This window comes from Phyllobates terribilis, unplaced genomic scaffold, assembly GCF_046119375.1.
Source record: "Phyllobates terribilis strain yellow unplaced genomic scaffold, ASM4611937v1 Scaffold_7__3_contigs__length_470593459, whole genome shotgun sequence".
Taxonomy (NCBI): domain Eukaryota; kingdom Metazoa; phylum Chordata; class Amphibia; order Anura; family Dendrobatidae; genus Phyllobates; species Phyllobates terribilis.
The window spans coordinates 144,510,708-144,799,065 of NW_027362767.1; the positions used below are offsets into that span (position 1 = coordinate 144,510,708).

The window sequence follows — 288,358 nt, forward strand, 5'->3', positions numbered from 1 at the left end:
GGGGAGTATAATGTTTATTTTTTATTTTAAATTATTTTTTTTTAACAGGTACTATCTCTAACAGTCTCCTCTTCTCCATACCCGCATACCATCCACACATTGAATCACCTAATATCCGTGTGTGCACATGTAGTCATGTGGATATTATGCAAGTCAATGGTGGCAATTACGCCGCGTTTCCGCAATGATAATCTGCAGCATGTGGACTATTATTGGGGACCATGGGGCATGTATTACCAAGCGTTTTCACTGTGGAAATTCCGTGGCAAAAACGCATAGTGGGCTCGCAGCCTTATAACAGCAAAACCCCCCTGGTGGATGGTGTGTATTCACTATCTAACTGTTTAAATGCTGCTGTCGAAAAGAGACAGCAGCATTTAAACGTAACCCCTTGGCTCCTGAGAGACGATCCCAGGGTGACCAATGGGTTCCTCTCTCCCTACCTATGTATGTCTTTGGAGTGTGGGAGGAAACCGGAGTTCCCGGAGGAAACCCACGCAGGCACGGGGAGAACATACAAACTCCTTGCAGATGTCGTCCTTGGTGGTGATTTGAACCCAGGATTCCAACACTGCAGAGCTACAATGCTAACCACTGAGCTACCGTGCCGCCCTAAAATTTGTTTAGTAAGTCTTCTGCTCAGGTTTTCAAATACTCAGAACGTATTCATACTTTGCATTGTTTTTTTTTTATGTTCTACATTCTTCTATATTTACTGTCATGTGTCTAAAGCCTTGAGAAAAACACAATGAAGCAAACATCAGCTGACTAGGTTGAGAAATGCCTGGAATAAGGGTGCAGTGCACAGAGGCTTCAGGTTGGTTTCCTGAGCAAGTGAACTGTGGGGGGGGACGGCTTGAATGGAAAATCCGGCCTACGCGTTTCGAGCTGCACTAGCTCTTAATCATGACAGGATTGAAACGTGTTGACCGTTGTGCTATCATGTTTTTTAAATTTTACGGTTGCTGGATTTTCCATGGTCTGAAGCCTTGAACCTGTACTTTATGGTCAGTTTTTCTGTCCAATGAGCCGCTGCAGATACACCTTTTCTCTGGGTGTTTAATTTCTGTTATCCTTGCTTTAATCTTTTTAGGGTAACGTGTTTTCATTTACTCATTTGTCTGCCCTTTCATCTTTCCTGTGTGGCTTTATATACTTTCCCCCTGCAGGTAGTATCATTTGGATGTCCAGCCATACTTCTGTAGTTTGTCAGTCAGGGGCGTACATAGAAGTCACGGGGCCCCATAGCAGAAGCTCTAATTGGGCCCCCCCCCTACAAAAAATAAATATTTGTCTGTGTCACAAAAGAGCAGATCTCATAACTTTCCAGCCTTTACATAGTAATTTACCTCCTTCTGAAGTCGTAGATTCCTTCTTCATTGCCCCCATAAAGTATGATGCCAACAAAAGTGCCCCCCAAACAGTATGATACCCCTATGGTGCGTTCCTCCACATGCACAGTATAATGACCCTATTGTACCCCACTTCAACTCCCACGGCAAAGTATGGTGACCCTAACACAGTATAATCCCCCAACTGTGAACCCCACAGAGCCCTCCATACACTCTCATGGCCCCCACACAGCCCTCCAAACAGTATAATGGACCCCACACAAACCTTCACACTGTATAATTGCTTTCATACAGTATAATGGCCCCCCACATAGCCCTCAAAATATTATAATGACCCCACATAGCCTTCCATATAGTATAATGCACCACCAATAATATTCCATATAGTATAATGCTCCCCCCATAATCCTCCATATAGTATAATGAACTTCCCATGGTCCTCCATAGAATATAATGCACTCCCCATAGTCCTCCATATAGTATATTACACACCCCATAGGGTAAAATGCAGCCCCCATATAGTATAATGCACGCCACAGTCCTGCAGTATTATGGGCACCACGTACTCACTGATTTTAAAATACCGTATATTTTAAATAAGCCGACCCGAATATAAGCCGAGGCCCCTAATTTTACCACATAAAAATGGGAAAACCTATTGACTTGAGTATAAGCCTAGGGTGGGAAATGCAGCAGCTACTGGTAAATATCTCCATCCTCGTATGTGTGGCCCCCTCAATCCCTGGTATGTGTGGCCCCCTCAATCCCACAATCCCTGGTGTGTGTGGCCTCCTCAACCCCCCAATTCTGGTATGTGTGGCCTCCTCAACCCCCCAATCCTGGTATGTGTGGCCCCCTCATCCCCCCCAATCACTGCACACATAAAACAATAAACACTAATACTCACCTCTGCTCCAGTGCTGCATCCTGTCTGCAGCAGCTCATGTCGGCATCTGAGCTGCGAGCGTTCTCAGAAGCCGAGGTGAGCAGCTGCCGGCACATTCACTCCTCTCCACGCCGAAACTATGGGCGTGGAGAAGCGTGAATATGCTTTCTCTTTAGCGGCGGCACTGACAGCAGGAGCCGGGGCTCAGCGCTCCTCCGTGCCCGCTACTAAAGAGAATGAATATTCTGTCTCTTCTCCACGCCCATGGGAGTGGCCTCAGAGGGAATATTCATGTCTCTTTAGCAGCGGGCACACGTGATAGCTGCAGCAGCGGCTACTGCGTGTGCTCCGCTCCTCCACCGCCTCCTACTCACCTATCCTCCTCGTTCCCACGCTGCTTGGGGCCCTCACGGGCAGGGCCGGCGTCAGCACCCGGCACACCCGGGCAACTGCCGGGGCCCTGAGCAGGCAGAGGGGCCCACTAGCGGTCGCGCACCCCGCTGGGCTATGGGCGGAGGAGAGTGGTGTCAGCGCCCGCCCTTCTCCGCCGCTTGCTCAGGGCCCCGGCAGCCGGATACTTACCTCTCCCCGTGCCTCCGCAGATCCGCTGTCTTCCTGCTCTGCGCTCCCTGTGACGTCTCAGGTCAGAGGGCGCGGTGACGTCTTTACACCGCGCCCTCCCCTGAGCCGTCACAGGGAGCGCTGAGCGGGACAACGCTGGAGTTCGGACCCGAGCAGCGGGCAGCGGGCAGCAGGTGAGGAGAAGGGAGGTGAGTATTTGATTTTTTTTTTTTAATGTATGGAGGCATGGGGCATTATAAAGAGGGGGGGGGCATCCTCCATGGAGCATTATAAAGAGGGGGGGTGACATCCTGCATGGGGCATTATAAAGAGAGGGGGGGACATCCTGCATGGGGTATTATAAAGAGGGGGGGGGTGACGTCCTGCATGGGGCATTATAAAGAGGGGGGGTGACATCCTGCATGGGGCATTATAAAGAGAGGGGGGGACATCCTGCATGGGGCATTATAAAGAGAGGGGGGGACATCCTGCATGGGGCATTATAAAGAGGGGGGGGTGACGTCCTGCATGGGGCATTATAAAGAGGGGGGGTGACATCCTGCATGGGGCATTATAAAGAGAGGGGGGGGACATCCTGCATGGGGCATTATAAAGAGGGGGGGGGCATCCTGCATGGGGCATTATAAAGAGAGGGGGGGGGCATCCTGCATGGGGCATTATAAAGAGAGAGGGGGGGGCATCCTGCATGGGGCATTCTGCATGGGGCATTATAAAGAGAGAGGGGGTGACATCCTGCATGGGGCATTATAAAGAGAGAGGGGGGGGCATCCTGCATGGGGCATTATAAAGAGAGAGGGGGTGACATCCTGCATGGGGCATTATAAAGAGAGGGGGGGGACATCCTGCATGGGGCATTATAAAGAGGGGGGGGCATCCTGCATGGGGCATTATAAAGAGAGGGGGGGGCATCCTGCATGGGGCATTATAAAGAGAGAGGGGGGGCATCCTGCATGGGGCATCCTGCATGGGGCATTATAAAGAGAGGGGGGGGACATCCTGCATGGGGCATTATAAAGAGGGGGGGGGCATCCTGCATGGGGCATTATAAAGAGAGGGGGGGCATCCTGCATGGGGCATTATAAAGAGAGAGGGGGGGGCATCCTGCATGGGGCATTATAAAGAGGGGGATGGTGACATCCTGCATGGGGCATTATAAAGAGAGGTGGGGACATCCTGCATGGGGCATTATAAAGAGAGGGGGGGACATCGTGCATGGGGCATTATAAAGAGGGGGGGGCATCCTGCATGGGGCATTATAAAGAGAGGGGGGACATCCTGCATGGGGCATTATAAAGAGGGGGGGGGTGACATCCTGCATGGGGCATTATAAGGTGGGGAACAGCCTGCATGGGGCATTATAAAGGGGGGGGGCAGCCTGCATAGTGCATTATGTGGGGGGGAACAGCCTGCATGGAGCATTATAAAGGGGGGGGGGCAGCCTGCATAGTGCATTATGTGGGGGGGAACAGCCTGCATGGAGCATTATAAGGGGGGGACAGCCTGTATGGGGCATTATGTGGGGGGTAACAGCCTGCATGGAGCATTATAAAGGGGGGGGGGCAGCCTGCATAGTGCATTATGTGGGGGGGAACAGCCTGCATGGAGCATTATAAGGGGGGGACAGCCTGTATGGGGCATTATGTGGGGGGTAACAGCCTGCATGGAGCATTATAAGGGGGGGGACAGCCTGTATGGGGCATTATGTGGGGGGTAACAGCCTGCATGCAGCATTATATGGGGGCCAGTATCCTGTATGGAGCATTATAAGGGGACCGGTATCCTGTATGGAGCATTATATGGGGGCCAGTATCCTGTATGGAGTTTTATAAGGGGACCAGTATCCTGTATGGAGCGTTATATGGGGGCCAGTATCCTGTATGGAGCTTTATAAGGGGACCAGTATCCTGTATGGAGCGTTATATGGGGGCCAGTATTCCGTATGGGGCCTTATATGGGGGCCAGTATTCCGTATGGAGCCTTATATGGGGGCCAGTATTCCGCATGGAGCCTTATATGGGGGCCAGTATTCCGTATGGAGCCTTATATGGGGGCCAGTATTCCGCATGGAGCCTTATATGGGGGCCAGTATTCCGTATGAAGCGTTATATGGGGGCCAGTATTCCGTGTGGAGCGTTATATGGGGGCCAGTATTCTGTGTGGAGCGTTATATGGGGGCCAGTATTCTGTGTGGAGCGATTCACCGGTTTCTGAGCTATTGTGGAATTTACAATAGATATCACTCATGTAATGTAAGAAGTGAAATCTTTGCATTGTACTAATATATATATATTTCTCCGCCTTATCTCTGCATCATGAATCGTGGTATGTGTTAAAGGGGCTACTGAGACTCTTTCGCCCGGGGCCCAGAAAAACCTGGAGCCAGCCCTGCTCACGGGCCATAGCCCCATAACAGTGGCGTGGTCTGCCGCCATTGGCGGTACGCCACTGTTGTCAGTCAGTGAAAGACCAGCTAGGGTTTATGTTCTTTCCTGCACCTATCTTCTTTTTAGGAAGTAGGCAGCATATTCTCTAACAGTATGTTTTTAATCCTTTATTTTGTGTTTTGTTTTACTCACACTAGGATCGCTTTCCTTTCTTTAAGTAATTTACACTCTGCTCTGCCCTCTGGATCTTTAGGAGGAACATGAAGCGCTCAAAGACCTTTCAGGCAGCATAGGTCCGAGTTGCCATTGTCTAGTCTGTGGTTAGGACTATGTCAGCTCACGCAGGAACCCCAAGGGACTGTGAGATCAGGATCTCTAGTCTGTACAGGAACCAGCAGGGTCAGTTGTAGTTTTTAGTGTGTTATTTATTTTCCAGAGTGAGTTGCAACACTTAGCTTCTACTATTACTTCTCTTTAACTCAGAAGCTGATAGTCCCTCGGATTGTGACACAGCAATAAAACCCTTGTGGGATGATGTGTATTACATCTAGCTAACTAATTATAGTGCTGCTGTCAAAATAGTAGACCGCAGCATTAAAACAACCAATTGGCTCCTGAGAGACAATCCCAGGGTGACTAACGGGTCCCTCTTTCCCTACCTGTGGAGGTCTTTGGAGTGTGCACACACACACAATCTCTCTCTCTCTATGTTGTTCTTGGTGGGATTTGAACCAAGATTTCCTACTCTGCAAAGCAACAGTGCTGACCACTGAGCTACAATGCCACCCAAACTGGCTGCTTTTTGTTTCTCCTATATAATGTCAAAGAAAGATCTACATTTGCTTTTAGTTGTTGGAAGGATTTGAACCCAGGGCCTCACTTCTGCCAAATAGCAGCACTGACCCCCTGAGCCATTGTATTTCCTATGGAATTTTGTGTTATTTCTTTTTTTATAGAATAAATGATGAAACCACAACCAAGTAAAAGTCAATGATTGTTTTCAATCCTTTTAGTTTTTGGACCTAGTGAGATTGCTGCTGCTTAGGCAGGAAACAGGCCTATATTCCATGTAATACAATACTGCACGTAGCCCAAGCACTCAAAAGCAGGTTTCCATGCACCTCTCAGGTGTTTATCCTTGTGAAGTTAGAACCCACAACCTCAGTGCTGCAAGTCATCAGCTCTAGCAACTGAGCTGCTATGCATGCTACTTCTTTTGTATAGAACAAGGGATAAAACCACAACCAGTTCAATAGTCAATGATTGTTTTCAACCCTTTTAGTTTTTGGTGACATTTGAACCTAGGACCTCACAGCATCAAACCATCAATGCTAACCACTGAGCCACCATGCTGCCTAGGTAGGAGGAAGGTGCATATTCCATGTAATATAGACCAAGCAATCAAAACCTCGCCTGCTCAGAAGCATACATGAACTCTTACATATTTTCAGGTATTAGTTACTTTGCAGAATTAGAACCCACCCCCTCAGTGCTACAAACCATCAGCACTAACCAACAAGCCATCAGCATGCTTAGTCAAGCTTTGTGTTATTTATTTTGTATAGAACAAGTGATGAAAATTCACCAGTTCAGAAGTCAATGATTGTTTTCAATCCTTTTAGTTTTTGGACTTGGCGAGATTTGAACACAAGACCTCAGTGTACCAAAATGACGATACTAACCACTGAGCCACCAAGGAAGAGAAGAAGACATTTATTCCATGTCACACAATACTGCGGATAGACAAAACAATCATCGTCGCAAGTTCAAAAGTAGATTCAAAGATGGATGTAGATTTACTTGGACCTTACATGCGTTCAGGTGTTTTTCTTTGTGGGATTAGAACCCAGGGCCTTCGTGCTGCCAAGCATCAGTATCAACCACGGAGCTGTGTGTAATTTCTTTTGTAGAGAGCAAATGAAGAAACCAAAGCCAGTTCACAAATCATTGAATGTTTTAATCCTTTTAGTTTTTGCCTTTAGTGAGATTAGAACCAAAGACCTCTGTGCGGCAAGACATCGTCACTAACCACTGAGCCGCCTACAAATGATGACGCCATCACATGTTAAAAGTCAACAATTACTTTTTTTCAGAAATAACATGTTAGTTGTAGGTGAGATGAGAATATCACACCAGCACCAATGCAAAAGTAAATTATACAGGATTTCTGCCCGTGACTCCTGGTCCAGACTGAATAGAGCCAGAGGTTTTGAAGAATATTTCCATTTTTTGCTCATTTACAGATCAATGACGTCTTCGTCCGGTGATTTCCGTCATTCATCACTTTTCCTTCTCGGTGTGGTGATCTCCACATTGTGTTCTTACAGAACTAATCCTATTACTGCTCAGTGCCGGGGCGGTGAAGAGGCGGCTGTTATTGTAGTATTATCATTTCCTGAGAAAATCTACGCTATTTGGCAAATTCACATCTCTCCAGATCGTCTCTGATGCAGAATTACACATTTATTCTCATGGGGGGAGAAAGTCATGTAATTGGGGAACAAAAAAGAGGCTCCCGATGGTAGGTCCCCGGTGCCCCACCCACAGCGCCATCTGTGGTTCAGGCTGGGAGTTTTGGTCCAATCACATATGAGATCTTCAATGACCTCATGAAGTAATACACTGCTCAAAAAATAAAGGGACCACTTAACAGAATATAACTCCAAGTGAATCAAATTTCTGTGAAATCAAACTGTCCACTTAGGAAGCAACACTGATTGACAATCAATTTCACATGCTGTTGTGCAAATGGAATAGACAATAGATGGAAATTATTGGCAATTATCAAGACACCCTCAATAAAGGAGTGGTTCTGCAGGTGGGGACCACAGACCACATCTCAGTACCAATGCTTTCTGGCTGATGTTTTGGTCACTTTTGAAAATTGGTTGTGCTTTCACACTCGTGGTAGCACGAGACGGACTCTACAACCCACAGAAGTCGCTCAGGTAGTGCAGCTCATCCAGGATGGCACATCAATGCGAGCTGTGGCAAGAAGGTTTGCTGTGTCTGTCAGGGTAGTGTCCAGAATCTGGAGGCGCTGCCAGCAGACAGGCCAGTACACCAGGAGACATGGAAGGGGCCGTAGGAGGGCAACAACCCAGCAGCAGGACCGCTACCTCCACCTTTGTGCAAGGAGGAACAGGAGGAGCACTGCAGGAGCCCTGCAAAATGACCTCCAGCAGGCCACAAATGTGCATGTGTCTGCACAAATGGTTAGAAACCGACTCCATGAGGGTGATATGAGAACCCGACGTCCACAGATGGGGGTTGTGCTCACAGCCCAACACCGTGCAGGACGCTTGGCGTTTGCCACAGAACACCAGGATTGGCAAAGTCGCCACTGGCGCTATGTGCTCTTCACAGATGAAAGCAGGTTCACACTGAGCACATGTGACAGACGTGACAGAGTCTGGAGACGCCGTGGAGAGCGATCTGCTGCCTGCAACATCCTTCAGCATGACCAGTTTGGCAGTGGGTCAGTAACAGTGTGGGGTGGCATTTCTTTGGAGGGTCGCACAGCCCTCCATGTGCTCGCCAGAGGTAGCCTGACTGCCATTAGGTGCCGGGATGAGATCCTCAGACCCCTTGTGAGACCATATGCTGGTGCGGTTGGTCCTGGGTTCCTCCTAATGCAGGACAATGTCAGACCTCATGTGGCTGGAGTGTGTCAGCAGGTCCTGCAAGATGAAGGCATTGAAGCTATGGACTGGCCGCCCATTCCCCAGACCTGAATCCGATTGAGCACATCTGGGACATCATGTCTCGCTCCATCCACCAACGTCACGTTGCACCACAGACTGTCCAGGAGTTGGCGGATGCTTTACTCCAGGTCTGGAAGGAGATCCCACAGGAGACCATCCGCAACCTCATCAGGAGCATGCCCAGGCGTTGTAGGGAGGTCATACAGGCACGTGGAGGTCACACACAATACTGAGCCTCATCAGGAGCATGCCCAGGCGTTGTAGGGAGGTCATACAGGCACGTGGAGGCCACACACAATACTCAGCCTCATCAGGAGCATGCCCAGGCGTTGTAGGGAGGTCATACAGGCACGTGGAGGCCACACACAATACTCAGCCTCATCAGGAGCATGCCCAGGTATTGTAGGGAGGTCATACAGGCACGTGGAGGCCACACACAATACTCAGCCTCATCAGGAGCATGCCCAGGCATTGTAGGGAGGTCATACAGGCACGTGGAGGCCACACACAATACTCAGCCTCATCAGGAGCATGCCCATGCTTTGTAGGGAGGTCATACAGGCACGTGGAGACTACACACAATACTGAGCCTCATTGTGACTTGTTTTAAGGACATTACATCAAAGTTGGATCAGCCTGTAGTGTGTTTTTCCACTTTAATTTTGTGGGTGACTCCAAATCCAGGCCTCCATTGGTTAATAAATTTGATTTCCATTGATGATTTTTGTGTGATTTTGTTGTCAGCACATTCAACTTTGTACAGAACAAAGTATTCAATGAGAATATTTCATTCATTCAGATCTAGGATGGGTTATTTCAGTGTTCCCTTTATTTTTTTGAGCAGTGTATATATAATAGAGAGGAGCCTTTATGGAGAATTGTCTCAGTAAATTAGAATACTTTATAACAACAGCTTGAAAAATGTTTTTAAAATCCAAAATGTTGTCCTACTGAAATGTCTGTTCAGTAAATGCCCTCAATACTTGGTCGGGCTCCTTTTGCATCAATTCCTGCATCAATGCGGCGTGGCATGGAGGGATCAGCCTGTGGCCCTGCTGAGGTGTTATGGAAGCCCAGGTGGCTTTGATAGCAGCCTTCAGCTCGTCTGCATTGTTGGGTCTGGTGTCTCTCATCTTCCTCTTGACAATACCCCATAGATTCTCTATAATAGATTCTCTATGGGGTTAAGGTCAGGCGAGTTTGCTGGTCAATCAAGCACAGTGATACTGTTGTGTGTAAACCAGGTATTGGTACTTTTGGCAGTGTGGACAGGTGCCAAGTCCTGCTGGAGAATGACATTTCCATCTCCAATAAAGCTTGTCAGCAGAGGGAAGCATGAAGTGCTCTAAAATGTCCTGGTAGACGGCAGTGCTGACTTTGGTCTTGGTAAAACACAGTGGACCTACACCAGCAGATGACATGGCTCCCCAAACCATCACTGATTGTGGAAACTTCACACTAGACCTCCAGCAGCTTGGATTGTGGCCTCTCCACTCTTCCTCCAAACTCTGGGACCTTGATTTCCTAATTAAATACAAAATTTACTTTCATTTGAAAATACCTTGGATCACTGAGCAACAGTCCAGGTCTTCTTCTCCTTGGCCCAGGTAAGACGCTTCTGGTGTTGTCTATTGGTCATGAGTGGCTTGACACAAGGAATACGACACTTGTAGCCCATGTCCTGGATACGTCTGTGTGTGGTGGCTCTTGAAGCAATGACTCCAGCAGCAGTCCACTCCTAGTGAATCTCCCCCAAATTTTTGAATGGCCTTTTGTTAACAATCCTTTCAAGGTTGCGGTTATCCCGGTTGCTTCTGCACCTTTTTGTACCACACTTTTTCCTTCCACTCAACTTTTCATTAATATGCTTGGATACAGCACTCTGTGAACAGCCAGCTTCTTTACCAATGACCTTTTATGGCTTACCCTCCTTGTGGAGTGTCTCAATGGCTGCCTTCTGGACATCTGTCAAGTCAGCAGTCTTCCCTATGATTGTGGAGCCTACTGAAACAGACTAAGGGACCTTTTTAAACGCTTAGGAAGCCTTTGCAGGTGTTTTTTGTTAATTATTCTAATTTACTGAAACTTTTGTGTTTTCATTGGCCGTAAGCCATAATCATCAACATTTACAGAAATAAACACTTGAAATAGATCCCTCTGTGTGTAATGACTCTATATAATAGATCCCTCTGTGTGTAATGACTCTATATAATAGATCCCTCTGTGTGTAATGACTCTATATAATAGATCCCTCTGTGTGTAATGACTCTATATAATAGATCCCTCTGTGAGTAATGACTCTATATAATAGATCCCTCTGTGTGTAATGACTCTATATAATAGATCCCTCTGTGTGTAATGACTCTATATAATATAGGAGTTTCACTTTTTATATTGAAGAACTGAAATAAATTAACTTATTGATAATATTCTAATTTTGTGAGAAGCACTTGTATACAATAAGAAGTCCTGGATAGGCTTGTGATGCTCCTCCCCTTTTTTTGCGACTCCTCATTCTGTCAAATTTGCATAACTTCCCAGAGTGCATTGCCCCCTCCTACTCTTCTTATGTCGAAAAGTCCTGTCTTCGGAAGGCCTGAGAGGGGGATTTGTGAGGTGGGAGTAGTAAGATGGTCTCTTCCTGCACTTCAGTGAGGGGAAGTCATCGATCCCAGTTCTGTGGACTTCTAGCTGGGACAGGGCTGTTTTTTGTGACCCTCCTCATTTTGGAGTGAGTCCCATACTAGTGCACTCATTTCTCAGAGCACTGAGGTCATAAGTAGCTGCTTTATGGTGGTACGGCTTCACGTACAGGAAGCCTAAAACTTCCTGTTAAACAATCCACAAGTCTCCCAAAAAAGTTTTTATCACTGGTTCCACCTCCCCCAATTCCTAAAAAATTAGCTGGAAGCTCCTGATTTTTGCCACGTAAACACCATGCTCCTATCACCTTTATAAGTGTTTAAATTAAATAAAAAAGTTTTTCCTGAAGTTAATTCATACTTTTCAACACCTGCACAACTGAGGAAGAGTTTTAGTATTGCATTTTAGGAAAATATGCAAATGAACTTTCTATTGGAGAAGAAGTTAATTATTCAGAAAAAGGCAGGAAGGTAGACGGTACCTGCCAGGAAAGCTCACAGATGAGGAGCCTTGGTTTCTTCACTGTCTTGGTCAGGGAGGAGCTGATAAGGCAGGGCAAGGCAGTGTGGATGGGGCACTGACTGCTGAGATGGCACAGGTAGACGAAGCAGGTAAAGGGAGTGTGGATGGGGCACTGACTGCTGGGAAGGCAGAGGCAGACAAGGCAGGTAAAGGGAGCATGGATGGGGCACTGACTGCTGGGAAGGCAGAGGCATACAAGGCAGGTAAAGGGAGCGTGGATGGGGCACTGACTGCAGGGAAGGCAGAGGCAGACGAGGCAGGTAAAGGGAGTGTGGATGGGGCACTAACTGCTGAGAAGGCAGAGGCAGACGAGGCAGGTAAAGGGAGAATGGATGGGGTACTGACTGCTGAGAGGCAGACGAGGCAGGTAAAGGAAGTGTGGATGGGGCACTGACTGCTGGCATGGCAGAGGCAGGTAAAGGGAGCATGGATGGGGCACTGACTGCTGGGAAGGCAGAGGCAGACGAGGCAGGTAAAGGATGTGTGGATGGGGCACTCACTGCTGGGAAGGCAGAGGCAGACGAGGCAGGTAAAGGGAGCGTGGATGGGGAACTGACTCCTGGGAAGGCAGAGGCAGATGAGGCAGGTAAAGGGAGTGTGGATGGGGCACTGACTGCTGGGAAGGCAGAGGCAGATGAGGCAGGTAAAGGGAGTGTGGATGGGGCACTGACTGCTGGGAAGGCAGAGGCAGATGAGGCAGGTAAAGGGAGTGTGGATGGGGCACTGACTGCTGGGAAGGCAGAGGCAGACGAGGCAGGTAAAGGGAGCGTGGATGGGAAACTGACTCCTGGGAAGGCAGAGGCAGATGAGGCAGGTAAAGGGAGTGTGGATGGGGCACTGACTGCTGGGAAGGCAGAGGCAGACGAGGCAGGTAAAGGGAGCGTGGATGGGGCACTGACTCCTGGGAAGGCAGAGGCAGATGAGGCAGGTAAAGGGAGTGTGGATGGGGCACTGACTGCTGAGAGGCAGAGGCAGACGAGGCAGGTAAAGGGAGTGTGGATGGGGCACTGACTGCTGGCATGGCAGAGGCAGGTAAAGGGAGAATGGATGGGGGCATTGACTGCTGGGAAGGCAGAGGCAGACGGGGCAGGAAAAGGGAGTGTGGATGGGGTACTGACTGCTGAGAGGCCGACGAGGCAGGTAAAGGGAGTGTGGATGGGGCACTGACTGCTGGGAAGGCAGAGGCAGACGAGGCAGGTAAAGGGAGTGTGGATGGGGCACTGACTGCTGGGAAGGCAGAGGCAGACGAGGCAGGTAAAGGAAGTGTGGATGGGGCACTGACTGCTGGGAAGGCAGCGGCAGACGAGGCAGGTAAAGGGAGTATGGATGGGGCACTGTCTGCTGGGAAGGCAGAGGCAGACGAGGCAGGTAAAGGGAGCGTGGATGGGGCACTGACTCCTGGGAAGGCAGAGGCAGATGAGGCAGGTAAAGGGAGTGTGGATGGGGCACTGACTGCTGAGAGGCAGAGGCAGACGAAGCAGGTAAAGGGAGTGTGGATGGGGCACTGACTGCTGGCATGGCAGAGGCAGGTAAAGGGAGAATGGATAGGGCATTGACTGCTGGGAAGGCAGAGGCAGACGAGGCAGGAAAAGGGAGTGTGGATGGGGTACTGACTGCTGAGAGGCCGACGAGGCAGGTAAAGGGAGTGTGGATGGGGCACTGACTGCTGGGAAGGCAGAGGCAGATAAAGGGAGTGTGGATGGGGCACTGACTGCTGGGAAGGCAGAGGCAGACGAGGCAGGTAAAGGAAGTGTGGATGGGGCACTGACTCCTGGGAAGGCAGAGGCAGATGAGGCAGGTAAAGGGAGTGTGGATGGGGCACTGACTGCTGAGAGGCAGAGGCAGACGAGGCAGGTAAAGGGAGTGTGGATGGGGCACTGACTGCTGGCATGGCAGAGGCAGGTAAAGGGAGAATGGATGGGGCATTGACTGCTGGGAAGGCAGAGGCAGACGAGGCAGGAAAAGGGAGTGTGGATGGGGTACTGACTGCTGAGAGGCCGACGAGGCATGTAAAGGGAGTGTGGATGGGGCACTGACTGCTGGGAAGGCAGAGGCAGACGAGGCAGGTAAAGGGAGTGTGGATGGGGCACTGACTGCTGGGAAGGCAGACGAGGCAGGTAAAGGGAGCATGGATGGGGCACTGACTGCTGGGAAGGCAGAGGCAGGTGAGGCAGGTAAAGGGAGTGTGGATGGGGCACTGACTGCTGGCATGGCAGAGGCAGGTAAAGGGAGAATGGATGGGGCATTGACTGCTGGGAAGTCAGAGGCAGACGAGGCAGGTAAAGGGAGCATGGATGGGGCACTAACTGCTGGGAAGGCAGAGGCTGATGAGGCAGGTAAAGGGAGTGTGGATGGGGCACTGACTGCTGGGAAGGCAGAGGCAGACGAGGCAGGTAAAGGGAGCGTGGATGCGGCACTGACTCCTGGGAAGGCAGAGGCAGATGAGGCAGGTAAAGGGAGTGTGGATGGGGCACTGACTGCTGGGAAGGCAGAGTCAGATGAGGCAGGTAAAGGGAGTGTGGATGGGGCACTGACTGCTGGGAAGGCAGAGGCAGGTAAAGGGAGTGTGGATGGGGCACTAACTGCTGGGAAGGCAGAGGCAGGTAAAGGGAGTGCGGATGGGGCACTGACTGCTGGGAAGGCAGAGGCAGGTAAAGGGAGCATGGATGGGGCACTGACTGCTGGGAAGGCAGAGGCAGACGAGGCAGGTAAAGGGAGCATGGATGGGGCACTGACTGCTGGGAAGGCAGAGGCAGACGAGGCAGGTAAAGGGAGCGTGGATGCCGCACTGACTCCTAGGAAGGCAGAGGCAGATGAGGCAGGTAAAGGGAGTGTGGATGGGGCACTGACTGCTGGGAAGTCAGAGGCAGACGAAGCAGGTAAAGGGAGCATGGATGGGGCACTGACTGCTGGGAAGTCAGAGGCAGACGAGGCAGGTAAAAGGAGCATGGATGGGGCACTGACTGCTGGGAAGTCAGAGGCAGACGAGGCAGGTAAAGGGAGCGTGGATGCCGCACTGACTCCTGGGAAGGCAGAGGCAGATGAGGCAGGTAAAGGGAGTGTGGATGGGGCATTGACTGCTGGGAAGGCAGAGGCAGACGAGGCAGGTAAAGGGAGTGTGGATGGGGCACTGACTGTTGACATGGCAGAGGTAGACGAGGCAGGTAAAGGGAGTGTGGATGGGGCACTGACTGTTGACATGGCAGAGGTAGACGAGGCAGGTAAAGGGAGTGTGGATGGGGCACTGACTGCTGGGAAGTCAGAGGCAGACGAGGCAGGTAAAGGGAGTGTGGATGGGGCACTGACTGCTGGGAAGGCAGAGGCAGATGAGGCAGGTAAATGGAGTGTGGATGGGGCACTGACTGCTGGCATGGCAGAGTCAGGTAAAGGGAGAATGGATGGGGCACTGACTGCTGGGAAGGCAGAGGCAGACGAGGCAGGTAAAGGGAGTGTGGATGGGGCACTGACTGTTGACATGGCAGAGGTAGACGAGGCAGGTAAAGGAAGTGTGGATGGGGCACTGACTGCTGGGAAGGCAGAGGCAGACGAGGCAGGTAAAGGGAGTGTGGATGGGGCACTGACTGTTGACATGGCAGAGGTAGACGAGGCAGGTAAAGGGAGTGTGGATGGGGCACTGACTGTTGACATGGCAGAGGTAGACGAGGCAGGTAAAGGGAGTGTGGATGGGGCACTGACTGTTGACATGGCAGAGGTAGACGAGGCAGGTAAAGGGAGTGTGGATGGGGCACTGACTGTTGACATGGCAGAGGTAGACGAGGCAGGTAAAGGGAGTGTGGATGGGGCACTGACTGCTGGGAAGTCAGAGGCAGACGAGGCAGGTAAAGGGAGTGTGGATGGGGCACTGACTGCTGGGAAGGCAGAGGCAGACGAGGCAGGTAAATGGAGTGTGGATGGGGCACTGACTGCTGGCATGGCAGAGTCAGGTAAAGGGAGAATGGATGGGGCACTGACTGCTGGGAAGGCAGAGGCAGACGAGGCAGGTAAAGGGAGTGTGGATGGGGCACTGACTGTTGACATGGCAGAGGTAGACGAGGCAGGTAAAGGAAGTGTGGATGGGGCACTGACTGCTGGGAAGGCAGAGGCAGACGAGGCAGGTAAAGGGAGTGTGGATGGGGCACTGACTGTTGACATTGCAGAGGTAGAGCGCCTCGTATAATTACACCCCTGAAAATAAACGTTCACACACTTTCCTTTGAGAGATTTATTTACATTTTACAGGATAATCACTTGCAGTACCACACTTCACCACTGACAGCAGTGCATTCTCACCATAAGAACCAATACAACAGCGGCCCCGCTATATTCTGGCCACAGTGTAAAAAAGCTTTTCAAGTATGGATATAACTAACAGGACTGATGACACTTTGAAAAGAGAAAAGACGCCGCAAGGACTGGGGAATTTTTTTTTACTTATAAGGGTAAAACGTTGTAGATTACTGGCTATTTGTTTTTTGTGTGTATACCACTGCAGAAATAATAATCTGCACACGACTGTATCAATATGGTTATGTCAATGCCAGGAAGCTTAAAAAAATTAAAAAAAATCAATGAAAAAAACACAAATAACCTCATTTAACAAATTGATGCAGAAATACTAAAGAAAACCTGCAACTTCAAAACCTCACCAAATCCTCATTGTGTGAATGTGGTGTAAGGTGGCAAATGGTCATGTAGTCGATGGGAGGTATGTGTCACAGAGATGGCTGGTCTCTGTGATGTAACCTGGAGTGTTGCTCTAGTGCACATAAGCACTAAGAAGACTGTTAGGTGCATCTGGGACCGGGTTACGGGTTGCTTGGAGAGATGGGCGGGTCCAGCTACCCACATACCTCACCCCTGGGTGTGGTTAATTGCCTTTAAAATGGATGCCGTTGTTTGGCACATGGTCTGTGTTTGGAGGGAGAAGGCCTCCTGTGTGTGCTTGTCTCCAGACTGAGACAGGATTCTGGACGTTACCCAGCCTGTGTGCCCACAGGACTGGCCAGAGACTTGCTTAAAGAACACTTTACTTTGTTTGCCTGAACTAAAGGCTGTTTGCTCTTCCTTGTTGGTTTATGAAGCAATAAACTGACATGGACTTTTAAAGGAACATGCTCCCTGTTTTCCTCCCGTCGCACCCAAGTGAGTAAAACCCTTACAGTTGCCTATGGGTATGTGCACACGGGGTCTTTTTCAGACCCTTAAGGGCCCAAATCAGCTACCAGCTGACACTTATTAGTCCCCCATGGCCCTCATGTCTGACCTGGATGAATTTGGATGCCCATTTTAGGCTGGTGCACTGCATAGTCTGCGCATGGGGTAAGGTGGCGCGAATATAGGCCTCGGGGGTAATTGCTTTATTGCCCATGCCATGATCTAATGCAAGATAAAGCTAATTACTGAGCATAAAAAAAGGAGATTCTTCGACAACGCGGCTGAGACAGAAACACGATATTCTCCTTGTATCACAACTGACAGACGCCGAGTTCTCCGGAGGAGGGAACTCAGTCTCCATTGAACCAACACTGGAATTTTCAGCACAATTTCATAAAACCGACAAGTAAACTTCTGTCCTAATTCTTATTTTACCTGCAAAAAAAAAAAAAGTAAAAATATATTTTATAATTAAATATGCAGATAAGGAACAAAATTAGTTTTGGCATAATATTAAATTACTAATAATAACTGCCCCTCCAGCAAGGGTATAAACACGCTCTGCTAAATGCTTCTAGCTCACTTTACATGTTTATTACATATTCATACACCGTATTCTACCTTCCTACAGTACTGACATCCTCACAGCAGTGCCCATACAATAATGTGGATAACGGCATTGTGTGTGTGTAACAGCATAGCATGGGCACTGCTGTGTGGATGACAGCATAGCATGGGCACTGCTGTGTGGGTGACAGCATTGCATGGGCACTGCTGTGTGGGTGACAGCATTGCATGGGCACTGCTGTGTAACAGTATTGCATGGGCACTGCTGTGTGGATGACAGCATTGCATGGGCACTGCTGTGTGGGTGACAGCATTGCATGGGCACTGCTGTGTGGGTGACAGCATTGCATGGGCACTGCTGTGTGGATGACAGCATTGCATGGGCACTGCTGTGTGGGTGACAGTATTGCATGGGCACTGCTGTGTGGATGACAGCATTGCATGGGCACTGCTGTGTGGACGACAGCATTGCATGGGCACTGCTGTGTGGACGACAGCATTGCATGGGCACTGCTGTGTGGGTGACAGCATTGCATGGGCACTGCTGTGTGGGTGACAGCATTGCATGGGCACTGCTGTGTGGGTGACAGCATTGCATGGGCACTGCTGTGTGGATGACAGCATTGCATGGGCACTGCTGTGTGGGTGACAGCATTGCATGGGCACTGCTGTGTGGGTGACAGCATTGCATGGGCACTGCTGTGTGGATGACCGCATTGCATGGGCACTGCTGTGTGGATGACAGCATTGCATGGGCACTGCTGTGTGGATGGCAGCATTGCATGGGCACTGCTGTGTGGGTGACAGCATTGCATGGGCACTGCTGTGTAACAGTATTGCATGGGCACTGCTGTGTGGATGACAGCATTGCATGGGCACTGCTGTGTAACAGTATTGCATGGGCACTGCTGTGTGGATGACAGCATTGCATGGGCACTGCTGTGTGGGTGACAGCATTGCATGGGCACTGCTGTGTGGGTGACAGCATTGCATGGGCACTGCTGTGTAGATGACAGCATTGCATGCGCACTGCTGTGTGGATGACAGCATTGCATGGGCACTGCTGTGTGGATGACAGCATTGCATGGGCACTGCTGTGTGGATGACAGCATTGTATGGGCACTGCTGTGTGTAACAGTATTGCATGAGCACTGCTGTATGGATGGTAGCATTGCATGGGCACTGCTGTGTGGGTGACAGCATTGCATGGGCACTGCTGTGTAACAGTATTGCATGGGCACTGCTGTGTGGATGACAGCATTGAATGGGCACTGCTGTGTGGGTGACAGCATTGCATGGGCACTGCTGTGTGGGTGACAGCATTGCATGGGCACTGCTGTGTGGATGACAGCATTGCATGTGCACTGCTGTGTGGATGACAGCATTGCATGGGCACTGCTGTGTGGGTGACAGTATTGCATGGGCCCTGCTGTGTGGATGACAGCATTGCATGGGCACTGCTGTGTGGGTGACAGCATTGCATGGGCACTGCTGTGTGGGTGACAGCATTGCATGGGCACTGCTGTGTGGGTGACAGCATTGCATGGGCACTGCTGTGTGAGTGACAGCATTGCATGGGCACTGCTGTGTGGGTGACAGTATTGCATGGGCACTGCTGTGTGGATGACAGCATTGCATGGGCACTGCTGTGTGGGTGACAGTATTGCATGGGCACTGCTGTGTGGGTGACAGTATTGCATGGGCCCTGCTGTGTGGATGACAGCATTGCATGGGCACTGCTGTGTGGGTGACAGCATTGCATGGGCACTGCTGTGTGGGTGACAGTATTGCATGGGCACTGCTATGTACAGAGATATAAGGACCCCAGGGACCCTCCATATACAGTGGTGAAAAAAGTATTTAGTCAGCCACCAATTGTGCAGTTCTCCCACTTAAAAAGATGAGGCCGGCCTGTAATTGACATCATAGGTAGACCTCAACTATGAGATACAAAAGGAGAAAACAAATCCTGAAAATCACATGGTCTGATTTGGAAAGAATTTTTAAGTATTTGGTCAATTACAAAAGTTCATCTCAATACTTTGTTATATATCCTTTGTTGGCCCCTTATGCACCCCGCCCCCCACACGCAGCCTCTCATACACCCCGCCCTCCACACACAGCCCTTCATGTACCCGGCCCCACACACAACCCTTCATGTACCCGGCCCCACACACAGCCTCTCATGTACCCGGTCCCCACACACAGCCTCTCATGTACCCGGTCCCTCCACACACAGCCCCTCATGTACCGGCCCCTCCACACACAGCCTCTCATGTACCGGCCCCTCCACACACAGCCCCTCATGTACCGGCCCCTCCACACACAGCCTCTCATGTACCCGGCCCCACACACAGCCCTTCATGTACCCGGCCCCACACACAGCCTCTCATGTACCCGGTCCCCACACACAGCCTCTCATGTACCCGGTCCCTCCACACACAGCCCCTCATGTACCGGCCCCTCCACACACAGCCTCTCATGTACCCGGTCCCTCCACACACAGCCCCTCGTGTACCGGCCCCTCCACACACAGCCTCTCATGTACCGGCCCTTCCACACACAGCCTCTCAAGTACCCGGCCCCCCACACGCAGCCTCTCATGTACCCCGCTCACCACATGCAGTCTGTCATGTACCCAGCCCCCACACACAGCCCCGCATGTACCCCGCTCCCCACATGCAGTCTGTCATGTACCCGGCCCCCACACACAACCCCTCATGCACCCCACTCCCCACACACAGCCTCTCATGCATCCCCCCCCACACAGCCCTTCATGTACCCCGTCGCCCCCCCTACACAACCTCTCATGTACCCCGCCCTCCACACACAGCTCTTCATGTACCCCGCCCCCCCCACAGAGCCCTTCATGTACCCCGTCGCCCCCCCTACACAACCTCTCATGTACCCCGCCCCCAACGCACAGCCCCTCATGAAACTGGCTCCCCACACACAGCCTCTCATGTACCCAGCCCCTCTCATGTGCCCATGCACACACAGTCTCACCTGGCATCTCGGGTAATGTCCATCACTGCACCTTCTTAGCTGGCACCTGGATCACCTTCTCTTCAGTCCATGTGCTGTCCTGAGAAGTGAAGACATTAGAGATGAGCGGATGGGCAGGATAATCCCATGAGATGGGCCCCCTGTAACCTGGGTGATGCCAAACATCCAGCACAGACTGTGCAGCGCCATCTGGACCGACTGTCTGTACTCTCCACCTGAGGAAACTGTGTGGCCCATAATCCGGAACCCGGGGTCTCACCTCATCCTTACCTTGAAACACACGTCTGCTGGGGGTGCAGCCAAAAAATCATTCCTCTATGTCCGGGTTGGGCAGAAAGTCCAGAGTCTGGATACCAGTGTGCTTGCTCCAGTCCCACATGTGTATGTGGCGGCCATAATGGATATTACAGCCTCCAATATAAGGAGCCTGAGCCTTCCTTTTACACTTGTGTGGAATATTATTAGAGTTCGGTATGTATGTAGTGGATGTTCCTGGGAGGGATCATGTTATGAGATTTGTATAATTATGGGCATTATGGAAATCTTACTCCATATCAGGAAGTGGCGGAGTCACAATATACGGGGCCTCAGTGTGACGCTAAAACTCTCCTTATCTTAAATGAACGTTGCACTGAAGTCCTCCCTGTGATGTGGAAACAGGGAGTCGATTGATTGAAGACAAGGGCACACAACCAGTTCTGTCTGTGTACAAGGCTTGTCTGCTCTCAGATGCCCAGTCACAAGTTTTTATTACAACCACAGAGATAAGGAAAAGGGGCATGGGGAATAACAAAGTTGTAAATTATGGAAATGTTACACGCACGCCGACTAAATTCAGATAGGGGCGAGACCGGTTACATGAAATTGTTGGAATCTTGGGGGAACCGTTACTCAGGGCGACCATAGGCTGCAGCTTCTCTCAGGCACACGATAGATTCAGTTGCTGACCAGACACATCGTGACAAGAGTCTTCATAAACGGTAGAAAAGTAACATTTAATGCAATGCAAATGTCTCTTTGAGCAACAGGCTCCAGTAATAACAGTACAATCTCCTTTGCAGCACAGCAGTACACAGTCTATTATTCGGTAGCAAAGTACAGCCCAGTTTTGATGCATACACAACCACAGGCTTTTCCTTCACAAGGATTCAATAGTACACAGCATTCTTTAGCCTGCATGGAGATGGAGGGTGGAGGGTCTGATGAGGGAGATGATCCCTACGACAGGTTTCCTTCCAGTCCTTATCTTCCTGCCCAATAATACGCCACACTGTTAGCTCAGGGAGTCTAACTGACCTTTGTTTAGCTTCCCTCCTGACCTGAATTCTGTTAAGCTAATATGAAAATACAAAATTATCAAAGATATATGAATTGTCTAAATAATAATCAAAGCAAAGTATAAAATATTTACTGGAACAACTGCTATCATGGGTGACCCTAAAGTGTGCAGAGTGCTTAGTGCTCAGGAAGTAGAAGTGGGCAGGAACCTGTCTACTGGCGGATAGGCGGCCGGAGCTGCTGCTTTATGGTGGTGGCAAGTGGCGGTCATTGATGGTGGACGAGCTCAGTGCTCTCTACAGCTGATGGGATATGAACCCTCCATGTTAAACTGTTCTCACCATAAGGACCAATACCAACAGCGCCCCCATTAGATTTTCGCCACCTTGTGAAGGGGCTTTTCCAGGACAGATAAAACTAAGAACAGAATCGGTGACACATTGAAAAAATAGAGGAGAATAGAGGAGGATGCCTCGAGGACTGGGGAATTGTTTGATTTTTAAGAAGGAAATGCTTTTGATTTCCGCCTATTATTTGCCCTTTCGTGCACATCTGATGGTATAAGCGGCCATGTTAGAAGTTTTCTAACCAAAGTCACAATAGCTGGGGATTAGAACAGATAATAGCTGTTATGGGGGTAATGTGCATGTCACTGTCAGCCAAGTACCCCATAATACCAGTGCCATCCAGACTTGGTTGCTATATTCACTGAGTATTTCACCCAGTGGATATAGCACTTAGTGGCATTACCAGGGGCACTTTTACTGTATGAAAATTAAAAAATTGCCAACATTACTTCACCCTGGGAGCTCTGATACTACATGTGTCACAAATAGGGACTATTCCGTGTGCTACCACTAGATGTCAGTGTGAGCTCAGGCATGGCGGTGTGTGAGCGCTCACTGTGCGCTCTATGCGATCAGTGCACACGGGCTATAAAGAGATCACACCCATCCTGTCATCCACAGATATATATACTTATATCTGTGGACATATATATATATATATATATATATATATATATATATATATATATATACTGCTCAAAAAAATAAAGGGAACACTTAAACAACAGAATATAACTCCAAGTAAATCAAACTTCTGTGAAATCAAACTGTCCACTTAGGAAGCAACACTGATTGACAATCAATTTCACATGCTGTTGTGCAAATGGAATAGACAATAGAGGGAAATTATTGGCAATTATCAAGACACCCTCAATAAAGGAGTGGTTCTGCAGGTGGAGACCACAGACCACATCTCATTACCAATGCTTTCTGGCTGATGTTTTGGTCACTTTTGAATGTTTGTTGTGCTTTCACACTCGTGGTAGCATGAGATGGACTCTACAACCCACAGAAGTTGCTCAGGTAGTGCAGCTCATCCAGGATGGCACATCAATGCGAGCTGTGGCAAGAAGGTTTGCTGTGTCTGTCAGCGTAGTGTCCCGAGGCTGGAGGCGCTACCAGGAGACAGGCCAGTACACCAGGAGACATGGAGGGGGCCGTAGGAGGGCAACAACCCAGCAGCAGGACCGCTACCTCCGCCTTTGTGCTAGGAGGAACAGGAGGAGCACTGCCAGAGCCCTGCAAAATGACCTCTAGAAGGCCACAAATGTACATGTGTCTGCACAAATGGTTAGAAACCGACTCCATGAGGGTGGTATGAGGGCCTGACGTCCACAGATGGGGGTTGTGCTCACAGCCCAACACCGTGCAGGACGCTTGGCATTTGTCACAGAACACCAGGATTGGCAAAGTTGCCACTGGCGCCCTGTGCTCTTCACAGATGAAAGCAGGTTCACACTGAGCACATGTGACAGACGTGACAGAGTCTGGAGACGCCGTGGAGAGCGATCTGCTGCCTGCAACATCCTTCCGCATGACCGGTTTGGCAGTGGGTCAGTAATGGTGTGGGGTGGCATTTCTTTGGAGGGCCGCACAGCCCTCCATGTGCTCGCCAGAGGTAGCCTGACTGCCATTAGGTACCGGGATGAGATCCTCAGACCCCTTGTGAGACCATATGCTGGTGCGGTTGGCCCTGGGTTCCTCCTAATGTAGGACAAAGCCAGACCTCATGTGGCTGGAGGGTGTCAGCAGTTCCTGCAAGATGAAGGCATTGAAGCTAATGACTGGCCCGCCCGTCCCCCAGACCTGAATCCGATTGAGCACATCTGGGACATCATGTCTCGCTCCATCCACCAACGTCACGTTGCACCACAGACTGTACAGGAGTTGGTGGATGCTTTAGTCCAGGTCTGGGAGGAGATCCCACAGGAGACCATCCGCAACCTCATCAGGAGCATGCCCAGGCGTTGTAGGGAGGTCATACAGGCACGTGGAGGCCACACACAATACTCAGCCTCATCAGGAGCATGCCCAGGCATTGTAGGGAGGTCATACAGGCACGAGGAGGCCACACACAATACTCAGCCTCATCAGGAGCATGTCCAGGCGTTGTAGGGAGGTCATACAGGCACGAGGAGGCCACACACAATACTGAGCCTCATCAGGAGCATGCCCAGGCGTTGTAGGGAGGTCATACAGGCACGTGGAGGCCACACACAATACTCAGCCTCATCAGGAGCATGCCCAGGCGTTGTAGGGAGGTCATACAGGCACGAGGAGGCCACACACAATACTCAGCCTCATCAGGAGCATGCCCAGGCGTTGTAGGGAGGTCATACAGGCACGAGGAGGCCACACACAATACTCAGCCTCATCAGGAGCATGCCCAGGCATTGTAGGGAGGTCATACAGGCACGTGGAGGCCACACACAATACTCAGCCTCATCAGGAGCATGCCCAGGCGTTGTAGGGAGGTCATACAGGCACGTGGAGGCCACACACAATACTGAGCCTCATCAGGAGCATGCCCAGGCGTTGTAGGGAGGTCATACAGGCACGTGGAGGCCACACACAATACTCAGCCTCATCAGGAGCATGCCCAGGCGTTGTAGGGAGGTCATACAGGCACGTGGAGGCCACACACAATACTCAGCCTCATCAGGAGCATGCCCAGGCGTTGTAGGGAGGTCATACAGGCACGTGGAGGCCACACACAATACTGAGCCTCATCAGGAGCATGCCCAGGCGTTGTAGGGAGGTCATACAGGCACGTGGAGGCCACACACAATACTCAGCCTCATCAGGAGCATGCCCAGGCGTTGTAGGGAGGTCATACAGGCACGTGGAGGCCACACACAATTCTCAGCCTCATCAGGAGCATGCCCAGGCATTGTAGGGAGGTCATACAGGCATGTGGAGGCCACACACAATACTCAGCCTCATCAGGAGCATGCCCAGGCATTGTAGGGAGGTCATACAGGCAGGTGGAGGCCACACACAATACTCAGCCTCATCAGGAGCATGCCCAGGCGTTGTAGGGAGGTCATACAGGCACGTGGAGGCCACACACAATTCTCAGCCTCATCAGGAGCATGCCCAGGTATTGTAGGGAGGTCATACAGGCACGTGGAGGCCACACACAATACTCAGCCTCATCAGGAGCATGCCCAGGCATTGTAGGGGGTCATACAGGCACGTGGAGGCCACACACAATACTCAGCCTCATCAGGAGCATGCCCAGGCATTGTAGGGGGTCATACAGGCACGTGGAGGCCACACACAATACTCAGCCTCATCAGGAGCATGCCCAGGCATTGTAGGGAGGTCATACAGGCACGTGGAGGCCACACACAATACTGAGCCTCATCAGGAGCATGCCCAGGCGTTGTAGGGAGGTCATACAGGCACGTGGAGGCCACACACAATACTCAGCCTCATCAGGAGCATGCCCAGGCGTTGTAGGGAGGTCATACAGGCACGTGGAGGCCACACACAATACTGAGCCTCATCAGGAGCATGCCCAGGCGTTGTAGGGAGGTCATACAGGCACGTGGAGGCCACACACAATACTCAGCCTCATCAGGAGCATGCCCAGGCGTTGTAGGGAGGTCATACAGGCACGTGGAGGCCACACACAATACTCAGCCTCATCAGGAGCATGCCCAGGCGTTGTAGGGAGGTCATACAGGCACGTGGAGGCCACACACAATACTGAGCCTCATCAGGAGCATGCCCAGGCGTTGTAGGGAGGTCATACAGGCAGGTGGAGGCCACACACAATACTCAGCCTCATCAGGAGCATGCCCAGGCGTTGTAGGGAGGTCATACAGGCACGTGGAGGCCACACACAATTCTCAGCCTCATCAGGAGCATGCCCAGGCGTTGTAGGGAGGTCATACAGGCATGTGGAGGCCACACACAATACTCAGCCTCATCAGGAGCATGCCCAGGCATTGTAGGGAGGTCATACAGGCACGTGGAGGCCACACACAATACTCAGCCTCATCAGGAGCATGCCCAGGCGTTGTAGGGAGGTCATACAGGCACGTGGAGGCCACACACAATACTCAGCCTCATCAGGAGCATGCCCAGGCATTGTAGGGGGTCATACAGGCACGTGGAGGCCACACACAATACTCAGCCTCATCAGGAGCATGCCCAGGCGTTGTAGGGAGGTCATACAGGCACGTGGAGGCCACACACAATACTCAGCCTCATTTTGACTTGTTTTAAGGACATTACATCAAAGTTGGATCAGCCTGTAGTGTGTTTTTCCACTTTAATTTTGGGGGTGACTCCAAATCCAGGCCTCCATTGGTTAATAAATGTGGTTTCCATTGATGATTTTTGTGTGATTTTGTTGTCAGCACATTCAACTTTGTACAGAACAAAGTATTCAATGAGAATATTTCATTCATTCAGATCTAGGATGTGTTATTTCAGTGTTCCTTTTATTTTTTTGAGCAGTGTATATACAGTATATGTGTGTCCGAAATCACAGGCTTCAAAATATTATTCCAGCAAGAGCCGGGGAGTCCACAATATATAATTCACATATAATGTCCCCAGCACTGATCACTGATAATATATGTGTGATGTCACCAGTATACATATATAATGATACGGTGTGCGGAGTGTAAACAGTGTGAACATGTATATATACCAAAATAATCCACCATGTATCTCTAATCCTATTGTGTGTGCTACTCTCTGCGGAGCATTGTATCTAATACTATGTGTGATACTGCCTGCTGAGTTGTGTATCTAATCCTCTCCTGTGTGATACTGTCTGCTGAGTTGTGTATCTAATCCTATCCTGTGTGATACTGCCTGCTACTCAGAAGCGTAGCTAGGGGTTCAGCTCAGGAGGGGGGCGAAACATCTGAATGGGCCCCTAACCGGTAATCCAGTCTACTGCCCTCCCCATAGTCCTCCATACAGTCTACTGCCCTCCCCATAGTCCTCCATACAGTCTACTGCCCTCCCCATAGTCCTCCATACAGTCTACTGCCCTCCCCATAGTCCTCCATACAGTCTACTGCACTCCCCATAGTCCTCCATACAGTGTAATGCTCTCCCCACAGTCCTCCATACAGTATACTGCTCCCCCCATAGTCCTCCATACAGTTTATTGCTCTCCCCACAGTCCTCCATACAGTATTTTCACGCAAGGTGTGGGAAAGACTAAGCGCAACACGAAGGGAAGAGGGGATGAGAGCCCAGACACTAGGGAAAGGGGGGAGTGGAGACCTCCTAGGCTGATCTGATATCACCCTGTCTCCCCTATAGTCCCTATATTGTTTCCTCACCAATTGTCACACAGGAACCTAAAACCTGTATTTCCCAAGAGCTAGGCCCTGGATACTGAGGGGGGGGAGCACTAGTCAGTCCCCACTAACAACTAAAGACAACAAGGGAGACAAACAGGGGGGAAAGTAACTTAGCTTGAGCCGACTTCAGAGAGATTACCACACTTCCTCCTAGCACCAGAGAGGAAGTAAGCAGACTTCAATAACTCCAAGCCTTCACAAGGAAACATGTGAATATCACCGGTTCCTCCCTGCAGCAAACAGAAAGTATTTAAACACCTAGGCTTGGGTGTCAATTAGCAGGAAGGAGGTAGCCGCTGTGTCCTAGAGTGAGACAGATCTAAGAAGGTGTCTGTAATGCCAAACGAAGAGACCTTCTGCAACCAACTGCAGGGCGACTGTCTGTCACATCTGACACACCCGTGACAATAACCCCCTCTACGAGTGGCCTCCGGACACTCAGGATCAGGTTTTCAGGATAAGAGGTATGGAATGAATGGGAGCATTCACCTCTGATGCTGAAACCCACATCCTCTCTTCTGGACCATAACCCTTCCAGTGCACCAAGTATTGTAGAGAACAACATTGGAGATGAGAATCTACAATTCTCGAAATCTGAAACTCCAGATTACCATCAACTATTATTGAGGGCGGTGTTGTGGGTGAGGGCTCAAGAGGTTCCACATATTTCTCGCAGCTTCCAAGAAAGAACTTTTAACTTGATATTCCAGGTAGACAACTACACAAAGTCATTCACATTCAGGTCCGGACCTGGCAAGCGTCTTCTGTCAGCCATACATTTGTACCTGTCTCCCATGATCTTTAAATTACTCAGAACACCCTGCCATACCGAGGAGGGTGACGAAGCAAACCGTTCCTCCTCAGGAACTCCTGAAGCTCCTCCCCCACTAAAGGTACCAAACTGTGTATGGTAACCGTATGCATCAAAGAGCGGTGACCTGCCAGTGGATTCTTGATGATTATTAATGGCAAATTCTGACAGTGATAAGTAGGATGCTCAATCCTCCTGATTTTCAGAGACGAAACACCTGAGGTATGTCTCCAAATTCTGATTGAAGCGCTCGGTCTGTCCATTCGACTGAGGGTGGAAGGCAGAAGAAAAGGACAGCAGCACCCCCAGTCGAGAACAGAATGCTTTCCAGAACTTGGAAACAAACTGGGTTCCCCGATCTGACACAACATCGGAGGAAACCCCGTGAAGCTTCACAATCTCATTTATGAACACCTGAGCAAGAGTTTTGGCATTTGGAAGTGCAGGTAATGCGACGAAGTGAACCATTTTACTGAACCTATCTACAACCACCAAAACCACCGTTTTGCCTGCAGAAACCGGTAGGTCAGTAATAAAATCCATGGACAAGTGTGTCCATGGCCTACTAGGGATAGGTAGCGGACGAAGAGCACCAGACGGACGGGTATGTGAAACTTTAGAACGTGCGCAAATACTACAAGCAGCTACATGTTCAATCACATCCCGATGCAACCCCGGCCACCAAAAACGACGAGAGAGGAGGTCCGCGGTTGCCTTACTACCTGGATGCCCAGCAAGCACAGAGTTGTGATGTTCCTTAATTACTTTGCGGTGCAGATTAGATGGTAAAAATAACCTTCCCGAAGGGCAGGAGGCAGGAGCGTCCCCCTGAGCCTCCAACACCTCCCCCTCCAATTCAGGATACAATGCCGAAATGACTACCCCTTTCTGTAATATCGGGGCAGGGTTCTCATGGTCACCACCACCAGGGAAGCTCCGGGACAACGCTTCAGCCTTGACATTTTTGACCCCTGGATGAAAAGTGACAACAAAATTGAACCTAGTAAAAAACAGGGACCATCTGGCTTGCCTAGGATTGAGACGTTTAGCTGACTGGAGATATGACAGGTTCTTATGCTCAGTAATAACAGTAATAGGATGGACTGCCCCCTCCAACCAATGTCGCCATTCTTCGAACCCCAATTTGATCGCTAAAAGTTCCCTATTACCCACATCATAATTTCTCTCAGCAGAAGACAATTTCTTAGAAAAGAAAGTGCATGGACGCTATTTACCACCTAGGACGGTGTAATCCTATTGCTACATATACATTAAATGGGAGTATACTCGGGACTAGAGAACAGAAGGATTTGGGTATTCTGGTTACGAGTAAGCTGAGCAGCAGTACTCAATGTCAAGCAGCTGCCGCAAAAGCAAACAAGATTTTAGGATGTATAAAAAGAGAAATAAAATCTTGTGATCCCAACGTTTTTGCGGTGGATTTTTGTAGCGAAAACGCATTAAAATCGCTTGTAATAGGTCTTCCATGTACTGCAATGCAAATCCACATGTGCTGTGCACATCATGCGGGAATTTCCGCTGCGGATTCGCATTGCGGTAAAAACAGCAGCAAGACCTATTCTAGTGCGATTCCACTGCAAAATTGCCACCATTGACTTGCATTGGACCGCATAAGATCCGTATGACTACATGTAGTCATGCGGATCTTATGCGATTTAATGCGCGGATGGTACCCGGGTCTGGAAAGAGGAGACTCTCATCCGACCCAAGTACCATCGTACCTACGAGTTAAAAAAGAATTATAAAGTTAAAAAGAAAAAAAATAATCATACTCACATCTCCGGCGCCCCCGGTCTCCTCCCGGCGACGATGCGCTCTCCTCGGCTCCCAGCGGTGATCTGCAAGGACCTTCGGTGATGTAATTTAGTCAGCTGATGGTCATGCAACCGCTAACGTCATGGAAGGTCCTTTTACATTACTGGTACCCGCCACAGAGCCAGCAGCAACGCCGGGAGCAGAACGAGGCTGCCGAAAGGTGAGTACAAGGTTATTTTTTATTTTTTACGTTCTAATTCTTTTTTTTTAACATTACGTTGGTCACACAATATGCCAGTTGCATGTATTTATATTGTGTGACCAACTTAAGCACTTTTCCAAGTGATGCTAAAATTGCTTGGAAAAGCGCTTGACAAAAGCATGCGAAATCGCATGTGCAAAACGCGTGACAAACGCTTGTCCCTGGCAGGAAAAAAGCATGTACAATCCGCATGCGTTTTTTCTGCCAGGGAGATGCAGAAACGCTCAAGAAAAATCAGGAGCATTTCTGCATCGTGGGCACATAGCTTTAGAGTCACTTCAAAGGCGGCAACTAGATTATTACTATGGATGGAAGGACTCTCACATGATGAGAGGTTGAAAGAGTTGAGCTTGTTTAGCTTAGAAAATGACACCTCAGGGGAGATGTCATTTACATGTATAAATATATGTGTGGTCAGTACAAAGGACAGCACATGACTTATTCCTTCCAAAGACCATACTAAGGACCAGGGGGCTCATTACGGGTGGAAGAAAGGCGATTCCGGCACCTAAACAGGAAAGGATTCTTTACAGTCAGAGCAGTCAGACTGTGGAATGCCGACCACAAGAGGTAGTGATGGCCGACACTATAACAGCTTTATACAAGGGCTGGAGGATTTCCTCGATACACATAACATTGTGGGCTACAGTTAAATTAGATAAAATGTTACACCTATGGTACTTTTGAGTCAGGGTTCTTGTACTTATCGCCTTTCTCGGGGGCAAGAAGGAATTTTTCCCTGTGATGCAAATTGGCTGAATGTATCCTGGATTTTTGCCTTCTTCTGGATCAACAGATTTAGGTACAGGGATTTTAGTAATATCATAACAGTAATACTAAAATAAAACTAATTAAAAAAATATAAACTGGTTTATTTGTAATTGTAATAGTGCAGTAATAATAAAAATGGTAATTCATTTGTGAGGCCTAGTTCCCGTAAGTTGGTGTAGTGTTGGTATGGGGAATACAATTGGGGAGAAAGGTTGAACTTGATGGACCTAGGTCTTTATTCAACCTATGTTACTATGTTACCAGGGGACGGACCCTGAAACAACACAGCCCCGACCCCGGCATCCGACGCATCAACCTCCACAATAAAGGGTTGGGAAACATTGGGTTGACTGAGTATAGGTGCAGTGGCAAAATTATTCTTTCAGGAAGTAAAAGCCTGGAGGGAGGCATCCGATCATTTGGAAAAATCAGACCCCTTCTTGGTCATGTCAGTAAGGGGTTTCACTACAACAGAGTAATTTTGGATGAATTTCCTGTAAAAATTAGTAAAGCCCAGAAAACGTTGCAGAGCCTTCAGGTTCTCGGGACGGTCCCAATCAAGGACTGCACAGATCTTCTCCGGATCCATCTGAAAACCCGACAATGATAACAAGTACCCCAAAAACTGCACCTCCTGAACAGCAAAAACATATTTTTCCAGTTTGGCATAAAGTTTGTTATCCCTTAATATCTGCAGCACCTGCTTAACATGCCCCCGATGTGTCTCAAAATCAGGTGAGTAAAACAAAATATCATCCAGATAGATCACCACAAACCTCCCCACCAAATGATGGAAAATATAATTTATGAAATGCTGGAATACCGCAGGTGCATTGGTCAAACCAAAAGGCATAACCAGACTCTCAAAATGCCCTTCAGGGGTATTGAACGCCGTTTTCCATTTATCCCCTTCTCTGATTCTAACCAGATTGTAGGCTCCCCTTAATTCCAACTTGGAGAATACTTTAGCTCCTACAACCTGGCTGAACAAATCAGGAATCAGAGGAAGAGGGTATGGATCATGGATGGTAATTTGATTTAATTCCTGGAAATCTAAACAGGGACGCAGACCGCCATCTTTTTTCTTCACAAAGATGAATTCTGCCGCCACGTGCAAAGATGAGGGCCTGATGTGTCCGTTCTCCAGACTTTCTACCATGAAATCCTTCATGGCTTGTCTCTCAGGGCCAGAATGATTATACAGTCTGGACTTTGGTAGTTTAGCTCTGGGGGTCAGGTTAATAGGACAGTCAAAAGCACGATGAGGAGGCAAATTCTGACACCCCTCTCAGAAAAAATGTCCTCAAAACCAGACAGAAATACAGGTAATATTTCCGTAGAGACTGTAGCAAGGGAAATATCTAAACAGTTCTTATGGCAGCAATCTCCCCATTCAATAATCTCCCCGGTTAGTGAATCCACCAACAGATTATGTTTAACAAGCCAAGGAATACCCAAAACAATAGGTGTGGGAAGATTGTCCAGGACATAGCAAGTGATTATTTCACAATGATCTGATCCCACCCTCAGTTTTACATTATGTACAATCTGAGTAAATGCTTTCTGTGCAAGTGGCGCCGAATCGATGGTGAAGATGGAAATGGAAATGTGTTTAGCTAAAACACAGCAAGCAAGACCATGAATTTCACAAACTCAGCATCAACCATGCAGAGTCCAGCTCCACTGTCAACAAACACAGACATTTTCTCGGTTTTGCTCTTTAGCACCACCTCTGCTGTCAGAACAAACCGGGAACTGAAGGTTGGCAACAAATGCACCCTTTGTTTATCCAACTCCAGACTACTAAGAGTTAATAGAGTCTCCTTTTGTTTAGGAATTGAAGGACAGGTCCCAACAAAATGTCCCTTTTTCCCAGAAAAAAACATATGCCCTTTTTTCTTGCGAATCTCCGGCGAAGTATATGATGCAGAGACACCCCCTAACCGCATGGGTTCCTCCACCTCCCCCAGTACTGGTTCACCCCCAGACTGTACCCCTGGTGCAGAGGTACACAACCCTGAGAAGAAGGCCCCGGAGAAGGTGGTCTCACCAGTCTATCCCGAAGGCGTCTATCAAGACGTATGGCCAACGACATGGCAGCCTCCAAGGACTGAGGGATTTCATATACAGCCAAGGCATCTTTCAGCCTTTCAGTAAGACACTCACAAAATTGACTTCTAAGGGCTGAGTAATTTAATTTGGAATCCATTGCCCATCTACGGAATTCAGAACTGTACGTCTCCACTAACAGATTCCCCTGCAGAAAGCGATGTAGCCTAGACTCAGCGGCTCGGTCAGGGTCATGAGGGCCAGAGCCCCGAAAAACCCCTCCACAGACTTCAGACAAACCAAGTCCTGCGATAAAGAAAACGCCCATGACTGAGGATCTCCCTGCAGTAGAGAGAGCACAATTCCAACCCGTTGCTCCTCATTTCCGGAGGAGTAAGAACAAAGTTTAAAATACAGTTTCCAGGCCTCCTTGAATACAAAAAAATTGTCTCTACCTCCTGAAAATCTGTCCGGGAGGGCAACCTTGGGTTCAGGCTGGACAGGCCTACCTGCAGAGACCCCCATATTGGCGAACTGTAGCCGATGATGCTGCTGCTGAACTGGAGGTCATTCACCTCCAGAGACAGACTGCGCAGCCGCTCTACGAGCTCTGCAACTGAACCCATGCCAAGGAGAAAGGAAAAAAAACACGGCCAAAAACACACACACACACACACACAAACAAAAAAAACCCCAAAGTGTCAATATTTTTTTTTTTCCTTTTCAAAATGTGCTCGGCCGGCGATAATGTCATGCAAGGTGTGGGAAAGACTTAGTGCAACACATAGAGAACAGGGAAAAAGAGCCCAGAGACTAGGGAAAGAGGGAAGTGGAGACCTCCTAGGCTGATCTAATATCACCCTGCCTCCACTATCGTCCCTATATTGGTTCTTCACCAATCGCCGCACGCGAACCTTGCCCAGTCTTTCCCCGGCGTTAGGTCCTGGCTAGGGAAGGGAGGGGGATGAGCGCTAGTCGATCCCCACTGACAACTAAAGACATCAAAGGGGAAAAAACAAGGGAAGATAGCTTAGCTTTAGTCAACTTCAGAGAGATGAACACCCGTCCTCATAGCTCCAGAGAGGAAGAAGTAATGCACTTGCTCCGAGTCTTCATAAGGGCTAATGTGAGTATCGCCGGCACCTCCCTCTAGCAGACAGCAGGTATTTATACACCCAGGCCAGGGTGTTAATTAGCCAAAGGAAGGAAGCCACTGGGTCCTATAGACACAGCCTCTAATAAGGTGTCTCTAATGACAAATGTAGAGATCTTCTGTAACCAACTGCAGGACGACTGTCTGTCACTTCTGACACAGTTTTCTTTTTTTCTCTAAATGTGAATGGCCGGTGATAATGTCACGCAAGGTGTGGGAAAGACTAAATGCAATATGAAGGGAAGAGGGAAAGGGAGCCCAGACACTAGGGAAATTGGGAGTGGAGACCTCCTAGGCTGATCTTATATCACCCTGTCTCCCCTATCGTCCCTATATTGGTTTCTCACCAATCGCCGCACAGAAACCTAAACCCTGTATTTCCCTAGAGCCTGGTCTTGGATAGGGAAGGGGGGGATGAGCACTAGTCAGTCCCCACTAACAACTAAAGACAACAAGGGAGACAAACAGGGAGGAAAGTATATATCGGCACTGTCACGGGTGTGTCAGAGGTGACAGCCAGTCGCCCTGCAGTGGCCTGTAGGAGATCTCCACGTTTGGCATTGCAGACAGCTTCCTAGATAGGAGGTTGTCTTTAGGACCCAGCGACTACCTCCCTCTGGCCTGGGTGTATATATACACCTGATCTCTCTAGGTGGGCGTCGCCGGTTATACTCATTCCTTCTTGGAGCTTGGCTGAAGTAGCATCACGTCCTCTTTGGAGTCTTGAGGCCGTGTGCCCTGTTGGAGTTGCTTCTAAAGCTAAGTTGTAATTCCCCCGTATTGTCTTCCCCTTTTGTCTTTAGAATGCTAGCGGAGGTTGACTAGTGCTCATCTCCTTCCACCCCCAGTTGTAGCCTTTCGCCAGGGATAATAGGGCGAGGCACGTGATCGGCGACAGCTGTGGAGGCTGTATAAGGATAGTAGAGGAAGATAGGTTGACGCTAGTCCAGTTTAGGAGGTCAGTGGTCACCACTTCCCCTTTCCCTAGTGTCTGGGCTCCCTTTACCTTTCCCCCCTGTATTGCATTCACACCTGGCGTGACAGGAACACTGCGCACGCCGATACATAGAGCACCTCCGTGTGGGCCCCTCAGAGCGTGGGGCCCGGGGCGACCGCACCCTCTGCCCTCTCAGTTAGCTACATTACTGGTGCTACTGTCTGCTGAGCTGTGTATCTAATCCTATGGTGTGTGCTGGTGTCTGCTGAGCTGTGTATCTAATCTCATGTGATACTGCCTGCTGAGCTGTGTATTTAATCCTATCCTGTGTGATACTGTCTGCTGAGCCATGTATCTAATCCTATCCTGTGTGATACTTTGCACTGAGCCGTGTAACTAATTTTAATATAAGTAATATTGTATAGAAGACTGGTGTATCCAAGCCTTTCATGCCCTACTGCAGTCTGGGGGTGAGCAGTGATGATGTGGATGTGCCGATCGTCTCTCATGATGACAGCTTCCATTCTGTTCTCATTATCCCTCCTGCCGCCTCATACATCTCCATAAATATACATGTTTTATTTAAAAAAAAAAGGCCCCTCAACACATAGCCCTGCACACAGTATAATTGCACCTACATAGCCCTCCAAACAATGTAATGACCTCCACATAGCCCTCAAAACAGTATTATGCCTCCAACGTATCCCTGCAAACAGTATAATGGCCACTCACATAGCACTCTAAACAGTATAATGCCCCCCATAACCCTCCAAACAGTATATTGGTCCCCACATAGCCCTCCAAATAGTATAATAGCCCCTACATAACTCCTCAAAACAGGATAATAACCCCCACATAGCCCTGCACACAGTATAATGGCCCCGCCATAGCTCTGCACACAGTATAAAGGCCCCTACATAGCCCTCCAAACAATGTAATGAACTCCACATAGCCCTTCAACCAGTAAAATGGCTCCCACATAGCCCTCCAAATAGTATAATGGCCGCACATAACCCCCCAAATAGTATAATGGCTCCATCATAGCCCTCCAAACAGTACAATGGCCCCTATATAGTCCTCCAAACAGAATAATGCCCCCAACATAGCCCTCCAAACAGGATAATAGTCCCCACCTAGCTCTCCATACTGTATGATGGCCCCAACATAGCCCTCCACACAGTATTATGCCCCCCTCCACATAGCCCTCAAAACAGTATAATCACCACCCACATAGCCCTCCAAACAATATAATAACCCCAACATAGACCTCCAAACAGTATAATGGCCCACACACAGTCCTCCTAACAGTATAATGGCCACCACAAAGCCTTCCATACAGTATAATGGGCCCCACATAGCCCTCCATACAGTATAATGGCTTCCACATAGCCCTTCACACTGTATAATGGCTTCCACATAGCCCTTCACACTGTATAATGGCTTCCACATAGCCCTCAAAACAGTATAATCACCACCCACATAGCCCTCAAAACAGTATAATCACCACCCACATAGCCCTCCAAACAGAATAATGGCCTACACACAGCCCTCCAAACAGTATAATGCAGTGGTCTCTGTATCATGTGTCCAGAAGCTCTGGCCAGGGAACAAATGTTGCAGTGCAGTGACATCTGCTGCGCTGAGACGTCAGAGCTCTGATGCACAGCGAGAATGATGGAGGTGGAAGCTGACGGCTCCCTCGTACATCATTGCTTTCAACTGTATGTGCATACAGGATGCAGATACAGTTGAAAACGTGATGCTATGTGGTAGGGGGGCCGAAGCCGGCAATGGGCACCCTGACTCAGAGGCCGATAGTGCCCGTGTGGTCTTCAGCTATTAGTGGTGCGCCACTGGGTGAGGTAGTTTTTGGCTGAGCCGAGCGCTGATGTGTAGGGGGGATCAGTTGAAGTAGCTGTCGGCTGAGATGAGCGTTCATGTGTATGGGGAGTCGGGTGAGGCAGCCGTTGGCCAATTATTCATGTATATAGCGAGTCGGGGAAGGTAGCTGGCGGCTGAGATGAGCTTTCAGGTGTACGGTGAGTCCGGTGAGGCAGCTGGCGGCTGAGATGAGCTTTCAGGTGTACGGTGAGTCAGGTGAGTTAGCTGGCGGCTGAGATGAGCTTTCAGGTGTACGGTGAGTCAGGTGAGGCAGTTGGCGGCTGAGATGAGCTTTCAGGTGTACGGTGAGTCCGGTGAGGCAGCTGGCGGCTGAGATGAGCTTTCAGGTGTACGGTGAGTCAGGTGAGGCAGTTGGCGGCTGAGATGAGCTTTCAGGTGTACGGTGAGTCCGGTGAGGCAGCTGGCGGCTGAGATGAGTTTTCAGGTGTACGGTGAGTCAGGTGAGTTAGCTGGCGGCTGAGATGAGCTTTCAGGTGTACGGTGAGTCAGGTGACGCAGCTGGCGGCTGAGATGAGCTTTCAGGTGTACGGTGAGTCAGGTGACGCAGCTGGCGGCTGAGATGAGTTTTCAGGTGTATGGTGAGTCAGGTGAGTTAGCTGGCGTCTGAGATGAGTTTTCAGGTGTACGGTGAGTCAGGTGAGGCAGTGGGTGGCTGAGATGAGTTTTCAGGTGTACGGTGAGTCAGGTGAGGCAGCTGGTGGCTGAGATGAGTTTTCAGGTGTACAGTGAGTCAGGTGAGTTAGCTGGCGGCTGAGATGAGCTTTCAGGTGTACGGTGAGTCCGGTGAGGCAGCTGGCGGCTGAGATGAGCTTTCAGGTGTACGGTGAGTCAGGTGAGGCAGTTGGCGGCTGAGATGAGCTTTCAGGTGTACGGTGAGTCCGGTGAGGCAGCTGGTGGCTGAGATGAGTTTTCAGGTGTACGGTGAGTCAGGTGAGTTAGCTGGCGGCTGAGATGAGCTTTCAGGTGTACGGTGAGTCAGGTGACGCAGCTGGCGGCTGAGATGAGCTTTCAGGTGTACGGTCAGTCAGGTGACGCAGCTGGCGGCTGAGATGAGTTTTCAGGTGTATGGTGAGTCAGGTGAGTTAGCTGGCGTCTGAGATGAGTTTTCAGGTGAACGGTGAGTCAGGTGAGGCAGTGGGTGGCTGAGATGAGTTTTCAGGTGTACGGTGAGTCAGGTGAGGCAGCTGGCGGCTGAGATGAGCTTTCAGGTGTACGGTGAGTCCGGTGAGGCAGCTGGCGGCTGAGATGAGTTTTCAGGTGTACGGTGAGTCAGGTGAGTTAGCTGGCGGCTGAGATGAGCTTTCAGGTGTACGGTGAGTCAGGTGACGCAGCTGGCGGCTGAGATGAGCTTTCAGGTGTACGGTGAGTCAGGTGACGCAGCTGGCGGCTGAGATGAGTTTTCAGGTGTATGGTGAGTCAGGTGAGTTAGCTGGCGTCTGAGATGAGTTTTCAGGTGTACGGTGAGTCAGGTGAGGCAGTGGGTGGCTGAGATGAGTTTTCAGGTGTACGGCGAGTCAGGTGAGGCAGCTGGTGGCTGAGATGAGTTTTCAGGTGTACGGTGAGTCAGGTGAGTTAGCTGGCGGCTGAGATGAACTTTCAGGTGTACGGTGAGTCAGGTGAGTTAGCTGGCGGCTGAGATGAGCTTTCAGGTGTACGGTGAGTCAGGTGAGTTAGCTGGCGGCTGAGATGAGCTTTCAGGTGTACGGTGAGTCAGGTGAGTTAGCTGGCGGCTGAGATGAGCTTTCAGGTGTACGGTGAGTCAGGTGAGTTAGCTGGCGGCTGAGATGAACTTTCAGGTGTACGGTGAGTCAGGTGAGGCAGCTGGCGGCTGAGATGAGCTTTCAGGTGTACGGTGAGTCAGGTGAGTTAGCTGGCGGCTGAGATGAACTTTCAGGTGTACGGTGAGTCAGGTGAGTTAGCTGGCGGCTGAGATGAGCTTTCAGGTGTACGGTGAGTCAGGTGAGGCAGCTGGTGGCTGAGATGAGTTTTTAGGTATACGGTGAGTCAGTTGGCGGCTGAGATGAGTTTTTAGGTATACGGTGAGTCAGTTGGCGGCTGAGATGAGTTTTTAGGTGTACGGTGAGTCAGGTGAGGCAGTTGGCGGCTGAGATGAGCTTTCAGGTGAACGGTGAGTCAGGTGAGGCAGTTGGCGGCTGAGATGAGCTTTCAGGTGTATGGCGAGTCGGGGGAGGCAGCTGGCGGCTGAGATGAGCTTTCAGGTGTATGGCGAGTCGGGGGAGGCAGCTGGCGGCTGAGATGAGCTTTCAGGTGTATGGCGAGTCGGGGGAGGCAGCTGGCGGCTGAGATGAGCTTTCAGGTGTATGGTAAGTCAGGTGAGGCAGCTGGCGGCTGAGATGAGCTTTCATGTGTATGGCGAGTCGGGGGAGGCAGCTGGCGGCTGAGATGAGCTTTCAGGTGTACGGTGAGTCAGGTGAGGCAGTTGGCGGCTGAGATGAGCTTTCATGTGTTTGGCGAGTCGGGGGAGGCAGCTGGCGGCTGAGATGAGCTTTCAGGTGTACGGTGAGTCAGGTGAGGCAGCTGGCGGCTGAGATGAGCTTTCAGGTGTATGGCGAATCGGGGGAGGCAGCTGGCGGCTGAGATGAGCTTTCAGGTGTACGGTGAGTCAGGTGAGGCAGCGGGTGGTTGAGATGAGCTTTCATGTATATTGCGAGTCGGGGGAGGCAGCTGGCGGCTGAGATGAGCTTTCAGGTGTACGGTGAGTCAGGTGAGGCAGTTGGCGGCTGAGATGAGCTTTCAGGTGTACGGTGAGTCAGGTGAGGCAGCTGGCGGCTGAGATGAGCTTTCAGGTGTGCGGTGAGTCAGGTGAGGCAGCGGGTGGTTGAGATGAGCTTTCATGTGTATGGCGAGTCGGGGGAGGCAGCTGGCGGCTGAGATGAGCTTTCAGGTGTACGGTGAGTCAGGTGAGGCAGCGGGTGGCTGAGATGAGCTTTCAGGTGTATGGTGAGTCAGGTGAGGCAGTTGGCGGCGGAGATGAGCTTTCAGGTGTACGGTGAGTCAGGTGAGGCAGTTGGTGGCTGAGATGAGCTTTCAGGTGTACGGTGAGTCAGGTGAGGCAGCTGGCGGCTGAGATGAGCTTTCAGGTGTACGGTGAGTCAGGTGAGGCAGCTGGCGGCTGAGATGAGCTTTCAGGTGTACGGCGAGTCGGGGGAGGCAGCTGGCGGCTGAGATGAGCTTTCAGGTGTACGGTGAGTCGGGTGAGGCAGTTGGCGGCTGAGATGAGCTTTCAGGTGTACGGTGAGTCAGGTGAGGCAGTTGGCGGCTGAGATGAGCTTTCATGTGTACGGTGAGTCAGGTGCGGCAGCTGGCGGCTGAGATGAGCTTTCAGGTGTACGGTGAGTCAGGTGAGGCAGCTGGCGGCTGAGATGAGCTTTCAGGTGTACGGTGAGTCAGGTGAGGCAGCGGGTGGTTGAGATGAGCTTTCATGTGTATGGCGAGTCGGGGGAGGCAGCTGGCGGCTGAGATGAGCTTTCAGGTGTACGGTGAGTGTAGCGCCGGCGTCCCTGCCCTCTGCTAGGCAGGTACGCTGTTCCCCTCACCGCTCTGCTCCGTGCCCGGCGTCCCTCTCCCGCTCTGCTGGCAGCGCGCGCTCCTTCCCGGCCACTGTGCTTAGGGCGCGCGCGCGCGCTCTCCCTCCCTCTTAAAGGGGCCGCGCGCGCCGTCCTAAGGAGTCCCCGGCCAATGGCCGGAGGACTTCACCATATATAAGGCACCTCCTCCAAAATGGAGGTGCCTGAGCAATGTTGTTTGCACCAGTGTCTCACCTGTGCTTCAGCCCTCAGGTCCCGTTGCCAGATACCTGCCAGTTACCTGCCAGATTCCTGCCTGATTACTTGTTACCTGCCTGCTAGTCTGAGGTCCGACGGTCTGCCTTACCATTCCTGTCAGTCTGTCTAAGGACCAGCCTGCCCGCTCACCTGGGAGCGCACATCTGCTACCTGCCTGCTAGCCTACCTGGAGGCTCCGCCGTCACGTGCTGTGACCACCTGCCTGTCCAGTGACTCCTGCCCGCTCACCTGGGAGCGCTCATCTGCTACCTGTCTGCTAGCCTACCTGGAGGCTCCGCCGTCACGTGCTGTGACCACCCGCCTGTCCAGAGACTTCTGTCCGCTCACCTGGGAGCGCTCATCTGCCGCCTGTCTGTTGGTCTTCCTGGAGGCTCCGCCGTCACATGCTGTGACCACCCGTTCATCCAGAGACTCTCGCCTGCTCACCTGGGAGCTCACGTCTATCTTCAGCCGCCACAGGTCGTACCAGCCCTTTACCTAGAGACTGTCCCGGTCACTTGCCGTGACCACCAGCCCGTTCATCCAGAGACTGCCTCGGTCACTTACCGTGACCTCCAGCCCGTTCACTCAGAGACTGTCCCGTTCACCTGCCGTGACCACCAGCCCGTTCATCCAGAGACTGCCTCGGTCACTTGCCGTGACCTCCAGCCCGTTCATCCAGAGACTATCCCGTTCTCCTGCTGTGACTTCTAGCCCGTCTTTCCTGGTCGCCACCCGCTCCCTTACAAGGGCCGCCCCCTTGTATAGTAGCTCAGAGGTTCCGCCTCCCAGACCCGTTACAGTTTGCTCGGGCCATGGAACCCGGTGGCACCCAAGCTCCCTCGCTCTCGGACTTGTGTCATGAACTGTCCCGTCAAAGGTCCCAACAGGAGTCCATCCTGGGTCACCTGCGGAATGTCAATACTCGCCTGGACACTCTGACTGCTCCACCAGCAACTTCCGCCAGTGCCATGACTCGCAACCCGGCAGCCCCGCTGCCCACCAATACCATGGTACCATACCCCGGACCCCGGCTTTCTGCACCTCCTCGCTTCGGAGGCGACTCCGCCCAGGCTCGGGGCTTCATAAATCAGTGCACCCTGCACTTTGAACTATTATCTCACCAGTTTAACTCCGACCGGGCCAAAATTGCATTCATCATGTCCCATCTCACCGGGGAGGCCCTGGCCTGGCTAAATCCTCTATGGGAGAGAGGAGACCCCCTGGTATCCAACTTGCCTGCTTTTCTCACGGCTTTCCGGAAAGTCTTCGACGAACCCGGACGGAAGACCTCATCCGCATCATCTCTGCTACGCCTCCGTCAGGAAAGTCTCACTGTGGGCCAATATGCCATACGGTTCCGTACCCTTGCCTCGGAGCTGGCCTGGGATAACGACGCTCTGGTATCCGTCTTCTGGGAGGGTCTGTCCGGCCGTATTAAAGATGAGCTTGCCGGCCGGGACATTCCTACCACTCTCGATGACTTAATAACTCTTGCCACCCGGATTGACCTACGGTTCCAGGAGCGTGCCAGAGAGGTCACCCGTGAGAGGAGATTACCCCGTCTAGCTCCTACTTTTCAGAAACCCGTCACTCCTGTCTCTTACCAGGTACACTCTCCTGAGCCTATGCAGGTCGACCAGACCAAGATGGTCAAGACCCGTCAGGACTTACGCCGTGTCGAGGGGACCTGCTTCTACTGCGGCAGTAAGGAGCACCGGATCCGTGCCTGCCCGGAGAGGTCGGGAAACGCCTGTGTCTAGGTTCGCTCAGAGAGGTCCACCTAGACAAGAATAAATCCTCTCCATCCCTGCTGTTGTCAGTTTCAATCGTCTACGGGGAGAACCGTGATTTCGAACTAGCCCAACTTGACTCTGGAGCAGCCGGGAATCTTATTTCACAGTCCCTGGTAGAGAAATACCGCATCCCCACCAAACCTCTGGCTGTACCCTTGTCCGTTGCTGCCGTGGATGGGGGGCTCTTACCACGCCCCATCCAACTCATCACCAAATCCATTACTCTGCAGGTGGGAATGCTGCATTCTGAAAGTATCTCCTTCCATGTTCTGCCTGGACTCTCTCACGCCCTCTTGCTAGGTCTACCTTGGCTCCAGAGACATGCACCCGTTCTTGACTGGCAGACCGGAGAGGTCCTTCGCTGGGGACAGGGCTGCCATAAGACCTGTCTGGTTCCCGTTCATCCCGTCCGTCCTTCTCCTACCCCAGCTAATCTACCTGGACTTCCGATCCCGTATTGGTCTTATGCTGATGTCTTTAATAAAAAGGAAGCAGAGACACTACCCCCTCATAGACCATACGACTGCCCTATCGACCTGTTACCTGGTACTTCTCCTCCCCGTGGGCGTATTTATCCATTATCCGCTGCTGAGACCCGCTCGATGTCCGAATATATTGAGGAGAATCTGGCCAGGGGATTCATCCGGAAATCTACCTCCCCGGCGGGAGCAGGCTTCTTTTTCGTCAAAAAGAAGGACGGCTCCCTCCGTCCCTGTATAGACTATAGAGGCCTTAACCAGATCGCGGTGAAGAATAAGTACCCCCTTCCGCTCATTCCGGAGCTATTTGATCGTCTGAGGGGGGCTAGAATCTTCACCAAACTGGACCTCTGTGGGGCGTACAACCTGGTTCGTATCCGTCAGGGGGATGAATGGAAGACGGCATTCAACACCCGGGACGGCCACTATGAATATCTGGTAATGCCCTTTGGCCTCTGTAACGCTCCTGCCGTCTTTCAAGAGTTGGTCAATGACATCTTCTGGGACCTTCTCTACTCCTGCGTAGTGGTGTACCTGGACGACATCTTGGTCTTCTCTCCGGATCTCCAGACTCACCGGAGGGACGTTCGTCAGGTCCTGCTCAGGCTCAGGCAGAACCATCTCTACGCTAAATTTGAGAAGTGCCTCTTTGAGCAGACCTCGCTTCCATTTCTGGGCTACATTATCTCTCAGACCGGCCTACAAATGGATCCTGAGAAACTGTCTGCCATCGAGAAATGGCCCCGACCGGAGGGGTTGAAGGCCATTCAGCGATTCCTGGGCTTCGCCAACTACTACCGCCTCTTCATACCACACTTCTCTTCCCGGACGGCCCCAATTTCCGCGCTCACCCGTAAAGGTACTAATCCCAAAGAGTGGCCACCCGAAGCAGAGGAGGCCTTTCTTTCCCTAAAACAGGCCTTCTCTTCCGCCCCGGTGCTGCATCGCCCAGATGGCAACAAGCAGTTCTTCCTGGAAGTTGACGCCTCCTCCTCTGGAGCCGGAGCGGTACTTACTCAAAAATCATCTTCCGGGAGGATGGTAACTTGTGGCTTCTTCTCAAAACTCTTCTCCTCCTCAGAGCGCAATTATTCCATAGGAGACCGAGAGTTATTGGCCATCAAACTGGCACTGGAGGAGTGGCGTTACCTGCTCGAGGGGGCTCTTCACCCGGTAATAATTTACACTGACCACAAGAACTTGGCTTACCTCCAGCATGCCCAGAGACTTAACCCGCGCCAAGCCCGGTGGTCCTTGTTTTTTGCTCGCTTTGATTTTGTTCTTCATTTTCGCCCGGCTGACAAAAACGTCAAAGCAGACGCCTTGTCCCGATCCTTTCTAGTGTCAGATCTCGAGGATGAACCTAAACATATCATCGATCCCGCCAGAGTAATGCAGGTGGCTCCCGTGAGTCTAAATCGTCTCCCTCCCGGTAAGACGTTTGTTTCAGTACCTGATCGGGAGAAGATCCTACACTGGGGCCATTCGTCTAAACTAGCTGGCCACGCCGGTCAGAAAAAGACCCTCCAGCTTATTGCCCGGCACTACTGGTGGCCTACCCTGCACAAGGACGTAATAGACTTCGTTTCTGCCTGTGTGTCCTGCGCCCGCAACAAAGTCCCGAGACACCTGCCAGCCGGTCGCCTCCTTCCGCTTCCTGTGCCTGCTGCCCCCTGGCAGCATATTGCTATGGACTTCATAACTGATCTCCCAGTCTCTGCCGGTTGTACGGTCATTTGGGTGGTCGCTGACCGCTTTTCCAAGATGGCTCACTTTATTCCTCTGCCAGGCCTCCCGTCTGCACCCGAGCTGGCTAAAGACTTTATCCGCCACATCTTCCGTCTTCATGGCCTGCCCCTCCACATCGTGTCGGATCGTGGGGTACAGTTCACCTCACGTTTCTGGAGAGCCACCTGTAAACTGCTAGACGTCACCCTGGACTTCTCTTCCGCTTACCACCCACAGTCCAATGGTCAAGTGGAGCGGATCAATCAGAACCTGACCAGTTACCTCCGGCACTTCGTTAATGCCCATCATTCAGACTGGGTGGATCTCCTACCATGGGCCGAGTTCTCTTATAATAACCACCAGAGCGAATCCTCCTCCAAATCCCCGTTTTTTGTAGTCTTTGGTCAACATCCTCGGATTCCTTTTCCTGTCTCCACCTCTGTGGACAACCCGGCTGCGGAATCTCTCGTTAGCAAATTTTCCTCCATTTGGGAGAGTACCCGATCCGCACTCCTTCAGTCGTCCGAACGGATGAAAAGGCACGCTGACAAAAAACGCCTGGATCCTCCACAATTTCGTCCTGGAGATAAAGTCTGGCTCTCATCTAAATATGTCCGACTCAAGATACCTTCTTACAAGTTAGGGCCTCGGTTCATCGGTCCTCTGGAGGTCATCAGCCAGATCAACCCGGTGGCCTATAAATTGAAACTCCCGGCCAACTTACGGATCCCTAACTCTTTCCATGTATCTCTCCTCAAACCTGTGGTACTTAACTCTTTTTCCAAGTCTACAGGTACGCCTCCTGCTCCGGTTTCTGCTGAGGACGAGTTTGAGGTAGAGAACATTCTTGCCACCAAAAGGGTAAGAGGAAAGACCTTTTTTCTAGTAGATTGGAAGGGGTTTGGTCCTGAGGAGAGAACGTGGGAGCCCCGGGAGAACATCCATGCCCCTCTCATCTTAGCTAAATTTCTGTCTGGCCTAAAAAAGGGGGGGCCTAAAGGGGGGGGGGTACTGTAGCGCCGGCGTCCCTGCCCTCTGCTAGGCAGGGACGCTGTTCCCCTCACCGCTCTGCTCCGTGCCCGGCGTCCCTCTCCCGCTCTGCTGGCAGCGCGCGCTCCTTCCCGGCAACTGTGCTTAGGGCGCGCGCGCGCGCTCTCCCTCCCTCTTAAAGGGGCCGCGCGCGCCGTCCTAAGGAGTCCCCGGCCAATGGCCGGAGGACTTCACCATATATAAGGCACCTCCTCCAAAATGGAGGTGCCCGAGCAATGTTGTTTGCACCAGTGTCTCACCTGTGCTTCAGCCCTCAGGTCCCGTTGCCAGATACCTGCCAGTTACCTGCCAGATTCCTGCCTGATTACTTGTTACCTGCCTGCTAGTCTGAGGTCCGACGGTCTGCCTTACCATTCCTGTCAGTCTGTCTAAGGACCAGCCTGCCCGCTCACCTGGGAGCGCACATCTGCTACCTGCCTGCTAGCCTACCTGGAGGCTCCGCCGTCACGTGCTGTGACCACCTGCCTGTCCAGTGACTCCTGCCCGCTCACCTGGGAGCGCTCATCTGCTACCTGTCTGCTAGCCTACCTGGAGGCTCCGCCGTCACGTGCTGTGACCACCCGCCTGTCCAGAGACTTCTGTCCGCTCACCTGGGAGCGCTCATCTGCCGCCTGTCTGTTGGTCTTCCTGGAGGCTCCGCCGTCACATGCTGTGACCACCCGTTCATCCAGAGACTCTCGCCTGCTCACCTGGGAGCTCACGTCTATCTTCAGCCGCCACAGGTCGTACCAACCCTTTACCTAGAGACTGTCCCGGTCACTTGCCGTGACCACCAGCCCGTTCATCCAGAGACTGCCTCGGTCACTTACCGTGACCTCCAGCCCGTTCACTCAGAGACTGTCCCGTTCACCTGCCGTGACCACCAGCCCGTTCATCCAGAGACTGCCTCGGTCACTTGCCGTGACCTCCAGCCCGTTCACTCAGAGACTATCCCGTTCTCCTGCTGTGACTTCCAGCCCGTCTTTCCTGGTCGCCACCCGCTCCCTTACAAGGGCCGCCCCCTTGTATAGTAGCTCAGAGGTTCCGCCTCCCAGACCCGTTACAGTGAGTCAGGTGAGGCAGCGGGTGGCTGAGATGAGCTTTCATGTGTATGGCGAGTCGGGGGAGGCAGCTGGCGGCTGAGATGAGCTTTCAGGTGTATAGTGAGTCAGGTGAGGCAGCTGGCGGCTGAGATGAGCTTTCAGGTGTACGGTGAGTCAGGTGAGGCAGCGGGTGGCTGAGATGAGCTTTCATGTGTATGGGGAGTCAGGGTGGCAGCTGGCGGCTGAGATGAGCTTTCATGTGTATGGGGAGTCAGGGTGGCAGCTGGCGGCTGAGATGAGTTTTTAGGTGTACGGTGAGTCAGGTGAGGCAGTTGGCGGCTGAGATGAGCTTTCAGGTGAACGGTGAGTCAGGTGAGGCAGTTGGCGGCTGAGATGAGCTTTCAGGTGTATGGCGAGTCGGGGGAGGCAGCTGGCGGCTGAGATGAGCTTTCATGTGTATGGCGAGTCGGGGGAGGCAGCTGGCGGCTGAGATGAGCTTTCAGGTGTACGGTGAGTCAGGTGAGGCAGCGGGTTGCTGAGATGAGCTTTCATGTGTATGGGGAGTCAGGGTGGCAGCTGGCGGCTGAGATGAGCTTTCATGTGTATGGGGAGTCAGGGTGGCAGCTGGCGGCTGAGATGAGCTTTCATGTGTATGGGGAGTCAGGTGAGGCAGCCGTCGGCCGATCGTTCATGTGTATGGGGGTTTCGGATGAGTTAGCTGCTGGCCAATTGATATTTTTTTCTCATATGTCACGTCTCGCTCTCTTAGGTTACTCCATCCATTGAACTGCAGAGAAACATATCTTCGCTTCTCTGCAGCTGTAATAGTATCCTGTACATTATCAATATCACAAAACATGATGTGTTTGTGTATTATGAGGGCAATCAAAGCAAGATTACGTTCCAAACAAGAGAAGGAGCGCAGCCCGTCTCCCAGCATCCTCGCCTCGGTAGATCGCCTATTCCAGCTATTCTTCATCCTTTGGCGGCTCTTCTTCTGAGAGCTCTTGTTATGGACGGGTCTTCTCCACGTACATGATACAAGCTGTTCTAAGCAGGCAGGACACTGGACAGACACATTAGGAATAATAAATGATGTATGGATCCTGCCTGGTCATCACGCCAGTAATTCATGCAGCTCAGTAAAGAGGTATTTAATATTTATTAACCCCCGGGGATAAATCACACTGAGCTTCAGGCTTGTAATTCCTTCTATAATTTGCACCTTGATCAATGTGAAGCTTTCAAATCCTTCCCACTCACCGCACTTTCTTTCATGTTTTTCTTTTATATATTTTTTTTTAGAAAGGATGAGAATTGATAAGTTAGATGGAGTTTGGTTTTCTACTTTGGCCTAATGAGGACTCAGCAGGGCAGTGGGAAGAGCGAGGCTAAGTGCCAGAATTGGTGGATCCTATGGATGCGCCATTTCTGGGGCGGCTGACAGCTGGTGTTTCTAGCCTCAGAGGGGGCCAATATTCATGGCACCCTTCCTGGGCTATTAATATCAGCCCTCAGCTGTCTGGATAGCCTTTGCTAACTGTTAAAATAAGGGGACCCCACGTCATTTTTTTGGGGGTCCCCCATTTTAATAGCCAGTAAAGGCTAGGTATAAAAACAGCTGGAGGTTGATATTAGTAGCCTGGGAAGCTCCATGGGTATTACCCCCTTCCCAGACTAAAAACATCCGCCCCAGCTGTCCGCTTTCCCTCTGCTGGTTAATAAAATTACGGTGGACCCCACGCCATTTTTTTCCCAGAAATGTAGTAATTTATTAATAAATGACATGAGCAGTAAGATACACACGCAAACCACGGATTATAGCTACCACGTCTTTATATCTATCTGTATATCTATTATCTGTTGACCTATCTAATTATCTATCTAAGATAGATAATAGATAGATATATGGATATATAGATATTGATAGATGGATAGATATATTGATAATAGATCGATAGATAGATATATGGATAGATGATAGATAGATAATAGTTAGATATATGGATATATAGATATATTGATATATAATAGATTAATAGACATATGGACAGATAGATAATATATATATATGGATAGATAATAGATATATGGATAGATAATATATAGATATATCATATATCTATTTATCTATTCATATAACTATTTATCTGATAGATAATATATAAATAGATAATAGATCGATAGATAGATATATAGATAGATATATGGATAGACACCTTTCAGCATGATGCCACAGCGCTCTGACAGCGGTAATTCGATCAGAGGCGGTGTTTCCTGCAGAAGTCCGTGTTCGGGGTCCGGGACCGAATAGATGTTGGGTACGGACGCCGAACTTTACTGTAAAGGGTTCGCCCAACACTAGTTGCTAGCAGTCAAGTGAGATGACTGGCACGATAACCGGCACCCCTGCCGATCAGCTGTTCCCGCTGTTGGTGGAGGCTAGAACTGCTCAGTTATGGAGCTGTACAGCACTGTATAGTGGCTGCGGCCGAATGGATGTGCAGTACCCAGCCGCGGCCACTATTGCGTCGATGTAGCAGTGCAGCTCTGTAACTGATACTTGGAACAGCTGATCGGCGGAGAGCCGGATATCGCTCCCCCACTGATCAGAAATTCATGATCTATCTTAAGGATAGACCGTCAACGTTAAAAGTCCCGGACAACCCCTTTGAGTTTTGAGGAAGTAGCGTTACAGTATCTATCGGGCTAATAGATGGGTCACTGCAAGAAATATCATTATTGCTATGACTATCTAAAACTTTATGTAACTGCCATGACTAATGGGGGTTCAGGGGTGTACTGTGGCTAATGGCAAAGTAGGAAGTTGTTGAGAATACTATGAAAGAAGGGTGGACACTGTGACTACTTCAGAAGCAGGGAAACTGCTATGACCACTGAGAATGTATGAGATTGGTTTGACTACTGGGTTAGTATGAGGGACTACTGTCACTATCTGGAAAGTTGGGAGACTGCTGTTACTACTGGGGAGTCAGGGTGTTGTCTAGATAAATAGAAACCTGATGGGAAACCTGGAGAAGAAGATTGGCTGCTGTGTTGACTGATGAAGTAGGAGAAAGCTGTGGCTACTGGGTTATTATGAGTAGTGTTGAGCCACCCCCGTAGTGTTCGAGTTCGGTTCGGTTCGTCGAACACCCGTGTGTTCGCCGAACTGTTCGTCGAACACCTTCGAACACCGTTAAAACCAATGGCAGGCAAACAAAAACACATAAAAACACATAGAAAACACCTTCAAAGGTGTCCAAAAGCTGACAAACTGCTCAGAAGACACAACTAACACATGGAAAAGTGACAAGTACATATAGTCATGCGAAAAGAAAAGAGGTGGAGGAGTAAAAGGAGGGGGAGACACAGATATAGGCATGTCATGCCCTTCTAAAATCCAAAAAGTGAGAAGCCGACACGTTCAGTCCGCTCCTGCCCGTGCCACCTCCGTGTCGCCGGGTTTGTGCCAGAGCTGCGGTGGACCCTGACTGCCAGCCCCCCTCTCCCAATACTGGTGCCTGTCCGCTGGTGGGTCGAGCGAGCCCCCCTGTGGTGGAGGCAGCTCTAAGCTTTTTAATTTAAATTGTCTCTCTAATTTGAATGAATACACTTTAAATCATTTTACAAGGATCTATTGGAGGGCAAGTCTCATGCCAGCAGCCGCGTAATTCCAGCTCCAGTAGCGTCCACTAAAGCTGCTGCAGTTAAAAAGCTTTTATAAGGATCGAGCTCAGCTGTCCAAAGCAAGGCATCCTACTGCCAGTCCCAGCCCCTATGCCTTGGGGTGCCTCCTGATGCTCTTCACTGAGTATCCCTTGGTCCCGAAGCATTTCCTTTGAAAAAATTAAGTGTCCAAACTACAGGTGGTGTAGCTTGCTTAACAGCCGGGATAATCCGCTGACTAGCAGACACTGCTACTAGGCACAAAGTATTTCCTGGGCTAGATGCAGTTAAAAATTTGTAATTAGATACTCTCGTTGGATGCTGAGAAAGCATTCCATAGAGTCTCCTGGCACGCCATATATTATTCTCTTAAAAAGTTTGGGGTAGGGGTCTAGGGGACCCTTTTATAGCCAAAATCACGGCCCTGTATCGCAATACGTCACCTAGGCTGAAGATAAATGGAACTGTAGCACCCTGAGGGCTCGGTTGCTACAGAGGTATTGCACCTCACCCAGAGGTGTGATATCTCACTCTCAGGTAAGGATGGAGTGTGGATCAGGACCCGACACCTGCATGCATTACACCACATTGCCGTGGGGCAGGGCGACCAATATGCCCCTGAGATGGGCACGACAGTCCCTGTCCCTGGCTGGAGTGGGGGCAGGGAACACTGAGGAAGGGGAACCCTGTAGTGCAGGAGCAGGGAGGAAGCAGTTCCTGGGTGCATTGAGAAGGGAGTATAAAAGGTGGGCACCATCTTAGTTCAGTGCAGAGAAGTCTGAGCAGAAGTGACAGGGAGCAGGGGCTCTGCATGAGCTCTGCTCCGGAGGCGGGCCTAGTAACAGAGGCCCAGGCCTGGAAGAGGGAGAAGGAAGGAAGAGGAGCGGAGAAGGCTCCAGGAACGAGGAACGAAGGGATCCCAGGGGTGCGGGCGGGCGAGTCGCCACCGCACGCCCGAATCCACCTGCGTGGAGGGGTCAGGCCAAAGGGGGAGACCGGTCCCCGAAACTAGTGGAGGCGGGAAACGACCCTCAGCTAGAAACCGGAGGCTGTGACATTTTATGTGGCGCAGCCCCTCGCTACACCCGCTAGGAAGGCACCACATAGGGTCAGGGAAACTGGCGCCAAGTTTACCAAGAGGAGGCCCGAGGCAGCCGGACAGAAGGGTTGGTAAGAAAGGCCAGACAAAGGACACACAAAGGGGGTCCTGTGAAGCGCTCCAAAGTTATTTGGGAGTTGTCTGAGCCCCTCACCTGGTGAGCACAGTATGACGTGGGCAGCCGATACCTGCAGAAGTGGTCTGGATAATAAGAACTGTGAGTAAAGGCCCTGGACTGCATCACTGACTCCGTGTCGTTACTGCTGCTGCCCTGCACCATCACCCCCATCCTCCGCATACACTGCCCTGAGGCTATACTCCTCCCGTGGGGAGTTATGCTACACTCTGCTGCACCCACAACACCAGCCTCAGCGGTCTGCCCTGCAGCGGCGGTTCACTCTGACCGCAATCCACGGGTGGCGTAGTCGGACATTTAAACATCAAAACCACATAAATAGTTCCGCCACTGGTTTGACCGCCCTGAGCCACGAACCGGGTCGCCGCCACGGAGACTACAACCACCAGCATCCACCAAAAAGGGTCCGGCTCCGGGTGTCCCAAGGCCCAGGGGACGCGTCAGAACATTTTCATCACCTTTCATAATCACCAATGGGACAAGGCAGGGATGTCCTCTGTCCCCTCTCTTATACATCCTAGTGACGGAGCACCTGCTCTCATCAATTCGCCATAACCCCAATATTAGGTGGATTGAGGTGGGAGGCACAGAGTACAAGTGCTCTCTATTTGATGATGATGTCCTAGTATATATCACTCAATCACATATATCCATCCATGCTGCTATGGCTGAAATAGATCACTTTGTTACATGGTCAAATTTTAAAATCAATGCAGCGAAGTCTGAGGCCCTCGATGTCTCCCTCCCCAAATCCATACAGGATTCCATCCAGTCCAACTTTCCCTTTGTCTGGCCCTCACAGGGTATCAAATTCTTAGGAATTCCTATTCATAGAGACCTCTCCCGTCTATGTTATCTTAATTTTGGGCCCTTTATTGAACAACTCCATACAGACCACGGTTGGCAAGTTAGAACTGTAAGATTCACTACGTGAACCGCTGGTGTTTTGTGGAAAAGCACATGTACACTGTGTTCCAAATTATTATGCAAAAAGTGTTTAGGAGTGATAAGGGAAGAATTTGTTTGTTTGTCAGTTAAACTCATTGATGGTGATGTGTGTCAGGGCTCTTTATATCACTGTAAGCAATTGCAGACACCTGTGCTAATTAGTTTGGCAGGTGTGTCCAATGAAAGGCAAGACTACTTAAGAAGGCTGTCCCACATTATTAAGCAGCCTACATTTTCTGCCAAAATGGGAAAGAAAAAGGATGTGTCGGTTGCTGAGAAGCAACAAATTGTGGAGTGTTTAGATCAAGGCATGACTACAATCAACATTGTGCGATGATCAGGATGAAGTGTCTTGGCAATCAAGAAGTATGTAGCTGATTCACAGTACACACGTGTGCGTGCTGATAAGGGCAAATTGAGGACTCTTTCCTACAGGCAATTACGTCAGGTTAAAAGAGCAGCGGCAAAAAAGCCTTGTCATAGCAGCAGACAAGTTTTTGAAGCTGCTGGTGCCTCCAAAGTCCCCCGAACAACAAGATGCAGGGTCCTTCAGAGGTTTGCAGCTGTGCATACGCCATCCTGTCGACCTCCTCTATCCACTTCACACAAACAGAAACGGCTCCAGTGGGCCAAACATTACATGAAGACTGATTTCAAAACTGTTTTGTTCACGGATGAGTGCCATGTAACGCTCGATGGTCCAGATGGATGGAGTGGAGGATGGCTGGTTGATGGACACCCCACGCAAACACGGCTACAGCGCCAACAAGGAGGAGGTGGAGTAATGTTTTGGGCTGGAATCATGGGGAGAGAGATTGTCGGCCCCTTTAGGATCCCTGAAGGGGTAAAGATGAACTCCATAATGTATGTGGAGTTTCTCAAACAGCACTTCCTGCCATGGTTCAAGAAGAAGAACCGTGTATTCCACAGCAAGATCATTTTTATGCATGATAATGCACCGTCTCATGCTGCACATAACACATCTGCATCTCTGGCTGATATGGGCATAAAAGGGGACAAACTTATGGTGTGACCCCCATGCTCCCCTGACCTCTACCCCATTCAGAACGTTCTGGAGCATCATCAAAAGGAGTGTCTATGATGGCGGGAGGCAGTTCACATCTAAGCAACAGCTCTGGGAGGGTATTCTGTCCTCATGCAAAACAATTGAAGCAGAAACCATCCAAAACCTGACAAATTCAATGGACGAGACAGTTCAGAAGCTCCTTTCGAACAAGGGGTCCTATGTGCAAATGTAACATCACCTAGAATAAAGTTTTGAGTTGAAAACTGTTTGATTTCAGTTTCTAATAACCTGCTAATGCTTATAATTTCAAAAATGACCATTTTTTTGGTCTTTATTAAAATGAAAAGGTTGATCGAAGAGTGTGGGGGATCTAAGAGTGTGGCAACCCAGTAGTCAGGATTACTTCGAATTCTGACAATCTGAGGGTCATGTTGGAGGTAGTGCAGCAAGAAGGCACTTATGTGTCTTGCGCATCTCGGAGCCCCAAAATTATTTTCCGGGCTAGATGCAGCTAAAAATTATTATTAATTTTAAATCTGGTGGAGCTTAGTATAGATGGCCTAATAGAATCAGTACTGCACACTGCTACAAAGCCCAAATTATTTTCCAGCCAAGATACAGATAAACATGATTAGTAATTTTAAATCTGGTGGAGCTTAGTATAGATGGCCTAATAGAATCAGAGTACTGCACACTGCTACAAAGCCCAAATTATTTTCCAGCCAAGATACAGATAAACATGATTAGTAATTTTAAATCTGGTGGAGCTTAGTATAGATGGCCTAATAGAATCAGAGTACTGCACACTGCTACAAAGCCCAAATTATTTTCCAGCCAAGATACAGATAAACATGATTAGTAATTTTAAATCTGGTGAAGTTTAGTATAGACGGCCTAATAGAATCAGTGTTGCACACTGCTACAAAGCCCAAATTATTTTCCAGCCAAGATACAGATAAACATGATTAGTAATTTGAAAGCTTAAAATGGTTGGTGAGGTGATTTTAACCAATCATCAAGCTTTTACTCTCCCCAGGATGACACAGGGGTAGAAAAGTCGTTTCGGATCCATGATTTGTTCATCTTTATGAACGTGAGTCTGTCTACATTATCAGTGGAGAGCCGCGTGCGCTTATCTGTCAGCACACCACCAGCAGCGCTGAGCACACGTTCAGACAGAACGCTGGCTGCGGGGCATGACAAGATCTCCAAGTCGTAAGTGGCTAGCTCCGGCCATTTATCCAGATTGGAAGCCCAAAAAGAGCAAGGGTCCAGTGACACAGTCATGGCTTCGATGTTTACTTGGAGATACTCCTGTACCATCGTCTCTAGGCGTTGACTATGTGTCAGACTTCTTGTGTCCTGTGGCCTTGCAAAGGATGGGCTAAAAAAGTGGTGAAATGATTCCGCAAAATTGATGTTACCAGCAGATACTGTGGTTCTGTTACGGTTTGAGTGCTGAACACTCGACGGTCCCACGGTTGGCAAGTTGGAACTGTGAGATTCACTACGTGCACCACTGGTATTTTGTGGAAAAGCACATGTAAGATTCTGCAACAGTCTCTGCTGATACTCCTGCATGCGTGCATCCCTTTCTATGGCAGGAATAATTTCTGCAAATTTACTTTTGTACCGGGGATCTAACAGTGTGGCAACCCAGTAGTCAGGATTATTTCTAATTCTCACAATTCGAGGGTCATGTTGCAGGTAGTGCAGCAAGAAGGCACTCATGTGTCTTGCGCATCCAGGAGCACCAAGTCCCTGTTGTGTTGGTGGCGAGGTAACAATCATGCTTCCTTCCTCTGTCCTCTCCCCCCAACCTCGCACAACAGAAATGTGATCAAGGTCTCCCTCATCTGATGAGTCTTCCATCAGTTCGTCCTCCACTTCTTCCTGGGCTCCTGCACCTTCCTCACTAGTTTGGCTGCTACCATGCGCCCTGGTAAAACCATCTCCCCCACCCTCACATGCCTGCCGCCTTGGTGCTGCCGACCGTCTGGACCTTGCAGATGTTAGCCCTTCCGCATACAACTCCTCCTCCTCTACTTCCTCCACCTCCTCTTGTGCCACCACCTGACTCCGAATTCTGTTTAACATGTGCTCCAGCATGTAAATCACCGGAATAGTCATGCTGATAATGGCATCGTCAGCACTAAACATCTTCGTCGCCATTTCAAAACTGTGCAGAAGGGTGCATAGGTCCCTGATCTGAGACCACTCCTCCAGCGTGATTTGCCCCACCTCTGGATCTCGTTGGCCCAGGCTATACGTCAGAACGTATTGCACCAGGGCTTGTCTGTGCTGCCACAGTCGCTGCAACATGTGCAGAGTTGAATTCCACCGGGTAGGCACATCGCATTTTAGCCGGTGAAGTGGCAGGCCCAATGACTTCTGTAGAGATGTAAGTCGCTGAGCTGCGGGATGCGAACGGCGGAAGTGAGCACACAGCGACCGTGCCCTCTGCAGAAGGCCATCTAGTCCGGGATAGTGGACTAAAAATTGCTGGACAACCAGGTTCAACACGTGAGCCATACAAGGCACGTGTGTGACATTGCCCCGGCGAAGGGCCGCACCCAGGTTTGCAGCATTGTCGCACACGGCCTTCCCTGGTTTCAGGTCCAGTGGAGACAACCATTCATGAAATTGGTTCTCCAGAGCTGACCACAACTCCTCAGCTGTGTGACTCACATTTCCCAGACATTTCAAAGTAAAAACCGCCTGATGATGTTGAGCCCTGCTGGCAGCATAGTAAGGAGGTGTGCAGGATCCCTTCTGCGCAGTTAGAAAGCTTGTGGCATGACCAGACAGGCTTTGGGTGCAGGTGGAAGACCGAGAGGAGGTTGAGGAGGCAGAAGCAGTGGAGGAACTTTGAGATAAAGAGGATTGATGCACAACTCGTGGGGACGGCAAGACTTGGTCAGCAGCCCCTTGTCCTGCTGTCACCATAGTTACCCAGTGCCCAGTCAGCGACATGTAACGCCCCTGTCCATGCCTACTCGTCCAAGTGTCTGTGGTGAAATGCACCCTGTCACACACAGAGTTTCTCAAAGAAGCGGTGATGTTGTGTGCGACATGCTGGTGGAGCGCAGGCACACCTTTCTTTGAGAAGTAGTGCCGACTGGGCATCTGGTACTGGGGCACTGCGACGGACATAAGGTCTCGAAAATCCTCTGTGTCCACCAGGCGGAAAGGCAACATTTCTGTAGCCAAGAGCTTGCAGATGGTGAAATTCAACCTCTTAGCTTTCTCATGGCTAGGAGGAAATGGTCTTTTACTTGTCTACATCTGAGCGACCGAGGGCTGGCTATTGTGCTTAGACGGGGTTGATAAGGGTGTCCCCGGCAAACTGCCGGTCTGTGAGGAAGATGCAGGCGGACATGTTAGGTTGCCTTGATCCAAAGGTGGTGCTATCGATGTCGGACAGCGCTCAACACCAGCTGGTGTTACCACCTCCAAAGAAAATGATGACCTGCCAATCACGATGGCTGTTGCGGGTAAAGAGGTGGCAGGTCTGCGCCCCAAAACAGGTGTGACTGCTGTCCCCCCAGTCACAGAGGATGAAGAGGCCGCGGATGCACAAGATATGGCAGACGGTGGTTGGCTCGACCGGCTAGGCCTCATTGTAGCACAGTGAGCTTCCCACTGCAACTTATGCTTCATGTCCATGTGCCGGTTCATGCATGAAGTACTCAAACTATGTATTTTTTGGCCTCTACTTAGCTTTTGCTGACAAATGTTACAGATAACACGAGTTGGGTCATCTTTATCGATCTGAAAAAATGCCCAGGCTATGCAAGGCTTAGCACCCATGCGACCTGAAGAGCCACCACGACTTGTGGTCAGAGGCAGAGTTGTGTTTGAGGATGCAGTTGTTGACGTGCTTCCAGTACTACGTCTCTGTCCAGGAAGGCGCAACCTGACCTCGTCGTCACTAGCATCCTCCTCCACCTCCTCTGCTGACCTCATCTCTTGGCTGACTGTGGGTTGACAGTAAGTGGGATCTCCGACCTCATCATCATCACCCTGTGCGTTATCACACCCGTCGTCCTCAGAGCCAACCTGTTCCTGCCCTGACAAAAAACTAAAGTTGTCGCTCCAATCAGGTATTTGAGTCTCATCATCGTCTTCCTCATTGTCTCCACCAACAGGAGTTACAGTTTGGGAATGAGGGTCTACATTATGGTCAGAACCTTCAGCGTCTGGTCCTGGATCCGACTCATAAAGATTCTGGGCATCAGTGCAGATCATTTCCTCGTCTGGATTCACAGAAGCGCTGGAGTCGACCTCTGATTCCCAGGCTATAGTATGAGTAAACAGCTCTGCAGACTCAACCATCTGTTCTACCTCATACTCAGACGGGCAGCTGGAGATTTGGGAGCTGTGAGGAAGCAAGTGCGATTGGGGTGACACCTCTGAGGACTGGAGTATTTGTGATGTTGAAGTTGATGTGGAGGAGAGCCCACTTAAAGGAATACTTGATATCCGTTGAAGCACCTGCTGTTTTTGTGCCTCATCTGGAATTTGTAGCGATTGGCGTGGCCGTAAGAAAGGGATCTTATCACATTGTCCGCTAAAAGAAGTAGACATTTTAGTTTGGCTGGAAGATGGTCTTTCTTCTGCAGATGTTACTGTTGCTTTAACACCTACCCCACCGACACAACCTGTTTCCCCTTCCCAACACGCCTATTCCCCTTTCCACCAGCAGCAGGCCTTTTTCCACTCATTTTGGTGGTTAACTAATTCACAACTCTGGAATTGTTTGCACAAAAAACAATGGATGGTAACCGAGCAGAGCTGAGTGGCCAAACTGTGGTATTAGGCCAAAACTATTGGCTGGGTTAGATGCAGAAAAAAATTATATTCAGTTTGCAACCTGATGGAGGTCAGTATAGATGGACTAATAGAACAAGTCCCACACACAGCTAGAAGCCAAAATATTTTTTCAGAGGTAGATGCAGAAAAATATTATATTCAATTTGCAACCTGATGGAGGTCAATATAGATGGACTAATAGAATGATGCTATGCCCAAAAGGTTTTACTTCACTAGGTGCAGTAAAAAAATTGGTATTCTATACACAGGTGGTATATCTTGCAACACAGATAGGCTACTCCACTGACTAACACACTCTGCAATAGGCCAAAAAGGATTAGCTTTGCTAGATTCAGCCAAATGCTGTGAAAAAAACTTGCACAGCACTGGCACAGACCTGCCTGGCAAAAACTGATAGGAACTGATGTAACTTAGTCCTGAAAAGGACTGCAATTACAATTAGTCTTTACTCCCAACCTATCTATTTAAGAGCACAGACCTGCCTGATAAAAGTCATAGGAAATGCTGTAACCTAGTCCTTAAAAGGACTGCAATCACAACTATTCCCTACTCCCAAGCTATCTGTAGATTTGTGCGAAAATTGGCTTGAAATTAACAAGGTATAGCGCACACAGCAATAGCGGTGCTGTCTAACACGCAGCTGCAGCAGTGAGAAAATGGTGGCGACGGGGAAAATGGCTTGGTCTTATAGGGCAAGGACATGTGACATACACTGCCAATGACACATGCCCTTGCTTGTGTGAAAAAAAGCACTTCGCTCCGTGTGTGCGCTGCTGATAGGCTGACAGATTGCACCTCCCCACTGTAAATGCGGGAAAGAGAAAAAAAATGGAGATCTTCATTATTCCTGCAGAGATCCATCCCTTGCCCCTCCCCCCACCCCGCTGTACACTCAAACTGCGTATTAACATTAATTTTCATCATTACTGAGAAAAAATCCAGTTATGATTTTGGTGCACGAACAGTTATCGAACATAACCTCGAACAGCCGGATTTTTCTCAAATCGTTCGTGTTCGCCGAACGGCTCGAACACCGCCCAAAACAGCTCGAATTTGAGATTGGCGAACAGTTCGAGTCAAACAACGCTCATCTCTAATTATGAGGGACCACTGTGACTATCTGGAAAGTTGGCAGACTGCTGTGACTAATGGTGGTTTAGGGTGTTGTATAGATAAGTAGGGAGATGCTGTGAACCCTGGAGAAGAATGGCTGTTGTGACTAATGTTGAAGTAGAGGAGCTTCTATGACTGCTGGAATGAGAATAGAAGGACAACTGTGACTACTTGAAAAGCCGGGGCCATTGAAACTATTCAGGAATAAGTGGGCTGTTGTGACTACCCATGATGTACGGGGTCTCCTGTGAATACTGAAGAAGTAGATGGCGGCTGTGAGTACTGTGAAAATATGGAGGCTGTGATTAGTCATTGGGTAAGGCCTGTGGGCTCCTAACTTTTAGATTTGTTTTTGAACCTAGCTAAACAGATCCATCCTGATCGGGGGTAGATATATAACAGCTCTAGTGTGTGGATATATGAAGCACAAATGGTATACGAAATAGACAGCTGGGGCTCACAATGCCAACTGTGCCTCCTCTGTATGTAAATCCCTCATTGAGGCCAAACAAGACATTAAAAAAAGGACAGAAACAGCATTTTGAGAGGTCACAAAATGATATTTCATGCCTCACAATAGAACTTTGTGCCACAAGATGTCATCATTTATCCCTGCATCACACGAGAACCCACAAGGCAGTAACCATAAATCAATCAGATCTTCTCGGTGATGGGAGTGATGGGCAGTCTCGTCTATAATACGGCAGAGATTGCACTTTAGAAAGATTGATAACGTGCGACTGGCACAGGCCGATATGGCCCCTTCCCCTTCGTCTGATGTCCTTTTAAGATGTGCGACATTCATGACGGCTGACATCAGCCCGACACTTATGCTGAGATTAGACTCCCTGCCATGTGATACTCCATATTTTACGCTTGTTTGTGTCCACCAGCCGGACTCGCACCTGTTTCGCTCTGACTCGTGCCCTATTCAGCTGAGTTGGCGCGATGAACCGGCTCACACCGGCTTGTGCCTGAAAGACACAGCTACCCTTACAATTCTGAAGCCGTTAGGGTGGACTTGTTGTTCTCAGGTGGCCATTTTGTATGTGAGATGCCATCATCCAACCTAGTTGGGCCTGGTACATCCTGCTTCTTGATAAACAACATATCTGATAAGTGATTTATTGGGCATGCATCTGTAAGGTCGTGTTTCTAGCTCTCACCGACACTACACCTGTCTTGAGATACTGCACTGAGGTACGCTTTTTAACTCTGGGTCTCAAACAGTACACGGACCACCCAAATCACAGCTTCTAAGTAGGCCTTGATCACTCTGTGCTTCTCACAGGGGTACTAAGTAAGCGTACACTCCGGGTTCACTAGACACCCACTACAGTGACAGGCTCTGGCCTACCAGTTACTACCTTGTGAAACAACCTCAGCACTCAAAGAAATATATTTGCAATGAATTTAATGCAGTCCAGAATAAATCATAACAAACTTTTCGGCCCAAATCAGGAGCCTTCATCAGTGCGCGGTGTCCGCCGCTGGTTCTGGACTCAGACAGTCAGACCAACTCCAGAACCAGCGGCGGACACCGCGTTCTAGTTCCTCTACTTCCAGACTCTGATGTCACGGATCCGTGATGGTCACCACTTGAGACATTGCATCCCTCTTTCCCCTCCATACTTGTTTCAACTAGCATTCGGACCGCACTGATGAAGGCCCGTAATTTGGGCCGAAACTTTGCTATGATTTATTTTGGACTGCATTAAATTCATTGTAAATATATTTCTTTGAGTGCCGAGATAGTTTCACATAGTAGTTTGGGTTTGGACCTTACTCGAGCACCCTGCGGTAGTGCGACGTCTTCTCTATTTGACCAGTTACTACCTGGCATGTGAGGAACACATACCCAATGGCACCAACCTTATAACAAATTTCATGATGCTACCTCCACACCTGATGACATGGATTACAGTCATCAAAATGTACCTCCCTACTAGCATCCAGTCTACACTGTCCATTAAAACCTCATTTGACAGCTATCAGCTGAGAAATGAATCGTTCCCTCTACCAGCCAATGTTGGGGTCTTGCAGGAACCACAACCACCCCTTACACATTATTCAAGTGATAGGAGCCATTTTGTAGGCTTAGCATGAAGAACTGCTGCAGAGACCGTAGAGATGACCGTGGCTCATGCCTCTTGACTTAGCAATGCCTCTAGGAAGAGATGGATCACTGTGATGAAGTTTTTTTTATTCAGAAACAAAGAACAAATCAAGACAAGAGATCAAATTGTCAACTATCCTGGAGGAGATCATCCTCCAGCCACGAGGCAGTAGCAGCTGTTTTTTTCAGGTGTTCATAGGAGTTGCGCCTGCACACAACCTGCTCCTCTGCACCCAAAAGGGTATCACTCGATGGTCTTGTGCGCTTTTGTTCCCCTACCGTTTTTCTACCAAGAGATCTAATATAGCACAGTGGTGTTGACCCAGGGAAGCATTTGTGATGTGTTCCCAAAATTTACCAGTGAAAGCAGACACAAAAACGCAACTTGGGAACCTGAACGATAAAACATTTGCAGGTACCCAGCCGATAAAACGTTTGCAAAATGGCTAATAAATTCCATCCTTTTTATTTGTTAGTACTCAAGCCTCATAATATCTGGTCCATGGACAAGGCTAGCGTTGTTTCTTGAAGAAACCATCCATGTTGTTCTAATCTCATACAATCCCTTTTACTAGCTGTTGTTGAAAGCACAAAATGGCTGCCATAGCCCACAGCATTTTCTCATGTTTTCACAGAATTAATCAACCACATTCCCATGACCATTGTTTTTGGCCACAAAAATGTCTGCCATTCCTCCTATCGAGAGACCCGCAAGAAGAGAAAACCTTCAAAAAGCTTCTTAAAGACCTTCAGCTGATGATGGCTCTCAGTTTGCAAAATCCTTGTGTAAATGATCTAGAGAGAAGGCAGAACCTGACCTGCAACCCTTTATATGCTTCCCGGTTACATACGAGATGAAATATCACTGCACAAAGACATATTTAGAGGGTATTCCAGGATCCTTAAGACTTGTTATTTGTATACAACCTCGAAGCATTCATCCATCAATTCACCTTGGCTTGTCATCGAGCCCAAGACCGTTAAATAATAATTCAACCTAAAATGCGTTGTGTCAAGGTAGTTTAATTTTGAGTTATGGTGATGGTGATGGTGGGGTGCATCAGTTTCAACCCCTTTGATGGTGTATCTGATGTGGACATACTGGGTCACTAACGGATTTGAGAGATCCTAGGTTGCTGCCCGGGTCTAACCACCCTTAGCAAAATCCAACAATAAGATGAACTGAAGTCACCAAGGTAGCGGACAGGAATTGTGGTCAGATGGAGCAGGGGTTGAGGCAAGCCAGGCTCGGTCATGAGCAGAGATGAGGACAGGCAAGTAGATGGGAACACTATCATAAGCTGGGTTGCTACCAAAATGGAGCAAAAACAAGGATACTTTTTCATACACAGGAACCATAAGTAGGTTTGGGGTGTCATCTTAGCTAGTTTATTAGCGTTGTAGCTGGGCGTAAAAGAGATGCCGCCTGTAGAATTGAACCAGAAGTTATTGTGAGAGTTGCGGCGAGAAAAAGGATACAGAAAGAGTATGGGGCCAGAGAGCGAGAAATCACCAAAAAGGAATAGAAACTGCTTGCATACTCTATTTTTTTTTAAGCTCTGCTTTCTTGATTGGAGGATCCCATGTCACCCAGGAGCCTAATGGATGTTGTAAAATTAATTATCTCCAAATAACCTGCAAATTGTCTCTTCAGAGAGGAAGAGGACTAGAACTCCAGCGCCACCTATAGGAAGTAGCAATCTAAAAAGTCAATATCAACTCTCCAATGAGCCTTGTCACATGACTTAGGATAAAAGCCAGAACCAGAATCTCAATTTGCAGACACTGTGTTTAGAGGTACTGCCCCTCGTCAGTGCAAAGTGTGAGAACCTGAAACTTTCGAATCCTAGACTGAGGTTTGTTGTCAAATGACTGTTTACCAACCAATGGAAGCCTGCGTATAGAAAGAGAAGCATCAGAACCAGGTGGAGCAGAGATAACAGATACAGGTTGTCACAATGTAGGAACACTGAATATAGAGGGGCACAGATTTTTTTTTTTATAATGTGCTGGAAATGAGCTACCTACAAACAAAGAGTTATTAATATTTGAATGATACAAGCTTGGTAAACTAGACGGCGTTCAAAGAGAACTTAAATAACACTGGTGCTAAAGGCGTACTCTGGGGAGACAAAAAATTATTCTAATGGCCCAGCCTTCATAAAGATACCATGAAAAGTGCTGTTTGTAACCCTGAGTACTTGTAATTCCGTGTGACACTGGAGCTGCTCCTCACTGCTCCCCCTCCCTTATGGGACATTACATCACAGATCAGGAGGTGTGGCCTGCTCCTTGCTTCTAGTAGCAGCCAGCCCCCTAATAATGTCTTGTATCTATCGCTACTAGCAGGGAGCAGGCCATGCCCCTCACCTCAGACTGCAGACAAGGGGACATTATCAGGGGGCTGCCTGCTGCTGCTACGAGAAGCCGGGAGCAGGCTACGCCTCCTGATCTGTGACATAACGTCCCATATGAGAGGGGGAGCAGTGAGGAGCAGCTCCAGTGTCACATGGAATTACAGGTATTCTGAGGGTTACAAACAGCACTGTTTAGGTTATCTTTATTGTTTATGAAGGTTGGGCCATTAGAATAATTTTTTTTATCTCCGCGGAGTACCCCTTTCAGCCCGATTTGCTGTTTACTTTCTTCTGTACGACTTTCGTTACAGCTCTCGATTTCGTCATCTCATCAGCCATCATGTTTATTAAGAGTAACTAAATCTTGAGACTTTGCCTTAGAAATAAAACTCATTTAAGGTCATATGCCTGCAGCAGACTGGCATTAAAGTGCCACTTAAGTTTCCTTTCATTGATGTCCAGCTCCTAGAGAAGTGACGGCTCCCAGAAGAGAAGCCATCTCTTGAACTTGCCAATATCTTTCTCATTTGCTTTCCTTTCATGAATATATTCACACCTCCACAGAAACAACTGTTCCGTATTCATGCCGCTTGATGGGAACCATGATTGAAAAATAGAAGAGAATTAGATTGCGGGAGATGGAAAGCAGGACACTGAGGCCGGGGGGATATAAAGTTGATTATTTCTCTCATGGACTATGGATATTTGACCTATAAAATGGTTCCTGGCAGAATTTCATTGTTTCTCCTCGTTCTTTAGTCTTAGTTTTTATTTCTTAATCTGCATTTTGAGAGCTCTTCAACCTTGTTTCCTTTATCTCGTAACATAAAAACCAGCTCTTATAACAAAATATCATACTTAATGGTTATGTCAAGGTGGATGGGCCAAAAATGGCTTTGCAACCAGTTGACTCTGATGCCACTCATTTCCTGGAGAAATTTTTTTTTTTGTAAGGTAAACGGAAATGTAAGTCGGTTGTGAGATTCTGACAAAGTTATGGAGTTTCCCAGACAAAAGTGTAATTTTTAACCAAAAGCACCCTTTATTATCTGGGGGCAGGGAGTTCGATTACTGATACCTCCAGCAAGGTCTAATACATGGTTGGCTAAAGGCTGTCCAAGCAGCGTGTTTCGGGGCGCCGTTGGCTTCTTTCTCAAGCACGACAAGACTTAGACCGATCTCCTTAGAGTAAAAACCCAACTAGACGGTCTCCTATACCTAGCCTCCCTGGACTGCTTAGTGGGAGGCCTGAAGAAATATTGATGTTGGGGGTTGACTGCAGTCACTCCCCCGAATTCTTGATGTTCTAACTACAGTTCAGCGTGTCCACATTTAAGCGCCTTCCGCAGTTTTTCCTATTTATGTTTTAATGACATCAACAAACCAACCATAACTTAGTATCATAAAAGCCCTTTATACAGAAAACTAGCGGGAGGGTAGCGGTGCCGTTCTTCTGTAAGTCGAATGATTAGCAAATTAGCTCCTTCAAGCTTCATGAGTGCATATGGATTTATTAAGGCTTTTTCCGCTTTAAGTCTGGTAATAATTGAAGATTTTATTGTATATGTGGAATATAAGTCAATTTCCTAATTCACTGGTTTTTCTATTACCGTTGATCTTCTCCAGGCGACATCGAAAATCACTTCAGAGCCTTCTGGTGAATCTATGTAATCCTGTGTCACATAACTACCACGCAGGAGAGGCTTATAGTTACGAAATGCACCGGAAGGCACCCTTCATAATTCTTTTATATGGTTCTCATAATGCACCTCCAATTATTGAAGGTGAGTCAGAACTATCAATAGTGGAAAATGTCCATGCAGAAGTCTGTCTACCTACAAAATGTAGCATCTGTCCTCTGGAAATATTTATACATACTGTAAGGTATGGAGAGGACGCTATGTAAAGATAGGACCTCAAAGACGCGACTTAACGTAAATAAAAGTCAAACATAAGATCCTGGCAAAATTGGGCTGGCTCATTGGTCTAGGTCAAGCAGTTGGACCATAGCAGTTGACAGTTGAACCATAGCCAGTCCTCTTTACCGACTTTCAGGATTACAACAGGGCATCATAGGCCGCTTAGGCCAATAAGGGTGTGGCGCCCCTGCGGGTTCAGTCGCCACAGAGGTACTGCATCTCACCCAGAGGTGTGGTATCTCATTCTCAGGTAAGGATGGAGTACTGCCCGGGACCCTAACACCTGCATCCAACACATTCCACTTCAGTGGGGGCAGGGCGAGATTGCTCCTAAGGGAGAGCACAGTCCCTGGTTCCTAGCTGAAGGGTGGAACTATGTAGTGGGTGTGGGTGGAGGACGTAGTTCAGGGGAGCACAGGAAAGGAAGTGATATAAAAAGAGGGAACCATCTTGGGAAGACAGGTCAGTCAGAGGAGGACAGTGAAAGGAGCAGGAGCTCTGTAGGAGCTCTGCTCAGGAGGAGGGCCTAGTGAGAGGCCCAGGAGGTGAGACCAACTGAGGGGTGGAGCAGGAAAGAAGGCTCCAGGAGGAACGAGGGGATCCTAGGGGTACGGGCAGTGCTGGAGGCCACCTGTACGCCCGAATCTACCAGGACGTGGAAGGATCAAGCCGCAGAGGGGACCGGCCCCTAACTAGTGAGAATTGCAACGTTCAGCTAAAAACCGGAGGCTTCTGTACTTTTAGGGTGCAGTTGCCACAGCCACAATTACATCGCCGAAAAGGTGGCCACAGAGGGTGCAGGGGACTGCAGGTCGCCCGACAAGACCCGAGGCTACCGGCTTGGGACACTGATTGTGAGGCGCAGGGCAGGAGGGTGAGAGCCAGCGGAGGAAGACGACTGAGAGAGGCACACAGAAGGGGGTCCCGTTAAGTGCTCTTGAATTACCTGAGGGATTGCTGAACCCCTCCCTGAGTAAGCACAGGACGAAGTGGGAAGTTACACCGGTACCTGTAACTTGGATTGCAACAACTATGAGTAAACCCTGAAGACTGCACCCCACTGTCTCTGTGAATTACTGCTGCGCCATCATCCCTGCACTACACTGCACCACAACTGCTACAGCAACACCTATAACATCACTATTGACTGCCCTTGAGCTAAGCTCTACCTGTGGAGAGCTAAACCAACTCTGCTGCATTAACAACAGCTCCAGAGGACCTGCTCCGCAGCGGCGGCTCCCTTTAGCCGCATACCACAGGTGGCGTCACGAACTTTATATAAAAACTATAAATCCCCTGTAAATATTCCCTTTTATTGACCGCCACTGTGACATCTCCCAGCATTGACCGGCCCGGCACCGAGTACCCCACGGCCCAGGGGGCGCGTCAACGTTGGCGTCACGAACAGGATAGGAACCCACCCGTTATCACCGGGTATTGTGCGCTTAGAGACTGTGTTCTATACTGAATGTGGTGCCCGCCCTAGAAAAACGGGCACCATTATGTGCGTTATCAAGAACAACATAGAACCTCCCATCGTGGGCCGGGTCCCAGAATGGCGCCAAAAGCTGAGCACGCCCCGAGCAGCAATTACCATGTATGTAGATGTGTCCATCAAGGTGGGGGAGCTGCCCCCAGGTGTGGCCGACAGCAAGCAGCCATGGGACCGCCCCAGAAAGGGGAGAGGAAAAAAGAAGAAAACTGGGAGACGGGGTGTGGTCTCGAGCAGTCTAGACAGACCACACCCGGCAGGCAAGATGGAAGGAGGTCAGCCTGAAGCTCCGGCTTGTGGTCTGCAGTCTGCGGCAGAACCCCTCACCGTGGAGGGGATGCTAGCCAAGTTGTCCCTGGAGGACACCAGCTTCATCCGTGATGAAATGCAAGGACTGGGCAGGAGGATGGAAGAGGCCCAGCGAGCTGCGATTGCTGCCTGGAGAGCAGAGCTGATGGAGAAGTTGGTGACCCGGCAGCAGTCAGCGCTGCAAATGACCAGCAGCGCCCCAGCCCCGGCGGAGCCTGACCAGAACGAGGAGGCAGGGTGCAGCACAGGAGCGGCCGCGGGAGCAGGTAAGAGAAGACTCCCTGTCCCGGGCGCTGAAAGCGCTGACCTGCTCCTGGGCCCCCTGGTAGAACTCCCTGTCCCGGGAGCTGAAAGTTGTGATCTGCTCCTGGGCCCCCTGCCGGAACCTCCGTACCCGGGCGCGCATGCGCCCACTCCGCTCCTGGTCCCGGAGCCTTCTACCCCGGGCGCTGATGAGTAAGACCTGCTCCTAGGCCCCCTTCAAGAGCCATTAGCCCCCACACCCGAATGGGTGTATGGACGTGCGGTCTGGGACTGGTCCGCGGAGGTGGAAGGCCGTAGCTTCCTGCTGTTACCTGCTCCTGAGCCCTTAGCCATCTCCGGGAGGGAAGAGGACCAGTTCCTGTGGGACAACCCTGGGGGGGACCTCATGGGGTTTCCCCGGGAAACCAGAGCCGAGGCTGCGCGCCGAGTGGAGCACTGCATGAGGGAGCTGGCGCAGCTGGAAAAAGAGCGGCACCTCCGGCGGGTGCGCTGGGAGAGACTAGAGGCCCGGAACATGGAGGAGAAGGCCCGGGCCCGCAAAAACAAGGAAGCTGCACATGGTCCCCGTGCCGAAGGGACTGTGGTGAAGTTTAACCTGGATGGAGGATGGGGTTTCATCTGGGAACCACACAACGAGACGGATCTTTTTGTCAACAGGAGGGATGTGGAGTCCCACCTGAAGGAAGGACATCCGGATCGGAATCTCTACCCTGGTGATCTCGTCACCTACACCAGGCATAAAGGTGAGAGGGGCTGGTATGCCCTGAATGTCCGCAGGGTGGTAGAGGAGAGTGAACCCTCGCCATCTGGAGCTGATGACCCGGCTGGGCCAGCCTATAGTGGACAGGAGTCGTTTCCCCAGAGGAAGCACCACTATTGAGCAGTAGGTGGAACTGTACTGTATATAGTTACCCAGGGGTGGATTAAGAGTAGCAAGGGCCCCGGGCAGTTTAGAAGGCGCGGGGCCCCCCCCCACACCTGATTTATCACGTGACATGTCACATGATCCCCTGTGATAGATCATGTGATAGTTCACGGGAAATTAATTTGGCACAATATTAATTGTGCTGCCCCATCTGAGAGCAGCACAATATTGGGGCAGATACCCTGATTCCAGCGATGTGTCACTTTTTCAGCTGCTTGTTGTCATTTTGAGAAAATCACCGTTTCATCTGCTGCAGATCTAGCAGCTCTCTGAATGCTGCGCTCTGTATAGCCCCACCCACACCACTGATTGGCAGCTTTCTGCCCATGCTCAGTGTACACAGAAATCTACTGATCAGTGATGGGGGTGGAGTCCTACAGAACTTACTAGTCATCTAGTGATAATTACCTTCTGACAAATCAATGATTTTATCAAAACAACACTAAGCAGCCCAGTAAGTGACACATTACTGGAATCAGTGCCTCTAACCCTACATTATGCTGCTCTCAGATTAGGTGGCAAAAACCTGATGACAGATTCCCTTTAAAGGAGCTGTAAACACAAAAAAAATACAAGCCATTTGTGAAATTAACTTTTTTTCATTGTTAATTCACATTAGACTGTATCTTCAACACTTTTGTCAGCAGGTCTTATTACAGACTCTGAATAGGGCAGCTCTCTCCCTCTCCCTCAGCAGAAAGTCACAGCATGGTTAAAAAACGGGATCTTTTATGATTTTCTCATAATAAATAAAAAAGGACATGCAAGTCCTCCAAACTATTTTCCATTTCTCTATAGGGGAGGTCCTAAATCTTTCTTGTTCTTTAGTTGATCACATGTCAAAAAGGCAAAGCATTTACTATGAACTCGCCTAAAAAAATATACACTTGGAGAGTAATATCATCATCTGCATGTAAATATTCCTTGACTCTAAGGGCTCGCTCACACTGTCGTATAACACGGCCGAATGCTATGTGATGTTTTATCGGATAGGACTCGGCCCTATGTTATACTATGGGACAGTGCAGATCTGCGATTATCGGCATGAGAAAATAATCTCATTCGATATTCGGACCATGTGCACCCATACAAGTCTATGGGTGCACGTAAAACATTAGACTGCACTCGGATGTCATCCAAGTGCAGTCTGATGAACACTCACAGAGACTATGGAGAAGATGGAGAAAGTAAGTTCTCCATCTTCTCCATATCTGTGCTGCGAGAGAATCGGATCACACTCAGTTGAAGCTCTGAGTTTGAGCCGAGTGTCATTAGCATAATTGGCCCTATTCTCTTGCATGAGAGAATATATGGCTTAGTGAGTGGACCCTAAAACTGAATAGTAGTGACGGACAGGTACCTCACAAGCGGGATCCATGTAGCTCTCAGATGTCGTGTAGGTAGGGCTTCATTCCATGGGGTAGGGCTTAATTTCAAGGTATATAAAAAAAAATGGACTTCAAATAAAAATTAAATGAACACAAAAAGCACTAATTGAATTATTTTTTTCGTATTTATGTTTGCAGCCCCTTTAAAAACCCTTTGAGGACCAAGGCACATATATGTCCCATAGTTTTAAACTGGAAAAAAATTTGATTGAATAAAATTTAAGGTCCTCAAAGGTTTAAGTAGGTCATAAATTCATATGAATACTTGCTCATACAATTGCACATGCCAAAAGATGAAGAAGAACAGAATCAAAAATATGACATTAAGTGGAGCACTTACAGGTATTCAAGGTGAAAGAGACCAGCAAAGGCATCGTCTCGAATGACAGTAAATGAGTTAGAATTCAGCAAGCTGAAAATGAAGACAGCAGGTTAGAAGCGAACCAGACTTTATGGTGCTCAGAATTAGTCAAGCAGAATTTATTGACTGCTCTTGCAAAGCACTGAGACTCCCGCGGTGTATAGATGGCGGCGTGTGGCCTCCCGCTGTGTATAGATGGCGCCGTGCGGCCTCCCGCTGTGTATAGATGGCGCCGTGCGGCCTCCCGCTGTGTATAGATGGCGCCGTGCGGCCTCCCGCTGTATATAGATGGCTACGTGCAGCCTCCCGCTGTGTACAGATGGCTACATGCAGCCTCCCGCTGTGTATAGATGGCACCGTATAGATGGCTACGTGCGGCCTCCTGCTGAGTATACGTGTATAGATGGCTACGTGCGGCCTTCTGCTGAGTATAGATGCCGCACAGCGCCCCCCCCAGAGACAGCAGGAGGTCGCACAGCGCCATCTATATTCAGCGGGAGGCCGCACGTAGCCATCTATACACAGCGGGAGGCCGCATGGCGCCCCCCCCAGAGACAGCAGGAGGCCGCACAGCACCATCTATACTCAGCGGGAGGCCGCACGTAGCCATCTATACACAGCGGGAGGCCGCACGGCGCCCCCCTCAGAGACAGCAGGAGGCCGCACAGCGCCATCTATACTCAGCGGGAGGCCACACGTAGCCATCTATACACAGCGGGAGGCCGCATGGTGCCCCCCCCAGAGACAGCAGGAGGCCGCACAGCGCCATCTATACTCAGCGGGAGGCCGCACGTAGCCATCTATACACAGCGGGAGGCCGCACGGCGCCCCCCCAGAGACAGCAGGAGGCCGCACAGCGCCATCTATACTCAGCGGGAGGCCGCACGTAGCCATCTATACACAGCGGGGAGCCGCACGGCGCCATCTCTACACAGCAGGGGGCCGCACGGCGCCATCAATACACGGTGGGGGGCCGCACGGCGCCATCTATACACAGAGGGGGGTCGCACGTAGCCATCTATACACAGCGGGGGGCCGCACGTAGCCATCTATACACAGCGGGGGGGCGCACGGCGCCCCCCCCAGATACAGCAGGAGGCCGCACGGCGCCAACTATACTCAGCAGGTGGCCGCACGCAGTCACGCACACACACAAACATATACAGACATATACATACACTCAAACACATTTGAAACACAAAAATACATATAAACAGACATCACACAATCATATCTGCCCATCACACACACACAAACAGACATCACACAATGATATCTGCCCCCCCACACACACATACAAACAGACATCACACAATGACATCTGCCCACACACACACACATACACACATACATACGCACACAAACAGACATCACACAATGACATCTGCCTACACACACACACAAACATCACACAATGACATCTGCCTACACACACACACAGACATCACACAATGACATCTGCCCACACACACATACGCAGACATCGCACAATGACATCTGCCCACACACACACACAAACAGACATCACACAATGACATCTGCCCACACACACACACACGCACACAAACAAACAGACATCACACAATGACATCTGCCCACACACACACAAACAGACATCACACAATGACATCTGCCCACACACACACACACACATACAGACATCACACAATGACATCTGCCCACACACACATACAGTCATCACACAATGACATCTGCCCACACACACACACAAACAGACATCACACAATGACATCTGCCCACACACACACACACACACACAAACAGACATCACGCAATGACATCTGCCCACACACACACACAGACATCACACAATGACATCTGCCCACACACACACACATCACACAATGACATCTGCCCACACACACACACAGACATCACACAATGACATCTGCCCACACACACACACAGACATCACAGTGACATCTGCCCACACACACACACATACACACACAGACATCACACAATGACATCTGCCCACACACACACACAGACATCACACAATGACATCTGCCTACACACACACACACACACATACAAACAGACATCACACAATGACATCTGCCCACACACACACACACACACACACACACACAATGACATCTGCCCCCCCCACACACAGACATCACACAATGACATCTGCCCACACACACACACAGACATCACACAATGACATCTGCCCACACACACACACACATACAAACAGACATCACACAATGACATCTGCCCACACACACACACAAACAGACATCACACAATGACATCTGCCCACACACACACAGACATCACACAATGACATCTGCCCACACACACACACATACAAAAAGACATCACACAATGACATCTGCCCACACACATCACACAAACAGACATCACACAATGACATCTGCCCACACACACACACACACACACATCACACAAACAGACATCGCACAATGACATCTGCCCACACACACACACAGACATCACACAATGACATCTGCCCACACACACACACATACATACACACACACATACATACACACACATACACACTCGCCATCCCCCGGCTCGGCTCCAGTCCTCAGGCTCTTCGGTGCAGCAGTGCAGGCCGGGTGCGCACTGCGTGACGTCACAGCTAGGAGACACGGCCGCGCACAGGGCCGTGTCTCCTAGCAGTGACGCGGCCGGGCCAGCACAGGAAGTTAACTGCTGCAGTGCTAGCCCGGCCGATGAAGAAGTAGCGGCGGCCGCTGCTGGGGGAGCGGTACGGGGCCCCCCCTCCCGCCACTGCTACCGGTATGTGCCGCGGTGGCCCGCACATATAATGAGGGCAATCCGGCATTAGACACCCCGCCCTGAGCCGCGGGCCCTCTGGAGGCTCGGGGCCCCGGGCGGTCGCCCGGATTGCCCTCATTATAATCCGCCTATGTAGTTACCTGGAAGGGTACAGCAATGTTGGTGTGAACAGGAAAAAGTTATGAGTGTGTTTCCATAATTACCCGTTAAGGGTAACAAAGACTGACAGGCTGAGGACTGTGAGCAGCCAAGAACTGACCTTGTAAATAATTGCACTTCTTAAAGTGCCCCTTATTGGTTTTATATTAAAAGACCACTGAACAAAAACCCGTTTGGCGTGGCCGAAGACGTGGTCCAACACCTGGATCACCTATGCCCAGCAGCTACGCCCAGGGCCTATGTTGAGGGTTTTCGGACGGGTCCCTCATGTTCACCAAAATTGCACCTTCTCCAGTGAGATGGACACCCGGTTACAGATCATGCAGTAACCTGCTAAGAATGTTTTATGTGAAAAATGTTTTATATAAGTGAAGGCAATGTTATTGAAAATGCATTTATGATGTTTTGATAAAGAAATCAGTAACGTTCAAGTAATGTGCCTCCCATAAAGGGAAGAAAAGTTGTTTGCAAATTCTTCTATGCGAATGCATTCTAAAATTGCATGTCTTTAAAATATTTTGTGTTCTACTCTGTTCTAGCCCACGGACGTGCTGTGTTTTACCAAGGGGGTATGTGGTGCCCATGCGGGTTCAGTCACTACAGAGGTACTGCATCTCACCCAGAGGTGTGGTATCTCACTCTCAGGTAAGGATGGAGTACTGCCCGGGACCCTAATACCTGCATCCAACACATTCCACTTCAGTGGGGGCAGGGCGAGATTGCACCTAAGGGAGAGCACAGTCCCTGGTCCCTAGCTGGAGGGTGGAACCATGTAGTGGGTGTGGGTGGAGGACGTAGTTCAGGGGAGCACAGGAAAGGAAGTGATATAACAGAGGGAACCATCTTGGGAAGACAGGTCAGTCAGAGGAGGACAGTGAAAGGAGCAGGAGCTCTGTAGGAGCTCTGCTCAGGAGGAGGGCCTAGTGAGAGGCCCAGGAGGTGAGACCAACTGAGGAGTGGAGCAGGAAAGAAGGCTCCAGGAGGAACGAGGGGATCCTAGGGGTACGGGCAGTGCTGGAGGCCACCTGTACGCCCGAATCTACCAGGACGTTTAAGGATCAAGCCGCAGAGGGGACCAGCCCCTAACTAGTGAGAATTGCAACGTTCAGCTAATAACCGGAGGCTTCTGTACTTTTAGGGTGCAGTTGCCATAGCCACAATTACATCGCCGAAAAGGTGGCCACAGAGGGTCCAGGGGACTGCAGGTCGCCCGACAAGACCCGAGGCTACCGGCTTGGGACACTGATTGTGAGGCGCAGGGCAGGAGGGTGAGAGCCAGCGCAGGAAGACGACAGAGAGGCACACAGAAGGGGGTCCCGTTAAGTGCTCTTGAATTACCTGAAGGATTGCTGAACCCCTCCCTAAGTAAGCAGAGGACGAAGTGGGAAGTTACACCGGTACCTGTAACTTGGATTGCAACAACTGTGAGTAAACCCTGAAGACTGCACTCCACTGTCTCTGTGAATTACTGCTGCGCCATCATCCCTGCACTACACTGCACCACAACTGCTACAGCAACACCTATAACATCACTATTGACTGCCCTGGAGCTAAGCTCTACCTGTGGAGAGCTAAACCAACTCTGCTGCATTAACAACTCCAGAGGATCTGCTCTTAAGCGGCGGCTCCCTTTAGCAGCATACCACAGGTGGCGTCACGAACTTTGTATAAAAACTATAAATCCCCTGTAAATATTCCCTTTTATTGACCGCCACTGTGACATCTCCCAGCATTGACCGGCCCGGCACCGAGTACCCCACGGCCCAGGGGGCGCGTCAAGGGCATGGATGTCAACTTAGCTAAGTCAGTTGGCTGTATCTGGGTCTTTTACACTCTTTAAGTGACCAAGCAAATACCCCCATTTCATATAACCTGATCATGGATTAAAGGACCACTGGGTTTGAAAACCTTTGTCACCTAAAGCAAATGTGGACCGCCTAGAATTAAAGAGGGAGTACTAGAGCTGAGCATAAAGATTTGCAGGACCCTGGTCCAGTGGCCATATTGGCAGTCTGTGGTTGTCCGACCAGATCCCTGCGAACCTCCACTTTCTTGGTGGCCTACTAATCTGAAGAGGCGCCAAGGAGGTCTGTAGAGCTCTGCTCTGGCGACCACAAACAGACCACCAATGAGACCACTGGACTGGGTCCTGTGAATCTTGCTAAACTCTAGATGGTACCCTTTGGTACCTGGACTCTAATGACCCTGCAGTGAAATTGCTCCCCTATTGATTGGAGGACCTCACTAAATTACTCTCATGTGACCTAATCCAGTGTATATTTCATAAACTTGTAGTAATGAGCTGCATAAAAATGCTATAAAGGAGAGTGAACGGAGGTCTCCATTACTGCATACATACCCATTCCTGCCTAATACGTGATGGGTAGAGATAGAGGCTTTCCTAGGGGAATACACTGCTTAGTATGAGGGAGTGAAGCCTAATTGGAATTCGACCCTTCTACCATCGCATCATGTGACAAAATCCATTAATTGTATGCAGAATTTATAATCACAGTAATCAAGACTCTGTGCATATAAAAACAGAATTAATGACGCTATACCCCTAGAGGAATAGTGTTTATAGGTACAGTAATTACCAGAGGAAGAATAATTACATAATGAGATTTGTATATGTCAAGTGTCTGGATTTGTTAAATATGAAGAAACCAACATGAGATAATAGAACGTAAACTATTTTTTCATTATATATTCCTGTTTCTTTTTATCATAGTGGGCAGTATTATAGTAGTTATATTCTTGTACATAGGAGCAGTATTATAGTAGTTATATTCTTGTACATAGGGGCAGTATTATAGTAGTTATATTCTTGTACATAGGAGCAGTATTATAGTAGTTATATTCTTGTACATAGGGGGCAGTATTATAGTAGTTATATTCTTGTGTATAGGAGCAGTATTATAGTAGTTATATTCTTGTACATAGGAGCAGTATTATAGTAGTTATATTCTTGTACATAGGGAGCAGTATTATAGTAGTTATATTCTTGTACATAGGGGGCAGTATTATAGTAGTTATATTCTTGTACATAGGGGGCAGTATTATAGTAGTTATATTCTTGTACATAGGAGCAGTATTATAGTAGTTATATTCTTGTGTATAGGAGCAGTATTATAGTAGTTATATTCTTGTGTATAGGAGCAGTATTATAGTAGTTATATTCTTGTGTATAGGAGCAGTATTATAGTAGTTATATTCTTGTGTATAGGAGCAGTATTATAGTAGTTATATTCTTGTGTATAGGAGCAGTATTATAGTAGTTATATTCTTGTACATAGGAGCAGTATTATAGTAGTTATATTCTTGTACATAGGGGCAGTATTATAGTAGTTATATTCTTGTACATAGGAGCAGTATTATAGTAGTTATATTCTTGTACATATGGGGCAGTATTATAGTAGTTATATTCTTGTGTATAGGAGCAGTATTATAGTAGTTATATTCTTGTACATAGGAGCAGTATTATAGTAGTTATATTCTTGTACATAGGGAGCAGTATTATAGTAGTTATATTCTTGTACATAGGGGGCAGTATTATAGTAGTTATATTCTTGTACATAGGGGGCAGTATTATAGTAGTTATATTCTTGTACATAGGAGCAGTATTATAGTAGTTATATTCTTGTGTATAGGAGCAGTATTATAGTAGTTATATTCTTGTGTATAGGAGCAGTATTATAGTAGTTATATTCTTGTGTATAGGAGCAGTATTATAGTAGTTATATTCTTGTGTATAGGAGCAGTATTATAGTAGTTATATTCTTGTACATAGGGGGCAGTATTATAGTAGTTATATTCTTGTGTATAGGAGCAGTATTATAGTAGTTATACTCTTGTACATAGGAGACAGTATTATAGTAGTTATATTCTTGTACATAGGGGGCAGTATTATAGTAGTTATACTCTTGTACATAGGAGGCAGTATTATAGTAGTTATATTCTTGTACATAGGGGGCAGTATTATAGTAGTTATATTCTTGTACATAGGGGGCAGTATTATAGTAGTTATATTCTTGTGTATAGGAGCAGTATTATAGTAGTTATATTCTTGTACATAGGGGGCAGTATTATAGTAGTTATATTCTTATACATAGGGGGCAGTATTATAGTAGTTATATTCTTGTACATAGGGGGCAGTATTATAGTAGTTATATTCTTGTACATAGGGGGCAGTATTATAGTAGTTATATTCTTGTACATAGGGGGCAGTATTATAGTAGTTATATTCTTGTGTATAGGAGCAGTATTATAGTAGTTATACTCTTGTACATAGTGGCAGTATTATAGTAGTTATACTCTTGTACATAGTGGCAGTATTGTAGTAGTTATATTCTAGTACATAGGGAGCAGTATTATAGTAGTTATATTCTTGTACATAGGGGGCAGATTTATAGTAGTTATATTCTTGTACATAGGGAGCAGTATTATAGTAGTTATATTTTTGTACATATGAGCAGTATTATAGTAGCTATATTCTTGTATATAGGAGCAGTATTATAGTAGTTATATTCTTGTACATAGGGGCAGTATTATAGTAGCTATATTCTTGTACATAGGGGCATTATTATAGTAGTTATATTCTTGTACATAGGAGCAGTATTATAGTAGTTATATTCTTGTACATAGGGGCATTATTATAGTAGTTATATTCTTGTACATAGGAGCAGTATTATAGTAGTTATATTCTTGTATATAGGGGCAGTATTATAGTAGTTATATTCTTGTACATAGGGGGCAGTATTATAGTAGTTATATTCTTGTACATAGGGGGCAGTATTATAGTAGTTATACTCTTGTACATAGGAGGCAGTATTATAGTAGTTATATTCTTGTACATAGGAGCAGTATTATAGTAGTTATATTCTTGTGTATAGGAGCAGTATTATAGTAGTTATATTCTTGTGTATAGGAGCAGTATTATAGTAGTTATATTCTTGTGTATAGGAGCAGTATTATAGTAGTTATATTCTTGTACATAGGGGGCAGTATTATAGTAGTTATATTCTTGTGTATAGGAGCAGTGTTATAGTAGTTATACTCTTGTACATAGGAGGCAGTATTATAGTAGTTATATTCTTGTACATAGGGGGCAGTATTATAGTAGTTATACTCTTGTACATAGGAGGCAGTATTATAGTAGTTATATTCTTGTACATATGGGGCAGTATTATAGTAGTTATATTCTTGTACATAGGGGGCAGTATTATAGTAGTTATATTCTTGTGTATAGGAGCAGTATTATAGTAGTTATATTCTTGTACATAGGAGGCAGTATTATAGTAGTTATATTCTTGTACATAGGGGGCAGTATTATAGTAGTTATATTCTTATACATAGGGGGCAGTATTATAGTAGTTATATTCTTGTACATAGGGGGCAGTATTATAGTAGTTATATTCTTGTACATAGGGGGCAGTATTATAGTAGTTATATTCTTGTGTATAGGAGCAGTATTATAGTAGTTATACTCTTGTACATAGTGGCAGTATTATAGTAGTTATACTCTTGTACATAGTGGCAGTATTGTAGTAGTTATATTCTAGTACATAGGGAGCAGTATTATAGTAGTTATATTCTTGTACATAGGGGGCAGATTTATAGTAGTTATATTCTTGTACATAGGGAGCAGTATTATAGTAGTTATATTCTTGTACATAGGGGCATTATTATAGTAGTTATATTCTTGTACATAGGAGCAGTATTATAGTAGCTATATTCTTGTATATAGGAGCAGTATTATAGTAGTTATATTCTTGTACATAGGGGCAGTATTATAGTAGCTATATTCTTGTACATAGGGGCATTATTATAGTAGTTATATTCTTGTACATAGGAGCAGTATTATAGTAGTTATATTCTTGTACATAGGGGCATTATTATAGTAGTTATATTCTTGTACATAGGAGCAGTATTATAGTAGTTATATTCTTGTATATAGGGGCAGTATTATAGTAGTTATATTCTTGTACATAGGGGCAGTATTATAGTAGTTATATTCTTGTACATAGGAGCAGTATTATAGTAGTTATAGTCTTGTACATAGGGGCTGTATTATAGTAGTTATATTCTTGTACATAGGGGGCAGTATTATAGTAGTTATATTCTTGTACATAGGGGCAGTATTATAGTAGTTATATTCTTGTACATAGGGGGCAGTATTATAGTAGTTATATTCTTGTACATAGGGGCAGTATTATAGTAGTTATATTCTTGTACATAGGGGGCAGTATTATAGTAGTTATATTCTTGTACATAGGGGCAGTATTATAGTAGTTATATTCTTGTATACAGGAGCAGTATTATAGTAGTTATATTCTTGTATATAGGGGCAGTATTATAGTAGTTATATTCTTGTATATAGGGGCAGTATTATAGTAGTTATATTCTTGTACATAGGAGCAGTATTATAGTAGTTATATTCTTGTACATAGGAGCAGTATTATAGTAGTTATATTCTTGTATATAGGGGCAGTATAGTAGTTATATTCTTGTACATAGGGGCAGTATTATAGTAGTTATATTCTTGTACATAGGAGCAGTATCATAGTAGTTACATTCTTGCATATAGGGGGCTGTATTATAGTAGCTATACTCTTGTTGATAGGGGGCAGTATTACAGTAGTTATATTCTTGTACATAGGGGCAGTATTATAGTAGTTATATTCTTGTATATAGGGGGCAGTATTATAGTAGTTATATTATTGTACATAGGGGGCAGTATTATAGTAGTTATATTCTTGTACATAGGGGCAGTATTATAATAGTTATATTCTTGTATATAGGGGGCAGTATTATAGTAGTTATATTCTTGCACATAGGTGGCAGTATTATAGTAGTTATATTCTTGTACATAGGGGGCAGTATTATAGTAGTTATATTCTTGTACATAGGGGCAGTATTATAGTAGTTATATTCTTGTACATAGGGGCAGTATTATAGTAGTTATATTCTTGTATATAGGGGGCAGTATTATAGTAGTTATATTCTTGTACATAGGGGCAGTATTATAGTAGTTATATTCTTGTATATAGGGGGCAGTATTATAGTAGTTATATTCTTGTACATAGGGGGCAGTATTATAGTAGTTATATTCTTGTACATAGGGGCAGTATTATAGTAGTTATATTCTTGTATATAGGGAGCATTATTATAGTAGTTATATTCTTGTTGATAGGGGGCAGTTTTATAGTAGTCATATTCTTGTTGATAGGGGGCAGTTTTATAGTAGTTATATTCTTGTACATAGGTGGCAGTATTATAGTATATATATTCTTGTACATAGGAGCAGTATTATAGTAGTTATATTCTTGTACATAGGGGCAGTATTATAGTAGTTATATTCTTGTTGATAGGTGGCAGTATTATAGTAGTTATATTCTTGTACATAGGGGGCAGTATTATAATAGTTATATTCTTGTACATAGGAGCAGTATCATAGTAGTTACATTCTTGCATATAGGGGGCTGTATTATAGTAGCTATACTCTTGTTGATAGGGGGCAGTATTATAGTAGTTATATTCTTGTACATATGGGCAGTATTATAGTAGTTATATTCTTGTATATAGGGGGCAGTATTATAGTAGTTATATTCTTGTACATAGGGGGCAGTATTATAGTAGTTATATTCTTGTACATAGGGGCAGTATTTTAATAGTTATATTCTTGTATATAGGGGGCAGTATTATAGTAGTTATATTCTTGTACATAGGTGGCAGTATTATAGTAGTTATATTCTTGTACATAGGGGGCAGTATTATAGTAGTTATATTCTTGTACATAGGGGCAGTATTATAGTAGTTATATTCTTGTACATAGGGGCAGTATTATAGTAGTTATATTCTTGTACATAGGGGCAGTATTATAGTAGTCATATTCTTGTACATAGGGGCAGTATTATAGTAGTTATATTCTTGTACATAGGGGAAGTATTATAGTAGTTATATTCTTGTACATAGGAGCAGTATTATAGTAGTTATATTCTTGTACATAGGAACAGTATAATAGTAGTTATATTCTTGTATATAGGGGCAGTATTATAGTAGTTATATTCTTGTATATAGGGGGCAGTATTATAGTAGTTATATTCTTGTACATAGGGGGCAGTATTATAGTAGTTATATTCTTGTACATAGGGGCAGTATTATAGTAGTTATATTCTTGTACATAGGAGCAGTATCATAGTAGTTACATTCTTGCATATAGGGGGCTGTATTATAGTAGCTATACTCTTGTTGATAGGGGGCAGTATTATAGTAGTTATATTCTTGTACATAGGGGCAGTATTATAATAGTTATATTCTTGTATATAGGGGCAGTATTATAGTAGTTATATTCTTGTACATAGGGGGCAGTATTATAGTAGTTATATTCTTGTATATAGGGGGCAGTATTATAGTAGTTATATTCTTGTACATAGGGGCAGTATTATAGTAGTTATATTCTTGTATATAGGGGGCAGTATTATAGTAGTTATATTCTTGTACATAGGGGGCAGTATTATAGTAGTTATATTCTTGTACATAGGGGCAGTATTATAGTAGTTATATTCTTGTATATAGGGAGCATTATTATAGTAGTCATATTCTTGTTGATAGGGGGCAGTTTTATAGTAGTCATATTCTTGTTGATAGGGGGCAGTTTTATAGTAGTTATATTCTTGTACATAGGTGGCAGTATTATAGTAGTTATATTCTTGTACATAGGAGCAGTATTATAGTAGTTATATTCTTGTACATAGGGGCAGTATTATAGTAGTTATATTCTTGTTGATAGGTGGCAGTTTTATAGTAGTTATATTCTTGTACATAGGGGGCAGTATCATAGTAGTTACATTCTTGTACATAGGAGCAGTATAATAGTAGTTATATTCTTCTACATAGGGGCAGTATTATATTAGTTATATTCTTGTACATAGGGGGCAGTATTATAGTAGTTATATTCTTGTACATAGGGGGCAGTATTATATTAGTTACATTCTTGTACATAGGAGCAGTATTATAGTAGTTATATTCTTGTACATAGGGGCAGTATTATAGTAGTTATATTCTTGTATATAGGGGGCAGTATTATAGTAGTTATATTCTTGTACATAGGGGGCAGTATTATAGTAGTTATATTCTTGTACATAGGGGCAGTATTATAGTAGTTATATTCTTGTATATAGGGAGCATTATTATAGTAGTTATATTCTTGTTGATAGGGGGCAGTTTTATAGTAGTCATATTCTTGTTGATAGGGGGCAGTTTTATAGTAGTTATATTCTTGTACATAGGTGGCAGTATTATAGTAGTTATATTCTTGTACATAGGAGCAGTATTATAGTAGTTATATTCTTGTACATAGGGGCAGTATTATAGTAGTTATATTCTTGTACATAGGGGGCAGTATCATAGTAGTTACATTCTTGTACATAGGAGCAGTATAATAGTAGTTATATTCTACATAGGGGCAGTATTATATTAGTTATATTCTTGTACATAGGGGGCAGTATTATAGTAGTTATATTCTTGTACATAGGGGGCAGTATTATATTAGTTACATTCTTGTACATAGGAGCAGTATTATAGTAGTTATATTCTTGTACATAGGGGGCAGTTTTATAGCAGTTATATTCTTGTACATAGGGGCAGTATTATAGTAGTCATATTCTTGTACATAGGGGCAGTATTATAGTAGTTATATTCTTGTACATAGGAGCAGTATTATAGTAGTTACATTCTTGTACATAGGAGCAGTATAATAGTAGTTATATTCTTCTACATAGGAGCAGTATTATAGTAGTTATATTCTTGTACATAGGGGGCAGTATTATAGCAGTTATATTCTTGTACATAGGGGCAGTATTATAGTAGTCATATTCTTGTACATAGGGGCAGTATTATAGTAGTTATATTCTTGTACATAGGGGAAGTATTATAGTAGTTATATTCTTGTACATAGGAGCAGTATTATAGTAGTTATATTCTTGTACATAGGAACAGTATAATAGTAGTTATATTCTTGTATATAGGGGCAGTATTATAGTAGTTATATTCTTGTACATAGGGGGCAGTATTATAGTAGTTATATTCTTGTACATAGGGGCAGTATTATAGTAGTTATATTCTTGTATATAGGGGGCAGTATTATAGTAGTTATATTCTTGTACATAGGGGGCAGTATTATAGTAGCTATATTCTTGTACATAGGGGCAGTATTATAGTAGTTATATTCTTGTATATAGGGAGCATTATTATAGTAGTTATATTCTTGTTGATAGGGGGCAGTTTTATAGTAGTCATATTCTTGTTGATATTGGGCAGTTTTATAGTATATTCTTGTACATAGGTGGCAGTATTATAGTAGTTATATTCTTGTACATAGGAGCAGTATTATAGTAGTTATATTCTTGTACATAGGGAGCAGTATTATAGTAGTTATATTCTTGTTGATAGGTGGCAGTTTTATAGTAGTTATATTCTTCTACATAGGGGCAGTATTATATTAGTTATATTCTTGTACATAGTGGGCAGTATTATAGTAGTTATATTCTTGTACATAGGGGGCAGTATTATATTAGTTACATTCTTGTACATAGGAGCAGTATTATAGTAGTTATATTTTTGTACATAGGGGGCAGTATTATAGTAGTTATATTCTTGTACATAGGGGCAGTATTATAGTAGTTATATTCTTGTACATAGGGAGCAGTATTATAGTAATTATATTGTACATAATAAGCAGTGTGGGTAAATATGTATAATAAAGTATACCTTTTTTAGCCAAATTATTTAGAAGCTTTCTTTCAAGAGGATCATTAAAGGGTTTACTTCTTCTACTCACTTGTACCCGTACTGCCTAGTTTATGACTACACTCTGTATTGCATTTACTTACTTGGGAAACAGATGACAGCAGACATTACTTTTTTTTTCCTTTCTTTTTTTTTTATTATATCTTTTTTTTTTTTTTTTACAAATTTTACATTCACTGTCTTTATAAAAATGCAGATGATGTCAGTCAATACAGAAGGACAACGGGTCGTTCAGTCCGGTGAGTTGGACTTTTACATGTTTATAATAAAGGGTGAAGGGTGCAATTGTGTGTAAGGGTGAACAAGTCAGGAACCTGCCATAGTCATTAATCTTACCTGATTAACTGAATGATCTTCTGAGGGGGAGGATACCTTGCATGGTGTTTCCATATTTAGTTTCATTCTCAAAATCAGTTGGGTAACAATTAGTTAACATCCCAGTACAGGTGGGAAAAGAAAAAGTGACTGGTATGTAAGGATGAAGTCACCAAGAAATTGGAGGCCATCACTGGTTTATCTCCAATGGCTTTTTACCAGGGGCTTCCTTACAGAGTCACTCTTTCACCTTCGTGTGGACACATGGTACATTTTGAATAGACCTTCTAGGGTGAAATCACAGCAATTTTTTTTTAATATTGATGACACTTGGGCTCCAATGGGGTCAACCTGGACCCCAATCACTGGACACTTTAGTTTTACTTTGCTAAATGCATTAAAAAATTATCCCAAAAAGTCTTTGTGATGAGCAAAATGGTGAGTGGGGAGCTTAAAGAGGTTGTCTCATGAAGTCCGAGCATCAACTGCTCTGGTGGTCTGACTTATCGAATCGTCACATGGTCGACCATTCATTTGAATTTGCGATGTATCGTACTATATTTTTCCTTCAGTAGCCAACTAGTGACCTAAGGAGCTAGAGACAGATATGAAGACAACCCCTTTAAACAGCTGACCCTTTTAGCTACTCCTCCACTTGGCGCGGCCGTGCCTAGTGAAGACATCAGAAGGAAAGAACTGGCAGTGATTTTTTTTTTTTTTAAGCATTTTACAAGTATTGTACGTGTCAACGTTTCTGTGGAGACTTAATTGGGAATGAAGGAAATTGTTGGCGCGCACGTCTGCGATCTTCAGAGTTTGTCACTCTTTGTAACATAATTAATTCCGATCTCACGTTTTATGTAAAAATCAATTAGCACAAGACAAGCGGCCAATCTCGGTCTGGATAGACGCCAAAAAGTTTTTGAATTTATTTTCCCAGCGTTCGTTTTATCTAACGTCTTCTCCACTTCAGGAGCCGATTATCTGAACAGTGCCACACTTCTCCACAGGTCAGGTGTGACATTGCTCCATTTAGTTGGATTTTGCAAAGTAGCAATACCAGAAACGACCTGTTGACAGATGGGGCACTGACAGTTGAATCTTTTACACAAAAATTAAGTGGATTAGCGTGAAGACAATTGTTTTCACACAAAAAAAAAAAAAATAGAAGTTTTTGGATACTGGTCAAAAAAATCCTGTGACTTCTGTGTAACTTTTGAAAAGTGGAGATAGGAAATAGGGCTTCATATTGTATTTTTCAATGTTGCCCCAATTTTAGTTCCCATGTCGATTAAGAACTGGAGTACCATGTGCTGGTTTGCTGCAGCCCTCCTCTTTCCATGCCTTGTAGATATGGTCTCCCAATTTTTGCTCATATTATAGTACTTGTGGAAAGGGAGAATGGTGAACAGGTTCACACCATCCATAAGGTAGAGGTTTAGGCCTCATTTTTGCCCCAGTGGTATACACAGCCTTGGTGAAAACCTTGGTAGAACTTTTCAGGAAGTTCTGTTTATGGCCAACTTCCCTTGACCGCTGGAGGGGACAGGTGACCAAATGAAGGCCATAAGGGACCCATTGATGGAAAATTTGTTTTTGCGGACAGGAAACATAAAAATAAAAAACTAAGGGAATCTGGAAACTAAATCGGACACTACAGCACCCAAAGTCCTGAACTTGTCTGTAGAGAAGGTAATTCTCAATAGTGTCAAGTGGAGCACCCAAAAAGCACCCAAAAGATGATAACCACTCCGTGACAAAATAAATACAGACTTGTGTTGCTACAATCGCACTGTTCATAATACTAGATTGAAATAAGGCACACATGTACACAGACTATCCATTGAGCTAACTGGATTCAAACAAAGGCAGAGCCGCAAGGCCGAGAATCTCTTACTCTTCTCGAGGAACTTGAAGTCTTGGCCAACTCTGTTCGGACACTCGTTAAAAGAGGCAGTAGATCAGAGCCCCGTTCAATTTGAGCACACAGTGCTTATATCTTGGCTGGCATACATCACCCTGATCATGAATATATAGCGCTCATGTACAGTAAGTCACCAGGGATTTAAGGACAGCCGAGACGAGACAGTTGACTTGCGATACTGATAAAGTGAGAAAATCATAATATGGTGGGCCACCATTGTTACCTAATCGTAAGGGGGGAGGTCACATTATAGTCTGCCTCAGGCACCAACATCTATTCCCCAATATGTTTCTTTTGTTATCTATACATTTTCAGTAATATAGAAGTGAGTTTCTTGCCCCTACACAGTAGGGTATTAAACCTCCTTTTATATGGAGTTAGGTTGTGAAATATATATTTATATCTTTATATATATACACACACATGGATGTATATATATATATATTAATTTACATTTGTTCTATTCCTCTTGAGGTATCCTTTCGTTGTATCCAACTGCATCCAAAAACATTTCCTCAACTCATTCCTCATTAGTGGTATTTTACGGCTCAGGGACACAGATAAAGTCCATTGAATTGATCCGTTGCTTGGTATGATCCGTGATGTTACTCCAATGGTCAGCCCTCTCAATACTGTCAACTTTCTATGGACCAATCAAAGGTCATTGGACATCAACTTAGGTCAACAGATCATGCTCTCCAAATAGAGGAAAACGGTGTAGTTAGGTAGAATACTTAAAAGTGAACAGATGTCTACCAGCCAACAGAGTCCCACCATGGCTTCACGTAAGGCCGTTTGATAGGGTTTTAGTGGCTTAGTCCATCTTAATGCTTCCCACCACTCTCCAGTCCTTTCACACAACATTCCTGTTTGCTGGAGATGACTTGACATAGATGTTTTTGAAGCACTCTTTTAGAGTTTTAGAACACCAAGGCAAATTTCATAGCATCTGTTTCCACATTTCTGAAGTTTGAAGAGTCTTTTGTTTGGTAGAACTTCCAGAAGTGATCATTAATACTTAAACTGGTTTCCCTCCTTCACTGGGGAAGATGGCAAGAACAAGGGGTTTGTAGACATCTCTGGTCTCAAAGATGGGGTTCTTTTCACCATACTCCTCTGCATTGGTGTTTGCTCTGTGTAGCTGTGTTGGCGAGATAGAAAAACACTGTGGCTATCCATAGGCACTGGGGTGCCTGTTGAATGCATCCTTGTGAGGAGAGGAGGCGGATGTTGTCTGCTACTTTGTCCTAGGCTATGCTGCCTTGAAACCAAGGGCCCTCCTGGACCTATGTTCATGAGCTTGTGCCCGGAGGATAGAGAATGTCTCTGGGATGGGTGCCTAGATTGTTTTTCTAAGCATGACTGAGGAGTAACATCTGGTGGAATGTCCAGTCTCCTGGGCAGACTGTCTCTTGGAAGCGTCGAGGAGCTATAGTAAGGAGCACTTTCAGTGTCGGGAATTTGGGGCTGTACTCTGTTCATGAATGATACAGGGGAATGAGGACTGACGGCTTGTGGGCTTAACACCATCATTCCTGACATCTTTCTTGGTGACCCTCCACCCTCTGGAAGGTGTTTTAGAAGTTCATCAAGAGTGGTCATCTCACCACCTTTTGGAAGATAACACTGCGAATGACGATTCAAAGCCCTTTCAGAGTTGGGTATCTTTTTATCATCTGCATAGCTAGAAAGAGGTTGGTCGTATCCATGCATGCTGCTTGGTAGGACCAGAGTACTAGGAAACTGAAATACTTGGGAGTTTGAAACAGGGAAATGAAACACGGGGCTCTTACTTTGAATCTCTTTAGCATTATTACAGTTCTGGTTTCTTTCCCATTGGTTCTTGAAGGCTTTGAGGTTCTTCATTGGCAGTTCTGGTGTGGACTCTGGGGTGGGAAGACCCTGAAGCTCCGGATGTTCCTTGCCACCAGCTTTGGTGGTCTCTGTAGGCTGCTCTTTGTCACTGTGAAGAAGAGTGGTATAGAGTTTAGGAGAAGTTGCTTCCATCATCCCTTCCTTGGACTGACTGTCCAGTAGGCCATTCATTTTTGCCAAACTCCTCAGGGAAAGTGGTCGTTGAAGATTGGATTCTGGATCCTTAGTATTGTGTTTGTTTTTCTGGAACATATGGTTGCAGTAACAAGAGACAAACAGTCCAGAGAAGATTGCTCCAACCACAAAGGCTACAAAAACACATCCGATAAGGAAAGTGAAGTGGACCGTCTTGGTTGAATCTTTTCCCATGACCTCCTGATGTTTACCTTCAAGAGAAAGGAGAAATATATAATTTATATATTATTGTAACGTGACAAGACTTTACCTTCCGGCCTTCATATCAGCCAAAATTATATAAAATTTGGTATTTGAGCATTGTATGGTGGTATTTTTTAATGCATATTGTGACTTTATAGCCTTGATAGTAAGTCAACTTTTTTGACCATTGTATGGAGCTGTTATTTAGATACTGCATGACGCTTAAACAAAGTCATGGTATTATTTGTACACTGTGGTCGGGAAGTGCACATAAACTGTACCGCAAATCATATTTTTTTTATACTTTCATTATTCAAGTACTCTTTAAAAATGTAGCCAAGACTGCACTTGTTCCAAACTTCCAGTCACAAAACCAAAAGGTTGTTTATTGAGAAAACATAGAAGAATCGAGTTTAAAATTCTGTTCAGGTATAGAAAAAAAAGTATCCGAAACCTTGTCTGCTCCTTTGAGATCGGAAGAAAACACAACAAACGACGAAGGAACAGCCAAGGGTCCAATTATCTGTACAGTCTCAGTGCTGGGTTTCGATGCAGTGCAATGTTCGAAGACAATAATGATGATGGTGGAAAATGGGCCTAATACGGAACTAAAAAACTATCAAAATGTTTGATGGGGGGGGGGATAATTTCAGAGGGTGGGATACTTCTATAAATCTGATGAACATGTGATAATTATGACTTTTTTTTGGGATATTAAGCTTTTCCACTCCAAAACCTTACCATAATTTGGAATTTGTTATACTTGCACAATATACTTACGCAAACTTGCCTGTCTTGCTCAACTTTAGGTCGGCCACAATATAATTTTATATTCGCCTTAAGAAGTTCAAATATGATTTAAAGTTTCAATGTTTAGTCTAAACCACAAGGCTAGGCTACATAACTAGGGTGGCAATTCTACCTGATCGTTTTTACATAAATTTGTAATGAAACAAAACTTTACAGGCTCTGAAGGGTCGGAGCGGGATTTCTCTTTTTTGTTGGTTATACACTATATAGAACTTTGAGTGATAAAGGGTCGTCGAACGGCAGGAAAATGGTCCCGTGTACAATCTTTGTCTCGATGCCCCTTTTTACTAGGCCCTTGTACATTTCATTGAGTCCTTTTATGGAGTTGAGTAAGCTAATAATCTGAGCCGGTTCTTCCTGGCGACCTGAGGTTTCCTTGAATATCTCCGTTAAGAAGCATTGTCCCGCCGATTGCATTCTCCGCTTTTCCTCTATCTCTTGTGTCTGACTCATGTCGCAAAAGAGACCAAAGAGATGTTTCAGCAGAAGAAGCCGCAGAGTCGCATCAGACATCAAGGAGCTCGGAAAATCTATGCGATGTGCCATTCAAACCTCCGAAAGAGTCTCTCAGTCATTGTTGTGTTAGCTAATGTAACCGGCCTTCATCCCTAAAGACTGCCTGGCATGAGCCGAGCCCTAGACCCGAGACAACTTCATTCAAACTAGCGAGTGCCGAGTGTTAGTAATGGAATGAAAGGCGGGAGCCAATCAAACCGGAGCGTGCTCAGCTGCCAAGAGGTAATGAGCTCTCTCCTTCAAAGCCATGACGGAAGGTAGGCCAATCACAAAAACTATTACACCACTTTTATAATTACACACAGACTCCTCCATGGCTCCCTCTAATCTTTCCACACTTGGAATTGTTACATTTTTTTTTTTTTTTTTTTCGAAAGCTTTGACGTTCTTGGAGTAATTTCCTTTACAGAAAGTGTCGGGAAATTGCATTTTCTTCGTATCCTATTCTAGAATCAATTATTTTAACCCAATTCATGCCGAGGTGAGGACTGGGGACGAAGACATAATTATTTCTCAACTTCGAGATCTACAAATTGTCGAAAGGTTTTTTTTTCCCCTAAGTTTTTCTCCCTATTTGCTAAAGATTGATGTATTTCAGAGTCAGCTGCTGGTATAGTATCTCCGAGACAGGTATGAATAGACTAGCTCTATATTTACTTTACTGTCAGCAGGGAACGTGGTTGAGTTTCAGGGACAGAGATGGGGGATTTGGTTTTGTTTTTGACAATTCGGCAAAAAATTTCAAATTTGTCACCATTCATGATGTAAAATGACTCTGTAGCTTAAGCTTATACTCATATGTGCAAAACTAGTTACAGCTCAAGGACAGGGGTTTGAGGAATACTTGACAGTCAGAAGTGACAGGGAATGGGTTGTCAGCCTTCCAAACCTCTAAAAACAGAACCTTTTCCTCTGGGGTAACACATAGGTTATAGGCCAATAATGAAATTTGAGGACTTTCCCAATACTTCTATTTGCCCTGTGTTGGAGAAAACCACATTTAAAAAGGAGAAATGTATCAAGAACCAAAAGGCTTGACATGATTTGGAGCTTTTAGCCTTACAATTTGTTGCCTCAGGTCTACTGTCTCTTGAAGATCAAAGTAGAGACTAAGACCGGTTTCTCAGATTGTTGTCAGACCTCCCCACCTCTTTTGGCTGGTCAAAAACTGCAACTTTTCTTTTGTTTTACACATGATTTATGAACCAAAAATGTAAGCTTGATGACTTTCCCAATTGTCTTATGTGCCTCATCAATGGGGAACTCTATCCAGGACCATTGTTGGAGCTTTCAGCCTCACAATTGGCTTCTCTGAGCTCCTTAGGAAGCGGAGGTCTACTGGCTCCTGGAGTAAGAAGCTTTTTGGTTACCAAAAGTGACAGAGAATAGTTTTTCTAATGGTTGTTAGACATTTTGCTAGTCAAAAACGGGACCTTTTATGGAACCAGAAAAGGTTAAATCAGTAAGGGGGGCTAGGAGAGATGATCTGTGACTTTTTACTGGTATAAAAAAGGACAACTGTAGGACCTACACAAGGAAAAGCAGAGAAAATCTAGGGGTTGTCACTCCTGAAAACACCAGCCATGGGGCAGTTATGCAAATTAAGTGACCATGGCAACTAATTTCAAGTAATATCCCCTTTAAGAAGTGGTGGTTTTCTACATTCTGATGAGGAAAAGTAAAAGAATAAAATAGAGTGAAGAATTCAGTTCCTCTAGGCAAAAAGCAAACAAACAAAAACTATAAACACCCACTATGTCTCATACAGAATACTTTCGATTTGTGAAGTTTTCCAGAAAATATAACATGATGAATTCGACAAATTATAACACAATTATCACATGTAAAGAAAGCTTTGCCGTCTCATGCACGGTCCATGCACTGCCTGCCACAAGCACGCTCACAGCCAGTAGATATCTAACCAGGACACGATGGACAAAGCAGATGTTAAGTCTTGCATCAAGGATGGGTGGAAGGGATGTGGCTGGGAAAGGGGTTGCCGCACTGTGGGTACAAGCCAGGACTAACCTATAGCATCTAGATGTCTATGTTAATTAATCAACTAAGAGCCTAGGGCTGCAAAGAACGAACATCCCTCTTACCCTGGGTTTTTAGATTGTGCCAGGCAGAACGTTGGTAGTAACCGTCTGATGTCACGCCTGGCGGGGCGTAGTGAGGCCAGCCTGGGTGAGTCACTTCCCCAAGGGAGGCAACACTGGCAATGGAGATGTCTCTGCTGGGTGGGACTTTCCCTGCATTACCAGCAAGAAATAAAACATAATAAAACATAGGCAAAGGCAATATCATCAATAGCGGTGAATAAGATGAATCATCGGGGGGGAAGCGGAGCAGTGGGGGAAAAGCGGTGGTGGGGGTGGGGATCTGGTTAATGTGACAATTGCAAAGCACCATTCAGTGTGGCTCAAGAGCTAAGTAACCCAGTGTAAGAGGAGACACCGGAATCATTACTGTCCTATTGAAAGGGCTACCGGGATATTGAGCTAATTTAAAGGATTACTCCATAATATGGTACAAATAAGCTAAATGTGCTGTGATTAACGCTAGCAATTCAAATATTACACTTATTAATGACTGTGATTAATACAGATAAGAAAAATCGACCAGAAAGAGGTCAGATTTCCATCCAAAAGTCCCACCCCTTCTCCCAACACATAAAGTATGGCATGCAAACATATGGACAGTGCAGAAATTGGGACATTAATACAGCTCCCACTTTACAATGATCTCAACCTTTAATCAACAAATCCAACAGACCTTAACATGACAAACGTACTCCCATGCTCTACTTGATGCTTTTAAAGGAGCAGCAGCCCGAACATTTAGATTGCCAGAAAATATTTGTAGGAATTTAGCGTATTTTTGACATATGGCTATGGCAATGTGGGAGGATAAAGGGAGATAAAGCACTGTGTACAGACATATAGACTTCTGAACTGCAGTCACCTTGGTCAGTCACAAGGTGGCAGAGATGCTCTGAATTCCAAATGCCAGAGAACATATGGGCGTAAAATTCTATCATTTACTTATTAGTCTGTACTTTTTTCAGATTTTTTTTCTCACATAAAGAATAGAAAAACATAAATATTTTTATGCCTTCAAATAATTTTAGACCCTTTATCCTTTAAGTGGTCTAATTCCATGTCACAAAATAAATGTCATCTTATAATATATATATATATATTTTTTAAAATTCGCCAACGGTTTACCCTTACCATCATTTATGTATGCCCACCATCCAAGACAAATGCCTAAAAACTTTAACCCCCAGCTTGTAAACCTAACTTTTTCATTAATATTTTTCTTTATTTTTTTTTAGGAGGTTTTTTTTTTTTTTGCTACAAAACTTTATTTCATACAACATTACAGGTATAATTTAGGAGGAAAGTAAAAAAATATGAAACAAATACAAAATGGGTAGAGGAAAGCGGAGGTACGGGTGGGGTATCCAGTCAATGTGACAATCAGAAAACAGCATTCAGTGAGGCATTAAAATTAATATAATGTAACATAAAAAAAGTTTTAAAAAATAAGACTTATCTTGTATTTCTTTCTTATATTGAATTAAAATCTTTCATTGTAAAAATATTTTTTTTACAAATTATTTTCAAGTAAGCAGTAAAATTCTTTTTTTTTTTTTTTTTTTTAGCATTTGTTTCCACTTTTCTATATGTCCCCCCCTACTTTTCCATACCTAAGGAAAGGCCTGAGGCTTTACACCATTCAGACTTCTTTGCACTAATGGGCCTTTTCCTACTTTCTGGATACTGTGAATAAATGTATGTTTTTGATCCACTCCTACTTTTTTTTTAAAAATGGAATTTTTAAAAAAGAACAACAAAGTATAAAGTAAAAAAGTTAAAAACTACTAAAGACTAGAGAGAAAAAAAATTGAAATCTGTATTTTCTTCCGAGATGAGGAACATATTCTGTAAATTAGAAAACACCCTCCCCTGCTTGGTTTTCTGTTGCTGGGGGGTTAACTCTTGACATTCATTCCGGTTTGGTAACTTTCCACTGATCTGACGGCTGTTTTTTCTCTCTCCCTATGTATGTCACACTTCAGTAAATCTTTCCATCTGACAAACACCTCTCTCTAGAGTGACAAATCCAAGCTTAAAGCAAGACGTCTTAAAGATACGAGATGGGATCCGCTGTTAAATTAATGATATACCGTCTAGTCTAATCCTCACTGTAATACATCGACGTTGCCTCCTCTTCCCGCTGAAATGATCCCTGTTTTAGTAAAGTGTCGCCGGTTCACAAATTAATTCTTATCAAGTAAAAAAAAAATATTAAGACCTAATTAAAATGTCCTTTTTTTTTCTCTTATCCGACACCGTCTGTACATTTCTCTTGAGAATTAATTTATATGGACAGGCGGTAATAGGCTGATAATGTTCTAAAATGTTAGTGCTGGTAATGAAGACAACGGATATGTCATATGAGATGCTGACTAAAAGACATCTCATTAGGAGTTTTGGAAGAGAATGCCAAAAATGTAACTCTCCCTCCTTCCCCAAAAAAAGCTAAAAACGTAGAAAATTGGAAAAAATAAAAAGATCCCTCTTGTTATTTTATTCTACAAAACATTTCTCAATCTACTTTCTTAGCATTTCGCTTTTTGGTAATGTAACCCCCCCAACCCCATTTTTTAATTTGAATTGGCAAATTTTTGTAAAATTGTTTTTTTTTTGCCAATTCTTAATTTTTGTGAATGAAATATCAAAATGTTGTCAATAGGGTTGCAATAATCCAAAGCCATTGACCAATACACATGACCCTTATTCATAGACTCTAAGGTATCTTCTAGATCTTTGTATGGTAATTTATATCGTCCTCGGAGGCATATTTCTTGGGCAGCGTGGACAATATTTTTTCTCATGGATTCTGTATAAAATCTATTTCAAGGCACAGTATAGGCCCCTAGACTTTGATGGGGACCTAATTATGGATCTGTATACGTGGATACATGGTGCCGACATGTTCCTTAGGTCTTAAACAAGGAAACGAGTCTATGGGGTGAATGATGGCAAGCAGTTCAAATTTTGGAAATTTGTTAAAAGCAACAAGTTATAATGTTTTTGGTCTACGACCATTGGAAATTTCTTGTAGACCACGCGTGACCTGCAACATTCACAGGAGTTCAACCACAAAACTATGACCACCTTGGCCAAATGGCTTTTCGTTACAATGGTTTCATACCCACTTTGGGTGATGACAATTTTTGTGAAAGACCATGTGAATGAAGTGAGGCAGAAAGCATTGGAAATGATGGGATATGGGCAGGGAAAGGTTGACAGAAGGTTTGGAAGAAGAAAAGCACAAGAAAGTTACCATAAGAAGAGTCACCTTCTATGTCTGTACTTCCCGAGGCGGTGACAACATCTGGAAGGGAGACACAACAAAAAAAAAAACTGATCAATATAGAGATCGAGAAAATGATCGATCAAAAATGGGCGGGCAGGACTAAATTATTATTATTTTTTTTTATTAGCTTAAAGGTTTACATTTTTATGTACAAAGTCAACATTTCGGATCAATGATTATTTAGAATTTTCAGAATGTATGTGGATAAATAGAATTGATAAGAGATAATGAAGAAAAAATGTAGAGAAATTAATAAAATTTTGAAGTGAGATAGTTATAGACATAACGAAAATAAAATCACAAGGCGCTTGCCGACTCCGATCGGGAAGCCTCGTGGTTCTCGTTCTGTTCCCAATGCACAATAACAAACAGTATCATAACAGTCGTGGGTCTTAAGAACAGCGCGTTTCGCAGATTTCCTGAAGTCAATAAGCTCAGTGTGAGTCAGGAGCCGGCGGTGAACAATCATCCACTGTAGTGAACTCATGATCCACTCTGTGAGGTTACAAAACATAGAACAATCTTATCTCCAGGACTACAATATGTCCTTTACTGTCCTTAGAGTTTTGGAGATAATGATTCTTTTGGACCTCCCCTATTTTTCCTATAATCAGTTTGGAGGCCTGGGGGGTGTAAAGTTTCACTCTACGGCTTACGTCATGTCTTAATTTTCATATCACACTACCTCACTAGTGTTACGCTGGATCCAGACATGTTAATGGTGCCATGGTCTGGAGAAGGTCAACTGTTTACCAAATGTTGCCTGCTCGAAAACTGTACACAGATCTGTATCACATTAATAGGGCTATTTACAAAATGGCTGGGGTCACAGTATCTAATACATCAAATGATCTCTTTACAGAGGTTGTCCAAGACTGTCATGATGACCTATCCTATTAAAGTGGAGCTGCAGTGCCTAGGAATATGCGGTGCGGTATTGGATTTGTAGACAGTCTACATCTAGACACCATCAGAGCTTATAACAGCTGATCAGTTAGGGGGTGCTGAACCCACACTGATCCGATATTGATGACTTAGACAAAGATTTTATCTTTGGGATATGGTACAGCAGAGGTCACCTATTTACCAATTGGTGCCTGCTCGAAAAATGGACACAGATTTGCTTCTAATGACAGGTCATCAATGACAGCCCTCTAAGGTCTTGACTACCTCTAGTAGGCCTAAGCTGTATTTGGAGGTGGCCAAGCCCCTTTCCAAGTAAACCTCACCCCGTTTCAAAGTTGAGAGTCGGCACAACCAAATTGATTTGTTTACACAAGCTTTATCCTATGTTCCCATCTGTGTTCAGAGCTCTGGTGCCACATTTTATCAGATGGCGCTAATTTTGGTATGAAAATGGCAGACAATTTGGAAGAACATGACATGACCCCATTGATTTACACCCAGTACGAGGTGACAGATCTGACTATGGTCTTGGTTTCCAGCTCGGGTTTCCATTAGCTGCCATCTACTCTTCCACTATTATATGGTTATTTTATTAGATATCTCAGACTTCTTATCCAAAGGAAAAAAGTAGCTCTATTGGAGTTCCCCTTTAAGAACATCAGCTCTAACTTTCTGCTCTATAATGACCAAGAGAAGAAACCAGAACGAAGATGGCTGATACTAGAAAAGCAGATAAAGCTCCGTAGCTCAATGTAAAAAATTAATGCAACCTTAAGGACGGATAATAAATAACGGCAACATCAGACTGCAGAATAATAGCTACCGGTCAGCATTTGTCTTGTAAATGTCAGGACTCATAATGGGATCTTTACTTTGCAGCATGGTTAGGCGGTATATATTGACTTTATTAATGTGGAGTCTTGTAATGTGCCCAGAAGGCTTCGAACGTCGTGAAATATGAGATTGGGAATCAGACTAGAGTAAAACCCACAAGTTAATATACGGGCATCTTCATCCCTTCTGCCTTACTGTGGAGCCCAGTCACTGAGGCCTCCTGCCGAGACAGGACTATCTGTAGGGCACACATTTCACCACATCAGCTCCTAGAAAACATGACTTTCATGTCCTACAAATAATCTCTTGTCACGCTTACTGCAACCCCCATGAGTTCTCATTACGACGGATGTATTAGCTTTTATCTGGAACCAAGTCCAACCATACACGGCTGTACCATGCTGACTATTTTTGTAGCCACCTAATAAGGTTATTAGCTGGTGGGTCGCTCATCAGCGGGATCAGCCAGTCTTCTATGCCTCCAGAGTAACTAACCTTTTCTTTAGTTAATTATGAATCCGCCATTGAAAAGTTATGAATCTTTGTAATATACTCCATTACTTTATTTTGCTTCTTTCTTTTTCAAACTCCATGTTAAGAGTGCTGTTTGACCTGCTTAGTTTTGCCTTCTTTAGTAGCTGCTTTGAACTGCAGCTCTAATAAGAATCTGTACTCAATTCCTATTTACAAACACTCTTCCAGTTTCTCTGCTCCACTCCACCATGCTCCCACTATTGTAAATAGTGTCTGAGTACAGGTAGATTCTTGCTGGAGCAGCAGTTCAAAGCAGTTGCTAAAGGAGCCCGAACTCGCCACCTATAACAGCATTTTCAGGATGCCATTTGATAGAGAAGAAAGCAAGATAAGGCAATTGTGTTTATTACAAAGATTTATAAGTTTGCAAAGGCTGATCAATAAGTAAATTAAAAAGAAAGTTTAGTTACTCTTGAAGCATATTAGACTGTTCCAATATTACTGTTCCATATTAGGCTGTTACAATATTTTTAGATGGATATGAACTCGGCAAACATGGGTTCTCTTCTATGCCCCATAGTAACGTAGATGCTAGTCCTTGAACTGCCTCTGGCCTCCGATAGAGAACATTTTGGAAAGTGTGTTGCTCACCTTGACAGTTGCCTCGATGCTTTGGCTGCTCAATATCTTGCTCAAATCCAACCCTAGAAGTTAATAAACAAAAAGTATGTTGAAGTATATTACTGATGTTCTTGCCGACGGAGACCATGGAAGGATGATATCAAATCAACCTTCTACAAATTGGCCAGGCATGACCTTTTCGAAAAAGTCCAAAAAGAAAAGAATAAGAGGTCAACTACCAACAAGAAGAATGGAGTCCTTCTTGATACTGGCAACACAAGAGAAGTTAGGAAGTTCTGAAGAAAGACCGGAGATGTTCCTTCAGCAATGTTCACAGAGGAACCAATAAACTGGAGTCCAAAACCCCACACTGGCTTTCTAAGCCCAATATGGCCATATACATCATGCAGCATATACATATGTAATTACACTTCAAGTCAGTTTTTATTGCTATATTTTAGTACTCCTGCCACAGAAATCATCTTAAGCATAATTTATGGGTTGGGAAGTTAAGACGAAGATCCCTTAATATTTATTTGAACAGATTATTCATATTTTAGCTGCATTTAATTAGATCTTAAGGGACAGACTACTCCATTCATTAAATGTTAATCTTCAGTTTGCTATAGGAGATGTGCCCCTGCCCCGGTATACCCCGAGCTGTTACATTATATATATATATATATCTTCCATGTTATATTACCTTATGTCACCTCGGTAATTGGCACAGTTCCCTGATTTTAACCACACGCAGTAAGGATCTCTTGATGCCAGGCAACTTCTGCGGGAAGGAAAATAATTGACTTTTGTATGTTACAACTTTTTTTTGTAATGGGGGTCTACGACATTTTCGGACCAGGTACAAGCCGATAAGAAAAGCAAAAAGAGAACACAGTCTGTAGGAGAAAGCCTGGAGCTTAGCACCATTCTTACGGAAAACCATCATAGACATCCTTACATCGGAGCCCCTGTAGGCACCACGCTAGGTTGGCAGCCTTCCAAAGATCTGAGGCTTGAGTAGGATGCATTTGGCAAGAAAGCTTTTTCTAGCCTTCGATTGTCTCTTGGCTCCCATCGCAATAAGGAGCCTGCAAATTAAAGCTTTTCCCGTTCCGCCACCAGAGTTGCAGCAGCGGGCACCCTGGGACCCCTTCAAACATTATTGCTCGGTTCCTAATAATGATGACTTTGTGGTAGGGTTATTCAGCCTGGCGTATTTACCCGCTGGCGGAAGGGGTGGGATTGTCTCATCGAGAGGCATGCAGAGAATGAATGACTAGCCATGAATTGTAAGCCGCTTTGTTCTTGAGATGCACACATGTGATGTGACTTTATTAATGAGATTATTACAGAGTCTGGTTCATTTTACTTAGAACAGAAGGGATTTTTTTTTTTCCAACTGCTTCCAAAACAGGCGGGAACAATAGATGTGAAGCAATTGTTGCAATGAATACAGCCAACTTATGCAACACAAGCCACGGCTTTCCTTTCTTCTCTTCATTATGGTCCATTCCCTTGATTGATGGAGCCCTCATTACATGCAACATTTAACATCCCAGCAGAAAAATTGGTGGTGTATGCGGGCAAAGCTAACACATATTGATACTACAATCTTAGGGACCAGGGCACTCGGATGTATTTAGCCTCAGATGTGGGCAAAGCTTTGACAAAACCCCAAAATACCCCCTATTTTTGGTCAAACAACACCCCAGTCAGTATTACCTACCTCCTACAGGTCCCATATGATTCACATCGGCTGAGAGGAACGCGAATGATACAGCTCGAAAACGCTACAAACAGGGCGTTATTCTCTCGATCCAACTGCAATCCTAAGATCCTCCCATCGTCCACCTTTCCGCCGCACCTATGTTATACAATATTTCATTGTGTGGGTTGAATAATCCCGGCACCAAGAACTGAACTGAAGGCCCAGCCCTTACCTGTCTTGGTTGTAGACATTAAGTTCTTCCAGGAGGACAGTTTCCACTGTGGAGTTTTCCTTAGTTCCCGTAAGAACCTTAAGAATTTTTCCATCTTCGGACCCCAAGAAGATGACTGTGTAATTTCCGTAAGGACCGGCCGAGGTGTCGGCAGCAATCTGCGTTAGCTTATATCTGGAAAATCAGAATACGGAAAATGAAATAGAAGGAATGTCTCAAAGTGATCTTCTTATAGTAAGATGCATAAAAGGGCGTTCATCTTTTTGGGAAGATGAATAAGAAAAACGGCCATTATCTAAATTAATAGAATAAAGAATAACCCATTAATTTCTCTGGAGCACCTGGCCTTTTTATTCTTTCTATATTGAATAATTTCTCCATACCTGCTGGTTGTTTTTGTAAACCATGGTGTCTCTGTAATAGAAGGCACAGCCTCGTCTAGGAGAGGGAAAGATTTAATGAAGGAAAGGGTCTCATCTGGAAACTCATTGGATGCCTTGTAGGAAGCAGCATTGCCAAAACCAGCACAACACCCGGGCCTGGAAGGGAAAGTAAAATGGAAGGTCAAGATCTAACTTACAAACTTCTAAAAGCTTCAAGCCTCAAATCGTCGATCTCTTTGAAGGCCAAGGCTAAGGATTCTCCTCAAAACCCTAGCTATGAATTACCTTGATGTCTTAAGTTACAGATCTTTTCAAAGCCTCAAGCTATGGATCTCCTGAAAGCCTCTGCTAGCGATCTCCTGAAAGGCTCTAGTTATGGATCTCCTAAAAGCCAAAACCTTTGGATTTCTTTGAAGCTTCAAGCTAAGGATCTCCTAAAAATTCAAGCTATGAAGCACCTCGATGTCTTAAGAGATGGATCTTCACAAAGCCTCAAACAATGGCTCTCCTGAAAGTCACAGGCCATCATTCTTTTTGAAACTTGAAGCTACAGGTCTTCTAAAAGCTTCAAGCTAAAGATCTACTTAGCTTCAATCAATCACCTTCATGCCTCAATAGATGCCATCTATGAATCTCATCAATGCTTTGAGATATATGTCCTCTCAAAGCCTTACACTATGGATCACCTGAAAGCCACAAGGTGCAAATCTTTTTAAAACCTCAAGCTATGGATCTTCCAGTAGCTTCAGGCTACGGATCTCTATAGATCCTTAGATCTCAAAAAAGCCTCATGATAAGGATTTCTTCAAACCTTCAACTCATGGGTCTCTTTGGATTTTCAATCTATAGATCCCAAAGTTGAAAGCTTTGAGAGGTTTCCTAAACTTCTGTATCTCTTCGATGCCTTAAGCTACAAATCTCCTTGAAGTCTCAAGCTACAGATCTCCAGGAAACCTCAATCTTTTTAATGCTTTATGGATCTCTCTGAAGCCTCAAACTGTGGATTTTTAGAAAGACACAAGATATGGATTTGTTTGAAAATTCAGACTACGTATCTTTTAGAAACTACTGTACTTTAGGCCTCAAGTTATCAATCACTTTGAAGTTTCCACTCCTCAAACTATCAATTTCCTTTAAGCTCTAAAGTATGGATCTCTGAGAAGCTTTAACCTCCTGGAAGCCTCAAACTATGGATATCCACAAAGTTCTCAAGTTATTGATCTCCTCAAACCTCAATTTATGAATCTTGTGGAAACCTCAGGCTACGCATCTCCTCTTTTTTTTTTAGACATCTGAGGTGGTACACACCTGGGGACTGGGACTTTATCTTCTGCAATTGGGGTCCAAGCAGATTCGGTGGTCTTTTGCTCTTTGAACTTCCCGTTAAAAACTTTCTCGATCTCATCCATGTAGAAAGAACAAATGCCAGATCCGGTGATACTAGAAGAAAACAAGTTCTAGATTGAGTTACAAGTGGGTTTCTGCTCTCGATATCTACCAGCAATTGAATAACCTCCACCTTAAATCAAAAGGATCCTTTTAGAGAATGTTCTCCTGTGGTTTAAAGCTCGGTACGGCGCTGTGTGTGACATGGAGCCTCAAGTCTTCCATGCAGAAACATTTGTTAATAAGGATTTCTGCCCCAATTATGAGCAGCGGTATTAATCTCTCATTTTAATGGCCCCTCTCCCTCGATGCCCATATGTATGATGCCGTGCAGACGCTAATGTGCCTCCCGTCCAATAGCAACGCGTCCCTGAAGATCAATTTCCTTTATGAGCCGATACATTCGCTGCCATGGAAAACATTGATATAAATGGATTTATTCCCTGCGTCTCCCGGCAGGCTCAGGGATGGAGTCTGCGGCCCGGAGAGGAGGCCTCATTCTCTGGCACCTCGCTCTGATGTATTGCCCTCCATTACCTGCGGTTTCCTTCTTTATAACCTGTAATTTATCGCCCCCTCTTGATTACGTTTTGTCTAGCAGCCGCAGAGTCGGCGTTAAATCTTCCTCTGAACTTTCCCAGCCACTTCATTTCTGTTTCACGGCCCTGCCGGGCATCTCCGTACGGCTCGGTTTTGCTTACCTAATCCACTAATAGGGTCTATATAATGCTCCACTTTGCCTGGACGCGGCCGTATACTGTGCGGCCATTATTGGCGGCTGCCTATGCGCTCATGCAGCTTTCATAGCCCTCCGGGGAGCGTCCATTAATATATGATAGCCGGGCCGCAGGTGCGCGGAGGACGAGGAGGCCCGTGTGCAGCTTCATTATCTAATGCTGCAGGGACGCTGCTTCATCTATCTCCTACCTTCTCTAGTCACATCCAAAGCTAATGTAAAAATAGCATAAAGGGGTAGTACAGGATTGAAAAAAAGTCTGCTTTATTGCAGGTACAGCGCCCCTTATGTCCACAGGATGCATCTGGTACTGCAGCTCCATTGAATTAAATAAATTTCAGCTGTAATACCATCCACAACCTGTACAAAGGGGTGGCGCTGTTTTCGGATGTTTTTATAACCATGTGCAGCTGGAGTTCCTCTTTATAAGCATGCTCGGATTACCCATAGTGCTCCACTGTTTCTTTCCCATCTCACCTGTTGGCCTGGGTGCCGAACACTCCGATGACGGCGGGCCGGCCATTGATGGTCAGGATGTCGCTCATGGACTGGAGAACATCGAAGTAGAAGAAGGAATCACCGGGGACCGAGCAGTTGAGACGAGCTTTCAGGAAGGAGGTCCAGTACTTCTCCAGGACCCGAGGAGAACCGCCCATGTCGTTCTTACAGACTCGGGCCACCCGAGAAAAGGTCACCTGGGGGCAATGCAGAGACACTGCAGTGATGCCAGCATGCAGATGAGAGTTCCCGACCGCCATATACAGCACGCATAATACCGCCAAGTAGTGCCAAATAATACTGCTATATACATCATGCATAATACCGCCAAGTAGTGCCAAATAATACTGCTATATACATCACGCATAATACCGCCAAGTAGTACCAAATAATAACGTCATATACAGCACACATAATACTGCCAAGTAGTGCCAAATAATACTGTCATATATAGCACAGATAATACCGCCAAATAATACTGTTATATCTAGCACAGATAATACCGCCAAGAAGTGCCAAATACTACTGTCATATACAGCACAGATAATACCACCATGTAGTCCCAAATAATACTGCAATATACATCATGCATAATACCGCCAAGTAGTGCCAAATATTACCGTCATATATAGCACAGATAATACCGCCAAGTAGCGCCAAATAATACTGCCATATACATCATGCATAATACCGCCAAGTAGTGCCAAATAATACTGCCATATACAGCACATATAATACCACCAAGCAATGCCAAATAATACTGTCATATACAGCAATACAGCACACATAATACCGCCAAGTAGTGCCAAATAATACCGCCAAGTAGCGCCAAATAATACTGCCATATACATCATGCATAATACCGCCAAGTAGTGCCAAATAATACTGCCATATACAGCACATATAATACCGCCAAGCAATGCCAAATAATACCATCATATACAGCAATACAGCACACATAATACCGCCATGTAGTGCCAAATAATACTGCCATATACAGCACACATAATACAACCATGTCGTGCCAAATAATACTGCCATATACATCATGCATAATACCGCCATGTAGTGCCAAATAATACTGGCATATACAGCACACATAATACAACCATGTAGTGCCAAATAATGCTGTCATATACAGCACACATAATATTGCCATTTAGTGCTAAAATACTGTAAATACAGTAATATAATCTCACTATCAAGTGGCTAAATAACACTTTCCTATACAGCCAGGTGTATCGAACCTCTCCTGCGATACTGTCTGCTGAGCTGTGTATCTCATCTTGTCTTGTGATACCATCTACTGAGCCATGTATCTAATCCTTCCATGTGTGATACTGTCTTCTGAGCCATGTATCTAATCCTTCCATGTGTGATACTGTCTTCTGAGCCGTGTATCTAATCCTATCCTGTGTGATGCTGTCTTCTGAGCCATGTATCTAATCCTTCCATGTGTGATACTGTCTTCTGAGCCATGTATCTAAACCTTCCATGTGTGATACTGTCTTCTGAGCCATGTATCTAATCCTTCCATGTGTGATACTGTCTTCTGAGCCATGTATCTAATCCTTCCATGTGTGATACTGTCTTCTGAGCCATGTATCTAATCCTTCCATGTGCGATACTGTCTTCTGAGCCATGTATCTAATCCTTCCATGTGTGATACTGTCTTCTGAGCCATGTATCTAATCCTTCCATGTGTGATACTGTCTTCTGAGCCATGTATCTAATCCTTCCATGTGTGATACTGTCTTCTGAGCCGTGTATCTAATCCTTCTATGTGTGATACTGTCTTCTGAGCCATGTATCTAATCCTTCCATGTGTGATACTGTCTTCTGAGCCATGTATCTAATCCTTCCATGTGTGATACTGTCTTCTGAGCCATGTATCTAATCCTTCCATGTGCGATACTGTCTTCTGAGCCATGTATCTAATCCTTCCATGTGTGATACTGTCTTCTGAGCCATGTATCTAATCCTTCCATGTGTGATACTGTCTTCTGAGCCATGTATCTAATCCTTCCATGTGTGATACTCTCTTCTGAGCCATGTATCTAATCCTTCCATGTGTGATACTGTCTTCTGAGCCATGTATCTAATCCTTCCATGTGTGATACTGTCTTCTGAGCCATGTATCTAATCCTTCCATGTGTGATACTGTCTTCTGAGCCATGTATCTAATCCTTCCATGTGTGATACTGTCTTCTGAGCCATGTATCTAATCCTTCCATGTGTGATACTCTCTTCTGAGCCATGTATCTAATCCTTCCATGTGTGATACTGTCTTCTGAGCCATGTATCTAATCCTTCCATGTGTGATACTGTCTTCTGAGCCATGTATCTAATCCTTCCATGTGTGATACTGTCTTCTGAGCCATGTATCTAATCCTTCCATGTGTGATACTGTCTGCTGAGCTGTGTATCTAATCCTTCCATGTGTGATACTGTCTTCTGAGCCATGTATCTAATCCTTCCATGTGTGATACTCTCTTCTGAGCCATGTATCTAATCCTTCCATGTGTGATACTCTCTTCTGAGCCATGTATCTAATCCTTCCATGTGTGATACTGTCTTCTGAGCCATGTATCTAATCCTTCCATGTGTGATACTGTCTTCTGAGCCATGTATCTAATCCTTCCATGTGTGATACTGTCTTCTGAGCCATGTATCTAATCCTTCCATGTGTGATACTGTCTTGTGATCCGTGTATCTAATCCGGCCAGCTGTGGATGTGTGATCTGCTGGTGATGCAGCAGAGGGGCAGAGCTGATAGCGGAGCTGCCAGGCTGGTGACCTGGGGGCGGCACAATACGATGTTACTGAAGGCGCAGTCACAATGGCTCTATAGCCCTCAACCTCTGCGGTGCCGGAGCAGAAAATCATCCTCCCGCCTTATACTGGGAAGCAGCCGCCAGTCAGGCGCCAATTCCACACACCTCCACCCGCCATCTACCTACCTTCCCCAGGGTGGTGTACTCCATGGAGATCTCCCGGAAGAAGAAGTACACGTAACTCCCATATTCCACCGCGTGGATGAAGTGGGGTTCTGCAAGAGGAAGAAGGAGAAAGTGAACACAGGTGCTACATACTGCCCCCTAGTGGTCACATCGATATGGAAAATAACCTAATGTACACTGCCCCCTAGTTGTTACATGAACATGGTAAATAACCTAATGTACACTGCCTCCTAGTGGTCACATCAACATGGAAAAAACCCTTAAGTTCGATGCCCCCTAATGGTCACATAGCCATGGAAAATAACCCCATGCACACTGCCCCTTAGTGGTCACATCGACATTGAAAATAACGTTATGCACACTGTCCCCTACTGGTCACATCAATATGGGACATTGCCCCCTAGTGGTCATATCGACGTGCAAAATATCCTTATGTATACTGCCACCTAGTGGTCACACAGACATGGATAATATCCTTATGTATACTTCCCCCTAGTGGTGTCATCAACATGGAAAATAACCTAATGTACACTGCCCCCTGGTGGTCATATCGACATGAAAAATATCCTTATGTATACTGCCCCCCTGGTGGTCACATTGACATGAAAAATAACCTAATGTACACTGCCCCCTAGTGGTCATATCGATGTGCAAAATATCCTTATGTATACTGCCCCCTGGTGGTCACATTGACATGGAAAATAACCTAATGTACACTGCCCCCTAGTGGTCACATCACAGCATTATTCAGCCTCGCTGTGTCCATAGACCACAGAGCCTGTGAGAAGACTTGGGTCTGTCCCTGTCGGCCCCTGGTGGACGTCCCCGGTCCCTGCAGCTGGTGCAGACAGTGCTGTGCTGGAGATCGGGTCCTCACCTCTCAGCCACTTGGAGTCGTACTTGATGGTGCGCAGGACGGGGCTCTTCTCCCCCAGGCTGCGGTAGATGACGGCGTCGCTGGCTTGAAAATCGGCCATGGTGGCAGAATACAGATTGCCATCTACAGGGAGAGAGAGGAGGGTGATGGTGGGAGGGAGCGCGGCGTGTGCTCTGCGCAGGAGCCGGCCCATGTACTACTAAGCCAATTAGTCACAGCCTCGCTGAGCGCAGCGCCCGCTAATAGCCGTACCGCGTATTATTAACACGCTCCGCCATCACTTATAATGGAGGGGCCGATACACTGAAACGCTGCAAGTCTTATCCTACTGTCTGCTGAGCCGCGTATCTAAGCCCATCATGTGTGATACCCCAAGTGTCAGAGTCGGATCCTCAGCATGAACCATACTGGCTCCGAATCTTACCGGTAAACAGCGCCACGTTGGCTTGCTTGGCATCAAATGGGCAGCGCGCTTGACCGTTGAACTCTTCCCCTTCTTGCTCCAGGGTCTTGATCTGGAGGAAGATCATATATGTGGCATACGTCATTATCAGAGGGCGACCGTAGACGAGCCGGACACATGCCTCATCGGCACTGATGGAATCAGCTCAGCTTGTTTATGGCCAACGTGGGGCGTCACGTACTGATAATATAGTTACTACAACTGTATTATCATATAAAAGCCCCTTTCCTGCTCATTAATTATGTGAAAACTGTTTTTCTCTATCTCGTTCCTGTGCGGAGATATCAGTTAAATACCTGAATCCCTATGATAACACTTCCTGTCTCTGCTGAATCCCATCAGCCTGGCCCAGTGCTGGGTCCAAACTAGCTGAAATAGTGGCACATGTAACACGTACCTGATGTGGCTGGAGCTGGAATCCACGCATTGGCTCAATTCCCACATGTAACCGGAAGTGTTGACATGTGGACATTAGAGTGGCGCGCCGTCTATATTTTCAACTAAAGATATCTCCGCACAGGTATGAGATAGAAGGACGCGGTTTTCACTGCTGTAGCCTCCAGCTACAGAGGTTTTATATTTTGATATCGACACATTTTTGTTTGGGGGACACTCACCTTGTAGTTTCGGCACGTGGGGTTGAAAGAGTTGGTGCCGCAGGCGATGAGGGTCTGGTCGTTCTTGGGGACCAGCACTTTGATGTAGTTGTAGCATTCATCCTGCGACGGAGACAATTATCAGACATGATTCCCCAGCAGCAGATAAAGCATGGCTGCTGCCCATATAACTGTGTGACGCTCCGGCAATGCCTCTGAATTCTCCATCTCCCTCCCTGCTGTCACCAGCATTGAATTCCCTCCGTATTTTACTTTCTTTTGTCCGACGAAAGGTAATTTTCTCTCTTTCTGAATGCAGGAAAGATGCCGGAGCCTCAGGAATGAGGAATCGGCTTTTATCTCAAGACGCATCGTTACTCAGCAACGAGACTCGTGTCCAGATCCTATCAATGACAGAACAATGGCGGCTCAGCGCCGGCCCCGCAAGACGACCGCAATCCGTGTGTTATACAAAACCAAAAATTGGTGGCAGAATGATAAGACACCAGAAGTCCTGCCAGAGATGGAAAAACAAAATAAACAGCAAAGGCTATAATCTGTGCCTTATCCCGATATCATCTAAGAAGGCTAATATGGTAAAGACACAGAAATAGACAAATCCATGCTAATGAGATCTAAAAAGGCACCCCGCCTCCCGTCTGACGTCACTCTACGCCAAACGGAGCACATGATATGGATCTACCCTTTGCACCAATGTGACGTTCCGCGCCCCCTCAAGGAGGCGTAAGGTCAGATTGGTACAGTTCTACACCGTCACCTCCTGTCCACACGGGTACAGAGAGGCACCAGGGAGCGAGAAAAGGTGGTCCACTCAGTCACTGACGTAGCCCCACACTCACTCACACCCCTGACAGGCTTAGAGGCTCTTTCACTACTCCAGTGAAGCAGAGCCTGGTCGGCCTGGTAGAGCTGCCACAAGTCTCTATTTGATATAACAGACTTATATCGGGCTAGAAACCAGCCAGGTAGCATGTTCGTTGGACCGAACAACAGATGTAAGGTTCGTGGATCGAGATAAAAGAACAGCCCAAGATTAAATTATATATTTAATCACCTTAGGGGCACACTAAACCATCTACTATATACATAAGGGTTATACATATACAGTGGTCAGAGTTACAAATACAGAAGCATGGTACAACAAGCATAAGCAGATCTTAAAGTCCATTACTAGATAGTTGGACAGCCTGGCTCGGGGGATGGGGGGCCACATGGGGAGGTTGTGGGCCCTCACTTGGTTGGTGGACTTCTCCCACACGTCTTTATGTCACGAGCTCCCCCAGGAAAAGACCATGGGAGGAGACCTAGTTTTTAAACTCTCTGGGTCACTCCCAGGGCTGGACCTAACTCTCCACTCTCTGGTCTAAGCTTGCTACCATCTCCCGAAACAAAAATGGGCTACAATTCCTTACTGGATGCTCCTAGTGAGCCGGTTCTGGAGTCATCGGATCCAGCTGGGCCCCTGCTACGTGTGGAGACCAAACACAGGGGTGCTAGGGGTTTCCAAAAGGCTGGGGCGAGTATTTCCTCGTCCCTACACGCTAGATTGGGCTGGGATGCAGTCTGGCATTCGCTATCTCCCCCTGAGCTAGAAAATCCATTTTGTGAAGAGCTGGGACAAATAGTTCTTCCACAACTCGGTATTGAAATATAGTACCTTAACAAAACAGCACATGTTAGGGATCACTACAGGGGGCCCTTCCTATCAGCTCAGCTCACAGCTGCAGAGAGACACTTGTACTGAAGCCCCCCTCCCTCCTCTCTTACAGCTGCGGGTCGGATTACACTGTGCCCGGAGATCTGTATAAGACCTGACAACCAGGGCACATGTGATTATTCTAGAATATTCTTCACAAATGGCCTTTTGCTAATGAGCTCAAAAAGGCCGGAACAGGCCTCTGTCCACCGAGATCATCTTCATGATTACAGATCATTATATCTATGGCTGAACCGGTCAGTTGGCATGTCATGGTAATTTGCTCACGGAGAGGCTTCTTGGTCCCCGGGCAAGCAACAGTTGCCATCAGGCATATTTTGTGATTTTGCCCAATTTTTGTTTGTTATATCGGGGCATTTACAACCAGCATGTCGAAACAACCGTCTGTCGTCTAAAGGAAATTTCAGTGAATTATTCTGGGCTCTGGTCTTCTATAATAAACCTATTCAGACACAATCTGGGCAGTCACACTCCACTCCATTAAATCTGTGCCTGCGATTGAACGGTCATCTCTATTGCTCCGTTGGCTTTGTGTAAATGTTTGCCTCCTGCAACACCTTCACCGACAATTCAGCCTTGACTAAAATGGATTCTCGGAATGAAAATGTACTTTTATGCCATTCACATTGGTGTCCATAGTGTCACAGCTTGACTGCTGTCCACTTAGCTGGGGCCCTACACTTTTAACTCCGTAATCATATACGGTTGTGTGAAAAAAGTGCTGCCCTGCAGAGTTGTAAGGAATAATAAAGCTTTCTTGTTGTGAAAAAGGCCCCTGAAATGGGTCTGGAGCGCAGCGGTTAGGGTGTACCACTTGCTGTTATGTATGTGCCATTATGGATTCAGACGACAGAGTCCTCGCAAACCTTTCATGTAGAAATAAAAAACGGCAGAAATGTACAAATCGGTGCTCACAAAAGATAAATAAGCTTAAAACGCAAAAAATAACACTTGATTTACCAGGCACTCTTCCAAATAGAAGGAGCACGGTCAAGTCCACTGAAGAAGTGAAATAGCCTTCTTAATGAAAATCAGATAAAATACCACTTTACCACATCAACGATGCAGCAAACGTATCATCCAGGATCCTCCTCCATTACATTTTCAGTATCAGTGTCCTGCTGACACCAGAAGTTTCCTAACAATCCTCCCCAACAAAACCATCACAAGCTTCCTTAAAAAAAACTCTGGGGCAAGCTGTGTATGCTTACAGGTCACATTATATTGTTGTTGAACCCCTTATGAGCAGCAATAAAACGTTCTCCATACATATTATATATAATACCTACAATATATTAATGAATAAAATATAGCTTGCCCCAGAAGAAGCCAACAGGCGAAACCCAGAGTGGTCACGTTTTTTAAATGTGTTTTAACTCTTTTACCTTTGTGAGCATAATAAAATAAACCTAATTGGAAAAAAAACGTGTCCTGCTGTTTTGCTCTCTGTCCAATTGTTCTTTACTAAAACTAGTGTTGGTCCTGTTGGCAAGATTGTTTGTAGAACTATTGGTCTCCGCAGAATAGAGAAGAACATATTTGGACTGGAACTATACCAATACTAGAAGTGTGATGAAGGGGGTGGATTCTGGATGGTGCGTGTTCTGCTTAAAAGATCGCTGATGCCATAAAAAGGGAAATAGGACTAAAACACAAAAAGTTTAACTCACAATTTAGAGTTAAAGAATAATATAAATGATGGCTGTTACGACTGGATCCTGGTGTAATTAATTAAAATTGATTGGGTTTTCATTAGTTGGGGTGAAGGCTTCGGTCATCACATTTCTCCATCCCATTATTGAAGAAGTGTAGTATGATCTTTGAGTTGGTAGTCATGAAGAGAGGGGGCCACCTAAGAAGAAGGTGATGCCAACTGGAATTAAGCCCCTTAACCCAACACAGCCTATAAAAGCCCCCCATGTCTTACAAGGAGTTGAGGATAAAAGGGTACAATCGGTTCCATAGTTGTTTTTGAGTGAAGACTAAGCATGGTCATAGTGCCATAGAGATGATCCTTCTGAAGTGTCTTCTTCATTGGTACAGCTGTGGACTTAGGGGGTTGCCCCATTATATTTTGGGCCCCTGGTGTTCGAGCAGATAAAGTTTATAAAAACAGCAGCTGAACAAAAGTTCATGAAGGTTACAAACGTTTATTGAGGAAGTAGTTTTCTCAAGGCTTTAGTAAGAGAAGACTGGCAATGACCTTAAAATGGAGAAATTCGATTTTCAGACTCTCTAGAGTTGGGTTCATTCTTCTTCTTCTTCTACTGTACTGTGTTTTCGAACAGTTTATAGACACAAAAAGATAAATTCCGGGGATCTGTGGTTGTCCCAAAACTATTTGAGACGTCTCCATGTCCAACCCCAGTCTGTCTGGATGCTCTTTTCATTTCCGTTCATTGACTCGTTCGAAAAGCCTTTCCGCCAAACTCCCGGAGGGGGAAAACTTGCAGGTGAGCCATTTTGTTTGAGATCAGAAAACTAATCAAGGAGCCCGTCGTAGAGAGCATCGCGCCAGTGTGGAAGGCGCTGGAGTGTGAGACATTGACAAAGAGAAGCGCGCAGACATCGGTGCTTAGCTCAGCAAGAGAAAATCTGCCGCTGTGCAACATCACAGAGTCGCTGAGTGTACGGGGGAGCGGGGTCATCTGCTGCTCAGCCTCAGCAGCATGCTCTTCTTAATTAAAGGCGAATTCTAATTAGTGCCGGGGATAATGTTATTTTCCCTGGGCCAGCAGTCGGAGCTTTCTCATTTAGGAAATTTTCATTTAGCAGACGAGTAACAAAAGGCCTTGAGCCGGCAGCGATGATCAGGGATTGTGAATGGAAGTTCTTCGGCTCATTTTCGAAGCTCTTAAGAAAAAAAAAATGGTTTTCCGCAATCTATTGTTTGGTACATTCCTAATTTGCTTTTCTGTCATCCGGGGATGGAAGCCTTCCATGTTAATTAGTGGCGAGGAAGAGGAGCTAGATGCCTACACACACCGAGCCAGGCGGGCACCCACTCTACCCATTATGTTAGGACAACTCATGTCCATGTTCATGGATCATTGGTCATCAACATGAAGTATCTGGGGGCTAAAAATGGGCCGTCACAATATCATAGTAGCCAACAGTCTCAACTTTCCTGGCCTGAAACCAATGGGAGCTAATGCTATCCCCCCAAAAAATAAATGTTTTGAATGAGTCCCTAGGGGGTCCCAAGGTGAGCTTGGATGTCCCAATTTTCAGGTCTATCATGACAAGCAACGATGGTTCTCATATAACCCCTACGCTATGATGAATGCCACTTACCGGTTTGCCCCTCATAGCGCAGTTGTCCATGTCCTTCGTTTTCCATGTTATATACTGGAAGAAAAAACAAGATGTGTAATATGGAGACCTTCAACATTGTTTTTTAGCACAGAGACCATCAATGGGTAGATAAAACCCTAAGGGTCACTTCATAGGCCTTCAAACACTTGGCTGATCTGCCCAATCTCCGAGGTACCAGACGTCAATCTGATGTGTACAATACAAGTGTTTCCAAATACAATTTGGGGGGATCTCAGGCCAAAAGGGGAAAGGTTTTCTGAAATCTAGACAAAAGGTGGGTGCTCCTGCTCGATCAGGAGCCTGTGTTTTTAAGGAAACGACCTGGAGATTATAGGATTCCTTAGGGAGTCCTTCAGACCTTATGACTGAAGCTTAGGTCTAGCTCTTCCTGTCTGGACAGTTACATAGCAACACGGGGCAATGCCAAAAGGGGGACACGTATACATCTCTGTTTCATGGCTTTCATCGGGTGATGGGGAAGGACTGCCATACACAGATCTTACCTTGTCTGGTGTAATGGAGTCTTTGGCTTTCTTTAGATCTATGGCGTACACGTGATCCCTGAAAAAACAGCGAAATGGGACACACTTTATCATATAGTAGACATCACTAGGCTTAATGAACACCTAACATGGTTTTATTGGTTGCCACAGGTAACAAGTCAACTCCTTGTCTTGAAAAAGGAGATGGCAGCCATTTTGTATTCGGTTCAGCCACCATTTTGTGACATTTAGCCTGAATATTCCTACATAGATTTTTTTTTTCTATACAATATACTATTTCCGGAGATTGACGAGTACAGTTTATATCTCAAGGCATACCCGTCATTATCTCCTCAGGCGGGAAAAAGGAAATCTGCGCTCTGTGCTGTAATTATACACATTTTCCCCGTCTGCGACATTGATGAATCGTCCAATTACGAAGATGAATTTTGTGTTGAAAAATGGCTTCATAAAGATTACCACATGTGGCAACCAGACCAGACAACCCACCAGTTTCTGACCCACACACCCGACCAGGATCGTAATAACACCATGAACATTTGTGTGGGTGTTTCATTTAGTAGATACCCAGATGGTTAATTATTTTTTTGATCATTTATGGCGGTATTATTTTGGATCTGAGAAGCAGTATTATTTGGGCACTGCATGGTTTTGCTATTTTAGAACCATAAATTACTATTATTTGGCACCTATATGGCACTCTTTGCTTTTTGTTTCTTTTTTTTTGGCACTGGCGGAATTATTTGGCCAGTACTACAATAAGACAAAGTAGTAGACAACTTTCCAAGGTCGATTCGTCTGGGTCCTGGTATCCTGAGAATGAAAGGATCCTTAATTATCACGATCGGTAAAGACCCAGATGTCGAACCCTTAGCGATCATAAAATTATGAATATTCCCGTCTTACCATATTATTACAACTTATAGCAAATAACTATGAAAGTTTGATGAAAACCGTAAAATAAAGAAAATCCAGTTTTTGTTGAGTCCTGTTTATGGGAATGGTGTGACAACCAAAGGATTGTCAGATTTCTGAAGCAGCTAATCTGGTCAACACTCACCTTGCCGCAACAAACAAGGTCTGGTTGAGCTTCAGCATCTTCTGAAAATCCAGGCCAAGATGGGCAGAGTCGTGATCGGTGGTCAACCCTCGGAACCATGGATAGGCCTTTGTACCTTTGGGATAGAGAAGCAGATGTTAATAAAGGAGAAGTTCGTTTTGACTTTGTCTCTATATTTAAAAAGATCATGTTCGAGAATCATGAAGAATGTTCTTAGGATGTTCAGAGTCATCAGGACATAATCAGTGTAATACACAGATTGAAAAAAAAAAACAAAAGCACAAAGAAGAGAGCTCCATGTGTGAATTGGTGACGCCAGAAAAGGGGAGGAAAGTTAATCAGGCTCACCTCCGATGGTTGTGCTGGACAGGCACAACACTGAAGACAGCACATGTGGCTCTTACAAATCGCTGCTGCACCGACCACCGGCCCCTAACGCCTTGAGCTGGAGCCGTGACATTAACAGAAATAAGAAGGAAAACGATGGGTGTCGTCCGGGTGCTGCGAGAAGGGGGTTCAACCAGACCAAGTGGAGAACACAGTTTTAATTGCACTACGCATTTCAGGGACGGTCCATCCCTTCAGGTGGCGGACCGTCCCTGAAACGTGTAGTGCAATTCAATTCTCTCCACCTGGTCTGGTTGGACTCCTTTCTCGCAGAACCCGGACGTTTTCCTTCCTATTCCTGTTCATACATAGATTGAAGACTTTTTTGAGAACATAGAACTTACTTCCACTATCGATGGTCCTTAGGGGACTGAGGTCTTTTGGGAACACGAGTGAGGAGGACGGTTGACATTTGACAAGGAGAAGAACCAGTGCAAGAAGCAGGTGGGACATTCTTATCCTCTTCCAAAGTAACAGAAATGAGAGGGTGGTATCCGGATATTAGGGGATATTCATTATGATCCAAGAGGCTCTGAAATCAGAACACAATAGAAGCACTGATGAGAGTGGAACGAGGACATATTGTTTCACACATGGTGGGATTCCACATGCTCTCACCTGATCATGGACCACCACTCCCTTCCCCTTAAATTGTATGGTATTTCAGGGTACAAACAAGTATTTGTATAGCAGTGATACCAGTTGTAATACATATATCTGGTCAACACTCAAATCCACCCACCAACTTTAAAAAAATTGGGTGCACACATTTTACCCCCCATGTTTATCAATTAAGGCTGTACAGCACCCAACTGGACCAATCTGGAACTCTAGAAGTGGTCCTTCTGATGACTCAGGGGGACTCTGGCTGTCTTGTGTTCCCTTATAGGCACAGTACGGTTATCTCTAACATGAGGCACCATGGCAGTCGTTACTGAGGCAGTGGATGACTTATGAGGGCAGTTTTACTATATTTGACTTTGGTCGCTGGCTATTCCTCATGAGAACAGTATGGTTACCCTTTTTGTGGGGCATCATGGTTGTCAAAATGGGGGCACTGGCTGTGTCATGGTCTCTTACCAGGGCACTGTTACTGTAATTGGCTTTGGATGCTGGCTGCCCCTTATGGGCACAGTATGGTTATCTCTATTATGGGGCAACATGGTTGTCATTATGGGGGCAGTAGCTATTTCGTGGCCTCTTATGAGGGAACTGTTACTGTACTTGGCTTTGGACACTGGTTACCCATTATGGGCACAGTATGGTTATCTCTATTATGGGGTGCCATGGCTGTCATTATGGGGGCAGTAGCTATTTTGTGGCCTCTTATGAGGGAACTGTTACTGTACTTGGCTTTGGACACTGGTTACCCATTATGGGCACAGTATGGTTATCTCTATTATGGGGTGCCATGGCTGTCATTATGGGGGCAGTAGTTATTTCGTGGCCTCTTATGAGGGCACTGTTACTGTACTTGGCTTTGGACATTGGTTACCCATTATGGGCACAGTGTGGTTATCTCTATTATGGGGTGCCATGGCTGTCATTATGGGGACAGTAGCTATTTCGCGGCCCCTTATGAGGGCACTGTTACTGTACTTGGCTTTGGACATTGGTTACCCATTATGGGCACAGTATGGTTATCTCTATTATGGGGTGAAATGGCTGTCATTGTGGGGGCAGTAGCTATTTCGCGGCCCCTTATGAGGGCACTGTTGCTGCACTTGGCTTTGGACACTGTTTACCCATTATGGGCACAGTATGGTTATCTCTATTATGGGGTGCCATGGCTGTCATTATGGGGGCAGTAGCTATTTCGTGGCCTCTTATGAGGGCACTGTTACTGTACTTGGCTTTGGACACTGGTTACCCCTTATGGGCACAGTATGGTTATATCTATTATGGGGCATCATTGCTGTCATTATGGGGGCAGTAGCTATTTTGTGGCCTCTTATCAGGGCACTGTTACAGTACTTGGCTTTGAACACTGGTTACCCCTTATGGGCACAGTATGGTAATCTCTATTATGGGGCACCATGGCTGTCATTAGGAGGGCACTGTGGGACAATGTGACGCTCTGGTCTTAGAGTATTGTTGGGGCACATGAGGTGAGTATTATGGGCATGACAGTCTCCCTCTTACCCCATTTGGTTGGCAGTGAGGGTTAAATCTATATACACCGTCGTCAGCACTCCCCGAGCTCTGGCATAGCCCGTATATGGCGGTATCATTTATCTCTACGTATGTCAGTATTAATTTCACACGGCATCGTTCAGTCTCTATAGACTGTTAATACGCTGGACCTCCTGAACCCCGGACCGAGGAAGCGAAGGCCTGATTAATAGGAATGCTGATCCGATCTGATACTACGTCTGTATCGTGTATTTATTAGCAGCTTGCCGCCCCTCCTACGCTCTACGATCTCACTTGACCGGCCGCCTCGGCTTTATCATTCAGCACAAACAGAAGAGGCCGATCGTCAGCGAGAGGTCCGCCATGACAACCAGCACTTATCCCATAAAGGGACATCGCTTGTTTGTTCGGTAACTCTCGTATTATTTAATTCTGCCCGTTTCGTAAAGGTCAGTGGAGTAATAATCTGCAGGACATCTCACCAATCCATGGAGCTCGTCCGCAGCACGTCGCACCGCGTTATATAATGCAGCAGAAAGCCATCTCTGCTTCGGTAATGATGGAAATGATCAAGCGTCAGCAAATCGCACAGATCTTATGCGAAGGGTAATTTGCGGCCTGAGTCCTAACCAGCAGCCATTGAAAGCGCTCACAATGGGGGGAATGCGTTTCCTGCTTTTGACATCTTCCCGGTGAGAAAAGCGCAGCACACGGAGCCGGTGAGGAGCGGGGAAGTGTAGAAAATCACTCCCTGTTATTACCCAGCAGATGGAAGGAAATGGAGTGGAAATTAACCCTAAAAGCACACCGGCCCATCCCCCGCCCCCTCTCACAGATTATAATTTCAGGCCATTTACGAGGCCCAAATTGAAGCAAAATTGGTCTTACAGGCGATGGTGGAGTGGTGTCTCGTCGTAGATAATTGGGTACTGTCTGTGGGGGGTTAAGGTAGAAACAGAGAATGGACAAAAAACGTAGCAGCCGGCAGAGACACAGGGCTGTAATAAAACAGAATCTTGTTACGTCGTCTACAGATAGCGAGTTGAGTCTGTGACAGTCTACAGTAGCACTCCTTGCACATATTCATGTATGAAGATGGTGCCCGAGGATCAAACTGAGACCCCAATACACGAAAGCTCCCTTTAAATGGGAGTATCCAACATTATGAAACACATATAGCCTCAGCTACAGAGGAACCATTGCCATGGTCAAATGCAAGGATTGTGAGTCAAATGATGGCTCCTCTGTTTACACCCCCTTGCACTTGCAGAGGTAAGGTTAAAAGAAAAATCTGCCATACTACATATTTTTTTGTTTTCATCTCTTGCACTCACAAAATTATGGTTAAAAGAAAAGCCTGTCATATGAAAACTGCTCTGTTTTCACCCCCTTACACTCACTGAGCTAAGGATAAAATAAAACTGTCATATAATGGCTGCTCTGTTTTCACCCTCTTGTACTCACTGAGCTAAAGATTAAAGAAAACTGTCATATGATGGCTGCTCTGTTTTCATTCCCTTATACTCATGGAGGTAAGGATTAAAGAAAACTGTCATATAATGGCTGCTCTGTTTTCATTCCCTTATACTCATGGAGGTAAGGATTAAAGAAAACTGTCATATAATGGCTGCTCTGTTTTCACCCTCTTATACTCACTGAGGTAAGGATTAAAGAAAACTGTCAAATGATCGCTGCTCTATTTTTACCCCCTTATACTCACTGAGCTAAGGATAAAAGAACACTGTCATATAATGGCTGCTATGTTTTTACCCTCTTGTACTCACTGAGCTAAGGATAAAACAACACTGTCATATGATGGCAGCTCTGGTTTCACTCTATTATACTCACTGAGCTAAGGATTAAAGAAAACTGTTATATGATGGCTGCTCTGTTTTCACTCCCTTGCACTTAGAGAATTATGTCTAAAAGAAAACTCTGTGACCTGATGCCTTCTCTGTTTTTACCCTTCTGCACTCACTGAGCTACAATAATATGAATAATGAGAAAATTTCAGCTCACCCCTGAGATGTAATCCCAGTCTGGCATGGAGCACGGAGTCCTCGCTGCTGCACAGCGCCTGGGTCAATGAGGAAGTGAAGATGGATCCAGCTCAACACACCGGGCAATTAATTAAAATTCAACAATCTTTATTGGTAAATCCTTTTAAATGCCAGTGGCATTTTTTATACACCCCACCCCATAATATATGCTTTGTCGTCTGAGATGTCCATTTTTTTTGTCTTTTCTACAAATTTTTAAAAGGATTTGCCAATAAAGATTGTTGAATTTTAATTAATTGCCCGGTGTGTTGAGCTGTATCCATCTTCACTACCTCACTCACTGAGCTAACCTTAAAAGAAAACTCTGTCATATGATGGCTTCTGCTTACATCCCCTTGCACTCACATAGATAAGGGAAAAAGCAAACTCTTGAGTGACATCTGTTTTGTTTTCAGATAGATATAAACCCAGGACCAGGGCACAAAATCCCTGAGAGGGACCTTCTGAGGAACATGTAGAACATGCTCCTCAGACATGCTCCACGGTAAAGGGCCCTACATAGTGATTAAGCTCAAGGGTCTCTTTTCAATAGGTCCACCCCTAAATAAATTGAAAAAACAATTCACATTTTTCAATTTTCAAAGGTCATTGAGTCATATATTGGACGTTTTGACTGTGAAAAACTAAGTCGTAGAAACTTACGTTACGTATCTGACCTTTCCCATAAACAGCTGCTACGAAAGGTCCAGTTACATAATCGGTGTCAAATAAAAGAAGACCGAGAGTCACGGGCTGGAGTAAAGCAATTTGATCTTTTTGGACTTGGTGTATCATCCCAAATTATGAACTTATTTTGGAGCCACAATAAAGGAGCCTGTCACATAATGATCAGGACCTTAGTAGTGTGACGTCACAGACCTTATAGCAGCTAATCGAAATACCGTAATCAGCAGAGAAAATATTCAATCCCAATCTAATTAACTAATGAAATTACCAGATGATACATTCATCTCCTCCAAAATAAGCCGAGAAATTGATGTCATGTCTTGCAATTAATAGATTAAGAGATTTGCTTTGGTGGTAGAGTGTGAAAGGTTTTATATTTTTAGATCACATTTAGGTCACCCCACGAGCAGGTCCACCACTGGGAGATAAAGTCAATATTTTATTCCTAAGGATCTCTAATACTGTAACTACTATAATACTTCCCCCTATGTACAAGAATATAACTACTATAATACTACCCCTATGTACAAAAAAATAACTACTATAATACTGCCCCCTATGTACAAGAATATAACTACTATAATACTGCCCCCTATATACAAGAATATAACTACTATAATACTGCCCCCTATGTACAAGAATATAACTACTATAATGCTGCTCCTATGTACAAGAATATAATTACTATAATACTGCCCCCTATGTACAAGAATATAACTACTATAATACTGCCCCTATGTACAAGAATATAACTACTATAATACTGCCCCCTATGTACAAGAATATAACTACTATAATACTGCCTCCTATGTACAAGAATATAATTACTATAATACTGCCCCTTATGTACAAGAATATAACTACTATAATACTGCCCCTATGTACAAGAATATAACTACTATAATACTGCCCCCTATATAATTACTATAATACTGCCCCCTATGTACAAGAATATAACTACTATAATACTGCTCCTATATACAAGCATATAACTACCATAATATTGCTCCATATGTACAGAAATATAACTACTACAATACTGCCTCTATGTACAAGAATATAACTACTATAATACTGCCCCTATGTACAAGAATATAACTAGTATAATACTGCCCCCTATGTACAATAGTATAACTACTATAATACTGCCCATGTACAAGAATATAACTACTATAATACTGCCCCTATGTACAAGAATATAACTACTATAATACTGCCCCTATGTACAAGACTATAACTACTATAATACTGCCCCATATGTACAAGAATATAACTACTATAATACCGCTCCTATGTACAAGAATATAACTGCTATAATACTGCTCCTATGTACAGGAATATAACTACTATAATACTGTCCCTATGTACAAGAATATAACTACTATAATACTGCCCCTATGTACAAGAATATAACTACTATAATACTGCCCCTATGTACAAGAATATAACTACTATAATACTGCCTCCTATGTACAAGAGTATAACTACTATAATACTGCCTCCTATATACAAGAATATAACTACTATAATACTGCTCCTATATACAAGAATAAAACTACCATAATACTGCTCCATATGTACAGGAATATAACTACTATAATACTGCCTCTATGTACAAGAATATAACTACTATAATACTTCCCCTATATACAGAATATAACTACTATAATACTGCCCCTATGTACAAGAATATAACTAGTATAATACTGCCCCCTATGTACAATAATATAACTACTATAATACTGCCCCTATGTACAAGAATATACCTACTATAATACTGCTCCTATGTACAAGAATATAACTACTATTGTACTACTCCCTATGTACAAGAATATAACTACTATTATACTGCTTCTATGTACAAAAATATAACTACTATAATGCTGCTCCTATGTACAAAAATATAACTACTATAATACTGCTCTCTATGTACAAGAATATAACTACTATAATACTGCTCCGATGTACAAGAATTTAACTACTATTATACTACTCCCTATGTACAAGAATATAACTACTATAATGCTGCTCCTATGTACAAAAATATAACTACCATAATACTGCTCCATAAGTACAGGAATATAACTACTATAATACTGCCCCTATATACAGAATATAACTACTATAATACTGCCCCTATGTACAATAATTTAACTACTATAATACTGCCCCTATGTACAAGAATATAACTAGTATAATACTGCCCCCTATGTACAATAATATAACTACTATAATACTGCTCCTATGTACAAGAATTTAACTACTATTATACTACTCCCTATGTACAAGAATATAACTACTATAATGCGGCTCCTATGTACAAGAATATAACTACTATAATACTGCTCCTATGTACAAGAGTATAACTACTATAATACTGCCCCCTATGTACAAGAATATAACTACTATAATACTGCTCCTATGTACAAGAGTATAACTACTATAATACTGCCTCCTATGTACAAGAATATAACTACTATAATACTGCCCCATGTACAAGAATATAACTACTATAATACTGCTCCTATATACAAGAATATAACTACTATAATACTGCCCCCATGTACAAGAATATAACTACTATAATACTGCTCCTATGTACAAGAATATAACTACTATAATACTGCCCCTATGTACAAGAATATAACTACTATAATACTGCTCCTATGTACAAGAATATAACTACTATAATACTGCCCTCTATGTACAATAATATAACTACTAGACTACTCCCTATGTACAAGAATATAACTACTATAATACTGCCCCTATGTACAAGAATATAACTACTATAATACTGCTCCTAGGTACAAGAATATAACTACTATAATACTGCCCTCTATGTACAATAATATAACTACTAGACTACTCCCTATGTACAAGAATATAACTACTATAATACTGCCCCTATGTACAAGAATATAACTGCTATAATACTGCCCCCTATGTACAAGAATATAACTACTATAATACTGCTCCTATGTACAAGAATATAACTACTATAATACTGCCCCTATGTACAAGAATATAACTAATATAATACTGCTCCTATGTACAAGAATATAGCTACTATAATACTGCCCCTATGTACAAGAATATAACTACTATAATACTGCCCCTACGTACAAGAATATAACTAATATAATACTGCTCCTATGTACAAGAATATAGCTACTATAATACTGCCCCTATGTACAAGAATATAACTACTATAATACTGCCCCCTATATACAAGAATATAACTACTATAATACTGCCCCTATGGTCTACACCGTGTGTTTCGGACTAGCTCCTGGGCTCCGGTGTAATCGGTGTATGTGGCCGGGGAGGTGGATATATGTATTAGTTTGTGTTCCTCTCCCATTCGCAGAATACGGCTGAGCAGCGTCGCCCTCGTATCTCCTCACGCCGCCTCCTCCCTGGAGCCAGGGTATAAATTGAGTTGACGAGGGAAGCTTGCAGTGCGTCTTGCTCGAATAAACTCTCCATTATGTTACAAAGTCACAGCATGTTCTGCCTGGCTGGCTCATAGGATTTCATTACCTGGCCCGGTGTCTCTGGGCACGTGTCACGCACAATTCTGCTTCCTGCGCTCCGTGTCACAGACATTTTATACTCTTTAGTGCTCATGTAAAATGCGGAGGGTGAAGGCAGAGTGAACCCCATGCCATTGGAGCAGCCCCGCCACTAACCATGATTATTAGCACATTCTAAAGTTCTTGGCATCTCCTGGTGCCGGCCTAATGACAACCTGCCATGGTTTAACCGCCGGTGAGGGGGATTCTGGGTAATGATATGCAAATAAGTACGAATACAATCAAACTAGGCATTAATGCTGACTGTGAGCTGGAGACAGCCGGGAGAAGACGCCGAGGAGGCGGCCGCCAACGTGTTGTAGAGAGATCCAGAAAGTCCTCTGGTAGCACATGTGAGAGGCTGAGATACACAGCTCAGCACACAGTACCACACATGAAAGGCTGAGATACACAGCTCAGCACACAGTATCGCACATTATCAGCTTCGATACACGCTCATGCCTCTCCTTTTCCCCCTTCCCATGGAGAGCCTCAGAGGAGGCATGAGACGATTTCTCCTTCTCGGCAGTTGCCCGTGTCCTCAGACATTATGGCTGATGCATTGGGACGCAGCCAAGACTCTCAGCTATTCCGATGTCATTTTTTAAAGGGACCCTGGGAACGTCCAATACCCCACAGGCGACCGTTCCCACAGCTTTCCGATGCAGGGTCGAGGCCAGGGTATGGGGGCTGTAGGTCGAGCGTTGCAGCCGGCGCTCAGGCAGACCCAATTCATTCTTTCTCACGGCCTGAAGCGCGTAGGTCACGCTTTTCCTACGACGCATTACTTTCTCACAAAATGCCTCATTTTTTGGCAACTGAGAAGAGCATATGCCACAGAGCCGCGGTGGCGGCAGCGCGGTGACAAGTGGGGGTGGACCGGTTCATGTTTATGTAGGCGACAAGAAAAAAAAAAGGAGAATTGATATTGGGAAGCGAACAGGTTATTAGTCACTTTCTGGGATTACGGTAACGGGGGTCTGTCAGCGATGGGAGGAGGAGAGCTGATTGTAGGGTGGTAACGAGGCACTTCATGTCTAAGTGGCGTTTCGGGATGAGCGGCGGCGCCTCAATGAAACAACAAGGCTGAGGACCCTTAAGGATCCTCGGTGCTCCACTATTCTCAACCCGTCGTTCTCAGATCTTGGAGGAAGTGTCTGGATAATTTTTCACTGGGTACATCCAACACCTGCTAATGAGGACCATTTTTTTTGTGAAATATCACGTTTCTGGGTAAGGGCGATGCGTGACTGAAGCACGGCATTAAATTATGTCCGGGAGGAAACTGTAGTGAGATCAGTGAGGAAAGAGGCTCTTGGTGCCTCACATGTTCTTACTCCACATGGATGGACTCTTACCGTGTGATAGGGATAATTTTTTACCTCAGATGCAGCAGAGGTGGCCATTTTGTTTGATATAATCTTTTAAAGCTAGTCTAGGTGGTCGTATTCCATGATATCATCATTCATACATAATAAACATGGCCATTTCATTTGACATCATCATTCATACACAATGGAGGGAGCCATTTTGAATGACATCATTACTCCTACATAGAAGAAGTGGCCATTTTGTAGAAGATAGTCATTTGCACAGAAAGGAGGTGGCCATTTTGTATGCCCTGGGCCACAAAAGAAGACATGGTGGATCGGGAGTGGCCATTTTGTGAGATATCACTCAGATACAGCATCAACGGGCATTTTGTTTTGACATCAGAAGACATTTGCATTTCGCTCATGGGATCGCGGTTGTTCATTTATTGATGAAAAGGACTTTCTTCAGAGACACGGATAAGGACAGGCAGCTTTGCTCTTTCCAAACACAATTTAGCACTTTTCTGAGCCTGAAACGCGTTGCGTCTCGTAACATCAAATCCCTTCTCATTTTCTCGCCGGCCGCAGTTAAATATGTTTGGTTTTTTTATTACATTTTCTGGCTGGAGACAATTGGATAGCGGTTAATTAGCCCCTGAGGCCGGCGCCTCATCTTCAGAGCCATTCTATCGATGGAGATTATATGTCTTCCCCTCTAATTGGTCAAGAAACCGCCATCGGGAATATGACGTCCAGCCGGCGTCAAGGGACAGTGTCTGAATAGATTTTAGATTATCCGCTCAATTTACAAAGATTTTATCCCCCATCCCCCGATCCCTTATTATCTCAATGTCCTGCTGGGCGATTAAATTAATCCCTTTTATGTATTCCCGAAGAGAATGGAGGAATCAATATGGCCTCCCGGATTATCCACAGAACAGATCGAAGCAGGAAAATATTGATAAGTCAAGATGAAAAGAGATTTCATTAGAGAACGGAGGAGAATCTTGGAAGTCCTTGTTCATTACAACGCTGCTATAGAACAGAATCGTCCATGTTACCTCTAGCAACCAATCAGAGCTCAGCTTTTATTTTTTAAACTGCAGGGCAAAAATGAAAGCCAAGCTCTGATTGGTTGATATGGGCAACAAATACTGTTTTACAGGCCTTTCGAATTCCTTAAGGAGTAAGCCTGGACACCATCCAAACTTCTGGAAAGGAATGTTTTGGAAGGTTTCTTGTGTTAGAAATTGTGTAATCAGATGAACATGTTCAAGAGCTGAGAAGCTGGTCGCAGAGCCGTCGGGGTTATGATATGGACATGTATGGGGTGTGATGATGACAAACAGGACTGATCTGGTGGCATCGTATGTTTGTCCTTGAAGTATGGATCCCACCAGAAAGTACATCACAACAGCCGGGAGGACCCGGTGAGTGTATTAAAGTGGTCGTCCGCTACTAGAAAACTCTTTGTCAATGGAGCAAGAATGAAAAAAAGTCTCTACTCTGAATCGGCACCGCTAGTCCGCTCTCAGCCTTCAGCTCATTGGCTGCGGAATCTGCTGCCTCCTAGTGGCCAGGACTACAATAGGACAACTAGAGATCGGTGGAGAATCTAGTTGGCCAAACCCCAATCAATCATATTTCCATGACATACACTATAGACATGCCTTATAATTCTGCGTACACCAACTCAGGGACAAAAAAAGTGATTGCAGTGAGAAAGTTTTCACACCCCAATTAATTACTATATCACATTCTTAAGCTGAAAAACCTGTATATATCTCATAATCGCCTTACCTTCCGGAAATGTAAGGGAAGATTTCAGTGTATAAGTGCACATCTTGTCTTATTATGGGAGTCTAGAAACCTCATTACAGATAGAAGTGAGGCCGGGTAACTGCGGCTACTGATTACTTATCACTAATGATCCCGCTGAGACTTCTACCTATAGTACAAGCTGTCCTCGGCCGGGGAAAATAATAATTCAGTCCCCTGTGCTTGAAACGCGCCGCTGACAGCCTGTGAAAATAAAATAACTGGAATCTCATTATCCGACTTAATTCCTCTTTCATTAATAGGATACAGGATGGAAGGTCGTCGGGAGACAATTTCATTTTTACTTGTTACGTCGGATGGGAGAAACTATAAATACACCTCAGTGGTGGGCGACGTCGGGGGCGCACGTCATACGGCTGTGGTGTCGTCTCCTGGTGGCGACTGCTTAAAGAAGAATTCATCACAGCCTTAATGCATAAACTTATAGATCCACATAATCCCCTTGTACACCGCACCGACGTAGTAACAAACCATTGATAAAAATAGCTTGTTAATCCCTCCGCCACTCCATACTCTTAACGCTTTCTTGTGTCTCATGCCGTGAATGCTGTGAGTGCTGCGAGTGCTGCGAGGCACTGTCAAACTTCTGCTTTCATGCCAGTCTGCACAGACAAACTGAAGTAAGCTGCGGTTTACACACCCCATTTAATGTACTTCTATGCCTCCCCCATGACACAAGTTGGCACCCTACTGCGTTTGATTCATCTGACAATTTCCGACCTTACAGGTGACCTGAAATGCGTGGCGGGCATGGGCATCACACAGCAGAAAGCACCATGCAGCCTGTTCTTATGGGAATGTCCTTCAGCACTCCCTTGGTGTTTGGACGAAGTCACACTGAGACTAGAGACTGAACTAGGGGCTCCGTACTGAGACCCTGCCAAGCATCAATCTTACAAAATAACATAATGCGCTAAATGTGCGGCCTCATTCTGCTGACAGCAGAGCATCTGAGATCCTGAGAGCTGGCTGTGCGTTTTGCTAACCTATCCAGCCTGAGGCACATATTATAATGTGTGCCTGCGTGCCACTGCTCCCCAGTCAGCTGGATGGGAACATGACGGGCAGGGGAGATAATTATGGAGAGGAGGTTTCCTCTGTCATGTGTCCTTGTGATAATTTGGCACATATGGTGCCAATGGCATGCCAGATTGTGGTACTTTTCCAAATCAATGCGTTTCATCTATCCCCTGCCGATAATGGGGCACTGTGTTTCACTTTCAGAATAATCTTGCGAGCACCTGTTCCACCATCAAGGTCGCACATACTGACGAGGTCATATAGCTGCTATGGGGCTCCTAATCATAGGGGGGGCACATTTGTTGGTTTCATACCATTTTCTAATAATGGGATGAAAAATTGCATAGGGTATCCTCAATTAATAAGGTGGGTAGAGGCAAACAAGTCTACTTTCTCAGGTGGTAAGGGATATAGTGATAAGAACTGGCATAAAAAAGAGGCTTAGGGGCCCCATTCCTCTATGCACAACATTATGGAGTCCTGAGTATTGTATGTAGACCCATATGCTAAGAATAGAGGGTCCAGCAGTGAAACTAAAATGAAAGTCTACTCTTGATAGGCGTCATTCCCTTGGTCTTCTTTCTGGACAGACACCAGACTAATGTCTTCACCCAAAAGGACACCTTTACACAGGATTCCATACATATCCCAGTCCTTCTCCATAGTCCTCCTTGGTCTGAGGTGGGGTAAGGATAGGAGGTCATATCGGGACTGTATATCTAAAGTGGAGCAAGAAGGGAGGTCATACTGGTACTGTAGCTCTACAGTGGAGCAAGAAGACAGGTCCTGTCTGGGACTGTAAATCTAGGTTGAAGCAAGAAGGTAGGTCTTGCCTGACAAAGTAGGTCTAGCGTAAAGAAACTAGGAAGGTCTTCCTGACACTGTAGGTATAGGGTGAAGTAAGGACGGAGGTCCTGCTAGGTCTGTAGGTTTAGGATAAATCAAAAAGGGAGGTCCTGCTGGATCTGCAAGTCTAGGGTGATGCAAAAAGGGACTTCCAGCCATGATTGTAGGTTTGGGATGCAGCAGAAAAGGAGAATATGTATTTTCCCACCATCACAGAGTGGATTTTCTGTATCAGCGAGAGTCTGCTTCACATATAATTTATCGCCAGATTACAAGATGTAACTTACAGCCCAGACACAACAAACAAACGCCGCTTTACACGGTGCTAGAATTTCTAATTAATCCCCTCTAGGCAAGCAAGGGTTATTTATGGTTGACGAACAGGAGGATCTGCTCCAACAGTAAAGTACACAAGGTGTAAATCCATCAATTTCCAGAGAACTCCCCGGGGTGTAGAGATTAGTCATAGGGCTACTGCAGCTAATAGGGGAAATAAATGAGGTGGCCGAGAAGAGCTGAGGAGATGAAGGGCACAGCCTGGTGGAGGGGCAGTCATACTGTACAGATGATGTTGTATAGGTGGAGAGCCTTCCTCTCTGTAGATGAGACAAGATGCCTAGATAAAAGCGATGCAATGGACAAGACTTGTATTGATTGCTCTCAGCTGTCACTCAGGCCTTGGACGGCTGTCTCGTGTCTCTATGTAGATACAATAGGCCATGGCGGACACTGCTTTTGTTTCCTTGGTAGTATTCTCAGGCCCATCAGTGGCTTTTGTATCCAGGTGTCACCTTGTGCAGGAGCAGGCGTTCATTGTATCTCAACCGTCTTGCCTTCCTGCTGTTGTGGAGGACAGTAATGATGGTGAAGGAAATAGGAGAGATCGATCTATCTGGGCTTTTGTGTTATAGTCATGAAGGTGAACCAGGTCTGGTAGAAGGCACCGCTTCCTATGACGACGGAAGGTAACCAGTGAGTTATCCTAATGACTTGTAGTAGTAGATAGCAAACATGTTGTACTACTGGCTTCTAGAAAAGGTAGGTGACCATGGTGTTAATCTATTGCCTTCTAGTAGAGGCGTGTGGCCGTAGTGATATGTTAGTGACTTCTAGCAGAGGTGAGAGGTCATAGTGGTATCCAAGTGACTTGTAGTAGAGGTAGATGTCTACAGTGTTAGTCTATTTGCTTCTAGTAGATGTGGGTGACTAGTCATATCCTAGTGACGTTTAGAGGTGGGAGGCCATAGTGGTATACTAGTGACATCTAGGAAGGGTGGGAGGCCATAGTGGTATACTAGCGACTTCTAGGAGAGGTGGGAGGCCATAGTGGTATGCTAGTGACGTCTAGAAGAGATGGGAGGCCATAGTGGTATGCTAGTGACGTCTAGAAGAGATGGGAGGCCATAGTGGTATGCTAGTGACGTCTAGAAGAGATGGGAGGCCATAGTGGTATGCTAGTGACGTCTAGAAGAGATGGGAGGCCATAGTGGTATGCTAGTGACATCTAGGAGAGGTGGGAGGCCATAGTGGTATGCTAGTGACTTCTAGGAGAGGTGGGAGGCCATAGTGGTATGCTAGTGACTTCTAGGAGAGGTGGGAGGCCATAGTGGTATGCTAGTAACTTCCAGGAGAGGTGGGAGGCCATAGTGGTATGCTAGCGACTTCTAGGAGAGGTGGGAGGCCATAGTGGTATGCTAGCGACTTCTAGGAGAGGTGGGAGGCCATAGTGGTATACTAGTGACTTCTAGGAGAGGTGGGAGGCCATAGTGGTATGCTAGTGACTTTAGTGACTTCTAGGAGAGGTGGGAGGCCAAAGTGGTATGCTAGTGACTTCTACGAGAGGTGGGAGGGCATAGTGGTATGCTAGTGATGTCTAGAAGAGATGGGAGGCCATAGTGGTATGCTAGCGACTTCTAGGAGAGGTGGGAGGCCATAGTGGTATACTAGTGACTTCTAGGAGAGGTGGGAGGCCATAGTGGTATACTAGTGACTTCTAGGAGAGGTGGGAGGCCATAGTGGTATGCTAGTGACTTCTAGGAGAGGTGGGACGCCATAGTGGTATGCTAGTAACTTCTAGGAGAGGTGGGTGGCCATAGTGGTATGCTAGTGACTTCTAGGAGAGGTGGGAGGCCATAGTGGTATGCTAGTGACTTCTAGGAGAGGTGGGAGGCCATAGTGGTATGCTAGTGACTCCTAGGAGAGGTGGGAGGCCATAGTGGTATTCAAGTGACTTCTTGGAGAGGTGGGAGGCCATAATGGTATGCTAGTGACGTCTAGGAGAGGTGGAAGGCCATAATGGTATGCTAGTGACTTCTAGGAAAGGTGGGAGGCCATAGTGGTATGCTAGTGACTCCTAGGAGAGGTGGGAGGCCATAGTGGTATGCTAGTGACTTCTAGGAGAGGTGGAAGGCCATAATGGTATGCTAGTGACTTCTAGGAAAGGTGGGAGGCCATAGTGGTATGCTAGTGACTTCTAGGAAAGGTGGGAGGCCATAGTGGTATGCTAGTGACTTCTAGGAGACGTGGGAGGCCATAGTGGTATGCTAGTGACTTCTACGAGAGGTAGGAGGCCATAGTGGTATTCTAGTGACTTCTTGGAGAGGTGGTAGGCCATAATGGTATGCTAGTGACGTCTAGGAGAGGTGGAAGGCCATAATGGTATGCTAGTGACTTCTAGGAAAGGTGGGAGGCCATAGTGGTATGCTAGTGACTTCTAGGAGAGGTGGGAGACCATAGTAGTATGCTAGTGACTTCTAGGAGAGGTGGGTGGCCATAGTGTTAGTCTTTTGGCTCCTAGTAGAAGTAGCTGAATATATAGTCATATCCTAGAGAGTTCTAGTAAATGTTGGTGGCCATACTGATATGCTAGTGACTTTTATGACTTATAATATTAAAAATACATAACAAATGAGTTACCATAATGACTTATCCTAGTGACTTGTAGTAGAAGTAGGTTTCCACAGTGCTATCCTAGTGAGTTCTAGTAATTGAGATAGGAAAGCAATGAGTTACATTAATGACTTGTAATGGAGGTGGGTGGACATAGTTTTACCCTAGTGACATCTAGTAGTAAAGATCTGAGTTACCCTACTGACTTTTAGTAGTACAGATAGGAAGCTGATGAGATTTTTTTTTTTAGAGACTTCTAGCAGTAGAGGTAGATTAAGGGTGCCAGGCCAACTGAAACGCGTAGATGTTGCATACCATGTGAGCTGTACTGCTGATCATTTGTCTCTCTCAAGCACTGTTTGTGAATGAAGTCCAATCACAGTTCATCGAGCTGTATTACTTTTTACTCATTGATTGCCATACACCCTGACTCAGTGTCTTCCGAGCTCTGAACACTACCTAGATGTCCCTAACTGTGACCTGGATCTAATCTTTTGGACATAGTTTTAGTGACATCTAGCAGTAAAGATCTGAGTTACCGTAATGACTTTTAGTAGTAGAGATAGGAAACTGATGAGTTTTTTTTCAGAGACTTCTAGTAGTAAAGGTAGGTAACCAATGAGTTATTGTAGGGCTTTCTAGTGGAAGAGTGTGATGTTCCATTGACGTCTACTAAATTTAGCTAAGCAATGAGTCATTTTAGTAACTTGCAGTAAAGCTAGCTAGCTAATATGTTATTCACTTACAACACAGATCACCGACCACTTTATGGCTATCTAGGCCCCTGAGGTGTTGGTAGTTGGTAGTTGGTAGAGGACATCACTAACTCAAGACCCAAGGGCAAAGTGTCTACAGGTCTCAACAACCACTGGTCCCTCAGACCTGATTGCCAGTCCCGCAGTTCATTCCTGGTCTTTCCTACATAAAATATTCTCTGATATTTAGGACTGAGAAAATCACTTTAAGTCCTGGGAAGAAGGTATTTGTAATTCCTCTCGTATGGTGATCACCTTCTACAGAGCAGCTTAATGCTATTTTCCAGGCTTCAATTCCGACCAGCTATATGGATTTTAATGCTCCTGTCCAACAGGGCCGGTAAATACCAGCACGTCCTCGGTAATAATAGACGTAGGCCGAGAGATTTAGATATACAGGAAAACTTGCTCCAGGCCTGGTATATTATCTAAAGTCTGTAACAGCTTCTAATGGGTCTACCTTAAGGCTATTACTCACTAATTCTCCCTCATCCACCCGGGGAAAATGATAGCCACCTGAGCAATCTCTCTGTAGACACCCCCGCATACCCCCCTTGTTCCCTTGGGGGGAGGCTCATCAACCAATTATGAAGTCAACTCCGCCATCGCGAAGGAGATCTTGTGTAGAACTGACAGGACACGGATTCTCTGCATCTCCGGGAAGATTGTTATTTTTCTGTACATAAAGCGTTTTCCCCCCAATTTTCTAAACAGAAATAGCGGAGGTAATCAGGTCACATTCTGGCGGTGTGATTACAGAATATGCTTATTCGTACTGATGCCCGAGCTTATCAGCACCCTCGTGGTTTGCGCTGTCTGCCTGCAAAGCCTAGTAATCATGCCTGTGCCAGTGTCGCACATCACAATCGTCTCGGAGAAGGGCATGCTGCCGTTAAGAGATATTTTAAGTCTTTAATGTTTGTGTTATTTACAATTTTATTAGCTGGTTTTGTATATGGCATTTTATATCAACTTTATGTTATTCTGTTTGGGCTAGTGCCACCGACACACAGTAGGGGCCTAATGCCAAATCTGAATAGTTTAGGTCATACTTGCCAAACATCCCCTGGAATGTCCACAAGTCTTCCTTAAAAATGGGAGACCTGTTTGACTCCTGGAAGAGTTGGCGCATGCCAAAGCCTCTCGAAACTGCCTGGAAAGGCTTCTTCTGAGAGATCAGATGGAAAACCTACATTCAAACATATAGAGGGGTTTTATAATAAGGACATGGAGCAGTATGGTCTTAAAAAGGGGGTGTAATTAAAGGAAATTTTTGGCAACACACTTTCCGAGTCACACTTGGGTAATTCCGGGAAGGTCAACTCCAAAGGCCTTACTTTTCTCTAAAACTTGTAATATTTTTCAGACTTTTTTTTTTTTATTCTAGTACAATCCCTTTAGGTCAGGAATATGAGATAACATCAAGTCAAGAGGTAATAAACTAGGATTCTTAGGCTGTGTGCCCACGTAGCATTTTTCAAGCGTATATGCTGCGGAATTTCCGCAGCGTAAACGCTTGAAAAACGCATGTATATCCGCACCCCATGGTCCCCAATGGGATTCCGCAAGTTCTATGCACATGCTGCGGATTTTTCCGCAGCGTTTATGCCGCGTTCAAAAATCCGCAGCATGTCATTTAATTTTGCGTTTCCGCAAACGGAATTGCCTTTGTCCAATGCATAAAAAACGCAAGGCAATTCCGCATGTGGAAAACGCGTGATAAACGCGCGAAAAATGCGCGATAAACGCGTGCGGAATTCCGCATGCGTTTTTCCGGGAGAGGACTTGCATTTATGCAGCAGAAATTTTCTGCTTCATAAATGCAACGTGGGCACATAGCCTTAAGGCGGTAATAAGACAAGCCCTCAAACATTTCAGGTCTAGGACTGCTACATTTGGCATTGACATCAGATGGTGGACAAATGTTCTGATCGATCATCAATCTACATAGACCAGGGACAGAGATGCAAAAAGTCCCATGCTTTTTGGGACGGTCTTGACTTTTTAGAAGATATACGTGCAAATTTTGGCATGTTCCAGTAAGAAAAGGTTCAGGCTTTACAAAAAAACTCACCCAAAGTGGTGGTTTCTAGGGGCAAGACCTAAATGCCCCCACTTCTACTAACTGAAATGTTGATTAAAACAAAGGAGCTGCACCAACTTCATGTGTGTGTGTGGGCCTTAATTTCCAGTAGGCTCCTGTTTTACTCCTATCTAGCCAACATCAGCTAGGGCCCCTTGAAGAAAAGTGGGCCCTGGCATCTTCCTTAGTTTAGTGCCAGCCACCAGCCTTGACATTGGGCGTACAGCAATGGTATTTGTCCTGCATAAGTAAAACAATAGCATTCAGACCAAAAAAACAATCCTGATCAACTGATTTTCCATGGTGTTTGGGCACCAGAGGTCTATGAATTAAGGCTGGCCATAGACATTTAGATAGCAGCAACCTCTCCTACGTATTGACATCGGAGCACTCGGCAAAGCTTCCCACCAAGCAAAAGGATCAGGCGATTGAGTTCCAACCCAGTTTCAGGGGATTGTGGAGAGGTCCCCCATACTATTTCAGTCCTGGCTAAATTGTAGTAAGGCCTAGAAGTATTAATGTAGGGCCATGAGGTAATAACTCAAATTCAAGCTGTGAAGCCGGGACTATAAGACAATAAGTCAGTCTTGATATCAGCAGCACCATCTAGAGGACGGGATGTTTCATTAGGTAGTCCATCTGATGTTCTACACTGAACTCCTGGTTGTCTCAGATTTATAGTGAGTATATGATTGGAGACCATGGTGGCTGCGGCCTGACAACCAGAGCTGCAAAAAAAAAAAAAAGAATAAAAATAAGCTTTAAATGATAGTCTCATAGTCTAGACGCAAAGACGTGCGTTGATCAATCAGGCTGGCGTGCACAGCATACAGATGGGGGCCAGGGCTCCAGCAATATCCACATACATCATAGCTGCTGGAAGTGTAAAGGTCAGGCTGTTTGTGATGCAAGTCATGGCCAGCCTGGGGATGGAGTGGGGACACATGCTACAGATGATCTGTATTATCTGAAGGCGCATAAGACCCTGGAGCCCCTCGGTGCAGGCTAAAGCTAGGCATAAAATATACTGTTTTGAAGCTGGGTCTGTTCTCGTCAGATGCTGTCCTGATAACAAGTCATGATCAGATCACATGTTAGACTGGGCAAACAATGAGGGTTTTATTAATCTTTAATCTTAAAATACTTTCACTTTAAGCCAGGAAAGTGATGACTAGCCTGTGCAGAGAAGGCTCAGCTTCCAGCTAGGGTTTGGTGACCTGCTAATTTAGCTATGCTGTGACTTCCTGCTGGGAGAGGGGCAGAGAGGGCTGCTCTGTTCACCATCTGTTCTCCCTGTTGAACAATTGTCTGTACATTTGGTATTACTTATACCAGGCATGACTAGGAGTGTCTATAACTTCTTAAAGAGGACCTGTCACTTGCCATATATTTGAGTTTTTTTATCTAGTGTAAATGTCGCTGTCCTCTTGAATCCAACATTGTTTTTCTTTTGTTCCTGCACCTGTTCGTTCCTGAGATATGGCCCCCTCTTATAAATCTATTGTTTTTTTTTATATAGACAACTGGGTGTGGTTTACAAGAATACACTTACGGAGAAAACTGGAGGATTATACCCACTTGGCTAAAAAGACTAGATTTATTTACAGAAAAGAGGGGGTCATATCTTAGGAACGGAGAGATGCAGGAACAAAAGTAAAACATTCAGGAGAAAAGGGGCATTTACACCAGGTAAAAGAAAAATCTGTATTTATGGTGAGTGACAGGTCCTCTTTAATTGCCTGAGCTTCGTAGCGTCAATATATAATGAAGGAAAAATTATTTTAAAATATATATATCACCTATTCTTTTTTAATTGGGATGTGATGACATATGCTGTGACTTTCGCTGGGAGAGGGGCAGAGAGAGCTGCTTTTACTCTGTACTGTACACTTGGCTTCATACTAAGGTCTGACTCTGGGTGTTTACAGTCCACATTTATCTAAGATTTCGATGCTTTCTATTTTGATAGTGCCACCTGCAGAATATGGTGTTTAGATGAATCAGCCACAAGATACTAGTTTGCAATCATTAGTGATGCCTTAATTAACAGAACGGCCTTAAGACTGAAAATATCCAAGTGGCTTTTACTGAATTCTCCGGAGCGTGGCAGTCCATGACCCCTGGCCGGCTCCAGAGATGCCCCGGGCACCGGTATATGTGCATCCAGCAGCTCTTTATCAGGGAGTGGGAAGGAAGGGCAGGTGCTGGCGGCAACACTTCCATCTATTCCTGGCAGCCGCTTCCCACATACACCTGTTACTAATTGGTTAATTTGTGTAATTAAGCTCAGCTGCGCATTAATTCTACCATTTACTTGCAGAAGTTCACAGGCCCCTGGCTGGCATCTGCTCCCCGCACACCCACCGCTCCCCCTAATTGGGGGAGATCTGAAAGGAGCTGGGGGGTTAATGTGATTTATGCTCCCAATGAATATGGGAGTTGTGGTTGTCCATGGAGATGACATTGACCAAAGTCAAGTATAAGTGGAGACCTGACAGTCACAGGAGACCTGCAAGCGCTCAAACCATTGAAATGCTGTATCTAAGCCTACCATGTGTCTTACCGTCTGCTGATGAGCGGCTGCATCCAATGCCATAATGGCGGTGTATCTAAGCCTTTGATGCATGACACACATTTCTGGTCCTGTTGTTGTAGTAGGGCAGTTCTGATTTATGGGGTAGTGGATATAGGTGAAGTGTCAGTAGATTCACGAGACGTCGCTCCCTTTTCCCCTCGACTTTGGCTGCCTCTTCCCATTTCACATGAGCTTCCTTCCCCTCTCTTCACTGATACTACAATCCCCTGTGGTCCCACGGGAAACTTATCTGGACCTGCGGCTTCCTGACCTGCAGGCTACACCCTAATCCCGGCCAATGTCTGTAAAACCTCTTGTGCTGATAACAGAGGGCATGTGCGGGAGCGCTTCCAGATTGTCCAAAACAGATTAAATGGACACTTGAATTAAATGAGAAATCAAAGTATACCCAACTACTCCCCCAGCAAACTCACACAGCTCATAAAATAATAGAAAGTACACATGTTCGTGTCAATTTTCCACTTAAAGGGGAATTATGACTAATTTTCCTAACTGGTACGAGTTGTAGATCTCGTCCCGCTGCTTAAAATAAGGGTCTTGGCATCACTGCCAAATGCTTTATACAAAAGTTACGGCATTATAAAAATCAATGGTGTGAGTGGATTAGCCTTCACAGCAGGCTGAGTTATGAGACTGCTGTAAACATAAACAGCTCTCTACTGCCACACTGGTGAGAAAAGGTACTGTAAGTGAAAAAAATAATTATAATAAATATGTATTTTATTTAGGTCACCATAGAGAACTATCTACATTTCTTGGTTACAGGTTATCAGCCTCGATACCGGTTACATGAAGATCACAGCGTTTGCCGTTTTCTTCCCTTGTCTGGGGCGGTGCCCTTCCTTTCTGTAATTAAGGCCGTTCATAAATTGTAAGAAACAAAAACACCAGCAATTGATTGTTCATCAGCTCATTAGGTGCAAGAACTTGCACTCTTTTCCTGTTTCGATGCGGTCGGGAAGCTGGGTTAATATTTGGGGAGGTGACTTGGTTTCCTGACTGGGTTAAGAGAGTCTCGGTTTTATGGCAATAGTGCAGGAAGCGGGTGTGATTTATATGCTAGGACTGTTTTGTGTGACTTGGAGAACTTCATCAGCTCGGAATTACAATTCTGAATTCGAGAGGGATTGGAGCTGAGGCGTATGCGCTGTCACGCTCTGCTGTGGTTGAAGGACAGCACAACCCCATCGGCTTTGTCTTATAGGTAAAACTGATTAGCATAATCCCGATCCCAATGCAGAATATGGAATCTGGCATCAACTCAGGTTTTGTCCTCAACTCACACTTTTTATTTGGTAGGTGATCAGGTCCCGTAAAGGACGTTAAACCTCATCAAAGTACAAGAACAACAGGGTTCAGACCCTGGAATGGTGGTAAGATGTACAAGATACATATACTGTTGGCCAAACTTCCACCAAAATTCACTGGCATTATTAAATCACTTTTATTGGGAATTATTTCAATTGAATAATGTGATATAACCAACTTAAATGATTAAAATACAATTGGTAGACTAAGTACCTAATGAGCACATTTTCCAAAGTTGCTGTCTTATTGGGAGCACGATTCTTTATTGCTGCAGTAGTTGTGCTGATGGTGTGCTTGCAGTACACACCATCTTACTTGTGCCATTGACAGAGCCACTACAATGGTTAAAACCTATCCTACTACCTCCTCAGACATGTTTCACCGTAAATTCACTTAAACAAGACTATAGAGCCTTATAGCTACGAGCTATAAGCCACTGTACCCCTGATGAAGCTGGATTAATGGTGAGACATGTAGGAAGGGTTAATTTGCTGTTAAAATGGCTTTATTAGGTGAACAGGGGTTTATAGTTATGCCCCTAAACTCTGAATGAAGCCGGATTAATAGTGAACTATGTCGAGGGGGTGGGCGGGGGGAGATAAACCCCTGTACTCCTGATGATGCCAGATTAACAATGAAACATGAGAGGGTGGATATAGAGAGGGGATGTGTAATAGGCTTTAACAATTGTGGTAGATGTCTCTAGCACAAGTAGGGTTGTGAGTACTGAAGAATCATTATCGACACAATTACTGCAGCAATAGGAGAGTTGATGAATAGTGCAGTTTTAACAAGCTATAAGCCCCTGTACACTTCATGAAGCCAAATTAACAGTGAAACATGTCCGGTGGCTTGTGTGATGGATTTTAACAATTGTAGTGGCTGTACCTGGCACAACACACTGCAGACATACTATCAACGCATCTTTTGCAGCAATAGGAGAGTTGAATAAATGTACTCTCAATTAGACAGCAATATAGCTAGCTATAAACACCTGTACCTCTGATGAAGCCAGATTAATGGTGAAGCATGCCGGAGTTTATGTGATAGATTTTAATGATTGAGCAGCAGTCCATGGCTCAAATAAGGTGGTGTGTACTGCAGACATACCACCAACACACCTTTTGCAGCAATAGGAGAGTTGAGGAATAGTCCTCTCAAATAAACAGCAATATTGGAAAATCCACACATTATGGACTCAGTTTTGATCTTATCACATTATTCAATGTAAATCATAACTATTTTAAGTGATGTTTTAATATTTCCAGTGGATATGGGGAAAGAAAGGGTTCGGTACATCTTTCTGTCCATTTGTAACATTTACAGGTATTTTGTCAAAGTCCTTGGCACCGATGGTGTGCCCATCGCTGTTCCCATATTTCAGATTTATTTTCCCTTCACAGTGAAGCGAGATCTTCACAGGCACATGTGGCCAGACTGAATTACTGTGTTCACCCCCTCCACTCTTTAATGTTTTTTTTCCCTGAACCCCCAAGAGTCCTTTCGAAGTCAGACGTTAAAAATTGCTTTTGTACCACAAGCTGGAAATTAATTTCCCCCTGATCCTTCATCCTATGCAAGTAAATAAATAAATAAAAGGCTACTAAAAATCAATATAGCGATAACTGACTAATGGCTTATTAGTCCTGACACACAGCAGGTGAGGGATGCCGGGGAGCGGCTGAGCACTGAACTCTCCCATGCTGTCGAGGCTGAGCACTTGCCTTTGGCTGAATAACAAACACATAGCGGGGGAGAGAGTGAGGGAACAAACAGATAATCTATAGGAAATAAATGTTCCGCAGATGCCAGGTATTGTATTCAACTGAAGGCATAATAATATCATTAACATTAGAGCAGCAATTCAGGTCCGTGCATCACGGCTGCTCCGGAGTAATATTGTCATTAAGGCAAAGCTAGTCAGTAGTCTGTAACAAGGTCTTCTCCGTGCTCTGCCGGAATGAAGAAGGTCCTCATCATCTCCAGCATGACAATTTCCTTAGATTAACCCTATACAGCACTCACACTGCACTCAGGGTATACAGCTGATCACTATACACTAGTGACCTCACACAGCTGATGTATATACAGTGATATCACCGCTCTATGTCCTGGTGATCTGGGTGTAGTACTGATCACTATAGTGACCTCTCCCCAGTGATGTATATACAGTGATATCACCGCTCTATGTCCTGGTGATCGGGGGGTAGTACTGATCACTATAGTGACCTCTCCCCAGTGAAGTATATACAGTGATATCACCGCTCTATGTCCTGGTGATCGGGGGGTAGTACTGATCACTATAGTGACCTCTCCCCAGTGAAGTATATACAGTGATATCACCGCTCTATGTCCTGGTGATCGGGGGGTAGTACTGATCACTATAGTGACCTCTCTCCAGTGATGTATATACAGTGATATCACCGCTCTATGTCCTGGTGATCGGGGGGTAGTACTGATCACTATAGTGACCTCTCTCCAGTGATGTATATACAGTGATATCACCGCTCTATGTCCTGGTGATCGGGGGGTAGTACTGATCGCTATAGTGACCTCTCTCCAGTGATGTGTATACAGTGATATCACCGCTCTATGTCCTGGTGATCTGGGTGTAGTACTGATCACTATACTGACCTCTCACCAGTGATGTATATACAGTGATATCACCGCTCTATGTCCTGGTGATCGGGGGGTAGTACTGATCACTATAGTGACCTCTCTCCAGTGATGTATATACAGTGATATCACCGCTCTATGTCCTGGTGATCGGGGGGTAGTACTGATCACTATAGTGACCTCTCTCCAGTGATGTATATACAGTGATATCACCGCTCTATGTCCTGGTGATCGGGGTGTAGTACTGATCACTATAGTGACCTCTCTATGTCCTGGTGGTCTGGGTGTAGTACTGATCAGTAAACTCACTAGTGATGTATATACAGTGATATCACCGCTCTATGTCCTGGTGGTCTGGGTGTAGTACTGATCACTATAGTGACCTCTCCCCAGTGATGTATATACAGTGATATCACCGCTCTATGTCCTGGTGATTGGGGTGTAGTACTGATCACTATAGTGACCTCTCTATGTCCTGGTGGTCTGGGTGTAGTACTGATCAGTAAACTCACTAGTGATGTATATACAATGATATCACCGCTCTATGTCCTGGTGGTCTGGGTGTAGTACTGATCACTATAGTGACCTCTCCCCAGTGATGTATATACAGTGATATCACCGCTCTATGTCCTGGTGGTCTGGGTGTAGTACTGATCACTGTAGTGACCTCTCCCCAGTGATGTATATACAGTGATATCACCGCTCTATGTCCTGGTGATCTGGGAGGATACTGATCACTATAGTGATCTCTCCCCAATGATGTATATACAGTGATATCACCGCTCTATGTCCTGGTGGTCTGGGTGTAGTACTGATCAGTAAACTCACTAGTGATGTATATACAGTGATATCACCGCTCTATGTCCTGGTGGTCTGGGTGTAGTACTGATCACTATAGTGACCTCTCCCCAGTGATGTATATACAGTGATATCACCGCTCTATGTCCTGGTGGTCTGGGTGTAGTACTGATCACTGTAGTGACCTCTCCCCAGTGATGTATATACAGTGATATCACCGCTCTATGTCCTGGTGATCTGGGAGGATACTGATCACTATAGTGATCTCTCCCCAATGATGTATATACAGTGATATCACCGCTCTATGTTCTGGTGGTCTGGGTGTAGTACTGATCACTATAGTGACCTCTCTATGTCCTGGTGGTCTGGGTGTAGTACTGATCAGTAAACTCACTAGTGATGTAAATGATCTGTATATACCAAACCCTACTTGCTAATTCTTGGTGGATTCAGAAGCCTCTGTGCTGATGGACGACATGATGTACCACGTGATGTTCTCAGGCGCGAAGGAGCCGTACATTGTAGTAAAATATAATGGAGGTCCGGAGGACAATGAGGGCCGGTAATGAGAGAGCGGGCCATTGTTCCCCCGAGTGTCATATGAGTCTGATTTCAAAGGAAGCAACGAATTAGACCCGTCCTCTTTATAAGACTCTTGTCTGTGGCTTCATTATTCTGATTAAACCCATTTAGGCTGGCAGGTCGGGTCTGTCCGGCAGAAGAAAGAAGCCCATAGGTGACATTAACATGGAGCTGATAACCCAGCAATTCACCCATCACGTTAACAATATTGGACTGTCTAGAAAGGTTCCTTAACAATAGTGCGGTGTCGTAGGAAACCAGGACTATTCTTTCTTCTCGGTTCTGTGGTCTTCGGCTAGGAACTTGTCGTAATAAATCTGGGCCTAGCGTTCCTGCGCCCGTGATGAGGCCTTCTTATTAGATCACTAGATTTACAGTCATTCGTCAAGTCCAAATCGCAGAGGAAAGGGAATGGCTGAATGTAATTATCTGATGGAATAATGCTATTATGGCCCAGTACGCAGCAGCCCACCACACCCCAACATCTGTACGCCCTTGAGTCACCATGGCAACCAGGCTCCGCAGGCCTCCTTCCTCGCAGGCCGCATCCATTAGGGCATGATAGGGCCTGCAGGCGTAATAATGAATGAAATATAAGCCGCCGGGATTCTGCTCCCCTCCCCATCTCCAGTCGGATCCCTCGTCCTCGCCTAGTGGGGGAGAACCAGTAAGTGATGGTGGCGGTGGTGGGTGTAAGATAAATGAACCTTTCTCATCTCTGACTTAATGAGAAATTTTAAATCAAATAATGAACGTAAATTCATCAAACACGGACACCCGCCCCCCCCCCCCCACCCACCATGGGCTTCCTGCAAGACTCGCAGCTCCGCAGTCTACTTCCCTTATATCATTCCTTTTCTTATCGGAGCCGCTTATAGATATACATCTACACACAGCTCAAAACAACAGCGGCGGATGCTTAATTTGTCTTAATTTGCTGAAATGGTTGACACTTATATTTCTGCAAAAAGTGTTTATAAGTACTTCATATCAAGTGATTATCAAGTGACTATAAGCAGCAATTACAGTAGTTATATTCTTGTACATAGGGGGCAGTATTATAGTAGTTATATTCTTGTACATAGGGGGCAGTATTATAGTAGATATATTCTTGTACATAGGAGCAGTATTATAGTAGTTATATTCTTGTACATAGGAGCAGTATTATAGTAGTTATATTCTTGTACATAGGAGCAGTATTATAGTAGCTATATTCTTGTACATAGGAGCAGTATTATCGTAGTTATATTCTTGTACATAGGAGCAGTATTATAGTAGTTATATTCTTGTACATAGGGGCAGTATTATAGTAGATATATTCTTGTACATAGGAGCAGTATTATAGTAGTTATATTCTTGTACATAGGAGCAGTATTATAGTAGTTATATTCTTGTACATAGGAGCAGTATTATAGTAGTTATATTCTTGTACATAGGAGCAGTATTATAGTAGTTATATTCTTGTACATAGGAGCAGTATTATCGTAGTTATATTCTTGTACATAGGAGCAGTATTATAGTAGTTATATTCTTGTACATAGGGGCAGTATTATAGTAGATATATTCTTGTACATAGGAGCAGTATTATAGTAGTTATATTCTTGTACATAGGAGCAGTATTATAGTAGTTATATTCTTGTACATAGGAGCAGTATTATAGTAGTTATATTCTTGTACATAGGAGCAGTATTATAGTAGTTATATTCTTGTACATAGGGGCAGTATTATAGTAGATATATTCTTGTACATAGGAGCAGTATTATAGTAGTTATATTCTTGTACATAGGAGCAGTATTATAGTAGTTATATTCTTGTACATAGGAGCAGTATTATAGTAGTTATATTCTTGTACATAAGAGGCAGTATTATAGTAGCTATATTCTTGTCCATAGGGGGCAGTATTATAGTAGTTATATTCTTGTACATTGGAGCAGTACTATAGTAGTTATATTCTTGTACATAGGGGCAGTATTATAGTAGTTATAGTCTTGTACATAGGAGCAGTATTATAGTAGTTATATTCTTGTACATAGGGGCAGTATTATAGTAGTTATATTCTTGTCCATAGGAGCAGTATTATAGTAGTTATATTCTAGTACATAGTTGCAGTATTATAGTAGATATATTCTTGTACATAGGAGCAGTATTATAGCAGTTATATTCTTGTAAATAGGGGCAGTATTATAGTAGTTATAGTCTTGTACATAGGAGCAGTATTATAGTAGTTATATTCTTGTACATAAGGGCAGTATTATAGCAGTTATATTCTTGTACATAGGGGCAGTATTATAGTAGTTATATTCTTGTACATAGGAGCAGTATTATAGTAGTTATATTCTTGTACATAGGAGCAGTATTATAGTAGTTATATTCTTGTACATAGGGGGCAGTATTATAGTAGTTATATTCTTGTACATAGGAGCAGCATTATAGTAGTTATATTCTTGTACATAGGGGGCAGTATTATAGTAGTTATATTCTTGTACATAGGGAGCAGTATTATAGTAGTTATATTCTTATACATAGGGAGCAGTATTATAGTAGTTATATTCTTGTACATAGGGGCAGTATTATAGTAGTTATATTCTTGTACATAGGAGCAGTATTATAGTAGTTATATTCTTGTACATAGGGGGCAGTATTATAGTAGTTATATTCTTGTACATAGGGAGCAGTATTATAGTAGCTATATTCTTATACATAGGGAGCAGTATTATAGTAGTTATATTCTTGTACATAGGGGCAGTATTATAGTAGTTATATTCTTGTACATAGGGGGCAGTATTATAGTAGTTATATTCTTGTACATAGGGAGCAGTATTATAGTAGCTATATTCTTATACATAGGGAGCAGTATTATAGTAGTTATATTCTTGTACATAGGGGCAGTATTATAGTAGTTATAGTTTTGTACATAGGGAGCAGTATTATAGTAGTTATATTCTTGTACATAGGGGCAGTATTATAGTAGTTATAGTTTTGTACATAGGGAGCAGTATTATAGTAGTTATATTCTTGTACATAGGGAGCAGTATTATAGTAGTTATATTCTTGTACATAGGGGCAGTATTATAGTAATATTCTTGCATATAGGAGCAGTATTATAGTAGTTATATTCTTATACATAGGGGGCAGTATTATAGTAGTTATATTCTTGTACATAGGAGCAGTATTATAGTAGTTATATTCTTGTACATAGGAGCAGTATTATAGTAGTTATATTCTTGTACATAGGGGCAGTATTATAGTAGTTATAGTCTTGTACATAGGAGCAGTATTATAGTAGTTATATTCTTGTACATAGGGGGCAGTATCATAGTAGTTATATTCTTGTACATAGGAGCAGTATTATAGTAGTTATATTCTTGTACATAGGGGGCAGTATTATAGTAGTTATATTCTTGTACATAGGGGGCAGTATTATAGTAGTTATATTCTTGTACATAGGGAGCAGTATTATAGTAGTTATATTCTTATACATAGGGAGCAGTATTATAGTAGTTATATTCTTGTACATAGGGGCAGTATTATAGTAGTTATATTATTGTACATAGGAGCAGTATTATAGTAGTTATATTCTTGTACATAGGGGGCAGTATTATAATAGTTATATTCTTGTACATAGGGGCAGTATTATAGTAGTTATATTCTTGTACATAGGAGCAGTATTATAGTAGTTATATTCTTGTACATAGGGGGCAGTATTATAGTAGTTATATTCTTGTACATAGGGGGCAGTATTATAGTAGTTATATTCTAGTACATAGTGGCAGTATTATAGTAGATATATTCTTGTACATAGGAGCAGTATTATAGTAGTTATATTCTAGTACATAGTGGCAGTATTATAGTAGATATATTCTTGTACATAGGAGCAGTATTATAGTAGTTATATTCTTGTACATAGGAGCAGTATTATAGTAGTTATATTCTTGTACATAGGGGCAGTATTATAGTAGTTATATTCTTGTACATAGGGGCAGTATTATAGTAGTTATATTCTAGTACATAGTGGCAGTATTATAGTAGTTATATTCTTGTACATAGGAGCAGTATTATAGTAGTTATATTCTTGTACATAGGGGCAGTATTATAGTAGTTATATTCTTGTACATAGGAGGCAGTATTATAGTAGCTATATTCTTGTCCATAGGGGGCAGTATTATAGTAGTTATATTCTTGTACATTGGAGCAGTATTATAGTAGTTATAGTCTTGTACATAGGAGCAGTATTATAGTAGTTATATTCTTGTACATAGGAGCAGTATTATAGTAGTTATATTCTAGTACATAGTGGCAGTATTATAGTAGATATATTCTTGTACATAGGGACAGTATTATAGTAGTTATATTCTTGTACATAGGGGCAGTATTATAGTAGTTATATTCTTGTACATAGGGGCAGTATTATAGTAGTTATATTCTTGTACATAGGAGGCAGTATTATAGTAGCTATATTCTTGTCCATAGGGGGCAGTATTATAGTAGTTATATTCTTGTACATTGGAGCAGTACTATAGTAGTTATATTCTTGTACATAGGGGCAGTATTATAGTAGTTATAGTCTTGTACATAGGAGCAGTATTATAGTAGTTATATTCTTGTACATAGGGGCAGTATTATAGTAGTTATATTCTTGTCCATAGGAGCAGTATTATAGTAGTTATATTCTAGTACATAGTGGCAGTATTATAGTAGATATATTCTTGTACATAGGAGCAGTATTATAGCAGTTATATTCTTGTAAATAGGGGCAGTATTATAGTAGTTATAGTCTTGTACATAGGAGCAGTATTATAGTAGTTATATTCTTGTACATAAGGGCAGTATTATAGCAGTTATATTCTTGTACATAGGGGCAGTATTATAGTAGTTATATTCTTGTACATAGGGGCAGTATTATAGTAGTTATATTCTTGTACATAGGAGCAGTATTATAGTAGTTATATTTTTGTACATAGGAGCAGTATTATAGTAGTTATATTCTTGTACATAGGGGGCAGTATTATAGTAGTTATATTCTTGTACATAGGAGCAGCATTATAGTAGTTATATTCTTGTACATAGGGGGCAGTATTATAGTAGTTATATTCTTGTACATAGGGAGCAGTATTATAGTAGTTATATTCTTATACATAGGGAGCAGTATTATAGTAGTTATATTCTTGTACATAGGGGCAGTATTATAGTAGTTATATTCTTGTACATAGGAGCAGTATTATAGTAGTTATATTCTTGTACATAGGGGGCAGTATTATAGTAGTTATATTCTTGTACATAGGGAGCAGTATTATAGTAGCTATATTCTTATACATAGGGAGCAGTATTATAGTAGTTATATTCTTGTACATAGGGGCAGTATTATAGTAGTTATAGTTTTGTACATAGGGAGCAGTATTATAGTAGTTATATTCTTGTACATAGGGAGCAGTATTATAGTAGTTATATTCTTGTACATAGGGGCAGTATTATAGTAATATTCTTGCATATAGGAGCAGTATTATAGTAGTTATATTCTTATACATAGGGGGCAGTATTATAGTAGTTATATTCTTGTACATAGGGAGCAGTATTATAGTAGTTATATTCTTGTACATAGGGAGCAGTATTATAGTAGTTATATTCTTGTACATAGGGGCAGTATTATAGTAGTTATATTCTTGTACATAGGAGCAGTATTATTGTAGTTATATTCTTGTACATAGGGGGCAGTATTATAATAGTTATATTCTTGTACATAGGGGCAGTATTATAGTAGTTATATTCTTGTACATAGGAGCAGTATTATAGTAGTTATATTCTTGTACATAGGGGGCAGTATTATAGTAGTTATATTCTTGTACATAGGGGGCAGTATTATAGTAGTTATATTCTAGTACATAGTGGCAGTATTATAGTAGATATATTCTTGTACATAGGAGCAGTATTATAGTAGTTATATTCTAGTACATAGTGGCAGTATTATAGTAGATATATTCTTGTACATAGGAGCAGTATTATAGTAGTTATATTCTTGTACATAGGAGCAGTATTATAGTAGTTATATTCTTGTACATAGGGGCAGTATTATAGTAGTTATATTCTTGTACATAGGGGCAGTATTATAGTAGTTATATTCTAGTACATAGTGGCAGTATTATAGTAGTTATATTCTTGTACATAGGAGCAGTATTATAGTAGTTATATTCTTGTACATAGGGGCAGTATTATAGTAGTTATATTCTTGTACATAGGAGGCAGTATTATAGTAGCTATATTCTTGTCCATAGGGGGCAGTATTATAGTAGTTATATTCTTGTACATTGGAGCAGTATTATAGTAGTTATAGTCTTGTACATAGGAGCAGTATTATAGTAGTTATATTCTTGTACATAGGAGCAGTATTATAGTAGTTATATTCTAGTACATAGTGGCAGTATTATAGTAGATATATTCTTGTACATAGGGACAGTATTATAGTAGTTATATTCTTGTACATAGGGGCAGTATTATAGTAGTTATATTCTTGTACATAGGGGCAGTATTATAGTAGTTATATTCTTGTACATAGGAGGCAGTATTATAGTAGCTATATTCTTGTCCATAGGGGGCAGTATTATAGTAGTTATATTCTTGTACATTGGAGCAGTACTATAGTAGTTATATTCTTGTACATAGGGGCAGTATTATAGTAGTTATAGTCTTGTACATAGGAGCAGTATTATAGTAGTTATATTCTTGTACATAGGGGCAGTATTATAGTAGTTATATTCTTGTCCATAGGAGCAGTATTATAGTAGTTATATTCTAGTACATAGTGGCAGTATTATAGTAGATATATTCTTGTACATAGGAGCAGTATTATAGCAGTTATATTCTTGTAAATAGGGGCAGTATTATAGTAGTTATAGTCTTGTACATAGGAGCAGTATTATAGTAGTTATATTCTTGTACATAGGGGCAGTATTATAGTAGTTATATTCTTGTCCATAGGAGCAGTATTATAGTAGTTATATTCTTGTACATAGGGAGCAGTATTATAGTAGTTATATTCTTATACATAGGGAGCAGTATTATAGTAGTTATATTCTTGTACATAGGGGCAGTATTATAGTAGTTATATTCTTGTACATAGGAGCAGTATTATAGTAGTTATATTCTTGTACATAGGGGGCAGTATTATAGTAGTTATATTCTTGTACATAGGGAGCAGTATTATAGTAGCTATATTCTTATACATAGGGAGCAGTATTATAGTAGTTATATTCTTGTACATAGGGGCAGTATTATAGTAGTTATAGTTTTGTACATAGGGAGCAGTATTATAGTAGTTATATTCTTGTACATAGGGAGCAGTATTATAGTAGTTATATTCTTGTACATAGGGGCAGTATTATAGTAATATTCTTGCATATAGGAGCAGTATTATAGTAGTTATATTCTTATACATAGGGGGCAGTATTATAGTAGTTATATTCTTGTACATAGGAGCAGTATTATAGTAGTTATATTCTTGTACATAGGAGCAGTATTATAGTAGTTATATTCTTGTACATAGGGGCAGTATTATAGTAGTTATAGTCTTGTACATAGGAGCAGTATTATAGTAGTTATATTCTTGTACATAGGGGGCAGTATCATAGTAGTTATATTCTTGTGCATAGGAGCAGTATTATAGTAGTTATATTCTTGTACATAGGAGCAGTATTATAGTAGTTATATTCTTGTACATAGGGGCAGTATTATAGTAGTTATAGTCTTGTACATAGGAGCAGTATTATAGTAGTTATATTCTTGTACATAGGGGGCAGTATCATAGTAGTTATATTCTTGTGCATAGGAGCAGTATTATAGTAGTTATATTCTTGTACATAGGGGGCAGTATTATAGTAGTTATATTCTTGTACATAGGGAGCAGTATTATAGTAGTTATATTCTTATACATAGGGAGCTGTATTATAGTAGTTATATTCTTATACATAGGGAGCTGTATTATAGTAGTTATATTCTTGTACATAGGGGCAGTATTAAAGTAGTTATATTCTTGTACATAGGAGCAGTATTATAGTAGTTATATTCTTGTACATAGGGGGCAGTATTATAATAGTTATATTCTTGTACATAGGGGCAGTATTATAGTAGTTATATTCTTGTACATAGGAGCAGTATTATAGTAGTTATATTCTTGTACATAGGAGCAATATTATAGTAGTTATATTCTTGTACATAGGGGCAGTATTATAGTAGTTATATTCTTGTACATAGGAGCAGTATTATAGTAGTTATATTCTTGTACATAGGGGGCAGTATTATAGTAGTTATATTCTTGTACATAGGGGCAGTATTATAGTAGTTATATTCTTGTACATAGGAGCAGTATTATAGTAGTTATATTCTTGTACATAGGGGACAGTATTATAATAGTTATATTCTTGTACATAGGGAGCAGTATTATAGTAGTTATATTCTTGTACATAGGGGGCAGTATTATAGTAGTTATATTCTTGTACATAGGGGGCAGTATTATAGTAGTTATATTCTTGTACATAGGAGGCAGTATTATAGTAGTTATATTCTTGTACAATGGGGAGCAGTATTATAGTAGTTATATTCTTGTACATAGGAGCAGCATTATAGTAGTTATATTCTTGTACATAGGGGGCAGTATTATAGTAGTTATATTCTTGTACATAGGGGCAGTATTATAGTAATATTCTTGCATATAGGAGCAGTATTATAGTAGTTCTATCCTCTTTATGCTGGTTGGTATACATCTTTCAGTTTCCTTATTTTACCTCCCATATTGCAGACATACGGCTCCCGGATCTGATTGTGCCTCCAGCATACAGATGTAATATTTACAACAGTAGAAATCGCTTCTCTCAGCTAACGGACATATCACGGCAACAAATGACAGCCTGCCATCCTGCTGTTTCCGGCACTAATAATAGGTATTGTGTCAGCAGTTGAGCGTAATGTGCACAGCATATGAAGCGGCCGTTAAGCGATAGCTTACATGAGACGCCACTCAGGAGAGGAACCAACACAGAATTTCAGAGCACATGAAAAGAACTGATGCAAACTCATTGGGGAGATGTGGACCTTGTCTGGCTTTGCTTTTTTCTGGATAAGGTGCCCATACACTGACCCTATCTTGATCGCTAGGGGTGGTTGGAGAAACGTCAATCCATCCTTGAATCCCTATGTAAAATTGGTGTCCAGAAGTCCTGACTCTTCCGAGAGTGTCATGTTATGCAAAGTCAAGTTGACACTACCTAAGTAATCTCTCAGGTCTACATTTAGGTAACTATGTGGTGGAGGAAACCTATGTCTCGAACAAGGGAAGGAGCCATGACGTAAGCAACCTAGAGAAGGAAGAGTGACCCAAGGATGATCCTTTTTTCCCTACCAATGGATGGGAAGGTGGATTTAAAAACTCTCTACTTTATGTTGTTGGCCATGGTGGGTCTTTTCTACTGGGTCCGTCATGGTCATGTAAGTTTCCGCGACTTAGTTCTACCTCAGTGGTATCCTATTAGCAGAGGTCACCTACGCTGCAATTTGCCCGGCAGTGAAGCCGCCATAGACTATAATCTCCTCACACACGATATAAATTTTACTTTTCGTCAAGCGACTTAATATAAAGACCCAGAGGAGCAGAGGAAGGAGGAGAAAGGCTTCAATTAAAACAAAATCAAATAAGAAACAATGGCTCCCGCCTCGGGGCAGCTCTCTAGAAATCAAATTATTTCTTCTTAGAGACAAAAATCCAGCGGCGCTCCAGGGAATGTAATAAAAGCTTCCCCCTGAGCGGGATGGTGAAGCAGGGCTAGACGAGGGGCTTACAGCGCCACCATAAAGGGACTTGTTGCTGCATTATAGCGGGTTTTTTTTACTATTATTAATTTCAGAGAAAGGACCCCGAGCCTCGTGTCACACTCCAAGAGACGTCTACATTTATCTTTCCTTAATTTTCCACAAGATATCACCGAGAAACCATCAAAAAAAACAGCACGAGGGAGGATGATAAATAGCCGCAGTAGACTGGAATATTACTGGCCACTGGACCACAAAATGGCTTCTTAATTGCAGAATAATATTTCTTTCAGAGCAGGAAAACGAGGTGCCTGGCTTTAAGGAAAGTTTGCAGACTGGTAAGTTTCTTTCCGACACATTGACGGCCATTTTGAAGTGGGAAAAATGTAAAGGGGGCTGACAGAAAACAGGGTAAACTGTAGAAATGCTTTTGATCCCCTGACCGGCACTGACGAGGAGGACACTCAGAGGTCTGTTACGTGGCAATGCAAATCTCTGAATTATTCTCATATCCCTGCACACTAGTTTTCTTCAATGCTGGGCTCTCACATACACTATCGGTACAGTTTATTCAGTGTTTTATGGCTTTCACTCTCAATCTTGATGGCTAGGATGTAACATCTTCTTACTATGCAAATTCACCACAAAACGGCTGATGCATCCCCTGCCTCAGCTTTTATACGGGTCACAATAGTCTCTCCAATGGCTGTGCTACACCATGTGATGTGAAAGCTGCAAGGCATTATGGGAAAACCTCCTCAGGTCTGGTGATCCTTCTCTGGCCAATGCAATCTTCTGTAATGTGTAAAACCACTCTTGCCATTTTAGGCTAGTCACGTAAAGCAAATCATAAGTTCAGCTAATTCCTAAAAATTCCACATGAATTTCACATTGAATTGTTTCACCTATTTTAACCAAGTCCCTGTTGCCCAATTTTTTTTTCTCCAGCTAACTGGCACTATGTGAGGCAGCGTGGAGGAAGCAGTTGTCCCCTTCAAGAATGCTAGGAAAGATATATCATGGTCCCAGGTGTCCATTTTAATACCTGTTACACAATTTTTTTGTCCACCCCACAGTTTTTGAGTCTGTTATGGTGGCGTAGTTGTCAGGACAGTTGCAGATAGGAGACTTTTCCACACTGTCATGGCCATTTTAATGCTGGGTACTCATTCCACGCTCTATCTGGTACTTTGTTAGGATGTTTAGAGGACACTGTTGTCTGGTTCAGAAACAGTGGTGAGATATAAGATGCCCCTACACAAGGTAGGTGGACATTTTAATGCCGGGAAACTGTTCTACAATTGACTTTCTATCCCCTGACTTGCACTTTGGAAGGAAGCGTCAGTAATATTAGGACAGCTATAAGATGTAGCGTGCTCCTGCACAATCTAGGTGCCCATGTAGGTACCCCAGCCTCATGTCGACCCTAACCATCACTGCCATCAGAATGGACTCCTTTACAGAGGACCTGTTACTTGGCATAAATATAGATTTTATTAACCTGGTGTACATGATGCTGTTCTCTTAAATCTGGAGATGTTGCAGACCACACCCAATTGGATAACAGGACTAGATTAATATACAGGAAAGAGATGTATCTCGGGAACGGAGAGGCGCAGGAACAAAAGAAAAACATCGCCGGATTCAGGAGACCAGCGGCATTTACACCAGGTTAAAAAATACATATATTTATGGTGAGTGAAAAGTCCCCTTTAAGTAGAAGGCAACTGTATGACTACATCTCCGACACAGCAAGAAAAAGATCGACACTCACTTGCAACTTTTTAGGATTTGCAGACTTTATTCCATATTCTTAAGCATATAAATGTGACGCGTTTCGGCTTCAACACAAGCCCAGAGTCTAAAACACTATGCAAACGGCAGGTTAATTAGAATTCATCACATCATTAAGTAACTTCCTTACAGATTCAGGTGACTATCCCTAATCCGCAAAGTCCTTGAATAAAGCACCATGGTGTCAAACCCCTTAACCATTACTATGCCAAAAGAAGTTTCACAAACTTAGAACAACACTCATTATATACATGGGTTCATGAACAGTGATAATTATACAAACCTAGTACATATCAAATAGCTACTCATGACCATCATCTATTATACAACACTGTAAAGCATTTTCATCACATAAAGAAATAAAAATTCTGTTTAGTATAAAATATAATTTCATTTTAATCCTCACCGGGTACTAACCTTCCATAAACCAAATAATAACTATTGTATCCTCAAAAACATAACAGAAAATTAATAATCGTGTTCCTTCTAGGTCAACAAAAATTGTAAAAAATTATTTGTTTATAAAATAAATTATTAGAGGATACAAAACTAAATCCTAAAAAAACTCGTGACGTCGTAGTCTCGATTTACACCCAGTGGTTGTAATGACTGTAATCAGCCGATCCGGTCGCCTAGTCGTGGTGTATACACTGTATACGGTTTCCTCCTCTCCTCGCTTCTTGTATTTGTTCCAAAATTTGCCACCTGTAACTGTGAAACATTCTGCTCCCGTGGGGACGACTACGGGTGACATTCAGAGAAAAAAACTATTCTCCTCTCCTTCCGTTTCATAACTTTATAACCCTTTCTTGCTGCAATAATTTATCCGGATATCCTCTACATTTAGACTTCATCCAATCCCTTCTCCAAAGTATCAGGCTCAGTGACAATACTACGAACTCTCGGGAATGGAGAGGGTGACAAAGATTTATTGTAAATGTGAGGGATGGTTACTCGATAAATAAAAGAGTATCCTGAAGCCGAAACGCGTCACATTATTATGCTGAAGAATACGGAATAAAGTCTACTAATTCTGCAAACTTACAAGCGAGGGCCGGTCTTTTTCTTGTTGTTTGAACTGAGATGCCAACCCTAGACACGACCACCATCTACTCTGAGGGCGACTGGAAGTGATATTCATACATCTCTGGCCTCTTATAAAAGGACTCTACCTCTTTCTTTACTGCAGGGATGTCAAACTCAAACACACAGAGGGCCAAAATGAAAAACCTTGACAAAGTCACGGGCCAACCAGTATACAATATAATGGGGCTCACACAGTCCTTCACACAGAATAATGGGCCCCACATAGTCCTCCATGCAGAATAAAGGGCCCCACATAGTCCTCCATACAGTATAATGGCCCCACATAGTCCTCCATACAGTATAATGGCCCCGCATAGTCCTCCATGCAGAATAACGGGCCCCACATAGTCCTCCATACAGTATAATGGGTCCACATAGTCCTTCATACAGTATAATGGCCCCACATAATCCTCCATACAGTATAATGGGCCCCACAGTCCTCCATACAGAATAATGTCCCCCCATAGTCCTCCATACAGAATAATGTCCCCCCATAGTCCTCCATACAGAATAATGGACCCCACATAGTCCTCCATACAGTATAATGGGCCCACATAGTCCTCCATACAGAATAATGTCCCCCCATAGTCCTCCATACAGAATAATGGACCCCACATAGTCCTCCATACAGAATAATGGGCCCCACATAGTCCTACATACAGAATAATGGGCCCCACATAGTCCTTCATACAGTATAATGGCCCCACATAGTCCTCCATACAGTATAATGGGCCCCACATAGTCCTTCATACAGTATAATGGCCCCACATAGTCCTCCATACAGAATAATGGGCCCCACATAGTCCTTCATACAGTATAATGGCCCCACATAGTCCTCCAAACAGTATAATGGCCCCACATAGTCCTCCATGCAGAATAATGTCCCCCCATAGTCCTCCATACAGAATAATGGACCCCACATAGTCCTTCATACAGTATAATGGCCCCACATAATCCTCCATACAGTATAATGGCCCCACATAATCCTCCATACAGTATAATGGGACCCACAGTCCTCCATACAGAATAATGTCCCCCCATAGTCCTCCATACAGAATAATGGACCCCACATAGTCCTTCATACAGTATAATGGCCCCACATAATCCTCCATACAGTATAATGGGCCCCACAGTCCTCCATACAGAATAATGTCCCCCCATAGTCCTCCATACAGAATAATGGACCCCACATAGTCCTTCATACAGTATAATGGGCCCCCCATGGTCCAACATACAGAAAAATGGGCCCCACATAATCCTCCATACAGTATAATGGGCCCCACATAGTCCTTCATACAGTATAATGGTCCCACATAGTCCTCCATACAGTATAATGGGCCCCACATAGTCCTTCATACAGTATAATGGCCCCACATAGTGCTCCATACAGTATAATGGCCCCACATAGTGCTCCATACAGTATAATGGCCCCACATAATCCTCCATACAGTATAATGGCCCCACATAATACTCCATACAGTATAATGGGCCCCGCATAGTCCTCCATACAGTATAATGGGCCCTGCATAGTCCTCCATACAGTATAATGGGACCCGCATAGTCCTCCATACAGTATAATGGGCCCTGCATAGTCCTCCATACAGTATAATGGCCCCACATAGTCCTCCATACTGTATAACTGGCCCCACATAGTCCTCCATACTGTATAATGGGCCCCACATACTCCTCCATACAGAATAATGGCACCACATAGTCCTCCATACAGTATAATGGGCCCCACATAGTCCTCCATACAGTATAATGGGCCCCACATAGTCCTCCATACAGTATAATGGGCCCCGCATAGTCCTCCATACAGTATAATGGCCCCACATAGTCCTCCATACAGTATAATGGGCCTCGCATAGTCCTCCATACACTATAATGGGCCCCGCATAGTCCTCCATACACTATAATGGGCCCCACATAGTCCTCCATACACTATAATGGGCCCCACATAGTCCTCCATACAGTATAATGGCCCCACATAGTCCTCCATACAGTATAATGGGCGCACATAGTCCTCCATACAGAATAATGGCCCCACATAGTCCTCCATACAGTATAATGGGCCCACATAGTCCCCCATACAGTATAATGGCCCCACATAGTACTCCATACAGTATAATGGCCCCACATACAGTATAATGGCCCCACATAGTGCTCCATACAGTATAATGGCCCCACATAGTACTCCATACAGTATAATGGCCCCACATAGGGGTGGTGGTTCTGGTGTCGCAGGTCAAATATAAGAACCCATATGCTTTAGAGGTTGTGGTCACACGAGAGGCTTGGATACATGATGAGCTGTGACTCTGATGAATGACAGTATGAAGGTGACTACTCCCTAACACCACGGCCCTCCTAGGCGCGTTATGAATGGTCGACCACTGGGCAATGAATGCACAAAATTTTTCTCTATGACTGTTACTTCTATGGAGCAGAGATTCTGTGCAGGTCGTAATCCTTGGAAATATCTGGAGTGAAAATTAAGGAGTGCTGATGAACCGAGCGCAACTATGATGAAATATGGCCGTGATTAAGAAAGCATCGGCTTTAACCCTCAGGCTATATGTAATGTAGGTATAATGAGCTTCCCCCTCCCAGGAGGGCCATTACAAGAGCCATCCTCAGCGTACGGACAGGCTGTTATAGAAATATACCAACCAAAGTACGCTGCTAAATGGTTTAGAGAATCATCCATTTACACTAAGTGAGCGTGGGGAGGCCATCTAAAATATGGAGCGATCTTGGGAGTAGGGATACCGTCAGCAGAAAAATATTCTATAACCCAAAAGTGAATCATTTTATTTTTTCTCATGGTGCAGTAACACATCTTATCCTGCAGGTGTCACTGTTACAACCGACGGTAGAAAAAAATAGCGAGAAAAATAACGTAAGATAAAATTGTCGCCAGCCGTAGTATCTATTGAGCAACATTAAGGGTTAACTAAAAGGATTAACTAAAAGGGTTAAAATTATAATCTGTCTCTATCAATCTATAAAGAAACAAATCTGACCAGCACCTCCTAACAGAAAGAAGGAAATGTGAACAGGTACAAGCCGTGTAACGATATACAAGAGCAAACACTGCAGCCACTGTGTGCACCAAGACATAGGCAAACACCGACAATGTCAGCTTACCCCTCAATACTGCCATATAGACTGTACTTACATACCGCATTACTCCCATATAGACTGTACTTATATACCGCATTACTGCCATATAGACTATACTTATATACCGCCTTACTCCCATATAGACTATACTTATATACCGCATTACTGCCATATACACTGTACTTATATACCGCATTACTGCCATATAGACTGTACTTATATACCGCATTACTGCCATATAGACTATACTTATATACCGCATTACTGCCATATAGACTGTACTTATATGCCGCATTACTTCCATATAGACTGTACTTATATACTGCATTACTGCCATATAGACTATACTTATATACCGCATTACTGCCATATAGACTGTACTTATATACCGCCTTACTGCCATATAGACTATACTTATATACCGCCTTACTCCCATATAGACTATACTTATATACCGCATTACTGCCATATACACTGTACTTATATACCGCATTACTGCCATATAGACTGTACTTATATACCGCATTACTGCCATATAGACTATACTTATATACCGCATTACTGCCATATAGACTGTACTTATATACCGCATTACTGCCATATAGACTGTACTTATATACCGCATTACTGCCATATAGACTGTACTTATATACCGCATTACTGCCATATAGACTATACTTATATACCGCATTACTGCCATATAGACTGTACTTATATACCGCATTACTGCCATATAGACTGTACTTATATACTGCATTACTGCCATATAGACTGTACTTATATACCGCATTACTGCCATATAGACTGTACTTATATACCGCATTACTGCCATATAGACTATACTTATATACCGCATTACTGCTATATAGACTATACTTATATACCGCATTACTCCCATATAGACTGTACTTATATACCGCATTACTGCCATATAGACTATACTTATATACCGCATTACTGCCATATAGACTGTACTTATATACCGCATTACTGCCATATAGACTATACTTATATACCGCATTACTGCCATATAGACTATACTTATATACCGCATTACTGCCATATAGACTGTACTTATATACCGCATTACTGCCATATAGACTATACTTATATACCGCATTACTGCTATATAGACTGTACTTATATACCGCATTACTGCCATATAGACTGTACTTATATACCGCATTACTCCCATATAGACTGTACTTATATACCGCATTACTGCCATATAGACTATACTTATATACTGCATTACTGCCATATAGACTGTACTTATATACCGCATTACTGCCATATAGACTATACTTATATACCGCATTACTGCTATATAGACTGTACTTATATACCGCATTACTGCTATATAGACTGTACTTATATACCGCATTACTCCCATATAGACTGTACTTATATACCGCATTACTGCCATATAGACTATACTTATATACCGCATTACTGCCATATAGACTATACTTATATACCGCATTACTGCTATATAGACTGTACTTATATACTGCATTACTGCCATATAGACTATACTTATATACTGCATTACTGCCATATAGACTATACTTATATACTGCATTACTGCCATATAGACTGTACTTATATACCGCATTACTGCCATATAGACTATACTTATATACCGCATTACTGCCATATAGACTGTACTTATATACCGCATTACTGCCATATAGACTGTACTTATATACTGCATTACTGCCATATACACTGTACTTATATACCGCATTACTGCCATATAGACTGTACTTATATACCGCATTACTGCCATATAGACTATACTTATATACCGCATTACTGCTATATAGACTATACTTATATACCGCATTACTCCCATATAGACTGTACTTATATACCGCATTACTGCCATATAGACTATACTTATATACCGCATTACTGCCATATAGACTGTACTTATATACCGCATTACTGCCATATAGACTATACTTATATACCGCATTACTGCTATATAGACTGTACTTATATACCGCATTACTGCCATATAGACTGTACTTATATACCGCATTACTCCCATATAGACTGTACTTATATACCGCATTACTCCCATATAGACTGTACTTATATACCGCATTACTGCCATATAGACTATACTTATATACCGCATTACTGCCATATAGACTGTACTTATATACCGCATTACTGCCATATAGACTATACTTATATACCGCATTACTGCCATATAGACTGTACTTATATACCGCATTACTGCCATATAGACTATACTTATATACCGCATTACTGCTATATAGACTGTACTTATATACCGCATTACTGCCATATAGACTGTACTTATATACCGCATTACTGCTATATAGACTGTACTTATATACCGCATTACTCCCATATAGACTGTACTTATATACCGCATTACTGCCATATAGACTATACTTATATACCGCATTACTGCCATATAGACTGTACTTATATACCGCATTACTGCCATATAGACTATACTTATATACTGCATTACTGCCATATAGACTATACTTATATACTGCATTACTGCCATATAGACTGTACTTATATACCGCATTACTGCCATATAGACTATACTTATATACCGCATTACTGCTATATAGACTGTACTTATATACCGCATTACTGCCATATAGACTGTACTTATATACTGCATTACTGCCATATAGACTATACTTATATACTGCATTACTGCCATATAGACTATACTTATATACCGCATTACTGCCATATAGACTGTACTTATATACCGCATTACTGCCATATAGACTATACTTATATACCGCATTACTGCCATATAGACTGTACTTATATACCGCATTACTGCCATATAGACTATACTTATATACTGCATTACTGCCATATAGACTATACTTATATACCGCATTACTCCCATATAGACTGTACTTATATACCGCATTACTGCCATATAGACTATACTTACATACTGCATTACTGCCATATAGACTGTACTTATATACCGCATTACTGCCATATAGACTATACTTATATACTGCATTACTGCCATATAGACTATACTTATATACCGCATTACTGCCATATAGACTGTACTTATATACCGCATTACTGCCATATAGACTGTACTTATATACCGCATTACTGCCATATAGACTATACTTATATACCGCATTACTGCCATATAGACTGTACTTATATACCGCATTACTGCCATATAGACTATACTTATATACCGCATTACTGCCATATAGACTGTACTTATATACCGCATTACTGCCATATAGACTGTACTTACATACCGCATTACTGCCATATAGACTATACTTATATACCGCATTACTGCCATATAGACTGTACTTATATACCGCATTACTGCCATATAGACTATACTTATATACCGCATTACTGCCATATAGACTATACTTATATACCGCATTACTACCATATAGACTGTACTTATATACCGCATTACTGCCATATAGACTGTACTTATATACCGCTTTACTGCCATATAGACTGCACTTATATACCGCATTACTGCCATATAGACTGTACTTATATACCGCATTACTGCCATATAGACTGTACTTATATACCGCATTACTGCCATATAGACTGTACTTATATACCGCATTACTGCCATATAGACTATACTTATATACCGCATTACTGCCATATAGACTGTACTTATATACCGCATTACTGCCATATAGACTGTACTTATATACCGCATTAATGCCATATAGACTGCACTTATATACCGCATTACTGCCATATAGACTGTACTTATATACCACATTACTGCCATATAGACTATACTTATATACCGCATTACTGCCATATAGACTGTACTTATATACCGCATTACTGCCATATAGACTGTACTTATATACCGCATTACTGCCATATAGACTGTATTTCCCGGCTCATGTGTGGCACGTTCTCGGTATTTCCCGGCTCATGTGTGGCACGTTCTCGGTATTTCCCGGCTCATGTGTGGTACGTTCTCGGTATTTCCCGGCTCATGTGTGGCACGTTCTCGGTATTTCCCGGCTCATGTGTGGCACGTTCTCGGTATTTCCCGGCTCATGTGTGGCACGTTCTCGGTATTTCCCGGCTCATGTGTGGCACGTTCTCGGTATTTCCCGGCTCATGTGTGGCACGTTCTCGGTATTTCCCGGCTCATGTGTGGCACGTTCTCGGTATTTCCCGGCTCATGTGTGGCACGTTCTGGGTATTTCCCGGCTCATGTGTGGCACGTTCTCGGTATTTCCCGGCTCATGTGTGGCACGTTCTCGGTATTTCCCGGCTCATGTGTGGCACGTTCTCGGTATTTCCCGGCTCATGTGTGGCACGTTCTCGGTATTTCCCGGCTCATGTGTGGCACGTTCTCGGTATTTCCCGGCTCATGTGTGGCACGTTCTCGGTATTTCCCGGCTCATGTGTAGCACGTTCTCGGTATTTCCCGGCTCATGTGTGGCACGTTCTCGGTATTTCCCGGCTCATGTGTGGCACGTTCTGGGTATTTCCCGGCTCATGTTTGGTACGTTCTGGGTATTTCCCGGCTCATGTTTGGTACGTTCTGGGTATTTCCCGGCTCATGTGTGGCACGTTCTGGGTATTTCCCGGCTCATGTTTGGTACGTTCTGGGTATTTCCCGGCTCATGTGTGGCACGTTCTGGGTATTTCCCGGCTCATGTGTGGCACGTTCTGGGTATTTCCCGGCTCATGTGTGGCACGTTCTGGGTATTTCCCGGCTCATGTGTGGTACGTTCTCGGTATTTCCCGGCTCATGTGTGGCACGTTCTGGGTATTTCCCGGCTCATGTGTGGCACGTTCTCGGTATTTCCCGGCTCATGTTTGGTACGTTCTGGGTATTTCCCGGCTCATGTGTGGCACGTTCTGGGTATTTCCCGGCTCATGTTTGGTACGTTCTGGGTATTTCCCGGCTCATGTGTGGCACGTTCTCGGTATTTCCCGGCTCATGTGTGGCACGTTCTCGGTATTTCCCGGCTCATGTGTGGTACGTTCTCGGTATTTCCCGGCTCATGTGTGGCACGTTCTCGGTATTTCCTGGCTCATGTTTGGTACGTTCTCGGTATTTCCCGGCTCATGTGTGGCACGTTCTGGGTATTTCCCGGCTCATGTGTGGCACGTTCTCGGTATTTCCCGGCTCATGTGTGGCACGTTCTGGGTATTTCCCGGCTCATGTGTGGCACGTTCTCGGTATTTCCCGGCTCATGTGTGGCACGTTCTCGGTATTTCCCGGCTCATGTGTGGCACGTTCTCGGTATTTCCCGGCTCATGTTTGGTACGTTCTGGGTATTTCCCGGCTCATGTTTGGTACGTTCTGGGTATTTCCCGGCTCATGTGTGGCACGTTCTCGGTATTTCCCGGCTCATGTTTGGTACGTTCTGGGTATTTCCCGGCTCATGTTTGGTACGTTCTGGGTATTTCCCGGCTCATGTGTGGCACGTTCTGGGTATTTCCCGACTCATGTGTGGCACGTTCTGGGTATTTCCCGACTCATGTGTGGCACGTTCTGGGTATTTCCCGGCTCATGTGTGGCACGTTCTGGGTATTTCCCGACTCATGTGTGGCACGTTCTCGGTATTTCCCGGCTCATGTGTGGCACGTTCTCGGTATTTCCCGGCTCATGTGTGGCACGTTCTCGGTATTTCCCGGCTCATGTGTGGCACGTTCTCGGTATTTCCCGGCTCATGTGTGGCACGTTCTCGGTATTTCCCGGCTTATGTGTGGCACGTTCTCGGTATTTCCCGGCTCATGTGTGGCACGTTCTGGGTATTTCCCGACTCATGTGTGGCACGTTCTCGGTATTTCCCGGCTCATGTGTGGCACGTTCTCGGTATTTCCCGGCTCATGTGTGGCACGTTCTCGGTATTTCCCGGCTCATGTGTGGCACGTTCTCGGTATTTCCCGGCTCATGTGTGGCACGTTCTCAGTATTTCCCGGCTCCGCTCCCGACATCCTCAGCTCCTGACTCCCAGTCATCGCTGTCAGCCTCCAGATTAGATTATTAATAATTCAGGGCTGTCCCCTATTTTGGTCAGGAAGCTGAAAGGGCAGAGGAGATTGGATTTCTCGGCGTCACCTCTCCCCGTGGTCAGACCGCCGGCTGATGAGCCCATTCACAAATCACATGTCATAACGGAGGCCTGAACGTAAAACACAATCTAATTTCTTCCTGTTGTAATCACTTAATATCTCGCTCCTTTCACTTATTTCATCATTTCATTTACATTCGAAGATATTTTCCCTGGAGCTGTAATCATGATATCTCCTCTGCCTCCATAATGACATTCCCCCCCGCTTTGCGCTCTCTCTCACTTCTGATTGGCACGTCAGGTGAATTAATCTGGGAAAATTACATCAGCGGTTATGATCACATGGACAGAGTAAAGGAAATATGGCTGGGTTTAACTGGGTGTGCTCATCCTGAGCTTCTCGGTTCATGAATAGAATGTTAGAGATGCAGTGAAGACTGACAGTAATCAGTAGAATCAATAATTGGGAAGGGAATATTCACTTCTTGTCCGTGACTTTGAATTCCATCAAGTCCTAAATTTCTATCATTTGCATATCCTTTTTACAGGCACCTGAAGGGTTAATTAATATTTTTTGTTTTTAAAGGGCAAGCGTCACATTAACGAATGTCCCTGACTGTTACATATTAAGGGCGCAGCACAATACCTTTCCTATGGATGTGATTGGAAGACAGAGGCCGGAGGGGCTGGGTTATAAAGTGGGCTGGTTGAGTTTTCCGGATGTTCCTAAATGGCCATAAAGTCAATAAGAGCGATTATTCAATTGATCTGGAACCACGGGGATGGACTCGTCTCCAAGTGTGGGGAATATATTATGCCGCATGCTGGCTCAGCCTGATTGTCGCTGTGATTGGGGAGATCATGTGATCAGGAGGGTCACAGATGGCGGCCTCTCCTGAGGGCGGCCGTGAGAGCTCCAGATTTATGGCGCCGGGCATGGTGTTAAAGCTGCGTTTTTTCTACATATGTTTTTCCCTGGCACAGTAGTAAATAAAGGCGGTGATTAATGGCACATACCCCGCCAGGGTCTATTGCCTGAGGAGCATAGTGATGAGCCAGCGATAGAAGAAAACTCTCCTCCTTCCTAGGATCGATTCATCATCTTGTAACAGCCAAGTGCAGAAGAGTTTGTGACCTGAGCCAGGTTTCAGGTTGTTTGTGCCGTTAATTATATCATAAAACTATGGCTATGAGTTATCTTTGGAGACTTCCCTTCACAGATGGTGGATAATGCGGGCCCTGAGTCGCGTTCATCCCATTGACAATCTGCATGGTGTCTCAATAATCGTGTAACTGGGATGTTTTAGTCCCACGCTAAAACTCGACCAGGATTGCCCACTTTTAGGAGGAGTTCACATATCGACACCCGCTTTCAGACAGTCCTGGGAAATTAGAAGCAACTATAGTGTTGGCTTAGTTGAGGCTCATGTTCTTTATGTGGCTCTCAGCTCTGTAGTAGACACCAGAGGGTGGTAGTCACGGGCGAGTTGCTGCTCTATGACACCCTGGCACTTTACAGAAAATGTGTGTCCCCGATTAAATGTGCTGAGATGTGTGCGGCGCGTTGCACTCACTTATAGGCCGCAGGTCTCAGCTGTCTCCAAGTCTGCAGTATCAGGAGCCGCCTGCCGCACATGGATCAGGGGACACCAGTCCATGTACAACATATTGCAACTCGTAGTATCGGGCAGAACACTTTCCATTCCTTGCATCCACAGCATGATACACCTCCAGATTTTCCTTCCGTTCTACCTGGACTATCCCTGCCGCCCCTGATCCTGTCAGTCCCAGGGATTCCCAGCCCAGTCCCGCAGTACATCCGAGGTCAATTACTTCTCCCACATGCATCTCTTTGTCAATCTTCCCCTGTACGGAAGGGGTTAAAGAGCAGGCCATAGCACTAGAATCGAGCCTTGAGCTCCAGACGATACAGGAGGATATTCGCCCAGGGAATAGTCAGGCCTCGTACTGCCCAGAACACCGCATACTTTCCCGGCTGTCAGCTCTTGCAATTTATAGAATATCACATAACTACCCAATAAATACCGAAACCTGCAGGACATAGTTTACACTACAATACCACACGATCGGTGTCTCGTTGTCCACCACCCTTACACTGTCTTCTCCTGTCTTGTTTTTTCCGCCACCTCCCCCCAATCCTTCCCTCGCCCTCCTGAGACCCATTTTATTGCTTGTTTTATTATACGGTTGATGTTTCTCATTGTCCGGCTGTCTGGATCTAGAAGGCCATAATAATCCGGGAAGACACAGACATGTACGTCGCCTCCTCTCTCACATAAAGGGGAATTCACTCTGTAGATTTAATCAAAGCCTTGACACTTTCCATCAGTTTCTTGTGACAAGATCTAAACATAGACTTGGCCTGGAGCACCCGGCTTCATGGTGACGTGGGACGTTCAGCAGCGCCGCTCGGTATAATCACAGAGACCGTCTAATTATCTGTACTAAATGGCGCTGTCCAGTCCATGCTCGTATATGATACAGACAAAATATTACAGTACATCATCACCAGGACGTAACAGTCCATTCACCTCAATACTGTCTAACCAAAGCCTGGCTACATAATACTGCCAGATACCCGTCACAGTGCCATACAATGTCTACATAATGATGCCATACACTTCCAATATAATACTGCCAAATAATGCTTCCATAATACTACCATAACATGCCTGCGTGATACTGCCATAATCATAATACCTTCATCATACTGCCACACAATGCCAGGATAACACCGCCATACATTACCTATGTATTACTGTTATACAGCGCCTACGGTGGAGGTCCTAAGTCTGATGCCCCTTTTACATTTGCTTTATCCAGCTCTTCCCATACAGTTTTTACATATTTTATTGGTGCAGATGATGTCGGCTTTTACTATGAAAAAGATGTGGAGCACGAAGCTCCACAGCGAGCGTCGCTCACACTTAACATAGGACCTCCTGCCACCGCCTCAGTCTTCTCCTTCTCAAGGCTATAAAAAGCCCTCATTAAATGTGACTTGGGCTTTTATCAAATTCTTTGCATCTCCTCAAACGTCTTTTCTTGCCTTGTTTAATCCCTGCCTGACAGTTTATGGCAGTCAGCACGGCGCGGCACTACACTCCAGTCATCCTCCCCGATCACTGCACACAGTACCACTGCCCCATACAGAGGCCAGGACCATCCACAGGGAGACCACACAGCTCAGTGGGCCCTAATATGGCCTCCTCATGAGTCTCACTGAACATTCCCAGACACCACGGATATCATCACCGGGGCGGTAATCACACAGATAGGAGATAGGGATAACAAGATCTATTTATTCGTATCCGAAATGTCCTTCCCATCATGCCTCAGCCAGGAACACGATGTGCAGGTCATAATCGCTCTAAACTACAAAGGCTTTTATCCTCTCCTCATTGTTGCCCCCTGATGAGTACTGTGCTATGCTATACTGTAGAGAACTACTATAATACTGCCCCTATATACAGGAATATAGCTACTATAATACTGCCCCCTATGTACAAGAATATAACTACTATAATACTGCCCCTATGTGCAGGAATATAACTGCTATAATACTGCCCCCTATGTACAAGAATATAACTACTATAATACTGCCCCCATGTACAAGAATATAACTACTATAATACTGCTCCTATGTACAAGAATATAACTACTATAATACTGCTCCCTATGTACAAGAATATAGCTACTATAATACTGCTCCTATGTACAAGAATATAACTACTATAATACTGTCCCCTATGTACAAGAATATAACTACTATAATACTGCTCCTATGTACAAGAATATAATTACTATAATACTGCCCCCTATGTACAAGAATATAACTACTATAATACTGCCACTATGTACAAGAATATAACTACTATAATACTGCCCCTATGTACAAGAATATAACTACTATAATACTGCCCCTATGTACAAGGATATAACTACTATAATACTGCCCCTATGTACAAGAATATAACTGCTATAATACTGCTCCTATGTACAAGAATATAACTGCTATAATACTGCTCCTATGTACAAGAATATAACTACTATAATACTGCTCCTATGTACAATAATATATCTACTATAATACTGCCCCTATGTACAAGAAGATAACTACTATAGTACTGCTCCTATGTACAAGAATATAACTACTATAATACTGCTCCTATGTACAAGAATGTAACTACTATAATACTGCCCCCTATGTACAAGAATATAACTACTATAATACCGCTCCTATGTACAAGAATATAGCTACTATAATACTGCCCCTATGTACAAGAATATAACTACTATAATACTGCCCCTATGTACAAGAATATAACTACTATAATACTGCCCCTATGTACAAGAATATAACTACTATAATACTGCCCCCTATGTACAAGAATATAACTACTATAATACTGCCCCTATGTACAAGAATATAACTGCTATGATACTGCTCCTATATATAAGAATATAACTACTATAATACTGCTCCTATGTACAAGAATATAACTACTATAATACTGCCCCCTATGTACAAGAATATAACTACTATAATACTGCCCCCTATGTACAAGAATATAACTACTATAATACTGCCCCTATGTACAAGAATATAACTGCTATAATACTGCTCCTATATACAAGAATATAACTACTATAATACTGCTCCTATGTACAAGAATATAACTACTATAATACTGCCCCCTATGTACAAGAATATAACTACTATAATACTGCCCCCTATGTACAAGAATATAACTACTATAATACTGCCCCCTATATACAGGAATATAGCTACTATAATACTGCCCCCTATATACAAGAATATAACTACTATAATACTGCCCCCTATGTACAAGAATATAACTACTATAATACTGCCCCTATTTACAAGAATATAACTACTATAATACTGCCCCTATGTACAAGAATATAACTACTATAATACTGCTCCCTATGTACAAGAATATAACTACTATAATACTGCTCCTATGTACAAGAATATAACTACTATAATACTGCTCCTATGTACAAGAATATAACTACTATAATACTGCCCCTATGTACAAGAATATAACTACTATAATACTGCCCCCTATGTACAAGAATATAACTACTATAATACTGCTCCTATGTAGAAGAATATAACTACTATAATACTGCCTCTATGTACAAGAATATAACTGCTATAATACTGCTCCTATGAATAATATAACTACTATAATACTGCTCCTATGTACAAGAATATAACTACTATAATACTGCCCCTATGTACAAGAATATAACTACTATAATACTGCTCCTATGTACAAGAATATAACTACTATAATACTGCCCCCTATGTACAAGAATATAACTACTATAATACTGCTCCTATATACAAGAATATAACTACTATAATACTGCCCCTATGTACAAGAATATAACTACTATAATACTGCCCCCTATATACAGGAATATAACTACTATAATACTGCCCCCTATATACAAGAATATAACTACTATAATACTGCCCCCTATATACAGGAATATAACTACTATAATACTGCTCCTATGTACAAGAATATAACTACTATAATATTGCCCCTATGTACAATAATATAACTACTATAATACTGCCCCCAATGTACAAGAATATAACTAAAAAAAGAGGACATCGGTAAAAAAAGAGGACATCGGTAAACCGCGCGCCTACAGGCGCGCGCATTTTGAAGCTTTTTTTTTTTAAGCTTTTTTCACTGTTTTCAGAACATTAACAATAAGAACATGGAAGAGTCCAGGAGCTATTTGGTGAGCTGCATATCCTGCTACATGTTCACAGACTTGCCAGTGGAAAAGTCAAACTTCACATGCCAGAAATGCAAGCTTGTGTCCCTGTTGGAGGAAAAGTTGCGAAATCTAGAAGAGAGGTTAACTACCTTGAAAATCATTAAGGAAGGTGAAGAGTTCTTAGACAGAGCAGAATTATCTCTTCATGATTCAGAAAGAGAAGAAATTCGAACTGCACCTGACGAAACAGAGGAATGGAAGCATGTGACCCACAGAAGCAGGAGGATCGAGAGGCAGCCAGCACCCATACTGCTCAGGAACCAGTACCAGGCTCTCACACAGGAGAACCATGAAGAAATACAGCAAGATAAGACTTTGCCAGCAATGAATAACCTTGTAAGCCCTCAGAATCCTCCTGGATGGAGAAAGAAGAATGTTGTGAAGAAAAAACGGAGAGTGGTGGTCATGGGGGATTCCCTGTTAAGAGGAACAGAGGCCGCTATCTGCAGACCAGACATAACCTCAAGAGAAATGTGCTGTCTTCCAGGAGCAAAAATTAAAGATGTGTCTGACAGGATATCAAGACTCTTCAGACCTACAGATCACTACCCATTCCTGCTAATACATGTGGGGACAAATGACACCGCAAGAAAGGACCTGGAAACCATCTGCAGTGACTTTGAAGACTTAGGCAAGAAAGTGAAAGAATTGGGAGCGCAGGTGGTCTTCTCATCCATCCTCCCAGTGGATGGCCATGGAACAATGAGGTGGAATAAGATTCTACAGGTGAACAACTGGCTACGTCGATGGTGCCGTCAACAAGGATTTGGATTTCTGGATCACGGAATGAATTACCTATACGATGGACTACTTGCTAGAGATGGGGTGCACCTTACGAAGACTGGAAAACATGTATTTGGAAGTCGCCTTGCTACACTCATCAGAAGAGCTTTAAACTAGAACAATGTGGGAAGGGAAGCAAAAGGCCAGAAAAAGCCATACAGCTGACAAATACTATTGAGATCTCTGCTACTGGAAGTGGAAAGGAAGAACAAAGACAAAAAAATCTAAATAATAAAAATATGGGAGGAAGAGAAACCAATCACAAACTAAAATGTTTTTATACAAATGCACAAAGCATGGGCAACAAACAAGGAGAATTGGAACTACTAATGCAGGAAAAGGAATATGATGTCATTGGAATCACTGAAACTTGGTGGGACGATACACATGATTGGAATAAAAGGCTAAAAGGATACAACTTATTTGCAAGAAACAGACTTGATAAACGAGGAGGAGGTGTTGCATTGTATGTTAGAAAAGCGTATATCTGCACAGAGATTGAAGCTTCAGAGACTGGGAGTTCTGTGGAAACTGTTTGGGTAAGAATACAAGGAGAGAACAACGGAAAGGACACCATTGTAGGCATTTACTACAGGCCACCTGGGCAAGCTGAAGATATGGATGAACTCTTTATGTATCAAATGACCAAGTTCTCCAAAAAATATGACGTAGTGGTCATGGGAGATTTCAACTATCCAGACATTTGTTGGGAATCTCTCTCAAGTAAAACTAACAGGTCAAGCAAATTCTTATCCTCTCTTGCTGACAACTTTATCTTCCAAAAGGTAGGGGAGAAAACAAGGGGATCTGCTACTTTGGATCTAATCCTTATAAACAGGGAGGAAATGGTTGAGGAGGTAAAGGTGGCTGGGACCCTAGGAGGCAGCGATCATGCTATTATAGAATTTTGGATAACTAGAGGAGGAAGACATGTGAAGACTCAAACTTCAAGGTTAGATTTTAGAAAGGCAGATTTTAAGAGACTCAGAAAGAGAATAGGAGGGATCCAATGGCTGGATGTCCTTAAGGACAAAAATGTCCAGGAAGGATGGGAAATTTTTAAAAATGAGATTCTCAAAGCACAATCGTTAACAATCCCGAAAAGTAGGAAGAATGGGAAGCATTTAAGGAAACCAGGATGGATGAACACAGAACTTAAACACATGCTAAAAAGAAAGAAAGAAATGTTTATAAAATGGAAAGAGGGAGGCATATCTAAAGAAGATTATAATGCAGTCTGCAGATCCTGCAGGGCACGTATCAGGTTAGCTAAAGCTGACAATGAATTAAGGCTTGCAAGAGATGTCAAAAGCAATAAAAAAGGATTTTGGGGGTATGTCAAAAGTAAAAGAAAAGTCAAAGATGCTATAGGATTTTTACAGGATGAAAATGGAGAAATGGTAAGAGAGGATGTTGAGAAGGCCGAACTTTTTAATTCCTATTTTGCATCTGTTTTCTCTCAGAAAGAAAATGTAACATCAACTGATCTTCACTGTCCTTTTAAAGGAATAGAGGAATCCAAGTTATCTGTAAACAGAAAGATTGTGAGGGAATATTTAGCTAACATAAATGAGTTCAAGTCTCCAGGTCCAGATGAATTACACCCCAGAGTACTGAAGGAGATCGTAGAAGAAATTTTAGAGCCACTCTCCATAATCTTTGAAAATTCTTGGAGAACAGGAGAAGTCCCAGAAGACTGGAGAAGAGCAAATGTTGTTCCTATCTTCAAAAAGGGGAAGAAGATGGACCCAGGGAACTATAGGCCGGTGAGTCTGACTTCTATACCAGGAAAGATCTTTGAACAAATTATTAAACAACATGTATGTAAGTACATGGATAAGAATGAAGTGATTAACCAGAGTCAGCATGGGTTTGTACCTAACAAGTCATGTCAGACTAACTTAATTTCCTTCTATGACAGAATCACTGACTGGGTGGATCAGGGAAATGCTGTAGATATAGTATATCTTGACTTCAGCAAAGCATTTGACAAAGTATCTCACACCATCCTTATTGAAAAAATGACCAAGTATGCAATGGACCAGGCAACTGTTAGGTGGATTCATAACTGGCTTAGTGATCGGACTCAAAGGGTGGTTGTAAATGGCTTCACATCCAGCTGGATGAATGTCTCAAGTGGGGTACCACAGGGCTCCGTCCTGGGACCTGTATTGTTCAACATCTTTATCAATGATTTAGATGAAGGAATTGAGGGTAAACTGATTAAATTTGCTGATGACACAAAGCTAGGAGGGATAGCTAATACTAGAGAAGAGAGAGAGAGGATTCAAAAAGACCTAAATAAACTGGAGCAGTGGGCAGCAACCAACAGAATGGTTTTTAACAGGGAAAAATGCAAAGTACTACATCTGGGCAATAAAAATGAAAAAAGCATATACAGAATGGGAGGAATAGAGCTAAGCAACAGTACATGTGAAAAAGACTTAGGTATACTAATAGATCATAGACTGAACATGAGTCAACAGTGTGATGCAGCAGCAAAAAAGGCAAATACAATTCTGGGATGTATTAACAGAAGCATACAGTCTAGATCACGTGAAGTCATTATCGGTCTTTACTCCTCTTTGGTCAGACCTCATCTGGAATACTGTGTACAGTTTTGGGCACCACATTTTAAAAAAGACATTGACAAACTGGAACAAGTTCAGAGAAGAGCGACCAGAATGGTGACTGGTCTGCAAACCATGTCCTATGAGGAACGGTTGCAGGATTTGGGAATGTTTAGCTTGCAAAAAAGAAGACTGAGAGGAGACTTAATAGCTGTCTACAAATATGTCAAGGGCTGTCACATTGTAGAAGGATCATCTTTATTCTCATTTGCACAAGGAAAGACTAGAAGCAATGGGATGAAACTAAATGGGAGGAGACACAGATTAGATATTAGAAAAAACTTTTTGACAGTTAGGGTGATTAATGAGTGGAACAGGCTGCCACGAGAGGTGGTGAGTTCCCCTTCAATGGACGTCTTCAAACAGAGGCTGGACAGACATCTGTCTGAGATGATCTAGTGAATCCTGCTTTGAGCAGGGGGTTGGACCAGATGACCCAGGAGGTCCCTTCCAACTCTACCATTCTATGATTCTATGATACTATAATACTGCTCCTATGTACAAGAATATAACTACTATAATACTGCCCCCTATGTACAAGAATATAACTACTATAATACTGCCCCTATGTACAAGAATATAACTACTATAATACTGCCCCTATGTACAAGAATATAACTACTATAATACTGCTCCTATGTACAAGAATATAACTACTATAATACTGCTCCTATGTACAAGAATATAACTACTATAATACTGCCCCTATGTACAATAATATAACTACTATAATACTGCCCCCTATGTACAAGAATATAACTACTATAATACTGCTCCTATGTACAAGAATATAACTACTATAATACTGCCCCCTATGTACAAGAATATAACTACTATAATACTGCCCCTATGTACAAGAATATAACTACTATAATACTGCCCCCTATGTACAAGAATATAACTACTATAATACTGCTCCCTATGTACAAGAATATAACTACTATAATACTGCCACTATGTACAATAATATATCTAGTATAATACTGACGTCATGTATACTACATATAGTACATCAGTGTCACATCTTATACTCCCAGTCTCCCATCATCCTCTGGGGTCTCTGTACAGTATATTGTGTGCTGTATCTGACCCTGTCTATTCTGATCCTGGATGTTTGTGACAGGAAGATAAATTGATGTTGGGTCAGTCATGCTTTTAAGTCAGGGAGACATTAGGTCATTTTTGTGGGTGTTAAGGGTTATCTGAGCCCCCAAAAGAGGGTGTTGGATGGGTTGTATATCTTGGGTGTTGTTGTGCAGGTTCATTGTACGCCTGGTGATGTAGCGGCTGGCATGCACATTGTTTATGGAGGGGGGGCACTGCTAGAAGGCACAGAGCATCGTGGGAAAGGACACAATTGCCAGTTTCCTTATCCCCGTCTTATCAGGGATGCCTTGCATCTGGCACTTGTGAGGTTGGGACAAGGACAGAATTAGATGGTTGTGTCTGCTTCAGCCGCTTATCCCCTCCCGCCTGTCTCCTTGGCTTTGGATGTTTATACATGGAGGCCACAATGCCAGGAACCCTGTAATGTCAGTGTGTCTTCTGTCATGTATTGTCCAGATAGTTTACTGGTATAACAGAAGCCAGGGGTGTAAGGTATAGGCGGTGGCCGTTATCTACCACTCTAAAGAGTTAATCCAGTCAGTGGAGACATGTAATAAAGATCGATCAGAGGTGAGATAATTATCCAGTAACAGAACTAAAGTCACTTACTAATGATCTTAAAATAACAAATATACAATAATCCATTACACTATGGTACTGTAGAGATGACAGCTTGTATATCTGTACTCCCTACGACAGTGACTGTCATGTGCACAAAATGCAAAGTATTTCAGCCATTGTGCTGTCATATTATCATAGATCGAGAGCAAGCGACAGTCGTTTTAACAACTGAACTCTGGTTAATATAGATAAAAAGCATGAGAGCGTAATCTGCACTCTCTGATTGTCATAGGTAGGAAGCAAGTGATAGCAACAGTTTCAGAATACACAGTATTGAAACCCTGGAGCTGTCTGATTATTATAGGTAAGGAGCAAGCACCTGTAATAAGCCCAGAATACACAGTGATGAAGCCCTCTACTATAGGTAATTGCCAAAGGAAACACATTATTGCGGGTCAGATGGTCTCTTATCACAGATAAGGGGCTTTGTGATCATCATTGGTCAGGAGCAAGTGACAGTAATTATGCACAAAATACACAAGGATTGTAGTCATAGTAGTGTATGATTATTTTAGGCAAGCAGCAAGTAATGTACACAGAATATACAGTATTACAGCACTAGTGCTCTTTCAGTATCATAGGTAAGGTGCAAGCGACAGAGATATGTACACTGTAGCCATTGTGTTATCTGATTAACATAGATAAAGAAAACTTGACAGTAACTGACACTGAATACATGATTATTGCAGCCCTGGTGTGCACTTCAGTAACATAGGTAAGTAACAAGTGACAGAAATGTGCGCTTAATTCCCAGTATTGTAGCCTTGGTACACTATGATCATAGGTAAGGAGCAAGTGACAGAAATGTGCACTTAATTCATAGTATTGTAGCCTTGGTACACTATGATCATAGGTAAGGAGCAAGTGACAGAAATGTGCGCTTAATTCCCAGTATTGTAGCCTTGGTACACTATGATCATAGGTAAGGAGCAAGTGACAGTAGCACAAAATATACAGTATTGTGCTTTCTGATTATAATAAGTAAGAAACAAGTGACAAAAATACATACAGAGTACACGGTTTTATGGACTTGCATTTTCTAATATAGGTAGGAAGCAAATGACAGCAATCTGCACAGAATAAACAGTATTGTAGTTCTGGTGCTCTCTGATTATCATAGACAAGGAGCAAGTGACAGCTTTGTGCACAGCATATACAGTATTGTAGCCTGGCATTCTTTATTATCGATAAGAAGCAGGGAGTGGTAACAGACACAGAATACAAAGTATTGTAACCCTGTTGCACTCTGATTATCATGGGTAAAAAGCAAGTGACAGTAATAGCCACAGAATAAATAGTATTGTAGTTTGGTCATCTCTAATCATTAAGAAGCAAGTGACAGAAGTGTGCACAGAATATACGAGGTAAGAAGCAAAGGACAGTAATAGACACAGAACAGACAACACAATAGTTTGGTAATCTCTAATTATTATTGGTAAGAAGCAAGTGACAGTAATATAAACAGAATTCGCAGCACTGTACTCCTAATGGCATCTGATTATCAAAGGCAAAGGGTTACCTGCTCGTTATCCTTACTGCATTTTGCTGAGATGTCCCAAAAAGAGGCCCTACAATTATGTGCTCCTAGGGGGCAGTATTGCAGCAATGTCCCATTGATATTTGCTATGACTATCATTGATATATGTATGGTAAAGCTTTGTCTATCACATACAGCACACAGCAGTCCAATACTGTTTGTTACAATTACACCTTGCCTACTACACGGCAGCTAATAAGGAAGGGCCACGTTCCTAATCCCTTCTGGGTCCAGCGGCTCATTAATCCCAGTTATGTTCTTCCAGTTAACAGCTCCAGATTAGCCGGAGAAGAGATCTCGGTGCTGGGAAACGGCTTACCACCTTCTGCCCATTCATTGCCCTGCACACAACAGCATTAACCAGATTAAAACATCACATGCCCCACCACCCACAGTAATCCTCCGGTGACCCGCCTGCCCCGGCCAGATACCAGAAGAGGTTTACAGCCTCATGGTTCTGCTTCTTGACCCTCAAAGATGACCCACATAGGCTCATCCCAGATTAGGCTCACAGACAAATTGCTTAAATTAGCCGCAGGTAACATCCTTGGGGGTAAAGGAGAGTGAGCTGTCCGGTAGCCCGCCGCTGTCCACTCTGGGCTGTCTTCAGGACATGGAGGGGAAAAGATGGTCACTGCTGATTTTCTTTGTATTTTTTATCCTACAGAGCAACCATATTGTAAGGTTTCAGGTTATCTGGTGGGCTTGTAAGGCATCTGTGCCGGATCAGTGAGGATTGAATTTTTTTTCATATTTTGGATTCATTTTAATCACTGGACAATCCCTTTTAGGAAATCACCAGTGACCACTTTATTCCTCCATGTAAAACAGCAAAAGGTTAAAGAGACTTTCTCTATGGGACAACTCCGTACCATAGGACCTTTTTAACACATCTGGACATCATAGGGCATTTTTGTCAATCTTTTCTGGTTCTTGGGGTGGAACGTAAATTTTTAGCCATAACCACATCCCTTTTTATGTGCCACGTCCCTCCACATCTAGTTTCCTGTACCTTGAATGTACGATTGGACATCTGGGCTTTGTCTTATGACTGAGCATCCCGGCATCACGCACACAATTTAAGAAAACAGAATCTTGTAGATCACCATGATCGCTGATTGCCAGGCTAGAACTGCCATGATCAAGATCGACACGATCAAGATCACTATGATCGTTGATCACCAGGCTGGCATCGCCATGATCGAAATCGCCATGATCATGTTGGCAGGCTGGCATCGCCATGGTCGAGATAGACACAAGCAAGATCACCATGATCGCTGATCGCCAGGCTTGCATTACCGTGATCAATATCACCATTATAGTGCATCGCCAGGCAGACATCGCCAAAATCAATATCAATGCAATCAAGATAGCCGTGATCGCTGATCACCAGGCTCACATTGCCACCACTGAAATCACCATGATCATGTCGGCAGGCTGGCATCCCCATGGTCAAGCTTGACGAGATCGCCATGATCACTGATTGCCATGCAGGCATTACCATGATCAACATCGCTGTGATTGTGGATCGCCAGGCAGGCATCGCCATGACTGATAGTTACATGTTCAAGAAAGGCAGGCATTGTCATGACCGAAATCAACATGATCTGTGATCGCCTAGCTGACAGTGCCATGATCTGTGATCGCCTAGCTGACAGTGCCATGATCTGTGATCGCCTAGCTGACAGTGCCATGATCTGTGATGTGTGATTGCCTAGCTGACAGTGCCATGATCTGTGATGTGTGATTGCCTAGCTGACAGTGCCATGATCTGTGATCTGTAATCGCCTAGCTGACAGTGCCATGATCTGTGATCGCCTAGCTGACAGTGCCATGATCTGTGATCGCCTAGCTGACAGTGCCATGATCTGTGATCGCCTAGCTGACAGTGCCATGATCTGTGATCGCCTAGCTGAGAGTGCCATGATCTGTGATCGCCTAGCTGACAGTGACATGATCTGTGATCGCCTAGCTGACAGTGCCATGATCTGTGATCGCCTAGCTGACAGTGCCATGATCTGTGATCGCCTAGCTGACAGTGCCATGATCTGTGATCGCCTAGCTGACAGTGCCATGATCTGTGATCGCCTAGCTGACAGTGCCATGATCTGTGATCGCCTAGCTGACAGTGCCATGATCTGTGATCGCCTAGCTGACAGTGCCATGATCTGTGATCGCCTAGCTGACAGTGCCATGATCTGTGATCGCCTAGCTGACAGTGCCATGATCTGTGATCGCCTAGCTGACAGTGCCATGATCTGTGATCGCCTAGCTGACAGTGCCATGATCTGTGATCGCCTAGCTGACAGTGCCATGATCTGTGATCGCCTAGCTGACAGTGCCATGATCTGCGATCGCCTAGCTGACAGTGCCATGATCTGCGATCGCCTAGCTGACAGTGCCATGATCTGTGATCGCCTAGCTGACAGTGCCATGATCTGTGATCGCCTAGCTGACAGTGCCATGATCTGTGATTGCCTAGCTGACAGTGCCATGATCTGTGATCTGTGATTGCCTAGCTGACAGTGCCATGATCTGTGATCTGTGATTGCCTAGCTGACAGTGCCATGATCTGTGATCTGTGATTGCCTAGCTGACAGTGCCATGATCTGTGATCTGTGATTGCCTAGCTGACAGTGCCATGATCTGTGATCTGTGATTGCCTAGCTGACAGTGCCATGATCTGTGATCTGTGATTGCCTAGCTGACAGTGCCATGATCTGTGATCGCCTAGCTGACAGTGCCATGATCTGCGATCGCCTAGCTGACAGTGCCATGATCTGTGATCGCCTAGCTGACAGTGCCATGATCTGTGATCGCCTAGCTGACAGTGCCATGATCTGTGATCTGTGATTGCCTAGCTGACAGTGCCATGATCTGTGATCTGTGATTGCCTAGCTGACAGTGCCATGATCTGTGATCGCCTAGCTGACAGTGCCATGATCTGTGATCGCCTAGCTGACAGTGCCATGATCTGTGATTGCCTAGCTGACAGTGCCATGATCTGTGATTGCCTAGCTGACAGTGCCATGATCTGTGATCTGTGATTGCCTAGCTGACAGTGCCATGATCTGTGATCTGTGATCGCCTAGCTGACAGTGCCATGATCTGTGATCGCCTAGCTGACAGTGCCATGATCTGTGATCGCCTAGCTGACAGTGCCATGATCTGTGATCGCCTAGCTGACAGTGCCATGATCTGTGATCTGTGATTGCCTAGCTGACAGTGCCATGATCTGTGATCGCCTAGCTGACAGTGCCATGATCTGTGATCGCCTAGCTGACAGTGCCATGATCTGCGATCGCCTAGCTGACAGTGCCATGATCTGTGATCGCCTAGCTGACAGTGCCATGATCTGCGATCGCCTAGCTGACAGTGCCATGATCTGTGATCGCCTAGCTGACAGTGCCATGATCTGCGATCGCCTAGCTGACAGTGCCATGATCTGTGATCGCCTAGCTGACAGTGCCATGATCTGTGATCGCCTAGCTGACAGTGCCATGATCTGTGATTGCCTAGCTGACAGTGCCATGATCTGTGATCTGTGATTGCCTAGCTGACAGTGCCATGATCTGTGATCTGTGATTGCCTAGCTGACAGTGCCATGATCTGTGATCTGCGATCGCCTAGCTGACAGTGCCATGATCTGTGATCGCCTAGCTGACAGTGCCATGATCTGTGATCGCCTAGCTGACAGTGCCATGATCTGTGATCTGTGATTGCCTAGCTGACAGTGCCATGATCTGTGATCTGTGATTGCCTAGCTGACAGTGCCATGATCTGTGATCTGTGATCGCCTAGCTGACAGTGCCATGATCTGTGATCGCCTAGCTGACAGTGCCATGATCTGTGATCGCCTAGCTGACAGTGCCATGATCTGTGATCGCCTAGCTGACAGTGCCATGATCTGTGATCTGTGATTGCCTAGCTGACAGTGCCATGATCTGTGATCGCCTAGCTGACAGTGCCATGATCTGTGATCGCCTAGCTGACAGTGCCATGATCTGCGATCGCCTAGCTGACAGTGCCATGATCTGTGATCGCCTAGCTGACAGTGCCATGATCTGTGATCGCCTAGCTGACAGTGCCATGATCTGCGATCGCCTAGCTGACAGTGCCATGATCTGTGATCGCCTAGCTGACAGTGCCATGATCTGTGATCGCCTAGCTGACAGTGCCATGATCTGTGATCGCCTAGCTGACAGTGCCATGATCTGTGATCGCCTAGCTGACAGTGCCATGATCTGTGATCGCCTAGCTGACAGTGCCATGATCTGTGATCGCCTAGCTGACAGTGCCATGATCTGTGATCGCCTAGCTGACAGTGCCATGATCTGCGATCGCCTAGCTGACAGTGCCATGATCTGTGATCGCCTAGCTGACAGTGCCATGATCTGTGATCGCCTAGCTGACAGTGCCATGATCTGTGATCTGTGATTGCCTAGCTGACAGTGCCATGATCTGTGATCTGTGATTGCCTAGCTGACAGTGCCATGATCTGTGATCTGTAATCGCCTAGCTGACAGTGCCATGATCTGTGATCGCCTAGCTGACAGTGCCATGATCTGCGATCGCCTAGCTGACAGTGCCATGATCTGTGATCGCCTAGCTGACAGTGCCATGATCTGTGATCGCCTAGCTGACAGTGCCATGATCTGCGATCGCCTAGCTGACAGTGCCATGATCTGTGATCGCCTAGCTGACAGTGCCATGATCTGTGATCGCCTAGCTGACAGTGCCATGATCTGTGATCGCCTAGCTGACAGTGCCATGATCTGTGATCGCCTAGCTGACAGTGCCATGATCTGTGATCTGTGATCGCCTAGCTGACAGTGCCATGATCTGCGATCGCCTAGCTGACAGTGCCATGATCTGTGATCGCCTAGCTGACAGTGCCATGATCTGTGATCGCCTAGCTGACAGTGCCATGATCTGTGATCTGTGATTGCCTAGCTGACAGTGCCATGATCTGTGATCTGTGATTGCCTAGCTGACAGTGCCATGATCTGTGATCTGTGATTGCCTAGCTCACATTACTCAAAAAAGAGAGAAGATCTCACAAAACTGTTTCCTATCTCCATGTTCGGAACCCTTGTGACTAAGAAGTTGAGCCTGAGGGGGCTATGAGATTTATCGTCATTCACATCTGCATTTTAAGGAGGGTAGGGTTATACCTTAAAATCATGATGTATAATGCCAGTAAAAGGGACGGGGCTCTGAGCACTTCTGTTTGTACAATAGATGCACTCTGTGACTGTTCGCCTGACGCTCTCTTAGACGCTCTCGTTGCCTCTGTTCAGCTGCTGTGATCGGGGAGATGAGTGTGCGGAGCGCTGTGACGTGGCCTTTCCTCGCCTCGTATAAAAGGGACGGGAGACAATGAGCTTTATTTATTATGCATTAAAAGTAACTGTACTCCGTGACAGACAGCCGCAGCTCCCCGCTGACTCGTCTCATGGCAGCTAGATGGGAAGGTCTCCAACTTAATGTGTCCTTTACTGGTGACCTTAAAGGGGTTCTCCAGGATTTTAATGTCAGCTGAGGAAGCTAATGGTCAGGATTGACTAGCAATGCCTGGACAGGATATGTATTTAAAATATATTTTAATGTTACCCCCATGTGTATTTTCTCACAGCTTGACCTGGTGAGAAGTCAGTCATACTCACACACCATCAGCCCCTGACCCACATTGGATCTATAATGGCGGCCTACCTTCCAACAGTCTGCTGGAATGGCCCTGAAATGGGCAGGAAAACCCACATTTACATAAAAGTACATGTCTGTAGGCCATGATAGAGAAGGTCCTTGGTGGAATGGGCTTAGGACGTAACATACGGTATACTATGATTAGGCATTACTGATACAGGCCATATTGGTGTCAAACACCTTTACCCAACTTTTCTTGCTAAAAGTAGTTATAAAGAATTTTTTTAGTGTAACTAGCTTTACTTGAGCTGTGTTTGACTCTTATTTCGTCATTGGATGTGTCGGTATTTGAGCACTGTATGGCAGTAATTGCTTGTATACCACTGTTCCTTATCCCTATTGCGGTTGTATATATTTTTAAGTAGTGACTTGTAGGGAAGTGTAATTTACACAATATTTGACCCTATTATTTGGTCATTGTATGGTACGGGTATTGACAGTGTATGGCGGTATCCCATATTAGGGCTTACTAGCCTACTTTTGAAGTCCACCTTTTAAAGTTTGCTGTCTGAGAGTAAATGAATTGCGGCATTATAGCCTTCTGCCGGTCAGACCTCGTTACTCCTTGGTCACACCCCTGAGGATCCACTATGGTACCATCAAAGCTTCCTCAGGAGATAAGTAGCCTCTCCTATTTCTGAGAGTAGGGGAACACACCATCCAAAAGGCCTGATGGCGGGGGCTGTAATGGAAGCCTTATACCGCCGTATACTGCACATAAGTAACACGCATGGTATTGATCTCCCCTGTTTACGCTCACAGCTCTGCGTTATGTTATGTGAGCGAGTTGCGGGTTTATTTGGTATTCCGCACCTTCTCTCGCTCAGATTTGTTTTCTCTTTTATGTCGGAGCCATGAATATGAATGAATGTGATTTATCAAGGCCATGCGCATCCTGTTTTATTGGAAAAATCTGTGTTTTGGGCATTATTAGCGGAGCCGAGGAACCCAAACCTGGACGGCTGACCTTTGCGGCCGGCGCATCACTTCTTATTACGCTGCCTCATTTGTCTTTCTCTTTCAAGGAGAAATTCCTTCGACGGACAGGATGGAAACACTGGATCTGCTACGACCATCCCCACCGGATGGGGTCACCCACATTTATACATTTAAAGCTCAGCTTTGAAGATGGTGGGATCTGACCCACAGGACCCCTACAGATCAACTGATTGCAGCAGCTTTGATGGTCAAGGTAGTCATCTTCATAGGTCATCCAGGAACAGCGCCATATACTCAGTGGTGGCTGTGTCAGGTACTGCAGTTACGTAGCATTCAGGAGCACAGGAATAGATTAGACTGCAGATGGTGACGTGTTTTATGGGATTCACTTTCACTGGGTTAACAATAAATTGCCTATAAACAGCCCTGGTGGTGACATCTGGCGCATAAATGGCTGTCATACTGCAGCAGCTCCACCAGACTGTAAACTACACAACTGAGATAAGACATGACGCAGACAGGTTACAGACACGCAGAGCCTTACCGCAGTGCCGCTCCGGGATCACACAAGGGTCCTTCAACTTCAATGGCGGCTGTAAATCTGAAATGTAAGAGAAAAGATGGTGAGAACCACAGAAAATCCCGAAATCTACTGCAAAGAGCGGAGCTATTACCCAAACCCATCCAACCACACGCAAAAAGGATCCAGTCAGATCCAAAGGAGGTAGTATTATAGTAGTTATATTCCTGTACATGGGGAGCAGTATTATAGTAGTTATATTCTTGTACATAGGAGCAGTATTATAGTAGTTATATTCTTGTACATAGGGGGCAGTATTATAGTAGTTATATTCTTGTACATAGGGAGCAGTATTATAGTAGTTATATTCTTGTACATAGGAACAGTATTATAGCAGTTATATTCTTGTACATAGGGGCAGTATTATAGTAGTTATATTCCAGTACATAGGGGGCAGTATTATAGTAGTTATATTCTTGTACATAGGGGCAGTATTATAATAGTGCCTCTATTTCCTGAGTGCTGGAGGGTCGCGCTGTATGGACAACATAGCTAAATCCAGTGGTAATTTGTGCCCTTATGAATGAACACATTCCCCTTTGCTATTGGCAAGAATTCCCCTTAATCAAAGGTTTTCGAAATCTGGATCCCTTCCATGGAAATTAACGTTAATAGTAGTGGGTACTTATCTAGTGAAAGTAATCCTATTTCCCTGTGATGGATTCTCTCTAACACGAGGCGAGGGTTTATAGACGCACAGCAGACAACATTAGAGCTTTAATGGTCCTGTTTATGAACTCCTAACATGAGCAGAAAAATTAAAATTGTGCAAAGTACAAAGATTTATAAACCCTCTTATCTCTTTTTTTAATAGGATACTGTCCCATCTTAGTAGCAATTATAATCTCATGGATTGCCAATATCTGCTGCACACATCTAATTATACATAAAATACCCAGGTTATACCAGCTGTACATATATAATAATATACAGAAGATGGCCAGGTTATACCAGCTGTACATATATAATTATATACAGGAGATGCTCAGGTTATACCAGCTGTACACATATAATTATATACATAAGATGCCCAGGTTATACCAGCTGTACATATATAATTATATACAGGAGATGCTCAGGTTATACCAGCTGTACACATATAATTATATACGGGAGATGCCCAGGTTATACCAGCTGTACATATATAATAATATACAGAAGATGGCCAGGTTATACCAGCTGTATATATATAATTATATACGGGAGATGCCCAGGTTATACCAGCTGTACATATATAATTATATACAGGAGATGGCCAGGTTATACCAGCTGTATATATATAATTATATACGGGAGATGCCCAGGTTATACCAGCTGTACATATATAATTATATACAGAAGATGCCCAGGTTATACCAGCTGTACATATATAATAATATACAGAAGATGACCAGGTTATACCAGCTGTATATATATAATTATATACGGGAGATGCCCAGGTTATACCAGCTGTACATATATAATTATATACAGGAGATGCCCAGGTTATACCGGCTGTACATATATAATTATATACAGGATATGCCCAGGTTATACCAGCTGTACATATATAATTATATACAGGATATGCCCAGGTTATACCAGCTGTACATATATAATTATATACAGGATATGCCCAGGTTATACCAGCTGTACATATATAATTATATACAGAAGATGCCCAGGTTACACCAGCTGTACATATATAATTATATACAGGAGACGTCCAGGTTATACCAGCTGTACATATATAATTATATACAGGAGACGTCCAGGTTATACCAGCTGTACGTATATAATTATATACAGGAGATGTCCAGGTTATACCAGCTGTACGTATATAATTATATACAGGAGATGTCCAGGTTATACCAGCTGTACATATATAATAATATACAGAAGATGGCCAGGTTATACCAGCTGTATATATATAATTATATACGGGAGATGCCCAGGTTATACCAGCTGTACATATATAATTATATACAGGAGACGTCCAGGTTATACCAGCTGTACATATATAATTATATACAGGAGACGTCCAGGTTATACCAGCTGTACATATATAATTATATACAGGAGATGTCCAGGTTATACCAGCTGTACGTATATAATTATATACAGGAGATGCCCAGGTTATACCAGCTATAAATATATAATTATATACGGGAGATGCCCAGGTTATACCAGCTGTACATATATAATTATATACAGGAGATGCCCAGGTTATACCAGCTGTACATATATAATTATATACAGGATATACCCAGGTTATACCAGCTGTACATATATAATTATATACAGGATATGCCCAGGTTATACCAGCTGTACATATATAATTATATACAGGAGATGTCCAGGTTATACCAGCTGTACATATATAATTATATACAGGAGATGTCCAGGTTATACCAGCTGTACATATATAATTATATACAGAAGATGCCCAGGTTATACCAGCTGTACATATATAATTATATACAGGAGATGTCCAGGTTATACCAGCTGTACATATATAATTATATACGGGAGATACCCAGGTTATACCAGCTGTACATATATAATTATATACAGGATATGCCCAGGTTATACCAGCTGTACGTATATAATTATATACAGGAGATGTCCAGGTTATACCAGCTGTACATATATAATTATATACAGAAGATGCCCAGGTTATACCAGCTGTACATATATAATTATATACAGGAGATGTCCAGGTTATACCAGCTGTACATATATAATTATATACGGGAGATGCCCAGGTTATACCAGCTGTACATATATAATTATATACGGGAGATGCCCAGGTTATACCATCTGTACATATATAATTATATACAGAAGATGCCCAGGTTATACCAGCTGTACATATATAATAATATACAGAAGATGCCCAGGTTATACCAGCTGTACATATATAATAATATACAGAAGATGCCCAGGTTATACCAGCTGTACATATATAATTATATACAGGAGATTCCCAGGTTATACCAGCTGTACATATATAATGATATACAGAAGAAGCCCAGGTTATACCAGCTGTACATATATAATGATATACAGAAGAAGCCCAGGTTATACCAGCTGTACATATATAATTATATACAGGAGATGCCCAGGTTATACCAGCTGTACATATATAATTATATACAGGAGATGCCCAGGTTATACCAGCTGTACATATATAATGATATACAGAAGAAGCCCAGGTTATACCAGCTGTACATATATAATGATATACAGAAAGAAGATGCCCAGGTTATACCAGCTGTACATATATAATGATATACAGCAGATGCCCAGGTTATACCAGCTGTACATATATAATAATATACAGAAGATGCCCAGGTTATACCAGCTGTACATATATAATGATATACAGTAGATACCCAGGTTATACCGGCTGTACATATATAATTATATACAGGAGATGCCCAGGTTATACCAGCTGTACATATATAATTATATAAAGGAGATGCCCAGATTATACCATCTGTACATATATAATTATATACAGGAGATGCCCAGGTTATACCAGCTGTACATATATAATTATATACAGGAGATGCCCAGGTTATACCAGCTGTACATATATAATGATATACAGGAGATGCTCAGGTTATACCGGCTGTACATATATAATTATATACAGGAGATGCGCAGCTGTACATATATAATTATATAAAGGAGATGCCCAGATTATACCATCTGTACATATATAATTATATACAGGAGATGCCCAGGTTATACCAGCTGTACATATATAATGATATACAGGAGATGCCCAGGTTATACCAGCTGTACATATATAATGATATACAGAAGATGCCCAGGTTATACCAGTTGTACATATATAATTATATACAGGAGATTCCCAGGTTATACCAGCTGTACACATATAATTATATACAGGAGATATCAGGTTATACCAGCTGTACACATAATTATACACAGGAGATTCCCAGGTTATACCAGCTGTACATATATAATTATACACAGGAGATTCCCAGGTTATACCAGCTGTACATATATAATTATATACAGGAGATGCCCAGGTTATACCAGCTGTACACATAATTATACACAGGAGATTCCCAGGTTATACCAGCTGTACATATATAATTATACACAGGAGATTCCCAGGTTATACCAGCTGTACATATATAATTATATACAGGAGATGTCCAGGTTATACCAGTTGTACATACAATAGATAATTATATACAGGAGATGCCCAGGTTATATCAGCTGTACAAATATAATTATACACAGGAGATGCCCAGGTTATACCAGCTGTACATATATAATTATATACAGGAGATGTCAGGTTATACCAGCTGTCCATATATAATTATATACAGGAGATACCCAGGTTATACCAGCTGTACACATATAATTATATACAGGCGATGTCAGGTTATACCAGCTGTACATATATAATTATATACAGGCGATGCCCAGGTTATACCAGCTGTACACATAATTATACACAGGAGATTCCCAGATTATACCAGCTGTACATATATAATTATACACAGGAGATTCCCAGGTTATACCAGCCGTAAATTTATGATTATATACAGAAGATGCCCAGGTTATACCAGCTGTACATATATAATTATATACAGGAGATTCCCAGGTTATACCAGCCGTAAATTTATGATTATATACAGAAGATGCCCAGGTTATACCAGCTGTACATATATAATTATATACAGGAGATTCCCAGGTTATACCAGCCGTAAATTTATGATTATATACAGAAGATGCCCAGGTTATACCAGCTGTACATATATAATAATATACAGAAGATGCCCAGGTTATACCAGCTGTACATATATAATTATATACGGGAGATACCCAGGTTATACTAGCTGTACATATATAATTATATACAGGAGATTCCCAGGTTATACCAGCCGTAAATTTATGATTATATAGAGAAGATGCCCAGGTTATACCAGCTGTACATATATAATTATATACAGAAGATGCCTAGGTTATACCAGCTGTATATATATAATTATATACAGGAGATGCCCAGGTTATACCAGGATGGTCTTTGACGTCCCCAGGAGTACATGTTTTCTAGCGGCAGCTCCTTGTATGACACATGATAGATATATCTGGCGGTGTTAGCAGTTTACGTAGCCAGAAGCGGAGGCCATCCCGGTGGGCGTCTCGCCCCTCTGCGGTTTCATAATGTCACCGCTCTCGCAGCTCAGGGGGTCTGGTAATATCATTATGACAGCTGTCGCTCCCTGCAGCAGGCGTCTTGTGTTACAGGGACAGTGCTCAGGATTTAAGTCACTTCAAAGGCTTCCTGACAAGTGTGCTGCCGGCGGTGCGGAGTTCCCCTTTAATCCCAGCTATTTATACCCATAATTAACTTAAAATAATATTGGGATGTACGCAGGGGACTAGATGCAGCCCCCCCTCGCCTCTTTCAAGGTCACAGCAACTGTAGCCCTGCAAACTCCGAAATCGGAGGAGCTGGCCATCAGGGGGCAGGGGCCACATACCCCGACAACAAACAATATGGCCGCTCCTGCTAGGGAGGTTCTTCCGGCTGGACAAAAATGGCAGCTCTTCATCTATATTTGGGAGCCTATGGGGATGTTGGCAAGTGTTGTTTGGACGCTAACAGTGCTGATGACTGAGCTTCTCAGTGTCACACACAAGAAACCTACTGGAAGCACTGCTGATGACTGAGCTTCTCAGTGTCACACACAAGAAACCTACTGGAAGCACTGCTGATGACTGAGCTTCTCAGTGTCACACACAAGAAACCTACTGGAAGCACTGCTGATGACGGAGCTTCTCAGTGTCACACACAAGAAACCTACTGGAAGCACTGCTGATGACGGAGCTTATCAGTGTCACATGCAGGAAACCTCCTGGAAGCACTGCTGATGACGGAGCTTCTCAGTGTCACATGCAGGAAACCTCATGGAAGCACTGCTGATGACTGAGCTTCTCAGTGTCACACACAAGAAACCTACTGGAAGCACTGCTGATGACGGAGCTTCTCAGTGTCACACACAAGAAACCTACTGGAAGCACTGCTGATGACGGAGCTTATCAGTGTCACATGCAGGAAACCTCCTGGAAGCACTGCTGATGACGGAGCTTATCAGTGTCACACACAAGAAACCTCCTGGAAGCACTGCTGATGACGGAGCTTCTCAGTGTCACATACAGGAAACCTCCTGGAAGCACTGCTGATGACGGAGCTTATCAGTGTCACACACAAGAAACCTCCTGGAAGCACTGCTGATGACGGAGCTTCTCTGTGTCACATACAGGAAACCTACTGGAAGCACTGCTGATGACGGAGCTTCTCAGTGTCACACACAAGAAACCTACTGGAAGCACTGCTTATGACAGAGCTTCTCAGTGTCACATACAGGAAACCTCCTGGAAGCACTGCTGATGACGGAGCTTCTCGGTGTCACATACAGGAAATCTCCTGGAAGCACTGCTGATGACGGAGCTTCTCGGTGTCATATACAGGAAATCTCCTGGAAGTACTGCTTATGACAGAGCTTCTCAGTGTCACATACAGGAAACCTCCTGGAAGCACTGCTGATGACGGAGCTTCTCGGTGTCACATACAGGAAATCTCCTGGAAGCACTGCTGATGACAGAGCTTCTCGGTGTCACATACAGGAAATCTCCTGGAAGCACTGCTGATGACGGAGCTTCTCGGTGTCACATACAGGAAATCTCCTGGAAGCACTGCTGATGACGGAGCTTCTCGGTGTCATATACAGGAAATCTCCTGGAAGTACTGCTGAAGACGGAGCTTCTGATGAGCTAGGAATGGGATATTGGGGTCAGTGGAAGTCGGACCTCAATTTTTCCATTGCAAGTAGAGTCGGCATTTAAATTTTATCTAGATGGCGCCATCAATATGAAATAATGTGAGTCCCTCGGTTTTCTGAAGGGAGAATCTCTGAAATTAACGGGCGTAGCATCAACGATAAACATAGCGCCGTTCTGCAATTACATGTTAAAAGGGGTCAGATCTCTCCACAGGCAATCCGCCATCACGTTACCGCCAGTCCCACCCGCTGCGCCGGGAGAAAAATTGCTTACCTAATTATGTGTGGCCTCAGAGAGCGCGACTAACACATGATAACGGGAGACAAAGGATCTGTCTATCCATATACATCCCGTATGTGAGTTATCCTACATGGCCCGCAGGGCAAGAGCTGCAAACATAATGCCATGGCACGCATGGCACATAAATAGCACGAGAACGGCCACCAAAAATAACAAGTTTCTCTTAAAAAACGTTTCTGCCAACATAGACTTTTAAGAAGTATTGACATTAGATCTATATGATCGGGCTACTGGGAATCCTTCTTCTAGGATTTATTGGCAGGTAACTAAATAATACCGCCATGCAGTACCAAAACAAAATAATGTATTGTGCCCAAATAATACTGCCATTCAGTGCCTAAATAAAACTGCCACGCAGTGTCTAATCAGTACCATCATACAGTAACTAAATAGCACTACTAATCTAGAAAGTGCCCATATAACACAATATCCCCCCACAATATGCCATACAATGCCTAAATAAAACTTCTATTCAGTGTCTAAATAATACTACCAAACATTACTCATGTAGTACTGCTGTTATACAGTATACTGCCAACACAACACCGCTATACAATCCCACATAATATGCCAGTCAATGTCTAAGCAATATCTCCATACAGTAGTACTTTATTATTTGATTAAACCTGTTATTTATGGTCTAATAGCGCCATACAGTACTTAAATAGTATTACTGATCTGGATAGTACATCCCCACACATTACTGGCAGTCAATGCCTAAATAAAGCTGCCATCTAGTGTCTAAATAATACAGCTATACAGAGGCACAGTCTGGTCTCCAGTACAAGCCTATAAATTGCGGCCCGTCCTCCTCCTCCTATACTGGGATGACTCAATTTTGAATGATGCCGGATCTGAACTCTCCTCTGGGTCACACAGACGTTCTCTGCTCATCATCAATGTCATGTTCAGGTTTCCTCAACAGACTGGTGGAATATTGTACGCGGCTTCCTGCATATTCCTGTGCGCCTTCCTGCAGCCTCACACACCTCAGCACAATGGGCTCCGCTCCCACGCTGGGATGTATAGGCACTGCCAGGGTACTAGTGCCCAGAGGTTACCTGGACTTACAGGGGAACACAAAAACAAATGTGCCTCACACCACTGCTCCTGACCACCACTGTCCCAACACCGTTCCTGACAACACTGCTGTCCTAATACCACTGCTGTACATGACACCGCCGCTGTGTCTGACACCATCCCAGTACCTGACACCATCCCAGTACCTCACATCATCCCAGTACCTGACACCATCCCAGTACCTGACACCGCCGCTGTGTCTGACACCATCCCAGTACCTCACACCATCCCAGTACCTCACACCATCCCAGTACCTGACACCGCCGCTGTGTCTGACACCATCCCAGTACCTGACACCGCCGCTGTGCCTGACACAATCCCAGTACCTGACACCGCAGCTGTGCCTGACACCATCCCAGTACCTGACACCGCAGCTGTGCCTGACACCATCCCAGTACCTGACACCGCAGCTGTGCCTGACACCATCCCAGTACCTGACACCATCCCAGTACCTGACACCGCCGCTGTGTCTGACACCAGCCCAGTACCTGACACAATCCCAGTACCTGACACCGCAGCTGTGCCTGACACCATCCCAGTACCTGACACCGCAGCTGTGCCTGACACCATCCCAGTACCTGACACTGCAGCTGTGCCTGACATCATCCCAGTACCTGACACCGCCGCTGTGCCTGACCCCATCCCAGTATGACACCGTCGCTGTGCCTGACACCACCTCAGTGCCTGTCACTGCTGCTTTGCCTGACACCACCTCAGTGCCAGACACCATCCCAGTACCTGACACCGCCACTGTGCCTGACACCACCTCAGTGCCAGACACCATCCCACGACCTGACACCGCCGCTGTGCCTGACATCATCCCAATACCTGACACTTCTGCTGTGCCTGACACCACCTCAGTGCCAGACACCATCCCAGTACCTGACACCGCCGCTGTGCCTGAAACAATGCCAGTACCTCACAACACCTCAGTGCCTGACACCATCCCAGTACTTGACACTGCCGCTGTGCCTGACACAATGCCAGTACCTGACACCGCCGCTGTGCCTGACACCGCCTCAGTGCCTGACACCACCTCAGTGCCAGACACCATCCCAGTACCTGACACCGCCGCTGTGCCTGAAACAATGCCAGTACCTCACAACACCTCAGTGCCTGACACCACCCCAGTGCCTGACACCACCCCAGTACTTGACACTGCCGCTGTGCCTGACACAATGCCAGTACCTGACACCGCCGCTGTGCCTGACACCGCCTCAGTGCCTGACACCGCCTCAGTGCCTGACACCGCCTCAGTGCCTGACACCACCATTGCATGTTTAGAATTAGTGTGTAAAAATATATTTAAAAAGTTTAATATGCAAATTGCCTCTTCAGAGAAAAAGAGGACTTGAACTCTATAGCGCCACCTATTGGAAGCAGCAATCCTACAAGTCACAATCAACCCTTTAACGAGTCTTGCCATATGACTTAGGATAAAAGCCAAATCAGAGTGTCAATTTGCAGACAGGGTATTCCGGGCTGTTGCCCCTCGTCAGTGCAATGTATGAGATCTGATTTGGCTAGGTGAGAGGCTCTGGACTTGTTTGGGATTTACAGAACTGACTGAGGAGTCTGTAATCAATCTCCATTGTTTACAAAGTTGTACAGTAAAATAGGAAGGAAACTCATCAATTCCAGAAAATGTACCTCGCCCTCCACATTATATAATATGCACAAGGCCAGGGAAATAGGGACACTTAAAAGTAACCTTCAGATGGAGAGATAGATGTAGATAATATACATCCTCTCTACATATATCCCCTCATTACCCCCTGGCACTATCATACCACTCCAGGTTCATTATAAAGCCATTACTTTGCGGTGGGTCTGAGCACCATTAATGGTCTGTAAATGATGGCCGCCAGCCAGAGTCCATCACACACATTATCCTTCCTGCCTTCAGCTCCATTCCCCATGTCGGGGGTCCTTCTAATGCGAGTCCCCCGCCCCTCACACAATGACATTATCATCCTTTGTGTTGCAGCTGGGGGTCCAGCAACTACTCGTGTCATTCATCCTTTACCCAGATCTGTCCGGAGAACCATGGACCCTGCAATCCTCTGTTACCCCTCCTGGAAATGTATGGCAGCATTTAAGTAGGTGTTACTAATCATGCTCCCGGATAGTATTTGGGAACCAGGAGGATCAGGATGATCACTGATAAATTCTGGTTTTGCAGCATTTGTGATGGCCAATCCCACCATTCCTCATCCTCACACCAGCCTCGGCCTTGATGACACTGCAGCTCTCTACATCTCTGCGGGCCGGTCCACTGAAGGACACATGCGGGGACTGGAACAGGAAGGTGTAGTATTTGTGAACCAGGAGGATCAGGATGATCATTTATTGACGACAGTTTTGCAGCATTTATGATCTCCATCTCGCCCTCATCCCTAGACCGGCCCCGGCCTTTATCACAATGCATCTCCCTTCAGATCTCTACATCTCTGTCACAGTGGATCTCTACATATCCAGCACATGCGGGTACCGGATCACGCCCAGGTATAGTATTCAGGATCCAAGGGGATCAGGCCCCTCCGCATCCCCAAATGTGCTCTGGCCTTCATGACAATGCTTCTTCCTCTAGACCCCGACATCTCTGCTGGTGGGGGTCTGCAAAGATGTAGTCCATACAATAAAAACATGCAGGTACTGGAACAGGCAGGTGTAGGATTTGTGAAACAGGAGGATCAGGATGACTATTGAATGACGGCACTTTTTCACCCCCTACTCCTCATCCCCAGACCGCCCCGGTCTTGATGACAATGCATCTTCCTCCTAATGAAATGACGCATTAGCGGAGGTCAGCACCAGATGGAGATACTTAGCGCCACCATAAATCACCGCTTGTCTGATCCGCTAACACAAACTGCTGTTATAACCCCTTGACCTTCCGCTTTGCAAAACAAAGAGCCTTCTGGGTAAAAAGGTTAGGCCCAATTCATTTCTAGATAAAGCCGTCCCGAGGATCATCGCTATATCCATTATATCAAATTCCGAAGAGGAGGAATGAGACGTGATGGGAATACCGCAGGAGAGGTGGCGGATACGGCGCCGGCTCTGCTACATCTCTACACTTCCCAGTTACCGATCTGTAACCTTCACACTCCACCTGCCATTTGATTTTAATTTACTAAAAGGCGATTTGAAATTCTCTTCCTCGTCTTCCCCTGACCCGCATTATCCGCCAAGATTAATTGTAATAACTGCAGTGGAACATTAGCGAGACGCGCTCGGAATTATCCGCTCCACCTGCTCGCTCATGGAAATGTATGGAGCGGGCTCAGGCCCGGAGCGAGGGACTGTGCGGGAAGTTACATGAAGATAAACAGCTGGAAAGGGAAAGTGCGACCCCCCAGTGCCCCCAAGGTCATGCTGTACGCCTTCAGTACCTTCCGCCCTAGTACGGGACATGGTATGACCCGGTGGGGACGACGACATGGTATGACACAGGGGGGGGGGGGGGGGGACATGAAATGGCACGGGGGGGGGGGGGGAGACATGGTATGGCACGGGGGGGCATGGCACGGGGGGGACATGGTATGGCACGGGGGGGGACATGGTATGGCACGGGGGGGACATGGTATGGCACGGGGGGTACATGGTATGGCACGGGGGGGACATGGTATGGCACGGGGGGGACATGGTATGGCACGGGGGGACATGGTATGGCACGGGGGGGGGACATGGTATGGCACGGGGGGGGACATGGTATGGCACGGGGGGGACATGGTATGGCACGGGGGGGGGGGACATGGTATGGCACGGGGGGGCATGGCACGGGGGGGACATGGTATGGCACGGGGGGGGGACATGGTATGGCACGGGGGGGACATGGTATGGCACGGGGGGGGACATGGTATGGCACGGGGGGGGAAATGGTATGGCACGGGGGGGGAAATGGTATGGCACGGGGGGGGGACATGGTATGGCACGGGGGGGGGGGACATGGTACGGCACGGGGGGGGGGGACATGGTACGGCACGGGGGGGACATGGTACGGCACGGGGGGGACATGGTACGGCACGGGGGGGACATGGTACGGCACGGGGGGGACATGGTACGGCACGGGGGGGACATGGTACGGCACGGGGGGGGACATGGTACGGCACGGGGGGGACATGGTATGGCACAGGGGGGGACATGGTATGGCACAGGGGGGGACATGGTATGGCACAGGGGGGGGGACATGGTATGGCACAGGGGGGGACATGGTATGGCACGGGGGGGGACATGGTATGGCACGGGGGGGCATGGCACGGGGGGGACATGGTATGGCACGGGGGGGACATGGTATGGCACGGGGGGGACATGGTACGGCACGGGGGGGACATGGTACGGCACGGGGGGGACATGGTACGGCACAGGGGGGGACATGGTATGGCACAGGGGGGGGACATGGTATGGCACAGGGGGGGGACATGGTATGGCACAGGGGGGGGACATGGTATGGCACAGGGGGGGGACATGGTATGGCACGGGGGGGACATGGCATGGCACAGGGGGGGGGACATGGTATGGCACAGGGGGGGACATGGTATGGCACAGGGGGGGACATGGTACGGCACGGGGGGGGGACATGGTATGGCACGGGGGGGGGACATGGTATGGCACGGGGGGGACATGGCATGGCACAGGGGGGGACATGGTATGGCACAGGGGGGGACATGGTATGGCACAGGGGGGGACATGGTATGGCACAGGGGGGGGGACATGGTATGGCACAGGGGGGGGGACATGGTATGGCACAGGGGGGGGGGACATGGTATGGCACAGGGGGGGACATGGTACGGCACAGGGGGGGACATGGTACGGCACAGGGGGGGACATGGTACGGCACAGGGGGGGACATGGTACGGCACAGGGGGGGACATGGTATGGCACAGGGGGGACATGGTATGGCACAGGGGGGACTTGGTATGGCACAGGGGGGACATGGTACGGCACAGGGGGGGACATGGTACGGCACAGGGGGGGACATGGTACGGCACAGGGGGGGACATGGTACGGCACAGGGGGGACATGGTATGGCACAGGGGGGGACATGGTATGGCACAGGGGGGACATGGTATGGCACAGGGGGGGACATGGTATGGCACAGGGGGGACATGGTATGGCACAGGGGGGACATGGTATGGCACAGGAGGGGACATGGTATGGCACGGGGGGACATGGTATGGCACAGGGGGGACTTGGTATGGCACGGGGTGGGACTTGGTATGGCACGGGGGGGACTTGGTATGGCACGGGGGGGGGACATGGTATGGCACGGGGGGGACATGGTATGGCACGGGGGGACATGGTATGGCACACGGGGGACTTGGTATGGCACGGGGTGGGACTTGGTATGGCACGGGGGGGACTTGGTATGGCACGGGGGGGGGGACATGGTATGGCACGGGGCCCCCTCTCTGCATAAAAATGAGAGTATGAGGAGATGGAACCGACAACCACTCAGCATGTCTCAGAGAACAGCTGTCATCCTTCACACTCCACCCCTGCTCTTTATATATATCATAGGCTCCGCCCCTGCTCTTTATATATATATATATATCATAGGCTCCACCCCTGCTCTTTGTATTTATCGTAGGCTCCGCCCCTGCACTATTTATCTTAGGCTCTGCCCCTGCTCTATTTATCTTAGGCTCCGCCCCTGCTCTATTTATCTTAGGCTCCGCCCCTGCTCCTTGTGGTTATTATACCTTCTGCCCCTGCTTTTTGTGTTGATCACACAGAATCCTCCTGTGCTCTCCTGGTTTAGCATAGGCTTCAGCCTTACTTTTGATGTTTATACACCGCGTGCAGAATTATTAGGCAAATGCGTATTTTGCTCACATGATACTTTTTATACATGCCGTCCTACTCCAAGCTGCATAGTCTTGAGAGCCAACTACCAATTAAGTAAATCTGGTGATGTGCCTCTCTGTAATGAGGAGGGGTGTTGACTAATGACATCAACACCCTACATAAGGTGTGCTTAATTATTAGGCAACTTCCTTTCCTTTGGCAAAATGGGTCAGAAGAGAGATTTGACGGCTCTGAAAAGTCCAAAATTGTGAGATGTCTTGCAGAGGGATGCAGCAGTCTTGAAATTTCCAAACTTTTGAAGCGTGATCACCGAACAATCAAGCGTTTCATGGCAAATAGCCAACAGGGTCGCAAGAAGCGTGTTGGCCAAAAAAGGCGCAAAATAACTGCCCATGAATTGAGGAAAATCAAGCGTGAAGCTGCCAAGATGCCATTCGCCACCAGTTTTGCCATATTTCAGAGCTGCAACGTTACTGGAGTATCAAAAAGCACAAGGTGTGCGATACTCAGGGACATGGCCAAGGTAAGGAAGGCTGAAAAATGACCACCTATGAACAAGAAACATAAGATAAAACGTCAAGAATGGGCCAAGAAATATCTTAAGACTGATTTTTCAAAGGTGTTATGGACTGATGAAATGAGAGTGACTCTTGATGGGCCAGATGGATGGGCCAGAGGCTGGATCAGTAAAGGGCAGAGAGCTCCACTCCGACTCAGACGCCAGCAAGGTGGAGGTAGGGTACTGGTATGGGGTGGTATCATCAAAGATGAACTTGTGGGACCTTTTCGGGTTGAGGATGGAGTGAAGCTCAACTACCAGACCTACTGCCAGTTTCTGGAAGACAATTTCTTCAAGCAGTGGTACAGGAAGAAGTCGGTATCGTTCAAGAAAAAGATGATTTTCATGCAGGACAATGCTCCATCACATGCATCCAACTACTCCACAGCGTGGCTGGCCAGTTAAGGTCTAAAAGAAGAAAAAATAATGACATGGCCCCCTTGTTCACCTGATCTGAACCCCATAGAGAACCTGTGGTCCATCATAAAATGTGAGATCTACAGGGAGGGAAAACAGTACACCTCTGGGAACAGTGTCTGGGAGGCTGTGGTGGCTGCTGCACGCAATGTTCATCGAAAACAGATCAAGCAACTGACACAATCTATGGATGGAGGCTGCTGAGTGTCATCATAAAGAAAGGTGGCTATATTCATCACTAATTTTTTGGCTTTTTGTTTTTGCATGTCAGAAATGTTTATTTCTAAATTTTGTGCACTGATATTGGTTTACCTGGTGAAAATAAACAAGTGAGATGGGATTATATTTGGTTTTTATTAAGTTGCCTAATAATTCTGCACAGTAATAGTTACCTGCACAAACAGATATCCTCCTAAGATAGCCAAATCTAAAAAAAAAAACACTCCAACTTCCAAAAATATTAAGCTTGGATATTTATGAGTCTTTTGGGTTGATTGAGAACATAGTTGTTGATCAATAATAAAAATAATCCTCTAAAATACAACTTGCCTAATAATTCTGCACACAGTGTAATAGACTCCCCCCTACTCTCCTAATGTAGAGACCCCACCCCTGCACTTATTTCAAATGTTTTGCTCCACACCTAATGTAATATTCATGGGTGTCACCTATATGGGTGGAGTCATTTTTATATATTTTGCTTTTTTACTACTTTGTTGGTTATATTTTTACTTACAGACAACACAGACCCCCCATCCCCCGCAGAGCCTCACCCCCTTGTCTCGCTGGCGCTTCCGCCTCCTCATCTCCCACATTGAGCCAGGAACATGGGTGACTCACAGTAGAGGAGATATCATCACCATACCTATAATTTTGGCTTCACACCTCTCAGATTAGTTTATGTTGGGGAAGGAAGTGGAGAAGATTAATTACCGTTCTTCCTAGCGGATGAAGGCACCTTAAAGGGACAGTCACACAATGAAAATATCCATAAAGGCCACCATGGAGCTTCCCAAATCATACCACAGCCCCTATTAACGCTACGTCCTGAGCTCTATAAATTTAGCTATAAGTCCCGTTTAAAAACATGGATACAAAGCAATGGCATTGGAACCAGTACAGAGCTGATACATCTCACAGCTGAGGGTCTGTTACAATTGCATGAAGTCTAGATGAACACTTTATATTGGCAAGTCAGTCCGGTTGGTCACCGGGCAAACCTGCTATTACAGTCCAGTGTTGTATATACTCCGGGAGGGCAGTCTGTTATATAGTGTATATAGTATATATATATATCTTTATATGCAGGGACTCTCGCTCCCGAGCAGTCGCCCTCCCTCGCACATGTCCGTGGGTGAGAGAACCCCCCGGATTGATCGGTTTGCTGAGAAATAATTTGTAATTTGTCAGAGTCTGCAATCAATATGTCCGGGGAGGAAGGGGGCACGGCGGCCACACTACAGGGAGAGGGGCGGCAGAGAGTAACGACACGGCGCCGCGCATCAATCACTACCAATTTATTACCTGCAAGACTGATGGTGGTCCTCACAATAATGGGGAGCGTAGTCTGGTGGGGGAACTTTCGCTTTCGTTGGATTAGGCCCCCATATTGTGCCCGTCTGGGGATCTCAGCGGACGTATGGCCCTCTGGCCACGAGCCCTGCGGGGGGCGCTCACTGCCTTCTATATGGTGGACTGAAACATATGATGAAGGCAAAATAAATGTAATGATAAAAAGATGTCTCCAGAACTACAACTCCTAACATCTACTACTTAGTATAAGCCTGGAGCTTTCTGCCGGACCCCTGGTACCAGTGCAGGGCCAAATATAAACTGTACGCAACTTATTAGGCCTCACTCATCAACAAACAAGTATGGTGGTGAATGGTAGACTTTCCCTTTAATTTGTGTGTAGATGCTCTTTAAGAAGCATGTTGTTGTTTTTTTCAGGGTAATATCTCTTTAAGGCTGGTCCTGACATGGTTAAACGTGAAGACTTTATCTTGGTGCCGTTTTGCCACAAGGGGTCGGTGAGCGGCTCGCTGGCGGCTCTCACATCATTACGGCGAGCACTTAGCGAGCATGAGGTAAGAATTGGCGAAACCTCTCGCTGTCAGAAAGACAATGTAATCAGGGACTTGGCCGTCCTGACGGGACCGGATTTGTGTTTCATAGAAAGCCAGCGAGAAGCGAGGAGGTAACGGACAAGATGGATGTCAGCAACTTAAAGATACGGTATACCAGGCCCCCAAATCCTAAACCAGTATTCTGTGAAGGAACAGCAGCCAAGGTATCTGAAGTCTCCAAAGAAAGGAACAGAACAAGACGTGGGCGGAATTTCAGGGCATTATGTCCCACCCATGTGTCCAGGACCTTCCCCCGATATACAACATTGGAATCACAAATACGACCCCCTTCAGATCCCAGACTGCACTCCTTGAAAGATGCAGACCCCTAAAAATACAGACCACAGACCGTAAAAATACAGACCACAGACCAGACCCCTAAAAATACAGACCACAGACCCTAAAAATACAGACCACAAACCAGACCCCTAAAAATACAAACTACAGATCATAATACAGAGCACAAACTAGATCCCTAAAAATACAGACCACAGACCAGACCCCTAAAAATACAGACTACAGACCCTAACAGACCACAGACCAGACCCCTAAAAATACAGACCACCGACCAGATCCCTAAAAACACAGACCACACCCCTAAAAATACAGACCACAGACCCTAAAAATACAGGACCACAGACTAGACCCCTAAAAATACAGACCACCGACCAGATCCCTAAAAATACACAACACAGACCGTAAAAATACAGACCACAGACCAGACCCCTAAAAATACAGACCACCGACCAGACCCCTAAAAATACAGACCACAAACCAGACCCCTAAAAATACAGACTACAGATCCTAATAATACAGAGCACAAACTAGATCCCTAAAAATACAGACCACAGACCAGACCCCTAAAAATACAGACTACAGACCCTAAAACTACAGACCACAGACCAGACCCCTAAAAATACAGACCACCGACCAGATCCTTAAAAACACAGACCACACCCCTAAAAATACAGACCACAGACCCTAAAAATACAGGACCACAGACCCTAAAAATACAGGACCACAGACCAGATCCCTAAAAATACAGACCACCGACCAGATCCCTAAAAATACAGACCACAGACCAGACCCCTAAAAATACAGACCCTAAAACTACAGACCACAGACCAGACCCCTAAAAATACAGACCACCGACCAGATCCTTAAAAACACAGACCACACCCCTAAAAATACAGGACCACAGACCAGACCCCTAAAAATACAGACCACCGACCAGATCCCTAAAAATACAGACCACAGACCAGACCCCTAAAAATACAGACCACAGATCAGACCCCTAAAAATACAGACCCTAAAAATACAAACCACAGATGAGACCCCTAAAAATACAGACCACAGAGCAGATTCCTAAAAATAGACCCCTAAAATGCAGACCACAGACCAGACCTGATCCCTAAAAAGACAGACCAGACCCCTAAAAATACAGACCACCGACCAGACCCCTAAAAATACAGACCACAGACCCTAAAAATACAGACCACAAACCAGACCCCTAAAAATACAGACTACAGATCCTAATAATACAGAGCACAAACTAGATCCCTAAAAATACAGACCACAGACCAGACCCCTAAAAATACAGACTACAGACCCTAACAGACCACAGACCAGACCCCTAAAAATACAGACCACCGACCAGATCCCTAAAAACACAGACCACACCCCTAAAAATACAGACCACAGACCCTAAAAATACAGGACCACAGACTAGACCCCTAAAAATACAGACCACCGACCAGATCCCTAAAAATACAGACCACAGACCAGACCCCTAAAAATACACAACACAGACCGTAAAAATACAGACCACAGACCAGACCCCTAAAAATACAGACCACCGACCAGATCCCTAAAAATACAGACTACAGACCCTAACAGACCACAGACCAGACCCCTAAAAATACAGACCACCGACCAGATCCCTAAAAACACAGACCACACCCCTAAAAATACAGACCACAGACCCTAAAAATACAGGACCACAGACTAGACCCCTAAAAATACAGACCACCGACCAGATCCCTAAAAATACAGACCACAGACCAGACCCCTAAAAATACACAACACAGACCGTAAAAATGTAGCACCCTGAGGATTCGGCTGCTACAGGGGTATTGCACCTCAACCCAGAGGTGTGATATTCCACTCCCGGGTAAGGAAGGAGTGTGGAACTGAGCTCAGATAGACTGCATGCACTACATACATCCCATTTCAGAGGAGCAGGCCGACGGTACTCCCACTTAGAAATGTGCAGGTACAACCGAGCCTGTTCCTGGCTGGAGTGGGAGGGGGGTGGTACATCCCATGTAGTGTAGGGGCAGATAGGGGGAGCAGTCTGGGTAGTGATAGGAGCTCATTGGGTGCTGGTCACCTGAGCTCACACATAGAGGGATATATAAGGAGGGCACCAACTTAGATCAGGGTCAGACGCTGAGAACAAGTCAGTTGGAGAGGAGAGAGAAGGAAACAGCAGCCCTGGAGAGAGAGAGAGTGGAGCAGAGAAAGACCCAGAGGGGGAAGACTGAAGGGACCCAAGAACCCAAATTAGAGCACCGGGTGAGGAGTCAGCATCAGGGTACCGGAACCCAAGCTGGTGGGGGTAAAGACATTCCCCAGCCAGAGACCGGAGACCGTGGGCAGTGTCTGTTACGGTCACCCACCACATTCACCCCGAAGGCACACCACATGAAGGGTCAGGGAACCCAGGGCCAAGGGTGTCCCAGAAGAAGGCCCGAGGGAGCTGGACCTAGGTGAATCACTGGTGGGGACGGCTGAAGAAAGGACAGAGGGAGAGCTCAGGGCCACGCTCTGGACTTGTTTGGGGGTTGGCCGGATCCAGGACCTGGTGGACGCAGCACGGCTCGGGTGGTCACTAGCAGCTGGAGTGACCAGTACAACATCAGCAGTAAGTAAACACCCTTAACTGCACAACCCGAGTCTGTCTTCATTGCCGGCTGCATCGCACCACCACAACCCCCATCCTCTGCGCCTGTCCCCTCTGAGGCTATACCCCTCCCGTTGGGGGTTATCTCACCAAGCTGCGCACCCACCATCAGCCTCAGCGGACCCTGCAGCAGCGGCGGCCACAGTGACCGCATCACAACGGGTGGCGTAGTCGACACAAAAGAACTTTAGTAACATCTGTAAAGCTGCCACATAACACTTAGCTTGACGCCCTGGGCACGGGACCGGGTCACAGCCGCTCGGAGACTACAACCCCCCATCTGATCCGGTGCCGGGTATTCCCCTCAAAAAGGAATATGTCCCAGGGGGCGCGTCAACTTTGGCGTAGTCGGCAGGATTACGTGCCCGCAACACCCGGGTACTGCGTGCCTGAAGAAAAGTGCAAGTTTACCTCAGAAAGAAGTCTCCCGCCGGTTCCGGAGGGTCCACGCCATCGGACTCCATCACCAGTCGTTTCCCGCCGATTGTCCGCCATTTCCAGCTTGTTCCCGCCATCTGCCGAGTTTCCCGCCACTGGGAAGCGATTCCCGCCAAAACCGCAGATTTCCCGCCTTGGAAGAGCAGCGGACGCCATTATGGGCGTGCCAAAGGAGGGCAGGAGGCCACCTCCCATCGTGGGCCAGGACAGAAAATGGCGCCAAAAGTGGAAACCGCCCCCACCAACAGAGACTGTGATGCTGGAGGTGTCTGTCAGCGTGAAAGAACTCCCCCTGGAGCTGACAGTCACCGAGTTGCCCCGGGACCGCCCTCGAAGTGGGAGGAGACGAAAGAGAAGAGAAAAGATGGGTGTCGCTTGGAGCAGTCTGGAGCGAGCGCACCCGGAGGCAAGAAGTCTAACGAAGAGTAGCGGAGGAGCTCACCCGGAGATGGAAAGAAAGCAGAACAGCACCGGCCCGCTGGCCAGGAGTCTGCTAGAGACCGAGGAAGGAGGGCAGAGCAGCACCGGCCCGCTGGCCAGGAGCCTGCCGGAAGCCGAGCAGAGCAGCACCGACCCGATGGTCAGGAGCCTGCTAGAGTCCACAACCCCGCTAGGTCTAGCGGAGATCCTAGCGCAGCTCCCCCGAGACCGGGAGTGTGCACAAACTGCCCTGGAGGGCCTCGCACGGAGGATGGCCCAGGTACAGCGCGAGATACTGGCGGAGTGGAGCCGGGAGATGGCCCAGCAAGCAGAGACCAGTCAACGGAGCACGCTACCCTGGAAGAGGAAGCAGACCGCCTCTGAGGATGGCGCGGGAGGACCCAAGGCCGGAGACGGCGCCGAGGAGGGAGCCGAACGCATGGAGGCAGGTAAAGGGGACGCCTATACCGCAAGCCGTGACACCGCTTACCTGCCCCAGCTCCCCGTCGCAGAGCCCGAAAGTCCCCCTGCTGTGCCCGTAGCCGCCAGGTCACCGCCATGGACTAGGCCCCGACCGGAAGCCGCCGCAGCGACCCCTGTGACGTCACGCGCCCCGACCCGGAGCGTGACAAAGCAGGAAGTACCACCAGCCTGGTCGCAAGGCCTAGTACCCCCGGGCGCCGCACCACCAACAGCGCCCCCTACCTCCGCGGAGCCTCCGGCCTGGCCGCAAGGCCAGGTAGCCCAGGGCGCCGCCGTCCTAACGGTGCCCTTCACCTTCCAGGTGCCCCAGGCCTGGCCGCAAGGCCTGGGCAACCCGGGCGCCACCACCACCGCGCCCGCAATACCAAGGGTGCCACACCTGGGGGAGGACCTCTTCGGCCAGCTCACATGGCCGGACGGGCGGCCCTTCATCTGGCCCGAAGGATACCATGAGCTGGTGCGGCAGCAAAGACTAGGGCCCTTGTGTGAGCCCCTAATCCCGGCTCCGAAGCCCGTGGCTCGGGTCTCGCCTCCTCTAGCAGAAGCCCAATTCGTGTGGGACCCCACGGGAGAAGATTTGATGGGGTTCACCGGAGAAACTCGGGCAGACGCAGCTGAACGTACAGAGTGTTGCCGTCAACAGCTGGCAGAGTTTAAGAGAGAACGGGAGGAGAGGCGGGTCAGAGAACAACAGGCCCAAATCCAGAGCGCGGAGCAGAAGAGCCGGACTAGGAGGAACCCCCGTGCAGCGCATTGTCCCCGCACCATCGGGACAGTGATAAAGTTCAACCCGCAGCATGGGTGGGGCTTTATTCGGGACCGTAACAACCGCGGTGACGTTTTTGTGACCCGCAGAGACGTCGAGTCCCACCTGCCGGAAGGTCACAAAGGCCGTGACCTCTACGTCGGAGACGAGGTCACTTTCACCCGGCACAAGTGTGCCAAAGGACCTTACGCCCTCCACGTGCACCGCTTGACGGAGGAGGAGTTGCGGTACGGGGAGGAGGAGCCAGAGGACCCGGACGGGTCTGAAGTTACCACCAGCTATAAGCAAAGAGCAGGAGGAAGACGCCGTTGAGTGCGGCAGAGCAGGAGCTGTAAATAAGTTACCCAATGGGGGTATAAAGAAACTGAAACTGTTGCTGCTAAAATAGTCCCCGTTGGGACCAGCTGTGTGAACTGTTTACCCGTTATTCCCATAATCCCACTGACCGAGGACTGAGAGCGGTCATTCCTCCCCAATACCTGGCCGAGGACTGAGAGCGGCCATACCCCTGTATATAGTTGCGCGTCCTAAAGCGCCCCCTACCGGTTTTATAAGAAAACCAGATTTTTCTAAGAGACTGTCGCACTTTTCCCGGACACACGTTGCACAGTGTCCGGAGGAGGAACCTGAAACCAGAGACGACGAGAATGTTTATATAAAAAAGTTTTATATATATACTGTTTTATATGTTTTATATGTTCATATAAAAATTTTGTATGTTTTGGTGTTTTATGTCTTGCAGCCCGAGGACGTGCTGTGATTTACCAGGGGGGAATGTAGCACCCTGAGGATTCGGCTGCTACAGGGGTATTGCACCTCAACCCAGAGGTGTGATATTCCACTCCCGGGTAAGGAAGGAGTGTGGAACTGAGCTCAGATAGACTGCATGCACTACATACATCCCATTTCAGAGGAGCAGGCCGACGGTACTCCCACTTAGAAATGTGCAGGTACAACCGAGCCTGTTCCTGGCTGGAGTGGGAGGGGGGTGGTACATCCCATGTAGTGTAGGGGCAGATAGGGGGAGCAGTCTGGGTAGTGATAGGAGCTCATTGGGTGCTGGTCACCTGAGCTCACACATAGAGGGATATATAAGGAGGGCACCAACTTAGATCAGGGTCAGACGCTGAGAACAAGTCAGTTGGAGAGGAGAGAGAAGGAAACAGCAGCCCTGGAGAGAGAGAGAGTGGAGCAGAGAAAGACCCAGAGGGGGAAGACTGAAGGGACCCAAGAACCCAAATTAGAGCACCGGGTGAGGAGTCAGCATCAGGGTACCGGAACCCAAGCTGGTGGGGGTAAAGACATTCCCCAGCCAGAGACCGGAGACCGTGGGCAGTGTCTGTTACGGTCACCCACCACATTCACCCCGAAGGCACACCACATGAAGGGTCAGGGAACCCAGGGCCAAGGGTGTCCCAGAAGAAGGCCCGAGGGAGCTGGACCTAGGTGAATCACTGGTGGGGACGGCTGAAGAAAGGACAGAGGGAGAGCTCAGGGCCACGCTCTGGACTTGTTTGGGGGTTGGCCGGATCCAGGACCTGGTGGACGCAGCACGGCTCGGGTGGTCACTAGCAGCTGGAGTGACCAGTACAACATCAGCAGTAAGTAAACACCCTTAACTGCACAACCCGAGTCTGTCTTCATTGCCGGCTGCATCGCACCACCACAACCCCCATCCTCTGCGCCTGTCCCCTCTGAGGCTATACCCCTCCCGTTGGGGGTTATCTCACCAAGCTGCGCACCCACCATCAGCCTCAGCGGACCCTGCAGCAGCGGCGGCCACAGTGACCGCATCACAACGGGTGGCGTAGTCGACACAAAAGAACTTTAGTAACATCTGTAAAGCTGCCACATAACACTTAGCTTGACGCCCTGGGCACGGGACCGGGTCACAGCCGCTCGGAGACTACAACCCCCCATCTGATCCGGTGCCGGGTATTCCCCTCAAAAAGGAATATGTCCCAGGGGGCGCGTCAAAAATACAGACCACAGACCAGACCCCTAAAAATACAGACCACCGACCAGATCCCTAAAAATACAGACCACAGACCAGACCCCTAAAACTACAGACCACAGACCAGACCCCTAAAAATACAGACCACCGACCAGATCCCTAAAAATACAGACCACAGACCAGACCCCTAAAAATACAGACCACAGACCAGACCCCTAAAAATACAGACCCTAAACCTACAGACCACAGACCAGACCCCTAAAAATACAGACCACCGACCAGATCCCTAAAAATACAGACCACAGACCAGACCCCTAAAAATACAGACCACAGATCAGACCCCTAAAAATACAGACCCTAAAAATACAAACCACAGATGAGACCCCTAAAAATACAGACCACAGATTAGATTCCTAAAAATAGACCCCTAAAATGCAGACCACAGACCAGACCTGATCCCTAAAAAGACAGACCAGACACCTAAAAATATAGACTCCAGAGCAGATTACTAAAAAATATTGACCCCAGAGCAGCCCCAATAAAAATGACAGACCTTAGACCAGATCACAAGTCCAGTTTGAGGTGTTTCTGGGAAGGGTTGGACACCCACAAGGGCATCTGTTACAGCTTTTCCATGATCCTTCTGCTCCATCCTAATGCTTCGAGAATGACTATGGCCTTTCCCAAATACGGCCGCCCCGGGTGACAAATTATCTGGTCAATAGTCTCATCCCGAAAAATCAAATTCACTTTAGAAAGTCCATTAGAGATGAACATACTGAGCCACGAAGTGGACATCGACCCGGATGACCATTAACCTTTTTTGATGTGAATGGCATAAGTATTGGCCCCCGGGAGACATAACTAATGCACCTTGTGGTTATTTTTCAGTTTATATGTTTTTCTTCTTTGCAAAATTCCCTTACATTTGCCACAGAGGCAGTGCCCATAAGTGGAGCACGACCTCTGCTTCTGAAATCTTCTTCCCCTCCGTGCCATTGTTGATGTTCTCATTGTGAGTCGTGTGAGGTACCCATGATGTGCCTCCCGGCCTCGCAGCCGTATCCTGTCTTTGTTCTGGAAATTGTAAACAACCCAGAGGAAGACGAAGGTTTCGACACGAAAATTTCATATCGTTTATCACCCATCTCTACGGCAGGAATCTCTCTGAGGTTAAAATGAAGTAGAGGCTACATGTTGTCGCACAAAATCCATTTTGTAAATCACAAAATATTAAAACAAAAGAAAATTAAATCTAGGTCTCACAAAATAATGTCTGGAGTAACACTAGGTACTGCTTTTTGCTACAGATTACCATTCTGTGCCCCATTTTATAATTTTGTGCCACAAATTAAGATTGTGTGTCCCATTTTATGACTTTCTGCCACAGATTACGAGCGTGTGTCCCATTTTATGACTTTCTGCCACAGATTACGAGCGTGTGTCCCATTTTATGACTTTGTGCTACAGATTACGATCTTTTGTCCCATTTTATCATTCTGTGCCACAAATTACGATCATGTGCCCCATTTTATAATTTTGTGCCACAAATTACAATCATGTGCCCCATTTTATAATTTTGTGCCACAAATTACGAGCGTGTGTCCCATTTTATGACTTTGTGCCACAGATTACGAGCGTGTGTCCCATTTTATGACTTTCTGCCACAGATTACGAGCGTGTGTCCCATTTTATGACTTTCTGCCACAGATTACGAGCGTGTGTCCCATTTTATGACTTTCTGCCACAGATTACGAGCGTGTGTCCCATTTTATGACTTTCTGCCACAGATTACGAGCGTGTGTCCCATTTTATGACTTTGTGCTACAGATTACGATCTTTTGTCCCATTTTATCATTCTGTGCCACAAATTACGATCATGTGCCCCATTTTATAATTTTGTGCCACAAATTACAATCATGTGCCCCTGTGATGAACCTGTAGCCGCCATCTTGGTAATGATAAATCATATCCAGGGATGGCCACACTTCAGCAGCCCCCACCCTTGGGACCTTCTGTTAAAACGTCAACTAGATAGTTTCCCCCCATCCAGGCTCCTGTAAGATAAGAAGCCTACTTAACACTTGAATGCTAGGAGCTTCAAAGACTTCGAGAGGAAACACAGCCAGCAGGGGGGGGTGCTTCGTCTATCTGTACCTGACCATTTGTCCCATAGGACTAGTTTCTTTGTCTGTCACAAGCATGGAGGCATAAGATATAGAAACATGAATAGTACACGCATGTTGCGTGGGATGGGCCAATAAAAAAATATCACGGCGTCCCGGAGCCATTGCGCACACAAGCCTCCGCGGTAGACGTTTGTACGTGCTCTGGAAGCCAAGATATAGCGCGGAGCCATTCCTGAGAACCGTATGGTATCATAATTGATATCAAAAGGTCGGTTACGGCGGCCCGAATCCATGGGAACCCCTGGGGGTATCATGAGACCATCCCAGAAGAAGTTATTGGGTTCCATAGAATTTGGGCTTCTGATCGAAGTTAGACCTGAGGGTGGAGACTGAGCCAGCTGACCTCACCAGCAGTGGGCGGGACGGGGCAGGTAAGATAGCAGGACAGACAAGAGACAAGTCAGTCTTGACCCAAGAGTGGTGTGCTGAACATCTGAGCACCAGCTGAGGCCACCAAGGGGAGGAGCAGTTTGACCATGCGGTGGTAGGCCTCAGCCTGTAACAAAGAACCGTGCCTGCGATCGCAGAATCCTCTCCCTGCGTCACAAGAAAATCAAGAAACCGGTAACTGATATGCTGTGGTGATTCTGTGTGTTGTATTCCATTGTTGTATAGTTTAGCCTGACCTTATACCTGTGTATATTTAGTTGTATATCGTGTATCTAGTGTATTATTATAATCAATTACCTCAAGTAATTGTGGGCCTGCCTTTTATTCTGCATAACGAACGCACGTCCGTGTGAGCTCGGCTCAAGCCAAAAACGCTACCCAGGGTTGGTTCCTGACCCGATATAGGCCCATTCACGGACTGGGCGTATATCTAAAATAGGGACTGGTGGCAGCATACCAACTGGGGATTGGGGAAGGCTGGTAGTGACGGTCGGAGGTTCAGATATATATATTCCTGGCGCGGCCAAGGAAGATATATATACCGCCCTCACTACAGAGGGCCCCGATACCCAGTAGGTTACAGGACAGTCTCCCTGGCGACCGCTTATCCTAGGTGCAGTTCCTTGACTGACCTGAGGCTAAGAGGGCGCTAGCGAGTTGTGCTGTGTAGTGACGTTACGGTTTAGTGACGTTGAAGGGATAACACACTACCGTGTTCCCTGCGCTGGTTGCAGCTTCCTGGCACTACTTTCTCTAGGTGCAGTACCTTGACTGACCTGAGAGGTAAGGGGGCGCCAGAGAGCTGCACCCACCGGCCGGCTTTCATCACAGCCCCATTTTATAATTTTGTGCCACAAATTACGAGCGTGTGTCCCATTTTATGACTTTGTGCCACAGATTACGATCTTTTGTCCCATTTTATCATTCTGTGCCACAAATTACGATCGTGTGCCCCATTTTATCATTTTGTGCCACAGATTACGATCTTTTGTCCCATTTTATCATTCTGTGCCACAAATTACGATCGTGTGCCCCATTTTATAATTTCATAACACAGATTTAAAAAAATGGTGTCTTGTAGATTGAGGCTTAACTTAATTTTGAGCACCAGTGATTTTTTTTGCCCCTTTTTTTCTTATTTTGTGACACGGGATTTATTTAAAAAAATGACAATTTATGGAACATAAAGTTGTCAGGTAAAAATGATATTTTATGTGACAAATTAACAGTTAGTAGCAGGGACTATGGTTGTGTTTGACATTTTATCATTTCATGATGTGATCTATTATTATTTACTATTGCAATTTTTTTTTCTTCTTTACAAAATTAATTTTGCACCACAGAAGATTCCATTCACAAAATATTAACAAGAGTTTATGTCAAAAATTATTCAAGTTTTGTAGACAATTTTTTTGCAATAGGAGTCCCTGCCTTTCTTGTTCCCTGTCCTAAGCATAGTCGAAGACAAGGAGAACAATTTTCCGAGCCTTCGCCACCAAGCGCGGGGAAGACGAGCAGCCTCGCAGAACAACGCACACAAATTGTCTGTTATTTGAGCGGCTGTCAAAACAAGATTGTCATAGGGAGGAGAGCTGACATATCATTTAGCTGAGACATCCTCACTAGTGTGTCTCCCTGCGGTGTCTATGTCATGTCTTATGATAAAGGGTGTGATGGGCCCTGCCGGAGCCCGCGGGGAGTCTATGTGAATACAAATCTGGATAATGTATTCATGGATGTGCCCAGTCACAACTGGCGGATCAGGTTTCAGTGCACTCAAGATATCTTGACCCAAAAAGAGGCCAATCAAGCCATAACAGACCATCCTCCTGTCCTACTGCCATCGGTAGATGTCAACTTCTCAAATTTGGCCTCTAAGAACTAAAGGGTCTCGTTTTTGTTAGTTCTTGGATCAGTTATTCAGTTTCTCTCAAAAAAGGAGTACTGCACTGTTTTTTGCCCCAACCGAGATGGGACCAACCAAGGCTAGTGCCTTCTCTAAGGGTCTCCTTATCTGCTTATATCTACACCCCACTCTTTGGGGTCGACAATGTCATCTAGCTATGCATTTCGATTGCTTAATAACTCTAAACATATGTTACTTTCACCAGTCATTCCACATTGGAATAGTAGAAGATGAAGGTTCACAAGGACGTCAAGAACTGGTTGCCCAGAAATAGTCCAGAATCTAATAAAGAATTTAGACATTTCTTAAAAAATGTTCAAGTTGGACTTTTTCTTTGACCAATGTCAATGGTTCTTCTTCAGGACTACCAAAAGAGAGATGTTGAGTTATGGACTTCTCAAGCTAATATTGCAGATCAAGAAACCCACCAGTCACTCCACAGTAAACCTGTAGATGAAAGTTCGCGAAGACATCAAGAACTGGTTGCCCAGAAGTAGTCCAGCATCTCATGAAGAATTTAGAAATTTCCTAAGAAATATCCAAAATGGATTCTTTTTTTAAACCAATTTCAATAGTTCTCCTTCTGAAGGAGAACAAAGAATGAAATATCAAGTTCTGAAGATCTTAAAGATATGCTGATTCTACCTCTAAAACCAAATACTTAACCAGTAGAAGATGAAGGCTGTTGAGGACATCAAGAACTGGTGAGCCAGAAAAAGTATACAGAATCTAATCAGGAATTTAGACATTTCCTAAGAAACCTACAAGCTGGACTTTTTCTTTGACCAATTTCAATGGTTCTTCAGGAGAACCAAGGGAGAGATATTGAGTTCTGGAGATCTCAAGCCAAAACTGCAGGTCAAGAAAGTCACTAATCAGCTCCAATGAACCTGTAAAAGATGAAGGTTCATGAGGACATCAAGAACTGGTGGCCCAGAAATAATCCTGGATATGTTGAATTAAAAAAAAAAATCTAAGGAATATGCATGATACACTTTATTTTTCCAATAATTTCAATCATTTTTCTTCTGACGAAGAAGATCCATGCAAGAAATTTTGAGTTGTGGAGATCTCCTACATATGTTAATTCAACCAGTCACCCCAAACACCTGACCAATAGAAAAGGAAGGTTTTTGAGATTGTCAAAAACTGTCAAAATAGTCCAAAATCTGATGAGAAATTTAGAAATTTACTAAAAAGTATTCAAGTTGGACTTTATTGACCAATTTCAATGGTTCTTCTTCAGAAGAAAGAAAACCATGAAAAAGATGATGCGTTCTGGAGACTTCAAGAGAAATTTATATACGAAGACACCAACCAGTTGTCCATACCGACATCATAATTGTTTTATAGACCTAACACGTTAATACCACCAATCCACTGGCCCCAAACCAAGTACATTTCAAGCTCCCAAGTGTCTTCTCTTCATTTTGGTTTTATGTGGTCACTTCTCAGGCTTTCTACATGATAAAAGTCAGTCACTATGCCATGCTTTACCTTGATGAAGGGAAGCGTATGGTGGTGGAGTGGATGGGGGGTACTGGATATCATTGAGGAGATCCAACTGCAGTTACAACTGTCAAAAAAGGTTTGAACTACAATTAGGGATATTAGTCAAATTGGGCATCGAGAAAAGGAAAATAGGGACATCATCTTATTGCTCAATAGGGGACGGAGTCAATTTTAACGGATACCCCACATTTGGAGGGAGCATGGTCCAAGTTTTTTATTAAGCCGAAAAGTTAATACATAGGACATTAATGATCTCCTAGGTGGAAAGGATCAGGCACAAAAACAGGATCCTTTAAGAATATCTGTACAACTGCTACAAGTCTACCAACCAAGAAGAAAAGGTGAGCTCCACCGCCATCTACAAGGCACTTGCAGTAGCATTGTAAGATTGCAGAGACGTATCATGGGTGCGCGTGTCAGTATGGGGGGCAGTCGGTATTATGATATATTTCAGACCTCTAGGGGGCAGTAAAATATATTGTCTTTGACAGTAGCATGGCCTGCTGGGGGTTGTAGCCGTATTACTATTACAGAAGCTGGTGTATTACTTTAGTAAGCCTGGTGACAAAATGCCCAGTGACAGATGGCATATCTGTATCGCTCACAGAACAGTATGGCGCGAGCCCGCGGCTATGACGGGGTGACATGCCCAACTGTTCAGTAATCACAGAATGACAAGATAAATGACGGCAGAGACACACGCCATCCCACAACAAGGGCGCAAAAAACGAGAGGGCACATTCTTTATACCGGGGCGGCTAAGTTTACTTTTAAGAAGCATCCCGCATCTGTTTTGGCGCGGGGCCACCCTATCCTTGGCATGTCACACACTTTATTAAGGATTGTGGATATAGATCCTGGCCCCTCACTGCAGATTATAAAGATGCTGGCTACATGAAGTTGGGTGACCCTCATAATGACTGGGGTGAGGGGATGTTACGGTATTGGTCATTAAAGGGTAGATCTCACATCTACGAATCAAGGACCATTGTCGCATTGGGAGGCCTGGCCCCAACCAAGCGCTCCGCTTTGTCCATGTCTAGAATCAGTGGAGGAGTGACATACCGAGCGCAGAGTCCTCAGAAGAGGATATCCTCCTCCTACTATTCATCCAGATCACCCTGATTCACCCCACAGCGGTAAATCTAAGCCTCTGGCACATCAGGGTTAATTCCGCACCCCCCCATGCTGCCCCCCGCTGTGTTGGTTTCATAGTGAGGACACATACATCTCCTGTCTTTATTTCTCACGGACGAAGAAAAAAAAAAAAAGTCTCCTTGGAAAAATAAGAAAACTGTAAACAGGCCAAGATGTGAGAGAACAACATCTCCCCTCGGCCTGTAAACCTGCGAAATCTGACTCTTTCCTCAAAAGTGGCCCCTCAGTCCTAAACACAGGTCCCCAGCAGCGGCCTCCGCCCCTCCACTGCGTCCACAGGGGGATCACAGGCCGGGCCCAGAGGTCACAGATCTGATGCTTTCCCAGACTCCTGAATGGCAGGTGACTGACTGCAGCGATAAGGACCAGGCAGCACCGATACCGAGACCGATGGCTGACGTAGAAGAGCCGGACAGGAGACAGATACTGGAGAAAGATGGATAAGACATAGATAGATAGATAGATAGATAGATACAGTAGATAGATAGAGGGATAGATAGATAGATAGATAATAGATAGATAGATAGATAAATAGATAGATAGATAGATGATAGATAGATACAGTAGATAGATGATAGATAATAGATAAATAGATAGATAGATAGATGATAGATAATAGATAGATGATAGATAGATGATAGATAGTTGATAGATAATAGCTAGATAGATGATAGATAATAGATAGATAATAGCTAGATAGATGATAGATAGATATATAGATAGATGATAGATAGATGATAGATAATAGATAGATAATAGATAAGATAGATAGACATAGATATGAAGATAGATAATAAGATAGATAATAGATAGATAATAAGACAGATAGATATTACACATATTCGCAGTGTTAGACTGGACTGGCAAAGGCCCACCAGTAAGTGATTCTTGGTGCCCACTGTTCAGCTACATGCAAAAATAACCTGACCCTAGTAAAAGGTTCACTTCTGCGTCTAGGCAATGTTAATACGGCTAGCTTGCTTAATGAATGATCAGATGATACTTTTTTCTGCACTGCTCATTAGCTCTTCTTCACAGGGGCCTACCGGAGGATTCTCCTGTCCCCGATGGGCCAGTCCCAGCCTGCATATCCACATGGCCTTCCTGAACACGGCAGGTGACATATAACTAACTGACTGTAAGCTCTGTTGACAAGACGCGACTGTGTTGGAGTTCGTCTCTTACAAGATGAGTCCTGAGAAGATATAGACCGCGGTACCCGAGATGAGAGTGTCACCTGTGGCGTCACGCTCTCATCTCCGTGTGAGAATGAGCAGTCACTTATCAGGAGGCTGGCACATGTCTAACCTTTCTCCCGTCATCTCCTCCAGGTGACAGACTCACAGATCGTCTCTTCTCAGCTCCGCCGGCAGCAGAGCATCCTAATCAGGACGTAGCGGTCCCAATCTTCACCTCTCCTCCTCCCCCCTACTAGATGCATAACCCACTTCCATCTCATATACGGTAAGATATACATATCCTGCTCTCTTTGTCCCGGCATCTATCTATGGCTCCACAAACAGAGTTACTAAGCGAAATGGAAAAAATGTCAGAAGATGGCGTTATGATGTCTGTAGTGACATCCCAGCGCCATCATTACTGTCATCATACGCGTTCGGACCTCCATGATCGGATGACAACAGCACAAAACACATAAATAATTGACAAACGTAAACCGAAATGAAAACCTAAATCGTGCTATCTAAGGGATATTCTGGGCACAAAAATCACAAAATATTAACTGATAGTAGAAAAATAAGTCTTCATCACCAAAATTTCCAGAAAACACCGCACCGACTTTACAGAACACCCCGTCCATTCAAGAACAATTCAACACTTTAATTGGTGCCAGAAAACAATATGCCGCGTCACGGAAGAAAAAATGTATTTTGCAAAATCATATGTGGTGCCGCAGAATATTACCGAAATATTACAAAAACAAGTCATTGAAGAAAAAAAAAAGAAGTTTCTAGAAAACACCTCCCGGACTTTACAGATCACATTGTCCATCCAAAAACAGCCAACAACTTGTGTCACAGAAGAAACAAACCTCAAAACTCTCCTTGGTGCCGATGACTATTAAGTAAGGTCACAAAAGCTTCTAGGAAGCATCTTATGGACCCCGTAGTCCAGTCCCACAAACCATTACCAAACTATGTTCTGCGTCAAACAATTGTATTTTGTGTAACAAAAACTGTCCCAAAGTCACAAAATGACACAAAGTCCGTAGATCTGATCCAAGCGCCACATAACTAAGTCTCATTCTCAACCTCGAGTACGGGAACGCTCAGGATCGCTGCACAATGGTGAATGGAGATGGCCGTTTCCTTTTTCCCGTTATTATGAAGTTTAAAGTAAGTACCCCCCCCCCTCCTCTTCCCTAATATTCTGTGCTATTGTTTACTTGCTGGTTTATCTGGCAGGGAAGAGGTTAACGGATAATTATATAGCGGTAGTGATGGTGAAGTGAAAACAATATTTTTTACCCCCGCTGCAAAAAAGAAAAGAAAGCGAGACTCCAGGAATCTGCTGTTTTGCTGAATAACAAAATAACAAGTTCCTGGCCCCATCTCCCCTGCAGATGTGTCACCACCCCGGCTATTCCTCCCAAATATGGAGCACACCATAACTGTGCCATAATGATATCTGCACTCCTATCCCTATACATACACCAATGTGCAAGACACTGCCTAATACCCAGATGGGAAAGAAAGACCGAACAACAAATCGCCCATCACAGCATTAACACAACTTTTCCACAAAATGTAACATCTAAGACTCAAAACTGTATATAATACTACAGAAAACATTTCTAAATGTCATCAAGAATAACTACTATAATACTGACCCCTATGTACAAGAATATAACTACTATAATATTGCTCCCTATGTACAAGAATATTACTATAATACTGCCCCTATGTACAAGAATATAACTACTATAATACTGCTCCTATGTACAAGAATATATCTACTATAATACTGCCCCTATGTACAAGAATATAACTACTATAATACTGCCTCCTATGTACAAGAATATAACTACTATAATACTGCTCCCTATGTACAAAAATATAACTACTATATTACTGCTCCTATGTACAAGAATATAACTACTATAATACTGCTCCTATGTACAAGAATATAACTACTATAATACTGTCCCTATGTACAAGAATATAACTACTATAATACTGCTCCTATGTGCAAGAATATAACTACTATAATACTGCCCCCTATGTACAAGAATATAACTACTATAATACTGCTCCTATGTGCAAGAATATAACTGCTATAATACTGCCCCCTATGTACAAGAATATAACTACTATAATACTGCCCCTATGTACAAGAATATAACTACTATAATACTGCTCCCTATGTACAAGAATATAACTACTATAATACTGCTCCTATGTGCAAGAATATAACTACTATAATACTGCTCCTATGTACAAGAATATAACTACTATAATACTGCTCCTATGTACTAGAATATAACTACTATAATACTGCCCCCTATGTACAAGAATATAACTACTATAATACTGCTCCTATGTGCAAGAATATAACTACTATAATACTGCCCCTATGTACAAGAATATAACTACTATAATACTGCTCCTATGTGCAAGAATATAACTGCTATAATACTGCCCCCTATGTACAAGAATATAACTACTATAATACTGCCCCTATGTACAAGAATATAACTACTATAATACTGCTCCCTATGTACAAGAATATAACTACTATAATACTGCTCCTATGTGCAAGAATATAACTACTATAATACTGCTCCTATGTACAAGAATATAACTACTATAATACTGCTCCTATGTACTAGAATATAACTACTATAATACTGCCCCCTATGTACAAGAATATAACTACTATAATACTGCTCCTATGTGCAAGAATATAACTACTATAATACTGCCCCTATGTACAAGAATATAACTACTATAATACTGCTCCCTATGTACAAGAATATAACTACTATAATACTGCTCCTATGTGCAAGAATATAACTACTATAATACTGCTCCTATGTACAAGAATATATCTACTATAATACTGCCACTATGTACTAGAATATAACTACTATAATACTGCCTCCTATGTACAAGAATATAACTACTATAATACTGCCCCTATGTACAAGAATATAACTACTATAATACTACTCCTATGTACAAGAATATAACTACTATAATACTGCCCCCTATGTACAAGAATATAACTACTATTATACTGCCCCTATGTACAAGAATATAACTACTATAATACTACTCCTATGTACAAGAATATAACTACTATAATACTGCCCCATGTGTACAAGAATATAACTACTATAATACTGCTCCCTATGTATAAGAATATAACTACTATAATACTGCTCCCTATGTACAAGAATATAACTACTATAATACTGCTCCTATGTGCAAGAATATAACTACTATAATACTGCTCCTATGTACAAGAATATATCTACTATAATACTGCCACTATGTACTAGAATATAACTACTATAATACTGCCTCCTATGTACAAGAATATAACTACTATAATACTGCCCCTATGTACAAGAATATAACTACTATAATACTACTCCTATGTACAAGAATATAACTACTATAATACTGACCCCTATGTACAAGAATATAACTACTATAATACTGCCCCTATATACAAGAATATAACTACTATAATACTGCCCCCTATGTACAAGAATATAACTACTATAATACTGCCCCTATGTACAAGAATATAACTACTATAATACTGCCCCCTACGTACAAGAATATAACTACTATAATACTGCCCCCTATGTACAAGAATATAACCACTATAATACTGCACCTATATACAAGAATATAACTACTATAATACTGACCCCTATGTACAAGAATATAACTACTATAATACTGCCCCTATGTAGAAGACTATAACTACTATAATACTGCCCCTATGTACAAGAATATAACTACTATAATACTGCCCCCTATGTACAAGAATATAACTACTATAATACTGCCCCTATATACAAGAATATAACTACTATAATACTGCCCCCTATGTACAAGAATATAACTACTATAATACTGCCCCTATGTACAAGAATATAACTACTATAATACTGCTCCTATGTACAAGAATATAACTAATATAATACTGCCCCCTATGTACAAGAATATAACTACTTTAATACTGCCCCATATGTACACGAATATAACTACTATAGTGCTGCCCATATGTATAAGAATATAACTACTATAATACTGCTCCTATGTACAAGAATATAACTACTATAATACTGTCCCTATGTACAAGAATATAACTACTATAATACTGCCCCTATGTACAAGAATATAACTACTATAATACTGCTCCTATGTACAAGAATATAACTACTTTAATACTGCCCCATATGTACAAGAATATAACTACTATAATGCTGCCCCTATGTACAAGAATATAACTACTATAATACTGCTCCTATGTACAAGAATATAACTACTATAATACTGTCCCTATATACAAGAATATAACTACTATAATACTGCCCCTATGTACAAGAATATAACTACTATAATACTGCTCCTATGTACAAGAATATAACTACTATAATACTGCTCCTATGTACAAGAATATAACTACTTTAATACTGCCCCATATGTACAAGAATATAACTACTATAATACTGCCCCTATGTACAAGAATATAACTACTATAATACTACTCCTATGTACAAGAATATAACTACTATAATACTGCTCCTATGTACAAGAATATAACTACTATAATACTGCTCCTATGTACAAGAATATAACTACTACAATACTGTCCCTATATACAAGAATATAACTACTATAATACTGCCCCCTATGTATAAGAATATAACTACTATAATACTGCCCCCTATGTACAAGAATATAACTACTATAATACTACTCCTATGTACAAGAATATAACTACTATAATACTGCCCCATGTGTACAAGAATATAACTACTATAATACTGCTCCCTATGTATAAGAATATAACTACTATAATACTGCTCCTATATACAAGAATATAACTACTATAATACTGCTCTCTATGTACAAGAATATAACTACTATAATACTGCCCCCTATGTACAAGAATATAACTACTATAATACTGCCACTATGTACAATAATATATCTACTATAATACTGCCCCTATGTACAAGAATATAACAACTATAATACTGCTCCTATGTACAAGAATATAACAACTATAATACTACCCCTATGTACTAGAATATAGCTACTATTATACTGCCCCTATGTACAAGAATATAACTACTATAATACTGCCCCTATGTACAAGAATATAACTACTATAATACTGCCCCCTATGTACAAGAATATAACTACTATAATACTGCCCCTATGTACAAGAATATAACTACTATAATACTACTCCTATGTACAAGAATATAACTACTATAATACTGCCCCCTATGTACAAGAATATAACTACTATTATACTGCCCCTATGTACAAGAATATAACTACTATAATACTACTCCTATGTACAAGAATATAACTACTATAATACTGCCCCATGTGTACAAGAATATAACTACTATAATACTGCTCCCTATGTATAAGAATATAACTACTATAATACTGCTCCCTATGTACAAGAATATAACTACTATAATACTGCCCCATGTGTACAAGAATATAACTACTATAATACTGCTCCCTATGTATAAGAATATAACTACTATAATACTGCTCCTATATACAAGAATATAACTACTATAATACTGCTCTCTATGTACAAGAATATAACTACTATAATACTGCCCCTATGTACAAGAATATAACTACTATAATACTGCCCCTATATACAAGAATATAACTACTATAATACTGCTCCCTATATACAAGAATATAACTACTATAATCCTGCTCCCTATGTATAAGAATATAACTACTATAATACTGCCCCTATGTACAAGAATATAACTACTATAATACTACTCCTATGTACAATATAACTATTATAATACTGCTCCTATGTACAAGAATATAACTACTATAATACAGCTCCTATGTACAAGAATATAACTACTATAATACTGCTCCTATGTACAAGTATATAACTACTATAATACTGCTCCTATGTACAAGAATATAATTACTATAATACTGCCCCCTATGTACAAGAATATAACTACTATTATACTGCCCCTATGTACAAGAATATAACTACTATAATACTACTCCTATGTACAAGAATATAACTACTATAATACTGCCCCATGTGTACAAGAATATAACTACTATAATACTGCCCCTATGTACAAGAATATAACTACTATAATACTGCCCCTAGGTACAAGAATATAACTACTATAATACTGCCCCCTATGTACAAGAATATAACTACTATAATACTGCCCCTATGTACAAGCATATAACTACTATAATGCTGCCCCTATGTACAAGAATATAACTACTATAATACTGCCCCTATGTAGGTTGCTATGAGGGTGACAATTCTATGTGACGTAGATGAGACATAATGGTAGTATGGGTGCAGCGGGTGCTCAGTAACAGTCCTGCTCGGTTCTGCTGCCCCCGGCTGCTCGCTTATGAGACGTTGGTACCAACTATATGGAAATGTTGCGCTTTGTCTCCGCCGCTCAGTGTGCGATCATCTAACATTCATCTTTCCTCCTCCGTTCCCTGCTCCGCTGACGTTTTCTGACAGAATGTAAATTTCCCTAATTCTGTCTAAATGATACAGAGTTGAGGTAGAGGTAATCCAGCATGCGAGGCGTTACATCAAAGGACAATATGAAACATCCTAACACTGAGGGTTCAGATTGTCTGCCTTCACTGTAACACTAAATAAACTTCGATTGTCAGCTCTTGGGCACAGAATTTCACTAGTCGTGACTTAAAAGATCCAGACCTTGTGCTGAATAGATTGTCAGCTCTTGGGGGCAGAGGGTATTTTTGGCGATGAAGGCTGTAAGGTGTTACAAGGGTTCGGAGCAGGGGGTATGTAATGCGATTATGGCCCCAAGGGGTGTCGGGTAAATGGCATTTCTCCGGGCACAGCGCTGTGGGAGGGGAGGAGGGGGTGCCCTGCGGCACACGGAGATACTCCGCACACAGACCTCAGGGACCGGACTGTGCAGACACAAAACTCCCTGTCCAAGCTCCCAGCACGGTTTCGACAGCCATTGTTTCGAATCTTGGCAGCCTGACAGCGCCGGTATCGCGTCGGGAGGAGGAAGAGACATGAGGGGGTTAACTCCGAGAACAGGGGCTTTTAGATAAAAAGGAGGGGTGCAGAGCCAGGTCCAATGCTCAGGGTCCGGTTACCTCGCTCTCAGAGAGACCCCCCAATACTGGCCCCATAACAATGTCTGGGATACAGAACGTTACGTCTCCAGTCTCCCAGCTGTTCCTACAAGTCCTCGCCTGTATCTATCGCCCTTATTATAAAGTGCCGCCAAGTCGGTTCTCGACTGCTCACTTAGACCGGTAGAAACAAAACAAGGTTGTATGGTACCTTCACTCCCCCATATGGTGTACTGTCACACACTGTACAAATAACCCTGCCATACAGTGCCCATATAACTATGCTTATGCTGGCTACAACCTATGCTATACTGCGCTGCCACCACTTACCATGAAAACACCCCAAAGTGTACAGTAAATACCGCCATACAATGCTCAAATAATACCAATATACTGTCAGTGAATAACACTGCCACACACTGACCAATAACAATGACGAACAGTGCTGTAATCGTACACATATTGCTCCGCATGGTATATGCTGCACGTATCCTACACATAATGCTCCGCATGGCATATAATGCACGTATCGTACACATATTGCTCCGCATGGTATATGCTGCACGTATCCTACACATAATGCTCCGCATGGCATATAATGCACGTATCGTACACATATTGCTCCGCATGGTATATGCTGCACGTATCCTACACATAATGCTCCGCATGGCATATAATGCACGTATCGTACACATATTGCTCTGCATGGTATAAGCTGCACGTATCGTACACATACTGCTCTGCATGGTATATGCTGCACGTATCCTACACATAATGCTCCGCATGGCATATAATGCACGTATCGTACACATATTGCTCTGCATGGTATATGCTGCACGTATCGTACACATACTGCTCTGCATGGTATATACTGCACGTATTATACACATATTGCCCTGCATGGTATATACTGCAAGTATCGTACACATATTGTTCCGCATGGTATATACTGCAAGTATCGTACACATATTGCTCTGCATGGTATATGCTGCACGTATCGTATACATATTGCTCTGCATGGTATATGCTGCACGTATCGTACACATACAGCTCTGCATTGTATATACTGCAGGTATCGTATACATATTGCTCTGCATGGTATATGCTGCACGTATTATACACATATTGCTCTGCATGGTATATGCTGCACGTATTATACACATATTGCTCTGCATGGTATATACTGCAGGTATCGTACACATATTGCTCTGCATAGTATATGCTGCACGTATCGTACACATACAGCTCTGCATGGTATATACTGCTGGTATCGTATACATATTGCTCTGCATGGTATATACTGCAGGTATCGTATACATATTGCTCTGCATGGTATATGCTGCACGTATCGTACACATACAGCTCTGCATGGTATATACTGCAGGTATCGTATACATATTGCTCTGCATGGTATATGCTGCACGTATTATACACATATTGCTCTGCATGGTATATGCTGCACGTATTATACACATACTGCTCTGCATGGTATATACTGCAGGTATCGTATACATATTGCTCTGCATGGTATATCCTGCATGTATTATACACATATTGCTCTGCATGGTATATGCTGCACGTATTATACACATATTGCTCTGCATGGTATATGCTGCACGTATTATACACATATTGCTCTGCATGGTATATACTGCAGGTATCGTATACATATTGCTCTGCATGGTATATGCTGCACGTATCGTACACATATTGCTCTGCATGGTATATGCTGCACGTATTATACACATATTGCTCTGCATGGTATATACTGCAGGTATCGTATACAAATTGCTCTGCATGGTATATGCTGCACGTATCGTACACATACAGCTCTGCATGGTATATACTGCAGGTATCGTATACATATTGCTCTGCATGGTATATGCTGCACGTATTATACACATATTGCTCTGCATGGTATATGCTGCACGCATTATACACATATTGCTCTGCATGGTATATACTGGAGGTATCGTATACATATTGCTCTGCATGGTATATGCTGCACGTATTATACATATATTGCTCTGCATGGTATATACTGCACGCATTATACACATATTGCTCTGCATGGTATATGCTGCAAGTATCGTACACATATTGCTCTGCATGGTATATGCTGCACGTATCATACACATATTGCTCTGCATGGTATATGCTGCATGTATCGTATACATATTGCTCTGCATGGTATATGCTGCACGTATTATACACATATTGCTCTGCATGGTATATACTGCAGGTATCGTATACATATTGCTCTGCATGGTATATGCTGCACGTATCGTACACATATTGCTCTGCATGGTATATGCGGCACGTATTATACACATATTGCTCTGCATGGTATATACTGCAGGTATCGTACACATATTGCTCTGCATAGTATATGCTGCACGTATCGTACACATACAGCTCTGCATGGTATATACTGCAGGTATCGTATACATATTTCTCTGCATGGTATATACTGCAGGTATCGTATACATATTGCTCTGCATGGTATATGCTGCACATATCGTACACATACAGCTCTGCATGGTATATACTGCAGGTATCGTATACATATTGCTCTGCATGGTATATGCTGCACGTATTATACACATATTGCTCTGCATGGTATATGCTGCACGTATTATACACATATTGCTCTGCATGGTATATACTGCAGGTATCGTATACATATTGCTCTGCATGGTATATGCTGCATGTATTATACACATATTGCTCTGCATGGTATATGCTGCACGTATTATACACATATTGCTCTGCATGGTATATGCTGCACGTATTATACACATATTGCTCTGCATGGTATATACTGCAGGTATCGTATACATATTGCTCTGCATGGTATATGCTGCACGTATCGTACACATACAGCTCTGCATTGTATATACTGCAGGTATCGTATACATATTGCTCTGCATGGTATATGCTGCACGTATTATACACATATTGCTCTGCATGGTATATGCTGCACGTATTATACACATATTGCTCTGCATGGTATATACTGCAGGTATCGTACACTTATTGCTCTGCATAGTATATGCTGCACGTATCGTACACATACAGCTCTGCATGGTATATACTGCTGGTATCGTATACATATTGCTTTGCATGGTATATACTGCAGGTATCGTATACATATTGCTCTGCATGGTATATGCTGCACGTATCGTACACATACAGCTCTGCATGGTATATACTGCAGGTATCGTATACATATTGCTCTGCATGGTATATGCTGCACGTATTATACACATATTGCTCTGCATGGTATATGCTGCACGTATTATACACATATTGCTCTGCATGGTATATACTGCAGGTATCGTATACATATTGCTCTGCATGGTATATCCTGCATGTATTATACACATATTGCTCTGCATGGTATATGCTGCACGTATTATACACATATTGCTCTGCATGGTATATGCTGCACGTATTATACACATATTGCTCTGCATGGTATATACTGCAGGTATCGTATACATATTGCTCTGCATGGTATATGCTGCACGTATCGTACACATATTGCTCTGCATGGTATATGCTGCACGTATTATACACATATTGCTCTGCATGGTATATACTGCAGGTATCGTATACAAATTGCTCTGCATGGTATATGCTGCACGTATCGTACACATACAGCTCTGCATGGTATATACTGCAGGTATCGTATACATATTGCTCTGCATGGTATATGCTGCACGTATTATACACATATTGCTCTGCATGGTATATGCTGCACGCATTATACACATATTGCTCTGCATGGTATATACTGCAGGTATCGTATACATATTGCTCTGCATGGTATATGCTGCACGTATTATACATATATTGCTCTGCATGGTATATACTGCACGCATTATACACATATTGCTCTGCATGGTATATGCTGCAAGTATCGTACACATATTGCTCTGCATGGTATATGCTGCACGTATCATACACATATTGCTCTGCATGGTATATGCTGCATGTATCGTATACATATTGCTCTGCATGGTATATGCTGCACGTATTATACACATATTGCTCTGCATGGTATATACTGCAGGTATCGTATACATATTGCTCTGCATGGTATATGCTGCACGTATCGTACACATATTGCTCTGCATGGTATATGCGGCACGTATTATACACATATTGCTCTGCATGGTATATACTGCAGGTATCGTACACATATTGCTCTGCATAGTATATGCTGCACGTATCGTACACATACAGCTCTGCATGGTATATACTGCAGGTATCGTATACATATTGCTCTGCATGGTATATACTGCAGGTATCGTATACATATTGCTCTGCATGGTATATGCTGCACGTATCGTACACATACAGCTCTGCATGGTATATACTGCAGGTATCGTATACATATTGCTCTGCATGGTATATGCTGCACGTATTATACACATATTGCTCTGCATGGTATATGCTGCACGTATTATACACATATTGCTCTGCATGGTATATACTGCAGGTATCGTATACATATTGCTCTGCATGGTATATGCTGCATGTATTATACACATATTGCTCTGCATGGTATATGCTGCACGTATTATACACATATTGCTCTGCATGGTATATGCTGCACGTATTATACACATACAGCTCTGCATGGTATATACTGCAGGTATCGTATACATATTGCTCTGCATGGTATATACTGCAGGTATCGTATACATATTGCTCTGCATGGTATATGCTGCACGTATTATACACATATTGCTCTGCATGGTATATACTGCAGGTATCGTATACATATTGCTCTGCATGGTATATGCTGCACGTATTATACACATATTGCTCTGCTGTTGTGCATGGTCGGGGCAGCTGAAGGGTTAATTGTTCCCAGTCCTGATCCCAGTGTGGAGATTTCCAGTCCTGTGAGCTCCCAGCAGAGGATGGAGAGTGTGACCAGGAGCAGATCCATCAGTCACAGCTGGAGAGGCCGCTGCTTAACTCCTCACCCGCTGGAACAGATTGCCGAGTAGCAAGGGTTAATGCTGCACTTCTCAGTGATGAGGAGGGAAAGGAGAGTCAGTCTGGGTTCAGGGCTGTGTGTGTGTATGTGTGTAAGTATGGCTGCACACACACAAGTACACAAATGTGTGTGTAATGTGTGTATATCCATTGCTTCATTTGTGTTTGTGTGTACATATGTACATGTGTGTGTATACATGTGTGTATATATGTACGTGTGTGTGTATACATGTGTGTACATATGTACATGTGTGTGTATACATGTGTGTATATATGTACATGTGTGTGTGTATACATGTGTGTATATATGTACGTGTGTGTGTATACATGTGTGTATATATGTACGTGTGTGTGTATACATGTGTGTATATATGTACGTGTGTGTGTATACATGTGTGTATATATGTACGTGTGTGTGTATACATGTGTGTGCATGATATGATATATAAACCTTTGTGCATGTATCACTATGTGTGTCCACATGGATCTGTGTGTATATATGAATATCCATGTCTCTGTGCAGTATGAACCTACCTGTGTGAGGTTTATGTATGTAACTGTCTCTGTGCTTGTTTCTGTATCTGTGTATTTGTATCTGAATGTATTTTTGTCTGTGTATATAAATATATATTTTAGTGTTTGTTTCTGTATGCATGTGTAGAACTTTCTGCACATATTATACCATTTTGTATACATATGTATTTTTCTTGTGTATGTATGTATGTATGTGTAATATATATATATGTATGTATATATATATATATATATATATATATATATATATATATATATATATATATATATATATATATGACACTTATTCCACGGCCCTGTACTATGTGGTATAGACAGTAAGACGAGCACATATATTGACAAAATATAAATGCACAGTATATACATGACGTGGACATACACATCTATAGGTGGTCCGGGTATATAAGTGTATACCGCACAGTATATACATGACGTGGACATACACATCTATAGGTGGTCCGGGTATATAAGTGTATACCGCACAGTATATACATGACGTGGACATACACATCTATAGGTGGTCCGGGTATATAAGTGTATACCGCACGGTATATACATGACGTGGACATAAACACCTATAGGTGGTCCGGGTATATAAGTGTATACCGCACGGTATATACATGACGTGGACATAAACACCTATAGGTGGTCCGGGTATATAAGTGTATACCGCACGGTATATACATGACGTGGACATACACATCTATAGGTGGTCCGGGTATATAAGTGTATACCGCACGGTATATACATGACGTGGACATAAACACCTATAGGTGGTCCGGGTATATAAGTGTATACCGCACGGTATATACATGACGTGGACATACACATCTATAGGTGGTCCGGGTATATAAGTGTATACCGCACGGTATATACATGACGTGGACATAAACACCTATAGGTGGTCCGGGTATATAAGTGTATACCGCACAGTATATACATGACGTGGACATAAACACCTATAGGTGGTCCGGGTATATAAGTGTATACCGCACGGTATATACATGACGTGGACATACACATCTATAGGTGGTCGGTGCACACCGCAGATCTGGTTATGGAGCCGCTGACAGTGTGTATATGGGGGGGACCTGCGGATAACGTTGTCCCGTGGACACAGTCAGACATAATTGCTGCCCCCCATCCTCCTCCTGGCACTGATCACCTGCCCCCCCCCCTTACTCCTGGCAGTGCCCACCTGCCCCCCACCCTCCTCCTGGCACTGATCACCTGCCCCCCCATCCTCCTCCTGGCACTGATCACCTGCCCCCCCATCCTCCTCCTGGCACTGATCACCTGCCCCCCCATCCTCCTCCTGGCACTGATCACCTGCCCCCCCACCCTCCTCCTGGCACTGATCACCTGCCCCCCCATCCTCCTCCTGGCACTGATCACCTGCCCCCCCATCCTCCTCCTGGCACTGATCACCTGCACCCCCCTCCCCACCTTACTCCTGGCAGTGCCCCCCACCCTCCTCCTGGCAGTGCCCACCTGCCCCCCACCCTCCTCCTGGCACTGATCACCTGCCCCCCCATCCTCCTCCTGGCACTGATCACCTGCCCCCCCATCCTCCTCCTGGCACTGATCACCTGCCCCCCCATCCTCCTCCTGGCACTGATCACCTGCCCCCCCATCCTCCTCCTGGCACTGATCACCTGCCCCCCCATCCTCCTCCTGGCACTGATCACCTGCCCCCCCATCCTCCTCCTGGCACTGATCACCTGCACCCCCATCCTCCTCCTGGCACTGATCACCTGCACCCCACTCCCCACCTTACTCCTGGCAGTGCCCCCCACCCTCCTCCTGGCAGTGCCCCCCCACTCTCCCCATAACTTCCCCCGAGCAGTGCTGTGTCCGGCCATGGCTGACAGCTGCCATCCCGGTGTTTCCCGAGTGTGAGGAGACAATGGCCGGGATAAGCGGAGCAGGGACGGCTCTTACCTTGCCGGCGATGAGGGCTCACTTTCCTTCTATTTTGAGGGTCGTTTCTGGAAACAATGGTCTGTGAGAGTGTTGGGGTCCGGCCGGGGCGGCACATGCCCCGGATTCCTGGGCAGGGGTGCTATAATTCCTGGTGGTGTGAACGTTGCTCCTTTCTCCAAACTGAAGGCAGAGAAAAACAAAACTACTGCATGCCAGGATCTCGTAATCCTCCGCCGCCCCCGATCACTCCCTGCTGCTGACGACCAATGGCTGCCCACTGCCTGCCCACCCCTGGCTGCACAGCCCTCCTCCATCACCGCCCAGACCTGCTGTCAGCTGTCACTGCCAGCTCCTGCAGCACGCCGAGGGTTAACGTCCTGAGAGGCCGCTGTGGGCGACGCACAGCTGAGGGCTTGTTACAGTGGGTCAGTCTGTAGGCTGGGCTTGTGTCAGTGAATGGTACATACCTAATATTTCTCATAGAAGAGGAATCGTTACAGTGTGTCATTGTGGTGTGTAGTCCTCCGTCAGGTCAGTCTGGTGTACACAGTCCTCCGTCAGGTCAGTCTGGTGTACACAGTCCTCCGTCAGGTCAGTCCAGTATACACAGTCCTCCGTCAGGTCAGTCTGGTGTACACAGTCCTCCGTCAGGTCAGTCCAGCATACACAGTCCTCCGTCAGGTCAGTCTGGTGTACACAGTCCTCCGTCAGGTCAGTCTGGTGTACACAGTCCTCCGTCAGGTCAGTCCAGCATACACAGTCCTCCGTCAGGTCAGTCCAGCATACACAGTCCTCCGTCAGGTCAGTCTGGTATTACACAGTCCTCCGTCAGCTCAGTCTGGTGTACACAGTCCTCCGTCAGCTCAGTCTTGTGTACACAGTCCTCCGTCAGGTCAGTGTTGTGTACACAGTCCTCCGTTAGGCCAGTCTGGTGTACACAGCCCTCCGTCAGGTCAGTCTGGTGTACACAGTCCTCCATCAGCTCAGTCTGGTATACACAGTCCTCCGTCAGCTCAGTCTGGTGTACACAGTCCTCCGTCAGGTCAGTCAGGTCAGTTTGGTGTACACAGTCCTCCGTCAGGTCAGTCTGGTGTACACAGTCCTCCGTCAGGTCAGTCTGGTGTACACAGTCCTCCGTCAGGTCAGTCTGGTGTACACAGTGCTCCGTCAGCTCAGTCTGGTGTACACAGTCCTCCGTCATCTCAGTCTGGTGTACACAGTCCTCCGTCAGCTCAGTCTGGTGTACACAGTCCTCTGTCAGGTCAGTCTTGTGTACACAGTACTCCGTCAGGTCAGTCTTGTGTACACAGTACTCCGTCAGGTCAGTCTTGTGTACACAGTCCTCCGTCAGGTCAATCTGGTGTACAGAGCCCTCCGTCAGGTCAGTCTGGTGTACACAGTCCTCCGTCAGCTCAGTCTGGTATTACACAGTCCTCCGTCAGCTCAGTCTGGTGTACACCGTCCTCCGTCAGCTCAGCCTTGTGTACACAGTCCTCCGTCAGGTCAGTGTTGTGTACACAGTCCTCCGTCAGGCCAGTCTGGTGTACACAGCCCTCCGTCAGGTCAGTCTGGTGTACACAGTCCTCCATCAGCTCAGTCTGGTATACACAGTCCTCCGTCAGGTCAGTCTGGTGTACACAGTCCTCCGTCAGGTCAGTCCAGCATACACAGTCCTCCGTCAGGTCAGTCTGGTGTACACAGTCCTCCGTCAGGTCAGTCCAGCATACACAGTCCTCCGTCAGGTCAGTCTGGTGTACACAGTCCTCCGTCAGGTCAGTCTGGTGTACACAGTCCTCCGTCAGGTCAGTCCAGCATACACAGTCCTCCGTCAGGTCAGTCCAGCATACACAGTCCTCCGTCAGGTCAGTCTGGTATTACACAGTCCTCCGTCAGCTCAGTCTGGTGTACACAGTCCTCCGTCAGCTCAGTCTTGTGTACACAGTCCTCCGTCAGGTCAGTGTTGTGTACACAGTCCTCCGTTAGGCCAGTCTGGTGTACACAGCCCTCCGTCAGGTCAGTCTGGTGTACACAGTCCTCCATCAGCTCAGTCTGGTATACACAGTCCTCCGTCAGCTCAGTCTGGTGTACACAGTCCTCCGTCAGGTCAGTCAGGTCAGTTTGGTGTACACAGTCCTCCGTCAGGTCAGTCTGGTGTACACAGTCCTCCGTCAGGTCAGTCTGGTGTACACAGTCCTCCGTCAGGTCAGTCTGGTGTACACAGTGCTCCGTCAGCTCAGTCTGGTGTACACAGTCCTCCGTCATCTCAGTCTGGTGTACACAGTCCTCCGTCAGCTCAGTCTGGTGTACACAGTCCTCTGTCAGGTCAGTCTTGTGTACACAGTACTCCGTCAGGTCAGTCTTGTGTACACAGTCCTCCGTCAGGTCAGTCTTGTGTACACAGTCCTCCGTCAGGTCAATCTGGTGTACAGAGCCCTCCGTCAGGTCAGTCTGGTGTACACAGTCCTCCGTCAGCTCAGTCTGGTATTACACAGTCCTCCGTCAGCTCAGTCTGGTGTACACCGTCCTCCGTCAGCTCAGCCTTGTGTACACAGTCCTCCGTCAGGTCAGTGTTGTGTACACAGTCCTCCGTCAGGTCAGTCTGGTGTACACAGCCCTCCGTCAGGTCAGTCTGGTGTACACAGTCCTCCATCAGCTCAGTCTGGTATACACAGTCCTCCGTCAGCTCAGTCTGGTGTACACAGTCCTCCGTCAGGTCAGTCAGGTCAGTTTGGTGTACACAGTCCTCCGTCAGGTCAGTCTGGTGTACACAGTCCGTCAGGTCAGTCTGGTGTACACAGTCCTCCGTCAGGTCAGTCTGGTGTACACAGTGCTCCGTCAGCTCAGTCTGGTGTACACAGTCCTCCGTCATCTCAGTCTGGTGTACACAGTCCTCCGTCAGCTCAGTCTGGTGTACACAGTCCTCTGTCAGGTCAGTCTTGTGTACACAGTACTCCGTCAGGTCAGTCTTGTGTACACAGTCCTCCGTCAGGTCAGTCTTGTGTACACAGTCCTCCGTCAGGTCAATCTGGTGTACAGAGCCCTCCGTCAGGTCAGTCTGGTGTACACAGTCCTCCGTCAGCTCAGTCTGGTGTACACAGTCCTCCGTCAGGTCAGTCAGGTCAGTTTGGTGTACACAGTCCTCCGTCAGGTCAGTCTGGTGTACACAGTCCTCCATCAGGTCATTGTGGTGTGTAGTCTTCCAGGTCAGTTTGGCACACACAGTACTCCGTCAGGTCAATCTGATGTACACAGTCCTCCGTCAGGTCAGTCTGGTGTACACAGTCCTCCGTCAGGTCAGTAGTCTGGTGTACACAGTCCTCCATCAGGTCAGTCTGGTGTAAACAGTCCTCCGTCAGGTCAGTCTGGTGCACACAGTCCTCCGTCAGGTCAGTCCAGCATACACAGTCCTCCGTCAGGTCAGTCTGGTGTACACAGTCCTCCGTCAGGTCAGTCTGGTGTACACAGTCCTCCGTCAGGTCAGTCCAGCATATACAGTCCTCCGTCAGGTCAGTCTGGTGTACACAGTCCTCCATCAGGTCAGTCTGGTGTACACAGTCCTCCGTCAGGTCAGTCCAGCATACACAGTCCTCCATCAGGTCAGTCTGGTGTACACAGTCCTCCGTCAGCTCAGTCTGGTATACACAGTCCTCCGTCAGCTCAGTCTGGTGTACACAGTCCTCCGTCAGGTCAGTCAGGTCAGTTTGGTGTACACAGTCCTCCGTCAGGTCAGTCTGGTGTACACAGTCCTCCATCAGGTCATTGTGGTGTGTAGTCTTCCAGGTCAGTTTGGCACACACAGTACTCCGTCAGGTCAATCTGGGGTACACAGTCCTCCGTCAGGTCAGTCTGGTGTACACAGTCCTCCGTCAGGTCAGTAGTCTGTTGTACACAGTCCTCCATCAGGTCATTGTGGTGTGTAGTCTTCCAGGTCAGTTTGGCACACACAGTACTCCGTCAGGTCAATCTGGTGTACACAGTCCTCTGTCAGGTCAGTAGTCTGGTGTACACAGTCCTCCATCAGGTCAGTCTGGTGTACACAGTCCTCCGTCAGGTCAGTCTGGTGCACACAGTCCTCCGTCAGGTCAGTAGTCTGGTGTAAACAGTCCTCCGTCAGGTCAGTCTGGTGTACACAGTACTCCGTCAGGTCAGTCTGGTATACACAGTCCTCCGTCAGATCAGTCTGGTGTACACAGTCCTCTGTCAGGTCAGACTGGTGTACACAGTCCTCCGTCAGGTCAGTCTGGTGTACACAGTCCTCCGTCAGGTCAGCCTGGTGTACACAGTCCTCCGTCAGGTCAGTTTGGTGTACACAGTCCTCCGTCAGGTCATTGTGGTGTGTAGTCTTCCAGGTCAGTTTGGCACACATAGTACTCCGTCAGGTCAGTCTGGTGTACACAGTCCTCCGTCAGGTCAGTCTTGTGTACACAGTCCTCCGTCAGGTCAGTCTGGTGTACACAGTACTCCGTCAGGTCAGTCTGGTGTACACAGTCCTCCGTCAGGTTAGTCTGGTGTACACAGTTCTCCGTCAGGTCAGTCTGGTGTACACAGTCCTCTGTCAGGTCAGTCTGGTGTACACAGTCCTTTGTCAGGTCAGTCTGGTGTACACAGTCCTCCGTCAGGTCAGTCTGGTGTACACAGTCCTCCGTCAGGTCAGTCTGGTGTACACAGTCCTTCGTCAGGTCAATCTGGTTTACACAGTCCTCCGTCAGCTCAGTCTGGTGTACACAGTCCTCCGTCAGCTCAGTCTTGGTGTACACAGTCTTCCGTCAGCTCAGTCTGGTGTACACAGTCCTCCGTCAGGTCATTGTGGTGTGTAGTCTTCCAGGTCAGTTTGGCATACATAGTACTCCGTCAGGTCAGTCTGGTGTACACAGTCCTCCGTCAGGTCCGTCTGGTGTACAGAGTCCTCCGTCAGGTCAGCCTGGTGTACACAGTACTCCGTCAGGTCAGTCTGGTGTACACAGTCCTCCGTCAGCTCAGTCTGGTGTACACCGTCCTCTGTCAGGTCAGTCTGGTGTATACAGTCCTCCGTCAGGTCAGTCTGGTGTACACAGTCCTCTGTCAGGTCAGTCTGGTGTACACAGTCCTCTGTCAGGTCAGTCTGGTGTACACAGTACTCCGTCAGGTCAGTCTGGTGTACACAGTGCTCCGTCAGGTCAGTCTGGTGTACACAGTACTCCGTCAGGTCAGTCTGGTGTACACAGTCCTCCGTCAGGTCAGTCTGGTGTACACAGTCCTCTGTCAGGTTACTCTGGTGTACACAGTCCTCTGTCAGGTCACTCTGGTGTACACAGTCCTCTGTCAGGTCAGTCTGGGTCGCAACCTCCATTTCATGCCCCCTATGAGGGGATAATTAGATAATATTGGGGTCCTCCCAGTGTGGATGGTGGTTATAAAGAGCGTCTCTTCTCGGGAGGACCTCTCCACACTCAGGGCAATGATATCAACATGTAATACATTACTTCTTCAGTGGTGTCGCTGTGAGCAAACTCTACACTTACTGCCACACAGATCACAGCCGATCACTGCTGATGGGAGGAAACTTTGTGGTCAAGGGACTTTTCTACCAAATAGAGGTTGTCCAAAATTGAAAATTCCTTTAAAGGGCTATTCCAACCACAGACATAGTGTAAATATATAATCCGTCAATGGTTCACAGTAAGCAGCCACATAGTGCTGAACGTTCAGGGCAATTAGACTGTGCCCATGTGGCCGCCGTAGACTGTAATTAAAGGGATGTTCCATTTTGGACAATTCCAACTTGTTAGAAAAGCCCTGATCCCTAACTTACTAAGGTCACCTGGTAGTAAGTGACTGTTCTCCCAACATCCCCACCACAGGGGAAATGAAGTATTACACCTCATTAATTCACTGGGCAGGACGGGTCTTCCAGAGACGAGACCTGGCCTTTGGGCACCGCCTGACCTCTAGGAACACAGGTGGCACGGTAGCAGTGATTACAGTCACCACTTTGGGGCGCGAGGCTGCACGTGCCTCAGACTTCATCATACTTATGTGTCAGAACAGGTTCAGCAGAGCCGGGTGCTGTCAGCCCTGACTCCTCAGGATGTCAATAATCCTTTGGTATCCAGCCTGTCCTATATTTCAGGTTACTGTCTCTTTAAAATATCATATTTAAAGTGCCAGAACGAAAACAAAAATAAAAGTTGTCACATGGATGGCATGCAGGAATATGGCAGGACAGTGGTGGTGGTGGCTCACCTATTCATCAGATACACCCAACTAGTGCTGCCCCCTGTGGCTTGAAGGGTTAAGCAGCCATTAGTTATGTATGCCCACGTCTGAGCTGCCAGGAGGTGAGGATCTGCACCCGCGAGAGGCACACGGGGGGCTCTGGGCGCTTTGTATCTGCTAATTGGTGTTGGAAAGCAAAGCTCGGATCATGTCACAGTCACCGGTGTCATCTGTCTGCATGTAATGGGGGAGGGCGCTGCGAGACACCGCGACAGCACACCACCACCGCCGCAGTGTGCGCCACCATCACCGAGGGTGCGCCACCGCCGCAGAGGGTGCGCCACCACTGTGCTCCCCTCACCTGGACATGATGGGATTAGATACATGGTGCAGCAGACTGTATCACACAGGAGAGGATTAGATACACAGCTCAGCAGACAGTATCACACAGGATAGGATTAGATACACGGCTCAGCAGACGGTATAACACAGGAGAGGATTAGATACACGGCTCAGCAGACAGTATCACACAGGATAGGATTAGATACACGGCTCAGCAGACAGTATCACACAGGAGATGATTAGATACACGGCTCAGCAGACAGTATCACACAGGATAGGATTAGATGCACAGCTCAGCAGACAGTATCACACAAGAGAGGGTTAGATACACGGCTCAGCAGACAATATCACACAGGATGAGATTAGATACACGGCTCAGCAGACAGTATCACACAGGATAGGATTAGATACACGGTTCAGCAGACAGTATCACACAGGATAGGATTAGATACACGGCTCAGCAGACAATATCACACAGGATGAGATTAGATACACGGCTGAGCAGACAGTATCACACAGGATAGGGTTAGATACACGGCTCAGCAGACAGTATCACACAGGATAAGATTAGATACACGGCTCAGCAGACAGTATCACACAGGATAGGGATTAGATACACAGCTCAGCAGACAATATCACACAGGATGAGATTAGATACATGGCTGAGCAGACAGTATCACACAGGATAAGATTAGATACACGGCTCAGCAGACAGTATCACACAGGATAGGGATTAGATACACAGCTCAGCAGACAATATCACACAGGATGAGATTAGATACATGGCTGAGCAGACAGTATCACACAGGATAAGATTAGATACACGGCTCAGCAGACAGTATCACACAGGATAGGATTAGATACACGGTTCTGCAGACAGTATCACACAGGAGAGGATTAGATACACGGCTCAGCAGTCAGTATCACACAGGATAGGATTAGATACACGGTTCAGCAGACAGTATCACACAGGATAGGGATTAGATACACAGCTCAGCAGACAATATCACACAGGATGAGATTAGATACACGGCTGAGCAGACAGTATCACACAGGATAGGATTAGATACACTGCTCAGCAGACAGTATCAGACAGGATAGGGATTAGATACACGGCTCAGCAGACAATATCACACAGGATGAGATTAGATACACGGCTGAGCAGACAGTATCACACAGGATAGGATTAGATACACGGCTCAGCAGACAATATCACACAGGATGAGATTAGATACACGGCTCAGCAGACAGTATCACACAGGATAGGGATTAGATACACGGCTCAGCAGACAATATCACACAGGATGAGATTAGATACATGGCTGAGCAGACAGTATCACACAGGATAAGATTAGATACACGGCTCAGCAGACAGTATCACACAGGATAGGATTAGATACACGGCTCAGCGGACAGTATCACATAGGATAGGATTAGATACACGGTTCAGCAGACAGTATCACACAGGATAGGATTAGATACACGGCTCAGCGGACAGTATCACACAGGATAGGATTAGATACACGGCTCAGCAGACAGTATCACACAGGAGAGGATTATATACACGGCTCAGCAGACAGTATCACACAGGATAGGATTAGATACACGGTTCTGCAGACAGTATCACACAGGAGAGGATTAGATACACGGTTCAGCAGACAGTATCACACAGGAAAGGATTAGATACACGGCTCAGCGGACAGTATCACACAGGATAGGATTAGATACACGGCTCAGCAGACAGTATCACACAGGAGAGGATTATATACACGGCTCAGCAGACAGTATCACACAGGATAGGATTAGATACACGGCTCAGCTGACAGTATCACACAGGATAGGATTAGATACACTGCTCAGCAGACAGTATCACACAGGATAGGATTAGATACACGGCTCAGCAGTCAGTGTATCTAATCCTATCCTGTGTGATACTTCACACAGGATAGGATTAGATACACGGTTCAGCAGACAGTATCACACAGGATAGGATTAGATACACGGCTCAGCAGTCAGTATCACACAGGATAGGATTAGATACACGGCTCAGCAGACAGTATCACACAGGATAGGATTAGATACACGGCTCAGCAGTCAGTATCACACAGGATAGGATTAGATACACGGCTCAGCAGACAGTATCACACAGGATAGTATTAGATACACGGTTCAGCAGACAGTATCACACAGGATAGGATTAGATACACGGCTCAGCAGACAGTATCACACAGGAGAGGATTAGATACATGGCTCAGCAGACATGTCACACATTATAGGCATACTACAGTAGCTTAGCATAAGGTATCACACGGCTTAGATACACGACTCAGCATGACGTACCACATTCTCAGGATACTGGGTTTGCTGTGTGGATTTGGGGTGTCATCTTGGTAAATTAGGGACATTGTAGCCCCGCCGTCGCCTCTCCGCAGCCCTGCACCAGCCATTTTCTGGCAGGGTTGTGTAAACCCCTCTTGTTTGGGACACAGGACATTTCCTGGGATTGTTCCCAAATAATTTGGAGAGTTGCAGTAAGTTTGGTAGCTGTGATACATGGCTGTCCGGGGTCTCGTGCCCCCGCAGCATGGGCTGCGGACAGCGGATCTGATATATTGGAAGTAATTGGCGTCTGATATTATTACGCACGCCCCATCAGTTCGGGTTTACAGCCTGTCGTCTTGGTGACAAGATGGCAGCCGCTCATGTCGGACGTCGCTCCTGTCATATTCTTCCGGGCCTCTAATGGCTCACTAATGATTTCTGACCTGAGCGGAGAAATCATCCACGAAAAGATGATCCGACCTCTAATTACCGGCCTGAGCCGCGATAATGACATGAAGGAATGGAAGGACTGCGCGGATAATTCTGCAAGAGAGGACACCAGAGCGATCATCTGCGCCAATGTCCCTCTTAAGGCCGAGGTCGGCCTCGCGTATCACTCTGGGCTTTGTTTCCCATAGCAACCAATCAGAGTTCACATCTCATTTTCAAAACTGTTGTGGTGAAATGAAAGCTGCGCTGTGATTGGTTGCTATGGGCAACAAAGATGGGTTTGAGAAGTGAGGCCCAGTCGACAACTTGTTCAAGATGTTACTCATAGTTTGGATCTTGTTAGATCCAGAGATAAGAGGTGTGTGGTGACCACTCAGACCTACAAGTGGTCATCAGGATCACAATAAAGTTCTGAGAGTTAGATACAGTTGTCTTCATCAGTATCACACATTTTTGGGAAAATACCATACATTTCGAAGGGTTCTTCAATGACCTTTACAAGGTTGCTGGTGGACTTTGCTATAGGATCTAAAATATGTTATAAGATGTGGAATAAGGACTGATGTCATAGGGTGACTGTAGGGGGGTATCTGTCACTTATTCGCTTAAAATGGCAAGTTATGATGTCATCACACTCACGCTGGTGACATCACTTGGTGGGATGGACCTGTGATTTACCAGTTATAAGTCAGTAGGTAAGAGGGGCAGAGCAGACTGGATGTCTCTGTGCCCTCTGTAGTGTGTACCAGGCATACCGACTGCAGGACAAGAAACCAAAGTATGGAAACAGTTCAACGTGTGTGTCCCTACTCCTGGGACAGTCATTGAGGCGCTGTCATCTCTGTTACCTGGAGCAGTAGACAGTTCATAATGCTACTGCTACTCAACTGCTAGCCACTAATCAGTAACATGGTCCTTGCTCACTAAACAAGCCCTCTGTAACTGACACTGAATGAAAGGAGACCTGGCCCTCTGCAACTGACACAGACCCTCTACAAGTAACACTGAATGGAAGGAGACTTGGCCCTCTGCAACTGACACAGACCCTCTGCAACTGACACTGAATGGAGGGAGACCTGGTCCTCTGCAACTGACACAGACCCTCTACAACTGACACTGAATGGAGGGAAACCTGGTCCTCTGCAACTGACACAGACCCTCTACAACTGACACCGAATGGAGGGAAACCTGGTCCTCTGCAACTGACACAGACCCTCTATAACTGACACTGAATGGAGGGAAACCTGGTTCTCTGCAACTGACACAGAATGGAGGGAAACCTGGCCCTCTGCAACTGACACAGACCCTCTACAACTGACACTGAATGGAGGGAAACCTAGTCCTCTGCAACTGACACGGAAACTCTGTAACCGACATTTATTGGAAGAAACCTGGCCCGCTGCAACTGATGTTGAATGGAAGGAAACCTGGCCCTTTGCAACTGACACACACCCTCTACAACTGACACTGAATGGATGGAACCATGGCCCCCTGCAACTGACACAGACCCTGTGCAACTGACATTGAATGGAGGGAAACCTGGCCCTCTGCAACTGACACAGACCCTCTACAACTGACACTGAATGGAGGGAAACCTGGCCCTCTGCAACTGACACAGACCCTCTACAACTGACACTGAATGGAGGGAAACCTAGTCCTCTGCAACTGACACGGAAACTCTGTAACCGACATTTATTGGAAGAAACCTGGCCCGCTGCAACTGATGTTGAATGGAAGGAAACCTGGCCCTTTGCAACTGACACAGACCCTCTACAACTGACACTGAATGGATGGAACCATGGCCCCCTGCAACTGACACAGACCTTGTGCAACTGACATTGAATGGAGGGAAACCTGGCCCTCTGCAACTGAGACTGAATTAAGGGAAACCTGGTGCTTTGCAACTGATGTTGAATGGAAGGAAACCTGGCCCTTTGCAGCTGACATTGAATGAAGGGAAACCTGGCACTTTGCAACTGAAACTGAATGGAAGGAAACCTGGCCTTCTGCAACTGACACAGACCCACTGCAACTGACACTGAATGAAGGGAAACCTGGCCCTCTACAATTGATGCTGAATGTGCTGAATGAAGGGAAACCTGGCCCTCTGCAACTGACACAGACCCTCTGCAACTGACACTGAATGGAGGGAACCTGACCCTCTGCAACTGACACAGACCCTCTTCAACTGACGCTGAATGAAGGGAAACCTGGCCCTCTGCAACTGACACAGACCCTCTGCAACTGACATGGACCCTCTGAAACTGTCAATAAATGGAGGGAAACCTGATCCTCAGCAACTGACACAGATCCTCTGCAGCTGACAATGAATGGAGGGAAACGTGGAACTCTACAACTGACACTGACTGCAGGGAAACCTGGCCCCTCTGCAACTGACACAGACCCTCTACAACTGACATTGAATGGATGGAACCATGGCCCCCTGCAACTGACAATGAATGGATGGAACCATGGCCCTCTGCAACTGACACTGAATGGAGGGAACCTGACCCTCTGCAACTGACACAGACCCTCTTCAACTGACGCTGAATGAAGGGAAACCTGGCCCTCTGCAACTGACACAGACCCTCTGCAACTGACACAGACCCTTTTCAACTGATGCTGAATGAAGGGAAACCTGGTCCTCAGCAACTGACACAGATCCTCTGCAGCTGACAATGAATGGAGGGAAACCTGGAACTCTACAACTGACACTGAATGCAGGGAAACCTGGCCCCTCTGCAACTGAAACAGAACCTCTACATCTGTCACTGAATGGATGGAACCATGGCCCCCTGCAACTGACACAGACCCTCTGCAACTGACATTGAATGGAGGGAAACCTGGCCCTCTGCAACTGAGACTGAATTAAGGGAAACCTGGCACTTTGCAACTGATGTTGAATGGAAGGAAACCTGGCCCTTTGCTACTGACACAGACCCTCTGCAGCTGACAATAAATGGAGGGACCCCTGGCCCTCTGCAACTGACACTGAATGGAGGGAAATCTGACCCTCTGCAGCTGACATTGAATGAAGGGAAACCTGGCGCTTTGCAACTGAAACTGAATGGAAGGAAACCTGGCCTTCTGCAACTGACTCAGACCCACTGCAACTGACACTCAATGAAGGGAAAACTGGCCCTCTACAATTGATGCTGAATGAAGGGAAACCTGGCCCTCTGCAACTGACACAGACCCTCTGCAACTGACACTGAATGAAGGGAAACCTGGCCCTCTGCAACTGACACAGACCCTCTGCAACTGACATGGACCCTCTGAAACTGTCAATGAATGGAGGGAAACCTGGTTCTCAGCAACTGACACAGATCCTCTGCAGCTGACAATGAATGGAGGGAAACCTGGAACTCTACAACTGACACTGACTGCAGGGAAACCTGGCCCCTCTGCAACTGACACAGACCCTCTACAACTGACATTGAATGGATGGAACCATGGCCCCCTGCAACTGACACAGACCCCCTGCAACTGACAATGAATGGGTGGAACCATGGCCCTCTGCAACTGACACTGAATGGAGGGAACCTGACCCTCTGCAACTGACACAGACCCTCTTCAACTGACACTGAATGAAGGGAAACCTGGCCCTCTGCAACTGACACAGACCCTCTGCAACTGACACAGACCCTCTTCAACTGACACTGAATGGATGGAACCATGGCCCCCTGCAACTGACACAGACCCTCTGCAACTGACATTGAATGGAGGGAAACCTGGCCCTCTGCAACTGAGACCGAATTAAGGGAAACCTGGCGCTTTGCAACTGATGTTGAATGAAAGGAAACCTGGCCCTTTGCAACTGACACAGACACTCTGCAGCTGACAATAAATGGAGGGACACCTGGCCCTCTGCAACTGACACTGAATGGAGGGAAACCTGGCCCTCTGCAGCTGACATTGAATGAAGGGAAACCTGGCGCTTTGCAACTGAAACTGAATGGAAGGAAACCTGGCCTTCTGCAACTGACACAGACCCACTGCAACTGACACTGAATGAAGGGAAACCTGGCCCTCTACAATTGATTCTGAATGTGCTGAATGAAGGGAAATCTGGCCCTCTGTAACTGACACAGACCCTCTGCAACTGACACTGAATGGAGGGAACCTGACCCTCTGCAACTGACACAGACCCTCTTCAACTGACGCTGAATGAAGGGAAACCTGGCCCTACGCAACTGACACAGACCCTCTGCAACTGACATGGACCCTCTGAAACTGTCAATGAATGGAGGGAAACCTGGTCCTCAGCAACTGACACAGATCTTCTGCAGCTGACAATGAATGGAGGGAAACCTGGAACTCTACAACTGACACTGAGTGCAGGGAAACTTGGCCCGTCTGCAACTGACACAGACCCTCTACAACTGACATTGAATGGATGGAACTATGGCCCCCTGCAACTGACACTGACCCCCTGCAACTGACAATGAATGGAGGGAGACCTGACCCTCTGCAACAGACATTGAATGGAGGGAAACCTGGCCCTCTGCAATTGATGCTGAATGTGCTGAATGAAGGGAAACCTGGCCCTCAGCAACTGACACAGACCCTCTGCAAATGACACTGAATGAAGGGAACCTGACCCTCTGCAACTGACACACATCCTCTGCAACTGACACTGAATGGAGGGAAACTTGGACCTATGCAACTGACACAGACCTTCTGCAACTGACACTGAATGGAGGGAACCTGACCCTCTGCAACTGACACAGACCCTCTGCAATTGACGCTGAATGAATGGAAACCAGGCCCTCTGCAGCTGACACAGACCCTCTGCAACTGACATGGACCCCATGCAACTGTCAATGAATGAAGGGAAATCTGGCCCTCTGCAACTGCCACTGTGTCAGTTGGCCCTCAGAAACTGACACAGACCATCTGCAACTGACACTAAATGGAGGGAAACCTGGCCCTCAGCAACTGACACAGACCCTCTGCAACTGACACTGAATGGAGGAAACTTGACCCTAAGCAACTGATGCTGAATGAAGGGAAACCTGGTTCTCTGCAGCTGACATGGACCCTCTGCAACTGTCAATGAATGGAGGGAAACCTGGCACTCAGCAACTGACAGACCTTCTCCAGCTGACACTGAATGGATGGAAACCTTGCCCTCTGCAACTGACACAGACCTTCTGAACCTGACACCTGAATGAAGGGAAACCTGTCCCTCTGCAACTGACACAGACCTTCTGCACCTGATACTGGATGGGAAAACTTGCCATCTGCAATTGACACAGACTCTCTGCGACTGACATTGAATTGAGGGAAACTAATCCCTCTGCAACTAACACTGAATGGTGGGAAACCAGCCCCTAAGTAACCTCTGTCTGTCATTCAAACACTGTCTGCACAGCTATCCTCTGTCTCCTGGACAACAGATCTTAAATGCTAGCAAAAAAACTCTAAAACACAAACAAGTGCACTGAACACAAGTCCTATGAGGGATGCTAACATACATATCTCCTGCGGTCTGGCAATCAAATATGAAACGTAGAAACATAAGGGGCAAAAGAACAATGCAAAATCATAAGGGCAACATATTAACAATAGGGTGGTTATAGACCACCTTTAGCCTCTTACAAGCAGGTGAGAAAATCTGGTGCAGGTGCGACTATTTGGGGTGGAAACTTGCAATGCAGGTAGTGGGCACCCTCATTACCCTGACCGTAAGTGGCCCTTACTTAGTCCACCACCACATGTGGCCATGTATTCATGGTGTTGGCAGGTTCAGGTTGCTCATCCCAAGGAGCCGGCTCAGTGTAATATATTATGGGATGAGCTCCTTAGGATGAGCAGCTAGATTTGATCTAACGGGCCCCTAGTTTGGGTTTTAGCAGTGAGGTCTGAGGTGTAGGTAGCGGCCCAGACCCTCAGGATACGGGGATCATATCACAGCTTAACCATCTCAGCATTAGAACTCATCACACACAAAGCGGGACTGTTCATCTCATGACAACTGCGGCAGGCAGCTGACGTCTGTCACCAGCAGCTGTCCAGGAATCTGTTTCGGATGGAGATTGTCCCCCGTCTCCATCTGCCCAGCGCCTATTCTTCTACCCCCTCAGGCCTCTCTGGGATGTGCTGAAGCCGGTGTGTTACAGGACTGGTACTGCTCTGCTGATAGGGTGCAGACCTCTCCTGTGTGTATATACAGTATATACCGTATATGGTACAGTATATACTGTATATCGTGCAGCCATCATAAAGTGGAAGCAGGAAAGATGAGAAAGCATAAGTAAGGATGTGATGACTACGACAAGGGTCACATTGTGATGTCCACACGAGGCGGATTGTTTCTGATATTCAGTACCATGATGTGAGCAGGGGGATGAAGGTAAAGCAGGACCCTCTCTTCCAGCAGCACAGAGTGTTTCAGGAGAGCAGTGTACTAATCTGATGGGAGGCCATGATTTGAAGATAGGACTGAAAGTGACAAAAGGAAGTGGAGTGAAAGGTGACAGACTGATGGTGGAGCAGGACCCCGCCTCCAGCAGCACAGAGTATTTCAGTAGGGTGATTGGCACATGGCTCCCTGGTCTCATGATGCTCCAGATTCTCAGACATTTGTGATCACAGAGATGTGAGCAGCTGATGTGTTCAGCCCACAGAGGATTGAACCTTGACCCTCCTATTTCTGTGCCAGCGCCTCCCTATGGTGGGAGGAGGTATCACATTGAATCTTCACTTCTGCCCATGTTATTGAATATTCTGAAACTTGAGGTTTAATTTGGCGGCCACCGAGGAGCGTCTGGGATGCAGCATCTGCAGGCCATGTATCAACCTTCCACAAATATGTGTTTTGGCATGAAGTCGATTCATTTTGCGTTAATTTGAGCAAGTCAGCGGTTATCAATCAAGTGCGCTAATATTTCATCGTAATACCGAGAGTCTGTGCCCCGATGTGTTGGCTGGGAAATGACTGCAGCCCCCAAACTTCACCCTGCTGATGAAATATCACCCCGTGATGATGTAACCTGTCTGTAAGATATGAGAGGTGATGTCACCGTGCAGATCATCAGCACTATGTCACCCGCAGAAGCACTTCTCTGGGGACACATACATTCATCAGAGGCTGAGATGATGCTCGGGAGAAGAGGCGGATGTCATATCGCAGACTGAGAACCACAGGGGCTCGAAGAGGCGGATGTCATATCGCAGACTGAGAACCACAGGGGCTCGAAGAGGCGGATGTCATATCGCAGACTGAGAACCACGGGAGCCCGAAGAGGCGGATGTCATATCGCAGACTGAGAACCACAGGGGCTCGAAGAGGCGGATGTCATATCGCAGACTGAGAACCACAGGGGCCCGAAGAGGCGGATGTCATATCGCAGACTGAGAACCACAGGGGCTCGAAGAGGCGGATGTCATATCGCAGACTGAGAACCACAGGGGCCCGAAGAGGCGGATGTCATATCGCAGACTGAGAACCACAGGGGCCCGAAGAGGCGGATGTCATATCGCAGACTGAGAACCACGGGAGCCCGAAGAGGCGGATGTCATATGGCAGACTGAGAACCACAGGGGCTCGAAGAGGCGGATGTCATATCGCAGACTGAGAACCACAGGGGCCCGAAGAGGCGGATGTCATATCGCAGACTGAGAACCACAGGGGCCCGAAGAGGCGGATGTCATATCGCAGACTGAGAACCACGGGAGCCCGAAGAGGCGGATGTCATATCGCAGACTGAGAACCACAGGGGCCCGAAAAGGCGGATGTCATATCGCAGACTGAGAACCACGGGAGCCCGAAGAGGCGGATGTCATATCGCAGACTGAGAACCACGGGGGCCCGAAGAGGCGGATGTCATATCGCAGACTGAGAACCACAGGGGCCCGAAGAGACGGATGTCATATCGCAGACTGAGAACCACGGGAGCCCGAAGAGGCGGATGTCATATCGCAGACTGAGAACCACAGGGGCCCGAAGAGACGGATGTCATATCGCAGACTGAGAACCACGGGAGCCCGAAGAAGCGGATGTCATATCACAGACTGAGAACCACGGGGGCCCGAAGAGGCGGATGTCATATCGCAGACTGAGAACCACGGGAGCCCGAAGAGGCGGATGTCATATCGCAGACTGAGAACCATGGGGGCCCGAAGAGGCGGATGTCATATCGCAGACTGAGAACCACGGGGGCCCAAGGAGGCGGATGTCATATCGCAGACTGAGAACCACGGGGGTCCGAAGAGGCGGATGTCATATCGCAGACTGAGAACTACGGGGGCCCGAAGAGGCGGAGGTCATATCGCAGACTGAGAACCACAGGGGCCCGAAGAGGCGGATGTCATATCGCAGACTGAGAACCACGGGAGCCCGAAGAGGCGGATGTCATATCGCAGACTGAGAACCACAGGGGCCCGAAGAGGCGGATGTCATATCGCAGACTGAGAACCACGGGAGCCCGAAGAGGCGGATGTCATATCGCAGACTGAGAACCACAGGGGCCCGAAAAGGCGGATGTCATATCGCAGACTGAGAACCACGGGAGCCCGAAGAGGCGGATGTCATATCGCAGACTGAGAACCACGGGAGCCCGAAGAGGCGGATGTCATATCGCAGACTGAGAACCACGGGGGCCCGAAGAGGCGGATGTCATATCGCAGACTGAGAACCACGGGAGCCCGAAGAGGCGGATGTCATATCGCAGACTGAGAACCACGGGGGCCCGAAGAGGCGGATGTCATATCGCAGACTGAGAATCACGGGGGCCCAAAGAGGCGGATGTCATATTGCAGACTGAGAACCACGGGGGTCCGAAGAGGCGGATGTCATATCGCAGACTGAGAACTACGGGGGCCCGAAGAGGCGGAGGTTATATCGCAGACTGAGAACCACAGGGGCCCGAAGAGGCGGATGTCATATCGCAGACTGAGAACCACGGGAGCCCGAAGAGGCGGATGTCATATCGCAGACTGAGAACCACAGGGGCCCGAAGAGGCGGATGTCATATCGCAGACTGAGAACCACGGGAGCCCGAAGAGGCGGATGTCATATCGCAGACTGAGAACCACAGGGGCCCGAAAAGGCGGATGTCATATCGCAGACTGAGAACCACGGGAGCCCGAAGAGGCGGATGTCATATCGCAGACTGAGAACCACGGAGCCCGAAGAGGCGGATGTCATATCGCAGACTGAGAACCAAAGGGGCCCGAAGAGGCAGATGTCATATCGCAGACTGAGAACCACGGGGGCCCAAAGAGGCGGATGTCATATCGCAGACTGAGAACCACGGGGGTCCGAAGAGGCGGATGTCATATCGCAGACTGAGAACTACGGGGGCCCGAAGAGGCGGAGGTCATATCGCAGACTGAGAACCACGGGGGCAAGAAGAGGCGGATGTCATATCGCAGACTGAGAACCACGGGAGCCCGAAGAGGCGGATGTCATATCGCAGACTGAGAACCACGGGAGCCCGAAGAGGCGGATGTCCCATCGCAGACTGAGAACCACGGGGGCCCGAAGAGGCGGATGTCATATCGCAGGCTGAGAACCATGGGGGCCCGAAGAGGCGGATGTCATATCGCAGACTGAGAACCATGAGGGCCCGAAGAGTCAGATGTCATATCGCAGACTGAGAACCATGGGGGCCCGAAGAGGCGGATGTCATATCGCAGACTGAGAACCATTGGGGCCCGAAGAGGCAGATGTTATATCGCAGACTGAGAACCACGGGGGCCCGAAGAGGCAGATGTCATATCGCAGACTGAGAACCATGGGGGCCCGAAGAGGCGGATGTCATATCGCAGACTGAGAACCACGGGGGCCCAAAGAGGCGGATGTCATATCGCAGACTGAGAACCACGGGGGCCCGAAGAGGCGGATGTCATATCGCAGACTGAGAACCACGGGGGCCCGAAGAGGCGGATGTCATATCGCAGACTGAGAACCACGGGGGCCCGAAGAGGCGGATGTCATATCGCAGACTGAGAACCACGGGGGCCCGAAGAGGCGGATGTCATATCGCAGACTGAGAACCATGGGGGCCCGAAGAGGCGGATGTCATATCGCAGACTGAGAACCACGGGGGCCCGAAGAGGCGCATGTCATATCGCAGACTGAGAACCACGGGGGCCCGAGAGGCGGATGTCATATCGCAGACTGAGAACCACGGGGGCCCGAAGAAGCGGATGTCATATCGCAGACTGAGAACCATGGGGGCCCGAAGAGGCGGATGTCATATCGCAGACTGAGAACCATGGGGGCCGAAGAGGCAGATGTTATATCGCAGACTGAGAACCACGGGGGCCCGAAGAGGCGGATGTCATATCGCAGACTGAGAACCATGGGGGCCCGAAGAGGCAGATGTTATATCGCAGACTGAGAACCATGGGGGCCCGAAGAGGCGGATGTCATATCGCAGACTGAGAACCATGGGAGCCCGAAGAGGCAGATGTTATATCGCAGACTGAGAACCACGGGGGCCCGAAGAGGCAGATGTCATATCGCAGACTGAGAACCATGGGGGCCCGAAGAGGCGGATGTCATATCGCAGACTGAGAACCATGGGGGCCCGAAGAGGCGGATGTCATATCGCAGACTGAGAACCACGGGGGCCCGAAGAGGCGGATGTCATATCGCAGACTGAGAACCACGGGGGCCCGAAGAGGCGGATGTCATATCGCAGACTGAGAACCATGGAGGCCCGAAGAGGCGGATGTCATATCGCAGACTGAGAACCACGGGGGCCCGAAGAGGCGGATGTCATATCGCAGACTGAGAACCACGGGGGCCCGAAGAGGCGGATGTCATATCGCAGACTGAGAACCACGGGGGCCCGAAGAGGCGGATGTCATATCGCAGACTGAGAACCATGGGGGCCCGAAGAGGCGGATGTCATATCGCAGACTGAGAACCACGGGGGCCCGAAGAGGCGCATGTCATATCGCAGACTGAGAACCACGGGGGCCCGAGAGGTGGATGTCATATCGCAGACTGAGAACCACGGGGGCCCGAAGAAGCGGATGTCATATCGCAGACTGAGAACCATGGGGGCCCGAAGAGGCGGATGTCATATCGCAGACTGAGAACCATGGGGGCCGAAGAGGCAGATGTTATATCGCAGACTGAGAACCACGGGGGCCCGAAGAGGCGGATGTCATATCGCAGACTGAGAACCACAGGGGCCCGAAGAGGCAGATGTCATATCGCAGACTGAGAACCACGGGGGCCCGAAGATGCGGATGTCATATCGCAGACTGAGAAACACAGGGGCCCGAAGAGGCAGATGTCATATCGCAGACTGAGAACCATGGGTGCCCGAAGAGGCGGATGTCATATCGCAGACTGAGAAACACAGGGGCCCGAAGAGATAGAGGTCATATCGCAGACTGAGAACCACGGGGGCCCGAAGAGGCGGATGTCATATCGCAGACTGAGAACCACGGGGGCCCGAAGAGGCGGATGTCATATCGCAGACTGAGAACCACGGGGACCCGAAGAGGCGGATGTCATATCGCAGACTGAGAACCACGGGGGCCCGAAGAGGCGGATGTCATATCGCAGACTGAGAACCACGGGGGCCCAAATGTTCAGGGGGACCAAACAAGCATGGTAGCTATGAGAAACTCCAGTCTTATCTGCGTGGCCAGCAATGGTTTCCCTCGTGCTGTAGTTGCAGAGGTAGTCAGAGACAATAAGCAGGGGTCAGACATCAGGGGAGCGGGAACAGAGGCAGCACAAAGCTCCCAGCTTCCTCCTGAAGAATGGAGGATATGCATATATATAGTTGTAAAAGTCATCAGAGAAGATAAGAGGGGTCGGACATCAGGGGATGGGCACAGAAGCAGCACTAAGCTCTCAGCTTCCTCCTGAACTTTGGAGGTTATTCATGCAAAAGTACAAAAAAAAATCATGATCAGTTGGACTATGGACCCATAGTTGCAGACACCATCTGAAAAGATAAGCAGGGGCAGGGATATTGTTTGGAGGAGCAACAGAAGCAAAACTAAGCCGCCAGCTTCTTCCTAAACCTTCAAGGCTATCCTAACAGTAGTAAAAACACAAGGATCAGCTTGAATCTGGAGTTGTAGTTGTTAAAGTCACTAGAGAAGATCAGCAGGGGTGGGGACATGAGGGGAAGGAGTAATAAAGGCAACCCTAACCTATCCAAACAAGTAATCAACTCAGGACTTGTAGTTGCAGAGATCATCAGAAAAGATAGGCAGGGGTGGGGACATATTGGGGAGGTATTATAGATGCATCACTGAGCTCCCAGATTTTTTTCTGAATCCATACATAAGTAATTCATGAGCGGACCAACTGGGCTTTGGACTTGCAGCTGCAGATGTAATTAAAGAAGATAAGCAGGGGCATGGAAATTGGAGGAAGCAGAATACAAGCAGCACTAAGCTCCCAGAATTTTGCTGAATATCAAAAGAGAAGTCCCAAAAATGTGGAACTAGCTTGACTTGGGACTTGTAGTTGAAGTGGTCATCAGAGAAGATAAGCAGGGGTGGACAGAAGAGTGGGAGGGACAATAGAAGCAGCGCTAAGATCCCAGCTTTCTGCTGATTTTTGGAGGCTGTCCAAACAGAAATAAGAACAATTAAGGACCAGATGGACTTTGGACTTGTAGTGAGAGGTCTTAAAAAGGAGGAGAAGCAATAGAAGCAGAACTGAACTCACAGCTGACTGCTGAACCCTGGAAGTTACCCAAGCAGAAGGTTGGAACATCAGGGGTGAGAACAAAGCAACACTAAGCTCCCTGCATTTTGCAGGACCTTGGAGGCTATCCAGAAATAAGCCCAAAATTATGGGACCACCATAGAGTTACAGAATAATAAGATAAGATGGGGTGGACAAATTAGGGGGAGACTCAATAGAAGTAGAAATAGACTCACAAGTTACTGTTGAGGCTATGCAAGTGGAAGTCCAAAAATTTGGGACCAACCTAAGTCTGGAGTAAGATTGAGTGTGAAATAACATCTCCATTTTATTTATGGCCAGATTAAAGGAATTTTTATTATATGTCCTTGAAGAATGTGAAAATTACTGCCAGCGGAAGTTTCAAGAAGCGGAAGATGTCTTGCTGACCGTTAATGACCTCATATAATATGTCGTCATATAAAGTAATGAGGATGTAGCCAAACTTAAAGGGGTTGTGTACTTTGGATCGCCCTTATCCAGCAGCCATGGGATGAGATGAGATCAGAGTGAGATCTGATTGATCTAAGTGGGCATCTTTAAACATCTCTAACAGCCTTAGTCCTGCCCCCGAGTAAAAATGCAAACAATGTAGATACATTTATATTACAGGCTATGCTTCCTTAACTCTGACTCCTCATAAAAATGTATTCTCTGTTTATTTCAATTTTCTCCCCTTCATTAGCTTTCGGAGAAGGAAAGAACTTCACAGCTTGTGCCCATTTCTCATCACTCCCGCTCCTGGCTGTGGTTACAGGCTGTCATTGTATTTCTAATGTGCCAACGCATTTCACAGAACTGTCTGATAAGGTAACAGGATGACACTTGAGGATTGACGGAGGGATCAGGATGGTACAGGCTTTTTTTTATGATTCTTTATGGGTTTTTCAGAACATTTACTGCAGGAGGACATATGGGTTTTTCGCAATTTGGAAATAGTTTTGTATGTCGGGAAACTTTCCAATGAGAAGTACTGGGCGATGAGACGTGGACACCTCTCGAATAGTTGACTGCACTTCTTCTGAAAGGGGGTGATTTACTAGAAAGGAAGCAATTGGGATTGAATGGACCCCTAATGGATTCTGTCACCACTTGTGACTGTGAAAAGCGTGGGGAGCGACAGACGTGAAGATGTAGGTTCTCCAATCTATACAAAATTTCTTGGAGGAACTTAATTATACTAATATGGATGGGGTACAACTTTCCACTATAAACCTCTTAGAGAATGCTGGGGGTGAACTTTTATGTTAAGGCTGGACTTTTTTCAAGTATTCTGATGGCGGCCCAGAAATACCTTGTGGAAAATCAAATAGTTATGCACCAGGTGTCTTTGTACACTCAATTCTGAGAAATCTTATAGACCTTCTGTAACTTCATAGGTAGGCTGTATGAGATTAATTTGTATAATAAACCTGCCTCAGTGAATAAGTGTCACCAGTGGTCATAGCAACCTATCAGAGTCCACATATGAGGCTTGGCAAATAAGAGCTAAATTCTGATTGGCTTCTTTGGACAATAGAAAAATCCCCTCAGAGACTTGAAACTTATTGTATATTCATTTTTTTTCCCAATAAGTTCTGATGACTGGTTAGTCCTGTATAAAAAGTCAGGAATGGATGATCACTGATCCAGTCAGGGAGATAGAAGATAATAAATGACAGTGTTTCTTAGGATTAACAGCTTAACATGTTGCTAATTAGAACCTTTTTTTTAAATAAATGTATGTTGTATAAGCTTATAGATACTGGATGTGGAGATGGTTTAGTGAGAAAGAGCACTAAATCTGACAACTACAATGTTAAACAATAGTTAATTATAAAATATTGAGGTGTTTTATCAGGGTAATTTAATTAATACTTTTATCTATAAACATAAGCGGGATATGATTCTCGTCAGTGCTCTTAACCACTAGTCCAGTTTTCTATTTATAATTGATTTGGGGATTATTTTCTTATAATGCTGCTGACAATCCAACTGTATACCTTTTCCTCTTCTCTCTGGATAAGCTGTATGGTTACTCGTCTGTGAAATGCGTGAATCACTCAGCGTTTACAAAGGTTTTCCACCTACCATTGAAACCGTTCTCCTTCCCAATAATTGTCCTTTTGGCAGGGGCACGGATCAGTAATCTGCCCGCATTGGGTTTTAAGGGATAGTCCATATAATAATAGGATAAGCAAATCTTAATCATATGGTTTAGAAACAGATAAACTCATTGCCGTTCTGTGGCCTGAATAGCACAAGGTTTGTATCTGGTAATTTTGTTTATATTACCTGGACAAAGGTATGTGCATCCTCCTACTAAATAGTGGGTTTGGTTATTTCAGCTACACCTATTGCAAGAAGGTGCATACAATCCAGTCTACAGCCCAGTGGCCTCTGTAGGTAGAATGGGTCTTGAGTTCAATAACTGTCATCATAGTATAGTCATAGGTGGCCTCCTCTTCGACTGGCCCAGGTGGCCAGATGTCCACCATAATGAAGCTGCATCCGTAATTGTTGCATCTTTGTACCCATACTGTAAGAACTCTAATACTCCTCAGGAGCTTCATAGATCGAGTGGCCATGGCTTGATCTCACCATTTCTGGATAACTGGAAGAAAGTTCTCCAGAACAGCTAATCACGGTTAACCATGGGCTTGTTTCATGAAAGAATATGGATGCGGAGGAAGCCAGGAGAACACTTTCTTTCCCAATGTATAGGATGTTTGCTCGTGGTTGTATAATGGCTTGTTCTTCTACAGAGAGAAGTCAGACACAGAATTATTATGTGCTTTGGTAGGAAGAAAAGGTCCATAAAGACAAGGTTTGTTAAGGAAAACTGTAAAGATCCATGCATTCAACCCTATCAAAAACCATTGAAATGAATTAGGACCATGAACTTTGAGTCTTCACGTTATTACCCAACATCAATGCCTAATCTTATCACTGTCCTCATGGGTGAATGGGCACCAATCTCTACACTATCTTCTACAACTAAGTGGAAAGTCTTCTCAAAACATTGGAGGTTCCTATAGAGGCAGATTAGGAACCAACTTTTGCTATGGTCGTGGAATGAGATGTTCAGTTGAAGGTCAACATGAGCCATTTTCATTTATGTCACAGTGGGCTGTTGCCTTTCTTCAAAGCTATGCTACAACCTCCTGAGCAGTGCGTGACTTTATCCACAGGATACTGTCTATTGGTGGGCACCTGAACCTGGGTATTCAACTCATAAAGTGTACCTCTTGTAGGTAAAGAATGAGAAAAATGAAAAAAATCCTTAAAACTCCATGCCTGAGCTTAGTCAGCCAATCTCTTCACTTGCCACCGAGGTTGTCAAACCTATACGCAAGTCCAGTTGTCCAACACTACTTTGCTGGACAAATCTGCCTTCTTGTAATTCAGCCTATTACCTGAAGGACAATTGTCATCTTCTCGGAGACTGGCACCAATTACACTACTGGACAAAAGTCCGAGAGAAAGCATTACAACATTGGGATGCAAGGGTGAAACGCAGGCCATGTGGTGTATAGATAGGGGCATTGGTTGGGCACTCTACCTCCACTGTTGAGGCAGACTAAATCTTAAGACTACCTTATCTGGAATTTGATCTGAGCAACTGGGTGAAAGGGGTACATTTCAGTTGGGTGCCTCCTTCATACCTGAAAAGACTTTTTAGTCAATATCGTTGAATGGTCTTGAAGATTTTTACTGACGCACGGAAGGTGGAGATTTTATGGAGCCTCTTTGACTGTGAAGTCGAACTATTATCCCTAACGAGAGGCGTTCATTGTCATTTGACTGACATGTTTTTTCATTCTTTTTTATTTACATTGTAGGAAAAACCAGTCCGGTCTCTCTAATGAAATTCCAACATGATTGTAAACAGTAATGGATAAATTCTTGGCGGGGCCGAACAAATCCTGTGTCTTAACCCACAAGGGCCAAAAGACATCAGACCAGAAGAACCTAAAAGCATTTTCTTCTATGCCGAGTCTTTTGGATGTTCCCAGTGATTAACTGTTGTCAATGAAGAAAGCTTCACACAGAAGGGCCAGGTCCATGAGGGTCCCTTTTTTGTTTGTTAGTAGTTTTCTAAGCTGGATATTAGAGGGTGTTCCTGAGGTTGGGACTCCCTGTATAATGACCTCATACCATAGAATGATTGGTCTCTGTTCCAGGAAAATTGGAGCACCAGCTAATACGGCCATATCTAGAGGTCCTGCAGGGTCATTGGCCAAATTTTTGGGGCTCCTGAATGGTAAGTGTACCCAGTTATATAGTATGGAAGTGAGAGAGATGAGAAAATACATAAAAATTCAGAAAATTCTATGGGACAAGGGCAAATCCTATGGTGGCACAGAGGCCCCTTACCCTTGTGGTCCCCTTGCAGTCATGGAAAACACATTATCACAGACACCTGAAAAGCTAATCTGCCCAACGATCCTCAGAGATTATCTATTTCCCAGCTCTATTTTCTCTATTTTGGTTTGCTAGACCATCCGAATGGACTGATTTTTTTTTAATTATTTTTCATAATTTATGTTTACATTTTTGACATTTTATATATTTTTATTCCCTTATTATATACATTGCGCAAAATGTATTTGCAGCTTTTTTACTACTGTTATTAATATTGAAGACGCTTTGTAATAAAGAACATATTTTTTAACAAATGGGCCGTAGACACGGTTTCCCATTTCTTTGGCGCGCTCATTATTAAAGCGTTGCATAGGTAGACGGAGCCCGCTGAGACATTAGTTCCATCACAGCTGGAGAGCGGCATCTAATATTATTTGTCTAATGATAAAAATCAGCCAGAGCTTTCATCTTCTAGATTTTTTCATTTTTTTTCTATGTTTTTTTATCAATTTTAAGAGTTTATTTTTTTTTTTCGTGTTCTGAAATTAAAAAGTAAGTGCCATCACAAATCCCTAATTTTCTTTCTTAGGTTATTGTATCCCGAGTTCGCCTGAGCAGTCTGATACTACAGAATCAGTGATCATTACTATAGTCATAGGAAGAAAGTTCACTAATCTAGATTTTACTGGGGTACAGGTTATAGATTTTATGGATTAACAGAATTTGACTTTTTTTTGTATCAAGATAGTTTTCACATGCTATGCTTAAGATTCAAGTCAATGGTCCGGAAAATTCACTGGTCGGGCATTTACAGCGGGTGAAATAAGTATTGAACACGTCACTAATTTTTTAAGTAAAAAATATTTCTAAAGGGTGCTATTAAAGTGAAATTCTCACCAGATGTCGGTAACGATCCACACAGACAAAGAAATCAAACCACAGATGTCCATAAAATAAGTTACCGTATTTTTCTGACTATAAGACGCCCGGACCAAAAGACGCACCCCAAATTTTTGAGGTGGAAAATAGAAAAAAAATTTTTATAAGATGGGGGTCCATCTTAAAGTCCGAATAGCTGTCTTACCTGGGGGCGGTGGAGCGGTGGTCACAGGAGGCATGGTCCCTCAGGAAGTCGGCGGCGGCAGAAGTGGAGCAATGCCGCGGGCCCTGGGTGGGAGAAGGTGGTGCCCCAGGAGCAGGGGATTGCAGTGGTGGTCGAGCGGGATTGCAGGAAGCAGAGTCCCTCCCTCAGGAACCCAGCGGCGGCAGCAGAAGCGGTGAGATGTTGCGGGGCCGGTGTCGGCGGTCAGGCAGGGCAGCATGCATTGCTTTTCCGGCAGCCATCTTCCTGACGCCGCGATCTACAGAGAAATGGCCTCTCGAGCAGGCACATGTGCAGACTGGCATCTTCCTGAAGCTGTGGGCCTCAGGGAAATGGCCGCCGAGATCCCAGTCTGCACATGCAACGGCTCAAGCGGCCATTTCTCTGTAAATCACGGTTTCAGGCAGATGGCAGCAGCCGCCAAAAAAGCAATGCACGCCACTCTGCCTGACCGCTGACACTGGCCCTGCAGCATCTCACCGCTTCTGCTGCCGCCGCCGGGTTCCTACAATCCCGTTCAACCACCACCCCAACTTCTCAGTAAGCTACATTCGGACCATAAGACGCACCCCCTATTTTCCTCCCAATTTTTTGGGGAAAAAAGTATGTCTTATGGTCTGAAAAATACGGTATGTAATATTGAGAAATGACACACGGAACAAGTGTGGGGCCCAGGGCAGTAGCTGTGGGCGAGCTGCTGCTTCTCCAAACCCTGGCACCCTATAAACAAACAGGGTCCCAGTCCATTAGTGTCGTGCTGTGTACATTGCAAAGCACTCACTTTCAGGCCGAAGACCTCCGCAGCATCCATGTCCCTACATCCAGGATCAGCCGTACACACATCAGGGGACACCCGGTTCGTTATAACAAGTTCAACTTTACTGGACAGTTCAAGTACATCAAGTCTTTAACACACAGTATTGGGTACAGCACCCTCCAGTTGCAGTTCCATCAACACAGTACATTTCAAGCTCTTGCTTATGTTCAGCTCCTTCGCTTTATCATTCTGTCAGCACCAGGAATTTCCCATCCGGCACCACAGCACTCCCGAAATCTTTTACATTTCCCTCACGCAATTCCTCGTCCCGCTTCCTCTGCATGGAAGGGATTAAGGCACACTCCTCAGTGCCTATTTCGAGCCATAGGCCCCGGACGTTACAGGAATGTCCCCAGGAAATCTGGTACGACCTCATGCTGCCAGAACGATATGAACTCCACATACCTTCAGCCCACCGCAACTTAAACCTGAACTTCACACAAACTTCACACTTTCTCTAACTAAACCAGGAAGTATTTTCCCTTTTTACTTGACCCCATTTCCTCCCATGCTGGGCTGGTCCCAAATATTTAACGGTATCCTACACTATTCCTATTACTGTACACTAATAAGGCCCACCACTGCCTATCTATCCTAATGTTCATATCTATCACTACCTAAGTGCTAGCCTATATTCTATACTTTCCCTACCCATGAGCTTAATGTACCAGAGTTACCTTAGGTGTTACCTTACAGTACCCACACAGCAGCATCAGTCCTTATAACCCTTTGCACACTTCACATTAGACAATAAAACAAAATAAAACCGCAAGTCCATATTTACAATACACAAATTGTTGTCTTCAGGGGCAGGTATACAACAGTTATTATCACAACCTTACACAAGTATTGAACACACTTACTGAAATGTATTTAATACTTCGTACAAAAGCCTTTGTTAGTGATGAAGCTTCAAAACGCCTTCTGTATGGAGAAACTAGCCGCAGGCATTGCTCATGTGTAATTTTGGCCCATTCTTCCACACAAACACTCTTCACATCCTGAACGTCCCGTGGGCTCCTTCTATGATCTCTGAACTTTAGTTCCTTCCATACATTTTCTTTGGGATTCAGGTCCAGTGATTGGCTGGGCCATTCTAGCAGCTTTATTTTCTTTCTCCAAAACCTATTGAGAGTTTCCTTGGCTGTGTGTTTGAGATCATTGTTTTGCTGATTTCATATTTCATCTTCATCATCCTGGTAGATAGCAGCAGATTTTTATCAAGAATGTCTCTGTGCATTTGTCCATTCATCCTTCCTTCAATTCTATGAAGTTTGCCAGTACCATATGCTGAAAAACAAACCCACACCATGATGTTCCCACCTCCAACCTTCACTGTTGGTATGGTGTTTTTGGGGTGATGTGCAGTGCCTTTTGGCCTCCAAATAAGGTGTATATTTTTGCATCCAAAGAGTTAAATTTTTGGTCTCATCTGACCAGACTATATTCTCCCAGCACTTCACAGACTTGTCTAAATGTTGTTGAGCAGACTTAAAACACGCTTGAACATGTTTTTTGTTCAGCAATGGAGTCTTGAGTAGTGAGCCTGCATACAGGACATGGAGCTTGAATGCATTACTTATTATTTTCTTTGAAACAATAGTTCCCTGCTGATTCCAGGTCTTTCTGTAGCTCCAACAGGTGGTCCTTGGCTCTTGGTCAGCTCTTCTGATAATTCTTTTCACTTCTCTGTCTGAAATCTTTGGGGAGCATCTGGTCGTGGCCGGTATATGGTTAAATAATGTTCTTTCCACTTCCTGATTATTGCACCAACAGTGCTCACTGGAACCTTCAGTAGTTTAGAAATTCTTCTGTTACCAATGGCATCAAAACGTTTTGCAACAATAAGGTTGCGAAGGTCTTGAGACAGCTCACCGGTGTTACCCATCTATCCATCATGAGATGTTTCTTGTGTGGCCCCTTGGTAATTAGACACCTTTTTACAGGCCATCAGCTGAACCAGCTGACATTATTTTTCGCTAAGTGACAAGATTGCTTTCTAATTACTGATAGATTTCATCTGGTGTCATGACTTCCCATGGCTTTTTGCACCTCTCTTTCTTCATGTGTTCAATACTTTTTCCCTGTGTCATTATTCATTATTACGCATAACTTAATTTATGGACATCTGTGGTGTGATTTCTTTGCCTGTGTGGATTGGATAGGGTGTTACCGACATCTGGTGAGAATTTCATGTGAATAGCACCTAATTAATAGATTTACTTTGAAAATTAGTGACGTGTTCAATACTTATTTCACCTGCTGTATCTGATTGATCTTGTCGATTTACATTTGACTGCTTGATTAAAAGATTTCCCTGGCTAACGCCATTATAAAACCCCAAGAGATAACTTGTGACTAGTCCTTTGCCTGGGAAAACTGCCTAATATAACACATCCCAACCATGTTGGATTGTTGGAAATCTTATGTATTAGAATGGAAATAAAAAAAAGTCCCCCAGTAAGTAAAATCCCTGATCAGACTGGTTATATCTCACCCTGTAATTAAAGGATGTTTCTTTCCTGATGTGTTTTACGTCTGACCCAAAATAAAGAATTTTATTGTAATTTTCATTAAGGAGTTGTTTTTTTTTTTATTTAGAGATATCTGTCTTAAAATGAAGACCTAAATATTTCATAGATACGACATAATTAAAAGTTGACGCCATCCAACGCATTTCGCTGACCCCCAATATGGAAGAACAAAAACAGCTACAGTATATATTATTTTATATCATGTTATTTATTCAGAGCAGCCCATAGACTATTCATGCTTCCCCACAACCTGACACAATTCAGGCTTATAAAATATTTTACATCATGTCAGGTTTCAAGACATAAATAAAAGGTATTTCAACGCATTTAATTGCCCTCCCCTCTCCCATACCATTAGATGTAAAAATAAAAGCAGTTATTACTATTTTTTATTATATTATTTCAGATTTTACCCTTTGTTCGAAATGCTTCATGGTCTGTTTATGTTTCCCCGTCACCTTTTGACGCGTTTCAGGCTCAAATTACATATTCAGTTCTGCTTTGTGTCTGACATGATGTAAGCAGGTTTCACAATGCATTTCATTGCCCCACCACCCCAGGCTAATGATTTTAATTCATGCTTCTGTTCCAAATAAATAGGTTTTATATGGTTAATGACCATAATCAAATCTCATGTAACTCCTCTAACGCATTTCATTGCCCCAACCAAACATTTATATGGAAAAAGAGAGGAGACATTTAAAATATATATATATAATTTAGTTTTTTAGCCCGTGTTTAAGATGGACCATGGTCCATTCATATTCACCTGTCATCCTATTAGCGCGTTTCAAGACCAAAGGACAATTCATTTACTTGTCATGATGAAAATAGGTTCCTTAATGCATTTCATTGCCCCCAAACTCTTATTCTGAAGAAGAAAAGAGGCTAATTGTTTTTCGTTTATGTCTCTCTTGAAAATATATCAGGATTAGATGATCTGGGGTCTATCCAAATCTTAGGTATTGAGTCCACTAACACATTTCATTGCCCCTTCCAAACCTTTATCAGGAAGAAGAAGAGAGACTCTTTAAAAAATATATATATTATTTTAGTTTTTTAGCCGTTGTATAAAATGATCCGTGGTCTATTCATGTTTCCCCATTACTCCACTGAGGCATTTCAGGCTCATATGGTAAAACATATCAACACATACTCAAGTCTGTCTCATGTTTTTAATTGTGACTTGATGTAAACAGGTTCTCCAGGTATTTTAACCATAATTGCAGTATGAAGTAATATCTCTTTCTAGAAAGGAGCAGGACGAGTGTCTCACCTCCGTGTCAGTATCTCCTCAGGTACGATACTCCCCCCGGGGGTGATCATATTCACAAGTATTTTAAACGTTAATGTTAAAATTTGACAAAAACATTTTTGTTGGATACAGTCAACGTGGGGTGGATGAAGCCCAGGTTACGCCTTTTCCGGCTGACGCAGTCATAGCCCGTACAGTCACTATGATAGATGTCATTCTGGACTCATTAAGGCAGTCACTGTCTCATTAACCTTCCAGAGTAGGGTGAGGTCTCTGCCCCTTTCCGACAGGGTAATTTTGTTATTTTAATTTAGGTTATTAATATGCATTCCCCAAATCCAGTTGGTTGACAATCCTGAGCATTGAGTAGGAAATATCTGGCAGCGTGGATTGACAAAATTAAATTCCAGTAATAAGATGCCTTGAGGGGAATTTTTATAGGTAGAACTTGTTCTCTTTTTGTCCCTCCCGAATGATTGAACTCCTTAATAGAACAGGTTGGACACAGGTCAGGATAGTGATGTATAAAAACTGTCATTCAGCTGTCTTGGAAATAACTACAGTGCCCTTGCAGATAAAAATGGGGTAGTGCACCTAAAATAACATTTATTTGGGAGGTTTAGTTTGTCAAATCAAGGTCTCTGGAAGACAAATCTAGCTGTAATGGCTAGATATGGTCCTTCTGACTGTAATGGCTAGATATGGTCTTTCTGACTGTAATGGCTAGATATGGTCCTTCTGACTGTAATGGCTAGATATGGTCCTTCTGAAGGTGAGCAACTCACTTTATAAGGCTAATTCACATGACAGTATTATTTTAGCCCATCCACAGATCTTGTGATTCCGATTGTCTATGATTCTGTTATTTTGGATCACAATATGTGAGATCATATAACTTAGACCTTGCTATAAATAAAATGCTTTTTATGCCTACGTTCTTTGGAAAGAGGGAATGAGTAGACCCAAAGTAAGGTCAGAAGAGTCCCATTGAGAAAGTATCGAGCCAGTCTCCCTAGGCATACAATTTACAATGAGTATAAACTGTGGTACTTTCGCAATGTTAAGGCCTCCATACATATTACTCTAAAGTCGGTCAAATCCACTGATATTGACGGGATTGGTTCCAACTCTCCCCTGACAGATGATGGAGAAAGAAAGAAGGATTTGGCCTGTTCCATTTGAGGTCTACATTGGTTTGTGGTTTTTGTACCCACCTGGTCTAAAGTAGCCACTAAGTCTGTCTCTCTGTTCCAAGTGGGGGGAAGGATGGGTACAACAGGGGGACACACAGGTCTACGCGTTTCAGGCTCACGTGTAGACCTGTGTTTCCCATGTTGTCCCCCTTTCCCACCCCTTTTCTATTTTGATGTTTTATGATCTTAGACATTTTTAATGTCGCTATTTAAAGTCATGTTTTAATATCTTTATTTTCTGCGGATGCTGGAATTTCTTTCCTTGTGCTGTTCCTGCCCAGAAGTTGGCGTGGAGTCCGTGCACCGCTTCATTTATAGAGGTAATATTTTTTTGGTGAGCCGATCTCCCTTCCCACTTCACCGCTTTACTTATGCCGGGAAACATGAACCAGTACCTGAAACCTGAGTCTGTATGCAAACACCTGAACCTTTACTCGTAAATCTGAACTTGTACCTGAAACCTGCACCCGGAAACCAGAACATGTACCCAGAAACCTGAACCTGTACCGGGAAATGTTAACCTGCCGGAAGCCGGAAACCTGAAACTGTACCTGACATGTACCCGAAAACTTGAACCTGTATCCAGAAATTAGAATTTGTAGCTAGAAACCTGAACTTGTACCTGAACCCTGAACTTGTACTAGAAACCTGTACCTGAAATGTGACCTTGTGCCCTGAAACCTGAACTTGTACCAGAAACCTGTACCTGAAATGTGACTCTGTACCCTGAAACTATGCCTTAAAACTTGAATCTTTACCCAGAAACATGAACCTGTAGACTGAAATGTGAACCTGTACCTGGAAACCTGAACTTAGGCTATGTGCGCACGGTCAGGATTTGAAGCAGAAATTTCCTGAGCATTTCTGCATATCTTTGGCAGGAAAAATGCTGAGGAAAAAACAAACGTTTTGGATGCATTTTTTGATGCGTTTTTTTAAGCGTTTTTGTACATCAATGAATGCTTTTTGGAGCTAAATAAAGTTCTTTGGTGGGACATTGCTTAAAGCCTTGGATTACCGTCAGACCTGGGGTGAGTATATTGGTTAATTTAAATGATTGAAGAATGTGTCTGTTGTATTTCAAATAAAGTGTTTACTCCGTGTCTGTGTTTTTTTTAACTCTTTACTTTACTTTAATTAGGTTTGGTGATGAAAGGATCTGATTGACACCTTGTCATCACCAAACAAAAGAGCTATGTGGCAGCTAATCCCATTCGTCCAATCTCATTAACATTGCCATTCATGTAATTTATGCAGCAGCTGTGAGCTGCTATTTTTAGCCTTAGAAGGAGCCATATGCAAAAATGGTCCCTGGCCATTATTAACAGCTCACAGCTATTTTGTTAGCCACTACGTCCCCCCGATCAGCACTCAGCAGCGCTTTGGACGCAGTGTATTTTTGCAGCGTCCAAAACGCGGTGTTCTAATGATGCACTTTTATTGTCCTTACATGTGAATCCAACTCATATAATGACACTTCAATCAGTCAACATCTGCAGCGGAGACAAGCGTGTCCTGCTACAGGTGAGTTTGGGTACATGGTCACGATCTGGAGCCACTGCAGGTTTGACGTTGCGTGTTTATACAGCGTCAAACCTGCAGCGTCCAGATGTTACATCATAGTGGATGGGATCTCTAGAAATCCCATGTCCACTATGCGTGCATCTGAGGCTGCGGATCACCCATGGACACTGACATGTGGCGCGTCTTTCAGGACCGCAGCATGTCAAATTCTCTTGCGGAGTCGCTTGTCTCCGCAACATAAATTTGACCACTAGAATGTATAGAATGCGGTAAATACGCATGGTTCAGTGAACACATGTGGATTTACCTGCGTTCAATAGAATGCAATGTTTTGGACGAAGCAAAAAATATGAGTTCAAAGCGCTGCTACGTCCGGATCATGGGCACAGAGCCTAAAATAAAAATGGTGTGGGCTCCTACGTCATTTTTATAACCAGCAGAGGGAAAGCCGACTGCTGGGGGCTGATATTAGTAGCCGGGGAAGGGGCCATTAGCCAACAATGTTCCATGGCTATTAATATCAGCCCATAGCTGTTTGTGTAGCCTGTACTGGCTAGATTACAGGGGGACTCCAGAAAAAAATTGACATGGAGTCCCCCTATAAAATCTAACCAGAAAAGGCTAAACAGACAGCTGCAGGCTGATATTAATAGCCAGGGAAGGGGCCATGAATACTAGCCCCTTCTGTGGCTATTAATATCACCCCTCAGCAGTCCCAGAAATGGCGCATCCATAATATGCGCAAAATCTGGCGCTTAACCTCCGCTCTTTCCACTGCCCTGTAGCGGTGGCGAGTGGGGTAATGGAGTTGGGGTTCATGTCAGCCTTGTATTGGCGGCTGATATGAAGCCCAGGTTAGTAATGGAGGACGTCTATAAGACGCCCCCATTACTAACCGCGTAGTAAAGTGGTTGCCACTTTTTCAATAAAAGACACGGCCAGAATAAAGTATTTTAATTAAATAAAAAACACACGGCTTTAATATTTTTTTTTATTGCATTCTGAAAAAAAAGTAAAAAAAAAACAAAAAACCAAATCCCTCACCTGTCTGCCGTCAACGACGCAGTCCACGATTACAACAACGATTGTCCCTTGGCAATCCATGTCACTTCTACAGCAGTGACATCAGCAATCACTGATGTCACTGCTGTAGAAGACAGCAATGTACACTGACAGGGGTGTAAAATCACTCCTGTCAGTATACATTGCTGCTGCAGGAGGTCACTGGGGTTCATCAGCTAAAGATCAGCTTATCAGCCCTGGTGAGCTCACCATTCTTCAGAATGTTCCCATGGTGAGGTCACGTGAGCGATCAGCTGATAGCTCAAGTGACCGCAGGTCCTGGCAGTTCAGTACACTGCGGGGAGTGCGCTCACGTGACCACAGCTGAGCTGATAGCTCACGTGACCCCAAGTCCTGGCAGTGCAGCACACTGTTGGGAGCGAGCGCACTCCCTGCAGTGTACCGCCGGGAGGAGAACATCGCCGGGGACCAGGACCAGGAGGACATTGGGGGGCGCCGGACAGGTGAGTATAGTGTTTTTTATTTAAATTTTTACTTTTTTTTTTCTTTTTTTTACCGTGGGCACGCCGACTCGCCGACAATTGCTCCCTCCAACCGACCCGCTATCGCTGTTATCAGCGGGAGCGGCGGTCGGATGAGAGGAGTAGTAGTCCTCTCCCGACCCGGGTACCACCCGCACCGCGTTTCTGCCGCAAATTCATGGCTATTGGCTTTAATTGAAACGTAGCAAATCCACAGTTATAAATACTCTACCTGCAGATTTGCTGCAGTTCAATTCAAGTCAATGGGCGTGAATTTACGGCGGAAACGCCCGCACAATGATCATGCTGCGGTTTTTACCGCAATGGTAATCCTGAGCGGAAATTTCCGCATCATGTGCACAGCACATCAGGATTACTAATGCTATAGCTGGTAGACCTATTAACAAGCGTTTACACAGCGTTTCTGCGTTGGAAAAACCGCAGCGGAAATGCAGTAAAAACGCTTTGTTTGCACATAGCCTTATACCTGAAAATCAGTACCTGAAATCTAAACCTGTACCCGGAAACCTAAATTTGTACCTGAAATTTGAACCTGTACCTGGAAACCTGAATCTATTCCTAAATCTGTACAAGTCTCCTGAACCTGCACCCGAACTTGTGCTCTGAATCCTTATTGTGATTTCTGTCTCCGACCTTTACCAGTACACTGAATCCCAAATGTGAAATCCCTGTTAATGATTCTTAGTCCTTGTATCCAGAAGATGAACCCAATGAGACTTAGATTCGCTATCTGCCCCTTTTCCAGCACCCTGTACCCCCGGATCAGTGCCTGAATCCGGTGTCCTGTACCTATGTATGGTATACACTCTGTCCTCCTGTTCCCCGGTTGCACACTCACTTCTACTATTCCTAAACAATATTAACTCTATGTTCCTGTACTGTACAAATTCGGCCCCGGTGTCCTTGTTTGCTAACTCAGCTCAGCATCTACTGTCACTCCAATCGCCAGGCTATGCCGCTGAGTTGGGTATTAACACTGACTTGATTAATCAACCCTAAAGGGTTGTGGCTTTTTGGAAAATGGCATAACAATGGTGAAATCTCTGCATTCACCTCGAAATTCTGCACCTCATGAAATGTTTTATTACAGCACCGCTCTTCAATGTTCTTTCGCAGCATTGTCTCTACCTCTCCTGTTTGACAATCTCTGATGACAATGACATTATAATGACACCTCTGCCTCCACCACTTGACATTGTGCTCACGTCGGTGGCTGTAGGCCGGGAGCGATTTACAATACAGGTATTTTTAGATGTTGTTTGTAACACTGAACGATCAGGAAGAATGGAATTAATGGAGGTTATTCGGAGTGCTGGGGATTTTCACATCTATCCCAGCAGGTCTTGTGTCTTTTTCCCGGCTGGAATAAGTAGGCCGAATCCATGTACATCCAGCACCTCTATTACCCTGTCCTCAACTACATCAGTACTAGGAAAGGATTAACCCCTTTCAATACCAGGTCAGCCGCTAATATTATATTCTGAGTTATTCTCACTCTTTACATGACCTCATTTTACAGTTCAGTAAGAAAATACATAACATGATCCATATAGCAATCACACTGCACAGTACCACTTCTCCTGTCCTGTATACTGGATGTAATCCTCAGTATCACTATTATTCTGTATATATGTATACTGCACAGTACCACTTCTCCTGTCCTGTATACTGGGTGTAATTCTCAGTATCTGTATTATTCTGTATATATACACTGCACAGTACCACTTCTCCTGTCCTGTATACTGGATGTAATCCTCAGTATCACTATTATTCTGTATATATGTATACTGCACAGTACCACTTCTCCTGTCCTGTATACTTGGTGTAATTCTCAGTATCTGTATTATTCTGTATATATACACTGCACAGTACCACTTCTCCTGTCCTGTATACTTGGTGTAATTCTCAGTATATGTATTATTCTGTATATACACTGCACAGTACCACTTCTCCTGTCCTGTATACTGGGTGTAATTCTCAGTATCTGTATTATTCTGTATATACACTGCACAGTACCACTTCCTAGACTCGAATAGGATGCCTCCGGCCTGGACGCAAGGCCGAATACCCCCGGGCGCCGTGGCCCCCACCGCGCACTCTGCTTCCACAGTGCCACCCCTGGGAGCAGATCTATTCGCACAGCATACTTGCCCGGAAGGGCTGCCCTTCGTGTGGCCACCGGAGTACGTCAACCCCCGACTCCGGAGGGAACAGCCCCTGTGCGAGCCCCTGATCCCGGCTCCGGCGCCCGCCAAAATTGTTCCACTCCCGTTGGAGGACGCCCAATTTGCATGGGATCCGACCGGTGAGGACCTCATGGGGTTCACCAAGGAGACCCGGGCAGACGCAGCCCGGCGTGAGGAGTGCTGCCGTCAACAGCTAGAGAATGGCTGGGGCTTTATCCGGGATCACCGAACTCCCGGCGACGTCTTTGTCACCCGCAGGGATGTCGAGAGCCACCTGCCGGAGGGACACCGCGGACGTGACCTCTACCCGGGTGATGTGGTCGCCTTCACCCGGCATCAGTGTGCTAAAGGACCGTACGCCCTTCACGTACACCGGCTGACTGAGGAGGAGATGCAGTATGAGGAAGACCAAGAGGACCCGGACGGGTCTGAAGACTACCCTCAGGAAGGAGCAGGAGGACATCGTTACTAATGAACGGTAACTGAAACTGTATATAGTTACCCGTAAGGGTACCTGTCATGCTGCTAATTGGAGTGTGGTCCCTGTTGGGACTATTATGGAGTTATTAAAGGGACTGTTACCTGTGTGCCCTAATCCCTAATCAGGCTGAGGACTGTGAGCAGCCATTCCCTATTCCCACTGGCCGAGGACTGAGAGCGGTCAACACCCTGTAAATAGTTGCGCTTCTTAAAGTGCCCCCTACTGGTTTTATAAGAAACTGTTTTTCTACTACGGAATTGGTGACTGTTGCACTTTACCTGGTCACAAGTTGCACCGTGGCCAGAAATCAAGAATATGTTCTGAAAACGTTGTATGTGAAAATGTCTTATAATAGAAAGTTTATTATGCTGCTAAAACAGTAATGCCAAAGTCTTGCATAATGTTTTACAAAAGAGTTCCGGTGGCATTAGCCAGATATTTTATAATGTCATAGGAAAATGTTTTATACCTGTAACGTTTAAAAAGAAAAGAGTACCTCCCATAAAGGGATGAGTTCATAGTTAATATCTTATATGTGAGTGCACTTTAAAATTTTTGTATGTCTAATTGTTTTGCTCTATTCCAGCCCGAGGACGTGCTGTGATTTACCAGGGGGGAATGTAGCACCCCGAGGACTCGGCTGCTACAGGGGTATTGCATCTCGAACCAGAGGTGTGGTATTCCACTCCCGGGTAAGGATGGAGTGTGGAACATAGCTCAGTTAGCTGCATGCACTACACTCACCCCATTTCCGGGGGACAGACCAACGGTACTCCCACCAGATAGATGTGCAGGTACGACAGCTTCTGTCCCTGGCTGGAGTGGGGAGGGGGGAGGAACATCCCAGTGGTGTAGGAGCAGAGAGGGGAGGGACTCTGGGCATAGGTAGGAGCCCATTGGGTGCTGGTCACCTGGGCTCGGGTGTCAGAAGGGAGTATAAAAGGTGGGCACCATCTTGGATTAGAGAGTTCAGGCAGGAGAAGAGGAGAGGAGCTCAGCCATAGAGGGCTGACAGGGAGCTGTGGCTCAGTCCGGGCCCAGCTCCAGAGCCAGGCCTGAAGTGGAGGCCTGAGGCAGGGAGAGAGAGAGAAAGAAGAAGAAGGAGGAACAGGAACACCAGGAAAGGCCCAGAGACGCAAGAAGAGAGGGAACCCTGAGATCCCACGAGTTAACGGGTGAAGGGTTGGCAGAACAGGGTACCGGATCCCAAACTGGTGGAGGCCAATTATCCTCAGCCAGGAACCGGAGGTCGTGGTCAAGCCTTGGCGCGACCCCTCACCATATCCACCAGGAAGGCATACCACGTATAGGGTCAGGGGAGCCGGGAAAGGTTTCACCACCAGAAGGCCCGAGGGAGCCGGACAAAGGTGGGTCCCTGGTGGGGACGGCCAGTAGAAAGGAAGAGAGGGGAGCCCTGGACCACGCTCCGGAATTGCCTGGGAGTTAGCCGAGTCCCTCACCTGGTGGGCGCAGCACGGCTCGGGTGGTCCTTACTGCGCACAAGTGACCTGATAAAGAACTGTGAGTAAAGCTGTGAAAACTGCAACCGCACGTCTCAGTGATTCCTTGCCACACTACCACTACCACCATCATTCCTCCCTGCCTCACCAGCTGCCCTGAGGCTATACCCCTCCCGTTGGGGGTTATACCATCCACGCTGCACCACCGTACCACCGGCCTCAGCGGTCTGCCCTGCAGCGGCGGCTTCATAGCCGCAATCAACGGGTGGCGTAGTCGAACAAAACAACATCTTATGCCAAGCACCGCCACTTAGTTTGACACCCTGGGCACGGACCGGGTCACCGCCACAAGAAGACTACTACTCCCATCGGATCCGGCTCCGGGTATCCCCCGCATGCGCAACGCAGCCCAACATGGCCCAGGGGGCGCGTCACATACACTGAACAGTACCACTTCCCCTGTCCTGTACACTGGGTGTAATTCTCAGTATCTGTATTATTCTGTATATATACTCTGCACAGTACCACTTCTCCTGTCCTGTATACTGGGTGTAATTCTCAGTATCTGTATTATTCTGCATATACATTGCACAGTACCACTTCCCCTGTCCTGTATACTGGGTGTAATTCTCAGTACCTGTATTATTCTGTATATATACACTGCACAGTACCACTTCTCCTGTCCTGTATACTGGATGTAATCCTCAGTATCACTATTATTCTGTATATATGTATACTGCACAGTACCACTTCTCCTGTCCTGTATACTTGGTGTAATTCTCAGTATCTGTATTATTCTGTATATATACACTGCACAGTACCACTTTTCCTGTCCTGTATACTTGGTGTAATTCTCAGTATCTGTATTATTCTGTATATATACACTGCACAGTACCACTTCTCCTGTCCTGTATACTGGGTGTAATTCTCAGTATCTGTATTATTCTGCATATACACTGCACAGTACCACTTCTCCTGTCCTGTATACTGGGTGTAATCCTCAGTATCTGTATTATTCTGTATATATACACTGCACAGTACCACTTCTCCTGTCCTGTATACTGGGTGTAATTCTCAGTATCTGTATTATTCTGTATATATACACTGCACAGTACCACTTCTCCTGTCCTGTATACTGGGTGTAATCCTCAGTATCTGTATTATTCTGTATATATACACTGCACAGTACCACTTCTCCTGTCCTGTATACTGGGTGTAATTCTCAGTATCTGTATTATTCTGTATATATACACTGCACAGTACCACTTCTCCTGTCCTGTATACTGGGTGTAATTCTCAGTATCTGTATTATTCTGTATATATACACTGCACAGTACCACTTCCCCTGTCCTGTATACTGGGTGTAATTCTCAGTATCTGTATTATTCTCTGTTTATACACTGCACAGTACCACTTCCCCTGTCCTGTATACTGAGTGTAATTCTCAGTATCTGTATTATTCTGTATATATACACTGCACAGTACCACTTCTCCTGTCCTGTATACTGGGTGTAATTCTCAGTATCTGTATTATTCTGTATATATACACTGCACAGTACCACTTCTCTTGTCCTGTATACTGGGTGTAATTCTCAGTATCTGTATTATTCTGTATATATACACTGCACAGTACCACTTCTCCTGTCCTGTATAATGGGTGTAATTCTAAGTATCTGTATTATTCTGTACATATATACTGCACAGTGCCACTTCTCCTGTCCTGTATACTGGGTGTAATTCTCAGTATCTGTATTATTCTGTATATATACACTGCACAGTACCACTTCTCCTGTCCTGTATACTGGGTGTAATCCTCAGTATCTGTATTATTCTGTATATACACACACTGCACAGTACCACTTCTCCTGTCCTGTATACTGGATGTAATTCTCAGTATCTGTATTATTCTGTATACTGTATATACACTGCACAGTACCACTTCTCCTGTCCTCTATACTGGGTGTAATTCTCAGTACCTGTATTATTCTGTATATATACACACTGCACAGTACCACTTCTCCTGTCCTGTATACTGGGTGTAATTCTCAGTATCTGTATTATTCCGTATATACACTGCACAGTACCACTTCTCCTGTCCTGTATACTGGGTGTAATTCTCAGTACCTGTATTATTCTGTATATATACTCTGCACAGTACCACTTCTCCTGTCCTGTTTACTGGGTGTAATTCTCAGTATCTGTATTATTCTGTATATATACACTGCACAGTACCACTTCTCCTCTCCTGTATACTGGATGTAATCCTCAGTACCTGTATTATTCTGCATATATACACTGCACAGTACCACTTCTCCTGTCCTGTATACTGGGTGTAATTCTCAGTATCTGTATTATTCTGTATATACACACACTGCACAGTACCACTTCTCCTGTCCTGTATACTGGATGTAATTCTCAGTATCTGTATTATTCTGTATACTGTATATACACTGCACAGTACCACTTCTCCTGTCCTCTATACTGGGTGTAATTCTCAGTACCTGTATTATTCTGTATATATACACACTGCACAGTACCACTTCTCCTGTCCTGTATACTGGATGTAATTCTCAGTATCTGTATTATTCTGTATACTGTATATACACTGCACAGTACCACTTCTCCTGTCCTCTATACTGGGTGTAATTCTCAGTACCTGTATTATTCTGTATATATACACACTGCACAGTACCACTTCTCCTGTCCTGTATACTGGGTGTAATTCTCAGTATCTGTATTATTCCGTATATACACTGCACAGTACCTCTTCTCCTGTCCTGTATACTGGGTGTAATTCTCAGTACCTGTATTATTCTGTATATATACTCTGCACAGTACCACTTCTCCTGTCCTGTATACTGGGTGTAATTCTCAGTATCTGTATTATTCTGTATATATACACTGCACAGTACCACTTCTCCTCTCCTGTATACTGGATGTAATCCTCAGTACCTGTATTATTCTGTATATAAACACTGCACAGTACCACTTCTCCTGTCCTGTATACTGGGTGTAATTCTCAGTATCTGTATTATTCTGTATATACACACACTGCACAGTACCACTTCTCCTGTCCTGTATACTGGGTGTAATTCTCAGTACCTGTATTATTCTGTATACAGTACAGACCAAAAGTTTGGACACACCTTCTCATTAAAAGATTTTTCTGTATTTTCATGACTATGAAAATTGTACATTCACACTGAAAGCATCAAAACTATGAATTAACACATGTGGAATTATATACTTAACAAAAAAGTGTGAAACAACTGAAAATATGTCTTATATTCTAGGTTCTTCAAAGTAGCCACCTTTTGCTTTGATGACTGCTTTGCACACTCTTGGCATTCTCTTGATGAGCTTCAAGAGGTAGTCACCAGAAATGGTGTTCACTTCACAGGTGTGCCCTGTCAGGTTTAATAAGTGGGATTTCTTGCCTTATAAATGGGGTTGGGACCATCAGTTGTGTTGTGCAGAAGTCTGGTGGATACACATCTGATAGTCCTACTGAATAGACTGTTAGAATTTGTATTATGGCAAGAAAAAAGCAGTTAAGTAAAGAAAAACGAGTGGCCATCATTACTTTAAGAAATGAAGGTCAGTCAGTGCGAAAAATTGGAAAAACTTTGAAAGTGTCCCCAAGTGCAGTTGCAAAAACAATCAAGCACTACAAAGAAACTAGCTCACATGAGGACCGCCCCAAGAAAGGAAGACCAAGAGTCACCTCTGCTTCTGAGGATAAGTTTATCCGAGTCACCAGCCTCAGAAATCGCAGGTTAACAGCAGCTTAAATTAGAGACCAGGTCAATGCCACACAGAGTTCTAGCAGCAGACACATCTCTTCAACAACTGTTAAGAGGAGACTTTGTTCAGCAGGCCTTCATGGTAAAATAGCTGCTAGGAAACCACTGCTAAGGACAGGCAACAAGCAGAAGAGACTTGTTTGGGCTAAAGAACACAAGGAATGGACATTAGACCAGTGGAAATCTGTGCTTTGGTCTGATGAGTCTAAATTTGAGATCTTTGGTTCCAACCACCGTGTCTTTGTGCGATGCAGAAAAGGTGAACGGATGGACTCTACATGCCTGGTTCCCACCGTGAAGCATGGAGGAGGAGGTGTGATGGTGTGGGGGTGCTTTGCTGGTGACACTGTTGGTGTCACGGGTGTGTCGCCACGAAGATCGTCACGATTACACAGCCTGACTTCTCGCAGCTGAGTTTTTGGTGTTTTGTATTTTTCGGCAGTGAGGGAGTTAACTCTCTCTCTCTGTGCTAGATGAGGTCCAGCCTCGCCCAGCTGCAATCAATGCTGCAGTAGTGGGACTCCTTCAAATGCCTGCCGGTCTGTTAGGGAAGTGTCGGTGAAAGCATTTCATACAGACAAACAGAGCGGATCGTGGTATTTTGGAGTTCTGAGCTAAGTGTATTTGGTGTGGTTTTTCCCTTCCTCGCTTTATCATTTATCTCCTTTCCCGTTGGTGTTCCCTCTGTAGTTGTGGTGTAGTTTTTGTATGCAAGGTGGTTTTGGTTTGACCCTTGTACTGTCCCGTTCGTCTAAGTACTGTGTGTTGGCATATTATTTCCTGTCCCCTATTGTTGTGATCGGGGTCCTTCTCAGGACTAGATTACTGAGGTGCAGGGATCCTCAGGAGGTAGGGGTTACGCTGGCGGCCTGGACCTCTGTACCTTTAACAGTACCTCCAGGTAGAGGGATTAGTCAGAGCCCCAGCTTAGGGTCAGCTTAGGCCCCTGACCTCCTGTACGCAGTGTCAGTGTGACAGTTGGGGATTTATTCAAAATTGAAGGCATACTGAACCAGCATGGCTGCCACAGCATCTTGCAGTGGCATGCTATTCCATCCGGTTTGCGTTTAGTTGGACCATCATTTATTTTTCAACAGGACAATGACCCCAAACACACCTCCAGGCTGTGTAAGGGCTATTTGACCAAGATAGAGAGTGATGGGGTGCTACGCCAGATGACCTGGCCTCCACAGTCACCAGACCTGAACCCAATCGAGATGGTTTGGGGTGAGCTGGACTGCAGAGTGAAGGCAAAAGGGCCAACAAGTGCTAAGCATCTCTGGGAACTCCTTCAAGATTGTTGGAAGACCATTTCCAGTGACTACCTCTTGAAGCTCATCAAGAGAATGCCAAGAGTGTGCAAAGCAGTCATCAAAGCAAAGTTGGCTACTTTGAAGAACCTAGAATATCAGACATATTTTCAGTTGTTTCACACTTTTTTGCTAAGTATATAATTCCACATGTGTTAATTCATAGTTTTGATGCCTTCAGTGTGAATGTACAATTTTCATAGTCATGAAAATACAGAAAAATCTTTAAATGAGAAGGTGTGTCCAAACTTTTGGTCTGTACTGTATATACACTACACAGTATGACTTCTCCTGTCCTTTATACTGGGTGTAATTCTCAGTATCTGTATTATTCTGTATATATACACTGCACTGTACCACTTCTCCTGTCCTTTATACTGGGTGTAATTCTCAGTGAACGACCGTACTGCTCCAAGGGAGTCCCTGCTCCCCTTCAGTGACACGCTGGAGACAGCGCGTACACAATGACGTCATCACGTACTCGACGGCATCGAGCGGAAGGATGCTGCCAGTCCAGAAATGGCCCTGCCGAGATCGTATGAGAGGTAAGTATGAAAACTTTATTTTTTTTAATAGAATTAAATGGTCTTGGGGGAGAGCACATGATGAACTGGGAGTGGGTGAAGAGAGCATATGATGAACTGGGAGTGGGGGAAGAGCACATGGTGAACTGGGAGTGGGGGGGAGCACATGATGAGCTGGAAGTGGGGGGGAGAGCACATGACAAACTGGGAGTGGGAGAAAGAGCACATGAGCAACTGGGAGTGGGGGGAGAGCACATTACGAACTGGGAGTGGGGGGTTGAGCACATGATGAACTGGGAGTGGGGGGAGAGCACGTGATGAACTGGGAGTGGGAGGAGAGCACATGATGAACTGGAAGTGGGGGGGGCACATGATGAACTGGGAGTGGAGGGAGCACATGATGAACTGGGAGTGGGGAGAGAGCACATGATGAACTGGGAGTGGGGGGGGAGCTCATGATTAACTGGGAGTGGGGGGAGAGCACATGAGGAACTGGGAGTGGGGGGAGAGCACATTACAAACTGGGAGTGGGGGGATCACATAAAGAAATTGGAGTGGGGGGAGAGCACATGAAGAACTGGGAGTAGGGGATGGGGAGAGCACATGAACTGGTAGTGGAGGGAGCGCATGAACTGGGAGTGGAGACAGCACATGATGGAGTGGGGGGGAGAGCACATATTGAACTGGGAGTGGGGATCGAGAGAGCACATGATGAACTGGGAGTGGGGGATGGGGAGAGCACATGATGAACTGAGAGTGGGGGGGGGCACATGATGAACTGAGAGTGGGGGGGAGCACAAGATGAACTGAGAGTGGGGGGGAGTACATGATGAACTGGGAGTGGGGGGGGGCACATGATGAACTGGGAGTGGAGGGGAGAGCACATTATGACCTGGGAGTGGGGGGGGGGAGAACATAATCAACTGGGAGTGGGACGAGCACATGATGAACTGGGAGTGAGGGGGGAGAGCACATGATGAACTGGGAGTGGAGGGAGAACACATGATGCCCCATCTCATGCTGCACATAACACATCTGCATCTCTGGCTGCTATGGGCATAAAAGGGGACAAACTTATGGTGTGGCCCCCATGCTCCCCTGACCTCAACCCCATTGAGAACCTCTGGAGCATCATCAAAAGGAGTGTCTATGATGGCGGGAGGCAGTTCACATCTAAGCAACAGCTCTGGGAGGGTATTCTGTCCTCATGCAAAACAATTGAAGCAGAAACCATCCAAAACCTGACAAATTCAATGGACGAGAGAGTTCAGAAGCTCCTTTCGAACAAGGGGTCCTATGTGCAAATGTAACATCACCTAGAATAAAGTTTTGAGTTGAAAACTGTTTGATTTCAGTGTGTAATAACCTGCTAATGCTTATAATTTCAAAAATGACCATTTTTTTGTTCTTTATTAAAATGAAAAGGTTGAAAACTCTGCTGTGCATAATAATTTGGAACATGCATTTTGAGTGCAGTTTGAGTTTTTTATTTTTTAAAAAATATCCTGTTATCATAGGCAGTTTATACAAAAACCTTTCAATTGTACTCTAATAGTTATTTGACTGGAAAATTACAATGACTGCAATTCATATAGGTAATTTGGGAAAATCTGAGAAAATATTATTTGCATAATAATTTGGAACACAGTGTATTAATGGTGGGTGCACATCTGTATTCAGCTGCGTGATGTAGAAGTTGGGGAATGTGCTCTAGATAACTGTTATTTTCTGCAGAGGCGAGTCCTGGCTGGGAGAAGTGATGGCGGTCTGTGCTTGATAAAGGAGAAAAGCAAAGAAGAAGGACTTCAACTAGAGAAGTCACTGGTGAGTCAGTGTGTTATCTGTACACTGACACTATACACAATATACTATGTACAGAGATCCTGTGTATAATGTCCCTGGTGATCACTGTATTACCTATACACTATATACATAGGTCCTGTGTATAATGTCGCTGGTGATCACTGTATTACCTGTACACTGACACATATACAAAGCTCCTGTGTATAATGTCACTGGTGATCCCTGTATCACCTGTACACTGACACTATATACAGAGCTCCTGTGTATAATGTCACTGGTGATCACTGTATTACCTGTACACTATATACAGAGCTCCTGTGTATAACATCACTGTCACGCAAGGTGTAGGAAAGACTAAGTGCAACACAAAGGAAAGGGGGGGGAGGGGGGAAAGGGGGCCCAGACTCTAGGGAAAGGGAGTAATGGAGACCTCCTAGGCTGACCTTATATAACCCTGTCTCCCCTAACATCCCTATATTGGTTCTGCACCAATCGCCACAAATGAACCTCGCCCTGTCTTTCCCTGGCGCTTGGTCCTGGCTAGGGAAGGGAGGGGATGAGTGCTAGTCGATCCCCATTGACAACTAAAGACAACTTGGGGGAACAAACAAGGGAAGATAGCTTAGCTTTAGTCGACCTCAGAGAGCTGAACACACGTCTTCTTAACTCCAGAGAGGAAGAAGAAATGCACTTGCTCCAAGCCTTCACAAGTGGTTATGTGAGTATCGCCGGAACCTCCCTCTAGCAAACAGCAGGTATTTATACACCCAGGCCAGGGTGTTAATTAGCAAGAGGAAGGTAGCCGTTGGGTCCTAGAGAGACAGCTTCTAAGAAGGTGTCTGCAATGCCAAACAATCTCCTGCAACCAACTGCAGGGCGACTGTTTTTCACTTCTGACACACCCCTGACAGTACCCCCCCTCTACGAGTGGCCTCCAGACACTCAGGACCGAATTTCTCAGGATAAGAGGTGTGGAATGAACGAACCAACCTGGGAGCGTTCACCTCTGATGTTGAAAACCACATCCTCTCCTCTGGACCATAACCCTGCCTGTGCACCAAGTATTGTAGAGAACGACGTTGGAGACGAGAATCTATAATCCTCAAAATCTGGAACTCAAGATTACCATCAACCATTACTGGGGGAGATGGTAGAGGTGAGGGCCCAAGAGGTTCCACATACTTCTTGAGTAAGGACCTGTGGAACACGTTGTGGACCTTAAGGGCCTGAGGAAGTTTAAGATGGAACGCTGCTGGGAAATAATGCCAGTTATTTTATAGGGACCAATAAACTTAGGTCCCAGCTTCCAAGAAGGAACTTTCAATCTTATATTCTTGGTAAACAAGAAACAAAGTCATTCACATTCAGGTCCGGACCTAGCAAGTGTTTTCTGTCAGCAATATGTTTATACCTGTCTCCCATAATCTTTAAATTACTCAGAACATCCCGCTATACCGAGGAGAGTGAAGAAGCAAACTGTTCCTCCTCAGGAACTCCCGCAGCTCCTCCCCCACTAAAGGTACCAAACAGTGGATGGTAACAGTATGCACCGAAGAACAAATTCTGCCAGCGGTAAGTAGGATGCCCAATCCTCCTGATTTGCGGAGACAAAACACCTGAGGTAGGTCTCCAAATTTTGAATGACACGCTCGGTCTGTCCATTTGACTGAGGGTGGAAGGCAGAGGAAAAGGACAGCTGCACCCTCAGTCGAGAACAGAATGCTTTCCAGAACTTGGAAACAAATTGGGTCCCCCGATCTGACACCACATTGGAGGGAGCCCCGTGAAGCTTCACGATCTCATTTATGAACACCTGAGCAAGTGTCTTGGTATTTGGAAATGCAGGTAATGCGACGAAGTGAACCATTTTACTGAACCTATCTACAACCACCAAAACCATTGTTTTGCCTGCAGAAACTGGTAGGTCAGTAATAAAATCCATGGACAAGTGTGTCCATGGCCTACTAGGGATAGGTAGCGGAAGAAGAGTACCAGACAGACGGGTATGCGAAACCTTAGAACGCGCGAAAATACTACAGGCAGATATGTGTTCAATCACATCCCAATGCAACCCCGGCCACCAAAACCGGTGAGAGAGGAGGTCCGCGGTTGCCTTACCACCTGGATGACCAACAAGCACAGAGTTATGATGCTCTTTAATAACCTAACGGCGCATATTGGATGGTACAAATAACCTTCCTGAAGGACAGGAAGAAGGCGTCCCCCTGAGCCTCCAACACCTCACCCTCCAGTTTAGGATATAATGCCGAAATGACTACCCCTTCTGTAATATCGGGACAGCGTTCTCATGGTCACTGCCACCAGGGAAGCTCCGGGACAAAGCATCAGCCTTGACATTTTTGACTCATGGACGAAAAGTGACAACAAAATTAAACCTAGTAAAAAACAGGGACCATCTGGCTTGCCTAGGGTTGAGACGTTTAGCTGACTGGAGATATGACAGGTTCTTATGGTCAGTAATAACAGTAATAGGATGGACAGACCCCTCTAACCAATGTCGCCATTCTTCAAATGCCAATTTGATTGCCAAGAGTTCCCTATTACCCACGTCATAATTTCTCTCAGCCGAAGACAATTTTTTTAGAAAAGAAGGCGCATGCACACCATTTACCAGAGGACGGACCCTGAGACCACACAGCCCCAATCCCCAGATCCAACACATCAACTTCCACAATAAAGGACTGGGAAACATGAGGTTGACTGAGTATAGGTGCAGTGGCAAAATAATTCTTTAAGGAAGAAAAAGCCTGGAGGGAGGCCTCCGACCATTTGGAAAATCAGACCCCTTCTTAGTCATGGCAGTAAGGGGTTTCACAATTACTGAGTAATTTTGGATGAATTTCCGGTAAAAATTAGTAAAGCCCAGAAAACATTGTAGAGCCTTCAGGTTCTCGGGACAGTCCCAATCAAGGACTGCACGGATCTTCTCCAGATCCATCCAAAAACCCAAAGATGACAACAAGTACCCCAAAAACTGCACCTCCTGAAAGGCAAAAACACATTTTTCCAGTTTGGCATAGAGTTTGTTATCCCTTAATATCTGGAGCACCTGTTTAACATGCCCCCGATATGTCTCAAAATCAGGTGAGTAAACCAAAATATCGTCCAGATAGACCACCACAAACCTCCCCACCAAATGATGGAAAATATAATTTATGAAATGCTGTAATACCACAGGTGCATTGGTCAAACCGAAAGGCATAACCAGACTCTCAAAATGCCCTTCAGGGGTATTGAACGCTGTTTTCCATTCGTCCCCTTCTCTAATTTTAACCAGATTGTAGGCTCCCCTTAAATCCAACTAGGAGAATACCTTAGCTCCTACAACATGGCTGAATAAATCAGGAATCAGAGGAAGAGGGTATGGATCTCAAATGGTCATTTGATTTAATTCCTGGAAATCTAAACAGGGACGCAGACCGCCATCTTATTTCTTCACAAAGAAGAATCCTGCTGCCACAGGCGAAGATGAGGACCTAATGTGTCCCTTCTCCAGACTTTGTGCAATGAAATCCTTCTTGGCTTGTCTCTCAGGGCCAATAGGACAGTCATATGCATGATGAGGATGCAATTTCAGACATCTCCTCTCAGAAAAAACGTCCTTAAAACCAGACAGAAAATCAGGTAATATTTCCATAGAGACAGTAGCAAGGGAAATATCTAAACAGTTCTCATGGCAGTAATCTCCCCATTCAATGACCTACATGGCTTGCCAATCCACCAACGGATTATGTTTCACCAGCCAGGGGAGACCCAAAACAATTGGGGTGGGGAGACTGTCCAGGCCATAGCAAGGGATTATTTCACAATGAACCGATCCCACCCTCAGTTTTACATTATGTACAATCTGAGTAAATGCTTTCTGTGAAAGTGGCGCCGAGTTAATGGCGAAGATGGAAATAGGTTTAGCTATAGTACAGCAAGCAAGACCATGAGTTTTCACAAACTCAGCATCAACCATGCTGACTCCGGCTCCACTGTCAACAAACACAGAAATTTTCTCGGTTTTGCCCTCTAGCACCATCTCTGCTGTCAGGACAAACCGGGAACTGCAGGTTGCCAACAAATGCACCCCTTTTTTATCCAATTCCAGACTACCAAGAGTTAATCGAGTCTCCTTTTGCTTAGGAATTGAAGGACAGGTCCCAACAAATTGTCCCCCTTTCCCACAAAAAAAACAAACATACAACTTTTTTCTTGCCAATCTCCAGGGAAATGTATGATGTAAAGGCCCCCCTTAAATGCATGGCTCCTCCACCTCCCCCCGTACTGGTTCATCGCCAGACCGCTCCCCCGGCAGAGGTACATAACCCCAACAAGAAGGCTCCGGAGAAGGTGGTCTCACACGTCTATCCTGAAGGTGTCTATCAAGATATATGGCCAAAGACATGGCAGCTTCCAAGGACTGAGGGGTTTCATACACTGCAAAGGCATCTTTCAACCTTTCAGTAAGCACCTCACAAAATTGGCTTCTAAGGGCTGAGTCATTCCATTTAGAATCTGTTGCCCATTTACGGAATTCCGAACTGTATGTCTCCACTAACCGATTCCCCAGCTGAAGGCGACGTAGCCTAGACTCAGCCAAGGCAACTCGGTCAGGGTCATCATAGATGAGGGCCAGAGCCCCGAAAAAACCCTCCACAGACTGGAGACAAACCAAATCCTGCTGTAAAGAAAATGCCCACGACTGAGGATCTCCCTGCAACAGAGAGATCACAATACCAACCGGTTGCAGCTCATTTACAGAGGAGTAAGGTCGAAGTTTAAAATATAGTTTGCAGGCCGCCTTGAATACAAAAAACTTGTCCCTACCTCCTGAAAACCTGTCCAGGAGGGCAACCTTGGGTTCAGGCTGGACAGACCTACCTGTAGAGACCCCCACATTAGCGACCTGTAGCCTCTGATGCTATTGCTGAACCTCACAGCGGAGGTCATTCACCCCCAGAGACAGACTGCGCAGCCACTCTGTGAGCTCTGCAACTGAAACCATACCAAGGGAGAAAAGAAAAAAAAATCCACACACAAAAAACAAAGTATCAGTTTTTGTTATTTTTTTCTTTTTCAAAATGTGCACGGCCTGCGTTAATGTCACGGAAGGTGTAGGAAAGACTAAGTGCGACACAAAGAGAAGGGGGAAAAGGAGGCCCAGACTTTAGAGAAAAGGGGTAGTGGAGACCTCCTAGGCTGACCTTATATCACCCTGTCTCCCCTAATGTCCCTATATTGGTTACGCACCAATCGCCGCACAGGAACCTCGTCCTGTCTTTCCCTGGCGCTTGGCCCTGGCTAGGGAAGGCTGGAGATGAGCACTAGTCGATGCCCACTGACAACTAAAGACAACAAGGGGGAACAAACAAGGGAAGATAGCTTAGCTTTAGTTGACTTCAGAGAGATGAACACACGTCCTTTTAGCACTAGAGAGGAAGAAGAAATGCACTTGCTCCAAGCCTTCACAAGCGGTCATGTGAGTATCGCCGGCACCTCCCTCTAGAAAACAGCAGGTATTTATACACCAAGGCCAGGGTGTTAGTTAGCAAGAGGAAGGTAGCCGCTGGATCCTAGAGAGACAGTTTCTAAGAAGGTGTCTTTAATGCCAAACGAAGAGATCCCCTGCAACCAATTGCAGGGCAACTGTCTGTCACTTCTGACACACCCGTGACACTCACTGATGATCCCTGTATTACCTGCATACTGACACTATACACTGTATACTATGTACATAGCTCCTGTGAATAATGGCACTCATGGTAATATTAGTATTGCGTTTTTTTTTATTAATGATCAGTATTGCAGTATACGTTTACTATGTTGTGGCAATATGTGGTCGGGTCACGGTGTGGAGGTATTTTTTCCTTGTATGTGGTATTATTCAGTCACTGTGGTGGTAATATGTGGTCTAGTCATTGTTCCTTGTATGTGGTATTATTCGGTCACTATGTGGTGGTAATATTTGGTCCGGACATTGTGTGACAGTATTTGTCCCTTGTATGTGGTATTATTCGGTCACTATGTAGTGGTAATATGTAGTCTGGTCATGGTGTGGCGGTATGTGTTCCTTGTATGTGGTATTATTCGCTCACTATGTGGTGGTAACATGTGGTCCGGCCATGGTGTGACGGTATTTGTCCATTGTATGTGGTATTATTCGGTTACTATGTGGTGGTAATATGTGATCTAGTCATGGTGTGGCGGTATTTGTTCCTTGTATGTGGTATTATTCGGTCATTATATGGTAGTAACATGTGGTCCGGCCATGGTGTGATGGTATTTGTCCCTTGTATGTGGTATTATTGGTCATTTTAGTATCTGTATTATTCTGTATATATACACTGCACAGTACCACTTCTCCTATCTTGTATACTGGGTGTAATCCTCAGTATCAGTATTATTCTGTATATATACAGTGCACAGTACCACTTCTCCTATCCTGTATACTGGATGTAATTCTCAGTGCCTGTACTATTCTGTACATATACACTGCACAGTACCACTTCTCCTGTCCTGTATACTGGATGTAATTCTCAGTATCTGTACTATTCTGTACATACACTGCACAGTACCACTTCTCCTGTCCTGTATACTGGGTGTAATTCTCAGTATCTGTATTATTCTGTATATACACTGCACAGTACCACTTCTCCTGTCTTGTACACTGGGTGTAATCCTCAGTATCTGTATTATTCTGTATATATACACTGCACAGTACCATTTCTCCTGTCCTGTATACTGGGTGTAATTCTCAGTATCTGTATTATTCTGTATATATACACTGCATAGTACCACTTCTCCTGTCCTGTATACTGGGTGTAATTCTCAGTACCTGTATTATTCTGTATATATACACTGCACAGTACCACTTCTCCTGTCCTGTATACTGGGTGTAATTCTCAGTATATGTATTATTCTGTATATACACACTGCACAGTACCACTTCTCCTGTCCTGTATACTGGGTGTAATTCTCAGTATCTGTATTATTCTGTTTATATACACTGCACAGTACCACTTCTCCTGTCCTGTATACTGGGTGTGATTCTCAGTATCTGTATTATTCTGTATATATACACTGTACAGTACCACTTCTCCTGTCCTGTATACTGGGTGTAATTCTCAGTACCTGTATTATTCTGTATATATACACTGCACAGTACCACTTCTCCTGTCCTGTATACTGGGTGTAATTCTCAGTATATGTATTATTCTGTATATATACACTGCACAGTACCACTTCTCCTGTCCTGTATACTGGGTGTAATTCTCAGTACCTGTATTATTCTGTATATATACACTGCACAGTACCACTTCTCCTGTCCTGTATACTGGGTGTGATTCTCAGTATCTGTATTATTCTGTATATATATACACTGCACAGTACCACTTCTCCTGTCTTGTACACTGGGTGTAATCCTCAGTATCTGTATTATTCTGTATATATACACTGCACAGTACCACTCCTCCTGTCTTGTACACTGGGTGTAATCCTCAGTATCTGTATTATTCTGTATATATGCACTGCACAGTACCACTTCTCCTGTCCTGTATACTGGGTGTAATTGTCAGTATCTGTATTATTCTGTATATATACACTGCACAGTACCACTTCTCCTGTCCTGTATACTGGGTGTGATTCTCAGTATCTGTATTATTCTGTATATATACACTGCACAGTACCACTTCTCCTGTCCTGTATACTGGGTGTAATTCTCAGTACCTGTATTATTCTGTATATATACACTGCACAGTACCACTTCTCCTGTCCTGTATACTGGGTGTGATTCTCAGTATCTGTATTATTCTGTATATATACACACTGCACAGTAACACTTCTCCTGTCCTGTATACTGGGTGTAATTCTCAGTATCTGTATTATTCTGTATATATACACTGCACAGTACCACTTCTCCTGTCCTGTATACTGGGTGTAATTGTCAGTATCTGTATTATTCTGTATATATACACTGCACAGTACCACTTCTCCTGTCCTGTATACTGGGTGTGATTCTCAGTATCTGTATTATTCTGTATATATACACTGCACAGTACCACTTCTCCTGTCCTGTATACTGGGTGTAATTCTCAGTATTATTCTGTATATATACACTGCACAGTACCACTTCTCCTGTCCTGTATACTGGGTGTAATCCTCAGTATCTGTACTATTCTGTACATATACACTGCACAGTACCACTTCTCCTGTCCTGTATACTGGGTGTAATTCTCAGTATCTGTATTATTCTGTATATATACACTGCACAGTACCACTTCTCCTGCCCTGTATACTGGGTGTGATTCTCAGTATCTGTATTATTCTGTATATATACACTGCACAGTACCACTTCTCCTGTCCTGTATACTGGGTGTAATTCTCAGTATCTGTATTATTCTGTATATATACACTGCACAGTACCACTTCTCCTGTCCTGTATACTGGGTGTAATTCTCAGTACCTGTATTATTCTGTATATATACACTGCACAGTACCACTTCTCCTGCCCTGTATACTGGGTGTAATTCTCAGTATCTGTATTATTCTGTATATACACTGCACAGTACCACTTCTCCTGTCCTGTATACTGGATGTAATTCTCAGTATCTGTATTATTCTGTATATACACTGCACAGTACCACTTCTCCTGTCCTGTATACTGGGTGTAATTCTCAGTATCTGTATTATTCTATATATACACTGCACAGTACCACTTCTCCTGTCCTGTATATATACACTGCACAGTACCACTTCTCCTGTCCTGTACATTAGATGTAATTCTCAGTATCTGTATTATTCTGTGTATATACA

The 288,358-nt window shown here is 45.2% G+C and overlaps 1 protein-coding gene across 5 annotated transcripts; it reads right to left on the reverse strand.

The window, feature by feature from the left end:
• Positions 1-85,871: 85,871 nt before the first annotated feature.
• SEMA6C (semaphorin 6C) lies at positions 85,872-231,910 on the reverse strand. Of its 5 annotated transcripts, none has more exons than XM_073639377.1 (20): positions 231,680-231,910; positions 184,527-184,583; positions 116,224-116,411; positions 115,493-115,607; positions 114,433-114,490; positions 113,909-113,962; positions 108,898-108,999; positions 108,242-108,332; positions 107,818-107,940; positions 106,941-107,029; positions 103,960-104,177; positions 102,669-102,800; positions 101,361-101,516; positions 100,978-101,151; positions 100,764-100,901; positions 99,741-99,818; positions 99,068-99,120; positions 96,185-96,220; positions 92,917-93,066; positions 85,872-89,496 (listed from the first exon to the last, which is right to left on the reverse strand). In XM_073639377.1, the coding sequence occupies exons 3-20, from the start codon at positions 116,330-116,332 to the stop codon at positions 88,247-88,249; spliced, it is 3,126 nt and encodes a 1,041-aa protein (XP_073495478.1). In that variant the 5' UTR covers positions 116,333-116,411; positions 184,527-184,583; positions 231,680-231,910; the 3' UTR covers positions 85,872-88,246. The 5 variants fall into 5 exon arrangements, with proteins under 5 accessions (XP_073495478.1, XP_073495477.1, XP_073495480.1 ...); XM_073639376.1 differs by having other exon boundaries at positions 96,170-96,220; XM_073639379.1 differs by lacking the exon at positions 92,917-93,066 and having other exon boundaries at positions 231,680-231,909.
• Positions 231,911-288,358: the final 56,448 nt, after the last annotated feature.

Excerpts from the sequence above, each read along its gene's own strand:
- SEMA6C (XM_073639376.1), bottom strand. The coding sequence starts at position 116,332 with ATGTCCCACCTGCTTCTTGCACTGGTTCTTCTCCTTGTCAAATGTCAA. Across the intron at positions 113,963-114,432 it reads ACTCCATTACACCAGACAAG|TATATAACATGGAAAACGAA; the intron begins GTAAGATCTGTG and ends TTTTTCTTCCAG. Across the intron at positions 109,000-113,908 it reads GCGCTATGAGGGGCAAACCG|GATGAATGCTACAACTACAT; the intron begins GTAAGTGGCATT and ends TCTCCGTCGCAG.